The sequence below is a fragment of the Triplophysa dalaica genome, chromosome 19 (genome assembly GCF_015846415.1).
Source record: "Triplophysa dalaica isolate WHDGS20190420 chromosome 19, ASM1584641v1, whole genome shotgun sequence".
Classification (NCBI taxonomy): Eukaryota; Metazoa; Chordata; class Actinopteri; order Cypriniformes; family Nemacheilidae; genus Triplophysa; species Triplophysa dalaica.
Genome location: NC_079560.1, coordinates 15,718,469 through 15,975,069, shown reverse-complemented (window position 1 = coordinate 15,975,069; position 256,601 = coordinate 15,718,469). Strand labels below are relative to the sequence as shown.

At 38.7% G+C, this 256,601-nt stretch overlaps 20 protein-coding genes and 5 pseudogenes across 24 annotated transcripts; 13 read left to right on the top strand and 12 right to left on the bottom strand.

Moving 5' to 3' along the window:
* The first annotated feature begins 4,120 nt into the window (after positions 1-4,120).
* pou4f3 (POU class 4 homeobox 3) lies at positions 4,121-5,377 on the top strand. Its single transcript, XM_056731515.1, has 2 exons — positions 4,121-4,216; positions 4,484-5,377. The coding sequence occupies exons 1-2, from the start codon at positions 4,121-4,123 to the stop codon at positions 5,375-5,377; spliced, it is 990 nt and encodes a 329-aa protein (XP_056587493.1).
* A 15,756-nt stretch (positions 5,378-21,133) lies between these two features.
* Positions 21,134-22,997, bottom strand: LOC130408322 (zona pellucida sperm-binding protein 3-like). The gene is made up of 8 exons (XM_056731810.1): positions 22,422-22,997; positions 22,226-22,347; positions 22,036-22,139; positions 21,786-21,963; positions 21,605-21,722; positions 21,449-21,534; positions 21,284-21,372; positions 21,134-21,201 (listed from the first exon to the last, which is right to left on the bottom strand). Exons 1-8 carry the CDS (start codon positions 22,995-22,997, stop codon positions 21,134-21,136), a joined length of 1,341 nt encoding a protein of 446 aa, XP_056587788.1.
* A 1,750-nt stretch (positions 22,998-24,747) lies between these two features.
* Positions 24,748-26,518, top strand: LOC130408321 (zona pellucida sperm-binding protein 4-like). Its single transcript, XM_056731809.1, has 8 exons — positions 24,748-25,054; positions 25,122-25,309; positions 25,377-25,474; positions 25,549-25,706; positions 25,816-26,008; positions 26,080-26,227; positions 26,308-26,380; positions 26,448-26,518. The coding sequence occupies exons 1-8, from the start codon at positions 24,748-24,750 to the stop codon at positions 26,516-26,518; spliced, it is 1,236 nt and encodes a 411-aa protein (XP_056587787.1).
* A 7,607-nt stretch (positions 26,519-34,125) lies between these two features.
* On the bottom strand, positions 34,126-35,993 carry LOC130408320 (zona pellucida sperm-binding protein 3-like). The gene is made up of 8 exons (XM_056731808.1): positions 35,415-35,993; positions 35,219-35,340; positions 35,029-35,132; positions 34,778-34,955; positions 34,597-34,714; positions 34,441-34,526; positions 34,276-34,364; positions 34,126-34,193 (listed from the first exon to the last, which is right to left on the bottom strand). Exons 1-8 carry the CDS (start codon positions 35,991-35,993, stop codon positions 34,126-34,128), a joined length of 1,344 nt encoding a protein of 447 aa, XP_056587786.1.
* Positions 35,994-37,714: 1,721 nt separating this feature from the next.
* On the top strand, positions 37,715-39,485 carry LOC130408319 (zona pellucida sperm-binding protein 4-like). Its single transcript, XM_056731807.1, has 8 exons — positions 37,715-38,021; positions 38,089-38,276; positions 38,344-38,441; positions 38,516-38,673; positions 38,783-38,975; positions 39,047-39,194; positions 39,275-39,347; positions 39,415-39,485. The coding sequence occupies exons 1-8, from the start codon at positions 37,715-37,717 to the stop codon at positions 39,483-39,485; spliced, it is 1,236 nt and encodes a 411-aa protein (XP_056587785.1).
* A 7,656-nt stretch (positions 39,486-47,141) lies between these two features.
* Positions 47,142-49,024, bottom strand: LOC130408094 (zona pellucida sperm-binding protein 3-like). The gene is made up of 8 exons (XM_056731532.1): positions 48,446-49,024; positions 48,250-48,371; positions 48,060-48,163; positions 47,810-47,987; positions 47,629-47,746; positions 47,473-47,558; positions 47,308-47,396; positions 47,142-47,225 (listed from the first exon to the last, which is right to left on the bottom strand). Exons 1-8 carry the CDS (start codon positions 49,022-49,024, stop codon positions 47,158-47,160), a joined length of 1,344 nt encoding a protein of 447 aa, XP_056587510.1. The 3' UTR covers positions 47,142-47,157.
* Positions 49,025-50,743: 1,719 nt separating this feature from the next.
* LOC130408318 (zona pellucida sperm-binding protein 4-like) lies at positions 50,744-52,512 on the top strand. The gene is made up of 8 exons (XM_056731806.1): positions 50,744-51,050; positions 51,118-51,305; positions 51,373-51,470; positions 51,545-51,702; positions 51,812-52,004; positions 52,076-52,223; positions 52,304-52,376; positions 52,442-52,512. Exons 1-8 carry the CDS (start codon positions 50,744-50,746, stop codon positions 52,510-52,512), a joined length of 1,236 nt encoding a protein of 411 aa, XP_056587784.1.
* Positions 52,513-60,181: 7,669 nt separating this feature from the next.
* LOC130408313 (zona pellucida sperm-binding protein 3-like) lies at positions 60,182-62,045 on the bottom strand (annotated as a pseudogene).
* Positions 62,046-63,796: 1,751 nt separating this feature from the next.
* On the top strand, positions 63,797-65,567 carry LOC130408312 (zona pellucida sperm-binding protein 4-like). Its single transcript, XM_056731798.1, has 8 exons — positions 63,797-64,103; positions 64,171-64,358; positions 64,426-64,547; positions 64,598-64,755; positions 64,868-65,057; positions 65,129-65,276; positions 65,357-65,429; positions 65,497-65,567. Exons 1-8 carry the CDS (start codon positions 63,797-63,799, stop codon positions 65,565-65,567), a joined length of 1,257 nt encoding a protein of 418 aa, XP_056587776.1.
* An 8,974-nt stretch (positions 65,568-74,541) lies between these two features.
* On the bottom strand, positions 74,542-76,424 carry LOC130408022 (zona pellucida sperm-binding protein 3-like). Its single transcript, XM_056731415.1, has 8 exons — positions 75,846-76,424; positions 75,650-75,771; positions 75,460-75,563; positions 75,210-75,387; positions 75,029-75,146; positions 74,873-74,958; positions 74,708-74,796; positions 74,542-74,625 (listed from the first exon to the last, which is right to left on the bottom strand). The coding sequence occupies exons 1-8, from the start codon at positions 76,422-76,424 to the stop codon at positions 74,558-74,560; spliced, it is 1,344 nt and encodes a 447-aa protein (XP_056587393.1). The 3' UTR covers positions 74,542-74,557.
* Positions 76,425-95,026: 18,602 nt separating this feature from the next.
* Positions 95,027-96,890, bottom strand: LOC130408311 (zona pellucida sperm-binding protein 3-like). The gene is made up of 8 exons (XM_056731797.1): positions 96,315-96,890; positions 96,119-96,240; positions 95,929-96,032; positions 95,679-95,856; positions 95,498-95,615; positions 95,342-95,427; positions 95,177-95,265; positions 95,027-95,094 (listed from the first exon to the last, which is right to left on the bottom strand). The coding sequence occupies exons 1-8, from the start codon at positions 96,888-96,890 to the stop codon at positions 95,027-95,029; spliced, it is 1,341 nt and encodes a 446-aa protein (XP_056587775.1).
* A 1,751-nt stretch (positions 96,891-98,641) lies between these two features.
* LOC130408310 (zona pellucida sperm-binding protein 4-like) lies at positions 98,642-100,406 on the top strand (annotated as a pseudogene).
* Positions 100,407-108,059: 7,653 nt separating this feature from the next.
* Positions 108,060-109,939, bottom strand: LOC130408098 (zona pellucida sperm-binding protein 3-like). Its single transcript, XM_056731544.1, has 8 exons — positions 109,364-109,939; positions 109,168-109,289; positions 108,978-109,081; positions 108,728-108,905; positions 108,547-108,664; positions 108,391-108,476; positions 108,226-108,314; positions 108,060-108,143 (listed from the first exon to the last, which is right to left on the bottom strand). The coding sequence occupies exons 1-8, from the start codon at positions 109,937-109,939 to the stop codon at positions 108,076-108,078; spliced, it is 1,341 nt and encodes a 446-aa protein (XP_056587522.1). The 3' UTR covers positions 108,060-108,075.
* Positions 109,940-111,689: 1,750 nt separating this feature from the next.
* LOC130408309 (zona pellucida sperm-binding protein 4-like) lies at positions 111,690-113,460 on the top strand. Its single transcript, XM_056731796.1, has 8 exons — positions 111,690-111,996; positions 112,064-112,251; positions 112,319-112,416; positions 112,491-112,648; positions 112,758-112,950; positions 113,022-113,169; positions 113,250-113,322; positions 113,390-113,460. Exons 1-8 carry the CDS (start codon positions 111,690-111,692, stop codon positions 113,458-113,460), a joined length of 1,236 nt encoding a protein of 411 aa, XP_056587774.1.
* A 4,572-nt stretch (positions 113,461-118,032) lies between these two features.
* Positions 118,033-125,577, top strand: LOC130407448 (uncharacterized). 5 transcript variants are annotated; one of them, XR_008904627.1, is made up of 8 exons: positions 118,033-118,347; positions 119,404-119,434; positions 119,522-122,183; positions 122,266-122,604; positions 122,765-123,333; positions 123,456-123,611; positions 123,744-123,839; positions 124,732-125,577. XR_008904627.1 is itself a non-coding variant. In XM_056730290.1 (7 exons), the coding sequence occupies exons 4-7, from the start codon at positions 122,266-122,268 to the stop codon at positions 125,047-125,049; spliced, it is 1,638 nt and encodes a 545-aa protein (XP_056586268.1). In that variant the 5' UTR covers positions 118,040-118,347; positions 119,404-119,434; positions 119,522-122,183; the 3' UTR covers positions 125,050-125,577. The 5 variants fall into 5 exon arrangements, 2 of the variants coding, with proteins under 2 accessions (XP_056586268.1, XP_056586267.1); XR_008904625.1 differs by having other exon boundaries at positions 122,266-123,333; XM_056730290.1 differs by having other exon boundaries at positions 118,040-118,347; positions 122,266-123,333.
* Positions 125,578-130,361: 4,784 nt separating this feature from the next.
* Positions 130,362-132,244, bottom strand: LOC130408036 (zona pellucida sperm-binding protein 3-like). The gene is made up of 8 exons (XM_056731440.1): positions 131,666-132,244; positions 131,470-131,591; positions 131,280-131,383; positions 131,030-131,207; positions 130,849-130,966; positions 130,693-130,778; positions 130,528-130,616; positions 130,362-130,445 (listed from the first exon to the last, which is right to left on the bottom strand). The coding sequence occupies exons 1-8, from the start codon at positions 132,242-132,244 to the stop codon at positions 130,378-130,380; spliced, it is 1,344 nt and encodes a 447-aa protein (XP_056587418.1). The 3' UTR covers positions 130,362-130,377.
* A 1,721-nt stretch (positions 132,245-133,965) lies between these two features.
* Positions 133,966-135,732, top strand: LOC130408308 (zona pellucida sperm-binding protein 4-like). Its single transcript, XM_056731794.1, has 8 exons — positions 133,966-134,272; positions 134,340-134,527; positions 134,595-134,692; positions 134,767-134,924; positions 135,034-135,226; positions 135,296-135,443; positions 135,524-135,596; positions 135,662-135,732. The coding sequence occupies exons 1-8, from the start codon at positions 133,966-133,968 to the stop codon at positions 135,730-135,732; spliced, it is 1,236 nt and encodes a 411-aa protein (XP_056587772.1).
* A 7,943-nt stretch (positions 135,733-143,675) lies between these two features.
* LOC130408307 (zona pellucida sperm-binding protein 3-like) lies at positions 143,676-145,390 on the bottom strand (annotated as a pseudogene).
* A 1,905-nt stretch (positions 145,391-147,295) lies between these two features.
* LOC130408306 (zona pellucida sperm-binding protein 4-like) lies at positions 147,296-149,078 on the top strand. Its single transcript, XM_056731793.1, has 9 exons — positions 147,296-147,305; positions 147,420-147,614; positions 147,682-147,869; positions 147,937-148,034; positions 148,109-148,266; positions 148,376-148,568; positions 148,640-148,787; positions 148,868-148,940; positions 149,008-149,078. Exons 1-9 carry the CDS (start codon positions 147,296-147,298, stop codon positions 149,076-149,078), a joined length of 1,134 nt encoding a protein of 377 aa, XP_056587771.1.
* Positions 149,079-156,784: 7,706 nt separating this feature from the next.
* LOC130408064 (zona pellucida sperm-binding protein 3-like) lies at positions 156,785-158,653 on the bottom strand (annotated as a pseudogene).
* Positions 158,654-160,402: 1,749 nt separating this feature from the next.
* Positions 160,403-162,173, top strand: LOC130408304 (zona pellucida sperm-binding protein 4-like). The gene is made up of 8 exons (XM_056731792.1): positions 160,403-160,709; positions 160,777-160,964; positions 161,032-161,129; positions 161,204-161,361; positions 161,471-161,663; positions 161,735-161,882; positions 161,963-162,035; positions 162,103-162,173. The coding sequence occupies exons 1-8, from the start codon at positions 160,403-160,405 to the stop codon at positions 162,171-162,173; spliced, it is 1,236 nt and encodes a 411-aa protein (XP_056587770.1).
* Positions 162,174-167,935: 5,762 nt separating this feature from the next.
* LOC130408301 (zona pellucida sperm-binding protein 3-like) lies at positions 167,936-169,806 on the bottom strand (annotated as a pseudogene).
* A 1,752-nt stretch (positions 169,807-171,558) lies between these two features.
* Positions 171,559-173,329, top strand: LOC130408299 (zona pellucida sperm-binding protein 4-like). The gene is made up of 8 exons (XM_056731788.1): positions 171,559-171,865; positions 171,933-172,120; positions 172,188-172,285; positions 172,360-172,517; positions 172,627-172,819; positions 172,891-173,038; positions 173,119-173,191; positions 173,259-173,329. Exons 1-8 carry the CDS (start codon positions 171,559-171,561, stop codon positions 173,327-173,329), a joined length of 1,236 nt encoding a protein of 411 aa, XP_056587766.1.
* Positions 173,330-184,052: 10,723 nt separating this feature from the next.
* Positions 184,053-210,174, bottom strand: rad50 (RAD50 homolog, double strand break repair protein). The gene is made up of 26 exons (XM_056731624.1): positions 210,089-210,174; positions 209,697-209,850; positions 209,458-209,541; positions 206,987-207,138; positions 206,720-206,905; positions 206,364-206,568; positions 206,158-206,286; positions 205,519-205,684; positions 204,578-204,771; positions 204,054-204,260; positions 203,654-203,836; positions 201,255-201,412; positions 199,762-199,937; positions 198,834-199,071; positions 196,943-197,132; positions 193,953-194,079; positions 193,645-193,838; positions 193,437-193,547; positions 193,233-193,325; positions 193,033-193,146; positions 192,565-192,692; positions 192,123-192,347; positions 187,694-187,779; positions 186,328-186,470; positions 186,083-186,216; positions 184,053-184,431 (listed from the first exon to the last, which is right to left on the bottom strand). Exons 2-26 carry the CDS (start codon positions 209,823-209,825, stop codon positions 184,245-184,247), a joined length of 3,939 nt encoding a protein of 1,312 aa, XP_056587602.1. The 5' UTR covers positions 209,826-209,850; positions 210,089-210,174; the 3' UTR covers positions 184,053-184,244.
* Positions 210,175-232,529: 22,355 nt separating this feature from the next.
* On the top strand, positions 232,530-236,625 carry drd1b (dopamine receptor D1b). The gene has a single exon (XM_056732069.1). The coding sequence runs from the start codon at positions 232,530-232,532 to the stop codon at positions 233,865-233,867; it is 1,338 nt and encodes a 445-aa protein (XP_056588047.1). The 3' UTR covers positions 233,868-236,625.
* Positions 236,626-256,601: the final 19,976 nt, after the last annotated feature.

Here is a 256,601-nt window from a genome sequence, read left to right as displayed (position 1 = left end):
AGAACCATTTCTTTCTTACCTAAAGAACCTTTCAGTACAAGAATGCAAATTTTTGTTTTAAAAGAAATTCTTAATGGACTGATCTCACATCTGCACATCAGCAAAAATGTGCTTCAAAAGGTTCTTCAATGTCAAAAAAGAACCTCTTGGTTCCATAAAGAGCCTTTACTCTATGAAGAAACTTTCTGTTTCACAAAAGGCTCCCTTTGACGAAAAAAGGTTCTTCAGATTATAAAAAGTAAGAAAGAGATGGTTCTTAAAAAAACCTTTGATTGAATGGTTTTTGGTGTAACCAAAATGGTTCTTCTATGGCATCGCTGTGTAAGAGTGTAGGTGTGTATCCAGATTTTTGATATTCATTGACATTTATTTTTTTTGCTATTGCAAAATTGCTATTAAAATCATGAAATAAACTTGTTGTCTGTTGAAATCATTCAAGATTCATTATTCTGTATCTGCAACTGAGCAATTTTTGCAGCCCTTGAGAACAAAATCTAATTGGTTGAAAATGTTGTTAAAAATACAAGAAAACAAAAAACAGACGTTGAAAACATTTGGGAAACTTGTGGCAAGTCTTTTTCAATCCATGTGACATATCCCACCCTTCTAACCCAAACTTCCAACATGGTGTAAAACTTAATTTGGCTTCAGTGGCTTTGACATATTCAAATGCTTGTAAATAATGCACAGCCATCCTTTACTTTGGGAGGCCGAGTGAAAAACACTCAGAGTCTATTTGATTTAATGCAGGCAGTGTTGATTGCCCCATGGGAGGGCAAGTCAACCACCCGCTTCACTCTCTCTCTCTCTCTCTCTCTCTCTCTCTTTCTCTCTCTGTCTTAGAGCTCTTGGATGCAGAAATGGAAGGAGCATGCATGCCGACGACAACTGCAGGGTCTTTCCGCAGGACAGAGCGTTATTGCCTGCGGAAGAGCAGACTCCTGTCACATCTCGCCAAAACCAAATCAATAAAACATGCCGTGTGAAATCAGTGCCATGTTGTTGCCCTCTTATGACAAGCCGGCAAATACCATCCCCAGTTTTAAATAATGCATCTGTTTGCAGATGACAATGGAAGTTTTTGGGGATGATGTGAACAGAAGCACATGCATCAGAGCTGGTGGCTTGTGAAGTCACGGTGAGGTTGAACTTTCCAAGCATGCAATGTGAGACTTGATGTTACAGAAGCATCAATCAGGTGGTTTGGCTGTCAAGGGCCGGTGACGCATCACCATCATTTTCACGTCTCTAAGAATGTGTTTAGTTCGTCTGTAGCAGTTGATCAATAGTTTTGATTAAATGTAATAATTTAGAAGAGTACACTTGTTTCTACATTCGAAAAAAATGTTATTTGACATTTGTACACTGTATAAAGACTGTAATTTAACATGACGTTACTGTAATTCTTTTACAGATTTTTCACATGTTTTTGAAATATGACTTTATATTTTAATAACAGAAAAATGATTGCAAATTTCCTAGAAAACATGTTTTTACAGGATTTCTTTTTACAGTATATTTTTTAAATACGGTAAAACATCAAATAACGGTTAAAGCCTGAAAATTTACAAAAAAACAAGAAAAACATACTTTTACATGACTAAACAGTTTTTAGACTATTTTTCTGACACCTCAGCTGCCAATACATTACAGAATGATTACGAGATTTTTTATTAAAGAAACCTATAAGTGTGCTATTAGTATACTTTATTGTATTGTAATTAAATTAGAAAAAAGTATACTTTCAGTAAACCTTTTATGTAATTCACAAAAATATTATTTATGTACTTATAGTAGAAAAAAAAATGTAAACTAGTTGCGTACTCAAAATTTTGTACTGTTACACTTACAGTATTCTTAAAAATATACTCACAATTTTTTAACTTAAATAAATAATACATGTAAACACATTTTTTTCTTCATTTTATTATTTTATATTTTTAAATGGTTAAAAAAGTGAAATGCTGCTATTGAAAAGTTTGAATTCTTTGCCTTTCTGCTTTTTTCCTAAAAATTGTTGTTAGTGATACATCATATTATTGCTTAAAAGAAAGCTGAAAATTTTGTTTTATTTCTATTTTTCACAGCTCAACAAAAAAATATTTTTTAAGTGCTTGTATATGTCTTTAAATATACAAAGGTGTTTTCACAATCATGTTTTATCTTTGAAACAATTTTACAATGGTAACAGTTAGTTCCTAACAACTCAACATTGTACCCACAGAATGAAAATGTGTCCGTGTAAATCAAGATGAAGCGATGAGCTATGAATGGGGCATTTTTGGGTTATGCTTTTCAAACATTAATGAGCTGAAACTTTACCTTGAGAACGGATATGTAGAAGACATTATCATAAAAGCTATCATAAACAAGATAGGGAATATCATGACAGAGCTGGCTTGCCATGTCTGTTTATATATTTTGCCAAGAGTTATAAAGGCATGCGCTGTTAATCTGCGTAATGAATGAAAGAATGCCAGAGAGGTAATGGATGCCAGCCACATAGCAGATGAATAATTGAGCGTCTGGGGGAACAGGAGAGGTGGACGGGATCGGATGGTGCATCTGTGTCACAGCACTGCCTGGCTTCTCTTTCGGCAGTCACCGGCGCGGTCGCCACGTCAACCAGTCAGAGAGTGAGAACAGGTGTTTACTTCTACATCCATGCCATTCATCCATTAACCACTGTGGTCAGTTGGTGAAGTTTTTAATAGTTTCAGCATGAAATGAGAATTAAAAACGTGTTGACATTGTTTGTAAAATTCCTTGAGTGAAAATATCATGACAGTTAATAAAATCATACTCTCGACATACATATACAACATTGTGGCCAAATAGCAAACTTTGATCAACTGATGTCTTATCTGTTTATTTAAATATATTGTTAAAGATGAATTATAAATGTTATTTGTGTTGGACAGTTATACTTGGAGAATGAACAGAAGCTGAGCTTTAAGATGAATTTAAGGAGGCCTGGTCAAACATTTCCATATATTTCAGTTATAAAGTTTATAATGACAGCTGCAAATAGTGAAGTTTGCAAGTTTGTGTGCAAATTATTACTACATGCAGAGGATCAACAAATAACATATAGTGTAGTAAATGTTTGCTTTACTTCCTATAAGATTATTGGTTTTCTGTGCCCATTTTTGTGCCCACTTTTCCTGTGATACGCTGTTGTTCGCTTTTTTGCATATTTCTTTGGTGTAAACGGAAGTTTAGAATTTAAACATGGTTTGATCTATGGGAGCATTAATAGCACCTTTACATGTTATGCAATATTCCTTAATTGTCTTGCATTAATTCTTGTAAATCTGAATTCATGAAGTACAGATTCAGCCAAGGTAAAAGATAATGTCAACATTAGGAACACATATATAAAAGCATTACATAATGTTTAAGGAACACTTTGTTTATAATTAAATGACTACATCTAGACATTCTTTAAAAATATATATATATTGTATAATATAATTCTGGATACAGTTATATTAAGATAATAGTAATAACAACAACAATAATAATAAAGTATTTATAAGAAATTATTAGTGAATAAATTGCAAACTATAAATTAATCATGGTAACTTGTCTATAAACATAATTTTATATATCCCATGCCTAACTTCTTTCTTCAAAACAAATGCATAATTTATTTTTATTTAATAAATATGTTATTATGCTATTTCACATATTCTTTGAAATCAGGTTTTCGATTAGTTTATTTAAATACCTGCTTATGTGTCGCAAAATAAAGGTTCCCATGTTTATTAGGTATGGTTCCATAAAGAACTTTATGAAATATATATTTAAAAGAACTATAAGAAATGTATGAATATGAAATAAGGAAATATAAAAAGGTAAGAAAGAATTTTATCGTTCTTTTGAAAACCTAAAGTTGTTCTTCAAAGCGCATTAGAACACATTCACTTGTGGGCACATGTGCCCTTACTTACAAACTCTCATCTTGTAAATTGAAGACGGGAGGGTGGGTGTCTGTGCGGGTGGGGTGAGTTTACCAGAGGCCGCTGCCAATGGAAACGGCACACACGAGTAGCGTCGAGCCAGTGCACCGCGTCCGCCTCCATGTCAGGTCCACTCACCTGCCAGGTGCGCAACGAAGATGATGGCCATGAACGGCAAGCAGCACTTCACCATGCACCCCGCGCTGCACCCGAGCTCCGACAGCATGCGGCGCGTGTGCCTACCTGCCCCGCAGGTACGTTTTACGGTAAACCGCTCTTTCCAAAGACGCATTGTCTCCATTCTGTCACTTTTGAGTTGCTCCAACGTCCCTCCCTCCCCAACCCGACCTCTCCTCTCCTTTCCTCTACCACTATCTCTCTCACATGCCTATCCAAGCAAAGCTGCAGCTTTCATATTAATTTTTATGACATGTGCTTTGAGGTGGGTGCATGAGAATGTTCTTTAATCCGGAGTTGACACAATTCCCCACTGACTTTCATATGCGCGCTCTTGCCCACAGCTCCAGGGCAATATATTCAGCGGCTTTGATGAGAGTCTCCTGGCCCGCGCTGAAGCTTTGGCGGCGGCTGACATTGCCAAGAGTCACGCTTTCAAGACGGACGTCACCTACCATACCATGAGCAGCGTGCCTTGCACCTCCTCGTCGTCCACGGTGCCCATATCTCACCCATCAAACAACCTCCCCTCGCACCATCACCACCACCACCTGAGCCACCAGACCTTGGAAGGAGATCTACTAGACCACCTTTCTTCTAGTTTGTCGGTCAGCGGCATGGGCGCGCCGACGGATCCTTCGGTGATGACATCCCAAGCCCACCAGCACCACCTGCAAATGGGTCACCTGCACCAAGCCATGGCCATGGGCCACCCGCACACCCTCTCGGTGCACAACGGGATGGCGTGCATCAGCGACGTGGAGTCCGATCCCAGGGAGCTGGAGGCGTTCGCCGAGAGGTTCAAACAGCGGAGGATAAAGCTCGGGGTCACGCAGGCGGATGTGGGTTCTGCCCTCGCCAACCTCAAGATTCCGGGCGTCGGGTCGCTTAGCCAAAGCACCATCTGCAGGTTCGAGTCGCTAACCCTTTCCCACAACAACATGATAGCCCTCAAGCCCGTCCTCCAAGCCTGGCTGGAGGAGGCTGAAGCGGCTTACCGGGAGAAAAACGGCAAACCGGACCTTTTTAATGGCAACGAGAGGAAACGAAAGCGCACGTCGATCGCGGCTCCGGAGAAGCGATCGCTCGAGGCGTATTTCGCAATCCAGCCGCGACCGTCGTCCGAGAAAATCGCGGCTATTGCGGAGAAGTTGGATCTGAAGAAGAACGTGGTTCGGGTTTGGTTCTGCAACCAAAGGCAAAAACAGAAAAGGATGAAATATTCAGCGGTGCACTAGTGCTGATGTTGCGAATTAGACATTTTAGGAGCATCACATGCAGGGATTTAAATATCTTTAATCGTTGTAAGCCTATAAAGACTCATTTTCGTATATTGCCTTCACTTGGTGTAGCCTACAATTTTAAACATTGATATTGAACAATCTTTTGGCAAGACTTTATACAACACATTGTTCAAGTTACTAAGCAATACTATTTAACGCGTAGCACTTACCGTTTACTTATTTTAAGGGAATGACTGTGAGAACGCACTGTTACTGTTATTACTAAATTAATCATGGAAACTTAATATGTATAATATGGGCATCGTGATGTAAATTGTTCTCTATAATTTAAGTTAAAATGAATACGGGGAAGTCTGAATTATAAGCAATCGATTGCAATCCTTTTATTTTAAATAATTTTCTTTAAATATATTTTCAGGAGATTCATCGAAAGGCTACTATAACTTTGTTTCAGTATTATCACACGTGAAATTATATTTTGAAGTGTGTATGTGTGTTTTGTTATTTAAAGACGTATTTATTTGACTATTACAATTTACGCACAAGGTGTTGCTGGAGTATCACATGAAATATCATTGAAATGTGTTTGTAGTATTTGTTTGAATGTCTCGTGACTGCATATATGATGTACATCACATGTTCTCACAAACTGTCACGAAATATTTCGTGAATGATCGTCAGTAAGTCAAAGTGATGAAAATATGCAAAAACTGATGGTGTAATGAAGAATGCTGCTATTTGGTTTGCATAAATGTAGCCACTACAATCACTCTCACGTTTATTCTTCACATTACACTGTGTGACTTTGAATGTTATTTAATAAATTGTTGATTTTTGCAAAGCCTTTGTGAGTTTTTTATTATCAATATTAGTTTAAAGGTTTGGAAAACTGCAAACAATTCTATCTCACGTATAATTTACATTGACAACTCAATAAAGACATTTCAGTAAAAAGGATCAAATGCATGTTTTATTTAACAGTAACATAATAAAAAGTCCCAAATGGCTAGATAAGAAAGATTCTTTTTCTTACATAAATTATCTCCGACGCGTTAAAATCATTGTAATATCATAAATTGATGAGACCCTTGTTGTTTTATTAATAAGCTGGTTGAGCGTAATTGTAATTAAACATTCATGACTAAACATATAGACTACACACCATCACGAATATTTAGATAGAATTGGAAGATTGGACAATCCCGCCAACACAACAAACATCATATTATTTCCTCTTTTAATTCAGGTTTAAACAGACACCGCTTAATAATAAATGCCTTTGTGCAGAGGGATTTGAAATTATTAAGTAATGACGATGCAATATTAATTGTATATTGGTATAAAACAGGCAGAGAGCTGAGGGGAGAGATGCTAGTCTTAGAGGCTCAAGGGATGAAGAGACACTGTGCAGGTAAGATCATGATGATGATGATGCTCAGTCTGTTTTTATTTGTGTTGTCATTTTATCCTCGTGTTTGAAGAAGTAATCTTAAAGTTGGCAGGCTTTTGTATGTATTTCTTGTTGCTATTCATATACCTATTGTCATTAATATATATTTTTTGTTTTACCTTATACTTTTATATTACAGTTTAAATGAGAGACAAATAGATAAATATTACGAATTTAATTCTTTGAAGTGATTATAAAGATCTTAACAACTCTTTGTTGCTTTAGACTACATTTTAAAGTATTGTTTTTTATTAAAAGAAAATCTTTAAAGTAGTAGTTTTTTATCTTAAAAGGAAACATTTATTTTATTAAATCTAACTTCTTCTCATGTGCTATATGCGAGCTGACACATATTTTATTTAATTGTTTTCATTTTCTCTATTAGTACTAATGAATGTTTGTATAGCACGGGAAAATAAATGTCCACGTGAAATGCAAATAGTTATTTGACAAATTAAATTTCACATTTCAAACCTAATTTGAAGTAATAAAGCCTATATTCAAGATCTAAAAATGTTTGAGAAATCTCTATGTGTTTTGAAATAAACTTTTAAAATGTATAAAGTGCGCAATGGATGGACATGCTCACCGCGCTCCAGTTTCAGTGAGAACTAAATTGTAATATTTGTATAGGAGTCATCAAAGTAAACCAGGGGGTGAATTCACGTGATAGGACGCGCAACTTAAATAATTAATAGCAATTCAACTTTTTATATAATAATACTCAGACAATGGTGTAAACCAATCTAAGTTGAGCACAGACCAGGGGCATGTGGCCAATGCTGTGGACTGAATTATTGATAAACTATTGAAAGGTAGAGGCCTGACCAGTAAACCATGTGCCAAGGGACGTCCTATGGCATGTTGCAGGGCATTGTTCAAACACTTTACCTTTTGTCTGTTCAGTTATTTTCAGTTTATATTCATCAATCTTTATTTGTATCTTTTTTTTTCTACACGAGTTACTACTAATAGAATGCATAAAAACATTGATAATAAGATATTAATTCCACTAGGAAAAACAACCTGGGGTTTGGTGAAATATATAACATTAAATAAAGATGATAATGTGTAACTTGGATTCTAGAGACGGAGTGATGTGACAGTGGTAATCTTCATCAGAACTCTGTCTGTATTTAATAATGTAGCCTAACATTGTACAGTTTATGGAAACCTAAGGGGAATCTAGTTTAAAATACTGAATTTCTTTCACATCTTTAGACTTATTTTAGACAAAAATATGTCTACAATGAACCGATTTTATCAAAAGAGAAATCAGGAGATAAACTCTGAGACATAACATAGAAGAGCCTAGGTTCTTTTTTATTATATACAGTAGTCTTGAGTATTTGTAAAATGCGTGTCTGTGAAAGAGTGAAGAATGTTGTTTTATATTTCAAAGAAGATCTGACAGAATGAGGGTGGAAGACTGTCTTTAGGAGGATGTGGCGCGCCCCCGCTCCCTCTGCGGAACACGGGCTTGCTCTTGCGGGTCCGCGCATGAGAATGGCGCTTAATAATTCATAGAGCGCCAGCAGCAACACATGAGAATGCGGCCAATGAGGAGACAGACAGTGCGCCGGGTGCGCTTTATTAGTCTATTTCCATCATCATCACACGCCAAGACACCTTAGGCATTTGCCCGCAGTGTCTCAGAGAGATAACTCACAGGGTTATCCGAGGGGATTCGGTTGCCGGCCGAAACTTGAAGCCGTCCTTCAGAGGTGAAATTTGGGCGTGTCTCCACCCAACTCTATTGCGACGTGTTTGTAGCCTGTATGAATGTCTCTTTCCTACTTTCATAGGCTGTCTGAAGAGTTTGCACGTGATAAAATGAGCTGCGTAGACTCTCAACATTAGATATGCATTGTCTGAAAAGAAAATTCCGTGCTTGCGAAGTGAATTAAATGTTATTAGCGTTTTAGGTAAATTTATTGAGAGTTTAGGTTCTGCGCATTAATCTAAGATCTGATGTTCAACGATAGTCCCTCAACTCTAACGTTTTGTAAAACCGTTTAATACAGTGACAGCGTCTGCAAGTTGGCTTCGAATCTACGCCAAAAAATGGCAAAAAATATATATTTTAAATATTATTCTTATCTAATGGTTTCGATTACAAACACCAGTATGCACCATCTGTTTACCAATGAAAACATTGCAAGATTCCTTTAAGTAATGTGGGCTTTATTCGAAAATGATTTAATGATGTTTTATGGGTATATCTGCCAGATAATATTGAGAAACTTCTTTTAGTTTTGAGAAAATTAATACAAATCCCATTGCTGTAACTCATTGTTCATCCAAAACTATATTGGTAGATATGTGCTTTTAATTATTATAATGTATTAGTTGCAGTTTTGCTAAAGTCAAAGCAAATAACTTTTACAGCAAAGGTAAATACGTTCAGGTGTATTCAGCTTTCTTACATCAAGACACTGCTTAAAATATCCAACACATTAATTACATAAAGACAGAATAGAACAATTCAAATTGGATAAAAATAAAGTCACCCTTACATAAATAGAACTACACATGGATCAAAATAAATAAAATATACCCAAACAAAACAGATTAATTAAAGTAAATGAATAAATAAAGGCACAATTAAGCCATTTGAAACTAAACTTTGATTAAATAAAGAAATACATAAATATGTCAAATTTATATGAACATATTCACATAACTTCTCACTATCCCATTACATGAGTTATTGACAGTAGAACGTACTGGAAGACCAGAAAAGAGATAACAATAAATGAATAAATCAATAAAGGATGGAATCAATCAATCAAACGTTTTCAACTTCTTTCATGAATAACTCTACATGGGATTGTTGTTTCTGTTGTTTTCCAATGAGTTTCCAATACGAGTCTCTGCTCCGTTGGGTTTGTTCAGTATAACCGTCTCCTCTGCTGGAGATGATCACTGTTCTAATATAATAAATATCCAACCGATCCAACCTCCTCCATGGGTTACTTTCATTGGCTGTGGTAAAGCAGTATGTAGAAACATCTGGAGTATTTTTAACACCATCGATTGCTTTTTGAGCTGTCAAGGTGGAATGTGTTGATATAGCTGTTCCTTTCCATACTAAATTAAATTACTCTAAACAATATATATATATATTATAGGTGCAGTTTGTAAAACTCGCCGCTAGATGGCGCACTAACAAAACAACAACAATGCCGTAGCTTGATGACGCTGTGAAGGAGAGTGGAATGATTGGATCTGTTGTCTTCAACTCCACCGCTGACGGCCATCAATCACACGGGAACGAAAAGTCATGTTGGGAGATGAGGTAATGTTTTATTATTGTTGCGAGTAATTGTGGTCCACAAATAAGTGACAGCCCGAAACAAGTTAGTGGCATGTTCGACGCTACATTACTTCCACATTTGTCCAAGACACTGGCTGTGTCCGAAATAGCCCCTTATACCCTAATATAGTGCACTATTTGAGGGGACATTCATTTTGTGGTGTCCGAATTCATAGTGGACATTATTAAATGTACTCATTCAATCCCACAAGGCATCAAAATAACGAATGTACAACCGATGTACACTCGCGGCAAGCTGCTAGCTCTATCGCGATGCTCGCGCTGAGTGAATTCCCGCGTCTTTGCAGAAGATGGCGCCCGCAGCATTTCACGTGCACCGAGTGTCAGATTGATACTTTGACTATTTCTTGTTTTTGTCTGACTATAAAAAAGGTATGAATGTGTCTTGAGTAATTTGACACGAATACAGTGTTATAATCTTTGACTAACAATCAATGAATAACAGTCACCTTTCTGAAATATAAGTAATATAAAACTTCTGCAATTTATTGTGGAGGCCTCTCACAGCACCCTCAGCCCCTCCACTTTATAGAATAAATAAAGTACATTTTTCACTGTAAAAATGCAACAATTTTAACAAGTGAATGATGAAAAAGTTTAAATGTCTGTTTCAATTTAAAATTGTTTAAGGTACAATCTTATGGCTGCCGGGATTCATTTTTTTAGCTATTTTTGCAACAGTTTTTCAGTAACAGCCATCACTTTTCGAACTTCTGGATGAGATTTAATACTGTATTAAAAAAAGGATAAAAGCACCATCATAAATAAATGACTAAAAATCAGTCCAGAATGAGTTTATTCTCTTTATAGCCTACATTCAGAGAACAGACCAATAACTTAAGGTTTTGCTGCCTGTCTTGGCTGGTGGACAAGTGGGCTTAGCTAAATCTTATCATCAGTCAACAGTCCAGTAGCATTTTAACACAGAAACTGAATAATGTAGAAATGGTTCTTCACTGCACGAATTCAATAAACACACTGATTTAAAATAAACAAACAAAACTATTTTAGTCAAGAGCAGTTCATGATTTTGTATTTTGTTGCTTCATTTACATTGACGTCAGCACAGCAGCAGGTTTTTAGTCTATAGGGTAAAGATATTGTAAAGCAGCCGGTTGTTATCTAAGAGTGTGATCAGGACACAGATATAGTGATATAGATTTGACTGTTTACTTTCATTTAAAGCACAATGTACTGTTTTTATGTGTTTTTGACAATACCTTGTATTTCAAAGTATAAAAGACTTGCTTTTGTAGCCTGTGCTGTATGAGAACTGGCGTCTGTGCACACTGAGTGAGAAATCGATAGAAAGTTTAAATGGGCAAACGTCTGTGTAAGCCATCAGTATAGTCTTCATCTTGTCTGCTTATTCTGCTACTTAATGATTTCTTATATGCCCTATATATATATATATATATATATATATATGTTTATAAAGCTAGACTCACCTATGAAACTTCTGTTGTGTGCTGTACTCGTAGCATATTCATTGATTGATACATCTTGATATAATGTGGTTGCTCATTTTTAAACCTAAAATGGAAGAGTGACTTATAGATTGAAGTTAGTCACACAGATGACTGCAAGTAGAGTTGTCACGATACCACAAACATATCTTATGATAAAGATATAAACAAAAAGATACATTTTTACCACAAGTGGACTTGAAAAACAAAGAAAATTCTTCACACCAGCTGCACTTTTATTTCTACTTTCTTTTATTATTTTTGACACACATTTTGCATAATACATTTGCAAATATACATCATTTTATCTCCTTACTGTCATTTAAATTCTTAAGTTGTATTTGTGATTTTAAATTGTTGTTCAACTATTTTAAACTGTAAAACATTTTTAAAAGATGTTTTATGCACTATGTTTTGTATTTTTACTTTCTCAACCATTATTTTGTGAAGCACTTTGAATGGTCTTTGGGTATGAAATGTGCTAAATAAACTTGCCTTCATTTTACAATCTGTAACATCTATTACACTTTTATTATGGTTTATATCATATTTCATAACAATGTAATAGTCTTAATACATTAAAGGGGGGATCTTCCATGGCTAAAACGAACATTATTGTGTATATATGGAGTAATACAGTTTGTTTACGCGGTTTAAGGTTCAAAACACATTCGTTTTCACATACCATACATTACTTATGCTTCTCTGTGCCCCACCTTTCAGAAACACATTCATTTTTACAAAGCTCATTAATGTGAAAAGCAGGGTATTCTCTGATTGGCCAGCTACCCAGTGATTTGTGATTGGCCGAATACCTCAAACATGTGGCGGAAATGTAACGCCCCTAACCATATTCAGAACATCAGCTCCCAAAGCATATTGACAGGTGATCATGTCTTTGGTACCCTGTTATAGTTCAAGCCCGAATATGATCCAGAAAATGCAGATGACCAAGCTGATCAATCAACTTTGCTAGCGTTACTTCAGTAGAGCGTAACAGAACGGTAAGGTTTTATTTAAAAAAAACTATTATGGGTTAACAAATAGCCTTTGTGCACAACCAGGTGTTAATGTGCCTGCACACACTTGAATTTTGGAGTTGTACTATTTTGGAACAGTGTTGTAAATAAAACTAAACCATTGATTTCTTATTGTGCCCTCTTTTGGAAGACCCAACTAAGTAGTTTTTCGTTTGTAATGAAACAAGCAGTATCTCCACAACATTGTGGCGGCAACAACAACACTACATTGTGAATAGCTGGTCCTTCTTACTTTGCAACAATGAAGCACACACACACATTATTTAAGAATGGAAACTTATATTTAGAAAATTTTCTTTAGTAACATAATGTAATGTTACACAGAAACACAGAATTGATTATAGGATGATATACAAAAATAATGGATAAATCACAGATGAACAAAGCAAAGCTCATTTTGGTTGATATTGAATCCTTTTTTTGACACATTTTATGAGATTTTCTAGGAATTCGTACAGTAGTATTTCAACATCGTTTGCAAGTTCACAGGTTTTCTGTAAGAGAGCAACAAGAAAATATTGTTATTTTTATCTGATTAAAGAAAGGAGGGAAGTATGGACAGAAATGTTCATTCCAGGATTGAATTTACCTCATGCCTATTATTAAACGAGTTTAAGTTCCTTATTATCTTCTTGTCTATACGGAAAGGTTCAAACATGGGCCCAGATAGCCCAGAGACCTTATCTTTCAGTTCTTTTTCAGCCTGGCAGAAAAACTCATTCTGTAAAGATAATAAAATCAGAAGAGGAGGTTTAAATCATATTTTTATAACAGCTCTTGAGTATTGAGAGTAAACACACGGTCATACATTAAAGCAAGAGTCTCCTGCTACTAACTGAATTGTATTGTGTTTTCAGAATAAGGGCATTGAATGTATGTTGACCATTATCGCATATTAAATATGCAACAATGTTGTCTGCAAATATATTTTTTGTACATAAAACAATCATTTTGGTTTGTGCATTAAAATATTTTTGTTGGGTGGCAACACCATTTAACAACTTATACAAATGGCAGGTATCCATTGTGACAACTTGCTGCACAATTGTCACACAGTCAGTGTCTATACAATGCATTTTGTCTTGGGAACTAAACAATCTAACCTACCAAACATTCACTTATTTAATTCCTATTATTCAAAAGTATAACAACAAGCAGTGGTCTACATCCAAATGCTCACATTTAAATCAACTGATTATTTTCTGATCATATGCAAAACTCCAGGAGTAATGAAATCCTACAAACATTTGTCAAAGCAAATACATTTCATGTGTAGAATCTCACCGTGCAGCTCAGATGGTTCTTCACTTTCAGATCCCTGAGAAAAATGTTCTCCTATTAAAAACAAAAGTTAAAATTAATATCGGAAAAATGTCAAATCAGGTCCTGACAGTTGTTGTTATTATCATGTTGAAAAGTTCAATTTTACATTGGGGAGATCTTTTGTGCTGTCGTTCAAAGCATCAAAAAGACCCGTTAACAAAATCTTGTCAGTGTCGTCTGGGGGAGCAGCTGAGATGCACACAGCCGCGAATGCCAGCAGTATCATAGTCTTCATCATCATGATTGTCTGCGTCAACAGATTGACTGGATTTGACCTTTTCAAATGCCAAAAGTGAATAATAACACTTCTGATGTGTTCTGTGTATTTATCATCTGAAGAAGGGAGACCTGCCCATGAAACTTCCGTTGTGCGCTGCAAGCACTAATAACAGCTCAAACTCATTGGCTGATATAGTGCACTTGATATCCTGATAGATTGTAGCTGATAACTTGTGCAGATTTCGCTGAAGAGGGGAAAAAATATGATTTTGGTATCTGGTGGTGTGCAACCACAAGTGTTTGGTTGTGCAAACTCTTAATGATGAATACTGATAACGTTTGCTGCAAAAGTCTTTAAAACAGCAAAAGTTTTGTTTGCAAGAGTTGATAGAAATGTCTGATGACTAATAACAGAATAAAAGAACCTTTGAAGTCTATTTTTAAGATGTTGTCTACTTGAACCTTAAAAGCCCCGTTTTCAAAGCTTTGATTGTGTTGTTTGGGTGTTTAACAATTGATGTTCATGTTTCTAATATAAAAACACTTTATATTTCACATATTTCAAGTCTATCGTCCACCACTGTCTCTCTTCTCACAAAACAAACACAATTTCTTCCGTTTTTTTCAAAGTCCCGCCTTCCGAAACGCTCTGATTGGTAAAGCTGACCAGGTCTGTCTTGATTGGTTCCCCACTTAGATTGTGTTTGAACAAGTCCCACCCCTACCATATCAGCGAGCCTACACTTCTCAGTCTGTTGTGATTGGTCGGTGTCCCTCTCAGTGCACGTGAATTCATAAGCTTTGGCTTGTAAACAGTAGCAATGGCATCAACTTCACTTCATCAGTTAAAAACATGTGGATCCATCGAAGTGAAACGGAGTCCTGCTTGTGCATACGCAAACGTCAATCTTTGTTAGAGATCACTTTTTTTCTACAATGCGAGGGAAATGACACTGAAGCGAATGGCGTCAGACCAGTTACATTATCACTGATAACAGAAGCGTTTTTATATTGGACCCGTTTGGATAATAAAACAAACAGATTGACTAGGAGACTGCAAGCAGAACCTCAGAGGACGTTCCATAGAAGTGTTATAGACAGAGGTAAGCGCACACACACACAATATCAGTGTATTACACAGAACAGCTTTCACAGCCGATGTTAAAATCATGGAAGCTGTTATCTGAACGTTGGTTATCTTAGAATGTGTGTAGCTGAATTCTTATTACCAAAGGTATGAATGTGATAAAAGTGAAAGTAGTTTAGCGCGCAGCTCAGTCACATGTTTACAATCTCTGATAACCAATCACTACTCCAGCTGTTCTTCTCTGAGGAAGGCCTCGCCCATTTTTGGGCGTATTTCTGTGGGGGGGGTTATGAAAAGCACTTGGAATAGTGACATTATGTACCGGCAGGAAGTAGAGGACTGTAGTAAATTCCAGCCGTTCTCAGTAGTCCTTGAAAAGTGAATTCTGTTAAAGACAATATCTTGCTTGGCATTGAATTTTTGCTGGTATTATTTATGCTATAATAGCAATATTACACACTAACTAAAGTTTGAAAATGGGATCGCGGGGAATGGCCGGTTTAAGAGGCAGTTTACTGGAGAGGGATTAGCTTAATCCAGGACTAGGCCTAGGTTAAATAAGGATATTCAAATTGTTTTTAAAAACATATTTTACAAAAAACCTCACATTGTGCATTTTGAGACAAAACATTTGAAGTGATATATTTTAATACAGTATTTGTCAGTGGAGGTTGTTTTTAATCAAGCGAATTCAAACATTTAAATTAGTCGGAGACTAGGCCTAAACCCTGTCCGGGAAACTGCCCCAAAGTTTTAAAAACAACTTCAGAAACCAGTTTCAAAATAAGCCTTTTATTGTTCCGATAACCACAAAGATAGATGCATACGAAATTTACACTATGTTGCAGGCATGAATTTCATAGTAAGAACAATGCTTATAATAGATGACAGCATTCACACTGAGAGTGGGAGTCATGTGGTGTTGAATGTGGTGTTGAACAGCTCAATAGCTGAAATGAACAAATGACATATTTGGGAAGTATAAAATAACTTAAATAAATAATTGTATGTAATGCATAGAATTGAATGTAACATGCATTATTTTTTTGGGAGTAAAATGGTATTTAAGCTCTGGTGACTGGGATGGTTTTGGTAAACAAATCTGGCAACCTTGTAGTAGTATTCCAACAGACTATTTCACCTCTTGCAGTATTTCCAGCTATCACAACATTTAACAAGGCATACCAATATATTGCATGTAGAAATAAATGTTCACATCATAGCTTCCCTCGCAGTCTGGGAATCGGGCCTGTTTTACATTGTCAAAAATCACTAGCAATGCTTGCCTTTGATAAATGTCTTTAAATGATCAGCGTACCGGAATACCAACCTGCCAACAATGACAAAAATGATGCGTTAGATACAAGGGTTTAGAGTCCAATTGACTAGTTCTTGCTAGGTATCATTATGTTTCTCTCTTCATCAGTTTGCAACTCTCTGAGTCTTAAGATTACACACATGGCAGATGCATAAAACAGCAGGGAGGAGATAAAGTAATGATAGAATAAATTGACCAATGAGTTTAGCTGGGTTTCGATGTTCAGTAACTTTATCTGACAAAATTTTTGTATTTGTATACCAGCACAGTGGAAAATTACAACTTTACAACATTGTCTCGTGACATTATTGAAAATCCATTTATACAATACAAATACATCAACCAAATTAAGATTTATTATGTAACTAATAAACTAACTAACAAACAAAAACTTTGATCTATCAATTTGTACCCTGCTAACTTGCACGGTATTAAATAAGGAGAAAGTGTTCTCTCTTTCTCTCTTGCCATAATGTTAAGGTGGTGTTTACATTAGCTCATTGTTGTTTGAAAATGGCTTTATAAAATGAAACTGATCCTCGTTTATACTGCCGTATCCACATGTGTTTTAGAAAAAATCAGCGTTTACAGTACGCTACTGAAACGCATGTCACATGATCATTCAGACACGCTGGGCATGCGCAAACAAATGTACACAATGGTTAAGGACAGTTGGTTACTAGTCACCGACCGACCAGTTCCCTTACATGATGGCGAGGAAATGCAAGGACGTCTTCACATGAATAACATTAGATGTGGTAATGTTATTAGGCTTGTTTGATTTCATTCGATCGACGGACGACTAAGCAAAACTGTGTGAGCTTTTTAAAAGCATACGGCTCTCGATTCTCTCGTGTTGCTGTAATGTCACCGTGTCGATCCGTGAACAGCTTGAAGTTAAAGAAGCCAGTTTGTTGTTTACACGGTTCTTGCAAGGCTGGTCATTGTTGCCTTCATGTAACGTAATTGGATATGAATGGGGCTTAAAGAATCATGAAAGCAAACACAATGATATAAATGACACAATCAGTAAGCGAATGTGGGAATCCACGCTTGCATGGCTCTGTTTTCGTCCATTTACATAGAAACGCAACCACCGAGTTTTCAAACTAAAACGGGGTCTGTGGAACAAAAAAATGCTCCAAAGTCTTTGTAAATCAATTTAAAAACGAAATGAAATATAAAACAATTTTGTAATGTAAATCAAAAGGCCTCAGGACTTTTTTGCTCTTTGTCCCTAATGCATTTACTTAAAAAAACACATTTCATTCCCTGAAATTTTCATTGTTTTTTTGTTCCTTTATGTACAGTGTGAAGTATACAGGTGAAGTAACACAAAAGCAGTGCCACAGACTGATTGATTCCATGCCACGCCGGATTGCTGCAGTAATTCAGGCAAAAGGAGCAACCAATCTAAGTATTGAGTGCTGTACATGCTCATACTAAACATGTTCATACTTTTCAGTTGGCCAAGACTTCTAAAAATCCTTTCTTTGTATTGGTCTTAAGTAATATTCAAATTTTCTAAGATAGTGAATTTGGGGTTTTCATTAGTTGTCAGTTATAATCATCAAAATTAAAAGAAATAAATACGTGAAATATATCAGACTGTTTGGAATGAATGTAAACATTGAATGGAATTAGTGAAATAAATCAACTTTCTGATGATGTTCTAATTATATGACCAGCACCTGTTTACTATATACTGGGGTCTCAGACTGACTCAGGCGAGTGGCCATGGTTTCTGCACAGAACACAGACACGCCCCTTGTGTTTGAGAGCAGAGAACACAGCTCAATATTTTCAAGATTTTGAAACTTATTTCATTATGAACTTATTTTATTTACTTTTTCTAGGTTTTTATTCATATTTCGCGAAGTGGTTATTAACACATGTTTTTCTATGACGTGACAAACACACAACACATGTTTAATGTTGCTATACTTGCAGCAATTATTTATGTCCCTTCCAGGCAAAGATGAAATGAAAGGAAGGTCAGGTCACTCTCCAGCAAAGTCTCATGGTCAAATAAACGTCTGATAAGGTTTGGTGCATTCCCAAAACTGCATAGGGCCTAAACCGCCCTCTGATGGGTTTCTTGGAATTATGAAGAATGGAACATATCAACTCAGTCTCTGGTTGAGCTCAACTCTACATGTGCTTGAGAAACCAAACGTCATGATTTGCATGTGTTACAGCACATACTACACATACAAACAAACATCATATTCTTTGTGCTCTTATGAACCAGGAAATGCAAATATTTGGCTGCTTGAACTGTACAGTATCTTCACCAGACTTTCTTTAGAATGTTCCCTTCTCCAAACCTCTTTCTCTAGCGCCACCTAGAGGCAATTTTCCTTTAAAAATAACTATATACGATAATTGAAAATAAGAATTGCTGTTGGAAGGAGGAAGAGACCAAGACCATGACATACTGTATGCTTTGTAAACAATCAAAACATGTGAGAACTGTCTTAAGAAGTTTTTTCAAGAATAAATAATATTCCTAACTTTTTTTCAATTTAAATTTAAGAATTTAAAAAGGGCAGTTAAGCAGAACTGTCTTAAGAATGTTTTGTGAATCAGACCCTGGAGACTGCGGGGCATCAACATGTGCGTGAAACAAGAGAAACACTGACGGAGCATCTAATTTGCTTTCAGCTGGTTTTGAGCTATTCTGCCGTTTCTTGTGGTAAATATTAGTGTATTTTTGTTTCTACTGTATTCCATTTTTAAAGAGGAACTATTACAATGTTCTTACAGTGTAAATTGTTGCTGTGAATGTAAATTGTTGTGTGTGAATGTAAGCTGTCTGCCAAGTTGTAAATACGAAAGTGAACAAATTACAAAGTTATTATTTTGACTTTGAATGAGTCGTCTGTTGTTCTTATTTCAGTTCCGTGTCAGATTTGCGTCAATCTGTGTAATGCCCGCTTACATGCCATTTGCGACACTGCATGCAGTAGACCATTTGACCAATCAGATCAGAGTAGGCTGACAGAAAGGAGGGTATTAGACAGATGAATCGCCAATCAAATCAATTGAGAGTCAAAAAAGAAGTGAGGTAATAATAACTGGATATTATTAGACGTACGGATGGACGTAATCTTTTTGTTGCACACTACATAAACCAAAGTAGGACCTTAAAAATCACAAATTATTTACTCCAAAATACGAGACAAGTTGCGTCCTGTATCGATGCGATATGGGATGCATCATTTCTTCCAGCATGAATTCCAGCTGTAAATTTCATGTGTAGCAGCTCACTTGAAACGATTTGCAAGACTTCTGAGTGCCAGAAGAAAAATTCCACTTCTACTGTATTCTGAATATTTATGTATAACAGAAGTGAGTACACCCCTCACATTTATGAAAACATTTTATTATATCTTTTTGTGTGACAACACTGAAGAAATGACACTTTGCTACAATCTAAAGTAGTAAGTGTACAGCTTTTATAAGAGTGTAAAAAATCAACACTGCCATCTCGACTTGAGCAGTCATTTTCAAATATTTTTTATCATTCTGTTAAAAATAAATACCTTTACAATCTGATATGTGATAGGGGAAAAGTTAAACAAAAACCAGTCCGGAACCCACGACGACATGTTGGTAACATATCTTCATGGAACGCATCTTTACCGAAGATCCCAATGATTTTTGACAAAAGAAAAATTGTCACCTGCCATGTATTGTTGACAAATGCCACTATAGGACTGGTTTTGTAGTCCAGGGTCACCAAAATGTGTTGTGTAACAGTAACTGCCTGTTTTTACAAAAAAAAAATCAGTTGGCAGGTAGAGGGTCAAGTCACCGGACATTGGAATATGCGGCAAAAAGTTCTATCACTATCCCCTAAAGATATTTTCTGAATAAACACTCCAATACAGTTAAGGATTTAACGCGAAGGTTGTCAGTTGTGTTGCTTAAACGAAATTGATAAGCTTAAATCTAATAGCATGTGCATACTAAATCAAACATTGTGTAGAGGGGCAAGAATTAATGTTCATGCTTCAGCAATGTCACTCCAGAAAGACTGTAGCTTAATTAAAACACCACATGCCACATATGCATTGCAGTAACTGCTAGAGAAGCCATTTAATTAACATTGAGTTCTTTACAAGCTACATGAGTCTTTGCAGCGCCAAGCCTAAAACATCCTTGACCCTCAGAAAACACTTCAACCTAATCTAGAGAAGAATTTGCAGTTTGTGTGAAGTTCTAAATCGTTGTTCACCCATTTTACCTCAGGGTATAGGGATGTTATTTTTGGGAAGGTACAAGCTTTTTGTACCTACCATCCATTACCTAGCAAAAAAAATCAGTAAGAGTGCTGCAACAAGTACACGCTTTCCAAAGTAAAAGGGCTTTGAGTGACAAATTAGAACAATAAAATGGCAAACATCTAAATGAGATATGCAAGACTTCCTGAAGGACGACCACTTATAGACCATGTATAAATCACTTAAAAGGTTTATTCATCACATGTCCTCATGGCCATTTCAAATTAAAGTCGACCAAAGCCAAATTCCTTCACATTCAGGGGCCCAATAGATGCTTGCTCCCACCTTAGATCTATGGAGAACAGACAAGTAGTGAGAAACTTCCAAGACCATAATCAGAATCACTTTTAGTTAGTCCGTGTTTCAACACATACCTCCAAGAACCTGATCGCTTGCACTACTGCTGCTACAGGTAGAGTCACAGCAGCCACACACCTGATCAGATTCATCCACAGACACCCACCTGCCAAACAAAGACACATCCTCAATGATAAACGTCATCCTACAGACCCAGTGAAGGCCATTTGGGGGTAACATACCCATTAGAGGAGAACGAGCAAGCCTTGTGCTCAGAATTTGTTGGAGTGGCTACAGGAACCGCCTTCAAAATGCATGTGATGTAGACCTGCAAAGACAACAGGGTTTGGGTTTCCAAACAGTGCACTAGAATGTACTCAACTAAAGCAAATACATACCAGCCCACTGTTCGCTTGCTGAAACCGGAAAGCCTCCAGCTGAAATTGCAGCTTATCAATTTGAGTTCGAGGCAGGTAGCGAGAGTTCGAGCCGGTGAACTTTGCGTCAACCAGGCACCTGGTGAAGAATGAAGTTAAACACCATGGAATACTTCTAGGATAAGCTGGGTACATGCCTTACCCATTATTCTCAATGAAGGAGTATCTGGGAGCGGAGTTCACGTCAGGGGACATAGTGGCTACGCAACGGTCCACAAACACACGTAGAGGTACATGGTTGAACGTCTTCACAGAGGCCTCAATATTCACAATGTCACCGAGGAAATACTGGTTTGAGGGTCTCTCAAACTGCCACTCATCTTGTAAGGAAAAAAATTGATAAGGTCTACAAAATTGAGTTGAAACTACATTAAACCCTACATAATACATACCAGTCATAAGCTTGAGGGAGAAGACCAAACGCTCTTCTGCAACCTTAGTATCTGCATATGGTAACCACGTGGGCACCAGGACATTGCTGCTCACATTATGCATTCTGTAGATTATAGAAAAAGGTTGGTCACCGCAATATATTTTTACTACACGCATGAGAATAGAGCCACCTTGAACCCAGAACCGTACCTTGGATAGTGACACTCAATACTGACCACAGCACCACTACTCCGGACAATAGGAACACCATTTGAAAACTCTTGGGGAATATAGACCAGGGAGAATGTATAAACAAGCTCATCTTCGGTCACCTAAACAAACAAGAGTGTTACTAAAGAATTATTCAAAACTAAATCACTTTTGGGAAGAGGATCAGTCTTCTCACAGTTAACATGCTGCCACATCCATGCAGTTCTGATTCAAAGAGGAGCACTCGAGCATTATTGTCCTGCCCTGTTGGTCCACAGCCTCCCAGTGCAAAACCTGAAGCCATTAGTAGTTGTCCAGTCCCAAAGAAGTCCTCCATCACTTCCACATACACGGAATTCTCACCACACTGAGCCCCTACACTATTGGGAGACAAAGGGTTGCGCAGCTCAAAAGGAATCTCTGGCTGTACAGGTTCTTCGGGTAGGCTTGGAAAAGTCCACACCAGTTTTTCCATGGGACCCTGCAAAAGCTGTTTAGACTGAACACCAAGAGGATCTTGACCAGGCTTTCCACCAACAACACCAGGAGTCTGCATTGAAAACTGAGAAGGAAATCTCTGTGGCACAAGCATGGGGTTGTTGGTTTGAGGAGACTGAAGCATTCTGGTTTCACTCTGCTGAGGAACTTGCATTTGTGACCAAGGCCTAAATGTAGGGTTCTGTGTTTGAGCTGATCTTCCTCGCCATTGTGCATCCGACATGCCAAATGCAAACACCAGTACCAAACCAAATCCAGCTTGAAACAGCCCCATCATTGCTGTACTTGAGTTTCCATGAAGCATTCGAAGGCCAGCATAAACATTTATACATCTGGGAATCAGGCTCCACCCCTCTAATGATTGGCGTAATGCTATTCTAGACTTGTTCATTTACCTTTCCAGCTTGCAACAGGTGGATGTTGTTGGACAATTAGAACGCAGAAGGAAATTGGGACGTTAGTACTTTGTATTAAGCTTTTTTAAATGAGGCCTTGTCCACGCCTACACGGGTATACTGAATCCGAAAAGGCATCCTTGCTTACTATATAGTAGGCAAAAAGCAGTCGGCAAACGATTAGTATTTCGTATCGTCTGTATTCCCAAAACAGTATGCGAGAAATTCGCGTTTGGCTTACTGGTGACGCCCAGATTCCGATGAACTCAGCGACAGACACTTCTATATTAATATATCCCATGAGCCCACGGAACAGAATACCAGACAGGACCGCAAAACAGTCTCAGCCGACATTCATGTACAATTAAACATGTTGTTAATTATTGTAAAGCTAATGTAACATAACCATTGACCTTGATATGTTCTTAAATTGACCGTGTTTTATAATGTGCTTTGTTTTCAATTCAAAGCATTAATATTGAGCTTTCAGCAGTTAATTTACGTTCGTGTTCTATATGTATGTTTGCCATTAAAATATTATTGCTAAAATGTTTTTTTTTAACTGACAGATAAACAAAATTCATGATAATTATTCACAAGATCATTTTAATGAGGTGGTTTTAACGGACACGGGTTTGGCTCAATTCAACTTTCTTATCACCTTTCATAAACGAATAATTACAAAAAACAAATAAGCCCCAAACCAATCGATTACTAAAATTAAATTACTCATTTATCGAAACGAAAAATAAAGAGACATTTTTAAATGGTGCGGTTTTAGGGACAAGGGAAGAAAAAAAAGATGATGAGAAGGTGAAATGTAAAGCGTGGTCGAATAACATTTGGATAATGTTCATTTTGAAACATACTAGGCACAAAATAAAAACACCACGGAAGAGATTTCCTCAGGTTTTATTAATACGTCAATAGTAGGAATATTAGAGCAACGTATCTACGTGAGAGACATCAACCAATAGACAGAATACAGACAAAAGAATAATAAGCAATTTTCTGTTACAAAAACATTCCATTGGCATAATCATTCTTCAAAAACGTAATAATTGCTAACTTTTATACCTGCTACCGCCTGCTGCCTCTCCACCTTAAAGTTTTTGTGCCCCTTCAATTAACATTTCGACGTGAAATCATTTCGAATGCTACTATGGTTCCATGTTACATTTTCTTCGCAGTCTGTTTTAAGGAAGGCTTTCATTTGAATGTGTCCTTGTTTTGTTTCGAAGTATGGTCAATAAATAAAGGAATTAATCAAAATGACCCAATTTCCTCACGTTTGTCGCGCCCCACCTGTCATGTGTCTATTCACCACCAGTGGGGCCCTCCTCACCACTTTGAGAAACTTGAACTTTGTGAAAACTTAAAAGCAAACAAATGTTGAGAACTTTTCATTTCTGAAAGTACGCTTTATTTTCACTAGCTTGGTAGAGATTGGTCCAAACACGATCATATAAAATCTTGAGAGTGAACAGAATTTACCCTGTATGTAGCTTCCAGCAGGTCTGGAGAACAATCATTGTAAATTGATCAAGGGGGCGCTGCAAATTCTGACTGAGGGTTTAAAGAGTATATAAGACTGAACACAAGACTCTTAGAGTGTCTACTTGTGGCAAGATGGCGGGAAGTACAGGGATTGGTTGTCTTGTGGCTTTTTGCGCATGGTTTTGTGTGTTTGGTCATGCTGTGCCACAGTTCGGTAATATTCCCCAGGAGCCTCAATCTCCAGTCTTCCAGCAAACTGAACAACAGTTTTCTCTGAAGTTTCCACTTCAGAAGCCAGTGGTGCAGTCAGAACCTCTTGACAAGTGTGCTGTAGCTGATTATGAGCAGATCCAGTGTGGACAACCTGGTATCAGTGGTGCAGAGTGTGAAGCTATAAACTGCTGCTTTAATGGATTGCAGTGTTATTATGGAATGTCAGGTAGGGGTGTGAAACCAGTTTCTTTCCAAGCTGATTACCTGATAACTTCCTCTGTCTATCGTTACAGTGACTGTCCAGTGTATAAGAGATGGTCAGTTTGTGCTGGTGGTGGCTAGAGATGTTACTCTGCCTCGTCTGAGTCTGGACACGGTCCGTTTGCTGGGTGGAAGTGAAGCATCTTGTGGTCCTGTTGGTTCCACGCCTTCATTTGCCATATACCAGTTTCCAGTCACTGACTGTGGCACCAGCATGACTGTGAGTTTGCTTTCGATGATTTGGATGTCTGCAATAGATTTGATGTCAATCGTGTTTTTGCTTGCAGGAGGAAAATGGCTATGTGGTGTATGAGAACAGAATGACTTCATCCTATGAAGTGGGGATTGGACATCTTGGCTCCATCACAAGGGACAGTCAATTTGAGTAGGTCATCTGGGTTTTCTCTCAGTACTGTGAATTCTTGAACGTATGCAAGAAGCTCTTTGTTTGTTGTCTAGACTGCTCTTCCAGTGTAGATATTCTGCCACTGCTGTGGAAGCTCTGGCTGTTGAGGTCAACACTGTTCCACCACCTCCACCTGTATCTGCTCCTGGACCCCTCAGGGTTGAGCTTAGACTGGCAAATGGCCAATGTGTCACTAAAGGCTGTGCAGAAGGTAACGATGTGCTCGTCTTCAAAAAAATGCTTCTCACAAGAGGAGTGGTACATTTGTAGCACTGGTCTCAATCTCTAGCTGGGCAGTAACAATAAGCGTTCATTCTCAGGAGATGAGGCGTACACGTCCTACTACGGTGAGGATGAGTATCCAGTCACAAAGGTCCTGCGAGAGCCTGTGTATGTTGAGGTGCGCATTTTGGAGAGGACTGACCCAAATCTTGTCCTGATTTTGGGACACTGTTGGGCGACATCAGCTCCTAGTCCTCTCAGTCTACCCCAGTGGGATCTTCTAGTTGATGGGTGAGCAGGATCCCAAGCATTTGTCCAGATAGTGTGCTGTGAACGAGTCCTGACTGTCACTTCTGGTTTAGCTGTCCTTACCAGGATGACCGTTACCTGACGGCACTGGTTCCTGAAGTTGGTTCGTCTGGTCTCCAGTTCCCAACCCACTACAAGCGCTTTGTTGTGAAGATGTTCACGTTTGTCGATCCATCATCACTGGCCCCTCTGCAGGAGACTGTATGATTTCCTACAGCCTTTTTCGTATCCTCTAAATTTCCTCTTTATATTTGTTGCTAAAGCTGATCTTTGTTGGACAGATCTATATTCACTGTAGTACTGCGGTGTGCCACCCTGCTTCTGGTTCCTGTGAGCAGAGCTGTGCCAGGAAAAGTAGGTGTAACTTTGGTTTGTATACGATGTCAAAAGACATCAGTTTCACATGGCTTTTGTGTTGCAGGGAGAGCTGTTGCTGAAAATAGGAGTGAAGAAACCGTGGTTTCCAGTGGAGGTGTTTTCTTCACGATGTAAATTTCATTGCTGATTTTAATAAAGTTATTACACTACACCTGTTGTCAGCATTTGTTTGCACCGTGGCATTTTCAGGAGTTTTTTATCCCCGAGGACAATTGAAGTGTCTTGAGATAAAAAGAGCTGGTTTTAAAGGAAACGACAGCAGGTTAACCGTTCAGAGATGTGCTCTTAAACCGCTTGATATCTGATGATTTTTAGCTGTACAGACCAAAGATGTGGCGCAAAATTCATTAACTGTCTTGATTCCCTGTGACACAACTCTGATAATAAAAAAATGTTTGGCATTTGAAAGCTATCTTGGAACTGAAAATGAAGACTTGATAAGTGGAGTTTTTAGGGGAATTTCTAAACATGGAGTAATTGAAATTGTTCAATGCATTTTTGGAGCTGCGTTTGTTGGTAAACGTAGAGCCCAACATTAAGGTGAAGAAATAACCGTTTCATAACTTGGTCCCTTATTGGACAACTCTCCTGGAAGAGCATGCGACACGGCCACAGGAGGAGCATGCGCAGACATCACTTTCACTTGCAACAGGAGAGTGAGAGAGCATGCGTTCGCGAAATTCAGGTGTTTGTTCACTGCATTTTGGTGATGAATGTAATAAACTGTGGATATAACGCTAGATTTGGAGGAATTTTGAAACCGATATATGGACCCACCCCAGTGCTAAAAGAATCCGGACATGCCGATTGTGGAGAGTGAAACTGATGTATGTTTTGTTTACAATTGGAAGCGCATGTGCTTTGGTTCAGCCTACCCCTCTCTCTCGCACGCGCTCTATGTTTTCGGAACAATCTCAAAGCTCTATCTTTTATAAATGTGATCAAATTTAATACTCTTTGAAGATACGAAGTTTGCAATACTACTATATAGGTACTCAACATTAATATGAGATTGGCTGTTACGCCCGCTTTGGAGTCAAATTAAAAGTGGGTACTTTTATTCTTGAGTATATTTCTTTTAGAAATTCTGCACTTTTACTTCGTTAAACTGCGTGACGTTCCCTCGTTCCTTCATGCATTATAAAATGCGTTGTTTATTTCAAGGTTTTCGTTTCTTTTTCCGGGTAGTCCCGAGTGACTAATTCTTTTGAGTCGATTCTTTTGAAAGTGTTAATTGAACAATGGGCAAAACCGTTTGATCTGTTCAAGAATCAGTGATTTGTTCAGTTCGCAGCACGATCTGAATTATATGAAGCGGCGGATTACTCACTCCTCGTAGGGCGAATCTTAAAAAAACGTAGAACACAAAGACCGTTTGATGAAGTGTATATGAATCTATATCTATCCAATCAAAACTGCAAATGTGTCATATTTGTATCCCAAATAAATATTTACAAGTAAAAAATAAGAATAGACTATTGTATGGTACAAGGTATAAGCTATATACAGCAGAATGAAATATCATTTACAGAAAAAGTTGTATAAAAATAGATGGTGCACTGAAAAAAATGTTATGTTGACTTTACATCATTTTTTATGTCAAGGGGTTGCGCGAAATAGATTTATCTAAAACCCAGATATATTTTTTAAGTTGAGTGTACTTATATTTCATAAGTGGATTGTACTTATATTTTATAAATTGGTTTTACTTATCTCGTTCAGTAATTTCAGTTTAATTATATTCATAATTTCAGCTAAACTATTTTGAGTAGAATTTATTTGTTTTTTGTTCCGTACACTAAAAATTGTGCAACCATATCAATTTAATGGTTTAATTTTTACATACTTAAATCAAATTTAATCCAATGGTTTTTTTATCTCTTACTTTCATTGATATTCAGACACATAAATCAAACCCAATATTTTCAACTCCAACTTTATTTTTCTGATCTAAGAGATTTTTACTCTCCCTAACAAGAGTGGCTGTATACATATATGTATATACAGGAGAACTTTGGAGGAAAGCCTTTAACCACCCATTTTCAAGAGCACAACATATACAAATAACAAAATAGACTAGTACTATACAGAACAAAAAATACTATAGTACCAGAACCCTCCACAGCTGCAACAGCGAACAATGAGGACCTGATGCTGAAATCACAAAAAACTGCAAACAGATACATTCAAAAAATACTGTAATAGAGAAAACATCTTAATATAACTAATGTTAGTTGGTTTATAAATATGAAGACAGACTTACAGAATAAAATGAAATATGTGACTTAAATGTCCAGTGAAGCTTAAGCTCCTCTGAGAATGATAAAAATAGGTTAAAATGAAAACACATCTGTGTCGAACAATGAGAAGGCTGTAACATTACTACATGAAACTATAAAGTAATGTCATAATTCCATGTTTTCCACATGGTTCTCCATCGTTTGAACTTTGACGGGAGCTCTTTCAATGACGTCATCTCATTGTTTACTCTTCTTAGTCAATGCTTTAATGGTGCAGATGTCACCAACTGTTTATCTCAAAGCGCTAAACTTCTCATATATGGCGGTAGTGGATGGATAAGGTGGATAGATGCAGGATTGCGATTTTTATTTCAGGTGAATATTCCACAAAATCCAATGACAGCTTTAAATGGTCACACCAGTGGCTGTGTATTAAAGTCCACTACTCACTTTCTTTTCAGTTTGAAACATCTTCTAGGGCTGCATTTTACATCATACTAAATGTTTTCTATCGCCTTCCAAACCAGATTTAAAAACGCAGCTTAGTGGCGTTCAAAAGAGCCGCTGAAGAACTCCTACAGTCCAGCAATGATTTTGTTCTTTAGTCCACGGACTTTAGGGGAAAGCCTTTCTCCATCCATTTTCAACAGCACTTTTTGAATGAATTCATTGTAGTATTTCAGCTCTTTGGGGTAAGTCAGTACATAGATGACTCCCAGCATCATTGCACATGCTTGGGCTACAGATCCAATGTTGTCCAGAATGATTTCTCCTTCAACATAAATACCAATGTCACCATGTGCTCCAATTTCTCCACCCTCCTTGTTGATGACATATATGCCCATGGGGGATATCTGCAGGTCTCTCTGGATGTCATCTCCTTCAATGTCCTGTATATTTGTAGAATATAGGTGAAAAAAAAATAGGATTTAATGACCTGAAAATTCTAAATGTCTTTATATTTACAATATATAATTACACTGGTCAGTAAAACTTTTGAAAATATTTTTGTCAGTTAAATAAATGTTCAAGTGAATTAACAAATCACAGATTTTTGTTTTTATGGCATTGTGGAAAATAACAAAAATGGAGCAGAGACACAGAATTCAGAATAGATTTAGAGAAAGACTAACACAATGTTGGTTTTGTTTTTTTAATTGAACAATAAGAAAAATAATGAATAAAAGCCTGCCTTATCATTTCAAGAACCAAACTTTGGTTCAAAATGGTCTAAAATGTTTTTGCCAATTAATGAAAATCTCCAGACACAGACAAATGTACATCACCCTGTGACAACATCCATGTTGTTTTACTCTTCAGGATTTCATTTTCTCAACACAAAGTTTGTCCCGTAAGAGCTCGAGGAAGTGTCTAGGGAGAGGGAAGTCTGGGCATCCCTGCTTAGACTGCTGCCCCCGCGACCCAGCCCCGGATGAAGCGGAAGAGAATTGATGGATGGATGGATGGTAATCTCAATAAATGTATATTTGTTTTGCCTTGTGAAAAACCAACAAAAATAAATAAAAAGCATATCACTGAAAGTCTTATTTCAGTTCCGGGTCAGCGTGTCAGATTTGCGTTGTTCTGTGTAATGCCCGCTTACATGCCATTTCCGACACTGCACGCAGTAGACCATTTGACCAATCAGATCAGAGTAGGCTGACAGAAAGGAGGGTATTAGACAGATGAATCGCCAATCAAATCAATTGAGAGTCAGAAAAGAAGTGAGGTAATAATAACTGGATATTATTAGACGTACGGATGTACGTAATCTTGTTGTTGCACACTACATAAACCAAAGTAGGACCTTAAAAACAGCAAAATATTTACTCTAAAATACGAGACAAGTTGCGTCCTGTATTGGTGCGATATGGGATGCATCATTTCTTCCAGCATGAATCCCAGCTTTAAGTTTCATGTGTAGCAGCTCACTTGAAACGATTTGCAAGACTTCTCATTGCAAGACTTCTGAGTGCCAGAAGAAAAATTCCACTTCTACTGTATTCTGAAAATTTATAAAATCACAGAAGTGAGTACACCCCTCACATTTATGTAAACATTTTATTATATCTTTTTGTGTGACAACACTGAAGAAATGACACTTTGCTATAATCTAAAGTAGTAAGTGTACAGCTTTTATAGGAATGTAAAAAAATCAACACACAGCCATCTCGACTTGAGCAGTCATTTTCAAATATTTTTTATCATTCTGTTAAAAATAAATACCTTTACAATCTGATATGTGATAGAGGAAAAGTTCAACAAACAGCAGTCCTGAACCCACGACGAAATGTTGGTAACATGCTTTACGCTCCACGCCATTTGAACAGTCAATTTTCGTGTGCTTTTCTTACATTTTGTCTATTCCAATCTGATACTGATGGGCGGAGTTAGCATAAATAGCATCTGCTTACAAGGAGGGCTACTAGCACGGTGAATGGACACTCCATATTTTTTATTTCTTTCAATAATTGGTGGGGACAAAATTTACCACCCTTCCACCTGCAAAATACACCTATGCTCTTTACCCTCTGGGATTCTTCAATTAGGAGTCACGCCTTAAAACATGCATCTTATTTTTTTTCTGGACAATTGTAGTACAAATTTGTTCAATAACATTCTTTTTTGTTTCGCAAGAAACAGCTTTCCGCTGTAATGACGGTCAAAAGCTAAAATGCCCCAGAGAGCAGGTAGAAGAGAGCTAAGTTTGTAGGTGCATTTCTGGCCATTTTTTTATGTGACTTTGCTACATCCACTTACTCTAGGACATGAACATATCTTCATGGAACGCATCTTTACCGAAGATCCCAATGATTTTTGGCATAAAAGAAAAATTGTCACCTGCCATGTATTGTTGACTAATGCCACTATAGGACTGGTTTTGTAGTCCAGGGTCACCAACAGTGGCGGTTTTAGGCAAATTTTCACGACACGTGGGGGGCGGCACAAGCACTTGAAAAAGAAAAATAATCCGCGCCGCAAAGCAGGTTTCTATTATGTATAATATAACTGTCTGTGTGGGGAATTGGCAAATCGCCGCCCCTGCTTGCTGAGAAGCGCAGAAGCTGTGTGAAAACTGTAAAGGGGAGGGGCTGATCCCCTGATGGACAGTTCACCTCTCCCAAATGGAGCGGACAAGGAGGGGGGCCCATTTAGTGGGCTAAAATCAGTCACACCTTGACTTTCTTCTAAATAACGCACATTTCATTCATAATTTTAAAGCACAGGCCTATTTTTCCACGTTTTTTTTCTGCATTGTGTGTGAAATGGCTAATAAAAAAAGTTAATCCAAAACGATTATGTGGAGGTGAAGTGGTTTAGTCTTGATTGTCGAGTGCCAGATAAACATGAAAGCGATGGAGAGAAAAAGGTTTAAGCCGTCAGGTGCCCAATATAAGAAAAAATCAAAGTAGAAGCGGAGAAAGGAGCAAAAGATAAAGGTATGTAACTACGTTCTCTCTGTATGATTACGGTGACGTTATCCATCATCAATGAAGGGCTAATGTTAATGGGTGGTAACGTTAACTCTTACGTTTGTTAGCCTTCTTGCTATGATGCTTATACAACAATAATTCGGTCTTAACTCAACAAACACGAGATCTAATTTCACCATAAGATTGTGCTTTGCAACAAAACTGTTACAAGTAAAGTTATTATTTATTTCCATCATTGGGGTTAATGTTGGGCCCTGTAATTAGCCAACGAAATTAACATATGTCTGGATGTGTTCAAAGGCAAACATTTGCTATAACTCTGTTGCGTGACAAAGAATATAATTTTAGGCAGTAACCAAGGAGCTAATTGTTCCTCCCTTAGATTAGATTAATAAAGCGTCTAATGAGTCATGACAGACATTTGGCATGTAAGGGCATGTTTATTTAAATTTGCAATTCATAAGAGTTATACTGTAGCCTACTGTCTTTTGATGTCAATTTCAATTGCAAATTCATGGGCACTTCTAAAGTATTTTGGAGAATCCTCTGTCACTGGTCAGCCATCAAAAACCATCAGCCTCCTTGAATTTTATCACTTTTATGCATGATAAGGATCTATCAGAGATCTACCCCAACTTTTGGACTGCTCTCAGGATTACACTTACTCTGCCAGTCACTGTGGCTCAAGCAGAGAGGAGCTTTTCAAAAGTTGATCAAGTCATACCTGAGGTCAACCCTGTCTCAGGAACAGCTCACTGGCCTTCCTATCATCAGTATCAATAACTCAATAGGGGGCAGATTTCGTATGATGACATTATTGATGATTTTGCATTAAGGAAGGCCAGAAAGGTCAGGTTTTAGTTTGTGTTTTCTGTTCTTAGTGCAATAGTGTAATAATTAGATTTGCTTTTGTGTGATGAAGGATTTGTGCTATTTAGAATATTTTTTCTATATTTTATTTGTATATTATTCTTAATATTTTAATGTTGTTGTTCTCTGGTCGTGTTACATCATGATACATATGTACATCATGTACATATGTTGCAACATTTATGTACATAGAGTATATTTAAGTTCTGATAACTTATACTGATTTGTGCAGAATTGTGTTTTTAAAATGTTCTGTTGAAGGATTTGTGCAATTGAGAAATATAAGGTTCGTCTTACACTTATATAGTTATGGTAAAACATGGCTTTTTTTCTCTCGGATGGGTGGGAGTAGATGGGGGGGCACCCAGAGCGGATCTCGCCCGGGGAGTGATTCAATGTAGAACCGCCACTGGTCACCAAAATGTGTTGTGTAACAGTAACTGCCTGTTTTTACTAAAAATCAGTTGGCAGGTAGAGGTTCAAGTCACCGGACATTGGAATATGCGGCAAAAAGTTCTATCACTATCCCCTAAAGATATTCTCTGAATAAACAGTCCAATACAGTTAAGGGTTTAACGCGAAGGTTGTCAGTTGCGTTGCTAAAAGGAAATTGATAAGCCAAAATCTAATAGCATGTGCATACTAAATCAAACATTGTGTACAGGGGCAAGAATTAATGTTCATGCTTCAGCAATGTCACTCAAGAAAGACTGTAGCTTAATTAAAACACCACATGCCACATATGCATTGCAGTAACTGCTAGAGAAGCCATATCATTAACATGGAGTTCTTTAAAGCTACATGAGTCTTTGCAGCGCCAAGCCTAAAACATCCTTGACCCTCAGAAAACACTTCAACCTAATCTAGAGAAGAATTTTCAGTTTGTGTGAAGTTCTAAATCGTTGTTCACCCATTTTACCTCAGGGTATAGGGATGTTATTTTTGGGAAGGTACAAGCTTTTGTACCTACCATCCATTACCTAGCAAAAAATCAGTAAGAGTGCTGTAACAAGTACACGCTTTCCAAGGTAAAAGGGCTTTGAGTGACAAATTAGAACAATAAAATGGCAAACATCTAAATGAGATATGCAAGACTTCCTGAAGGACGACCACTTATAGACCATGTATAAATCACTTAAAAGGTTTATTCATCACATGTCCTCATGGCCATTTCAAATTAAAGTCGACCAAAGCCAAATTCCTTCACATTCAGGGGCCCAATAGATGCTTGCTCCCACCTTAGATCTATGGAGAACAGACAAGTAGTGAGAAACTTCCAAGACCATAATCAGAATCACTTTTAGTTAGTCCGTGTTTTAACACATACCTCCAAGAACCTGATCGCTTGCACTACTGCTGCTACAGGTAGAGTCACAGCAGCCACACACCTGATCAGATTCATCCACAGACACCCAGCTGCCAAACAAAGACACATCCTCAATGATAAACGTCATCCTACAGACCCAGTGAAGGCCATTTGGGGGCAACATACCCATTAGAGGAGAACGAGCAAGCCTTGTGCTCAGAATTTGTTGGAGTGGCTACAGGAACCGCCTTCAAAATGCATGTGATGTAGACCTGCAAAGACAACAGGGTTCGGGTTTCCAAACAGTGGACTAGAATGTACTCAACTAAAGCAAATACATACCAGCCCACTGTTCGCTTGCTGAAACCGGAAAGCCTCCAGCTGAAATTGCAGCGTATCAATTTGAGTTCGAGGCAGGTAGCGAGAGCTCGAGCCGGTGAACTTTGCGTCAACCAGGCACCTGGTGAAGAATGAAGTTAAACACCATGGAATACTTTTAGGATAAGCTGGGTACATGCCTTACCCATTATTCTCAATGAAGGAGTATCTGGGAGCGGAGTTCACGTCAGGGGACATAGTGGCTACGCAACGGTCCACAAACACACGTAGAGGTACATGGTTGAACGTCTTCACAGAGGCCTCAATATTCACAATGTCACCGAGGAAATACTGGTTTGAGGGTCTCTCAAACTGCCACTCATCTTGTAAGGAAAAAAAATTGATAAGGTCTACAAAATTGAGTTGAAACTACATTAAACCCTACATAATACATACCAGTCATAAGCTTGAGGGAGAAGACCAAACGCTCTTCTGCAACCTTAGTATCCGCATATGGTAACCACGTGGGCACCAGGACATTGCTGCTCACATTATGCATTCTGTAGATTATAGAAAAAGGTTGGTCACCGCAATATATTTTTACTACACGCATGAGAATAGAGCCACCTTGAACCCAGAACCGTACCTTGGATAGTGACACTCAATACTGACCACAGCACCACTACTCCGGACAATAGGAACACCATTTGAAAACTCTTGGGGAGTATAGACCAGGGAGAATGTATAAACAAGCTCATCTTCGGTCACCTAAACAAACAAGAGTGTTACTAAAGAATTATTCAAAACTAAATCACTTTTGGGAAGAGGATCAGTCTTCTCACAGTTAACATGCTGCCACATCCATGCAGTTCTGATTCAAAGAGGAGCACTCGAGCATTATTGTCCTGCCCTGTTGGTCCACAGCCTCCCAGTGCAAAACCTGAAGCCATTAGTAGTTGTCCAGTCCCAAAGAAGTCCTCCATCACTTCCACATACACGGAATTCTCACCACACTGCGCCCCTACACTATTGGGAGACAAAGGGTTCCGCAGCTCAAAAGGAATCTCTGGCTGTACAGGTTCTTCAGGTAGGCTTGGAAAAGTCCACGTCAGTTTTTCCATGGGACCCTGCAAAAGCTGTTTAGACTGAACACCAAGAGGATCTTGACCAGGCTTTCCACCAACAACACCAGGAGTCTGCATTGAAAACTGAGAAGGAAATCTCTGTGGCACAAGCATGGGGTTGTTGGTTTGAGGAGACGGAAGCATTCTGGTTTCACTCTGCTGAGGAACTTGCATTTGTGACCAAGGCCTAAATGTACTAGGGTTCTGTGTTTGAGCTGATCTTCCTCGCCATTGTGCATCCGACATGCCAAATGCAAGCACCAGTACCAAACCAAATGCGGCTTGAAACAGCCCCATCATTGCTGTACTTCAGTTTCCATGAAGCATTCGAAGGCCAGCATAAACATTTATAAGTCTGGAAATCAGGCTACACCCCTCTAATGATTGGCGTAATGCTATTCTAGACTTGTTCATTTACCTTTCCAACTTGCAACAGGTGGATGTTGTTGGACAATTAGAACGCAGATGGAAATTGGGACGTTAGTACTTTGTATTAAGCTTTTTTAAATGAGGCCTTGTCCACACCTACACGGGTATACTGAATCCGAAAAGGCATCCTTGCTTACTATATAGTAGGCAAAAAGCAGTCGGCAAGCGATTAGTACGTCGTATCGTCTGTTTTCCCAAAACAGTATGCGAGAAATTGCCGTTTGGCTTACTGGTGACGCCAAGATTCCGATGAACTCAGCGACAGACACTTCTATATTAATATATCCCATGAGCCCACGGAACAGAATACCAGACAGGACCGCAAAACAGTCTCAGCCGACATTCATGTACAAGTAAACATGTTGTTTATTATTGTAAAGCTAATGTAACATAAACATTGACCTTGATATGTTCTTAAATTGACCGAGTTTTATAATGTGCTTTGTTTTCAATTCAAAGCATTAATATTGAGCTTTCAGCAGTTCATTTACGTTCGATTTCTATATGTATATTTGCCATTCAAATATTATTGCTAAAATGTTCTTTTTTAACTCACAGATAAAAAAAATTCATGATAATGATTCACAAGATCATTTTAATGAGGCGGTTTTAACGGACACAGGTTTGGCTCAATTCAACTTTCTTATAACCTTTCATAAACGAATAATTACAAAAAACAAATAAGCCCCAAACCAATCGATTACTAAAATTAAATTACTCATTTATCCAAACGAAAAATAAAGAGACATTTTAAAATGGTGAGGTTTTAGGGACAAGGGAAGAAAAAAACAGATGAGGAGAAGGTGAAATGTAAATAACATTAATACAATAACTTGGTCGAATAACATTTGGATAATGTTCATTTTGAAACATACTAGGCACAAAACAAAAACACCACGGAAGAGATTTCCTCAGGTTTTATTAATACGTCAATAGTAGGAATATTAGAGCTACGTATCTACGTGAGAGACATCAACCAATAGACAGAATACAGACAAAAGAATAATAAGCAATTTTCTGTTACAAAAACATTCCATTGGCATACCGCCTACTGCCTCTCCACCTTAAAGTTTTTGTGCCCCTTCAATTAACATTTCGACGTGAAATCATTTTCGAATGCTACTATGGTTCCATGTTACATTTTCTTCGCAGTCTGTTTTAAGGAAGGCTTTCATTTGAATGTGTCCTTGTTTTGTTTCGAATGTAAGGTCAATGAATAAAGGAATTAATCAAAATGACCCAATTTCCTTCCGTTTGTCGCGCCCCACCTGTCATGTGTCTATTCACCACCAGTGGGGCCCTCCCCACCACTTTGAGAATCTTGAACTTGAAAACTTAAAAGCAAACAAATGTTGAGAACTTTTCATTTCTGAAAGTACGCTTTATTTTCACTAGCTTGGTAGAGATTGGTCAAAACACGATCATATAACATCTTGAGAGTGAAAAGAATTTACCCTGTATGTAGCTTCCAGCAGGTCTGGAGAACAATCATTGTAAATTGATAAAGGGGGCGCTGCAAATTCTGACCGAGGGTTTAAAGAGTATATAAGACTAAACACAGGATTCTTAGAGTGTCTACTTGTGGCAAGATGGCGGGAAGTACAGGGATTGGTTGTCTTGTGGCTTTTTGTGCATGGTTTTGTGCGTTTGGTCATGCCGTGCCACAGTTCGGTAATTTTCCCCAGGAGCCTCAATCTCCAGTCTTCCAGCAAACTGAACAGCAGTTTTCTCAGAAGTTTCCACTTCAGAAGCCAGTGGTGCAGTCAGAACCTCTTGACAAGTGTGCTGTAGCTGATTATGAGCAGATCCAGTGTGGACAACCTGGTATCAGTGGTGCAGAGTGTGAAGCTATAAACTGCTGCTTTAATGGATTGCAGTGTTATTATGGAATGTCAGGTAGGGGTGTGAAACCAGTTTCTTTCCAAGGTGATTACCTGATAACTTCCTCTGTCTCTCGTTACAGTGACTGTCCAGTGCATAAGAGATGGTCAGTTTGTGCTTGTGGTGGCTAGAGAGGTTACTCTGCCTCGTCTGAGTCTGGACACGGTCCGTTTGCTGGGTGGAAGTGAAGCATCTTGTGGTCCTGTTGGTTCCACGTCTTCATTTGCCATATACCAGTTTCCAGTCACTGACTGTGGCACCAGCATGACTGTGAGTTTGCTTTCGATGATTTGGATGTCTGGAATAGATTTGATGTCAATCGTGTTTTTGCTTGCAGGAGGAAAATGGCTATGTGGTGTATGAGAACAGAATGACTTCATCCTATGAAGTGGGGATTGGACCTCTTGGCTCCATCACAAGGGACAGTCAATTTGAGTAGGTCATCTGGGTTTTCTCTCAGTACTGTGAATTCTTGAACGTATGCTAGAAGCTCTTTGTTTGTTGTCTAGACTGCTCTTCCAGTGTAGATATTCTGCCACTGCTGTGGAAGCTCTGGTTGTTGATGTCAACACCGTTCCACCACCTCCACCTGTAGCTGCTCCTGGACCCCTCAGGGTTGAGCTTAGACTGGCAAATGGCCAATGTGTCACTAAAGGCTGTGCAGAAGGTAACGATGTGCTCTTCTTCAAAAAAATGCTTCTCACAAGAGGAGTGGTACATTTGTAGCACTGGTCTCAAACTCTAGCTGGGCAGTAACAAGAAGCGTTTATTCTCAGGAGATGAGGTGTACACGTCCTACTACGGTGAGGATGAGTATCCAGTCACAAAGGTCCTGCGAGAGCCTGTGTATGTTGAGGTGCGCATTTTGGAGAGGACTGACCCAAATCTTGTCCTGATGTTGGGACACTGTTGGGCGACATCAGCTCCTAGTCCTCTCAGTCTACCCCAGTGGGATCTTCTAGTTGATGGGTGAGTAGGATCCCAAGCATTTGTCGAGATAGTGTGCTGTGAACGAGTCCTGACTGTCACTTCTGGTTTAGCTGTCCTTACCAGGATGACCGTTACCTGACGGCACTGGTTCCTGAAATTGGTTCGTCTGGTCTCCAGTTCCCAACCCACTACAAGCGCTTTGTTGTGAAGATGTTCACGTTTGTCGATCCATCATCACTCGCCCCTCTGCAGGAGACTGTATGATTTCCTACAGCCTTTTTCGTATCCTCTAAATTGCCTCTTTATATTTGTTGCTAAAGCTGATCTTTGTTGGACAGATCTATATTCACTGTAGTACCGCGGTGTGCCACCCTGCTTCTGGTTCCTGTGAGCAGAGCTGTGCCAGGAAAAGTAGGTGTAACTTTGGTTTGTATACGATGTCAAAAGACATCAGTTTCATATGACTCTTGTGTTGCAGGGAGAGCTGTTGCTGAAAATAGGAGTGAAGAAACTGTGGTTTCCAGTGGAGGTGTTTTCTTCACGATGTAAATTTCATTGCTGATTTTAATAAAGTTATTACACTACATCTGTTCTCAGCATTTGTTTGCACGGTGGCATTTTTCAGGAGTTTTTTTTACCCACAATGACAATTGAAGTGTCTTGAGATAAAAAGAGCTGGTTTTAAAGGAAACGACAGAAGGTTAACTGTTCAGAGATGTGCTTTTAAACCGCTTGATATCTGATGATTTTTAGCTGTACAGACCAGAGATGCATTGTGGCGCAACACTCATTAACTGTCTTGATTCCCTGTGACACTTAAAACTCTGATAATAAAAAAAGGTTTGGCATTTGAAAGCTATCTTGGAACTGAAAATGAAGACTTGATAAGTGGAGCTTTTAGGGGAATTTCTAAACATGGAGTAATTGAAATTGTTCAATACATTTTTGGACCTGCGTTTGTTGGTAAACGTAGAGCCCAACATTACCGTGAAGAAATAACCGTTTCATAACTTGGTCCCTTATTGGACAACTCTCCTGGAAGAGCACGCGACACGGCCACAGGAGGATCATGCGCAGACATCACTTTCACTTGCAACAGGAGAGTGCGAGAGCATACGTTCGCGAAATTCAGGTGTTTGTTTGTTCACTGCATTTTGGTGATGAATGTAATATAAACTGTGGATATAACGCTAGATTTGGAGGAATTTTGAAACCGATATATGGACCCATCCCAGTGCTAAAAGAATCCGGACATGCCGATTGCGGAGAGTGAAACTGATGTATGTTTTGTTTACAATTGGAAGCGCATGTGCTTTGGTTCAGCCTACCCCTCTCTCTCGCACGCGCTCTGTTTTCGGAACAATCTCAAAGCTCTATCTTTTATAAATGTGATCAAATTGAATACTCTTTGAAGATACGAAGTATGCAATACTACTATATAGGTACTCAACATTAATATGAGATTGGCAGACCCTAACAGGAGTGTGTTAAGCCCGCTTTGGAGTCAAATTAAAAGTGGGTACTTTTACTCTTGAGTGTATTTCTTTTAGAAATTCTGCACTTTTACTTCGTTAAACTGCGTGACGTTCCCTCGTTCCTTCATGCATTATAAAATGCGTTGTTTTTTTCAAGGTTTTCGTTTCTTTTTCCGGGTAGTCCCGGGTGACTAACTCTTTTGAGTCGATTCTTTTGAAAGTGTTAATTGAACAATTGGCATAACCGTTTGATGGGTTCAAGAATCAGTGATTTGTTCAGTTCGCAGCACGATCTGAATTATATGAAGTGGCGGATTACTCACTCCTCGTAGGGCGAATCTTAAAAAAAGTAGAACACAAAGACCGTTTGATGAAGTGTATATGAATCTATATCTAAGTTGAGTGTTCTTATATTTTATAAGTTGATTGTACTCATATTTCATAAGTGGATTGTACTTATATTTTATAAATTGGTTTTACTTATCTCGTTCAGTAATTTCAGTTTAATTATAGTCATAATTTCAGCGAAACTATTTTGAGTAGAATTTATTTGTTTTTTGTTCCGTACACTCAAAATTGTGCAACCAGATCAGTCTGTTGTGATTGGTCGGTGTCCCTCTCAGTGCACGTGAATTCATAAGCTTTGGCTTGTAAACAGTAGCAATGTTATCAACTTCACTTCATCAGTTAAAAACATGTGGATCCATCGAAGTGAAACGGAGGTCTGCTTGTGCATACGCAAATGTCAATCTTTGTTAGAGATCACTTTTTTTTCTACAATGCGAGGGGCATGACACCGAAGCGAATGGCGTCAGACCAGTTACATTATCACTGATAACAGAAGCGTTTTTATATTGGACCCGAGTTGGATAATAAAACAAACAGATTGACTAGGAGACTGCAAGCAGAACCTCAGAGGACGTTTCATAGAAGTGTTATAGACAGAGGTAAGCGCACACACACACAATATCAGTGTATTACACAGAACAGCTTTCACAGCCGATGTTAAAATCATGGAAGATGTTATTTGAACGTTGGTTATCTTAGAATGTGTGTAGCTGAATTCTTATTACCAAAGGTATGAATGTGATAAAAGTGAAAGTAGTTTAGCGCGCAGCTCAGTCACATGTTTACAATCTCTGATAACCAATCACTACTCCAGCGGTTCTTCCTCTTCTCTGAGGAAGGCCTTGCCCATTTTTGGGCGTATTTCTGTGGGCGGGGGTTATGAAAAGCACTTGGAATAGTGACATTATGTACCGGCAGGAAGCAGAGGACTGTAGTAAATTCCAGCCGTTCTCAGTAGTCCTTGAAAAGTGAATTCTGTTAAAGACAATATCTTGCTTGGCATTGAACTTTTGCTGGTATTATTTATGCTATAATAGCAATATTACAGACTAACTAAAGTTTGAAAAATGGGATCGCGGGGAATGGCCGGTTTAAGAGGCAGTTTACTGGAGAGGGATTAGCTTAATCCAGGACTAGGCCTAGGTTAAATAAGGATATTCAAATTGTTTTTAAAAACATATTTTACAAAAAACCTTACATTGTGCATTTTGAGACAAAACATTTGAAGTGATATATTTTAATACAGTATTTGTCAGTGGAGGTTGTTTTTAATCAAGCGAATTCAAACATTTAAATTAGTCGGAGACTAGGCCTAAACCCTGTCCGGGAAACTGCCCCAAAGTTTTAAAAACAACTTCAGAAACCAGTTTCAAAATAAGCCTTTTATTGTTCCGATAACCACAAAGATAGATGCATACGAAATTTACACTATGTTGCAGGCATGAATTTCATAGTAAGAACAATGCTTATAATAGATGACAGCATTCACACTGAGAGTGGGAGTCATGTGGTGTTGAATGTGGTGTTGAACAGCTCAATAGCTGAAATGAACAAATGACATATTTGGGAAGTATAAAATAACTTAAATAAATAATTGTATGTAATGCATAGAATTGAATGTAACATGCATTATTTTTTTGGGAGTAAAATGGTATTTAAGCTGTGGTGACTGGGATGGTTTTGGTAAACAAATCTGGCAACCTTGTAGTAGTATTCCAACAGACTATTTCACCTCTTGCAGTATTTCCAGCTATCACAACATTTAACAAGGCATACCAATATATTGCATGTAGAAATAAATGTTCACATCATAGCTTCCCTCGCAGTCTGGGAATCGGGCCTGTTTTACATTGTCAAAAATCACTAGCAATGCTTGCCTTTGATAAATGTCTTTAAATGATCAGTGTACCGGAATACCAACCTGCCAACAATGACAAAAATGATGCGTTAGATACAAGGGTTTAGAGTCCAATTGACTAGTTCTTGCTAGGTATCATTATATTTCTCTCTTCATCAGTTTGCAACTCTCTGAGTTTTAAGATTACCCACATGGCAGATGCAAAAAACAGCAGGGAGGAGATAAAGTAATGATAGAATAAATTGACCAATCAGTTTAGCTGGGTTTCGATGTTCAGTAACTTTATCTGACAAAATTTTTGTATTTGTATACCAGCACAGTGGAAAATTACAACTTTACAACATTGTCTCGTGACATTATTGAAAATCCATTTTTACAATACAAATACATCAACCAAATTAAGATTTATTATGTAACTAATAAACTAACTAACAAACAAAAACTTTGATCTATCAATTTGTACCCTGCTAACTTGCACGGTATTAAATAAGGAGAAAGTGTTCTCTCTTTCTTTCTTGCCATAATGTTAAGGTGGTGTTTACATTAGCTCATTGTTGTTTGAAAATGGCTTTATAAAATGAAACTGATCCTCGCTTATACTGCCGTATCCACATGTGTTTTAGAAAAAATCAGCGTTTACAGTACGCTACTGAAAACGCATGTCACATGATCATTCAGACACGCTGGGCATGCGCAAACAAATGTACACAATGGTTGAGGACAGTTGGTTACTAGTCACCGACCGACCAGTTCCTTTACATGATGGCTTGGAAATGAAAGGAAGTCTTCACATGAATAACATTAGATGTGGTAATGTTATTAGGCTTGTTTGATTTCAATCCGACGCCACGTTGACCGATCGACAGACGACTTCGCAAAACTGTGTGAGCTTTTTAAAAGCATACGGCTCTCGATTCTCTCGTGTTGCTGTAATGTCACCGTGTCGATCCGTGAACAGCTTGAAGTTAAAGAAGCCTGTTTGTTGTTTACACGGTTCTTGCAAGGCTGGTCATTGTTGCCTTCATGTAACGTAATTGGATATGAATGGGGCTTAAAGAATCAGGAAAGCAAACACAATGATATAAATGACACAATCAGTAAGCGAATGTGGGCATCCACGCTTGCATGGCTCTGTTTTCGTCCATTTACATAGAAACGCAACGCCCGAGTTTTCAAACTAAAACGGGGTCTGTGGAACAAAAAAATGCTCCAAAGTCTTTGTAAATCAATTTAAAAACGAAATGAAATATAAAACAATTTTGTAATGTAAATCAAAAGGCCTCAGGACTTTTTTGCTCTTTGTCCCTAATGCATTTACTTAAAAAAACACATTTCATTCCCTGAAATTTTCATTGTTTTTTTGTTCCTTTATGTACAGTGTGAAGTATACAGGTGCAGTAACACAAAAGCAGTGCCACAGACTGATTGATTCCATGCCACGCCGGATTGCTGCAGTAATTCAGGCAAAAGGAGCAACCAATCTAAGTATTGAGTGCTGTACATGCTCATACTAAACATGTTCATACTTTTCAGTTGGCCAAGACTTCTAAAAATCCTTTCTTTTCATTAGTTGTCAGTTATAATCATCAAAATTAAAAGAAATAAATACGTGAAATATATCAGACTGTTTGGAATGAATGTAAACATTGAATGGAATTAGTGAAATAAATCAACTTTCTGATGATGTTCTAATTATATGACCAGCACCTGTTTACTATATACTGGGGTCTCAGACTGACTCAGGCGAGTGGCCATGGTTTCTGCACAGAACACAGACACGCCCCTTGTGTTTGAGAGCAGAGAACACAGCTCAATATTTTCAAGATTTTGAAACTTATTTCATTATGAACTTATTTTATTTACTTTTTCTAGGTTTTTATTCATATTTCGCGAAGTGGTTATTAACACATGTTTTTCTATGACGTGACAAACACACAACACATGTTTAATGTTGCTATACTTGCAGCAATTATTTATGTCCCTTCCAGGCAAAGATGAAATGAAAGGAAGGTCAGGTCACTCTCCAGCAAAGTCTCATGGTCAAATAAACGTCTGATAAGGTTTGGTGCATTCCCAAAACTGCATAGGGCCTAAACCGCCCTCTGATGGGTTTCTTGGAATTATGAAGAATGGAACATATCAACTCAGTCTCTGGTTGAGCTCAACTCTACATGTGCTTGAGACACCAAACGTCATGATTTGCATGTGTTACAGCACATACTACACATACAAACAAACATCATATTCTTTGTGCTCTTATGAACCAGGAAATGCAAATATTTGGTTGCTTGAACTGTACAGTATCTTCACCAGACTTTCTTTAGAATGTTCCCTTCTCCAAACCTCTTTCTCTAGCGCCACCTAGAGGCAATTTTCCTTTAAAAATAACTATATACGATAATTGAAAATAAGAATTGCTGTTGGAAGGAGGAAGAGACCAAGACCATGACATACTGTATGCTTTGTAAACAATCAAAACATGTGAGAACTGTCTTAAGAAGTTTTTTCAAGAATAAATAATATTCCTAACTTTTTTTCAATTTAAATTTAAGAATTTAAAAAGGGCAGTTAAGCAGAACTGTCTTAAGAATGTTTTGTGAATCAGACCCTGGAGACTGCGGGGCATCAACATGTGCGTGAAACAAGAGAAACACTGACGGAGCATCTAATTTGCTTTCAGCTGGTTTTGAGCTATTCTGCCGTTTCTTGTGGTAAATATTAGTGTATTTTTGTTTCTACTGTATTCCATTTTTAAAGAGGAACTATTACAATGTTCTTACAGTGTAAATTGTTGCTGTGAATGTAAATTGTTGTGTGTGAATGTAAGCTGTCTGCCAAGTTGTAAATACGAAAGTGAACAAATTACAAAGTTATTATTTTGACTTTGAATGAGTCGTCTGTTGTTCTTATTTCAGTTCCGTGTCAGATTTGCGTCAATCTGTGTAATGCCCGCTTACATGCCATTTGCGACACTGCACGCAGTAGACCATTTGACCAATCAGATCAGAGTAGGCTGACAGAAAGGAGGGTATTAGACAGATGAATCGCCAATCAAATCAATTGAGAGTCAAAAAAGAAGTGAGGTAATAATAACTGGATATTATTAGACGTACGGATGGACGTAATCTTGTTGTTGCACACTACATAAACCAAAGTAGGACCTTAAAAATCACAAATTATTTACTCCAAAATACGAGACAAGTTGCGTCCTGTATCGATGCGATATGGGATGCATCATTTCTTCCAGCATGAATTCCAGCTGTAAATTTCATGTGTAGCAGCTCACTTGAAACGATTTGCAAGACTTCTCATTGCAAGACTTCTGAGTGCCAGAAGAAAAATTCCACTTCTACTGTATACTGAAAATGTATAAAATCACAGAAGTGAGTACACCCCTCACATTTATGTAAACATTTTATTATATCTTTTTGTGTGACAACACTGAAGAAATGACACTTTGCTACAATCTAAAGTAGTAAGTGTACAGCTTTTATAAGAGTGTAAAAAATCAACACTGCCATCTCGACTTGAGCAGTCATTTTCAAATATTTTTTATCATTCTGTTAAAAATAAATACCTTTACAATCTGATATGTGATAGGGGAAAAGTTAAACAAAAACCAGTCCGGAACCCACGACGACATGTTGGTAACATATCTTCATGGAACGCATCTTTACCGAAGATCCCAATGATTTTTGACATAAAAGAAAAATTGTCACCTGCCATGTATTGTTCACTAATGCCACTATAGGACTGGTTTTGTAGTCCAGGGTCACCAAAATGTGTTGTGTAACAGTAACTGCCTGTTTTTACAAAAAAAAAAATCAGTTGGCAGGTAGAGGTTCAAGTCACCGGACATTGGAATATGCGGCAAAAAGTTCTATCACTATCCCCTAAAGATATTCTCTGAATAAACACTCCAATACAGTTAAGGATTTAACGAAGGTTGTCAGTTGTGTTGCTTAAACGAAATTGATAAGCTTAAATCTAATAGCATGTGCATACTAAATCAAACATTATGTAGAGGGGCAAGAATTAATGTTCATGCTTCAGCAATGTCACTCCAGAAAGACTGTAGCTTAATTAAAACACCACATGCCACATATGCATTGCAGTAACTGCTAGAGAAGCCATTTAATTAACATGGAGTTCTTTACAAGCTACATGAGTCTTTGCAGCGCCAAGCCTAAAACATCCTTGACCCTCAGAAAACACTTCAACCTAATCTAGAGAAGAATTTGCAGTTTGTGTGAACTTCTAAATCGTTGTTCACCCATTTTACCTCAGGGTATAGGGATGTTATTTTTTGGAAGGTACAAGCTTTTGTACCTACCATCAATTACCTAGCAAAAAATCAGTAAGAGTGCTGTAACAAGTACACGCTTTCCAAGGTAAAAGGGCTTTGAGTGACAAATTAGAACAATAAAATGGCAAACATCTAAATGAGATATGCAAGACTTCCTGAAGGACGACCACTTATAGACCATGTATAAATCACTTAAAAGGTTTATTCATCACATGTCCTCATGGCCATTTCAAATTAAAGTCGACCAAAGCCAAATTCCTTCACATTCAGGGGCCCAATAGATGCTTGCTCCCACCTTAGATCTATGGAGAACAGACAAGTAGTGAGAAACTTCCAAGACCATAATCAGAATCACTTTTAGTTAGTGCGTGTTTCAACACATACCTCCAAGAACCTGATCGCTTGCACTACTGCTGCTACAGGTAGAGTCACAGCAGCCACACACCTGATCAGATTCATCCACAGACACCCAGCTGCCAAACAAAGACACATCCTCAATGATAAACGTCATCCTACAGACCCAGTGAAGGCCATTTGGGGGCAACATACCCATTAGAGGAGAACGAGCAAGCCTTGTGCTCAGAATTTGTTGGAGTGGCTACAGGAACCGCCTTCAAAATGCATGTGATGTAGACCTGCAAAGACAACAGGGTTCGGGTTTCCAAACAGTGCACTAGAATGTACTCAACGAAAGCAAATACATACCAGCCCACTGTTCGCTTGCTGAAACCGGAAAGCCTCCAGCTGAAATTGCAGCTTATCAATTTGAGTTCGAGGCAGGTAGCGAGAGCTCGAGCCGGTGAACTTTGCGTCAACCAGGCACCTGGTGAAGAATGAAGTTAAACACCATGGAATACTTCTAGGATAAGCTGGGTACATGCCTTACCCATTATTCTCAATGAAGGAGTATCTGGGAGCGGAGTTCACGTCAGGGGACATAGTGGCTACGCAACGGTCCACAAACACACGTAGAGGTACATGGTTGAACGTCTTCACAGAGGCCTCAATATTCACAATGTCACCGAGGAAATACTGGTTTGAGGGTCTCTCAAACTGCCACTCATCTTGTAAGGAAAAAAATTTATAAGGTCTACAAAATTGAGTTGAAACTACATTAAACCCTACATAATACATACCAGTCATAAGCTTGAGGGAGAAGACCAAACGCTCTTCTGCAACCTTAGTATCCGCATATGGTAACCACGTGGGCACCAGGACATTGCTGCTCACATTATGCATTCTGTAGATTATAGAAAAAGGTTGGTCACCGCAATATATTTTTACTACACGCATGAGAATAGAGCCACCTTGAACCCAGAACCGTACCTTGGATAGTGACACTCAATACTGACCACAGCACCACTACTCCGGACAATAGGAACACCATTTGAAAACTCTTGGAGAGTATAGACCAGGGAGAATGTATAAACAAGCTTATCTTCGGTCACCTAAACAAACAAGAGTGTTACTAAAGAATTATTCAAAACTAAATCACTTTTGGGAAGAGGATCAGTCTTCTCACAGTTAACATGCTGCCACATCCATGCAGTTCTGATTCAAAGAGGAGCACTCGAGCATTATTGTCCTGCCGTGTTGGTCCACAGCCTCCCAGTGCAAAACCTGAAGCCATTAGTAGTTGTCCAGTCCCAAAGAAGTCCTCCATCACTTCCACATACACGGAATTCTCACCACACTGAGCCCCTACACTATTGGGAGACAAAGGGTTCCGCAGCTCAAAAGGAATCTCTGGCTGTACAGGTTCTTCAGGTAGGCTTGGAAAAGTCCACGTCAGTTTTTCCATGGGACCCTGCAAAAGCTGTTTAGACTGAACACCAAGAGGATCTTGACCAGGCTTTCCACCAACAACACCAGGAGTCTGCATTGAAAACTGAGAAGGAAATCTCTGTGGCACAAGCATGGGGTTGTTGGTTTGAGGAGACTGAAGCATTCTGGTTTCACTCTGCTGAGGAACTTGCATTTGTGACCAAGGCCTAAATGTACTAGGGTTCTGTGTTTGAGCTGATCTTCCTCGCCATTGTGCATCCGACATGCCAAATGCAAGCACCAGTACCAAACCAAATCCAGCTTGAAACAGCCCCATCATTGCTGTACTTGAGTTTCCATGAAGCATTCGAAGGCCAGCATAAACATTTATACATCTGGGAATCAGGCTCCACCCCTCTAATGATTGGCGTAATGCTATTCTAGACTTGTTCATTTACCTTTCCAGCTTGCAACAGGTGGATGTTGTTGGACAATTAGAACGCAGATGGAAATTGGGACGTTAGTACTTTGTATTAAGCTTTTTTAAATGAGGCCTTGTCCACACCTACACGGGTATACTGAATCCGAAAAGGCATCCTTGCTTACTATATAGTAGGCAAAAAGCAGTCGGCAAACGATTAGTATTTCGTATCGTCTGTATTCCCAAAACAGTATGCGAGAAATTCGCGTTTGGCTTACTGGTGACGCCCAGGTTCCGATGAACTCAGCGACCGACACTTCTATATTAATATATCCCATGAGCCCACGGAACAGAATACCAGACAGGACCGCAAAACAGTCTCAGCCGACATTCATGTACAATTAAACATGTTGTTAATTATTGTAAAGCTAATGTAACATAACCATTGACCTTGATATGTTCTTAAATTGACCGTGTTTTATAATGTGCTTTGTTTTCAATTCAAAGCATTAATATTGAGCTTTCAGCAGTTCATTTACGTTCGTGTTCTATATGTATGTTTGCCATTAAAATATTATTGCTAAAATGTTTTTTTTAACTCACAGATAAACAAGATACATGATAATTATTCACAAGATCATTTTAATCAGGTGGTGTTAACGGACACAGGTTTGGCTCAATTCAACTTTCTTATCACCTTTCATAAACGAATAATTTCAAAAAAAAAATAAGCCCCAAACCAATCGATTACTAAAATTAAATTACTCATTTTTCCAAACGAAAAATAAAGAGGCATTTTAAAATGGTGCGGTTTTAGGGACAAGGGAAGAAAAAAAAAAGATGAGGAGAAGGTGAAATGTAAAGCGTGGTCGAATAACATTTGGATAATGTTCATTTTGAAACATACTAGGCACAAAATAAAAACACCACGGAAGAGATTTCCTCAGGTTTTATAAGTACGTCAATAGTAGGAATATTAGAGCAACGTATCTACGTGAGAGACATCAACCAATAGACAGAATACAGACAAAAGAATAATAAGCAATTTTCTGTTCCAAAAAAACATTCCATTGGCATAATCATTCTTCAAAAACGTAATCATTGCTAACTTTTATACCTGCTACCGCCTACTGCCTCTCCACCTTAACGTTTTTGTGCCCCTTCTACTATGGTTCCATGTTACATTTTCTTCGCAGTCTGTTTTAAGGAAGGCTTTCATTTGAATGTGTCCTTGTTTTGTTTCGAATGTATGGTCAATGAATAAAGGAATTAATCAAAATGACCCAATTTCCTCCCGTTTGTCGCGCCCCACCTGTCATGTGTCTATTCACCACCAGTGGGGCCCTCCCCGCACTTTGAGAAACTTGAACTTTGTGAAAACTTAAAAACAAACAAATGTTGAGAACTTTTCATTTCTGAAAGTACGCTTTAATTTCACTAGCTTGGTAGAGATTGGTCAAAACACGATCATATAAAATCTTGAGAGTGAACAGAATTTACCCTGTATGTAGCTTCCAGCAGGTCTGGAGAACAATCATTGTAAATTGATCAAGGGGGCGCTGCAAATTCTGACTGAGGGTTTAAAGAGTATATAAGACTAAACACAGGACTCTTAGAGTGTCTACTTGTGGCAAGATGGCGGGAAGTACAGGGATTGGTTGTCTTGTGGCTTTTTGCGCATGGTTTTGTGCGTTTGGTCATGCCGTGCCACAGTTCGGTAATTTTCCCCAGGAGCCTCAATCTCAAGTCTTCCAGCAAACTGAACAGCAGTTTTCTCAGAAGTTTCCACTTCAGAAGCCAGTGGTGCAGTCAGAACCTCTTGACAAGTGTGCTGTAGCTGATTATGAGCAGATCCAGTGTGGACAACCTGGTATTAGTGGTGCAGAGTGTGAAGCTATAAACTGCTGCTTTAATGGATTGCAGTGTTATTATGGAATGTCAGGTAGGGGTGTGAAACCAGTTTCTTTCCAAGCTGATTACCTGATAACTTCCTCTGTCTCTCGTTACAGTGACTGTCCAGTGTATAAGAGATGGTCAGTTTGTGCTGGTGGTGGCTAGAGATGTTACTCTGCCTCGTCTGAGTCTGGACACGGTCCGTTTGCTGGGTGGAAGTGAAGCATCTTGTGGTCCTGTTGGTTCCACGCCTTCATTTGCCATATACCAGTTTCCAGTCACTGACTGTGGCACCAGCATGACTGTGAGTTTGCTGTCGATGATTTGGATGTCTGGAATAGATTTGATGTCAATCGTGTTTTTGCTTGCAGGAGGAAAATGGCTATGTGGTGTATGAGAACAGAATGACTTCATCCTATGAAGTGGGGATTGGACCTCTTGGCTCCATCACAAGGGACAGTCAATTTGAGTAGGTCATCTGGGTTTCCTCTCAGTACTGTGAATTCTTGAACGTATGCAAGAAGCTCTTTGTTTGTGGTCTAGACTGCTCTTCCAGTGTAGATATTCTGCCACTGCTGTGGAAGCTCTGGTTGTTGATGTCAACACCGTTCCACCACCTCCACCTGTAGCTGCTCCTGGACCCCTCAGGGTTGAGCTTAGACTGGCAAATGGCCAATGTGTCATTAAAGGCTGTGCAGAAGGTAACGATGTGCTCGTCTTCAAAAAAATGCTTCTCACAAGAGGAGTGGTACATTTGTAGCACTGGTCTCAAACTCTAGCTGGGCAGTAACAATAAGCGTTCATTCTCAGGAGATGAGGCGTACACGTCCTACTACGGTGAGGATGAGTATCCAGTCAGAAAGGTCCTGCGAGAGCCTGTGTATGTTGAGGTGCGCATTTTGGAGAGGACTGACCCAAATCTTGTCCTGATGTTGGGACACTGTTGGGCGACATCACTTCCTAGTCCTCTCAGTCTACCCCAGTGGGATCTTCTAGTTGATGGGTGAGTAGGATCCCAAGCATTTGTCCAGATAGTGTGCTGTGAACGAGTCCTGACTGTCACTTCTGGTTTAGCTGTCCTTACCAGGATGACCGTTACCTGACGGCACTGGTTCCTGAAGTTGGTTCGTCTGGTCTCCAGTTCCCAACCCACTACAAGCGCTTTGTTGTGAAGATGTTCACGTTTGTCGATCCATCATCACTGGCCCCTATGCAGGAGACTGTATGATTTCCTACAGCCTTTTTCGTATCCTCTAAATTGCCTCTTTATATTTGTTGCTAAAGCTGATCTTTGTTGGACAGATCTATATTCACTGTAGTACCGCGGTGTGCCACCCTGCTTCTGGTTCCTGTGAGCAGAGCTGTGCCAGGAAAAGTAGGTGTAACTTTGGTTTGTATACGATGTCAAAAGACATCAGTTTCATATGACTCTTGTTGCAGGGAGAGCTGTTGCTGAAAATAGGAGTGAAGAAACTGTGGTTTCCAGTGGAGGTGTTTTCTTCACGATGTAAATTTCATTGCTGATTTTAATAAAGTTATTACACTACATCTGTTCTCAGCATTTGTTTGCACGGTGGCATTTTCAGGAGTTTTTTTACCCACAATGACAATTGAAGTGTCTTGAGAGAAAAAGAGCTGGTTTTAAAGGAAACGACAGAAGGTTAACCGTTCAGAGATGTGCTTTTAAACTGCTTGATATCTGATGATTTTTAGCTGTACAGACCAGAGATGCATTGTGGCGCAACACTCATTAACTGTCTTGATTCCCTGTGACACTTAACTCTGATAATAAAAAAAAGTTTGGCATTTGAAAGCTATCTTGGAACTGAAAATGAAGACTTGATAAGTGGAGTTTTTAGGGGAATTTCTAAACATGGAGTAATTGAAATTGTTCAATGCATTTTTGGAGCTGCGTTTGTTGGTAAACGTAGAGCCCAACATTAAGGTGAAGAAATAACCGTTTCATAACTTGGTCCCTTATTGGACAACTCTCCTGGAAGAGCATGTGACACGGCCACAGGAGGATCATGCGCAGACATCACTTTCACTTGCAACAGGAGAGTGCGAGAGCATACGTTCGCGAAATTCAGGTGTTTGTTTGTTCACTGCATTTTGGTGATGAATGTAATATAAACTGTGGATATAACGCTAGATTTGGAGGAATTTTGAAACCGATATATGGACCCATCCCAGTGCTAAAAGAATCCGGACATGCCGATTGCGGAGAGTGAAACTGATGTATGTTTTGTTTACAATTGGAAGCGCATGTGCTTTGGTTCAGCCTACCCCTCTCTCTCGCACGCGCTCTGTTTTCGGAACAATCTCAAAGCTCTATCTTTTATAAATGTGATCAAATTTAATACTCTTTGAAGATACGAAGTATGCAATACTACTATATAGGTACTCAACATTAATATGAGATTGGCAGACCCCAACAGGAGTGTGTTAAGCCCGCTTTGGAGTCAAATTAAAAGTGGGTACTTTTACTCTTGAGTGTATTTCTTTTAGAAATTCTGCACTTTTACTTCGTTAAACTGTGAACGTTCCCTCGTTCCTTCATGCATTATAAAATGCGTTGTTTTTTTCAAGGTTTTCGTTTCTTTTTCCGGGTAGTCCCGAGTGACTAACTCTTTTGAGTCGATTCTTTTGAAAGTGTTAATTGAACAATTGGCATAACCGTTTGATGGGTTCAAGAATCAGTGATTTGTTCAGTTCGCAGCACGATCTGAATTATATGAAGTGGCGGATTACTCACTCCTCGTAGGGCGAATCTTAAAAAAAGTAGAACACAAAGACCGTTTGATGAAGTGTATATGAATCTATATCTAAGTTGAGTGTTCTTATATTTTATAAGTTGATTGTACTCATATTTCATAAGTGGATTGTACTTATATTTTATAAATTGGTTTTACTTATCTCGTTCAGTAATTTCAGTTTAATTATAGTCATAATTTCAGCGAAACTATTTTGAGTAGAATTTATTTGTTTTTTGTTCCGTACACTCAAAATTGTGCAACCACATCAGTCTGTTGTGATTGGTCGGTGTCCCTCTCAGTGCACGTGAATTCATAAGCTTTGGCTTGTAAACAGTAGCAATGGTATCAACTTCACTTCATCAGTTAAAAACATGTGGATCCATCGAAGTGAAACGGAGGTCTGCTTGTGCATACGCAAATGTCAATCTTTGTTAGAGATCACTTTTTTTCTACAATGCGAGGGAAATGACACCGAAGCGAATGGCGTCAGACCAGTTACATTATCACTGATAACAGAAGCGTTTTTATATTGGACCCGAGTTGGATAATAAAACAAACAGATTGACTAGGAGACTGCAAGCAGAACCTCAGAGGACGTTTCATAGAAGTGTTATAGACAGAGGTAAGCGCACACACACACAATATCAGTGTATTACACAGAACAGCTTTCACAGCCGATGTTAAAATCATGGAAGATGTTATTTGAACGTTGGTTACCTTAGAATGTGTGTAGCTGAATTCTTATTACCAAAGGTATGAATGTGATAAAAGTGAAAGTAGTTTAGCGCGCAGCTCAGTCACATGTTTACAATCTCTGATAACCAATCACTACTCCAGCGGTTCTTCCTCTTCTCTGAGGAAGGCCTTGCCCATTTTTGGGCGTATTTCTGTGGGCGGGGGTTATGAAAAGCACTTGGAATAGTGACATTATGTACCGGCAGGAAGCAGAGGACTGTAGTAAATTCCAGCCGTTCTCAGTAGTCCTTGAAAAGTGAATTCTGTTAAAGACAATATCTTGCTTGGCATTGAACTTTTGCTGGTATTATTTATGCTATAATAGCAATATTACACACTAACTAAAGTTTGAAAAATGGGATCGCGGGGAATGGCCGGTTTAAGAGGCAGTTTACTGGAGAGGGATTAGCTTAATCCAGGACTAGGCCTAGGTTAAATAAGGATATTCAAATTGTTTTTAAAAACATATTTTACAAAAAACCTTACATTGTGCATTTTGAGACAAAACATTTGAAGTGATATATTTTAATACAGTATTTGTCAGTGGAGGTTGTTTTTAATCAAGCGAATTCAAACATTTAAATTAGTCGGAGACTAGGCCTAAACCCTGTCCGGGAAACTGCCCCAAAGTTTTAAAAACAACTTCAGAAACCAGTTTCAAAATAAGCCTTTTATTGTTCCGATAACCACAAAGATAGATGCATACGAAATTTACACTATGTTGCAGGCATGAATTTCATAGTAAGAACAATGCTTATAATAGATGACAGCATTCACACTGAGAGTGGGAGTCATGTGGTGTTGAATGTGGTGTTGAACAGCTCAATAGCTGAAATGAACAAATTACATATTTGGGAAGTATAAAATAACTTAAATAAATAATTGTATGTAATGCATAGAATTGAATGTAACATGCATTATTTTTTTGGGAGTAAAATGGTATTTAAGCTGTGGTGACTGGGATGGTTTTGGTAAACAAATCTGGCAACCTTGTAGTAGTATTCCAACAGACTATTTCACCTCTTGCAGTATTTCCAGCTATCACAACATTTAACAAGGCATACCAATATATTGCATGTAGAAATAAATGTTCACATCATAGCTTCCCTCGCAGTCTGGGAATCGGGCCTGTTTTACATTGTCAAAAATCACTAGCAATGCTTGCCTTTGATAAATGTCTTTAAATGATCAGCGTACCGGAATACCAACCTGCCAACAATGACAAAAATGATGCGTTAGATACAAGGGTTTAGAGTCCAATTGACTAGTTCTTGCTAGGTATCATTATATTTCTCTCTTCTTCAGTTTGCAACTCTCTGAGTTTTAAGATTACCCACATGGCAGATGCAAAAAACAGCAGGGAGGAGATAAAGTAATGATAGAATAAATTGACCAATGAGTTTAGCTGGGTTTCGATGTTCAGTAACTTTATCTGACAAAATTTTTGTATTTGTATACCAGCACAGTGGAAAATTACAACTTTACAACATTGTCTCGTGACATTATTGAAAATCCATTTTTACAATACAAATACATCAACCAAATTAAGATTTATTATGTAACTAATAAACTAACTAACAAACAAAAACTTTGATCTATCAATTTGTACCCTGCTAACTTGCACGGTATTAAATAAGGAGAAAGTGTTCTCTCTTTCTTTCTTGCCATAATGTTAAGGTAGTGTTTACATTAGCTCATTGTTGTTTGAAAATGGCTTTATAAAATGAAACTGATCCTCGCTTATACTGCCGTATCCACATGTGTTTTAGAAAAAATCAGCGTTTACAGTACGCTACTGAAAACGCATGTCACATGATCATTCAGACACGCTGGGCATGCGCAAACAAATGTACACAATGGTTGAGGACAGTTGGTTACTAGTCACCGACCGACCAGTTCCTTTACATGATGGCTTGGAAATGAAAGGAAGTCTTCACATGAATAACATTAGATGTGGTAATGTTATTAGGCTTGTTTGATTTCAATCCGACGCCACGTTGACCGATCGACAGACGACTTCGCAAAACTGTGTGAGCTTTTTAAAAGCATACGGCTCTCGATTCTCTCGTGTTGCTGTAATGTCACCGTGTCGATCCGTGAACAGCTTGAAGTTAAAAAAGCCTGTTTGTTGTTTACACGGTTCTTGCAAGGCTGGTCATTGTTGCCTTCATGTAACGTAATTGGATATGAATGGGGCTTAAAGAATCAGGAAAGCAAACACAATGATATAAATGACACAATCAGTAAGCGAATGTGGGCATCCACGCTTGCATGGCTCTGTTTTCGTCCATTTACATAGAAACGCAACGCCCGTGTTTTCAAACTAAAACGGGGTCTGTGGAACAAAAAAATGCTCCAAAGTCTTTGTAAATCAATTTAAAAACGAAATGAAATATAAAACAATTTTGTAATGTAAATCAAAAGGCCTCAGGACTTTTTTGCTCTTTGTCCCTAATGCATTTACTTAAAAAAACACATTTCATTCCCTGAAATTTTCATTGTTTTTTTGTTCCTTTATGTACAGTGTGAAGTATACAGGTGCAGTAACACAAAAGCAGTGCCACAGACTGATTGATTCCATGCCACGCCGGATTGCTGCAGTAATTCAGGCAAAAGGAGCAACCAATCTAAGTATTGAGTGCTGTACATGCTCATACTAAACATGTTCATACTTTTCAGTTGGCCAAGACTTCTAAAAATCCTTTCTTTTCATTAGTTGTCAGTTATAATCATCAAAATTAAAAGAAATAAATAAGTGAAATATATCAGACTGTTTGGAATGAATGTAAACATTGAATGGAATTAGTGAAATAAATCAACTTTCTGATGATGTTCTAATTATATGACCAGCACCTGTTTACTATATACTGGGGTCTCAGACTGACTCAGGCGAGTGGCCATGGTTTCTGCACAGAACACAGACACGCCCCTTGTGTTTGAGAGCAGAGAACACAGCTCAATATTTTCAAGATTTTGAAACTTATTTCATTATGAACTTATTTTATTTACTTTTTCTAGGTTTTTATTCATATTTCGCGAAGTGGTTATTAACACATGTTTTTCTATGACGTGACAAACACACAACACATGTTTAATGTTGCTATACTTGCAGCAATTATTTATGTCCCTTCCAGGCAAAGATGCAATGAAAGGAAGGTCAGGTCACTCTCCAGCAAAGTCTCATGGTCAAATAAACGTCTGATAAGGTTTGGTGCATTCCCAAAACTGCATAGGGCCTAAACCGCCCTCTGATGGGTTTCTTGGAATTATGAAGAATGGAACATATCAACTCAGTCTCTGGTTGAGCTCAACTCTACATGTGCTTGAGACACCAAACGTCATGATTTACATGTGTTACAGCACATACTACACATACAAACAAACATCATAGACTTTGTGCTCTTATGAACCAGGAAATGCAAATATTTGGCTGCTTGAACTGTACAGTATCTTCACCAGACTTTCTTTAGAATGTTCCCTTCTCCAAACCTCTTTCTCTAGCGCCACCTAGAGGCAATTTTCCTTTAAAAATAACTATATACGATAATTGAAAATAAGAATTGCTGTTGGAAGGAGGAAGAGACCAAGACCATGACATACTGTATGCTTTGTAAACAATCAAAACATGTGAGAACTGTCTTAAGAAGTTTTTTCAAGAATAAATAATATTCCTAACTTTTTTTCAATTTAAATTTAAGAATTTAAAAAGGGCAGTTAAGCAGAACTGTCTTAAGAATGTTTTGTGAATCAGACCCTGGAGACTGCGGGGCATCAACATGTGCGTGAAACAAGAGAAACACTGACGGAGCATCTAATTTGCTTTCAGCTGGTTTTGAGCTATTCTGCCGTTTCTTGTGGTAAATATTAGTGTATTTTTGTTTCTACTGTATTCCATTTTTAAAGAGGAACTATTACAATGTTCTTACAGTGTAAATTGTTGCTGTGAATGTAAATTGTTGTGTGTGAATGTAAGCTGTCTGCCAAGTTGTAAATACGAAAGTGAACAAATTACAAAGTTATTATTTTGACTTTGAATGAGTCGTCTGTTGTTCTTATTTCAGTTCCGTGTCAGATTTGCGTCAATCTGTGTAATGCCCGCTTACATGCCATTTGCGACACTGCACGCAGTAGACCATTTGACCAATCAGATCAGAGTAGGCTGACAGAAAGGAGGGTATTAGACAGATGAATCGCCAATCAAATCAATTGAGAGTCAAAAAAGAAGTGAGGTAATAATAACTGGATATTATTAGACGTACGGATGGACGTAATCTTGTTGTTGCACACTACATAAACCAAAGTAGGACCTTAAAAATCACAAATTATTTACTCCAAAATACGAGACAAGTTGCGTCCTGTATCGATGCGATATGGGATGCATCATTTCTTCCAGCATGAATTCCAGCTGTAAATTTCATGTGTAGCAGCTCACTTGAAACGATTTGCAAGACTTCTCATTGCAAGACTTCTGAGTGCCAGAAGAAAAATTCCACTTCTACTGTATTCTGAAAATGTATAAAATCACAGAAGTGAGTACACCCCTCACATTTATGTAAACATTTTATTATATCTTTTTGTGTGACAACACTGAAGAAATGACACTTTGCTACAATCTAAAGTAGTAAGTGTACAGCTTTTATAAGAGTGTAAAAAATCAACACTGCCATCTCGACTTGAGCAGTCATTTTCAAATATTTTTTATCATTCTGTTAAAAATAAATACCTTTACAATCTGATATGTGATAGGGGAAAAGTTAAACAAAAACCAGTCCGGAACCCACGACGACATGTTGGTAACATATCTTCATGGAACGCATCTTTACCGAAGATCCCAATGATTTTTGACAAAAGAAAAATTGTCACCTGCCATGTATTGTTGACTAATGCCACTATAGGACTGGTTTTGTAGTCCAGGGTCACCAAAATGTGTTGTGTAACAGTAACTGCCTGTTTTTACAAAAAAAAAATCAGTTGGCAGGTAGAGGTTCAAGTCACCGGACATTGGAATATGCGGCAAAAAGTTCTATCACTATCCCCTAAAGATATTCTCTGAATAAACACTCCAATACAGTTAAGGATTTAACGCGAAGGTTGTCAGTTGTGTTGCTTAAACGAAATTGATAAGCTTAAATCTAATAGCATGTGCATACTAAATCAAACATTGTGTAGAGGGGCAAGAATTAATGTTCATGCTTCAGCAATGTCACTCCAGAAAGACTGTAGCTTAATTAAAACACCACATGCCACATATGCATTGCAGTAACTGCTAGAGAAGCCATTTAATTAACATGGAGTTCTTTACAAGCTACATGAGTCTTTGCAGCGCCAAGCCTAAAACATCCTTGACCCTCAGAAAACACTTCAACCTAATCTAGAGAAGAATTTGCAGTTTGTGTGAAGTTCTAAATCGTTGTTCACCCATTTTACCTCAGGGTATAGGGATGTTATTTTTGGGAAGGTACAAGCTTTTTGTACCTACCATCCATTACCTAGCAAAAAAAAATCAGTAAGAGTGCTGCAACAAGTACACGCTTTCCAAAGTAAAAGGGCTTTGAGTGACAAATTAGAACAATAAAATGGCAAACATCTAAATGAGATATGCAAGACTTCCTGAAGGACGACCACTTATAGACCATGTATAAATCACTTAAAAGGTTTATTCATCACATGTCCTCATGGCCATTTCAAATTAAAGTCGACCAAAGCCAAATTCCTTCACATTCAGGGGCCCAATAGATGCTTGCTCCCACCTTAGATCTATGGAGAACAGACAAGTAGTGAGAAACTTCCAAGACCATAATCAGAATCACTTTTAGTTAGTCCGTGTTTCAACACATACCTCCAAGAACCTGATCGCTTGCACTACTGCTGCTACAGGTAGAGTCACAGCAGCCACACACCTGATCAGATTCATCCACAGACACCCACCTGCCAAACAAAGACACATCCTCAATGATAAACGTCATCCTACAGACCCAGTGAAGGCCATTTGGGGGTAACATACCCATTAGAGGAGAACGAGCAAGCCTTGTGCTCAGAATTTGTTGGAGTGGCTACAGGAACCGCCTTCAAAATGCATGTGATGTAGACCTGCAAAGACAACAGGGTTTGGGTTTCCAAACAGTGCACTAGAATGTACTCAACTAAAGCAAATACGTACCAGCCCACTGTTCGCTTGCTGAAACCGGAAAGCCTCCAGCTGAAATTGCAGCTTATCAATTTGAGTTCGAGGCAGGTAGCGAGAGTTCGAGCCGGTGAACTTTGCGTCAACCAGGCACCTGGTGAAGAATGAAGTTAAACACCATGGAATACTTCTAGGATAAGCTGGGTACATGCCTTACCCATTATTCTCAATGAAGGAGTATCTGGGAGCGGAGTTCACGTCAGGGGACATAGTGGCTACGCAACGGTCCACAAACACACGTAGAGGTACATGGTTGAACGTCTTCACAGAGGCCTCAATATTCACAATGTCACCGAGGAAATACTGGTTTGAGGGTCTCTCAAACTGCCACTCATCTTGTAAGGAAAAAAATTGATAAGGTCTACAAAATTGAGTTGAAACTACATTAAACCCTACATAATACATACCAGTCATAAGCTTGAGGGAGAAGACCAAACGCTCTTCTGCAACCTTAGTATCTGCATATGGTAACCACGTGGGCACCAGGACATTGCTGCTCACATTATGCATTCTGTAGATTATAGAAAAAGGTTGGTCACCGCAATATATTTTTACTACACGCATGAGAATAGAGCCACCTTGAACCCAGAACCGTACCTTGGATAGTGACACTCAATACTGACCACAGCACCACTACTCCGGACAATAGGAACACCATTTGAAAACTCTTGGGGAATATAGACCAGGGAGAATGTATAAACAAGCTCATCTTCGGTCACCTAAACAAACAAGAGTGTTACTAAAGAATTATTCAAAACTAAATCACTTTTGGGAAGAGGATCAGTCTTCTCACAGTTAACATGCTGCCACATCCATGCAGTTCTGATTCAAAGAGGAGCACTCAAGCATTATTATCCTGCCCTGTTGGTCCACAGCCTCCCAGTGCAAAACCTGAAGCCATTAGTAGTTGTCCAGTCCCAAAGAAGTCCTCCATCACTTCCACATACACGGAATTCTCACCACACTGAGCCCCTACACTATTGGGAGACAAAGGGTTGCGCAGCTCAAAAGGAATCTCTGGCTGTACAGGTTCTTCGGGTAGGCTTGGAAAAGTCCACACCAGTTTTTCCATGGGACCCTGCAAAAGCTGTTTAGACTGAACACCAAGAGGATCTTGACCAGGCTTTCCACCAACAACACCAGGAGTCTGCATTGAAAACTGAGAAGGAAATCTCTGTGGCACAAGCATGGGGTTGTTGGTTTGAGGAGACTGAAGCATTCTGGTTTCACTCTGCTGAGGAACTTGCATTTGTGACCAAGGCCTAAATGTAGGGTTCTGTGTTTGAGCTGATCTTCCTCGCCATTGTGCATCCGACATGCCAAATGCAAACACCAGTACCAAACCAAATCCAGCTTGAAACAGCCCCATCATTGCTGTACTTGAGTTTCCATGAAGCATTCGAAGGCCAGCATAAACATTTATACATCTGGGAATCAGGCTCCACCCCTCTAATGATTGGCGTAATGCTATTCTAGACTTGTTCATTTACCTTTCCAGCTTGCAACAGGTGGATGTTGTTGGACAATTAGAACGCAGAAGGAAATTGGGACGTTAGTACTTTGTATTAAGCTTTTTTAAATGAGGCCTTGTCCACGCCTACACGGGTATACTGAATCCGAAAAGGCATCCTTGCTTACTATATAGTAGGCAAAAAGCAGTCGGCAAACGATTAGTATTTCGTATCGTCTGTATTCCCAAAACAGTATGCGAGAAATTCGCGTTTGGCTTACTGGTGACGCCCAGATTCCGATGAACTCAGCGACAGACACTTCTATATTAATATATCCCATGAGCCCACGGAACAGAATACCAGACAGGACCGCAAAACAGTCTCAGCCGACATTCATGTACAATTAAACATGTTGTTAATTATTGTAAAGCTAATGTAACATAACCATTGACCTTGATATGTTCTTAAATTGACCGTGTTTTATAATGTGCTTTGTTTTCAATTCAAAGCATTAATATTGAGCTTTCAGCAGTTAATTTACGTTCGTGTTCTATATGTATGTTTGCCATTAAAATATTATTGCTAAAATGTTTTTTTTAACTCACAGATAAACAAGATACATGATAATTATTCACAAGATCATTTTAATCAGGTGGTGTTAACGGACACAGGTTTGACTCAATTCAACTTTCTTATCACCTTTCATAAACGAATAATTACAAAAAACAAATAAGCCCCAAACCAATCGATTACTAAAATTAAATTACTCATTTATCCAAACGAAAAATAAAGAGACATTTTAAAATGGTGCGGTTTTAGGGACAAGGGAAGAAAAAAAAAGATGAGGAGAAGGTGAAATGTAAAGCGTGGTCGAATAACATTTGGATAATGTTCATTTTGAAACATACTAGGCACAAAATAAAAACACCACGGAAGAGATTTCCTCAGGTTTTATAAATACGTCAATAGTAGGAATATTAGAGCAACGTATCTACGTGAGAGACATCAACCGATAGACAGAATACAGACAAAAGAATAATAAGCAATTTTCTGTTACAAAAACATTCCATTGGCATAATCATTCTTCAAAAACGTAATAATTGCTAACTTTTATACCTGCTACCGCCTACTGCCTCTCCACCTTAAAGTTTTTGTGCCCCTTCAATTAACATTTCGACGTGAAATCATTTTCGAATGCTACTATGGTTCCATGTTACATTTTCTTCGCAGTCTGTTTTAAGGAAGGCTTTCATTTGAATGTGTCCTTGTTTTGTTTCGAATGTATGGTCAATAAATAAAGGAATTAATCAAAATGACCCAATTTCCTCCCGTTTGTTCCGTCCCACCTGTCATGTGTCTATTCACCACCAGTGGGGCCCTCCCCGCACTTTGAGAAACTTGAACTTTGTGAAAACTTAAAAGCAAACAAATGTTGAGAACTTTTCATTTCTGAAAGTACGCTTTATTTTCACTAGCTTGGTAGAGATTGGTCCAAACACGATCATATAAAATCTTGAGAGTGAACAGAATTTACCCTGTATGTAGCTTCCAGCAGGTCTGGAGAACAATCATTGTAAATTGATCAAGGGGGCGCTGCAAATTCTGACTGAGGGTTTAAAGAGTATATAAGACTAAACACAGGACTCTTAGAGTGTCTACTTGTGGCAAGATGGCGGGAAGTACAGGGATTGGTTGTCTTGTGGCTTTTTGCGCATGGTTTTGTGCGTTTGGTCATGCCGTGCCACAGTTCGGTAATTTTCCCCAGGAGCCTCAATCTCCAGTCTTCCAGCAAACTGAACAACAGTTTTCTCAGAAGTTTCCACTTCAGAAGCCAGTGGTGCAGTCAGAACCTCTTGACAAGTGTGCTGTAGCTGATTATGAGCAGATCCAGTGTGGACAACCTGGTATTAGTGGTGCAGAGTGTGAAGCTATAAACTGCTGCTTTAATGGATTGCAGTGTTATTATGGAATGTCAGGTAGGGGTGTGAAACCAGTTTCTTTCCAAGCTGATTACCTGATAACTTCCTCTGTCTCTCGTTACAGTGACTGTCCATTGTATAAGAGATGGTCAGTTTGTGCTGGTGGTGGCTAGAGATGTTACTCTGCCTCGTCTGAGTCTGGACACGGTCCGTTTGCTGGGTGGAAGTGAAGCATCTTGTGGTCCTGTTGGTTCCACGCCTTCATTTGCCATATACCAGTTTCCAGTCACTGACTGTGGCACCAGCATGACGGTGAGTTTGCTGTCGACGATTTGGATGTCTGGAATAGATTTGATGTCAATCGTGTTTTTGCTTTCAGGAGGAAAATGGCTATGTGGTGTATGAGAACAGAATGACTTCATCCTATGAAGTGGGGATTGGACCTCTTGGCTCCATCACAAGGGACAGTCAATTTGAGGAGGTCATCTGGGTTTTCTCTCAGTACTGTGAATTCTTGAACGTATGCTAGAAGCTCTTTGTTTGTTGTCTAGACTGCTCTTCCAGTGTAGATATTCTGCCACTGCTGTGGAAGCTCTGGTTGTTGATGTCAACACCGTTCCACCACCTCCACCTGTAGCTGCTCCTGGACCCCTCAGGGTTGAGCTTAGACTGGCAAATGGCCAATGTGTCACTAAAGGCTGTGCAGAAGGTAACGATGTGCTAGTCTTCAAAAAAATGCTTCTCACAAGAGGAGTGGTACATTTGTAGCACTGGTCTCAAACTCTAGCTGGGCAGTAACAAGAAGCGTTTATTCTCAGGAGATGAGGTGTACACGTCCTACTACGGTGAGGATGAGTATCCAGTCACAAAGGTCCTGCGAGAGCCTGTGTATGTTGAGGTGCGCATTTTGGAGAGGACTGACCCAAATCTTGTCCTGATGTTGGGACACTGTTGGGCGACATCAGCTCCTAGTCCTCTCAGTCTACCCCAGTGGGATCTTCTAGTTGATGGGTGAGTAGGATCCCAATAATTTGTCCAGATAGTGTGCTGTGAACGAGTCCTGACTGTGACTTCTGGTTTAGCTGTCCTTACCAGGATGTCCGTTACCTGACGGCACTGGTTCCTGAAGTTGGTTCGTCTGGTCTCCAGTTCCCAACCCACTACAAGCGCTTTGTTGTGAAGATGTTCACGTTTGTCGATCCATCATCACTGGCCCCTTTGCAGGAGACTGTATGATTTCCTACAGCCTTTTTCGTATCCTCTAAATTGCCTCTTTATATTTGTTGCTAAAGCTGATCTTTGTTGGACAGATCTATATTCACTGTAGTACTGCGGTGTGCCACCCTGCTTCTGGTTCCTGTGAGCAGAGCTGTGCCAGGAAAAGTAGGTGTAACTTTGGTTTGTATACGATGTCAAAAGACATCAGTTTCACATGGCTCTTGTGTTGCAGGGAGAGCTGTTGCTGAAAATAGGAGTGAAGAAACTGTGGTTTCCAGTGGAGGTGTTTTCTTCACGATGTAAATTTCATTGCTGATTTTAATAAAGTTATTACACTACACCTGTTGTCAGCATTTGTTTGCACCGTGGCATTTTCAGGAGTTTTTTATCCCCGAGGACAATTGAAGTGTCTTGAGATAAAAAGAGCTGGTTTTAAAGGAAACGACAGAAGGTTAACCGTTCAGAGATGTGCTCTTAAACCGCTTGATATCTGATGATTTTTAGCTGTACAGACCAAAGATGTGGCGCAAAATTCATTAACTGTCTTGATTCCCTGTGACACTGTAAAATCTAATTAGTTAACCTTACTTAAAAAAAGCATGCAAACCGATTGCCTTGAAAAAACTAAGTAAAGTGAAATGGTAATTTTTGAGTTCAACTAACTTACAATTTTTACTTCAGATGTACTTTTGACCTAGTGTGGACTACTCAGAATTAACTATTATTACCAACTTAAGAATTTCCGTTGGATTTACTTTGTTTAAGTTGAGCAAACTCAAGGTGAAATTTCCGACAACTTGGATTTTTTCAGTTGCATTTACTTTTACCACAGTCCGATTTACTTAATAAAACCATGCAAACCGATTGCCTTAAAATAATCAAGTAACTGTTAATTCAGTTACTTGAGTGATTCCAACATCCATTATGAATCGAACATTCAAATAATCACATGTATAATTACACATAAATTAGTGACAAGGGTTAAAATTCAATTTTAAACATTTTTATTTTGTAAAACATTGACAGACAAATTGTTTGCCGTTTAATGTAAATGGAAGTATAACTACAATAATCAGCCCTGACCTTCAATTGTACAGCTGTTGTTAAATAAACATAATACTTCCTGAACAATAACACACAACGACCAGACTTGCTGATCGATAAAACACTATGATCAGACTTGCTGACCAAACAACTAACATGTTGACAATTGCATGAAAGTTTAAATATGAAAGAGCAGATAACTCTGGCACACTTGTAAATAAACTGGCAGCAGACGGCCAACAATTCACCACTTTTATAATGATCAGCTTGTTGATTTTAAAGGATAGTTCACCCAAAATTGAAATTCTGTCCATTTACTTACCCCAAAGTTGTTCCAAATTTGTATAAATAACTTTGTTCTGTTGCACATGAAGAAAGATATTTGGAAGAATGTTGGCTATTTTCAGTTCTAGTATATCATTCACTTCGAATTTTAGTATTTTTTCTGGTAGTGAATTATGTGCCAGAACTGAAAATAGCCAACATTCTTCCAAATATCTTCCTATGTTTTCATCAGAACAAAGTAAAATAAGCAGGATTTTAACAACTTGAGGATTGTTAATAAAAAAGAATAAATCTTTATTTTGGGTGAACTATCCTTTTAAATGAACCAAAAACAAATGAATCCACTGCCATAAACAGGTAAGAACTTATGCCATACATTCTCACTCTTACACATACTTTTTTTACATCCAACTCAACAAGAGATTTCTAAGAGATTGCAGTTTTGGTGGCAGTTTGTTATGTCCCAAGCCAAGCATGACTCTTTGAATACAATTGAAAGTGTTCTTCATGGTATTTGGATAATCCAAATTTAAGGCATATGACAGCCCAAACAAAACGCACATTGCTTGAGGTAGGTTTGGAAGACAGTCCATTACAATACTTCCCTCAACAATGATGGCAGTAGACATCGGCTCAAGGCAGAGAAGATTTGGAGAAAGAGGTAGGTCATCAACGACAGTCAGCAACCCAACAGATACCATTTCACATCAACATCCGATGCCTGCATAAAACATTAAAACAATATTACATAAAGGAAATGCTGATAAGCATGATCAACTAAAAATATTATGACCCCATGAACTAAGAAGTTGACAACAAACTGCTATTTGGACTACCAACGTGGAGCTAACGTGATTTATGGGGAAATAATTGATGCAGAGAGATGTTGAATGTAATTTGTTAGCAAATTCTCTTACAACTCCAAATTCTTAGTTCTTTAATATATATCATTAAGAAAACTTACTAGGCAACTGTTGTAGAAGTTACTGGGATCATCACCTAGCAGAACAGGTAAGCCTCTCAGCACAAGGGTACGCCTTGCTGTCACATCTGGTTTCTAGAAGCAAAAAATGAACAGTACAAGTCAATATTACACAGTCAAAAAGAGACTAACTGAGGAAGTGATGTAATGCTGCTGTTTGTGTGAACATCATCAAAAAGATATTTAAAGATTGTAAGAAAGGGTAAGTCTCTCTAGTAAATGCAGAAAAGTGCATAAGTGTGACCACTGTAAAAAGATTTCTCTTCTCCTGAGTAAAACTGCTAAAATAACCTCACCTCCAGTGTACTTAAGATTGTGTCAATACAGCAGCAGTGAGGGGCTCTCTGGCAGGTGCCACAAGACTCCTAAAAAAAGACAAATAATACTTTAGTAAAAAGTTACTTCCTATAGTATTGTAGCAAATATATTACTGACACTTGCATGCTTTACTTATTTTACAATAAAACACTTACACTTACTTTTATATATGCATATGCTACAAATATATACATTGACCTAAAGCAAAAATGTGTAATCAAGTAAAGACTATATGACGATGACAATGAAATCGCATATTTCAAGTATCTTGGCGGGATATTAAAGGATTTGTTGATACATATACCAATTAATAAACGAACATATAACCCATTATTTGATAAAAAATACCAACGTGTGTGTCAAAGTTTTTAGGGTCCGTAAAAACGTAAAAGTACGTTACCTTTGGATAAATCGTTTCCGTTTTAAAAAGGACAACAAATATACCAATAATATTTTTAACATATTTCACTGTAATCATGAGCATAAATAACAAAAATGTAGTAACGTTCATGTTGTTAATGATCGACATGCAACCAAAAAAATGCATTTTCAGTCTCAGCACGTGGTGAAACAGAAAATGAGTACATAATTTCACATTTTAAAAATTACAAAACCTTTTAGTCAACAATGTAATGGACAAATATGGATCCCAGAACATGTTTAGACTTGTTTAGAACAAGTCTAGTCAGTAAGTCAGTCACATTTATCTAAAATTAAAATACTAGTTCACATACATTTCACAGACATTTCAAAAATATACCACGGACAATTATAACTTGATTGACAACTTACCTTTTTTTCCTTCTGAAATAATTAAACGGTCTCACGTCGTCCTCAGCTTCTGCAAATCATTAGCACATGCACCGCCTAAGTTCCCAGATGTATTCACTGCGCATGCTCCATTCTCGGTTGGCGCTTGATTTTCTTCTAATTTCTGCTCACAGACAATTTCTGCTCTTCACTGCCTCTCGCTGGTGTAGAAAAGTAATTGCTTCGCTCGGCCGTACTTGCTTTATTTAAGTAACATATACTTAAGGGGACAAGTAAGGTGTTATATTTCCCCTGCAAGTACTCGTAACTTGATAAAAACTAGTAAAATGTATACTTTTTGACAACTGAGTTAAGTTAACAAATCATTTGTGAGTAAGGGCAACAATTAGATTTTACAGTGTAACTCTGATAATAAAAAAATGTTTGGCATTTGAAAGCTATCTTGGAACTGAAAATGAAGACTTGATAAGTGGAGTTTTTAGGGGAATTTCTAAACATGGAGTAATTGAAATTGTTCAATGCATTTTTGGAGCTGCGTTTGTTGGTAAACGTAGAGCCCAACATTAAGGTGAAGAAATAACCGTTTCATAACTTGGTCCCTTATTGGATAACTCTCCTGGAAGAGCATGCGACACGGCCACAGGAGGATCATGCGCAGACATCACTTTCACTTGCAACAGGAGAGTGCGAGAGCATGCGTTCGCGAAATTCAGGTGTTTGTTCACTGCATTTTGGTGATGAATGTAATAAACTGTGGATATAACGCTAGATTTGGAGGAATTTTGAAACCGATATATGGACTCATCCCAGTGCTAAAAGAATCCGGACATGCCGATTGTGGAGAGTGAAACTGATGTATGTTTTGTTTACAATTGGAAGCGCATGTGCTTTAGTTCAGCCTACCCCTCTCTCTCGCACGCGCTCTATGTTTTCGGAACAATCTCAAAGCTCTATCTTTTATAAATGTGATCAAATTTAATACTCTTTGAAGATACGAAGTATGCAATACTACTATATAGGTACTCAACATTAATATGAGATTGGCTGTTACGCCCGCTTTGGAGTCAAATTAAAAGTGGGTACTTTTATTCTTGAGTATATTTCTTTTAGAAATTCTGCACTTTTACTTCGTTAAACTGCGTGACGTTCCCTCGTTCCTTCATGCTTTATAAAATGCGTTGTTTATTTCAAGGTTTTCGTTTCTTTTTCCGGGTAGTCCCGAGTGACTAATTCTTTTGAGTCGATTCTTTTGAAAGTGTTAATTGAACAATGGGCAAAACCGTTTGATGGGTTCAAGAATCAGTGATTTGTTCAGTTCGCAGCACGATCTGAATTATATGAAGCGGCGGATTACTCACTCCTCGTAGGGCGAATCTTAAAAAAACGTAGAACACAAAGACCGTTTGATGAAGTGTATATGAATCTATATCTATCCAATCAAAACTGCAAATGTGTCATATTTGTATCCCAAATAAATATTTACAAGTAAAAAATAAGAATAGACTATTGTATGGTACAAGGTATAAGCTATATACAGCAGAATGAAATATCATTTGCAGAAAAAGTTGTATAAAAATAGATGGTGCACTGAAAAAAATGTTATGTTGACTTTACATCATTTTTTATGTCAAGGGGTTGCGCGAAATAGATTTATCTAAAACCCAGATATATTTTTTAAGTTGAGTGTACTTATATTTCATAAGTGGATTGTACTTATATTTTATAAATTGGTTTTACTTATCTCGTTCAGTAATTTCAGTTTAATTATATTCATAATTTCAGCTAAACTATTTTGAGTAGAATTTATTTGTTTTTTGTTCCGTACACTAAAAATTGTGCAACCATATCAATTTAATGGTTTAATTTTTACATACTTAAATCAAATTTAATCCAATGGTTTTTTTATCTCTTACTTTCATTGATATTCAGACACATAAATCAAACCCAATATTTTCAACTCCAACTTTATTTTTCTGATCTAAGAGATTTTTACTCTCCCTAACAAGAGTGGCTGTATACATATATGTATATACAGGAGAACTTTGGAGGAAAGCCTTTAACCACCCATTTTCAAGAGCACAACATATACAAATAACAAAATAGACTAGTACTATACAGAACAAAAAATACTATAGTACCAGAACCCTCCACAGCTGCAACAGCGAACAATGAGGACCTGATGCTGAAATCACAAAAAACTGCAAACAGATACATTCAAAAAATACTGTAATAGAGAAAACATCTTAATATAACTAATGTTAGTTGGTTTATAAATTTGAAGACAGACTTACAGAATAAAATGAAATATGTGACTTAAATGTCCAGTGAAGCTTAAGCTCCTCTGAGAATGATAAAAATAGGTGAAAATGAAAACACATCTGTGTCGAACAATGAGAAGGCTGTAACATTACTACATGAAACTATAAAGAAATGTCATAATTCCATGTTTTCCACATGGTTCTCCATCGTTTGAACTTTGACGGGAGCTCTTTCAATGACGTCATCTCATTGTTTACTCTTCTTAGTCAATGCTTTAATGGTGCAGATGTCACCAACTGTTTATCTCAAAGCGCTAAACTTCTCATATATGGCGGTAGTGGATGGATAAGGTGGATAGATGCAGGATTGCGATTTTTATTTCAGGTGAATATTCCACAAAATCCAATGACAGCTTTAAATGGTCACACCAGTGGCTGTGTATTAAAGTCCACTACTCACTTTCTTTTCAGTTTGAAACATCTTCTAGGGCTGCATTTTACATCATACTAAATGTTTTTTATCGCCTTCCAAACCAGATTTAAAAACGCAGCTTAGTGGCGTTCAAAGAGCCGCTGAAGAAATCCTACAGTCCAGCAATGATTTTGTTCTTTAGTCCACGGACTTTAGGGGTAAGCCTTTCTCCATCCATTTTCAACAGCACTTTTTGAATGAATTCATTGTAGTATTTCAGCTCTTTGGGGTAAGTCAGTACATAGATGACTCCCAGCATCATTGCACATGCTTGGGCTACAGATCCAATGTTGTCCAGAATGATTTCTCCTTCAACATAAATACCAATGTCACCATGTGCTCCAATTTCTCCACCCTCCTTGTTGATGACATATATGCCCATGGTGGATATCTGCAGGTCTCTCTGGATGTCATCTCCTTCAATGTCCTGTATATTTGTAAAATATAGGTTAAAAAAAAATAGGATTTAATGACCTGAAAATTCTAAATGTCTTTATATTTAAAATATATAATTACACTGGTCAGTAAAACTTTTGAAAATATTTTTGTCAGTTAAATAAATGTTCAAGTGAATTAACAAATCACAGATTTTTGTTTTTATGGCATTGTGGAAAATAACAAAAATGGAGCAGAGACACGGAATTCAGAATAGATTTAGAGAAAGACTAACACAATGTTGGTTTTGTTTTTTTAATTGAACATTAAGAAAAATAATGAATAAAAACCTGCCTTATCATTTCAAGAACCAAACTTTGGTTCAAAATGGTTTAAAATGTTTTAGCCAATTAATGAAAATCTCCAAACACAGACAAATGTACATCACCCTGTGACAAAATCCATGTTGTTTTACTCTTCAGGATTTCATTTTCTCAACACAAAGTTTGTCCCGTAAGAGCTTGAGGAAGTGTCTAGGGAGAGGGAAGTCTGGGCATCCCTGCTTAGACTGCTGCCCCCGCGACCCAGCCCCGGATGAAGCGGAAGAGAATTGATGGATGGATGGATGGTAATCTCAATAAATGTATATTTGTTTTGCCTTGTGAAAAACCAACAAAAATAAGTAAAAAGCATATCACTGAAAGTCTTTTTTCAGTTCCGGGTCAGCGTGTCAGATTTGCGTTGTTCTGTGTAATGCCCGCTTACATGCCATTTCCGACACTGCACGCAGTAGACCATTTGACCAATCAGATCAGAGTAGGCTGACAGAAAGGAGGGTATTAGACAGATGAATCGCCAATCAAATCAATTGAGAGTCAGAAAAGAAGTGAGGTAATAATAACTGGATATTATTAGACGTACGGATGTACGTAATCTTGTTGTTGCACACTACATAAACCAAAGTAGGACCTTAAAAACCAAAAAATATTGGTGCGATATGGGATGCATAATTTCTTCCAGCATGAATCCCAGCTTTAAGTTTCATGTGTAGCAGCTCACTTGAAACGATTTGCAAGACTTCTCATTGCAAGAGTTCTGAGTGCCAGAAGAAAAATTCCACTTCTACTGTATTCTGAAAATTTATAAAATCACAGGAGTGAGTACACCCCTCACATTTATGTAAACATTTTATTATATCTTTTTGTGTGACAACACTGAAGAAATGACACTTTGCTATAATCTAAAGTAGTAAGTGTACAGCTTTTATAGGAATGTAAAAAAATCAACACACAGCCATCTCGACTTGAGCAGCCATTTTCAAATATTTTTTATCATTCTGTTAAAAATAAATACCTTTACAATCTGATATGTGATAGAGGAAAAGTTCAACAAACAGCAGTCCTGAACCCACGACGAAATGTTGGTAACATGCTTTACGCTCCACCCCATTTGAACAGTCAATATTCGTGTGCTTTTCTTACATTTTGTCTATTCCAATCTGATACTGATGGGCGGAGTTAGCAGAAATAGCATCTGCTTACAAGGAGGGCTACTAGCACGGTGAATGGACACTCCATATTTTTTATTTCTTTCAATAATTGGTGGGGACAAAATTTACCACCCTTCCACCTGCAAAATACACCTATGCTCTTTACCCTCTGGGATTCTTCAATTAGGAGTCACGCCTTAAAACATGCATCTTATTTTTTTTCTGGACAATTGTAGTACAAATTTGTTCAATAACATTTTCTTTTTTGTTTCGCAAGAAACAGCTTTCCGCTGTAATGACGGTCAAAAGCTAAAATTCCCCAGAGAGCAGGTAGTAGAGAGCGAAGTTTGTAGGTGCATTTCTGGCCATTTTTTTATGTGACTTTGCTACATCCACTTACTCTAGGACATGAACATATCTTCATGGAACGCATCTTTACCAAAGATCCCAATGATTTTTGGCATAAAAGAAAAATTGTCACCTGCCATGTATTGTTGACTAATGCCACTATAGGACTGGTTTTGTAGTCCAGGGTCACCAAAATGTGTTGTGTAACAGTAACTGCCTGTTTTTACTAAAAACCAGTTGGCAGGTAGAGGTTCAAGTCACCGGACATTGGAATATGCGGCAAAAAGTTCTATCACTATCCCCTAAAGATATTCTCTGAATAAACAGTCCAATACAGTTAAGGGTTTAACGCGAAGGTTGTCAGTTGCGTTGCTAAAAGGAAATTGATAAGCCAAAATCTAATAGCATGTGCATACTAAATCAAACATTGTGTACAGGGGCAAGAATTAATGTTCATGCTTCAGCAATGTCACTCAAGAAAGACTGTAGCTTAATTAAAACACCACATGCCACATATGCATTGCAGTAACTGCTAGAGAAGCCATATCATTAACATGGAGTTCTTTACAAGCTACATGAGTCTTTGCAGCGCCAAGCCTAAAACATCCTTGACCCTCAGAAAACACTTCAACCTAATCTAGAGAAGAATTTGCAGTTTGTGTGAAGTTCTAAATCGTTGTTCACCCATTTTACCTCAGGGTATAGGGATGTTATTTTTGGGAAGGTACAAGCTTTTGTACCTACCATCCATTACCTAGCAAAAAATCAGTAAGAGTGCTGTAACAAGTACACGCTTTCCAAGGTAAAAGGGCTTTGAGTGACAAATTAGAACAATAAAATGGCAAACATCTAAATGAGATATGGAAGACTTCCTGAAGGACGACCACTTATAGACCATGTATAAATCACTTAAAAGGTTTATTCATCACATGTCCTCATGGCCATTTCAAATTAAAGTCGACCAAAGCCAAATTCCTTCACATTCAGGGGCCCAATAGATGCTTGCTCCCACCTTAGATCTATGGAGAACAGACAAGTAGTGAGAAACTTCCAAGACCATAATCAGAATCACTTTTAGTTAGTCCGTGTTTCAACACATACCTCCAAGAACCTGATCGCTTGCACTACTGCTGCTACAGGTAGAGTCACAGCAGCCACACACCTGATCAGATTCATCCACAGACACCCAGCTGCCAAACAAAGACACATCCTCAATGATAAACGTCATCCTACAGACCCAGTGAAGGCCATTTGGGGGCAACATACCCATTAGAGGAGAACGAGCAAGCCTTGTGCTCAGAATTTGTTGGAGTGGATACAGGAACCGCCTTCAAAATGCATGTGATGTAGACCTGCAAAGACAACAGGGTTCGGGTTTCCAAACAGTGCACTAGAATGTACTCAACTAAAGCAAATACATACCAGCCCACTGTTCGCTTGCTGAAACCGGAAAGCCTCCAGCTGAAATTGCAGCTTATCAATTTGAGTTCGAGGCAGGTAGCGAGAGCTCGAGCCGGTGAACTTTGCGTCAACCAGGCACCTGGTGAAGAATGAAGTTAAACACCATGGAATACTTCTAGGATAAGCTGGGTACATGCCTTACCCATTATTCTCAATGAAGGAGTATCTGGGAGCGGAGTTCACGTCAGGGGACATAGTGGCTACGCAACGGTCCACAAACACACGTAGAGGTACATGGTTGAACGTCTTCACAGAGGCCTCAATATTCACAATGTCACCGAGGAAATACTGGTTTGAGGGTCTCTCAAACTGCCACTCATCTTGTAAGGAAAAAAATTGATAAGGTCTACAAAATTGAGTTGAAACTACATTAAACCCTACATAATACATACCAGTCATAAGCTTGAGGGAGAAGACCAAACGCTCTTCTGCAACCTTAGTATCCGCATATGGTAACCACGTGGGCACCAGGACATTGCTGCTCACATTATGCATTCTGTAGATTATAGAAAAAGGTTGGTCACCGCAATATATTTTTACTACACGCATGAGAATAGAGCCACCTTGAACCCAGAACCGTACCTTGGATAGTGACACTCAATACTGACCACAGCACCACTACTCCGGACAATAGGAACACCATTTGAAAACTCTTGGGGAGTATAGACCAGGGAGAATGTATAAACAAGCTCATCTTCGGTCACCTAAACAAACAAGAGTGTTACTAAAGAATTATTCAAAACTAAATCACTTTTGGGAAGAGGATCAGTCTTCTCACAGTTAACATGCTGCCACATCCATGCAGTTCTGATTCAAAGAGGAGCACTCGAGCATTATTGTCCTGCCCTGTTGGTCCACAGCCTCCCAGTGCAAAACCTGAAGCCATTAGTAGTTGTCCAGTCCCAAAGAAGTCCTCCATCACTTCCACATACACGGAATTCTCACCACACTGAGCCCCTACACTATTGGGAGACAAAGGGTTCCGCAGCTCAAAAGGAATCTCTGGCTGTACAGGTTCTTCAGGTAGGCTTGGAAAAGTCCACGTCAGTTTTTCCATGGGACCCTGCAAAAGCTGTTTAGACTGAACACCAAGAGGATCTTGACCAGGCTTTCCACCAACAACACCAGGAGTCTGCATTGAAAACTGAGAAGGAAATCTCTGTGGCACAAGCATGGGGTTGTTGGTTTGAGGAGACTGAAGCATTCTGGTTTCACTCTGCTGAGGAACTTGCATTTGTGACCAAGGCCTAAATGTACTAGGGTTCTGTGTTTGAGCTGATCTTCCTCGCCATTGTGCATCCGACTTGCCAAATGCAAGCACCAGTACCAAACCAAATCCAGCTTGAAACAGCCCCATCATTGCTGTACTTCAGTTTCCATGAAGCATTCGAAGGCCAGCATAAACATTTATAAGTCTGGAAATCAAGCTACACCCCTCTAATGATTGGCGTAATGCTATTCTAGACTTGTTCATTTACCTTTCCAGCTTGCAACAGGTGGATGTTGTTGGACAATTAGAACGCAGATGGAAATTGGGACGTTAGTACTTTGTATTAAGCTTTTTTAAATGAGGCCTTTTCCACACCTACACGGGTATACTGAATCCGAAAAGGCATACTTGCTTACTATATAGTAGGCAAAAAGCAGTCGGCAAACGATTAGTACGTCGTATCGTCTGTTTTCCCAAAACAGTATGCGAGAAATTGCCGTTTGGCTTACTGGTGACGCCAAGATTCCGATGAACTCAGCGACAGACACTTCTATATTAATATATCCCATGAGCCCACGGAACAGAATACCAGACAGGACCGCAAAACAGTCTCAGCCGACATTCATGTACAAGTAAACATGTTGTTTATTATTGTAAAGCTAATGTAACATAAACATTGACCTTGATATGTTCTTAAATTGACCGAGTTTTATAATGTGCTTTGTTTTCAATTCAAAGCATTAATATTGAGCTTTCAGCAGTTCATTTACGTTCGATTTCTATATGTATATTTGCCATTCAAATATTATTGCTAAAATGTTCTTTTTTAACTCACAGATAAACAAAATTCATGATAATTATTCACAAGATCATTTTAATGAGGCGGTTTTAACGGACACAGGTTTGGCTCAATTCAACTTTCTTATAACCTTTCATAAACGAATAATTACAAAAAACAAATAAGCCCCAAACCAATCGATTACTAAAATTAAATTACTCATTTATCCAAACGAAAAATAAGAGACATTTTAAAATGGTGAGGTTTTAGGGACAAGGGAAGAAAAAAACAGATGAGGAGAAGGTGAAATGTAAATAACATTAATACAATAACTTGGTCGAATAACATTTGGATAATGTTCATTTTGAAACATACTAGGCACAAAACAAAAACACCACGGAAGAGATTTCCTCAGGTTTTATTAATACGTCAATAGTAGGAATATTAGAGCAACGTATCTACGTGAGAGACATCAACCAATAGACAGAATACAGACAAAAGAATAATAAGCAATTTTCTGTTACAAAAACATTCCATTGGCATACCGCCTACTGCCTCTCCACCTTAAAGTTTTTGTGCCCCTTCAATTAACATTTCGACGTGAATCATTTTCGAATGCTACTATGGTTCCATGTTACATTTTCTTCGCAGTCTGTTTTAAGGAAGGCTTTCATTTGAATGTGTCCTTGTTTTGTTTCGAATGTATGGTCAATGAATAAAGGAATTAATCAAAATGACCCAATTTCCTTCCGTTTGTCGCGCCCCACCTGTCATGTGTCTATTCACCACCAGTGGGGCCCTCCCCACCACTTTGAGAATCTTGAACTTGAAAACTTAAAAGCAAACAAATGTTGAGAACTTTTCATTTCTGAAAGTACGCTTTATTTTCACTAGCTTGGTAGAGATTGGTCAAAACACGATCATATAACATCTTGAGAGTGAAAAGAATTTACCCTGTATGTAGCTTCCAGCAGGTCTGGAGAACAATCATTGTAAATTGATCAAGGGGCGCTGCAAATTCTGACCGAGGGTTTAAAGAGTATATAAGACTAAACACAGGATTCTTAGAGTGTCTACTTGTGGCAAGATGGCGGGAAGTACAGGGATTGGTTGTCTTGTGGCTTTTTGTGCATGGTTTTGTGCGTTTGGTCATGCCGTGCCACAGTTCGGTAATTTTCCCCAGGAGCCTCAATCTCCAGTCTTCCAGCAAACTGAACAGCAGTTTTCTCAGAAGTTTCCACTTCAGAAGCCAGTGGTGCAGTCAGAACCTCTTGACAAGTGTGCTGTAGCTGATTATGAGCAGATCCAGTGTGGACAACCTGGTATAAGTGGTGCAGAGTGTGAAGCTATAAACTGCTGCTTTAATGGATTGCAGTGTTATTATGGAATGTCAGGTAGGGGTGTGAAACCAGTTTCTTTCCAAGCTGATTACCTGATAACTTCCTCTGTCTCTCGTTACAGTGACTGTCCAGTGCATAAGAGATGGTCAGTTTGTGCTTGTGGTGGCTAGAGATGTTACTCTGCCTCGTCTGAGTCTGGACACGGTCCGTTTGCTGGGTGGAAGTGAAGCATCTTGTGGTCCTGTTGGTTCCACGCCTTCATTTGCCATATACCAGTTTCCAGTCACTGACTGTGGCACCAGCATGACTGTGAGTTTGCTGTCGATGATTTGGATGTCTGGAATAGATTGATGTCAATCGTGTTTTTGCTTGCAGGAGGAAAATGGCTATGTGGTGTATGAGAACAGAATGACTTCATCCTATGAAGTGGGGATTGGACCTCTTGGCTCCATCACAAGGGACAGTCAATTTGAGTAGGTCATCTGGGTTTCCTCTCAGTACTGTGAATTCTTGACCGTATGAAAGAAGCTCTTTGTTTGTTGTCTAGACTGCTCTTCCAGTGTAGATATTCTGCCACTGCTGTGGAAGCTCTGGTTGTTGATGTCAACACCGTTCCACCACCTCCACCTGTAGCTGCTCCTGGACCCCTCAGGGTTGAGCTCAGACTGGCAAATGGCCAATGTGTCACTAAAGGCTGTGCAGAAGGTAACGATGTGCTCGTCTTCAAAAAAATGCAAAAAAAAAAGGCGTACACGTCCTACTACGGTGAGGATGAGTATCCAGTCACAAAGGTCCTGCGAGAGCCTGTGTATGTTGAGGTGCGCATTTTGGAGAGGACTGACCCAAATCTTGTCCTGATGTTGGGCGACATCAGCTCCTAGTCCTCTCAGTCTACCCCAGTGGGATCTTCTAGTTGATGGGTGAGTAGGATCCCAAGCATTTGTCCAGATAGTGTGCTGTGAACGAGTCCTGACTGTCACTTCTGGTTTAGCTGTCCTTACCAGGATGACCGTTACCTGACGGCACTGGTTCCTGAAGTTGGTTCGTCTGGTCTCCAGTTCCCAACCCACTACAAGCGCTTTGTTGTGAAGATGTTCACGTTTGTCGATCCATCATCACTGGCCCCTCTGCAGGAGACTGTATGATTTCCTACAGCCTTTTTCGTATCCTCTAAATTGCCTCTTTATATTTGTTGCTAAAGCTGATCTTTGTTGGACAGATCTATATTCACTGTAGTACCGCGGTGTGCCACCCTGCTTCTGGTTCCTGTGAGCAGAGCTGTGCCAGGAAAAGTAGGTGTAACTTTGGTTTGTATACGATGTCAAAAGACATCAGTTTCATATGACTCTTGTGTTGCAGGGAGAGCTGTTGCTGAAAATAGGAGTGAAGAAACTGTGGTTTCCAGTGGAGGTGTTTTCTTCACGATGTAAATTTCATTGCTGATTTTAATAAAGTTATTACACTACATCTGTTCTCAGCATTTGTTTGCACGGTGGCATTTTCAGGAGTTTTTTTACCCCCAATGACAATTGAAGTGTCTTGAGATAAAAAGAGCTGGTTTTAAAGGAAACGAGAGAAGGTTAAATGTACAGAGATGTGCTCTTAAACCGCTTGATATCTGATGATTTTTAGCTGTACAGACCAGACATGCATTGTGGCGCAACATTCATTAACTGTCTTGATTCCCTGTGACACTTAAAACTCTGATAATAAAAAAAAAGTTTGGCATTTGAAAGCTATCTTGGAACTGAAAATGAAGACTTGATAAGTGGAGTTTTTAGGGGAATTTCTAAACATGGAGTAATTGAAATTGTTCAATACATTTTTGGACCTGAGTTTGTTGGTAAATGTAGAGCCCAACATTAAGGTGAAGAAATAACCGTTTCATAACTTCGTCCTTTTTGGACAACTCTCCTGGAAGAGCACGCGACACGGCCACAGGAGGAGCATGCTCAAACATCAAGGTTTTTTCGTTTCTTTTCTAAAAAGTAGAACACAAAGACCGTTTGATGAGTGTATATGAATCTATATCTATCCAATCAAAACTGCAAATGTGTCATATTTGTAACCCAAATAAATATGTACAAGTAAAAAATAATAGACTATTGTATGGTACAAGGTATAAGCTATATACAGCAGAATGACATATCATTTACAGAAAAAGTTGTATAACAATAGATGGTGCACTGAAAAAAATGTTATGTTGACTTTACATCATTTTTTATGTCAAGGGGTTGCGCGAAATAAATGTATCTAAAACCCAGATATATTTTTTAAGTTGAGTGTACTTATATTTTATAAGTTGATTGTACTCATATTTCATAAGTGGATTGTACTTATATTTTATAAATTGGTTTTACTTATCTCGTTCAGTAATTTCAGTTTAATTATATTCATAATTTCAGCGAAACTATTTTGAGTAGAATTTATTTGTTTTTTGTTCCGTACACTCAAAATTGTGCAACCAGATCAGTCTGTTGTGATTGGTCGGTGTCCCTCTCAGTGCACGTGAATTCATAAGCTTTGGCTTGTAAACAGTAGCAATGGCATCAACTTCACTTCATCAGTTACAAACATGTGCATCCATCGAAGTGAAACGGAGGTCTGCTTGTGCATACGCAAACGTCAATCTTTGTTAGAGATCACTTTTTTTCTACAATGCGAGGGAAATGACACCGAAGCGAATGGCGTCAGACCAGTTACATTATCACTGATAACAGAAGCGTTTTTATATTGGACCCGAGTTGGATAATAAAACAACAAAAAATTGACTAGGAGACTGCAAGCAGAACCTCAGAGGACGTTTCATAGAAGTGTTATAGACAGAGGTAAGCGCACACACACACAATATCAGTGTATTACACAGAAGAGCTTTCACAGCCGATGTTAAAATCATGGAAGCTGTTATCTGAACGTTGGTTATCTTAGAATGTGTGTAGCTGAATTCTTATTACCAGCTGTATGAATGTGATAAAAGTGAAAGTAGTTTAGCGCGCAGCTCAGTCACATGTTTACAATCTCTGATAACCAATCACTACTCCAGCGGTTCTTCCTCTTCTCTGATGAAGGCCTTGCCCATTTTTGGGCGTATTTCTGTGGGGGGGGTTATGAAAAGCACTTGGAATAGTGACATTATGTACCGGCAGGAAGCAGAGGACTGTAGTAAATTCCAGTTGTTCTCAGTAGTCCTTGAAAAGTGAATTCTGTTAAAGACAATATCTTGCTTGGCATTGAACTTTTGCTGGTATTATTTATGCTATAATAGCAATATTACACGCTAACTAAAGTTTGAAAAATGGGATCGCGGGGAATGGCCGGTTTAAGAGGCAGTTTACTGGAGAGGGATTAGCTTAATCCAGGACTAGGCCTAGGTTAAATAAGGATATTCAAATTGTTTTTAAAAACATATTTTACAAAAAAAACTTACATTGTGCATTTTGAGACAAAACATTTGAAGTGATATATTTTAATACAGTATTTGTCAGTGGAGGTTGTTTTTAATCAAGCGAACTCCAACATTTAAATTAGTCGGAGACTAGGCCTAAACCCTGTCCGGGAAACTGCCCCAAAGTTTTAAAAACAACTTCAGAAACCAGTTTCAAAATAAGCCTTTTATTGTTCCGATAACCACAAAGATAGATGCATACGAAATTTACACTATGTTGCATGCATGAATTTCATAGTAAGAACAATGCTTATAATAGATGACAGCATTCACACTGAGAGTGGGAGTCATGTGGTGTTGAATGTGGTGTTAAACAGCTCAATAGCTGAAATGAACAAATGACATATTCGGGAAGTATAAAATAACTTAAATAAATAATTGTATGTAATGCATAGAATTGAATGTAACATGCATTATTTTTTTGGGAGTAAAATGGTATTTAAGCTGTGGTGACTGGGATGGTTTTGGTAAACAAATCTGGTAACCTTGTAGTAGTATTCCAACAGACTATTTCACCTCTTGCAGTATATCCAGCTATCACAACATTTAACAAGGCATACCAATATATTGCATGTAGAAATAAATGTTCACATCATAGCTTCCCACGCAGTCTGGGAATCGGGCCTGTTTTACATTGTCAAAAATCACTAGCAATGCTTGCCTTTGATAAATGTCTTTAAATGATCAGCGTACCGGAATACCAACCTGCCAACAATGACAAAAATGATGCGTTAGATACAAGGGTTTAGAGTCCAATTGACTAGTTCTTGCTAGGTATCATTATGTTTCTCTCTTCATCAGTTTGCAACTCTCTGAGTCTTAAGATTACCCACATGGCAGATGCATAAAACAGCAGGGAGGAGATAAAGTAATGATAGAATAAATTGACCAATGAGTTTAGCTGGGTTGCGATGTTCAGTAACTTTATCTGACAAAATTTTTGTATTTGTATACCAGCACAGTGGAAAATTACAACTTTACAACATTGTCTCGTGACATTTTGAAAATCCATTTTTACAATACAAATACATCAACCAAATTAAGATTTATTATGTAACTAATAAACTAACTCACAAACAAAAACTTTGATCTATCAATTTGTAACCGGCTAACTAGCACGGTATTAAATAAGGAGAAAGTGTTCTCTCTTTCTCTCTTGCCATAATGTTAAGGTGGTATTTACATTAGCTCATTGTTGTTCGAAAATGGCTTTATAAAATGAAACTGATCCTCGTTTATACTGCCGTATCCACATGTGTTTTAGAAAAAATCAGCGTTTACAGTACGCTACTGAAAACGCATGTCACATGATCATTCAGACACGCTGGGCATGCGCAAACAAATGTACACAATGGTTAAGGACAGTTGGTTACTAGTCACCGACCGACCAGTTCCCTTACACGATGGCGAGGAAATGCAAGGACGTCTTCACATGAATAACATTAGATGTGGTAATGTTATTAGGCTTGTTTGATTTCATTCGATCGACGGACGACTTCGCAAAACTGTGTGAGCTTTTTAAAAGCATACGGCTCTCGATTCTCTCGTGTTGCTGTAATGTCACCGTGTCGATCCGTGAACAGCTTGAAGTTAAAGAAGCCTGTTTGTTGTTTACACGGTTCTTGCAAGGCTGGTCATTGTTGCCTTCATGTAACGTAATTGGATATGAATGGGGCTTAAAGAATCAGGAAAGCAAACACAATGATATAAATGACACAATCAGTAAGCGAATGTGGGAATCCACGCTTGCATGGCTCTGTTTTCGTCCATTTACATAGAAACGCAACCACCGAGTTTTCAAACTAAAATGGGGTCTCTGCAACATAAAAAATGCTCCAAAGTCTTTGTAAATCAATTTAAAAACGAAATGAAATATAAAACAATTTTGTAATGTAAATCAAAAGGCCTCAGGACTTTTTTGCTCTTTGTCCCTGAAAGAATGTAAACTTCTTATGTCCCTTGTCTAACAATATTCTACGGTTGAAGAGTCTAGTCGACTGAACACACATAGTTTCTGGATCCAGGTGACAAAGTTTGACACAGACACAAGTGCTTGTTCAATCAGAGTCCAATGTTTATTGTTTTAGGACTAATACTTATAATTTTCTCTTAGGAGGCGTCATATAAAACCACCTAAACAGTGGAAAATCACCAGACTTTCTGTTTAGTCTTTCCTCCTGAACAATCAGATATGATTACATATTCATTATTACAATAACAGAACAATCGTCCATAGGCATCATTAGGAACCTTGATATGGAGAACAACAGATACTTATATCAACATAAGACAGCATGACATGATAGAACTTTCAACGAGGTTAAACAACAAGAATGAAAGGCACATCTTATATGAATAGAAGCTAATATTAATAGGAATGAATACATATGATACATAAACTTTGTATTAAACACAGATGCAATATTTGTAGAGGACAGGACGAAATCCAGATTCTCACAATGGCCACTTTCAGACCAACAGTCTTACAAGCAGTCCTGTGTCCCTTTAAAGAACAAATATATATAGAGTAGTACAAAAGGTTAATCAAAAGGTTAATACAAAATCTTTAATAAAAGGATAGTTGCATTTGCGTATTTTTATGTGGTTTTCTGGTTTGCAAGCTGCTCTTTGAGGTAAAAGATCAATCGGACTGATTTGTAATAAAAACATAACAACACCAATCACCCTCAATAAAAACGAAAACATAAACATAATTATATCTACTCTTCATCATCTACCGTGCCAATCTCAATTACCGAATCGTCAAGCCCATTATCTCCTTCCATTACATTGTCACGTCCATCAACATTTCTTGGTTCTTCTATCACCGGTATTGGTTCTGGTTCTAACTCCTGTGTTTGAACACAATCATTATCATCCTCGTCCGTATCGCTGTTATGATCAAATATGGATCCCCAAGTTTGATTCTGATCTTTCGGACGATAACCTTTAGATGTGCGTCTAACCAGCATAGCCTGGTTGACGTCAGTCGTTCTTTTTGCTAACATCATTCGATCGGTTCCTTTGGTTGTAAAGGAAGTAACAGATCTTTTAACACATCCCACCACACACTGCAACATGCATGGCAAAAATAATAACAAGGCTAAGATGGTCATCACAACTGGAATTACTGTACCGGTTATCCAGTATCCCCATCCCCCGGATATTCTGTCCAACCATTGAAACCATGTTGCATCTACCGGTGTGGGTTCACGAACTGATTCTCTCATGTGCTTCACAACGTCGGTTATATTGTCTGCATAATCTGGAATTGAAAAACAACAAGATACTCCTAGCATTTTGCACACTCCTCCTTTCTCTGCTGTTAATATATCCAAAGCAAGTCTATGTTGCACGACGGCAACTCTCATTTTCTTTAATTCGTTAGAGATTAAGTTTAAAGCTTGTGCTGTGTCATTTTCCAAAGAAAGAACTTGCCATGCCAGACCATTAATTTTATTCAGAGCAACAGTAGTACCGGTTCCTGTAAACAAACCTGCTAGGGACCATCCCACGTTCTCCCAAGGAGTAGTCCATGGATCACTAGTCTTATGGCCTGCATAATAATTTGGCAGTTTTACTTCCCTTTTATGTCTATTCAAAGATGTGGCCAGATTTGTCTTTTCCATTATGCTAGTTCCTGTGGACAAAATAGCAGCATAACAACAACCTTTCCATTCCCCTGCATCTAAATGGTAATATGCAGTTTCACCACAAACCCACACCATTCCTGGTGAACTGTCTAAGTGTGAAAATGGACATTCAAATCCCTCAGTAGTTTTATTGAGATATTGTATGGTGCAATTATGATGTCCGTTATTTGATTGAGACAAAGTAATTTCATTTCTACAATCGGACATTCCTACTATATGTCTGCCTGATTTGGAACACACACATAATTCTGCGGGACGAGCATTTACATAAAAGGCAGGACCTTGAAAAGGTTCTCCTGTATACGAACAGTTATAGTCTCGCATTACGGATGTTGGTGGTCTTCCTTCTCGAATATTCAGAGTCATTTGTACAATTAAACACATTTGTTTTGGCATATTGCAATCACCCTTATCATTTACTAGCATGTCTGCTGTAAGCTCCTGCGTTCTCCACATTGAGTGGAGCTGTATACATACCCATCATTAGGATAATTTCAATGATTCAATTTGGCCCTCAATGCACCTCAGGGGAAGCTACGGAGTCAGCACTGTTGGCTCAATGGCCCTCCTATCTTCTTGCTTTGGGTGGCCCCTACCTCACAAAAGGTAGTTCTGTCCTCAGCTTAGTCAGTGCTTTCTCTACCCTGAGATGTATTAAGGTGAATCCCCTGTTGAGATTCTATGTTAAATTGGAGCTTGCCTGCTCTCCTGAAGAACACAGATTCAGTCTGGAAGCGTGTATCCACTGTGGCTGGTAGTCCGTCAGAACTCCTGTCCGTGTTACGGCAATCACAGTTGCTGGTCCGTGGTACTTTGGTTCTCCAACCTTTGTTGGCTTCAGATTCCTCACAAAGACCTTTTGTCCTGGAACAAAGTTATGAGTAGGCTGCTCTGAGGGAAGAGCAAGGCACAAAGAAACATCAGCACATATAGAATTTAACTTTTCGACTAGGGAAGTCACATAGTCCTCCTGGATCACCTTCAGATCACCTAAAGAAGAAATACCAGACCGGCCTTTGACCCACGGGGTCGGGAAAGGTCTACCCATTAGTATTTAGAACGGTTACAATTTTGTCGTGGAAGATGGGGTCATTCTTATTTCTGCCAAGACTGCGGGCAATAAATCAAGCCACTTTCTTCCTGTATCGAGTACAGCTTTTGTTAGTCGTGTTTTCAGTGTTCGATTACATCTCTCCACGACTGCTGCACTTTGCGGATGATATGGAATATTAAAATGGCAATCAATAGACAATGTTTTTGCTAAGAGCTGTGTTACCTTTGACGTGAAACTTGTCCCGTTATCCGATTCCAATCTGGCCGGTACGCCCCACCTTGGCACAATCTCCTTCGTTAAGATTTTTACCACTGTTTTAGCATCTTCCTTTGCGCATGGAAATGCTTCAGGCCACTTTGAGAATCGATCCACAATTACCAAAGATATTTTAAGTTACCTATTGGCGGCATGTGAGTAAAATCAATTTGTAAATGTTGAAAAGGAGCTTCCGGATGTGTCAATGCATCGTGCTTAGCTGATTTGTGCGGATTTACCTGAGCACATGTTAAGCATGCATCCAAAACAAGCTTTGCTGTTCTATGAACATCGGCTATACAGTACAATTGATTAATTGCTTGAACTACTTTTGCACAACTGGTGTGAGATAACCCATGGTAATGTCTAATTAGGATGATTAACCCTAATTTCGGTAGTGCTATTCTACCCTGTCCATCTCTTATAATCCCTTCCTTATCAGGAGTGCAAACATTTTTTCTCCAATGCTCTAAGTCTCCCTGTGTTGTTTGACTTTGCAGGAATTTGATATCAATGTCAGATACATTCGTTATGTGCACCGTCATTGCTACCTTTGATTCATTTTTTGGATGAAATGGTGATTTAATCTGAGCTTGGGCTGCTGCCTTTGCGGCTTCATCAGCCCTTCTGTTGCCTATAGTCTGTTCATCCTCCCCTGAAGCGTGACCCTTGACCTTTACTATGGCCACTTCGAGCGGAAGCTGAACTGCTTCAGTCAACTGTCCTATCAGATTTGCATGTGCTATTGGCTTTCCATCAGCAGTTTTAAAACTTCTCGCTTCCCACATTCTGGCATAATGGTGAAGAACACTCCAAGCATACCGAGAATCGGTGTGAATTGTTACTCTCTTTCCTGTCATCAGCTCACAGGCCCGTATTAATGCTATCAACTCTGCAGCTTGAGCCGAATTGTAATCTAGAGCAAAAGCTTCTTTTACCTCTCCTGTCTCGGAAACCACAGCATAGCCACAGAGGTAGACACCGTCAGATGGCTTTGAACAAGACCCATCAACATAAATGTGTTCTCCCCCCCTCTAGGGGCGTGTCCAACAGATCGAACCTAGAAGAGTAAGAGGTGGTCAGTTCAAAGATGCAATCATGTTCAACATTAAAATCTGCCATGTCTACCATACCCAAAATACCCAGCAAAGCAGGATTAACGTTTGCTGTTGTTTGAATGCTAAGATTTTTTGTTGCCAGCAGAGTAGCCTCGTAACCTGAGCGTCGTTGCGCTGTCATGTGTTGTGTTTGCATGTTGTGTAAAATTACACCTACCTGATGGGATGCATATAGTATTAAAGGGTGTGACAGCACAGTTTTCTCAGCCATCTGTACAATCAGAGCACATGCCGCTACAGCACGAAGACATGCTGGCATACCTGTGACTATGTTATCTAACTTTTTAGACAGATATGCAACTGGCCTATATGTTGAGCCATGAAGTTGCAATAAGACCCCTAAGGCGGCACCCGCTGTCTCCCTCACATGCAAGTGAAAAGGCTTGGTGTAGTCCGGCAGGCCCAATACTGGTGCCGTCGTGATGGCTGCTTTCAAAGCATTGAAATGTTCATCAGCTTCCGCAGTCCACTCCAATGATGTGTTTGGCGGAGCTTTGTGATCTATCAGACCCCTCAGGTGCCTATCGTGAATCGCACAGTCAGGTATCCACTGTCTACAATAGTTAATTAGTCCCAGAAAGCTTTGTAGCTCCTTTATTGTTCGTGGGGACTTAACCTTTCTGATCAGCTGGACCCTATCTGTAGATATTGCTCTGAGACCCTGCATCAACACATGTCCCAGATAGGTTACCTTGGATTGAACCCATTGCAGTTTCTCTTTCGAGGCTTTAAAACCTGTTTCGGCAAGTACATTGCAAACAATTATAGATGCTTTTTCACAGTCCTCCTCCGTCTCCCCCGACACGAGTATGTCATCTGCAAACTGAAGCACACACACTGTTGAAGGCAAATCAGTCATTTTGGCCAAAGTTCTTTGCACTGCTGCAGAAAAGACAGCGGGTGAGTCTACATAGCCCTGAGCAAGGCGTTTCCATGAATATTGCTGCCCCTTAAATGTAAATGCTAACAAAGGCTGAGTATCTGGGTGTACAGGCACAGAGAAAAAGGCTGCACACAAATCAATTACTGTAAAATACTTGTGCGAATGTGGCACTGAATTCATAACAGTCAAAACATCAGGCACAATTGGTGCGAGTGATATAATTAACTGATTAACTGCCCTTAAATCTTGAGTTAATCTCCAAGTTTTCCCATCCGCTTTCAAAACAGGATTAATTGGTGTGTTATATGGTGAGTGTGTTTGTTCGAGGACACCCTGCTTGACAAAGTTTTCAATCACATGTTGAATGCCTTGTTCCTTATCTTTAGACAAAGGGTATTGTTTAATGTAGACAGGTTTGTTTGTTTTAAGTTTAGCCCGATGAGGACCCATGTCAATGAAACCAGTTTCATCCCTGAACTGAGACCATAACAAAGGGTTAATCATGGTGTCCGCCCCTATAGATATGCTGCTACCGGAGGGAGTTACCCTTGAGCCGCTTATCAGTCCACTCGTAAGCAGAGGATCGACGGATGCCTGTAAACTAGACAGAAAGGAAAAACAACCTTGTTATCAGTAAACTTAATGTCCATGCCTAATTTATGCATCATATCACGACCTAAAAGATTTAGTGGAGCACCTGTAATAATTGTGAATTTGTGGAAAAATGGTTTAAGACCATTGGCCTCCACATTACTCGAAAATGTTAGGGTTATCTCACATAAATTAGAACCGACATCTCTCTGTGAGTATCCCTATGCTTGATTTGAATGCCACTCAGTAGGATATGAAGCACCCGTGTTCTCATGTCTGCTCTGTGGTGTGTGTGTGCGAAACTTGTGCAACTCTCTGCACTCTCGTTTGTAATCGCCCCTCCTTCGCAATGAAAGCAAATGACCTCAGACTTCTTCCTTTGGCTAGGGTTTACAGCTGTTAGTTCAATGTTACTTTTTCCTAGATAGCCTGTAAACATGGCATTCTCTAAAGTCATATCATGCAAGTTATTCTGATCAATTGCGCTTGTTTATGATTCATGTTATTTAACAGAGTATTGACAAATAGAGGCTTTATATCATTATTCATAGGCAATTTAGAATCTTCAACCCATGCTTTCTTAAAAAGTACAAAAAATTGAGCAGCTGAGTCTCTTGCTGCCTGTTTCAAAAGATAAGACCTGTTGACTCTCTAAAAATTTATTAAGAAACACTCTTATCTGTCTAAAAAAATATTTCAACATCTGTAAAAGTTTCCCAAACAACGCATGTGGGTTTGCCCCCGTATCGCTGTTTGTGATTTTATAATTTTCAATTGATATTGTGGGGAGGGCAAACTTTTCTCAACGGTCTATCATTTAGCGTGTTTCCAGCTCTTACCCAAACCATTGAATTTTGAGGGTTTGTAGTTACATTAGGTTTATCTCTATTGGTTTTATCGACAGTGATGGTGCAGAGGGAGAAGTCTGTGTTTGGCAAGAGGCAGTTTTGATTTGCATACACAACAATTTCATGTCTTTCCATACTGCATAAGCTTTAAACATGTATTGATAATCCCATATTGGGTCTCATGCCCTTTGCCAATAACATACACTCATCAGAAAAGGACCCTTCCCTCGGATAGGGAATATAACATTTTCGGTTTTATTCCCTCCAACCATCCTGCTAGATTGCTAACATACTGGATCTGTATAAAATCCCTGATTATTTCTGTACATACAGGCGACTGGCGTTTCACCCGGCAGTGGCCTCGAAACAGAATTTTCCATCTTACACTTTCAAACCCGGCGGTGATAAAACAGTACAGTACAGACAAAACAAAGAAAAACTCTCGTGTTCAATCGACCAACAGTTTCAACAGTGCTGCATGTATTATATTGTGTTCAGAGGGGGATATTATATTCACCGTCCTTTTCTGACACCAATATTTCAATACATGCAGTAACAGTGATATCAATAATATTTTCAATTTTAACTGTAAGAATGTTATCTTTTAGAATAACCATTAAACAGATTTTTTTTTTTTTTTTTTTTTGTGAGTAACAAAGCCTTTACCTCAAAGCTAACACTTCGATCCCAAATTACAGTGTGATCAAGACTGCATTAACCATTCATATTCGTGCGTTAATAATTATTTTATTAATTACTGTTGCCAGCCTCGCTGTCACAACAATGGGAAGTCGAATCCCACTAACATGAATTGAAACCTATTCATATTCGTTAATAATTATTTTACTAATTACTGTTGCCAGCCTCAGTGTTACAACAATGGGAGAATCAACTCCCACTAACATGAATTTAAACACACAAGAATCCTACAGGGTAAGCGTTAGATTTCTTTAAGTCATAAAAACTGTATAGAAAAACACTTACCCCTTTTAATGTAGGTCTGTGTCCGATCGTCAGTGTGCCAGAGGTATTTTGTTCTCTTTCGTTCAATGAGAGAAGAGTCTCCCCTCAGACGAGCCCCCAACTGAAAGAATGTAAACTTCTTATGTCCCCTTGTCTAACAATATTCTACGGTTGAAGAGTCTAGTCGACTGAACACACAGAGTTTCTGGATCCAGGAGACAAAGTTTGACACAGACACAAGTGCTTGTTCAATCAGAGTCCAATGTTTATTGTTTTAGGACTAATACTTATAATTTTCTCTTAGGAGGCGTCATATAAAACCACCTAAACAGTGGAAAATCACCAGACTTTCTGTTTAGTCTTTCCTCCTGAACAATCAGATATGATTACATATTCATTATTACAATAACAGAACAATCGTCCATAGGCATCATTAGGAACCTTGATATGGAGAACAACAGATACTTATATCAACATAAGACAGCATGACATGATAGAACTTTCAACGAGGTTAAACAACAAGAATGAAAGGCACATCTTATATGAATAGAAGCTAATATTAATAGGAATGAATACATATGATACATGAACTTTGTATTAAACACAGATGCAATATTTGTAGAGGACAGGACGAAATCCAGATTCTCACAGTCCCTAATGCATTTACTTAAAAAAACACATTTCATTCCCTGAAATTTTCATTGTTTTTTTGTTCCTTTATGTACAGTGTGAAGTATACAGGTGAAGTAACACAAAAGCAGTGCCACAGACTGATTGATTCCATGCCACGCCGGATTGCTGCAGTAATTCAGGCAAAAGGAGCAACCAATCTAAGTATTGAGTGCTGTACATGCTCATACTAAACATGTTCATACTTTATAGTTGGCCAAGACTTCTAAAAATCCTTTCTTTGTATTGGTCTTAAGTAATATTCAAATTTTCTAAGATAGTGAATTCGGGGTTTTCATTAGTTGTCAGTTATAATCATCAGAATTAAAAGAAATAAATACGTGAAATATATCAGACTGTTTGGAATGAATGTAAACATTGAATGGAATTAGTGAAATAAATCAACTTTCTGATGATGTTCTAATTATATGACCAGCACCTGTTTACTATATACTGGGGTCTCAGACTGACTCAGGCGAGTGGCCATGGTTTCTGCACAGAACACAGACACGCCCCTTGTGTTTGAGAGCAGAGAACACAGCTCAATATTTTCAAGATTTTGAAACTTATTTCATTATGAACTTATTTTATTTACTTTTTCTAGGTTTTTATTCATATTTCGCGAAGTGGTTATTAACACATGTTTTTCTATGACGTGACAAACACACAACACATGTTTAATGTTGCTATACTTGTAGCAATTATTTATGTCCCTTCCAGGCAAAGATGAAATGAAAGGAAGGTCAGGTCACTCTCCAGCAAAGTCTCATGGTCAAATAAACGTCTGATAAGATTTGGTGCTTTCCCAAAACTGCATAGGGCCTAAACCGCCCTCTGATGGGTTTCTTGGAATTATGAAGAATGGAACATATCAACTCAGTCTCTGGTTGAGCTCAACTCTACATGTGCTTGAGACACCAAACGTCATGATTTACATGTGTTACAGCACATACTACACATACAAACAAACATCATAGACTTTGTGCTCTTATGAACCAGGAAATGCAAATATTTGGCTCCTTGAACTGTACAGTATCTTCACCAGACTTTCTTTAGAATGTTCCCTTCTCCAAACCTCTTTCTCTAGCGCCACCTAGAGGCAATTTTCCTTTAAAAATAACTATATACGATAATTGAAAATAAGAATTGCTGTTGGAAGGAGGAAGAGACCAAGACCATGACATACTGTATGCTTTGTAAACAATCAAAACATGTGAGAACTGTCTTAAGAAGTTTTTTCAAGAATAAATAATATTCCTAACTTTTTTTCAATTTAAATTTAAGAATTTAAAAAGGGCAGTTAAGCAGAATTGTCTTAAGAATGTTTTGTGAATCAGACCCTGGAGACTGCGGGGCATCAACATGTGCGTGAAACAAGAGAAACACTGACGGAGCATCTAATTTGCTTTCAGCTGGTTTTGAGCTATTCTGCCGTTTCTTGTGGTAAATATTAGTGTATTTTTGTTTCTACTGTATTCCATTTTTAAAGAGGATACAATGTTCTTACAGTGTAAATTGTTGCTGTGAATGTAAATTGTTGTGTGTGAATGTAAGCTGTCTGCAAAGTTGTAAATACGAAAGTGAACAAATTACAAAGTTATTATTTTGACTTTGAATGAGTCGTCTGTTGTTCTTATTTCAGTTCCGTGTCAGATTTGCGTCAATCTGTGTAATGCCCGCTTACATGCCATTTGCGACACTGCACGCAGTAGACCATTTGACCAATCAGATCAGAGTAGGCTGACAGAAAGGAGGGTATTAGACAGATGAATCGCCAATCAAATCAATTGAGAGTCAAAAAAGAAGTGAGGTAATAATAACTGGATATTATTAGACGTACGGATGTACGTAATCTTGTTGTTGCACACTACATAAACCAAAGTAGGACCTTAAAAATCACAAATTATTTACTCTAAAATACGAGACAAGTTGCATCCTGTATCGATGCGATATGGGATGCATCATTTCTTCCAGCATGAATTCCAGCTGTAAATTTCTTGTGTAGCAGCTCACTTGAAACGATTTGCAAGACTTCTCATTGCAAGACTTCTGAGTGCCAGAAGAAAAATTCCACTTCTACTGTATTCTGAAAATGTATAAAATCACAGAAGTGAGTACACCCCTCACATTTATGTAAACATTTTATATCTTTTTGTGTGACACTGAAGAAATGACACTTTGCTACAATCTAAAGTAGTAAGTGTACAGCTTTTATAAGAGTGTAAAAAAATCAACACTGCCATCTCGACTTGAGCAGTCATTTTCAAATATTTTTTATCATTCTGTTAAAAATAAATACCTTTACAATCTGATATGTGATTTTGTTGATGTGATGTGTATTGTTGACTAATGCCACTATAGGACTGGTTTTGTAGTCCAGGGTCACCAAAATGTGTTGTGTAACAGTAACTGCCTGTTTTTACAAAAAAAAATCAGTTGGCAGGTAGAGGTTCAAGTCACCGGACATTGGAATATGCGGCAAAAAGTTCCATCACTATCCCCTAAAGATATTCTCTGAATAAACACTCCAATACAGTTAAGGATTTAACGCGAAGGTTGTCAGTTGTGTTGCTTAAACGAAATTGATAAGCCTAAATCTAATAGCATGTGCATACTAAATCAAACATTGTGTAGAGGGGCAAGAATTAATGTTCATGCTTCAGCAATGTCACGCCAGAAAGACTGTAGCTTAATTAAAACACCACATGCCACATGTGCATTGCAGTAACTGCTAGAGAAGCCATATCATTAACATGGAGTTCTTTACAAGCTACATGAGTCTTTGCAGCGCCAAGCCTAAAACATCCTTGACCCTCAGAAAACACTTCAACCTAATCTAGAGAAGAATTTGCAGTTTGTGTGAAGTTCTAAATCGTTGTTCACCCATTTTACCTCAGGGTATAGGGATGTTATTTTTGGGAAGGTACAAGCTTTTTGTACCTACCATCCATTACCTAGCAAAAAAATCAGTAAGAGTGCTGCAACAAGTACACGCTTTCCAAAGTAAAAGGGCTTTGAGTGACAAATTAGAACAATAAAATTGCAAACATCTAAATGAGATATGCAAGACTTCCTGAAGGACGACCACTTATAGACCATGTATAAATCACTTAAAAGGTTTATTCATCACATGTCCTCATGGCCATTTCAAATTAAAGTCGACCAAAGCCAAATTCCTTCACATTCAGGGGCCCAATAGATGCTTGCTCCCACCTTAGATCTATGGAGAACAGACAAGTAGTGAGAAACTTCCAAGACCATAATCAGAATCACTTTTAGTTAGTCCGTGTTTCAACACATACCTCCAAGAACCTGATCGCTTGCACTACTGCTGCTACAGGTAGAGTCACAGCAGCCACACACCTGATCAGATTCATCCACAGACACCCACCTGCCAAACAAAGACACATCCTCAATGATAAACGTCATCCTACAGACCCAGTGAAGGCCATTTGGGAGTAACATACCCATTAGAGGAGAACGAGCAAGCCTTGTGCTCAGAATTTGTTGGAGTGGCTACAGGAACCGCCTTCAAAATGCATGTGATGTAGACCTGCAAAGACAACAGGGTTTGGGTTTCCAAACAGTGCACTAGAATGTACTCAACTAAAGCAAATACATACCAGCCCACTGTTCGCTTGCTGAAACCGGAAAGCCTCCAGCTGAAATTGCAGCTTATCAATTTGAGTTCGAGGCAGGTAGTGAGAGTTCGAGCCGGTGAACTTTGCGTCAACCAGGCACCTGGTGAAGAATGAAGTTAAACACCATGGAATACTTCTAGGATAAGCTGGGTACATGCCTTACCCATTATTCTCAATGAAGGAGTATCTGGGAGCGGAGTTCACGTCAGGGGACATAGTGGCTACGCAACGGTCCACAAACACACGTAGAGGTACATGGTTGAACGTCTTCACAGAGGCCTCAATATTCACAATGTCACCGAGGAAATACTGGTTTGAGGGTCTCTCAAACTGCCACTCATCTTGTAAGGAAAAAAATTGATAAGGTCTACAAAATTGAGTTGAAACTACATTAAACCCTACATAATACATACCAGTCATAAGCTTGAGGGAGAAGACCAAACGCTCTTCTGCAACCTTAGTATCTGCATATGGTAACCACCTGGGCACCAGGACATTGCTGCTCACATTATGCATTCTGTAGATTATAGAAAAAGGTTGGTCACCGCAATATATTTTTACTACACGCATGAGAATAGAGCCACCTTGAACCCAGAACCGTACCTTGGATAGTGACACTCAATACTGACCACAGCACCACTACTCCGGACAATAGGAACACCATTTGAAAACTCTTGGGGAGTATAGACCAGGGAGAATGTATAAACAAGCTCATCTTCGGTCACCTAAACAAACAAGAGTGTTACTAAAGAATTATTAAAAACTAAATCACTTTTGGGAAGAGGATCAGTCTTCTCACAGTTAACATGCTGCCACATCCATGCAGTTCTGATTCAAAGAGGAGCACTCGAGCATTATTATCCTGCCGTGTTGGTCCACAGCCTCCCAGTGCAAAACCTGAAGCCATTAGTAGTTGTCCAGTCCCAAAGAAGTCCTCCATCACTTCCACATACACGGAATTCTCACCACACTGAGCCCCTACACTATTGGGAGACAAAGGGTTGCGCAGCTCAAAAGGAATCTCTGGCTGTACAGGTTCTTCGGGTAGGCTTGGAAAAGTCCACACCAGTTTTTCCATGGGACCCTGCAAAAGCTGTTTAGACTGAACACCAAGAGGATCTTGACCAGGCTTTCCACCAACAACACCAGGAGTCTGCATTGAAAACTCTGAAGGAAATCTCTGTGGCACAAGCATGGGGTTGTTGGTTTGAGGAGACTGAAGCATTCTGGTTTCACTCTGCTGAGGAACTTGCATTTGTGACCAAGGCCTAAATGTAGGGTTCTGTGTTTGAGCTGATCTTCCTCGCCATTGTGCATCCGACATGCCAAATGCAAACACCAGTACCAAACCAAATCCAGCTTGAAACAGCCCCATCATTGCTGTACTTGAGTTTCCATGAAGCATTCGAAGGCCAGCATAAACATTTATACATCTGGGAATCAGGCTCCACCCCTCTAATGATTGGCGTAATGCTATTCTAGACTTGTTCATTTACCTTTCCAGCTTGCAACAGGTGGATGTTGTTGGACAATTAGAACGCAGAAGGAAATTGGGACGTTAGTACTTTGTATTAAGCTTTTTTAAATGAGGCCTTGTCCACGCCTACACGGGTATACTGAATCCGAAAAGGCATCCTTGCTTACTATATAGTAGGCAAAAAGCAGTCGGCAAACGATTAGTATTTCGTATCGTCTGTATTCCCAAAACAGTATGCGAGAAATTCGCGTTTGGCTTACTGGTGACGCCCAGATTCCGATGAACTCAGCGACAGACACTTCTATATTAATATATCCCATGAGCCCACGGAACAGAATACCAGACAGGACCGCAAAACAGTCTCAGCCGACATTCATGTACAATTAAACATGTTGTTAATTATTGTAAAGCTAATGTAACATAACCATTGACCTTGATATGTTCTTAAATTGACCGTGTTTTATAATGTGCTTTGTTTTCAATTCAAAGCATTAATATTGAGCTTTCAGCAGTTAATTTACGTTCGTGTTCTATATGTATATTTGCCATTAAAATATTATTGCTAAAATGTTTTTTTTAACTCACAGATAAACAAGATACATGATAATTATTCACAAGATCATTTTAATCAGGTGGTGTTAACGGACACAGGTTTGGCTCAATTCAACTTTCTTATCACCTTTCATAAACGAATAATTACAAAAAACAAATAAGCCCCAAACCAATCGATTACTAAAATTAAATTACTCATTTATCCAAACGAAAAATAAAGAGACTTTTTAAAATGGTGCGGTTTTAGGGACAAGGGGAGAAAAAAAAAGATGAGGAGAAGGTGAAATGTAAAGCGTGGTCGAATAACATTTGGATAATGTTCATTTTGAAACATACTAGGCACAAAATAAAAACACCACGGAAGAGATTTCCTCAGGTTTTATAAATACGTCAATAGTAGGAATATTAGAGCAACGTATCTACGTGAGAGACATCAACCGATAGACAGAATACAGACAAAAGAATAATAAGCAATTTTCTGTTACAAAAACATTCCATTGGCATAATCATTCTTCAAAAACGTAATAATTGCTAACTTTTATACCTGCTACCGCCTACTGCCTCTCCACCTTAAAGTTTTTGTGCCCCTTCAATTAACATTTCGACGTGAAATCATTTTCGAATGCTACTATGGTTCCATGTTACATTTTCTTCGCAGTCTGTTTTAAGGAAGGCTTTCATTCGAATGTGTCCTTGTTTTGTTTCGAATGTATGGTCAATGAATAAAGGAATTAATCAAAATGACCCAATTTCCTCCCGTTTGTCGCGCCCCACCTGTCATGTGTCTATTCACCACCAGTGGGGCCCTCCCCGCACTTTGAGAAACTTGAACTTTGTGAAAACTTAAAAACAAACAAATGTTGAGAACTTTTCATTTCTGAAAGTACGCTTTAATTTCACTAGCTTGGTAGAGATTGGTCCAAACACGATCATATAAAATCTTGAGAGTGAACAGAATTTACCCTGTATGTAGCTTCCAGCAGGTCTGGAGAACAATCATTGTAAATTGATCAAGGGGGCGCTGCAAATTCTGACTGAGGGTTTAAAGAGTATATAAGACTAAACACAGGACTCTTAGAGTGTCTACTTGTGGCAAGATGGCGGGAAGTACAGGGATTGGTTGTCTTGTGGCTTTTTGCGCATGGTTTTGTGCGTTTGGTCATGCCGTGCCACAGTTCGGTAATTTTCCCCAGGAGCCTCAATCTCAAGTCTTCCAGCAAACTGAACAACAGTTTTCGCAAAAGTTTCCACTTCAGAAGCCAGTGGTGCAGTCAGAACCTCTTGACAAGTGTGCTGTAGCTGATTATGAGCAGATCCAGTGTGGACAACCTGGTATTAGTGGTGCAGAGTGTGAAGCTATAAACTGCTGCTTTAATGGATTGCAGTGTTATTATGGAATGTCAGGTAGGGGTGTGAAACCAGTTTCTTTCCAAGCTGATTACCTGATAACTTCCTCTGTCTCTCGTTACAGTGACTGTCCAGTGTATAAGAGATGGTCAGTTTGTGCTGGTGGTGGCTAGAGATGTTACTCTGCCTCGTCTGAGTCTGGACACGGTCCGTTTGCTGGGTGGAAGTGAAGCATCTTGTGGTCCTGTTGGTTCCACGCCTTCATTTGCCATATACCAGTTTCCAGTCACTGACTGTGGCACCAGCATGACTGTGAGTTTGCTGGTGACGATTTGGATGTCTGGAATAGATTTGATGTCAATCGTGTTTTTGCTTGCAGGAGGAAAATGGCTATGTGGTGTATGAGAACAGAATGACTTCATCCTATGAAGTGGGGATTGGACCTCTTGGCTCCATCACAAGGGACAGTCAATTTGAGTAGGTCATCTGGGTTTCCTCTCAGTACTGTGAATTCTTGAACGTATGCAAGAAGCTCTTTGTTTGTGGTCTAGACTGCTCTTCCAGTGTAGATATTCTGCCACTGCTGTGGAAGCTCTGGTTGTTGATGTCAACACCGTTCCACCACCTCCACCTGTAGCTGCTCCTGGACCCCTCAGGGTTGAGCTTAGACTGGCAAATGGCCAATGTGTCACTAAAGGCTGTGCAGAAGGTAACGATGTGCTCGTCTTCAAAAAAATGCTTCTCACAAGAGGAGTGGTACATTTGTAGCACTGGTCTCAAACTCTAGCTGGGCAGTAACAATAAGCGTTCATTCTCAGGAGATGAGGCGTACACGTCCTACTACGGTGAGGATGAGTATCCAGTCAGAAAGGTCCTGCGAGAGCCTGTGTATGTTGAGGTGCGCATTTGAGAGGACTGACCCAAATCTTGTCCTGATGTTGGGACACTGTTGGGCGACATCAGCTCCTAGTCCTCTCAGTCTACCCCAGTGGGATCTTCTAGTTGATGGATGAGTAGGATCCCAAGCATTTGTCCAGATAGTGTGCTGTGAACGAGTCCTGACTGTCACTTCTGGTTTAGCTGTCCTTACCAGGATGACCGTTACCTGACGGCACTGGTTCCTGAAGTTGGTTCGTCTGGTCTCCAGTTCCCAACCCACTACAAGCGCTTTGTTGTGAAGATGTTCACGTTTGTCGATCCATCATCACTGGCCCCTATGCAGGAGACTGTATGATTTCCTACAGCCTTTTTCGTATCCTCTAAATTGCCTCTTTATATTTGTTGCTAAAGCTGATCTTTGTTGGACAGATCTATATTCACTGTAGTACCGCGGTGTGCCACCCTGCTTCTGGTTCCTGTGAGCAGAGCTGTGCCAGGAAAAGTAGGTGTAACTTTGGTTTGTATACGATGTCAAGACATCAGTTTCATATGACTCTTGTTGCAGGGAGAGCTGTTGCTGAAAATAGGAGTGAAGAAACCGTGGTTTCCAGTGGAGGTGTTTTCTTCACGATGTAAATTTCATTGCTGATTTTAATAAAGTTATTACACTGCATCTGTTCTCAGCATTTGTTTGCACGGTGGCATTTTCAGGAGTTTTTTTACCCACAATGACAATTGATGTGTCTTGAGATAAAAAGAGCTGGTTTTAAAGGAAACGACAGAAGGTTAACCGTTCAGAGATGTGCTTTTAAACCGCTTGATATCTGATGATTTTTAGCTGTACAGACCAGAGATGCATTGTGGCGCAACACTCATTAACTGTCTTGATTCCCTGTGACACTTAACTCTGATAATAAAAAAAAAGTTTGGCATTTGAAAGCTATCTTGGAACTGAAAATGAAGACTTGATAAGTGGAGTTTTTAGGGGAATTTCTAAACATGGAGTAATTGAAATTGTTCAATGCATTTTTGGAGCTGCGTTTGTTGGTAAACGTAGAGCCCAACATTAAGGTGAAGAAATAACCGTTTCATAACTTGGTCCCTTATTGGACAACTCTCCTGGAAGAGCACGCGACACGGCCACAGGAGGATCATGCGCAGACATCACTTTCACTTGCAACAGGAGAGTGCGAGAGCATGCGTTCGCGAAATTCAGGTGTTTGTTTGTTCACTGCATTTTGGTGATGAATGTAATATAAACTGTGGATATAACGCTAGATTTGGAGGAATTTTGAAACCGATATATGGACCCATCCCAGTGCTAAAAGAATCCGGACATGCCGATTGTGGAGAGTGAAACTGATGTATGTTTTGTTTACAATTGGAAGCGCATGTGCTTTGGTTCAGCCTACCCCTCCCTCTCGCACGCGCTCTATGTTTTCGGAACAATCTCAAAGCTCTATCTTTTATAAATGTGATCAAATTTAATACTCTTTGAAGATACGAAGTATGCAATACTACTATATAGGTACTCAACATTAATATGAGATTGGCAGACCCCAACAGGAGTGTGTTAAGCCCGCTTTGGAGTCAAATTAAAAGTGGGTACTTTTACTCTTGAGTATATTTCTTTTAGAAATTCTGCACTTTTACTTCGTTAAACTGCGTGACGTTCCCTCGTTCCTTCATGCATTATAAAATGCGTTGTTTTTTTCAAGGTTTTCGTTTCTTTTTCCGGGTAGTCCCGGGTGACTAACTCTTTTGAGTCGATTCTTTTGAAAGTGTTAATTGAACAATTGGCAAAACCGTTTGATGGGTTCAAGAATCAGTGATTTGTTCAGTTCGCAGCACGATCTGAATTATATGAAGTGGCGGATTACTCACTCCTCGTAGGGCGAATCTTAAAAAAAGTAGAACACAAAGACCGTTTGATGAAGTGTATATGAATCTATATCTAAGTTGAGTGTACTTATATTTTATAAGTTGATTGTACTCATATTTCATAAGTGGATTGTACTTATATTTTTTAAATTGGTTTTACTTATCTCGTTCAGTAATTTCAGTTTAATTATAGTCATAATTTCAGCGAAACTATTTTGAGTAGAATTTATTTGTTTTTTGTTCCGTACACTCAAAATTGTGCAACCAGATCAGTCTGTTGTGATTGGTCGGTGTCCCTCTCAGTGCACGTGAATTCATAAGCTTTGGCTTGTAAACAGTAGCAATGGTATCAACTTCACTTCATCAGTTAAAAACATGTGGATCCATCGAAGTGAAACGGAGGTCTGCTTGTGCATACGCAAACGTCAATCTTTGTTAGAGATCACTTTTTTTTCTACAATGCGAGGGAAATGACACCGAAGCGAATGGCGTCAGACCAGTTACATTATCACTGATAACAGAAGCGTTTTTATATTGGACCCGAGTTGGATAATAAAACAAACAGATTGACTAGGAGACTGCAAGCAGAACCTCAGAGGACGTTTCATAGAAGTGTTATAGACAGAGGTAAGCGCACACACACACAATATCAGTGTATTACACAGAACAGCTTTCACAGCCGATGTTAAAATCATGGAAGATGTTATTTGAACGTTGGTTACCTTAGAATGTGTGTAGCTGAATTCTTATTACCAAAGGTATGAATGTGATAAAAGTGAAAGTAGTTTAGCGCGCAGCTCAGTCACATGTTTACAATCTCTGATAACCAATCACTACTCCAGCGGTTCTTCCTCTTCTCTGAGGAAGGCCTTGCCCATTTTTGGGCGTATTTCTGTGGGCGGGGGTTATGAAAAGCACTTGGAATAGTGACATTATGTACCGGCAGGAAGCAGAGGACTGTAGTAAATTCCAGCCGTTCTCAGTAGTCCTTGAAAAGTGAATTCTGTTAAAGACAATATCTTGCTTGGCATTGAACTTTTGCTGGTATTATTTATGCTATAATAGCAATATTACACGCTAACTAAAGTTTGAAAAATGGGATCGCGGGGAATGGCCGGTTTAAGAGGCAGTTTACTGGAGAGGGATTAGCTTAATCCAGGACTAGGCCTAGGTTAAATAAGGATATTCAAATTGTTTTTAAAAACATATTTTACAAAAAACCTTACATTGTGCATTTTGAGACAAAACATTTGAAGTGATATATTTTAATACAGTATTTGTCAGTGGAGGTTGTTTTTAATCAAGCGAATTCAAACATTTAAATTAGTCGGAGACTAGGCCTAAACCCTGTCCGGGAAACTGCCCCAAAGTTTTAAAAACAACTTCAGAAACCAGTTTCAAAATATGCCTTTTATTGTTCCGATAACCACAAAGATAGATGCATACGAAATTTACACTATGTTGCAGGCATGAATTTCATAGTAAGAACAATGCTTATAATAGATGACAGCATTCACACTGAGAGTGGGAGTCATGTGGTGTTGAATGTGGTGTTGAACAGCTCAATAGCTGAAATGAACAAATGACATATTTGGGAAGTATAAAATAACTTAAATAAATAATTGTATGTAATGCATAGAATTGAATGAAACATGCATTATTTTTTTGGGAGTAAAATGGTATTTAAGCTGTGGTGACTGGGATGGTTTTGGTAAACAAATCTGGCAACCTTGTAGTAGTATTCCAACAGACTATTTCACCTCTTGCAGTATTTCCAGCTATCACAACATTTAACAAGGCATACCAATATATTGCATGTAGAAATAAATGTTCACATCATAGCTTCCCTCGCAGTCTGGGAATCGGGCCTGTTTTACATTGTCAAAAATCACTAGCAATGCTTGCCTTTGATAAATGTCTTTAAATGATCAGCGTACCGGAATACCAACCTGCCAACAATGACAAAAATGATGCGTTAGATACAAGGGTTTAGAGTCCAATTGTCTAGTTCTTGCTAGGTATCATTATATTTCTCTCTTCATCAGTTTGCAACTCTCTGAGTCTTAAGATTACCCACATGGCAGATGCAAAAAACAGCAGGGAGGAGATAAAGTAATGATAGAATAAATTGACCAATGAGTTTAGCTGGGTTTCGATGTTCAGTAACTTTATCTGACAAAATTTTTGTATTTGTATACCAGCACAGTGGAAAATTACAACTTTACAACATTGTCTCGTGACATTATTGAAAATCCATTTTTACAATACAAATACATCAACCAAATTAAGATTTATTATGTAACTAATAAACTAACTAACAAACAAAAACTTTGATCTATCAATTTGTACCCTGCTAACTTGCACGGTATTAAATAAGGAGAAAGTGTTCTCTCTTTCTTTCTTGCCATAATGTTAAGGTGGTGTTTACATTAGCTCATTGTTGTTTGAAAATGGCTTTATAAAATGAAACTGATCCTCGTTTATACTGCCGTATCCACATGTGTTTTAGAAAAAATCAGCGTTTACAGTACGCTACTGAAAACGCATGTCACATGATCATTCAGACACGCTGGGCAGGCGCAAACAAATGTACACAATGGTTGAGGACAGTTGGTTACTAGTCACCGACCGACCAGTTCCTTTACATGATGGCTTGGAAATGAAAGGAAGTCTTCACATGAATAACATTAGATGTGGTAATGTTATTAGGCTTGTTTGATTTCAATCCGACGCCACGTTGACCGATCGACAGACGACTTCGCAAAACTGTGTGAGCTTTTTAAAAGCATACGGCTCTCGATTCTCTCGTGTTGCTGTAATGTCACCGTGTCGATCCGTGAACAGCTTGAAGTTAAAGAAGCCTGTTTGTTGTTTACACGGTTCTTGCAAGGCTGGTCATTGTTGCCTTCATGTAACGTAATTGGATATGAATGGGGCTTAAAGAATCAGGAAAGCAAACACAATGATATAAATGACACAATCAGTAAGCGAATGTGGGCATCCACGCTTGCATGGCTCTGTTTTCGTCCATTTACATAGAAACGCAACCACCGAGTTTTCAAACTAAAACGGGGTCTGTGGAACAAAAAAAATGCTCCAAAGTCTTTGTAAATCAATTTAAAAACGAAATTAAATATAAAACAATTTTGTAATGTAAATCAAAAGGCCTCAGGACTTTTTTGCTCTTTGTCCCTAAGGCATTTACTTAAAAAAACACATTTCATTCCCTGAAATTTTCATTGTTTTTTTGTTCCTTTATGTACAGTGTGAAGTATACATGTGCAGTAACACAAAAGCAGTGCCACAGACTGATTGATTCCATGCCACGCCGGATTGCTGCAGTAATTCAGGCAAAAGGAGCAACCAATCTAAGTATTGAGTGCTGTACATGCTCATACTAAACATGTTCATACTTTTCAGTTGGCCAAGACTTCTAAAAATCCATTCTTTTCATTAGTTGTCAGTTATAATCATCAAAATTAAAAGAAATAAATACGTGAAATATATCAGACTGTTTGGAATGAATGTAAACATTGAATGGAATTAGTGAAATAAATCAACTTTCTGATGATGTTCTAATTATATGACCAGCACCTGTTTACTATATACTGGGGTCTCAGACTGACTCAGGCGAGTGGCCATGGTTTCTGCACAGAACACAGACACGCCCCTTGTGTTTGAGAGCAGAGAACACAGCTCAATATTTTCAAGATTTTGAAACTTATTTCATTATGAACTTATTTTATTTACTTTTTCTAGGTTTTTATTCATATTTCGCGAAGTGGTTATTAACACATGTTTTTCTATGACGTGACAAACACACAACACATGTTTAATGTTGCTATACTTGTAGCAATTATTTATGTCCCTTCCAGGCAAAGATGAAATGAAAGGAAGGTCAGGTCACTCTCCAGCAAAGTCTCATGGTCAAATAAACGTCTGATAAGGTTTGGTGCATTCCCAAAACTGCATAGGGCCTAAACCGCCCTCTGATGGGTTTCTTGGAATTATGAAGAATGGAACATATCAACTCAGTCTCTGGTTGAGCTCAACTCTACATGTGCTTGAGACACCAAACGTCATGATTTGCATGTGTTACAGCACATACTACACATACAAACAAACATCATATTCTTTGTGCTCTTATGAACCAGGAAATGCAAATATTTGGCTGCTTGAACTGTACAGTATCTTAACCAGACTTTCTTTAGAATGCTCCCTTCTCCAAACCTCTTTCTCTAGCGCCACCTAGAGGCAATTTTCCTTTAAAAATAACTATATACGATAATTGAAAATAAGAATTGCTGTTGGAAGGAGGAAGAGACCAAGACCATGACATACTGTATGCTTTGTAAACAATCAAAACATGTGAGAACTGTCTTAAGAAGTTTTTTCAAGAATAAATAATATTCCTAACTTTTTTTCAATTTAAATTTAAGAATTTAAAAAGGGCAGTTAAGCAGAACTGTCTTAAGAATGTTTTGTGAATCAGACCCTAGAGACTGCGGGGCATCAACATGTGCGTGAAACAAGAGAAACACTGACGGAGCATCTAATTTGCTTTCAGCTGGTTTTGAGCTATTCTGCCGTTTCTTGTGGTAAATATTAGTGTATTTTTGTTTCTACTGTATTCCATTTTTAAAGAGGATACAATGTTCTTACAGTGTAAATTGTTGCTGTGAATGTAAATTGTTGTGTGTGAATGTAAGCTGTCTGCCAAGTTGTAAATACGAAAGTGAACAAATTACAAAGTTATTATTTTGACTTTGAATGAGTCGTCTGTTGTTCTTATTTCAGTTCCGTGTCAGATTTGCGTCAATCTGTGTAATGCCCGCTTACATGCCATTTGCGACACTGCACGCAGTAGACCATTTGACCAATCAGATCAGAGTAGGCTGACAGAAAGGAGGGTATTAGACAGATGAATCGCCAATCAAATCAATTGAGAGTCAAAAAAGAAGTGAGGTAATAATAACTGGATATTATTAGACGTACGGATGTACGTAATCTTGTTGTTGCACACTACATAAACCAAAGTAGGACCTTAAAAATCACAAATTATTTACTCTAAAATACGAGACAAGTTGCGTCCTGTATCGATGCGATATGGGATGCATCATTTCTTCCAGCATGAATTCCAGCTGTAAATTTCATGTGTAGCAGCTCACTTGAAACGATTTGCAAGACTTCTCATTGCAAGACTTCTGAGTGCCAGAAGAAAAATTCCACTTCTACTGTATTCTGAAAATGTATAAAATCACAGAAGTGAGTACACCCCTCACATTTATGTAAACATTTTATTATATCTTTTTGTGTGACAACACTGAAGAAATGACACTTTGCTACAATCTAAAGTAGTAAGTGTACAGCTTTTATAAGAGTGTAAAAAATCAACACTGCCATCTCGACTTGAGCAGTCATTTTCAAATATTTTTTATCATTCTGTTAAAAATAAATACCTTTACAATCTGATATGTGATAGGGGAAAAGTTAAACAAAAACCAGTCCGGAACCCACGACGACATGTTGGTAACATATCTTCATGGAACGCATCTTTACCGAAGATCCCAATGATTTTTGACAAAAGAAAAATTGTCACCTGCCATGTATTGTTGACTAATGCCACTATAGGACTGGTTTTGTAGTCCAGGGTCACCAAAATGTGTTGTGTAACAGTAACTGCCTGTTTTTACAAAAAAAAATCAGTTGGCAGGTAGAGGTTCAAGTCACCGGACATTGGAATATGCGGCAAAAAGTTCTATCACTATCCCCTAAAGATATTCTCTGAATAAACACTCCAATACAGTTAAGGATTTAACGCGAAGGTTGTCAGTTGTGTTGCTTAAACGAAATTGATAAGCTTAAATCTAATAGCATGTGCATACTAAATCAAACATTGTGTAGAGGGGCAAGAATTAATGTTCATGCTTCAGCAATGTCACTCCAGAAAGACTGTAGCTTAATTAAAACACCACATGCCACATATGCATTGCAGTAACTGCTAGAGAAGCCATTTAATTAACATGGAGTTCTTTACAAGCTACATGAGTCTTTGCAGCGCCAAGCCTAAAACATCCTTGACCCTCAGAAAATACTTCAACCTAATCTAGAGAAGAATTTGCAGTTTGTGTGAAGTTCTAAATCGTTGTTCACCCATTTTACCTCAGGGTATAGGGATGTTATTTTTGGGAAGGTACAAGCTTTTTGTACCTACCATCCATTACCTAGCAAAAAAAAATCAGTAAGAGTGCTGCAACAAGTACACGCTTTCCAAAGTAAAAGGGCTTTGAGTGACAAATTAGAACAATAAAATGGCAAACATCTAAATGAGATATGCAAGACTTCCTGAAGGACGACCACTTATAGACCATGTATAAATCACTTAAAAGGTTTATTCATCACATGTCCTCATGTCCATTTCAAATTAAAGTCGACCAAAGCCAAATTCCTTCACATTCAGGGGCCCAATAGATGCTTGCTCCCACCTTAGATCTATGGAGAACAGACAAGTAGTGAGAAACTTCCAAGACCATAATCAGAATCACTTTTAGTTAGTCCGTGTTTCAACACATACCTCCAAGAACCTGATCGCTTGCACTACTGCTGCTACAGGTAGAGTCACAGCAGCCACACACCTGATCAGATTCATCCACAGACACCCACCTGCCAAACAAAGACACATCCTCAATGATAAACGTCATCCTACAGACCCAGTGAAGGCCATTTGGGGGTAACATACCCATTAGAGGAGAACGAGCAAGCCTTGTGCTCAGAATTTGTTGGAGTGGCTACAGGAACCGCCTTCAAAATGCATGTGATGTAGACCTGCAAAGACAACAGGGTTTGGGTTTCCAAACAGTGCACTAGAATGTACTCAACTAAAGCAAATACATACCAGCCCACTGTTCGCTTGCTGAAACCGGAAAGCCTCCAGCTGAAATTGCAGCTTATCAATTTGAGTTCGAGGCAGGTAGCGAGAGTTCGAGCCGGTGAACTTTGCGTCAACCAGGCACCTGGTGAAGAATGAAGTTAAACACCATGGAATACTTCTAGGATAAGCTGGGTACATGCCTTACCCATTATTCTCAATGAAGGAGTATCTGGGAGCGGAGTTCACGTCAGGGGACATAGTGGCTACGCAACGGTCCACAAACACACGTAGAGGTACATGGTTGAACGTTTTCACAGAGGCCTCAATATTCACAATGTCACCGAGGAAATACTGGTTTGAGGGACTCTCAAACTGCCACTCATCTTGTAAGGAAAAAAATTGATAAGGTCTACAAAATTGAGTTGAAACTATATTAAACCCTACATAATACATACCAGTCATAAGCTTGAGGGAGAAGACCAAACGCTCTTCTGCAACCTTAGTATCTGCATATGGTAACCACGTGGGCACCAGGACATTGCTGCTCACATTATGCATTCTGTAGATTATAGAAAAAGGTTGGTCACCGCAATATATTTTTACTACACGCATGAGAATAGAGCCACCTTGAACCCAGAAACGTACCTTGGATAGTGACACTCAATACTGACCACAGCACCACTACTCCGGACAATAGGAACACCATTTGAAAACTCTTGGGGAATATAGACCAGGGAGAATGTATAAACAAGCTCATCTTCGGTCACCTAAACAAACAAGAGTGTTACTAAAGAATTATTCAAAACTAAATCACTTTTGGGAAGAGGATCAGTCTTCTCACAGTTAACATGCTGCCACATCCATGCAGTTCTGATTCAAAGAGGAGCACTCGAGCATTATTATCCTGCCCTGTTGGTCCACAGCCTCCCAGTGCAAAACCTGAAGCCATTAGTAGTTGTCCAGTCCCAAAGAAGTCCTCCATCACTTCCACATACACGGAGTTCTCACCACACTGAGCCCCTACACTATTGGGAGACAAAGGGTTGCGCAGCTCAAAAGGAATCTCTGGCTGTACAGGTTCTTCGGGTAGGCTTGGAAAAGTCCACATCAGTTTTTCCATGGGACCCTGCAAAAGCTGTTTAGACTGAACACCAAGAGGATCTTGACCAGGCTTTCCACCAACAACACCAGGAGTCTGCATTGAAAACTGAGAAGGAAATCTCTGTGGCACAAGCATGGGGTTGTTGGTTTGAGGAGACTGAAGCATTCTGGTTTCACTCTGCTGAGGAACTTGCATTTGTGACCAAGGCCTAAATGTAGGGTTCTGTGTTTGAGCTGATCTTCCTCGCCATTGTGCATCCGACATGCCAAATGCAAACACCAGTACCAAACCAAATCCAGCTTGAAACAGCCCCATCATTGCTGTACTTGAGATTCCATGAAGCATTTGAAGGCCAGCATAAACATTTATACATCTGGGAATCAGGCTCCACCCCTCTAATGATTGGCGTAATGCTATTCTAGACTTGTTCATTTACCTTTCCAGCTTGCAACAGGTGGATGTTGTTGGACAATTAGAACGCAGAAGGAAATTGGGACGTTAGTACTTTGTATTAAGCTTTTTTAAATGAGGCCTTGTCCACGCCTACACGGGTATACTGAATCCGAAAAGGCATCCTTGCTTACTATATAGTAGGCAAAAAGCAGTCGGCAAACGATTAGTATTTCGTATCGTCTGTATTCCCAAAACAGTATGCGAGAAATTCGCGTTTGGCTTACTGGTGACGCCCAGATTCCGATGAACTCAGCGACAGACACTTCTATATTAATATATCCCATGAGCCCACGGAACAGAAAACCAGACAGGACCGCAAAACAGTCTCAGCCGACATTCATGTACAATTAAACATGTTGTTAATTATTGTAAAGCTAATGTAACATAACCATTGACCTTGATATGTTCTTAAATTGACCGTGTTTTATAATGTGCTTTGTTTTCAATTCAAAGCATTAATATTGAGCTTTCAGCAGTTAATTTACGTTCGTGTTCTATATGTATATTTGCCATTAAAATATTATTGCTAAAATGTTTTTTTTAACTCACAGATAAACAAGATACATGATAATTATTGACAAGATCATTTTAATCAGGTGGTGTTAACGGACACAGGTTTGGCTCAATTAAACTTTCTTATCACCTTTCATAAACGAATAATTACAAAAAACAAATAAGCCCCAAACCAATCGATTACTAAAATTAAATTACTCATTTATCCAAACGAAAAATAAAGAGACATTTTAAAATGGTGCGGTTTTAGGGACAAGGGAAGAAAAAAAAAGATGAGGAGAAGGTGAAATGTAAAGCGTGGTCGAATAACATTTGGATAATGTTCATTTTGAAACATACTAGGCACAAAATAAAAACACCACGGAAGAGATTTCCTCAGGTTTTATAAATACGTCAATAGTAGGAATATTAGAGCAACGTATCTACGTGAGAGACATCAACCGATAGACAGAATACAGACAAAAGAATAATAAGCAATTTTCTGTTACAAAAACATTCCATTGGCATAATCATTCTTCAAAAACGTAATAATTGCTAACTTTTATACCTGCTACCGCCTACTGCCTCTCCACCTTAAGGTTTTTGTGCCCCTTCAATTAACATTTCGACGTGAAATCATTTTCGAATGCTACTATGGTTCCATGTTACATTTTCTTCGCAGTCTGTTTTAAGGAAGGCTTTCATTTGAATGTGTCCTTGTTTTGTTTCGAATGTATGGTCAATGAATAAAGGAATTAATCAAAATGACCCAATTTCCTCCCGTTTGTTGCGTCCCACCTGTCATGTGTCTATTCACCACCAGTGGGGCCCTCCCCGCACTTTGAGAAACTTGAACTTTGTGAAAACTTAAAAGCAAACAAATGTTGAGAACTTTTCATTTCTGAAAGTACGCTTTATTTTCACTAGCTTGGTAGAGATTGGTCCAAACACGATCATATAAAATCTTGAGAGTGAACAGATTTACCCTGTATGTAGCTTCCAGCAGGTCTGGAGAACAATCATTGTAAATTGATCAAGGGGGCGCTGCAAATTCTGACTGAGGGTTTAAAGAGTATATAAGACTAAACACAGGACTCTTAGAGTGTCTACTTGTGGCAAGATGGCGGGAAGTACAGGGATTGGTTGTCTTGTGGCTTTTTGCGCATGGTTTTGTGCGTTTGGTCATGCCGTGCCACAGTTCGGTAATTTTCCCCAGGAGCCTCAATCTCCAGTCTTCCAGCAAACTGAACAACAGTTTTCTCAGAAGTTTCCACTTCAGAAGCCAGTGGTGCAGTCAGAACCTCTTGACAAGTGTGCTGTAGCTGATTATGAGCAGATCCAGTGTGGACAACCTGGTATTAGTGGTGCAGAGTGTGAAGCTATAAACTGCTGCTTTAATGGATTGCAGTGTTATTATGGAATGTCAGGTAGGGGTGTGAAACCAGTTTCTTTCCAAGCTGATTACCTGATAACTTCCTCTGTCTCTCGTTACAGTGACTGTCCAGTGTATAAGAGATGGTCAGTTTGTGCTGGTGGTGGCTAGAGATGTTACTCTGCCTCGTCTGAGTCTGGACACGGTCCGTTTGCTGGGTGGAAGTGAAGCATCTTGTGGTCCTGTTGGTTCCACGCCTTCATTTGCCATATACCAGTTTCCAGTCACTGACTGTGGCACCAGCATGACGGTGAGTTTGCTGTCGACGATTTGGATGTCTGGAATAGATTTGATGTCAATCGTGTTTTTGCTTTCAGGAGGAAAATGGCTATGTGGTGTATGAGAACAGAATGACTTCATCCTATGAAGTGGGGATTGGACCTCTTGGCTCCATCACAAGGGACAGTCAATTTGAGTAGGTCATCTGGGTTTTCTCTCAGTACTGTGAATTCTTGAACGTATGCTAGAAGCTCTTTGTTTGTTGTCTAGACTGCTCTTCCAGTGTAGATATTCTGCCACTGCTGTGGAAGCTCTGGTTGTTGATGTCAACACCGTTCCACCACCTCCACCTGTAGCTGCTCCTGGACCCCTCAGGGTTGAGCTTAGACTGGCAAATGGCCAATGTGTCACTAAAGGCTGTGCAGAAGGTAACGATGTGCTCGTCTTCAAAAAAATGCTTCTCACAAGAGGAGTGGTACATTTGTAGCACTGGTCTCAAACTCTAGCTGGGCAGTAACAATAAGCGTTTATTCTCAGGAGATGAGGCGTACACGTCCTACTACGGTGAGGATGAGTATCCAGTCACAAAGGTCCTGCGAGAGCCTGTGTATGTTGAGGTGCGCATTTTGGAGAGGACTGACCCAAATCTTGTCCTGATGTTGGGACACTGTTGGGCGACATCAGCTCCTAGTCCTCTCAGTCTACCCCAGTGGGATCTTCTAGTTGATGGGTGAGTAGGATCCCAATAATTTGTCCAGATAGTGTGCTGTGAACGAGTCCTGACTGTGACTTCTGGTTTAGCTGTCCTTACCAGGATGACCGTTACCTGACGGCACTGGTTCCTGAAGTTGGTTCGTCTGGTCTCCAGTTCCCAACCCACTACAAGCGCTTTGTTGTGAAGATGTTCACGTTTGTCGATCCATCATCACTGGCCCCTTTGCAGGAGACTGTATGATTTCCTACAGCCTTTTTCGTATCCTCTAAATTGCCTCTTTATATTTGTTGCTAAAGCTGATCTTTGTTGCACAGATCTATATTCACTGTAGTACTGCGGTGTGCCACCCTGCTTCTGGTTCCTGTGAGCAGAGCTGTGCCAGGAAAAGTAGGTGTAACTTTGGTTTGTATACGATGTCAAAAGACATCAGTTTCACATGGCTCTTGTGTTGCAGGGAGAGCTGTTGCTGAAAATAGGAGTGAAGAAACCGTGGTTTCCAGTGGAGGGGTTTTCTTCACGATGTAAATTTCATTGCTGATTTTAATAAAGTTATTACACTACACCTGTTGTCAGCATTTGTTTGCACCGTGGCATTTTCAGGAGTTTTTTATCCCTGAGGACAATTGAAGTGTCTTGAGATAAAAAGAGCTGGTTTTAAAGGAAACGACAGAAGGTTAACCGTTCAGAGATGTGCTCTTAAACCGCTTGATATCTGATGATTTTTAGCTGTACAGACCAAAGATGTGGCGCAAAATTCATTAACTGTCTTGATTCCCTGTGACACTGTAAAATCTAATTAGTTAACCTTACTTAAAAAAAGCATGCAAACCGATTGCCTTGAAAAAACTAAGTAAAGTGAAATGGTAATTTTTGAGTTCAACTAACTTACAATTTTTACTTCAGATGTACTTTTGACCTAGTGTGGACTACTCAGAATTAACTATTATTACCAACTTAAGAATTTCCGTTGGATTTACTTTGTTTAAGTTGAGCAAACTCAAGGTGAAATTTCCGACAACTTGGATTTTTTCAGTTGCATTTACTTTTACCACAGTCCGATTTACTTAATAAAACCATGCAAACCGATTGCCTTAAAATAATCAAGTAACTGTTAATTCAGTTACTTGAGTGATTCCAACATCCATTATGAATCGAACATTCAAATAATCACATGTATAATTACACATAAATTAGTGACAAGGGTTAAAATTCAATTTTAAACATTTTTATTTTGTAAAACATTGACAGACAAATTGTTTGCCGTTTAATGTAAATGGAAGTATAACTACAATAATCAGCCCTGACCTTCAATTGTACAGCTGTTGTTAAATAAACATAATACTTCCTGAACAATAACACACAACGACCAGACTTGCTGATCGATAAAACACTATGATCAGACTTGCTGACCAAACAACTAACATGTTGACAATTGCATGAAAGTTTAAATATGAAAGAGCAGATAACTCTGGCACACTTGTAAATAAACTGGCAGCAGACGGCCAACAATTCACCACTTTTATAATGATCAGCTTGTTGATTTTAAAGGATAGTTCACCCAAAATTGAAATTCTGTCCATTTACTTACCCCAAAGTTGTTCCAAATTTGTATAAATAACTTTGTTCTGTTGCACATGAAGAAAGATATTTGGAAGAATGTTGGCTATTTTCAGTTCTAGTATATCATTCACTTCGAATTTTAGTATTTTTTCTGGTAGTGAATTATGTGCCAGAACTGAAAATAGCCAACATTCTTCCAAATATCTTCCTATGTTTTCATCAGAACAAAGTAAAATAAGCAGGATTTTAACAACTTGAGGATTGTTAATAAAAAAGAATAAATCTTTATTTTGGGTGAACTATCCTTTTAAATGAACCAAAAACAAATGAATCCACTGCCATAAACAGGTAAGAACTTATGCCATACATTCTCACTCTTACACATACTTTTTTTACATCCAACTCAACAAGAGATTTCTAAGAGATTGCAGTTTTGGTGGCAGTTTGTTATGTCCCAAGCCAAGCATGACTCTTTGAATACAATTGAAAGTGTTCTTCATGGTATTTGGATAATCCAAATTTAAGGCATATGACAGCCCAAACAAAACGCACATTGCTTGAGGTAGGTTTGGAAGACAGTCCATTACAATACTTCCCTCAACAATGATGGCAGTAGACATCGGCTCAAGGCAGAGAAGATTTGGAGAAAGAGGTAGGTCATCAACGACAGTCAGCAACCCAACAGATACCATTTCACATCAACATCCGATGCCTGCATAAAACATTAAAACAATATTACATAAAGGAAATGCTGATAAGCACGATCAACTAAAAATATTATGACCCATGAACTAAGAAGTTGACAACAAACTGCTATTTGGACTACCAACGTGGAGCTAACGTGATTTATGGGGAAATAATTGATGCAGAGAGATGTTGAATGTAATTTGTTAGCAAATTCTCTTACAACTCCAAATTCTTAGTTCTTTAATATATATCATTAAGAAAACTTACTAGGCAACTGTTGTAGAAGTTACTGGGATCATCACCTAGCAGAACAGGTAAGCCTCTCAGCACAAGGGTACGCCTTGCTGTCACATCTGGTTTCTAGAAGCAAAAAATGAACAGTACAAGTCAATATTACACAGTCAAAAAGACACTAACTGAGGAAGTGATGTAATGCTGCTGTTTGTGTGAACATCATCAAAAAAATATTTAAAGATTGTAAGAAAGGGTAAGTCTCTCTAGTAAATGCAAAAAAGTGCATAAGTGTGACCACTGTAAAAAGATTTCTCTTCTCCTGAGTAAAACTGCTAAAATAACCTCACCTCCAGTGTACTTAAGATTGTGTCAATACAGCAGCAGTGAGGGGCTCTCTGGCAGGTGCCACAAGACTCCTAAAAAAAGACAAATAATACTTTAGTAAAAAGTTACTTCCTATAGTATTGTAGCAAATATATTACTGACACTTGCATGCTTTACTTATTTTACAATAAAACACTTACACTTACTTTTATATATGCATATGCTACAAATATATACATTGACCTAAAGCAAAAATGTGTAATCAAGTAAAGACTATATGACGATGACAATGAAATCGCATATTTCAAGTATCTTGGCGGGATATTAAAGGATTTGTTGATACATATACCAATTAATAAACGAACATATAACCCATTATTTGATAAAAAATACCAACGTGTGTGTCAAAGTTTTTAGGGTCCGTAAAAAACGTAAAAGTACGTTACCTTTGGATAAATCGTTTCCGTTTTAAAAAGGACAACAAATATACCAATAATATTTTTAACATATTTCACTGTAATCATGAGCATAAATAACAAAAATGTAGTAACGTTCATGTTGTTAATGATCGACATGCAACCAAAAAAATGCATTTTCAGTCTCAGCACGTGGTGAAACAGAAAATGAGTACATAATTTCACATTTTAAAAATTACAAAACCTTTTAGTCAACAATGTAATGGACAAATATGGATCCCAGAACATGTTTAGACTTGTTTAGAACAAGTCTAGTCAGTAAGTCAGTCACATTTATCTAAAATTAAAATACTAGTTCACATACATTTCACAGACATTTCAAAAATATACCACGGACAATTATAACTTGATTGACAACTTACCTTTTTTTCCTTCTGAAATAATTAAACGGTCTCACGTCGTCCTCAGCTTCTGCAAATCATTAGCACATGCACCGCCTAAGTTCCCAGATGTATTCACTGCGCATGCTCCATTCTCGGTTGGCGCTTGATTTTCTTCTAATTTCTGCTCACAGACAATTTCTGCTCTTCACTGCCTCTCGCTGGTGTAGAAAAGTAATTGCTTCGCTCGGCCGTACTTGCTTTATTTAAGTAACATATACTTAAGGGGACAAGTAAGGTGTTATATTTCCCCTGCAAGTACTCGTAACTTGATAAAAACTAGTAAAATGTATACTTTTTGACAACTGAGTTAAGTTAACAAATCATTTGTGAGTAAGGGCAACAATTAGATTTTACAGTGTAACTCTGATAATAAAAAAATGTTTGGCATTTGAAAGCTATCTTGGAACTGAAAATGAAGACTTGATAAGTGGAGTTTTTAGGGGAATTTCTAAACATGGAGTAATTGAAATTGTTCAATGCATTTTTGGAGCTGCGTTTGTTGGTAAACGTAGAGCCCAACATTAAGGTGAAGAAATAACCGTTTCATAACTTGGTCCCTTATTGGATAACTCTCCTGGAAGAGCATGCGACACGGCCACAGGAGGATCATGCGCAGACATCACTTTCACTTGCAACAGGAGAGTGCGAGAGCATGCGTTCGCGAAATTCAGGTGTTTGTTCACTGCATTTTGGTGATGAATGTAATAAACTGTGGATATAACGCTAGATTTGGAGGAATTTTGAAACCGATATATGGACTCATCCCAGTGCTAAAAGAATCCGGACATGCCGATTGTGGAGAGTGAAACTGATGTATGTTTTGTTTACAATTGGAAGCGCATGTGCTTTAGTTCAGCCTACCCCTCTCTCTCGCACGCGCTCTATGTTTTCGGAACAATCTCAAAGCTCTATCTTTTATAAATGTGATCAAATTTAATACTCTTTGAAGATACGAAGTATGCAATACTACTATATAGGTACTCAACATTAATATGAGATTGGCTGTTACGCCCGCTTTGGAGTCAAATTAAAAGTGGGTACTTTTATTCTTGAGTATATTTCTTTTAGAAATTCTGCACTTTTACTTCGTTAAACTGCGTGACGTTCCCTCGTTCCTTCATGCTTTATAAAATGCGTTGTTTATTTCAAGGTTTTCGTTTCTTTTTCCGGGTAGTCCCGAGTGACTAATTCTTTTGAGTCGATTCTTTTGAAAGTGTTAATTGAACAATGGGCAAAACCGTTTGATGGGTTCAAGAATCAGTGATTTGTTCAGTTCGCAGCACGATCTGAATTATATGAAGCGGCGGATTACTCACTCCTCGTAGGGCGAATCTTAAAAAAACGTAGAACACAAAGACCGTTTGATGAAGTGTATATGAATCTACACTGTAAAAAGTGATTTTTTGATCTTGTAAATAATGGAAACATTATTCAAGTATGTTTTACACACGAATACTATTTTGTCTTTTTACTTGAAAATGGCATGTTTAATTCAGAACATTACTTGCAGTTTCTTTGTCATTTATTGTTCCAAAATACATATGTAAATTTAAATTAAATCTCCTAAGTAATATTTACTTAGTGTTCGCCATCTAATCAAATCACACCAAAAAATTAACAACTCAAGTAAAATTTACTCAATACAGTAATATAATTGATGCGCATGAGTCTTTGCCTCAGAGTCAGAACTGGCGCGCACAGAGGAAAGGAATCGAGACTTCACGACGGATAAAGTGAATTTTACCACGGTAAGTTATTAATATGGTCATTAAATAATTGAGCTATGTTTGCAGAAAAGTGTAGAGTTATTAAGCTATCTGCAGTCCCAGTCGTTTGTGCCTAAGTTACCTTTTCTTTTTTATCGAGTTACGGATGCTAGCAATGTTCATGCTAACAATGTTAACAGATTTTTGGATAACGTTAAAACATAATCTTAGTTTTGTTTTGTTAAACACATGAATAACAGAGTTAAATCATTAATAAATGAAGCCATTAATTTAGTTGACAGACTTGCACCACCATCCGTTATTCGCAAATGGCATCTCTGTGGAAAACAATTGTCTTAACTTTTCAATAACGTTAATCTTGTCAGACGATTATTGTAAAAATGAGTTTTAACATCCGTGCAAACTTTGCTCGAGGCTTTGCCGTTGTGTTCGAGCATTCTGTCCCAGAAAAGTTCGAGCTGCCGAAATGTAATAATCACCCTGTTTTTCGCGTATTAATCACACAGGATTAATGTTAGTTTTTAAAATGCACGTGTAGGCCTACAAGGCAAATAGTACCTTGAACGTTAATTTTATTCATGTTGTTTACCTATACTATCGATTATGATAGCTATACATAGAAATCGATAAGGTACTGCACTTTTGCAATTACACAAGTCTAAATGCTTAGACTTGTGTAATTGCAAAAGTAAATCTTAATTTCTTAACAATCAACCTTATTTAAGTTAAAGCCTGTATTTTTCATGATGTCCTTTTACTGACTAACATCCACTTTACAGGTGGTTGATATCTACAAGCAGTTGGAGATTCTAATTTGTTTCCATGTTTTCCATGTTACTCTTGAGTAAAAAAAGTTAGTGTAGTTTAAAAAATTATGATAAATGATTCAAAATACATGCCATGAATGAGACCGGCAAATTATTATTTTTTATTTACATGACTGCATAACCACAGTCAATGAATTATAAAGGTAAATTGTAAGTTGTAAGCGTACTTCATATCAGTAAGATCAGTACATTTATTTAAAATTGTTAAAAAATGTATTCTGACATGAACATTTCTTACATTCTTTTACAGATATTCCATTCCTTATTCAAGCTAATGCAAGGTAAGTTGGCAATACTTTATAACAGCACACTTCACAGATAGATAGCAATAAGTATGCATTCACATGTACATCATTTGTTTACTGTAGGTGCCAGACCATGAGGTGGTTATGTAAAAAATGCAGCTTTCAGTCAAACCGAAGACTACAGCTATTAAAACACTTAAGGCTCAAACATGGAAATGCAGGCCGTCAATCATCAATACCATGTCTTTATGCTGATTGTCCTTGTTCATTTAAAACATTTAATGCCCTTCAGATACACTTATCCCGAAACCACACAGAATCAGACAAACCAAGTGAGGTGCTGTCATTTAGTTGTCTAATATGCAGTTCAATTCCATTCTCTTCGGAGAAGCAATATTTTGAGCACCTTAGAAGCCATATGAGGAGGTACGAGGTAGTGACATGTGTGTTCAAAAACTGCAGCTTCAGTACAAACATTTATTCAACCTTTGCGACTCATAAACACAGGAAACACAATACATCCTCCATTGAAGATTTTAAAACTGAAGTCTTGAAAAAATACCCAAACACTGCTGCTTTTCAAAATGATCTAGAGGTGTCTGATGATGACACAGAACTTGATGAAACTTTGGTTGATGCAGAAGAGAACTTGCCCGAAGTTGTAAAAACGAAGTTTGGACAACTTCTTCTAAAGTTGCAAAGTAATTTCAATGTGTCAGGCAAGTGTATTGATCATATTGTAGATGACCTTCAGTTCCTCTCTTCCTCTGCATCTGCTCCAGTTTTGAAAGATGTTGTTGAGTCCACTTTGAAGAAACATAACTGTGAAGTACATTCAGCGGTTATCTCAGATTTGGTGAAAAATCTTTGTGAATCACACCCTTTAAGTTCAGCTTTAGGGAAAGATGGGCCTTTTTCAACATCATTTAAGAGGTCACAATTCATGAAAGCACATTTTTCAGTCATTGAACCAGTAGAATACATACTACACAATAAAGACAACAGAACATTTCAGTATGTTCCAATACTGCAGTCGTTATTGCAAATCTTGAAGAATGTAGAGGAAAAAGACTTTTTCACTCAAAGAAAATCTGGATGTGCATCACAATACCAGTCCTTCCAAGATGGATCTCACTTCTGTAAAAACGATTTTTTTGCTGGAGATGAGAACAGATTAAGTCTTATTCTGTATATCGATGACTTTGAAGTGTGCAACCCTTTGGGAACTTCCCGCAAGATCCACAAAGTCACGGCCGTCTATTGGGTGTTAGGAAACTTTCCAGCATATGCACGATCAACATTAGCTTCTATTTATTTAGCTATTCTGTGCAAAGCAGATGACACAAAGCGATTTGGATTTCAGAAAGTTTTAGAGCCACTCCTGACAGATCTTCAAAGCTTGGAAAAAGATGGTGTTTTTATTCCAAGTTTAGGAAAAATCATGAAAGGCACTGTGGTGAGCGTGGTGGCTGATAATTTGGGGGCCCATTCTTTGGGAGGATTCGTTGAAAACTTCACAGGATCTAATGTCTGCAGATTTTGTCTCGGAGAAAGGTCCCAGTTTCAGACCACAGAAGTAAGATCTGGACTTTTTCAGAGGAGAGATAAAGAGCAGCACAGTCTGCATGTTGAGACGATTTTGTCAAGTCCTATTTCCACTCCTTGCTATGGTGTGAAAAAACAGTGTGCACTGTCTGAAAAACTTCGACATTTTCATGTAACATCTGGTTACCCACCAGATGTGTTACATGACCTTCTTGAAGGTGTCGTTCCATTGGAACTGGCGTTGTCATTTCAAGCCTTCATCAAGAAGAAATATTTTTCTCTTGTGGAGCTCAATACTTGCATTCAACAGTTCCCTTATAAGTGGAGTGACCAAACAAATCGTCCACATTTGATTCCTGCTCATTTTGCTACCAAAAGATCTGTAGGAGGCAATGCACATGAAAACTGGTGTCTGTTGCGTCTGTTGCCTCTCATAATAGGTTTGAAAGTACCTGAGGATGATGAAATATGGCAGATGTTAATGACCTTAAAAGACATCGTGGAACTTGCAGTGGCCCCAGTTCATACTGAGCAGAGCATCTGCTACCTTGGCACTTTAATATCTGAGCACCGAAACAGATTTCTGCAAGTTTTTCCTCAAGAAAGGCTCCTCCCCAAACACCACTTTCTCGAGCACTACCCTGAGCTTATTCAGGAATTTGGTCCTTTGGTAGCCCTTTGGACCATGCGATTTGAAGCTAAACATGGCTTTTTCAAAAAAATTGTCAGACAAACAGGCTGTTTCAGGAACATACTGCTGTCCCTTGCGAAAAAACACCAGCTCATGATTGCATTGCATCTCCATGATTCAAATGTGACAAAGTCATCACTTTCAGTCACAACAACTTCACAAGTCTCTGTGGATGTGCTAAAGGATGGCATAAAAGATTTGGTGCAACACAGGTATCCACATGTCACAGTGGTGCATGTTGCAAATAATGTGCACTTCTCAGGCACCAACTACAAACCGGGGATGTTGCTATGTTATGGTTTCACTGCAGACTTGCCAGACTTTTCTGAGGTGCTACAGATTATCTTGGTTTGTAACAAACTGGCCTTTGTTGTCAGACTACTAAGCACATGGTATAATGAGCACTTTAGGAGCTATGAGTTGGAACACACAATCAACATTCAGATACTGGAGCAAAACGAAATGGTTGACTACTATCCTCTGGCTGCATACACTGTTGCAGGAAGACGACTGACTACCTTAAAGCACTACATTTCCCCTTCTGTTTAGGTGCATGTTTATCAAAGTTAATATTGTAGTGAATTCATATTGTAATGAATTGTGTTAATTAATTTTTTTGTATCTGTTGCAGATGTGCACCCCAGCAAAGCTGCGATTAGTTTTTGGAGAGAATGATGTTCGCAAATTGGTTCTGCCCTCAGGCATCCCCAGCACTCTCCAGGACCTTAAAAGGATAATACAAGAAACATTCAATATTCCAGAATGCTATAGTTTGATGTACGAAGACATGGAATTTGGGGGCCAGTTTTTCAATTTGGACTCAGTAGATGATGTGCAGGATAAATGTACTCTGAAAGTAGTACAAACTGAACCCGTCACCCTAAATCTAGTTGTTATGAATAGATCAACTCTACCAACAGAGTCCGATGCCAGATCCTGCAGTTCTCAGGACACTGTTGTGCTGACTCCTGTAAGTGACACTTACCTTTCTTCTGACTCCAAATCCACCGGCTCTCAGGACACTGTTCTTCTATTGTCCACTGAGACTCACGCATCATGCCGTTCTCAAGGATGGCCAACAAAGTTTATAGTACCTACTTTCTCCTTTGATACTGAGCTCTTGCTTTCAGATGGAAACAAAGCCTACCAAAAGGACGGCACTCTCTTGAACAATCATAGAGTGACAAGTAGTGTCCTTGAGACACTAGCAGAGACAATATTTCAATACACTGCATATCCGACGGGTGTCCAAATTATGAATGTAGTGGAGATGTTGATTGAGAAGTATCCATGCCTCAAAGAGCCAGGGTCCTATAATGCACAATATGGATGGCAACAAAGGATAAAATATAAAATGGGAAATTATCGAGCCAAATTAAGAGGTAGCCAGCTTTCCTGCCCAGAGCTTGAGGTGAACCAAAAAAGGAAGACAATTGAAAACCCCACTCCAAAAGGCCTCAAAAGACCTAGGAAGGCTGAAGTAAATTACTTGCCACCATTTCCATTTGGGGAAACAGGAGAAAGTTTAGAGAAGGAGAGACTAGATCTCCTTAATGAAATTAGGAAAAAAAACAACAAAAACATAATTGGTGAGAAAATGGAGAAGACTTTCTCCTATCGAAGAACAGAAGTAGTTAAGAACTGCCCTGCTGTTAAAGATTTCATGGAGAGATGGCCAGCCCTTTTCTGTGAATCTGAGGTAAACTTTAGTTATGTTCTTTGTTGGCCTAATATGCAGTGATTTCAAATGCAATAAAAAATTGTTACCAGTGCACTCAACTCATCACTTGATTGTGTTACATTTTATTTTCTTTGTCTTAGATCAAAAATGAATTCAGAAGAATCACCACAATTTCCTTGGAGCGTACATTCTTGGAAAAGCTGGACTTCTATACTCCAAAACTCCTGGCTTTGTTTGAGATGAAGGGTGGGGTTGCTGGCATAAGAATTAGACATTTGCTGGATTCACTCAGCCAGGTAAAATGTAAAAAAAATACAATTGTGAATTACTCATGTGATGATATGCTGCTTCCTGACTCTGTAAATTTGTTGTTATATGTCGATGTATACACATTTAATGTTCACTGCATTTACTTCTGTTTTTAACAGGAAGAAGATAGGCTTGAAGATAGGCGAGACGTTGTGATTCGCTGCCTCCTGTCTTTCCTGGGAGAATCAGCTGAGGAGCTCATTGAAGACCACCAGGTAGTACAGTTCAATTCAATTAAAATTTATTTGTATAGTGCTTTTTACAGTGTACAATGTTTCAAGGCAGCTTTACAAAAAAAAACAATGGTGAATGATCAATAAATTGAAACAAATCAAAGAAAATGCAATAATCAATTAATAGTCTAGTGCTGCCTGGCGAAATCATTGCACAAGTCTTGGGTCATCTAACGTCTTACTGGGAGGCAGGGTCCCGACATGGATATACAATAATTAGTTACATCGAGCCACAAACTTGAACACAGTGATATGAACTGTGACTTGTTCAGTTTAAAAATATATATTTTTATTTATTTATTTTCTCTGTTGCATTCAGTGCTTTCTTCCAAAAATAACGGACCATATGAGATTCCAAGTCACAGTTCACTTAGTTCATATCACTGTGTTCAAGTTCGTGGCTCGACTTGTCGAGACTGTTTTTCAATATAGTTGCTGTCTGTATACGCGTAATGTACTGTCTTTATAAAGTATCTTCTTATTAAACTGTTTGTACACTTGAAAAGTTCTCAATGCTTTGGTTTGCATGTAAGGACCCTCATTATGCTACCATGGTAGTGTGAGGCTATTTTGAGCCTTGTTAGTGGTATTACACTAGCGATTTACTTTATCTTACTCTCTGCCCCATATTCTAGCGTTATAAGCTAATCTGTTTTTAGAGATATAACTCTTTACATTCGACTATCATGAAAACGCATCCCAGAGAACGATCTACTAGGTAAGCATGTGTTAATTACCCCTAGGTTCATTTTTCACCGGAGTTGTCCTTTAAGAGTGGACAGTTTGTCTCAGAACAGGAACCCATTGAGGAAAATTGAAAAATTGATAATGTACAGTATTTTAACCACTTTGCACTGATTTGTGTATTTCACAGGATATCAGCAGGGAGATGATTAAGGATACCTTCTCCAGTCATGTCATGAAAATCATCGTACTAAGCAGATCTGTAGAAGAGGAAGATGCCAGTATGTCTGATGTCATCATTGTCATCGAGGGGACTGAGGTGCTGCTGGGATGTAAAAATCTCGCAAATGCATGTCTTTCACTCATGGGCTGCATTTACTCCCTAAACTTAAGCTATCCCCCAAAGCTGAGAAACACCTTCGAAGTGTTTCAGAAAATCTTTCTGGGACTAGATGCGTTAAAATTTTCGCCAAAGGTTAACTCTTTGCACAGAAAGATTCTAATGTAATCTGCTAGTTGGGCACTACTTGCACTTATTGTACTGTTTTATTTTATTTATTTTTTTGCAAGAAAGGTTGTTCAGAAAACAACTTCAACTACAGTACTAGTTAATATAACAATTCTTATGCATTTTAAGTAATGCTATTCTGCTGAGACCATCGATGCAGAGTTTTATTATTATTTTATTTTATGTTTTTGTTCCCTTAGGTTTAATCTTAGTGAAATTAAAGTTAGCTAATGAAAGGCAGCTACTATTTGACATTATTTGCACTTTTACACTTTTGTATTTGATATCTGCAACTGAGGTTTTTGTAAAATGTTTATGTTTTATGTTTATAGAAAGGTTTTATATGTTTAAATGTTTATACATTTTAATGCACTGTGTGGTTGTTCTAACAATGTTTACTGGAGTAAAATGCACTATAGTGCACCATTTACAAGACCCATCAAACTGATGGAGTTTTACTCTTTGTTTTATTTCATATTCCCATCTGTAAGGAATATCATAGAAATAAACGTATTCAAGTAAAATGTATGTCAGTGTTATTTTATTGAACACCATTTAAATACATAAACAACATCAAGTAATTTTAAATTAATATTTAAAGTAAAGATTACTAGGATTATTGTGTAAAAAAACATTTATTAGCATTACTTGAGTAAAATATATAAACAAACAGTCTATACAATTTACTGGGAAATTCCAAGTAAAATTTTACTTGAGATTTTCTAATTAAAGCTACAGTTCCTTGTCTTTCGTTTTTACTTGGGAATTCTATTGAAATTACTCACATTTTCTAAGTGAAAAAACTTTCCTAACTTTTTTTAAGTAAATCCTACTCCAAATTTTTTTCAGTGTATATCTATCCAATCAAAACTGCAAATGTGTCATATTTGTATCCCAAATAAATATTTACAAGTAAAAAATAAGAATAGACTATTGTATGGTACAAGGTATAAGCTATATACAGCAGAATGAAATATCATTTGCAGAAAAAGTTGTATAAAAATAGATGGTGCACTGAAAAAAATGTTATGTTGACTTTACATCATTTTTTATGTCAAGGGGTTGCGCGAAATAGATTTATCTAAAACCCAGATATATTTTTTAAGTTGAGTGTACTTATATTTCATAAGTGGATTGTACTTATATTTTATAAATTGGTTTTACTTATCTCGTTCAGTAATTTCAGTTTAATTATATTCATAATTTCAGCTAAACTATTTTGAGTAGAATTTATTTGTTTTTTGTTCCGTACACTAAAAATTGTGCAACCATATCAATTTAATGGTTTAATTTTTACATACTTAAATCAAATTTAATCCAATGGTTTTTTTATCTCTTACTTTCATTGATATTCAGACACATAAATCAAACCCAATATTTTCAACTCCAACTTTATTTTTCTGATCTAAGAGATTTTTACTCTCCCTAACAAGAGTGGCTGAATACATATATGTATATACAGGAGAACTTTGGAGGAAAGCCTTTAACCACCCATTTTCAAGAGCACAACATATACAAATAACAAAATAGACTAGTACTATACAGAACAAAAAATACTATAGTACCAGAACCCTCCACAGCTGCAACAGCGAACAATGAGGACCTGATGCTGAAATCACAAAAAACTGCAAACAGATACATTCAAAAAATACTGTAATAGAGAAAACATCTTAATATAACTAATGTTAGTTGGTTTATAAATTTGAAGACAGACTTACAGAATAAAATGAAATATGTGACTTAAATGTCCAGTGAAGCTTAAGCTCCTCTGAGAATGATAAAAATAGGTGAAAATGAAAACACATCTGTGTCGAACAATGAGAAGGCTGTAACATTACTACATGAAACTATAAAGTAATGTCATAATTCCATGTTTTCCACATGGTTCTCCATCGTTTGAACTTTGACGGGAGCTCTTTCAATGACGTCATCTCATTGTTTACTCTTCTTAGTCAATGCTTTAATGGTGCAGATGTCACCAACTGTTTATCTCAAAGCGCTAAACTTCTCATATATGGCGGTAGTGGATGGATAAGGTGGATAGATGCAGGATTGCGATTTTTATTTCAGGTGAATATTCCACAAAATCCAATGACAGCTTTAAATGGTCACACCAGTGGCTGTGTATTAAAGTCCACTACTCACTTTCTTTTCAGTTTGAAACATCTTCTAGGGCTGCATTTTACATCATACTAAATGTTTTCTATCGCCTTCCAAACCAGATTTAAAAACGCAGCTTAGTGGCGTTCAAAGTAGACCGCTGAAGAAATCCTACAGTCCAGCAATGATTTTGTTCTTTAGTCCACGGACTTTAGGGGTAAGCCTTTCTCCATCCATTTTCAACAGCACTTTTTGAATGAATTCATTGTAGTATTTCAGCTCTTTGGGGTAAGTCAGTACATAGATGACTCCCAGCATCATTGCACATGCTTGGGCTACAGATCCAATGTTGTCCAGAATGATTTCTCCTTCAACATAAATACCAATGTCACCATGTGCTCCAATTTCTCCACCCTCCTTGTTGATGACATATATGCCCATGGTGGATATCTGCAGGTCTCTCTGGATGTCATCTCCTTCAATGTCCTGTATATTTGTAAAATATAGGTGAAAAAAAAATAGGATTTAATGACCTGAAAATTCTAAATGTCTTTATATTTAAAATATATAATTACACTGGTCAGTAAAACTTTTGAAAATATTTTTGTCAGTTAAATAAATGTTCAAGTGAATTAACAAATCACAGATTTTTGTTTTTATGGCATTGTGGAAAATAACAAAAATGGAGCAGAGACACAGAATTCAGAATAGATTTAGAGAAAGACAAACACAATGTTGGTTTTGTTTTTTTAATTGAACATTAAGAAAAATAATGAATAAAAGCCTGCCTTATCATTTCAAGAACCAAACTTTGGTTCAAAATGGTTTAAAATGTTTTAGCCAATTAATGAAAATCTCCTAACACAGACAAATGTACATCACCCTGTGACAACATCCATGTTGTTTTACTCTTCAGGATTTCATTTTCTCAACACAAAGTTTGTCCCGTAAGAGCTTGAGGAAGTGTCTAGGGAGAGGGAAGTCTGGGCATCCCTGCTTAGACTGCTGCCCCCGCGACCCAGCCCCGGATGAAGCGGAAGAGAATTGATGGATGGATGGATGGTAATCTCAATAAATGTATATTTGTTTTGCCTTGTGAAAAACCAACAAAAATAAATAAAAAGCATATCACTGAAAGTCTTATTTCAGTTCCGGGTTAGCGTGTCAGATTTGCGTTGTTCTGTGTAATGCCCGCTTACATGCCATTTCCGACACTGCACGCAGTAGACCATTAGACCAATCAGATCAGAGTAGGCTGACAGAAAGGAGGGTATTAGACAGATGAATCGCCAATCAAATCAATTGAGAGTCAGAAAAGAAGTGAGGTAATAATAACTGGATATTATTAGACGTACGGATGTACGTAATCTTGTTGTTGCACACTACATAAACCAAAGTAGGACCTTAAAAACCACAAAATATTGGTGCGATATGGGATGCATAATTTCTTCCAGCATGAATCCCAGCTTTAAGTTTCATGTGTAGCAGCTCACTTGAAACGATTTGCAAGACTTCTCATTGCAAGAGTTCTGAGTGCCAGAAGAAAAATTCCACTTCTACTGTATTCTGAAAATTTATAAAATCACAGGAGTGAGTACACCCCTCACATTTATGTAAACATTTTATTATATCTTTTTGTGTGACAACACTGAAGAAATGACACTTTGCTATAATCTAAAGTAGTAAGTGTACAGCTTTTATAGGAATGTAAAAAAATCAACACACAGCCATCTCGACTTGAGCAGCCATTTTCAAATATTTTTTATCATTCTGTTAAAAATAAATACCTTTACAATCTGATATGTGATAGAGGAAAAGTTCAACAAACAGCAGTCCTGAACCCACGACGAAATGTTGGTAACATGCTTTACGCTCCACCCCATTTGAACAGTCAATATTCGTGTGCTTTTCTTACATTTTGTCTATTCCAATCTGATACTGATGGGCGGAGTTAGCATAAATAGCATCTGCTTACAAGGAGGGCTACTAGCACGGTGAATGGACACTCCATATCTTTTTTTTTTCTTTCAATAATTGGTGGGGACAAAATTTACCACCCTTCCACCTGCAAAATACACCTATGCTCTTTACCCTCTGGGATTCTTCAATTAGGAGTCACGCCTTAAAACATGCATCTTATTTTTTTTCTGGACAATTGTAGTACAAATTTGTTCAATAACATTTTCTTTTTTGTTTCGCAAGAAACAGCTTTCCGCTGTAATGACGGTCAAAAGCTAAAATTCCCCAGAGAGCAGGTAGCAGAGAGCGAAGTTTGTAGGTGCATTTCTGGCCATTTTTTTATGTGACTTTGCTACATCCACTTACTCTAGGACATGAACATATCTTCATGGAACGCATCTTTACCAAAGATCCCAATGATTTTTGGCATAAAAGAAAAATTGTCACCTGCCATGTAACAATACGTGACTAATGCCACTATAGGACTGGTTTTGTAGTCCAGGGTCACCAAAATGTGTTGTGTAACAGTAACTGCCTGTTTTTACTAAAAATCAGTTGGCAGGTAGAGGTTCAAGTCACCGGACATTGGAATATGCGGCAAAAAGTTCTATCACTATCCCCTAAAGATATTCTCTGAATAAACAGTCCAATACAGTTAAGGGTTTAACGCGAAGGTTGTCAGTTGCGTTGCTAAAAGGAAATTGATAAGCCAAAATCTAATAGCATGTGCATACTAAAGCAAACATTGTGTACAGGGGCAAGAATTAATGTTCATGCTTCAGCAATGTCACTCAAGAAAGACTGTAGCTTAATTAAAACACCACATGCCACATATGCATTGCAGTAACTGCTAGAGAAGCCATATCATTAACATGGAGTTCTTTACAAGCTACATGAGTCTTTGCAGCGCCAAGCCTAAAACATCCTTGACCCTCAGAAAACACTTCAACCTAATCTAGAGAAGAATTTTCAGTTTGTGTGAAGTTCTAAATCGTTGTTCACCCATTTTACCTCAGGGTATAGGGATGTTATTTTTGGGAAGGTACAAGCTTTTGTACCTACCATCCATTACCTAGCAAAAAATCAGTAAGAGTGCTGTAACAAGTACACGCTTTCCAAGGTAAAAGGGCTTTGAGTGACAAATTAGAACAATAAAATGGCAAACATCTAAATGAGATATGCAAGACTTCCTGAAGGACGACCACTTATAGACCATGTATAAATCACTTAAAAGGTTTATTCATCACATGTCCTCATGGCCATTTCAAATTAAAGTCGACCAAAGCCAAATTCCTTCACATTCAGGGGCCCAATAGATGCTTGCTCCCACCTTAGATCTATGGAGAACAGACAAGTAGTGAGAAACTTCCAAGACCATAATCAGAATCACTTTTAGTTAGTCCGTGTTTCAACACATACCTCCAAGAACCTGATCGCTTGCACTACTGCTGCTACAGGTAGAGTCACAGCAGCCACACACCTGATCAGATTCATCCACAGACACCCAGCTGCCAAACAAAGACACATCCTCAATGATAAACGTCATCCTACAGACCCAGTGAAGGCCATTTGGGGGCAACATACCCATTAGAGGAGAACGAGCAAGCCTTGTGCTCAGAATTTGTTGGAGTGGCTACAGGAACCGCCTTCAAAATGCATGTGATGTAGACCTGCAAAGACAACAGGGTTCGGGTTTCCAAACAGTGCACTAGAATGTACTCAACTAAAGCAAATACATACCAGCCCACTGTTCGCTTGCTGAAACCGGAAAGCCTCCAGCTGAAATTGCAGCTTATCAATTTGAGTTCGAGGCAGGTAGCGAGAGCTCGAGCCGGTGAACTTTGCGTCAACCAGGCACCTGGTGAAGAATGAAGTTAAACACCATGGAATACTTCTAGGATAAGCTGGGTACATGCCTTACCCATTATTCTCAATGAAGGAGTATCTGGGAGCGGAGTTCACGTCAGGGGACATTGTGGCTACGCAACGGTCCACAAACACACGTAGAGGTACATGGTTGAACGGCTTCACAGAGGCCTCAATATTCACAATGTCACCGAGGAAATACTGGTTTGAGGGTCTCTCAAACTGCCACTCATCTTGTAAGGAAAAAAATTGATAAGGTCTACAAAATTGAGTTGAAACTACATTAAACCCTACATAATACATACCAGTCATAAGCTTGAGGGAGAAGACCAAACGCTCTTCTGCAACCTTAGTATCCGCATATGGTAACCACGTGGGCACCAGGACATTGCTGCTCACATTATGCATTCTGTAGATTATAGAAAAAGGTTGGTCACCGCAATATATTTTTACTACACGCATGAGAATAGAGCCACCTTGAACCCAGAACCGTACCTTGGATAGTGACACTCAATACTGACCACAGCACCACTACTCCGGACAATAGGAACACCATTTGAAAACTCTTGGGGAGTATAGACAAGGGAGAATGTATAAACAAGCTCATCTTCGGTCACCTAAACAAACAAGAGTGTTACTAAAGAATTATTCAAAACTAAATCACTTTTGGGAAGAGGATCAGTCTTCTCACAGTTAACATGCTGCCACATCCATGCAGTTCTGATTCAAAGAGGAGCACTCTAGCATTATTGTCCTGCCCTGTTGGTCCACAGCCTCCCAGTGCAAAACCTGAAGCCATTAGTAGTTGTCCAGTCCCAAAGAAGTCCTCCATCACTTCCACATACACGGAATTCTCACCACACTGAGCCCCTACACTATTGGGAGACAAAGGGTTCCGCAGCTCAAAAGGAATCTCTGGCTGTACAGGTTCTTCAGGTAGGCTTGGAAAAGTCCACGTCAGTTTTTCCATGGGACCCTGCAAAAGCTGTTTAGACTGAACACCAAGAGGATCTTGACCAGGCTTTCCACCAACAACACCAGGAGTCTGCATTGAAAACTGAGAAGGAAATCTCTGTGGCACAAGCATGGGGTTGTTGGTTTGAGGAGACTGAAGCATTCTGGTTTCACTCTGCTGAGGAACTTGCATTTGTGACCAAGGCCTAAATGTACTAGGGTTCTGTGTTTGAGCTGATCTTCCTCGCCATTGTGCATCCGACATGCCAAATGCAAGCACCAGTACCAAACCAAATCCAGCTTGAAACAGCCCCATCATTGCTGTACTTCAGTTTCCATGAAGCATTCGAAGGCCAGCATAAACATTTATAAGTCTGGAAATCAGGCTACACCCCTCTAATGATTGGCGTAATGCTATTCTAGACTTGTTCATTTACCTTTCCAGCTTGCAACAGGTGGATGTTGTTGGACAATTAGAACGCAGATGGAAATTGGGACGTTAGTACTTTGTATTAAGCTTTTTTAAATGAGGCCTTGTCCACACCTACACGGGTATACTGAATCCGAAAAGGCATACTTGCTTACTATATAGTAGGCAAAAAGCAGTCGGCAAACGATTAGTACGTCGTATCGTCTGTTTTCCCAAAACAGTATGCGAGAAATTGCCGTTTGGCTTACTGGTGACGCCAAGATTCCGATGAACTCAGCGACAGACACTTCTATATTAATATATCCCATGAGCCCACGGAACAGAATACCAGACAGGACCGCAAAACAGTCTCAGCCGACATTCATGTACAAGTAAACATGTTGTTTATTATTGTAAAGCTAATGTAACATAAACATTGACCTTGATATGTTCTTAAATTGACCGTGTTTTATAATGTGCTTTGTTTTCAATTCAAAGCATTAATATTGAGCTTTCAGCATTTCATTTACGTTCGATTTCTATATGTATATTTGCCATTAAAATATTATTGCTAAAATGTTCTTTTTTAACTCACAGATAAACAAAATTCATGATAATTATTCACAAGATCATTTTAATGAGGCGGTTTTAACGGACACAGGTTTGGCTCAATTCAACTTTCTTATAACCTTTCATAAACGAATAATTACAAAAAACAAATAAGCCCCAAACCAATCGATTACTAAAATTAAATTACTCATTTATCCAAACGAAAAATAAAGAGACATTTTAAAATGGTGAGGTTTTAGGGACAAGGGAAGAAAAAAACAGATGAGGAGAAGGTGAAATGTAAATAACATTAATACAATAACTTGGTCGAATAACATTTGGATAATGTTCATTTTGAAACATACTATGCACAAAACAAAAACACCACGGAAGAGATTTCCTCAGGTTTTATTAATACGTCAATAGTAGGAATATTAGAGCAACGTATCTACGTGAGAGACATCAACCAATAGACAGAATACAGACAAAAGAATAATAAGCAATTTTCTGTTACAAAAACATTCCATTGGCATACCGCCTACTGCCTCTTCACCTTAAAGTTTTTGTGCCCCTTCAATTAACATTTCGACGTGAAATCATTTTCGAATGCTACTATGGTTCCATGTTACATTTTCTTCGCAGTCTGTTTTAAGGAAGGCTTTCATTTGAATGTGTCCTTGTTTTGTTTCGAATGTATGGTCAATGAATAAAGGAATTAATCAAAATGACCCAATTTCCTTCCGTTTGTCGCGCCCCACCTGTCATGTGTCTATTCACCACCAGTGGGGCCCTCCCCACCACTTTGAGAATCTTGAACTTGAAAACTTAAAAGCAAACAAATGTTGAGAACTTTTCATTTCTGAAAGTACGCTTTATTTTCACTAGCTTGGTAGAGATTGGTCAAAACACGATCATATAACATCTTGAGATTGAAAAGAATTTACCCTGTATGTAGCTTCCAGCAGGTCTGGAGAACAATCATTGTAAATTGATCAAGGGGGCGCTGCAAATTCTGACCGAGGGTTTAAAGAGTATATAAGACTAAACACAGGATTCTTAGAGTGTCTACTTGTGGCAAGATGGCGGGAAGTACAGGGATTGGTTGTCTTGTGGCTTTTTGTGCATGGTTTTGTGCGTTTGGTCATGCCGTGCCACAGTTCGGTAATTTTCCCCAGGAGCCTCAATCTCCAGTCTTCCAGCAAACTGAACAGCAGTTTTCTCAGAAGTTTCCACTTCAGAAGCCAGTGGTGCAGTCAGAACCTCTTGACAAGTGTGCTGTAGCTGATTATGAGCAGATCCAGTGTGGACAACCTGCTATCAGTGGTGCAGAGTGTGAAGCTATAAACTGCTGCTTTAATGGATTGCAGTGTTATTATGGAATGTCAGGTAGGGGTGTGAAACCAGTTTCTTTCCAAGGTGATTACCTAATAACTTCCTCTGTCTCTCGTTACAGTGACTGTCCAGTGCATAAGAGATGGTCAGTTTGTGCTTGTGGTGGCTAGAGATGTTACTCTGCCTCGTCTGAGTCTGGACACGGTCCGTTTGCTGGGTGGAAGTGAAGCATCTTGTGGTCCTGTTGGTTCCACGCCTTCATTTGCCATATACCAGTTTCCAGTCACTGACTGTGGCACCAGCATGACTGTGAGTTTGCTGTCGATGATTTGGATGTCTGGAATAGATTTGATGTCAATCGTGTTTTTGCTTGCAGGAGGAAAATGGCTATGTGGTGTATGAGAACAGAATGACTTCATCCTATGAAGTGGGGATTGGACCTCTTGGCTCCATCACAAGGGACAGTCAATTTGAGTAGGTCATCTGGGTTTCCTCTCAGTACTGTGAATTCTTGACCGTATGAAAGAAGCTCTTTGTTTGTTGTCTAGACTGCTCTTCCAGTGTAGATATTCTGCCACTGCTGTGGAAGCTCTGGTTGTTGATGTCAACACCGTTCCACCACCTCCACCTGTAGCTGCTCCTGGACCCCTCAGGGTTGAGCTTAGACTGGCAAATGGCCAATGTGTCACTAAAGGCTGTGCAGAAGGTAACGATGTGCTCGTCTTCAAAAAAATGCTTCTCACAAGAGGAGTGGTACATTTGTAGCACTGGTCTCAAACTCTAGCTGGGCAGTAACAATAAGCGTTTATTCTCAGGAGATGAGGCGTACACGTCCTACTACGGTGAGGATGAGTATCCAGTCACAAAGGTCCTGCGAGAGCCTGTGTATGTTGAGGTGCGCATTTTGGAGAGGACTGACCCAAATCTTGTCCTGATGTTGGGACACTGTTGGGCGACATCAGCTCCTAGTCCTCTCAGTCTACCCCAGTGGGATCTTCTAGTTGATGGGTGAGTAGGATCCCAAGCATTTGTCGAGAGTGTGCTGTGAACGAGTCCTGACTGTCACTTCTGGTTTAGCTGTCCTTACCAGGATGACCGTTACCTGACGGCACTGGTTCCTGAAATTGGTTTGTCTGGTCTCCAGTTCCCAACCCACTACAAGCGCTTTGTTGTGAAGATGTTCACGTTTGTCGATCCATCATCACTCGCCCCTCTGCAGGAGACTGTATGATTTCCTACAGCCTTTTTCGTATCCTCTAAATTGCCTCTTTATATTTGTTGCTAAAGCTGATCTTTGTTGGACAGATCTATATTCACTGTAGTACCGCGGTGTGCCACCCTGCTTCTGGTTCCTGTGAGCAGAGCTGTGCCAGGAAAAGTAGGTGTAACTTTGGTTTGTATACGATGTCAAAAGACATCAGTTTCATATGACTCTTGTTGCAGGGAGAGCTGTTGCTGAAAATAGGAGTGAAGAAACTGTGGTTTCCAGTGGAGGTGTTTTCTTCACGATGTAAATTTCATTGCTGATTTTAATAAAGTTATTACACTACATCTGTTCTCAGCATTTGTTTGCACGGTGGCATTTTCAGGAGTTTTTTTACCCACAATGACAATTGAAGTGTCTTGAGATAAAAAGAGCTGGTTTTAAAGGAAACGACAGAAGGTTAACTGTTCAGAGATGTGCTTTTAAACCGCTTGATATCTGATGATTTTTTGCTGTACAGACCAGAGATGCATTGTGGCGCAACACTCATTAACTGTCTTGATTCCCTGTGACACTTAAAACTCTGATAATAAAAAAAGGTTTGGCATTTGAAAGCTATCTTGGAACTGAAAATGAAGACTTGATAAGTGGAGCTTTTAGGGGAATTTCTAAACATGGAGTAATTGAAATTGTTCAATACATTTTTTCGACCTGCGTTTGTTGGTAAACGTAGAGCCCAACATTACGGTGAAGAAATAACCGTTTCATAACTTGGTCCCTTATTGGACAACTCTCCTGGAAGAGCATGCGACACGGCCACAGGAGGATCATGCGCAGACATCACTTTCACTTGCAACAGGAGAGTGAGAGAGCATGCGTTCGCGAAATTCAGGTGTTTGTTTGTTCACGGCATTTTGGTGATGAATGTAATATAAACTGTGGATATAACGCTAGATTTGGAGGAATTTTGAAACCGATATATGGACTCATCCCAGTGCTAAAAGAATCCGGACATGCCGATTGTGGAGAGTGAAACTGATGTATGTTTTGTTTACAATTGGAAGCGCATGTGCTTTGGTTCAGCCTACCCCTCTCTCTCGCACGCGCTCTGTTTTCGGAACAATCTCAAAGCTCTATCTTTTATTAATGTGATCAAATTTAATACTCTTTGAAGATACGAAGTATGCAATACTACTATATAAGTACTCAAGATTAATATGAGATTGGCAGACACCCCGTGTGTTACGCCCGCTTTGGAGTCAAATTAAAAGTGGGTACTTTTATTCTTGAGTATATTTCTTTTAGAAATTCTGCACTTTTACTTCGTTAAACTGCGTGACGTTCCCTCGTTCCTTCATGCATTATAAAATGCGTTGTTTATTTCAAGGTTTTCGTTTCTTTTTCCGGGTAGTCCCGAGTGACTAATTCTTTTGAGTCGATTCTTTTGAAAGTGTTAATTGAACAATGGGCAAAACCGTTTGATGGGTTCAAGAATCAGTGATTTGTTCAGTTCGCAGCACGATCTGAATTATATGAAGCGGCGGATTACTCACTCCTCGTAGGGCGAATCTTAAAAAAAGTAGAACACAAAGACCGTTTGATGAAGTGTATATGAATCTATATCTATCCAATCAAAACTGCAAATGTGTCATATTTGTAACCCAAATAAATATGTACAATTAAAAAATAAGAATAGACTATTGTATGGTACAAGGTATAAGCTATATACAGCAGAATGACATATCATTTACAGAAAAAGTTGTATAAAAATAGATGGTGCACTGAAAAATTTTTTATGTTGACTTTACATCATTTTTTATGTCAAGGGGTTGCACAAAATAAATTTATCTAAAACCCAGATATATTTTTTAAGTTGACTGTACTTATATTTTATAAGTTGATTGTACTCATATTTCATAAGTGGATTGTACTTATATTTTATAAATTGGTTTTACTTATCTCGTTCAGTAATTTCAGTTTAATTATAGTCATAATTTCAGCGAAACTATTTTGAGTAGAATTTATTTGTTTTTTGTTCCGTACACTCAAAATTGTGCAACCAGATCAGTCTGTTGTGATTGGTCGGTGTCCCTCTCAGTGCACGTGAATTCATAAGCTTTGGCTTGTAAACAGTAGCAATGGCATCAACTTCACTTCATCAGTTAAAAACATGTGGATCCATCGAAGTGAAACGGAGGTCTGCTTGTGCATACGCAAACGTCAATCTTTGTTAGAGATCACTTTTTTTTTCTACAATGCGAGGGAAATTACACCGAAGTGAATGGCGTCAGACCAGTTACATTATCACTGATAACAGAAGCGTTTTTATATTGGACCCGAGTTGGATAATAAAACAAACAGATTGACTAGGAGACTGCAAGCAGAACCTCAGAGGACGTTTCATAGAAGTGTTATAGACAGAGGTAAGCGCACACACACACAATATCAGTGTATTACACAGAACAGCTTTCACAGCCGATGTTAAAATCATGGAAGCTGTTATTTGAAAGTTGGTTATCTTAGAATGTGTATAGCTGAATTCTTATTACCAAAGGTATGAATGTGATAAAAGTGAAAGTAGTTTAGCGCGCAGCTCAGTCACATGTTTACAATCTCTGATAACCAATCACTACTCCAGCGGTTCTTCCTCTTCTCTGAGGAAGGCCTTGCCCATTTTTGGGCGTATTTCTGTGGGCGGGGGTTATGAAAAGCACTTGGAATAGTGACATTATGTACCGGCAGGAAGCAGAGGACTGTAGTAAATTCCAGCCGTTCTCAGTAGTCCTTGAAAAGTGAATTCTATTAAAGACAATATCTTGCTTGGCATTGAACTTTTGCTGGTATTATTTATGCTATAATAGCAATATTACACACTAACTAAAGTTTGAAAAATGGGTTAGCGGGGAATGGCCGGTTTAAGAGGCAGTTTACTGGAGAGGGATTAGCTTAATCCAGGACTAGGCCTAGGTTAAATAAGGATATTCAAATTGTTTTTAAAAACATATTTTACAAAAAAACCTTACATTGTGCATTTTGAGACAAAACATTTGAAGTGATATATTTTAATACAGTATTTGTCAGTGGAGGTTGTTTTTAATCAAGCGAATTCAAACATTTAAATTAGTCGGAGACTAGGCCTAAACCCTGTCCGGGAAACTGCCCCAAAGTTTTAAAAACAACTTCAGAAACCAGTTTCAAAATAAGCCTTTTATTGTTCCGATAACCACAAAGATAGATGCATACGAAATGTACACTATGTTGCAGGCATGAATTTCATAGTAAGAACAATGCTTATAATAGATGACAGCATTCACACTGAGAGTGGGAGTCATGTGGTGTTGAATGTGGTGTTGAACAGCTCAATAGCTGAAATGAACAAATGACATATTCGGGAAGTATAAAATAACTTAAATAAATAATTGTATGTAATGCATAGAATTGAATGTAACATGCATTATTTTTTTGGGAGTAAAATGGTATTTAAGCTGTGGTGACTGGGCTGGTTTTGGTAAACAAATCTGGCAACCTTGTAGTAGTATTCCAACAGACTATTTCACCTCTTGCAGTATTTCCAGCTATCACAACATTTAACAAGGCATACCAATATATTGCATGTAGAAATAAATGTTCACATCATAGCTTCCCTCGCAGTCTGGGAATCGGGCCTGTTTTACATTGTCAAAAATCACTAGCAATGCTTGCCTTTGATAAATGTCTTTAAATGATCAGCGTACCGGAATACCAACCTGCCAACAATGACAAAAATGATGCGTTAGATACAAGGGTTTAGAGTCCAATTGACTAGTTCTTGCTAGGTATCATTATGTTTCTCTCTTCATCAGTTTGCAACTCTCTGAGTCTTAAGATTACACACATGGCAGATGCATAAAACAGCAGGGAGGAGATAAAGTAATGATAGAATAAATTGACCAATGAGTTTAGCTGGGTTTCGATGTTCAGTAACTTTATCTGACAAAATTTTTGTATTTGTATACCAGCACAGTGGAAAATTACAACTTTACAACATTGTCTCGTGACATTATTGAAAATCCATTTTTACAATACAAATACATCAACCAAATTAAGATTTATTATGTAACTAATAAACTAACTAACAAACAAAAACTTTGATCTATCAATTTGTACCCTGCTAACTTGCACGGTATTAAATAAGGAGAAAGTGTTCTCTCTTTCTCTCTTGCCATAATGTTAAGGTGGTATTTACATTAGCTCATTGTTGTTTGAAAATGGCTTTATAAAATGAAACTGATCCTCGTTTATACTGCCGTATCCACATGTGTTTTAGAAAAAATCAGCGTTTACAGTACGCTACTGAAAACGCATGTCACATGATCATTCAGACACGCTGGGCAGGCGCAAACAAATGTACACAATGGTTGAGGACAGTTGGTTACTAGTCACCGACCGACCAGTTCCTTTACATGATGGCTTGGAAATGAAAGGAAGTCTTCACATGAATAACATTAGATGTGGTAATGTTATTAGGCTTGTTTGATTTCAATCCGACGCCACGTTGACCGATCGACAGACGACTTCGCAAAACTGTGTGAGCTTTTTAAAAGCATACGGCTCTCGATTCTCTCGTGTTGCTGTAATGTCACCGTGTCGATCCGTGAACAGCTTGAAGTTAAAGAAGCCTGTTTGTTGTTTACACGGTTCTTGCAAGGCTGGTCATTGTTGCCTTCATGTAACGTAATTGGATATGAATGGGGCTTAAAGAATCAGGAAAGCAAACACAATGATATAAATGACACAATCAGTAAGCGAATGTGGGCATCCACGCTTGCATGGCTCTGTTTTCGTCCATTTACATAGAAACGCAACCACCGAGTTTTCAAACTAAAACGGGGTCTGTGGAACAAAAAAAATGCTCCAAAGTCTTTGTAAATCAATTTAAAAACGAAATGAAATATAAAACAATTTTGTAATGTAAATCAAAAGGCCTCAGGACTTTTTTGCTCTTTGTCCCTAATGCATTTACTTAAAAAAACACATTTCATTCCCTGAAATTTTCATTGTTTTTTTGTTCCTTTATGTACAGTGTGAAGTATACAGGTGAAGTAACACAAAAGCAGTGCCACAGACTGATTGATTCCATGCCACGCCGGATTGCTGCAGTAATTCAGGCAAAAGGAGCAACCAATCTAAGTATTGAGTGCTGTACATGCTCATACTAAACATGTTCATACTTTTCAGTTGGCCAAGACTTCTAAAAATCCTTTCTTTGTATTGTTCTTAAGTAATATTCAAATTTTCTAAGATAGTGAATTCGGGGTTTTCATTAGTTGTCAGTTATAATCATCAAAATTAAAAGAAATAAATACGTGAAATATATCAGACTGTTTGGAATGAATGTAAACATTGAATGGAATTAGTGAAATAAATCAACTTTCTGATGATGTTCTAATTATATGACCAGCACCTGTTTACTATATACTGGGGTCTCAGACTGACTCAGGCGAGTGGCCATGGTTTCTGCACAGAACACAGACACGCCCCTTGTGTTTGAGAGCAGAGAACACAGCTCAATATTTTCAAGATTTTGAAACTTATTTTATTATGAACTTATTTTATTTACTTTTTCTAGGTTTTTATTCATATTTCGCGAAGTGGTTATTAACACATGTTTTTCTATGACGTGACAAACACACAACACATGTTTAATGTTGCTATACCTGTAGCAATTATTTATGTCCCTTCCAGGCAAAGATGAAATGAAAGGAAGGTCAGGTCACTCTCCAGCAAAGTCTCATGATCAAATAAACGTCTGATAAGATTTGGTGCTTTCCCAAAACTGCATAGGGCCTAAACCGCCCTCTGATGGGTTTCTTGGAATTATGAAGAATGGAACATATCAACTCAGTCTCTCCTTGAGCTCAACTCTACATGTGCTTGAGACACCAAACGTCATGTTTTACATGTGTTACAGCACATACTACACATACAAACAAACATCATAGACTTTGTGCTCTTATGAACCAGGAAATTCAAATATTTGGCTCCTTGAACTGTACAGTATCTTCACCAGACTTTCTTTAGAATGTTCCCCTCTCCAAACCTCTTTCTCTAGCGCCACCTAGAGGCAATTTTCCTTTAAAAATAACTATATACGATAATTGAAAATAAGAATTGCTGTTGGAAGGAGGAAGAGACCAAGACCATGACATACTGTATGCTTTGTAAACAATCAAAACATGTGAGAACTGTCTTAAGAAGTTTTTTCAAGAATAAATAATATTCCTAACTTTTTTTCAATTTAAATTTAAGAATTTAAAAAGGGCAGTTAAGCAGAATTGTCTTAAGAATGTTTTGTGAATCAGACCCTGGAGACTGCGGGGCATCAACATGTGCGTGAAACAAGAGAAACACTGACGGAGCATCTAATTTGCTTTCAGCTAGTTTTGAGCTATTCTGCCGTTTCTTGTGGTAAATATTAGTGTATTTTTGTTTCTACTGTATTCCATTTTTAAAGAGGATACAATGTTCTTACAGTGTAAATTGTTGCTGTGAATGTAAATTGTTGTGTGTGAATGTAAGCTGTCTGCCAAGTTGTAAATACGAAAGTGAACAAATTACAAAGTTATTATTTTGACTTTGAATGAGTCGTCTGTTGTTCTTATTTCAGTTCCGTGTCAGATTTGCGTCAATCTGTGTAATGCCCGCTTACATGCCATTTGCGACACTGCACGCAGTAGACCATTTGACCAATCAGATCAGAGTAGGCTGACAGAAAGGAGGGTATTAGACAGATGAATCGCCAATCAAATCAATTGAGAGTCAAAAAAGAAGTGAGGTAATAATAACTGGATATTATTAGACGTACGGATGTACGTAATCTTGTTGTTGCACACTACATAAACCAAAGTAGGACCTTAAAAATCACAAATTATTTACTCTAAAATACGAGACAAGTTGCGTCCTGTATCGATGCGATATGGGATGCATCATTTCTTCCAGCATGAATTCCAGCTGTAAATTTCAAGTGTAGCAGCTCACTTGAAACGATTTGCAAGACTTCTGAGTGCCAGAAGAAAAATTCCACTTCTACTGTATACTGAAAATGTATAAAATCACAGAAGTGAGTAAACCCCTCACATTTATGTAAACATTTTATTATATCTTTTTGTGTGACAACACTGAAGAAATGACACTTTGCTACAATCTAAAGTAGTAAGTGTACAGCTTTTATAAGAGTGTAAAAAATCAACACACAGCCATCTCGACTTGAGCAGTCATTTTCAAATATTTTTTATCATTGTTAAAAATAAATACCTTTACAATCTGATATGTGATAGGGGAAAAGTTCAACAAAAACCCAGTCCGGAACCCACGACGACATGTTGGTAACACATCTTCATGGAACGCATCTTTACCGAAGATCCCAATGATTTTTGACAAAAGAAATTGTCACCTGCCATGTATTGTTGACTAATGCCACTATAGGACTGGTTTTGTAGTCCAGGGTCACCAAAATGTGTTGTGTAACAGTAACTGCCTGTTTTTACAAAAAAAAATCAGTTGGCAGGTAGAGTTTCAAGTCACCGGACATTGGAATATGCGACAAAAAGTTCCATCACTATCCCCTAAAGATATTCTCTGAATAAACAGTCCAATACAGTTAAGGGTTTAACGCGAAGGTTGTCAGTTGTGTTGCTTAAACGAAATTGTTAAGCCAAAATCTAATAGCATGTGCATACTAAATCAAACATTGTGTACAGGGGCAAGAATTAATGTTCATGCTTCAGCAATGTCACTCAAGAAAGACTGTAGCTTAATTAAAACACCACATGCCACATATGCATTGCAGTAACTGCTAGAGAAGCCATGTCACGAACATGGAGTTCTTTACAAGCTACATGAGTCTTTGCAGCGCCAAGCCTAAAACATCCTTGACCCTCAGAAAACACTTCAACCTAATCTAGAGAAGAATTTGCAGTTTGTGTGAAGTTCTAAATCGTTGTTCACCCATTTTACCTCAGGGTATAGGGATGTTATTTTTGGGAAGGTACAAGCTTTTGTACCTACCATCCATTACCTAGCAAAAAATCAGTAAGAGTGCTGTAACAAGTACACGCTTTTCAAGGTAAAAGGGCTTTGAGTGACAAATTTGAACAATAAAATGGCAAACATCTAAATGAGATATGCAAGACTTCCTGAAGGACGACCACTTATAGACCATGTATAAATCACTTAAAAGGTTTATTCATCACATGTCCTCATGGCCATTTCAAATTAAAGTCGACCAAAGGCAAATTCCTTCACATTCAGGGGCCCAATAGATGCTTGCTCCCACCTTAGATCTATGGAGAACAGACAAGTAGTGAGAAACTTCCAAGACCATAATCAGAATCACTTTTAGTTAGTGCGTGTTTCAACACATACCTCCAAGAACCTGATCGCTTGCACTACTGCTGCTACAGGTAGAGTCACAGCAGCCACACACCTGATCAGATTCATCCACAGACACCCAGCTGCCAAACAAAGACACATCCTCAATGATAAACGTCATCCTACAGACCCAGTGAAGGCCTTTTGGGGGCAACATACCCATTAGAGGAGAACGAGCAAGCCTTGTGCTCAGAATTTGTTGGAGTGGCTACAGGAACCGCCTTCAAAATGCATGTGATGTAGACCTGCAAAGACAACAGGGTTCAGGTTTCCAAACAGTGCACTAGAATGTACTCAACTAAAGCAAATACATACCAGCCCACTGTTCGCTTGCTGAAACCGGAAAGCCTCCAGCTGAAATTGCAGCTTATCAATTTGAGTTCGAGGCAGGTAGCGAGAGCTCGAGCCGGTGAACTTTGCGTCAACCAGGCACCTGGTGAAGAATGAAGTTAAACACCATGGAATACTTCTAGGATAAGCTGGGTACATGCCTTACCCATTATTCTCAATGAAGGAGTATCTGGGAGCGGAGTTCACGTCAGGGGACATAGTGGCTACGCAACGGTCCACAAACACAAGTAGAGGTACATGGTTGAACGTCTTCACAGAGGCCTCAATATTCACAATGTCACCGAGGAAATACTGGTTTGAGGGTCTCAAACTGCCACTCATCTTGTAGGGAAAAAAATTGATAAGGTCTACAAAATTGAGTTGAAACTACATTAAACCCTACATAATACATACATACCAGTCATAAGCTTGAGGGAGAAGACCAAACGCTCTTCTGCAACCTTAGTATCTGCATATGGTAACCACATGGGCACCAGGACATTGCTGCTCACATTATGCATTCTGTAGATTATAGAAAAAGGTTGGTCACCGCAATATAATTTTACTACACGCATGAGAATAGAGCCACCTTGAACCCAGAACCGTACCTTGGATAGTGACACTCAATACTGACCACAGCACCACTACTCCGGACAATAGGAACACCATTTGAAAACTCTTGGGGAGTATAGACCAGGGAGAATGTATAAACAAGCTCATCTTCGGTCACCTAAAAAAACAAGAGTGTTACTAAAGAATTATTCAAAACTAAATCACTTTTGGGAAGAGGATCAGTCTTCTCACAGTTAACATGCTGCCACATCCATGCAGTTCTGATTCAAAGAGGAGCACTCGAGCATTATTGTCCTGCCCTGTTGGTCCACAGCCTCCCAGTGCAAAACCTGAAGCCATTAGTAGTTGTCCAGTCCCAAAGAAGTCCTCCATCACTTCCACATACACGGAATTCTCACCACACTGAGCCCCTACACTATTGGGAGACAAAGGGTTCCGCAGCTCAAAAGGAATCTCTGGCTGTACAGGTTCTTCGGGTAGGCTTGGAGAAGACACATCAGTTTTTCCATGGGACCCTGCAAAAGCTGTTTAGACTGAACACCAAGAGGATCTTGACCAGGCTTTCCACCAACAACACCAGGAGTCTGCATTGAAAACTGAGAAGGAAATCTATGTGGCACAAGCATGGGGTTGTTGGTTTGAGGAGACTGAAGCATTCTGGTTTCACTCTGCTGAGGAACTTGCATTTGTGACCAAGGCCTAAATGTACTAGGGTTCTGTGTTTGAGCTGATCTTCCTCGCCATTGTGCATCCGACATGCCAAATGCAAACACCAGTACCAAACCAAATCCAGCTTGAAACAGCCCCATCATTGCTGTACTTGAGTTTCCATGAAGCATTGGAAGGCCAGCATAAACATTTATACATTTGGGAATCAGGCTACACCCCTCTAATGATTGGCGTAATGCTATTCTAGACTTGTTCATTTACCTTTCCAGCTTGCAACAGGTGGATGTTGTTGGACAATTAGAACGCAGATGGAAATTGGGACGTTAGTACTTTGTATTAAGCTTTTGTAAATGAGGCCTTGTCCACACCTACACGGGTATTCTGAATCCGAAAAGGCATCCTTGCTTATTATATAGTAGGCAAAAAGCAGTCGACAAACGATTAGTATGTCGTATCGTCTGTATTCCCAAAACAGTATGCGAGAAATTGCCGTTTGGCTTACTGGTGACGCCCAGATTCCGATGAACTCAGCGACAGACACTTCTATATTAATATATCCCATGAGCCCACGGAACAGAATACCAGACAGGACCGCAAAACAGTCTCAGCCGACATTCATGTACAATTAAACATGTTGTTAATTATTGTAAAGCTAATGTAACATAACCATTGACCTTGATATGTTCTTAAATTGACCGTGTTTTATATTGTGCTTTGTTTTCAATTCAAAGCATTAAAATTGAGCTTTCAGCAGTTAATTTACGTTCGTGTTCTATATGTATATTTGCCATTAAAATATTATTGCTAAAATGTTTTTTTTTAACTCACAGATAAACAAGATACATGATAATTATTCACAAGATCATTTTAATGAGGTGGTGTTAACGGACACAGGTTTGCCTCAATTCAACTTTCTTATCACCTTTCATAAACGAATAATTACAAAAAACAAATAAGCCCCAAACCAATCGATTACTAAAATTAAATTACTCATTTATCCAAACGAAAAATAAAGAGACATTTTAAAATGGTGCGGTTTTAGGGACAAGGGAAGAAAAAAAAAGATGAGGAGAAGGTGAAATGTAAAGCGTGGTCGAATAACATTTGGATAATGTTCATTTTGAAACATACTAGGCACAAAATAAAAACACCACGGAAGAGATTTCCTCAGGTTTTATAAGTACGTCAATAGTAGAAATATTAGAGCAACGTATCTACGTGAGAGACATCAACCGATAGACAGAATACAGACAAAAGAATAATAAGCAATTTTCTGTTACAAAAACATTCCATTGGCATAATCATTCTTCAAAAACGTAATAATTGCTAACTTTTATACCTGCTACCGCCTACTGCCTCTCCACCTTAAAGTTTTTGTGCCCCTTCAATTAACATTTCGACGTGAAATCATTTTCGAATGCTACTATGGTTCCATGTTACATTTTCTTCGCAGTCTGTTTTAAGGAAGGCTTTCATTTGAATGTGTCCTTGTTTTGTTTCAAATGTATGGTCAATGAATAAAGGAATTAATCAAAATGACCCAATTTCCTTCCGTTTGTTGCGTCCCACCTGTCATGTGTCTATTCACCACCAGTGGGGCCCTCCCCGCACTTTGAGAAACTTGTACTTTGTGAAAACTTAAAAGCAAACAAATGTTGAGAACTTTTCATTTCTGAAAGTACGCTTTATTTTCACTAGCTTGGTAGAGATTGGTCCAAACACGATCATATAAAATCTTGAGAGTGAACAGAATTTTCCCTGTATGTAGCTTCCAGCAGGTCTGGAGAACAATCATTGTAAATTGATCAAGGGGGCGCTGCAAATTCTGACTGAGGGTTTAAAGAGTATATAAGACTAAACACAGGACTCTTAGAGTGTCTACTCGTGGCAAGATGGTGGGAAGTACAGGGATTGGTTGTCTTGTGGCTTTTTGTGCATGGTTTTGTGCATGATTTTGTGCGTTTGGTCATGCCGTGCCACAGTTCGGTAATTTTCCCCAGGAGCCTCAATCTCCAGTCTTCCAGCAAACTGAACAACAGTTTTCTCAGAAGTTTCCACTTCAGAAGCCAGTGGTGCAGTCAGAACCTCTTGGCAAGTGTGCTGTAGCTGATTATGAGCAGATCCAGTGTGGACAACCTGGTATTAGTGGTGCAGAGTGTGAAGCTATAAACTGCTGCTTTAATGGATTGCAGTGTTATTATGGAATGTCAGGTAGGGGTGTGAAACCAGTTTCTTTCCAAGCTGATTACCTGATAACTTCCTCTGTCTCTCGTTACAGTGACTGTCCAGTGTATAAGAGATGGTCAGTTTGTGCTGGTGGTGGCTAGAGATGTTACTCTGCCTCGTCTGAGTCTGGACACGGTCCGTTTGCTGGGTGGAAGTGAAGCATCTTGTGGTCCTGTTGGTTCCACGCCTTCATTTGCCATATACCAGTTTCCAGTCACTGACTGTGGCACCAGCATGACGGTGAGTTTGCTGTCGACGATTTGGATGTCTGGAATAGATTTGATGTCAATCGTGTTTTTGCTTTCAGGAGGAAAATGGCTATGTGGTGTATGAGAACAGAATGACTTCATCCTATGAAGTGGGGATTGGACCTCTTGGCTCCATCACAAGGGACAGTCAATTTGAGTAGGTCATCTGGGTTTTCTCTCAGTACTGTGAATTCTTGAACGTATGCAAGAAGCTCTTTGTTTGTTGTCTAGACTGCTCTTCCAGTGTAGATATTCTGCCACTGCTGTGGAAGCTCTGGTTGTTGATGTCAACACCGTTCCACCACCTCCACCTGTAGCTGCTCCTGGACCCCTCAGGGTTGAGCTTAGACTGGCAAATGGCCAATGTGTCACTAAAGGCTGTGCAGAAGGTAACGATGTGCTCGTCTTCAAAAAAATGCTTCTCACAAGAGGAGTGGTACATTTGTAGCACTGGTCTCAAACTCTAGCTGGGCAGTAACAATAAGCGTTTATTCTCAGGAGATGAGGCGTACACGTCCTACTACGGTGAGGATGAGTATCCAGTCACAAAGGTCCTGCGAGAGCCTGTGTATGTTGAGGTGCGCATTTTGGAGAGGACTGACCCAAATCTTGTCCTGATGTTGGGACACTGTTGGGCGACATCAGCTCCTAGTCCTCTCAGTCTACCCCAGTGGGATCTTCTAGTTGATGGGTGAGTAGGATCCCAAGAATTTGTCCAGATAGTGTGCTGTGAACGAGTCCTGACTGTGACTTCTGGTTTAGCTGTCCTTACCAGGATGACCGTTACCTGACGGCACTGGTTCCTGAAGTTGGTTCGTCTGGTCTCCAGTTCCCAACCCACTACAAGCGCTTTGTTGTGAAGATGTTCACGTTTGTCGATCCATCATCACTGGCCCCTTTGCAGGAGACTGTATGATTTCCTACAGCCTTTTTCGTATCCTCTAAATTGCCTCTTTATATTTGTTGGTAAAGCTGATCTTTGTTGGACAGATCTATATTCACTGTAGTACTGCGGTGTGCCACCCTGCTTCTGGTTCCTGTGAGCAGAGCTGTGCCAGGAAAAGTAGGTGTAACTTTGGTTTGTATACGATGTCAAAAGACATCAGTTTCACATGGCTCTTGTGTTGCAGGGAGAGCTGTTGCTGAAAATAGGAGTGAAGAAACCGTGGTTTCCAGTGGAGGTGTTTTCTTCACGATGTAAATTTCATTGCTGATTTTAATAAAGTTATTACACTACACCTGTTGTCAGCATTTGTTTGCACCGTGGCATTTTCAGGAGTTTTTTTATCCCCGAGGACAATTGAAGTGTCTTGAGATAAAAAGAGCTGGTTTTAAAGGAAACGACAGAAGGTTAACCGTTCAGAGATGTGCTCTTAAACCGCTTGATATCTGATGATTTTTAGCTGTACAGACCAAAGATGTGGCGCAAAATTCATTAACTGTCTTGATTCCCTGTGACACTTAAAACTCTGATAATAAAAAAAGGTTTGGCATTTGAAAGCTATCTTGGAACTGAAAATGAAGACTTGATAAGTGGAGCTTTTAGGGGAATTTCTAAACATGGAGTAATTGAAATTGTTCAATGCATTTTTGGAGCTGCGTTTGTTGGTAAACGTAGAGCCCAACATTAAGGTGAAGAAATAACCGTTTCATAACTTGGTCCCTTATTGGACAACTCTCCTGGAAGAGCATGCGACACGGCCACAGGAGGAGCATGCGCAGACATCACTTTCACTTGCAACAGGAGAGTGAGAGAGCATGCGTTCGCGAAATTCAGGTGTTTGTTCACTGCATTTTGGTGATGAATGTAATAAACTGTGGATATAACGCTAGATTTGGAGGAATTTTGAAACCGATATATGGACCCATCCCAGTGCTAAAAGAATCCGGACATGCCGATTGCGGAGAGTGAAACTGATGTATGTTTTGTTTACAATTGGAAGCGCATGTGCTTTGGTTCAGCCTACCCCTCTCTCTCGCACGCGCTCTGTTTTCGGAACAATCTCAAAGCTCTATCTTTTATAAATGTGATCAAATTGAATACTCTTTGAAGATACGAAGTATGCAATACTACTATATAGGTACTCAACATTAATATGAGATTGGCAGACCCTAACAGGAGTGTGTTAAGCCCGCTTTGGAGTCAAATTAAAAGTGGGTACTTTTACTCTTGAGTGTATTTCTTTTAGAAATTCTGCACTTTTACTTCGTTAAACTGCGTGACGTTCCCTCGTTCCTTCATGCATTATAAAATGCGTTGTTTTTTTCAAGGTTTTCGTTTCTTTTTCCGGGTAGTCCCGGGTGACTAACTCTTTTGAGTCGATTCTTTTGAAAGTGTTAATTGAACAATTGGCAAAACCGTTTGATGGGTTCAAGAATCAGTGATTTGTTCAGTTCGCAGCACGATCTGAATTATATGAAGTGGCGGATTACTCACTCCTCGTAGGGCGAATCTTAAAAAAAGTAGAACACAAAGACCGTTTGATGAAGTGTATATGAATCTATATCTAAGTTGAGTGTACTTATATTTTATAAGTTGATTGTACTCATATTTCATAAGTGGATTGTACTTATATTTTATAAATTGGTTTTACTTATCTCGTTCAGTAATTTCAGTTTAATTATAGTCATAATTTCAGCGAAACTATTTTGAGTAGAATTTATTTGTTTTTTGTTCCGTACACTCAAAATTGTGCAACCACATCAGTCTGTTGTGATTGGTCGGTGTCCCTCTCAGTGCACGTGAATTCATAAGCTTTGGCTTGTAAACAGTAGCAATGGCATCAACTTCACTTCATCAGTTAAAAACATGTGGATCCATCGAAGTGAAACGGAGGTCTGCTTGTGCATACGCAAACGTCAATCTTTGTTAGAGATCACTTTTTTTTCTACAATGCGAGGGAAATGACACCGAAGCGAATGGCGTCAGACCAGTTACATTATCACTGATAACAGAAGCGTTTTTATATTGGACCCGAGTTGGATAATAAAACAAACAGATTGACTAGGAGACTGCAAGCAGAACCTCAGAGGACGTTTCATAGAAGTGTTATAGACAGAGGTAAGCGCACACACACACAATATCAGTGTATTACACAGAACAGCTTTCACAGCCGATGTTAAAATCATGGAAGATGTTATTTGAACGTTGGTTATCTTAGAATGTGTGTAGCTGAATTCTTATTACCAAAGGTATGAATGTGATAAAAGTGAAAGTAGTTTAGCGCGCAGCTCAGTCACATGTTTACAATCTCTGATAACCAATCACTACTCCAGCGGTTCTTCCTCTTCTCTGAGGAAGGCCTTGCCCCTTTTTGGGCGTATTTCTGTGGGCGGGGGTTATGAAAAGCACTTGGAATAGTGACATTATGTACCGGCAGGAAGCAGAGGACTGTAGTAAATTCCAGCCGTTCTCAGTAGTCCTTGAAAAGTGAATTCTGTTAAAGACAATATCTTGCTTGGCATTGAACTTTTGCTGCTATTATTTATGCTATAATAGCAATATTACACACTAACTAAAGTTTGAAAAATGGGATCGCGGGGAATGGCCGGTTTAAGAGGCAGTTTACTGGAGAGGGATTAGCTTAATCCAGGACTAGGCCTAGGTTAAATAAGGATATTCAAATTGTTTTTAAAAACATATTTTACAAAAAAACCTTACATTGTGCATTTTGAGACAAAACATTTGAAGTGATATATTTTAATACAGTATTTGTCAGTGGAGGTTGTTTTTAATCAAGCGAATTCAAACATTTAAATTAGTCGGAGACTAGGCCTAAACCCTGTCCGGGAAACTGCCCCAAAGTTTTAAAAACAACTTCAGAAACCAGTTTCAAAATAAGCCTTTTATTGTTCCGATAACCACAAAGATAGATGCATACGAAATGTACACTATGTTGCAGGCATGAATTTCATAGTAAGAACAATGCTTATAATAGATGACAGCATTCACACTGAGAGTGGGAGTCATGTGGTGTTGAATGTGGTGTTGAACAGCTCAATAGCTGAAATGAACAAATGACATATTCGGGAAGTATAAAATAACTTAAATAAATAATTGTATGTAATGCATAGAATTGAATGTAACATGCATTATTTTTTTGGGAGTAAAATGGTATTTAAGCTGTGGTGACTGGGCTGGTTTTGGTAAACAAATCTGGCAACCTTGTAGTAGTATTCCAACAGACTATTTCACCTCTTGCAGTATTTCCAGCTATCACAACATTTAACAAGGCATACCAATATATTGCATGTAGAAATAAATGTTCACATCATAGCTTCCCTCGCAGTCTGGGAATCGGGCCTGTTTTACATTGTCAAAAATCACTAGCAATGCTTGCCTTTGATAAATGTCTTTAAATGATCAGCGTACCGGAATACCAACCTGCCAACAATGACAAAAATGATGCGTTAGATACAAGGGTTTAGAGTCCAATTGACTAGTTCTTGCTAGGTATCATTATGTTTCTCTCTTCATCAGTTTGCAACTCTCTGAGTCTTAAGATTACACACATGGCAGATGCATAAAACAGCAGGGAGGAGATAAAGTAATGATAGAATAAATTGACCAATGAGTTTAGCTGGGTTTCGATGTTCAGTAACTTTATCTGACAAAATTTTTGTATTTGTATACCAGCACAGTGGAAAATTACAACTTTACAACATTGTCTCGTGACATTATTGAAAATCCATTTTTACAATACAAATACATCAACCAAATTAAGATTTATTATGTAACTAATAAACTAACTAACAAACAAAAACTTTGATCTATCAATTTGTACCCTGCTAACTTGCACGGTATTAAATAAGGAGAAAGTGTTCTCTCTTTCTCTCTTGCCATAATGTTAAGGTGGTATTTACATTAGCTCATTGTTGTTTGAAAATGGCTTTATAAAATGAAACTGATCCTCGTTTATACTGCCGTATCCACATGTGTTTTAGAAAAAATCAGCGTTTACAGTACGCTACTGAAAACGCATGTCACATGATCATTCAGACACGCTGGGCAGGCGCAAACAAATGTACACAATGGTTGAGGACAGTTGGTTACTAGTCACCGACCGACCAGTTCCTTTACATGATGGCTTGGAAATGAAAGGAAGTCTTCACATGAATAACATTAGATGTGGTAATGTTATTAGGCTTGTTTGATTTCAATCCGACGCCACGTTGACCGATCGACAGACGACTTCGCAAAACTGTGTGAGCTTTTTAAAAGCATACGGCTCTCGATTCTCTCGTGTTGCTGTAATGTCACCGTGTCGATCCGTGAACAGCTTGAAGTTAAAGAAGCCTGTTTGTTGTTTACACGGTTCTTGCAAGGCTGGTCATTGTTGCCTTCATGTAACGTAATTGGATATGAATGGGGCTTAAAGAATCAGGAAAGCAAACACAATGATATAAATGACACAATCAGTAAGCGAATGTGGGCATCCACGCTTGCATGGCTCTGTTTTCGTCCATTTACATAGAAACGCAACCACCGAGTTTTCAAACTAAAACGGGGTCTGTGGAACAAAAAAAATGCTCCAAAGTCTTTGTAAATCAATTTAAAAACGAAATTAAATATAAAACAATTTTGTAATGTAAATCAAAAGGCCTTAGGACTTTTTTGCTCTTTGTCCCTAATGCATTTACTTAAAAAAACACATTTCATTCCCTGAAATTTTCATTGTTTTTTTGTTCCTTTATGTACAGTGTGAAGTATACAGGTGAAGTAACACAAAAGCAGTGCCACAGACTGATTGATTCCATGCCACGCCGGATTGCTGCAGTAATTCAGGCAAAAGGAGCAACCAATCTAAGTATTGAGTGCTGTACATGCTCATACTAAACATGTTCATACTTTTCAGTTGGCCAAGACTTCTAAAAATCCTTTCTTTGTATTGTTCTTAAGTAATATTCAAATTTTCTAAGATAGTGAATTTGGGGTTTTCATTAGTTGTCAGTTATAACCATCAAAATTAAAAGAAATAAATACGTGAAATATATCAGACTGTTTGGAATGAATGTAAACATTATAAAAGTTTCACTTTTTGAATGGAATTAGTGAAATAAATCAACTTTCTGATGATGTTCTAATTATATGACCAGCACCTGTTTACTATATACTGGGGTCTCAGACTGACTCAGGCGAGTGGCCATGGTTTCTGCACAGAACACAGACACGCCCCTTGTGTTTGAGAGCAGAGAACACAGCTCAATATTTTCAAGATTTTGAAACTTATTTTATTATGAACTTATTTTATTTACTTTTTCTAGGTTTTTATTCATATTTCGCGAAGTGGTTATTAACACATGTTTTTCTATGACGTGACAAACACACAACACATGTTTAATGTTGCTATACCTGTAGCAATTATTTATGTCCCTTCCAGGCAAAGATGAAATGAAAGGAAGGTCAGGTCACTCTCCAGCAAAGTCTCATGATCAAATAAACGTCTGATAAGGTTTGGTGCTTTCCCAAAACTGCATAGGGCCTAAACCGCCCTCTGATGGGTTTCTTGGAATTATGAAGAATGGAACATATCAACTCAGTCTCTGCTTGAGCTCAACTCTACATGTGCTTGAGACACCAAACGTCATGATTTGCATGTGTTACAGCACATACTACACATACAAACAAACATCATAGACTTTGTGCTCTTATGAACCAGGAAATGCAAATATTTGGCTCCTTGAACTGTACAGTATCTTCACCAGACTTTCTTTAGAATGTTCCCTTCTCCAAACCTCTTTCTCTAGCGCCACCTAGAGGCAATTTTCCTTTAAAAATAACTATATACGATAATTGAAAATAAGAATTGCTGTTGGAAGGAGGAAGAGACCAAGACCATGACATACTGTATGCTTTGTAAACAATCAAAACATGTGAGAACTGTCTTAAGAAGTTTTTTCAAGAATAAATAATATTCCTAACTTTTTTTCAATTTAAATTTAAGAATTTAAAAAGGGCAGTTAAGCAGAATTGTCTTAAGAATGTTTTGTGAATCAGACCCTGGAGACTGCGGGGCATCAACATGTGTGTGAAACAAGAGAAACACTGACGGAGCATCTAATTTGCTTTCAGCTAGTTTTGAGCTATTCTGCCGTTTCTTGTGGTAAATATTAGTGTATTTTTGTTTCTACTGTATTCCATTTTTAAAGAGGATACAATGTTCTTACAGTGTAAATTGTTGCTGTGAATGTAAATTGTTGTGTGTGAATGTAAGCTGTCTGCCAAGTTGTAAATACGAAAGTGAACAAATTACAAAGTTATTATTTTGACTTTGAATGAGTCGTCTGTTGTTCTTATTTCAGTTCCGTGTCAGATTTGCGTCAATCTGTGTAATGCCCGCTTACATGCCATTTGCGACACTGCACGCAGTAGACCATTTGACCAATCAGATCAGAGTAGGCTGACAGAAAGGAGGGTATTAGACAGATGAATCGCCAATCAAATCAATTGAGAGTCAGAAAAGAAGTGAGGTAATAATAACTGGATATTATTAGACGTACGGATGTACGTAATCTTGTTGTTGCACACTACATAAACCAAAGTAGGACCTTAAAAATCACAAATTATTTACTCTAAAATACGAGACAAGTTGCGTCCTGTATCGATGCGATATGGGATGCATCATTTCTTCCAGCATGAATTCCAGCTGTAAATTTCAAGTGTAGCAGCTCACTTGAAACGATTTGCAAGACTTCTGAGTGCCAGAAGAAAAATTCCACTTCTACTGTATACTGAAAATGTATAAAATCACAGAAGTGAGTAAACCCCTCACATTTATGTAAACATTTTATTATATCTTTTTGTGTGACAACACTGAAGAAATGACACTTTGCTACAATCTAAAGTAGTAAGTGTACAGCTTTTATAAGAGTGTAAAAAATCAACACACAGCCATCTCGACTTGAGCAGTCATTTTCAAAAAAAATTTTCATTGTTAAAAATAAATACCTTTACAATCTGATATGTGATAGGGGAAAAGTTCAACAAAAACCAGTCCAGAACCCACGACGACATGTTGGTAACACATCTTCATGGAACGCATCTTTACCGAAGTTCCCAATGATTTTTGACAAAAGAAATTGTCACCTGCCATGTATTGTTGACTAATGCCACTATAGGACTGGTTTTGTAGTCCAGGGTCACCAAAATGTGTTGTGTAACAGTAACTGCCTGTTTTTACAAAAAAAAAAAATCAGTTGGCAGGTAGAGTTTCAAGTCACCGGACATTGGAATATGCGGCAAAAAGTTCCATCACTATCCCCTAAAGATATTCTCTGAATAAACAGTCCAATACAGTTAAGGGTTTAACGCGAAGGTTGTCAGTTGTGTTGCAACGAAATTGATAAGCCAAAATCTAATAGCATGTGCATACTAAATCAAACATTGTGTACAGGGGCAAGAATTAATGTTCATGCTTCAGCAATGTCACTCAAGAAAGACTGTAGCTTAATTAAAACACCACATGCCACATATGCATTGCAGTAACTGCTAGAGAAGCCATGTCACTAACATGGAGTTCTTTACAAGCTACATGAGTCTTTGCAGCGCCAAGCCTAAAACATCCTTGACCCTCAGAAAACACTTCAACCTAATCTAGAGAAGAATTTGCAGTTTGTGTGAAGTTCTAAATCGTTGTTCACCCATTTTACCTCAGGGTATAGGGATGTTATTTTTGGGAAGGTACAAGCTTTTGTACCTACCATCCATTACCTAGCAAAAAATCAGTAAGAGTGCTGTAACAAGTACACGCTTTCCAAGGTAAAAGGGCTTTGAGTGACAAATTAGAACAATAAAATGGCAAACATCTAAATGAGATATGCAAGACTTCCTGAAGGACGACCACTTATAGACCATGTATAAATCACTTAAAAGGTTTATTCATCACATGTCCTCATGGCCATTTCAAATTAAAGTCGACCAAAGGCAAATTCCTTCACATTCAGGGGCCCAATAGATGCTTGCTCCCACCTTAGATCTATGGAGAACAGACAAGTAGTGAGAAACTTCCAAGACCATAATCAGAATCACTTTTAGTTAGTCCGTGTTTCAACACATACCTCCAAGAACCTGATCGCTTGCACTACTGCTGCTACAGGTAGAGTCACAGCAGCCACACACCTGATCAGATTCATCCACAGACACCCAGCTGCCAAACAAAGACACATCCTCAATGATAAACGTCATCCTACAGACCCAGTGAAGGCCTTTTGGGGGCAACATACCCATTAGAGGAGAACGAGCAAGCCTTGTGCTCAGAATTTGTTGGAGTGGCTACAGGAACCGCCTTCAAAATGCATGTGATGTAGACCTGCAAAGACAACAGGGTTCAGGTTTCCAAACAGTGCACTAGAATGTACTCAACTAAAGCAAATGCATACCAGCCCACTGTTCGCTTGCTGAAACCGGAAAGCCTCCAGCTGAAATTGCAGCTTATCAATTTGAGTTCGAGGCAGGTAGCGAGAGCTCGAGCCGGTGAACTTTGCGTCAACCAGGCACCTGGTGAAGAATGAAGTTAAACACCATGGAATACTTCTAGGATAAGCTGGGTACATGCCTTACCCATTATTCTCAATGAAGGAGTATCTGGGAGCGGAGTTCACGTCAGGGGACATAGTGGCTACGCAACGGTCCACAAACACACGTAGAGGTACATGGTTGAACGTCTTCACAGAGGCCTCAATATTCACAATGTCACAGAGGAAATACTGGTTTGAGGGTCTCAAACTGCCACTCATCTTGTAGGGAAAAAAATTGATAAGGTCTACAAAATTGAGTTGAAACTACATTAAACCCTACATAATACATACATACCAGTCATAAGCTTGAGGGAGAAGACCAAACGCTCTTCTGCAACCTTAGTATCTGCATATGGTAACCACATGGGCACCAGGACATTGCTGCTCACATTATGCATTCTGTAGATTATAGAAAAAGGTTGGTCACCGCAATATAATTTTACTACACGCATGAGAATAGAGCCACCTTGAACCCAGAACCGTACCTTGGATAGTGACACTCAATACTGACCACAGCACCACTACTCCGGACAATAGGAACACCATTTGAAAACTCTTGGGGAGTATAGACCAGGGAGAATGTATAAACAAGCTCATCTTCGGTCACCTAAACAAACAAGAGTGTTACTAAAGAATTATTCAAAACTAAATCACTTTTGGGAAGAGGATCAGTCTTCTCACAGTTAACATGCTGCCACATCCATGCAGTTCTGATTCAAAGAGGAGCACTCGAGCATCATTGTCCTGCCCTGTTGGTCCACAGCCTCCCAGTGGAAAACCTGAAGCCATTAGTAGTTGTCCAGTCCCAAAGAAGTCCTCCATCACTTCCACATACACGGAATTCTCACCACACTGAGCCCCTACACTATTGGGAGACAAAGGGTTCCGCAGCTCAAAAGGAATCTCTGGCTGTACAGGTTCTTCGGGTAGGCTTGGAGAAGTCCACATCAGTTTTTCCATGGGACCCTGCAAAAGCTGTTTAGACTGAACACCAAGAGGATCTTGTCCAGGCTTTCCACCAACAACACCAGGAGTCTGCATTGAAAACTGAGAAGGAAATCTCTGTGGCACAAGCATGGGGTTGTTGGTTTGAGGAGACTGAAGCATTCTGGTTTCACTCTGCTGAGGAACTTGCATTTGTGACCAAGGCCTAAATGTACTAGGGTTCTGTGTTTGAGCTGATCTTCCTCGCCATTGTGCATCCGACATGCCAAATGCAAACACCAGTACCAAACCAAATCCAGCTTGAAACAGCCCCATCATTGCTGTACTTGAGTTTCCATGAAGCATTGGAAGGCCAGCATAAACATTTATACATTTGGGAATCAGGCTACACCCCTCTAATGATTGGCGTAATGCTATTCTAGACTTGTTCATTTACCTTTCCAGCTTGCAACAGGTGGATGTTGTTGGACAATTAGAACGCAGATGGAAATTGGGACGTTAGTACTTTGTATCAAGCTTTTTTAAATGAGGCCTTGTCCACACCTACACGGGTATACTGAATCCGAAAAGGCATACTTGCTCACTATATAGTAGGCAAAAAGCAGTCGACAAACGATTAGTATGTCGTATCGTCTGTATTCCCAAAACAGTATGCGAGAAATTGCCGTTTGGCTTACTGGTGACGCCCAGATTCCGATGAACTCAGCGACAGACACTTCTATATTAATATATCCCATGAGCCCACGGAACAGAATACCAGACAGGACCGCAAAACAGTCTCAGCCGACATTCATGTACAATTAAACATGTTGTTAATTATTGTAAAGCTAATGTAACATAACCATTGACCTTGATATGTTCTTAAATTGACCGTGTTTTATATTGTGCTTTGTTTTCAATTCAAAGCATTAATATTGAGCTTTCAGCAGTTAATTTACGTTCGTGTTCTATATGTATATTTGCCATTAAAATATTATTGCTAAAATGTTTTTTTTTAACTCACAGATAAACAAGATACATGATAATTATTCACAAGATCATTTTAATCAGGTGGTATTAACGGACACAGGTTTGGCTCAATTCAACTTTCTTATCACCTTTCATAAACGAATAATTACAAAAAACAAATAAGCCCCAAACCAATCGATTACTAAAATGAAATTACTCATTTATCCAAACGAAAAATAGAGACATTTTAAAATGGTGCGGTTTTAGGGACAAGGGAAGAAAAAAAAGATGAGGAGAAGGTGAAATGTAAAGCGTGGTCGAATAACATTTGGATAATGTTCATTTTGAAACATACTAGGCACAAAATAAAAACACCACGGAAGAGATTTCCTCAGGTTTTATAAATACGTCAATAGTAGGAATATTAGAGCAACGTATCTACGTGAGAGACATCAACCAATAGACAGAATACAGACAAAAGAATAATAAGCAATTTTCTGTTACAAAAACATTCCATCGGCATAATCATTCTTCAAAAACGTAATCATTGCTAACTTTTATACCTGCTACCGCCTACTGCCTCTCCACCTTAAAGTTTTTGTGCCCCTTCAATTAACATTTCGACGTGAAATCATTTTCGAATGCTACTATGGTTCCATGTTACATTATCTTCGCAGTCTGTTTTAAGGAAGGCTTTCATTTGAATGTGTCCTTGTTTTGTTTCGAATGTATGGTCTATGAATAAAGGAATTAATCAAAATGACCCAATTTCCTCCCGTTTGTTGCGTCCCACCTGTCATGTGTCTATTCACCACCAGTGGGGCCCTCCCCGCACTTTGAGAAACTTGAACTTTGTGAAAACTTAAAAGCAAACAAATGTTGAGAACTTTTCATTTCTGAAAGTACGCTTTATTTTCACTAGCTTGGTAGAGATTGGTCCAAACACGATCATATAAAATCTTGAGAGTGAACAGAATTTACCCTGTATGTAGCTTCCAGAAGGTCTGGAGAACAATCATTGTAAATTGATCAAGGGGGCGCTGCAAATTCTGACTGAGGGTTTAAAGAGTATATAAGACTAAACACAGGACTCTTAGAGTGTCTACTCGTGGCAAGATGGTGGGAAGTACAGGGATTGGTTGTCTTGTGGCTTTTTGTGCATGGTTTTGTGCGTTTGGTCATGCCGTGCCACAGTTCGGTAATTTTCCCCAGGAGCCTCAATCTCCAGTCTTCCAGGAAACTGAACAACAGTTTTCTCAGAAGTTTCCACTTCAGAAGCCAGTCGTGCAGTCAGAACCTCTTGACAAGTGTGCTGTAGCTGATTATGAGCAGATCCAGTGTGGACAACCTGGTATTAGTGGTGCAGAGTGTGAAGCTATAAACTGCTGCTTTAATGGATTGCAGTGTTATTATGGAATGTCAGGTAGGGGTGTGAAACCAGTTTCTTTCCAAGCTGATTACCTGATAACTTCCTCTGTCTCTTGTTACAGTGACTGTCCAGTGTATAAGAGATGGTCAGTTTGTGCTGGTGGTGGCTAGAGATGTTACTCTGCCTCGTCTGAGTCTGGACACGGTCCGTTTGCTGGGTGGAAGTGAAGCATCTTGTGGTCCTGTTGGTTCCACGCCTTCATTTGCCATATACCAGTTTCCAGTCACTGACTGTGGCACCAGCATGACGGTGAGTATGCTGTCGACGATTTGGATGTCTGGAATAGATTTGATGTCAATCGTGTTTTTGCTTGCAGGAGGAAAATGGCTATGTGGTGTATGAGAACAGAATGACTTCATCCTATGAAGTGGGGATTGGACCTCTTGGCTCCATCACAAGGGACAGTCAATTTGAGTAGGTCATCTGGGTTTTCTCTCAGTACTGTGAATTCTTGAACGTATGCAAGAAGCTCTTTGTTTGTTGTCTAGACTGCTCTTCCAGTGTAGATATTCTGCCACTGCTGTGGAAGCTCTGGTTGTTGATGTCAACACCGTTCCACCACCTCCACCTGTAGCTGCTCCTGGACCCCTCAGGGTTGAGCTTAGACTGGCAAATGGCCAATGTGTCACTAAAGGCTGTGCAGAAGGTAACGATGTGCTCGTCTTCAAAAAAATGCTTCTCACAATAGGAGTGGTACATTTGTAGCACTGGTCTCAAACTCTAGCTGGGCAGTAACAATAAGCGTTTATTCTCAGGAGATGAGGCGTACACGTCCTACTACGGTGAGGATGAGTATCCAGTCACAAAGGTCCTGCGAGAGCCTGTGTATGTTGAGGTGCGCATTTTGGAGAGGACTGACCCAAATCTTGTCCTGATGTTGGGACACTGTTGGGCGACATCAGCTCCTAGTCCTCTCAGTCTACCCCAGTGGGATCTTCTAGTTGATGGGTTAGTAGGATCCCAAGAATTTGTCCAGATAGTGTGCTGTGAACGAGTCCTGACTGTGACTTCTGGTTTAGCTGTCCTTACCAGGATGACCGTTACCTGACGGCACTGGTTCCTGAAGTTGGTTCGTCTGGTCTCCAGTTCCCAACCCACTACAAGCGCTTTGTTGTGAAGATGTTCACGTTTGTCGATCCATCATCACTGGCCCCTTTGCAGGAGACTGTATGATTTCCTACAGCCTTTTTCGTATCCTCTAAATTGCCTCTTTATATTTGTTGCTAAAGCTGATCTTTGTTGGACAGATCTATATTCACTGTAGTACTGTGGTGTGCCACCCTGCTTCTGGTTCCTGTGAGCAGAGCTGTGCCAGGAAAAGTAGGTGTAACTTTGGTTTGTATACGATGTCAAAAGACATCAGTTTCACATGGCTCTTGTGTTGCAGGGAGAGCTGTTGCTGAAAATAGGAGTGAAGAAACCGTGGTTTCCAGTGGAGGTGTTTTCTTCACGATGTAAATTTCATTGCTGATTTTAATAAAGTTATTACACTACACCTGTTGTCAGCATTTGTTTGCACCGTGGCATTTTCAGGAGTTTTTTATCCCCGAGGACAATTGAAGTGTCTTGAGATAAAAAGAGCTGGTTTTAAAGGAAACAACAGAAGGTTAACCGTTCAGAGATGTGCTCTTAAACCGCTTGATATCTGATGATTTTTAGCTGTACAGACCAAAGATGCATTGTGGCGCAAAATTCATTAACTGTCTTGATTCCCTGTGACACTTAAAACTCTAATAAAAAAGGTTTGGCATTTGAAAGCTATCTTGGAACTGAAAATGAAGACTTGATAAGTGGAGTTTTTAGGGGAATTTCTAAACATGGAGTAATTGAAATTGTTCAATGCATTTTTGGAGCTGCGTTTGTTGGTAAACGTAGAGCCCAACATTAAGGTGAAGAAATAACCGTTTCATAACTTGGTCCCTTATTGGACAACTCTCCTGGAAGAGCATGCGACACGGCCACAGGAGGAGCATGCGCAGACATCACTTTCACTTGCAACAGGAGAGTGAGAGAGCATGCGTTTGCGAAATTCAGGTGTTTGTTCACTGCATTTTGGTGATGAATGTAATAAACTGTGGATATAACGCTAGATTTGGAGGAATTTTGAAACCGATATATGGACCCATCCCAGTGCTAAAAGACATGCCGATTGTGGAGAGTGAAACTGATGTATGTTTTGTTTACAATTGGAAGCGCATGTGCTTTGGTTCAGCCTACCCCTCTCTCTCGCACGTGCTCTGTTTTCGGAACAATCTCAAAGCTCTATCTTTTATAAATGTGATCAAATTTAATACTCTTTGAAGATACGAAGTATGCAATACTACTATATAGGTACTCAACATTAATATGAGATTGGCTGTTACGCCCGCTTTGGAGTCTTTGGTACTTTTACTCTTGAGTATATTTCTTTTAGAAATTCTGCACTTTTACTTCGTTAAACTGCGTGACGTTCCCTCGTTCCTTCATGCATTATAAAATGCGTTGTTTATTTCAAGGTTTTCGTTTCTTTTTCCGGGTAGTCCCGAGTGACTAATTCTTTTGAGTCGATTCTTTTGAAAGTGTTAATTGAACAATGGGCAAAACCGTTTGATGGGTTCAAGAATCAGTGATTTGTTCAGTTCGCAGCACGATCTGAATTATATGAAGCGGCGGATTACTCACTCCTCGTAGGGCGAATCTTAAAAAAAAACTTAGAACACAAAGACCGTTTGATGAAGTGTATATGAATCTATATCTATCCAATCAAAACTGCAAATGTGTCATATTTGTATCCCAAATAAATATTTACAAGTAAAAAATAAGAATAGACTATTGTATGGTACAAGGTATAAGCTATATACAGCAGAATGAAATATCATTTACAGAAAAAGTTGTATAAAAATAGATGGTGCACTGAAAAAAATGTTATGTTGACTTTACATCATTTTTTATGTCAAGGGGTTGCGCGAAATAGATTTATCTAAAACCCAGATATATTTTTTAAGTTGAGTGTACTTATATTTCATAAGTGGATTGTACTTATATTTTATAAATTGGTTTTACTTATCTCGTTCAGTAATTTCAGTTTAATTATATTCATAATTTCAGCTAAACTATTTTGAGTAGAATTTATTTGTTTTTTGTTCCGTACACTAAAAATTGTGCAACCAGATCAATTTGATGGTTTAATTTCTACATACTTTAATCAAATTTAATCCAATGGTTTTTTTATCTCTTACTTTCATTGATATTCAGACACATAAATCAAACCCAATATTTTCAACTCCAACTTTATTTTTCTGATCTAAGAGATTTTTACTCTCCCTAACAAGAGTGGCTGAATACATATATGTATATACAGGAGAACTTTGGAGGAAAGCCTTTAACCACCCATTTTCAAGAGCACAACATATACAAATAACAAAATAGACTAGTACTATACAGAACAAAAAATACTATAGTACCAGAACCCTCCACAGCTGCAACAGCGAACAATGAGGACCTGATGCTGAAATCACAAAAAACTGCAAACAGATACATTCAAAAAATACTGTAATAGAGAAAACATCTTAATATAACTAATGTTAGTTGGTTTATAAATATGAAGACAGACTTACAGAATAAAATGAAATATGTGACTTAAATGTCCAGTGAAGCTTAAGCTCCTCTGAGAATGATAAAAATAGGTGAAAATGAAAACACATCTGTGTCGAACAATGAGAAGGCTGTAACATTACTACATGAAACTATAAAGAAATGTCATAATTCCATGTTTTCCACATGGTTCTCCATCGTTTGAACTTTGACGGGAGCTCTTTCAATGACGTCATCTCATTGTTTACTCTTCTTAGTCAATGCTTTAATGGTGCAGATGTCACCAACTGTTTATCTCAAAGCGCTAAACTTCTCATATATGGCGGTAGTGGATGGATAAGGTGGATAGATGCAGGATTGCGATTTTTATTTAAGGTGAATATTCCACAAAATCCAATGACAGCTTTAAATGGTCACACCAGTGGCTGTGTATTAAAGTCCACTACTCACTTTCTTTTCAGTTTGAAACATCTTCTAGGGCTGCATTTTACATCATACTAAATGTTTTCTATCGCCTTCCAAACCAGATTTAAAAACGCAGCTTAGTGGCGTTCAAAAGAGCCGCTGAAGAAATCCTACAGTCCAGCAATGATTTTGTTCTTTAGTCCACGGACTTTAGGGGAAAGCCTTTCTCCATCCATTTTCAACAGCACTTTTTGAATGAATTCATTGTAGTATTTCAGCTCTTTGGGGTAAGTCAGTACATAGATGACTCCCAGCATCATTGCACATGCTTGGGCTACAGATCCAATGTTGTCCAGCATGATTTCTCCTTCAACATAAATACCAATGTCACCATGTGCTCCAATTTCTCCACCCTCCTTGTTGATGACATATATGCCCATGGTGGATATCTGCAGGTCTCTCTGGATGTCATCTCCTTCAATGTCCTGTATATTTGTAAAATATAGGTGAAAAAAAAATAGGATTTAATGACCTGAAAATTCTAAATGTCTTTATATTTACAATATATAATTACACTGGTCAGTAAAAGTTTTGAAAATATTTTTGTTAGTTAAATAAATGTTCAAGTGAATTAACAAATCACAGATTTTTGTTTTTATGGCATTGTGGAAAATAACAAAAATGGAGCAGAGACACAGAATTCAGAATAGATTTAGAGAAAGACTAACACAATGTTGGTTTTGTTTTTTTAATTGAACATTAAGAAAAATAATGAATAAAAGCCTGCCTTATCATTTCAAGAACCAAACTTTGGTTCAAAATGGTTTAAAATGTTTTAGCCAATTAATGAAAATCTCCAAACACAGACAAATGTACATCACCCTGTGACAACATCCATGTTGTTTTACTCTTCAGGATTTCATTTTCTCAACACAAAGTTTGTCCCGTAAGAGCTCGAGGAAGTGTCTAGGGAGAGGGAAGTCTGGGCATCCCTGCTTAGACTGCTGCCCCCGCGACCCAGCCCCGGATGAAGCGGAAGAGAATTGATGGATGGATGGATGGTAATCTCAATAAATGTATATTTGTTTTGCCTTGTGAAAAACCAACAAAAATAAATAAAAAGCATATCACTGAAAGGCTTATTTCAGTTCCGGGTCAGCGTGTCAGATTTGCGTTGTTCTGTGTAATGCCCGCTTACATGCCATTTCCGACACTGCACGCAGTAGACCATTTGACCAATCAGATCAGAGTAGGCTGACAGAAAGGAGGGTATTAGACAGATGAATCGCCAATCAAATCAATTGAGAGTCAAAAAAGAAGTGAGGTAATAATAACTGGATATTATTAGACGTACGGATGTACGTAATCTTGTTGTTGCACACTACATAAACCAAAGTAGGACCTTAAAAACCACAAAATATTTACTCTAAAATACGAGACAAGTTGCGTCCTGTATTGGTGCGATATGGGATGCATCATTTCTTCCAGCATGAATCCCAGCTTTAAGTTTCATGTGTAGCAGCTCACTTGAAACGATTTGCAAGACTTCTCATTGCAAGACTTCTGAGTGCCAGAAGAAAAATTCCACTTCTACTGTATTCTGAAAATTTATAAAATCACAGAAGTGAGTACACCCCTCACATTTATGTAAACATTTTATTATATCTTTTTGTGTGACAACACTGAAGAAATGACACTTTGCTATAATCTAAAGTAGTAAGTGTACAGCTTTTATAGGAATGTAAAAAACTCAACACACAGCCATCTCGACTTGAGCAGCCATTTTCAAATATTTTTTATCATTCTGTTAAAAATAAATACCTTTACAATCTGATATGTGATAGAGGAAAAGTTCAACAAACAGCAGTCCTGAACCCACGACGAAATGTTGGTAACATGCTTTACGCTCCACGCCATTTGAACAGTCAATATTCGTGTGCTTTTCTTACATTTTGGCTATTCCAATCTGATACTGATGGGCGGAGTTAGCATAAATAGCATCTGCTTACAAGGAGGGCTACTAGCACGGTGAATGGACACTCCATATTTTTTATTTCTTTCAATAATTGGTGGGGACAAAATTTACCACCCTTCCACCTGCAAAATACACCTATGCTCTTTACCCTCTGGGATTCTTCAATTAGGAGTCACGCCTTAAAACATGCATCTTATTTTTTTTCTGGACAATTGTAGTACAAATTTGTTCAATAACATTTTCTTTTTTGTTTCGCAAGAAACAGCTTTCCGCTGTAATGACGGTCAAAAGCTAAAATTCCCCAGAGAGCAGGTAGCAGAGAGCGAAGTTTGTAGGTGCATTTCTGGCCATTTTTTTATGTGACTTTGCTACATCCACTTACTCTAGGACATGAACATATCTTCATGGAACGCATCTTTACCAAAGATCCCAATGATTTTTGGCATAAAAGAAAAATTGTCACCTGCCATGTATTGTTGACTACTGCCACTATAGGACTGGTTTTGTAGTCCAGGGTCACCAAAATGTGTTGTGTAACAGTAACTGCCTGTTTTTACTAAAAATCAGTTGGCAGGTAGAGGTTCAAGTCACCGGACATTGGAATATGCGGCAAAAAGTTCTATCACTATCCCCTAAAGATATTCTCTGAATAAACAGTCCAATACAGTTAAGGGTTTAACGCGAAGGTTGTCAGTTGCGTTGCTAAAACAAAATTGATAAGCCAAAATCTAATAGCATGTGCATACTAAATCAAACATTGTGTACAGGGGCAAGAATTAATGTTCATGCTTCAGCAATGTCACTCAAGAAAGACTGTAGCTTAATTAACACCACATGCCACATATGCATTGCAGTAACTGCTAGAGAAGCCATGTCATTAACATGGAGTTCTTTACAAGCTACATGAGTCTTTGCAGCGCCAAGCCTAAAACATCCTTGACCCTCAGAAAACACTTCAACCTAATCTAGAGAAGAATTTGCAGTTTGTGTGAAGTTCTAAATCGTTGTTCACCCATTTTACCTCAGGGTATAGGGATGTTATTTTTGGGAAGGTACAAGCTTTTGTACCTACCATCCATTACCTAGCAAAAAATCAGTAAGAGTGCTGTAACAAGTACACGCTTTTCAAGGTAAAAGGGCTTTGAGTGACAAATTGGAACAATAAAATGGCAAACATCTAAATGAGATATGCAAGACGACCACTTATAGACCATGTATAAATCACTTAAAAGGTTTATTCATCACATGGTCTCAAGGCCATTTCAAATTAAAGTCGACCAAGGCCAAATTCCTTCACATTCAGGGGCCCAACAGATGCTTGCTCCCACCTTAGATCTATAGAGAACAGACAAGTAGTGAGAAACTTCCAAGACCATAATCAGAATCACTTTTAGTTAGTCCGTGTTTTAACACATACCTCCAAGAACCTGATCGCTTGAACTACTGCTGCTACAGGTAGAGTCACAGCAGCCACACACCTGATCAGATTCATCCACAGACACCCACCTGCCAAACAAAGACACATCCTCAATGATAAACGTCAGCCTACGGACCCAGTGAAGGCCATTTGGGGGCAACATACCCATTAGAGGAGAATGAGCAAGCCTTGTGCTCAGAATTTGTTGGAGTGGCTACAGGAACCGCTTTCAAAATGCATGTGATGTAGACCTGCAAAGACAACAGGGTTTGGGTTTCCAAACAGTGCACTAGAATGTACTCAACTAAAGCAAATACATACCAGCCCACTGTTCGCTTGCTGAAACCGGAAAGCCTCCAGCTGAAATTGCAGCTTATCAATTTGAGTTCGAGGCAGGTAGCGAGAGCTCGAGCCGGTGAACTTCGCATCAACCAGGCACCGGGTGAAGAATGAACGGTTAAACAACATGGAATACTTCTAGGATAGGCTGGGTAAATGCCTTACCCATTATTCTCAATGAAGGAGTATCTGGGAGCGGAGTTCACGTCAGGGGACATAGTGGCTATGCAACAGTCCACAAAAACACGTAGAGGTACATGGTTGAACGTCTTCACAGAGGCCTCAATATTCACAATGTCACCGAGGAAATACTGGTTTGAGGGTCTCTCAAACTGCCACTCATCTTGTAAGGAAAAAAATTGATAAGGTCTACAAAGTTGAGTTGAAACTACATTAAACCCTACATAATACATACCAGTCATAAGCGAGAGAGAACACCAAACGCTCTTCTGCAACCTTAGTATCTGCATATGGTAACCACGTGGGCACCAGGACATTGCTGCTCACATTATGCATTCTGTAAATTATAGAAAAAGGTTGGTCACCGCAATATATTTTTACTACACGCATGAGAATAGAGCCACCTTGAACCCAGAACCATACCTTGGATAGTGACACTCAATACTGACCACAGCACCACTACTCCGGACAATAGGAACACCATTTGAAAACTCTTGGGGAGTATAGACCAGGGAGAAGATATAAACAAGCTCATCTTCGGTCACCTAACGAAACAAGAATGTTACTAAAGAATTATTCAAAACTAAATCAATCACTTTTGGGAAGAGGATCAGTCTTCTCACAGTTAACATGCTGCCACATCCATGCAGTTCTGATTCAAAGAGGAGCACTTTAGCATTATTGTCCTGCCCTGTTGGTCCACAGCCTCCCAGTGCAAAACCTGAAGCCATTAGTAGTTGTCCAGTCCCAAAGAAGTCTTCCATCACTTCCACATACAAGGAATTCTCACCACACTGAGCCCCTACACTATTGGGAGACAAAGGGTTCCGCAGCTCAAAAGAAATCTCTGGCTGTACAGGTTCTTCGGGTAGGGTTGGAAAAGTCCACATCAGTTTTTCCATGGGACCCTGCAAAAGCTGTTTAGACTGAACACCAAGAGGATCTTGACCAGGCTTTCCACCAACAACACCAGGAGTCTGCATTGAAAACTGAGAAGGAAATCTCTGTGGCACAAGCATGGGGTTGTTGGTTTGAGGAGACTGAAGCATTCTGGTTTCACTCTGCTGAGGAACTTGCATTTGTGACCAAGGCCTAAATGTACTAGGGTTCTGTGTTTGAGCTGATCTTCCTCGCCATTGTGCATCCGACATGCCAAATGCAAACACCAGTAACAAACCAAATCCAGCTTGAAACAGCCCCATCATTGCTGTACTTGAGTTTCCATGAAGCATTCGAAGGCCAGCATTAACATTTATACATCTGGGAATCAGGCTCCACCCCTCTAATGATTGGCGTAATGCTATTCCAGACTTGTTCATTTACCTTTCCAGCTTGCAACAGGTGGATGTTGTTGGACAATTAGAACGCAGATGGAAATTGGGACGTTAGTACTTTGTATTAAGCTTTTTTAAATGAGGCCTTGTCCACGCCTACACGGGTATACTGATTCCGAAAAGGCATCCTTGCTTACTATGTAGTAGGCAAAAAGAAGTCGACTAACGATTAGTATTTCGTATCGTCTGTATTCCCAAAACAGTATGCGAGAAATTCGCGTTTGGCTTACTGGTGACGCCCAGATTCCGATGAACTCAGCGACAGACACTTCTATATTAATATATCCCATGAGCCCACGGAACAGAATACCAGACAGGACCGCAAAACAGTCTCAGCCGACATTCATGTACAATTAAACATGTTGTTTATTATTGTAAAGCTAATGTAACATAACCATTGACCTTGATATGTTCTTAAATTGACCGTGTTTTATAATGTGCTTTGTTTTCAATTCAAAGCATTAATATTGAGCTTTCAGCAGTTAATTTACGTTCGTGTTCTATATGTATATTTGCCATTAAAATATTATTGCTAAAATGTTTTTTTTTAACTGACAGATAAACAAGATACATGATAATTATTCACAAGATCATTTTAATGAGGTGGTTTTAACGGACACAGGTTTGGCTCAATTCAACTTTCTTATCACCTTTCATAAACGAATAATTACAAAAAACAAATAAGCCCCAAACCAATCGATTACTAAAATTAAATTACTCATTTATCCAAACGAAAAATAAAGAGACATTTTAAAATGGTGCGGTTTTAGGGACAAGGGAAGAAAAAAAAAGATGAGGAGAAGGTGAAATGTAAAGCGTGGTCGAATAACATTTGGATAATGTTCATTTTGAAACATACTAGGCACAAAATAAAAACACCACGGAAGAGATTTCCTCAGGTTTTATAAGTACGTCAATAGTAGGAATATTAGAGCAACGTATCTACGTGAGAGACATCAACCAATAGACAGAATACAGACAAAAGAATAATAAGCAATTTTCTGTTACAAAAACATTCCATTGGCATATTTATTCTTCAAAAACTTAATAATTGCTAACTTTTATACCTGCTACCGCCTACTGCCTCTCCACCTTAAAGTTTTTGTGCCCCTTCAATTAACATTTCGACGTGAAATCATTTTCGAATGCTACTATGGTTCCATGTTACATTATCTTCGCAGTCTGTTTTAAGGAAGGCTTTCATTTGAATGTGTCCTTGTTTTGTTTCGAATGTATGGTCAATGAATAAAGGAATTAATCAAAATGACCCAATTTCCTCTCATTTGTTGAGTCCCACCTGTCATGTGTCTATTCACCACCAGTGGGGCCCTCCCCACACTTTGAGAAACTTGAACTTTGTGAAAACTTAAAAGCAAACAAATGTTGAGAACTTTTCATTTCTGAAAGTACGCTTTATTTTCACTAGCTTGGTAGAGATTGGTCAAAACACGACCATATAAAATCTTGAGAGTGAACAGAATTTACCCTGTATGTAGCTTCCAGCAGGTCTGGAGAACAATCATTGTAAATTGATCAAGGGGGCGCTGCAAATTCTGACTGAGGGTTTAAAGAGTATATAAGACTAAACACAGGACTCTTAGAGTGTCTACTCGTGGCAAGATGGTGGGAAGTACAGGGATTGGTTGTCTTGTGGCTTTTTGCGCATGGTTTTGTGCGTTTGGTCATGCCGTGCCACAATTCGGTAATTTTCCCCAGGAGCATCAATCTCCAGTCTTCCAGCAAACTGAACAACAGTTTTCTCAGAAGTTTCCACTTCAGAAGCCAGTTGTGCAGTCAGAACCCCTTGACAAGTGTGCTGTAGCTGATTATGAGCAGATCCAGTGTGGACAACCTGGTATTAGTGGTGCAGAGTGTGAAGCTATAAACTGCTGCTTTAATGGATTGCAGTGTTATTATGGAATGTCAGGTAGGGGTGTGAAACCAGTTTCTTTCCAAGCTGATTACCTGATAACTTCCTCTGTCTCTCGTTACAGTGACTGTCCAGTGTATAAGAGATGGTCAGTTTGTGCTGGTGGTGGCTAGAGATGTTACTCTGCCTCGTCTGAGTCTGGACACGGTCCGTTTGCTGGGTGGAAGTGAAGCATCTTGTGGTCCTGTTGGTTCCACGCCTTCATTTGCCATATACCAGTTTCCAGTCACTGACTGTGGCACCAGCATGACGGTGAGTTTGCTGTCGATGATTTGGATGTCTGGAATAGATTTGATGTCAATCGTGTTTTTGCTTGCAGGAGGAAAATGGCTATGTGGTGTATGAGAACAGAATGACTTCATCCTATGAAGTGGGGATTGGACCTCTTGGCTCCATCACAAGGGACAGTCAATTTGAGTAGGTCATCTGGGTTTTCTCTCAGTACTGTGAATTCTTGAACGTATGCAAGAAGCTCTTTGTTTGTTGTCTAGACTGCTCTTCCAGTGTAGATATTCTGCCACTGCTGTGGAAGCTCTGGTTGTTGATGTCAACACCGTTCCACCACCTCCACCTGTAGCTGCTCCTGGACCCCTCAGGGTTGAGCTTAGACTGGCAAATGGCCAATGTGTCACTAAAGGCTGTGCAGAAGGTAACGATGTGCTCGTCTTCAAAAAAATGCTTCTCACAAGAGGAGTGGTACATTTGTAGCACTGGTCTCAAACTCTAGCTGGGCAGTAACAATAAGCGTTTATTCTCAGGAGATGAGGCGTACACGTCCTACTACGGTGAGGATGAGTATCCAGTCACAAAGGTCCTGCGAGAGCCTGTGTATGTTGAGGTAGGCATTTTGGAGAGGACTGACCCAAATCTTGTCCTGATGTTGGGACACTGTTGGGCGACATCAGCTCCTAGTCCTCTCAGTCTACCCCAGTGGGATCTTCTAGTTGATGGGTGAGTAGGATCCCAAGAATTTGTCCAGATAGTGTGCTGTGAACGAGTCCTGACTGTGACTTCTGGTGTAGCTGTCCTTACCAGGATGACCGTTACCTGACGGCACTGGTTCCTGAAGTTGGTTCGTCTGGTCTCCAGTTCCCAACCCACTACAAGCGCTTTGTTGTGAAGATGTTCACGTTTGTCGATCCATCATCACTGGCCCCTCTGCAGGAGACTGTATGATTTCCTACAGCCTTTTTCGTTATCTCTAAATTGCCTCTTTATATTTGTTGCTAAAGCTGATCTTTGTTGGACAGATCTATATTCACTGTAGTACTGCGGTGTGCCACCCTGCTTCTGGTTCCTGTGAGCAGAGCTGTGCCAGGAAAAGTAGGTGTAACTTTAGTTTGTATACAATGTCAAAAGACATCAGTTTCACATGGCTCTTGTGTTGCAGGGAGAGCTGTTGCTGAAAATAGGAGTGAAGAAACCGTGGTTTCCAGTGGAGGTGTTTTCTTCACGATGTAAATTTCATTGCTGATTTTAATAAAGTTATTACACTACACCTGTTGTCAGCATTTGTTTGCACCGTGGCATTTTCAGGAGTTTTTTATCCCCGAGGACAATTGAAGTGTCTTGAGATAAAAAGAGCTGGTTTTAAAGGAAACGACAGAAGGTTAACCGTTCAGAGATGTGCTCTTAAACCGCTTGATATCTGATGATTTTTAGCTGTACAGACCAAAGATGCATTGTGGCGCAAAATTCATCAACTGTCTTGATTCCCTGTGACACTTAAAACTCTGATAATAAAAAAAAGTTTGGCATTTGAAAGCTATCTTGGAACTGAAAATGAAGACTTGATAAGTGGAGTTTTTAGGGGAATTTCTAAACATGGAGTAATTGAAATTGTTCAATGCATTTTTGGAGCGGCGTTTGTTGGTAAACGTAGAGCCCAACATTAAGGTGAAGAAATAACCGTTTCATAACTTGGTCCCTTATTGGACAACTCTCCTGGAAGAGCATGCGACACGGCCACAGGAGGAGCATGCGCAGACATCACTTTCACTTGCAACAGGAGAGTGAGAGAGCATGCGTTCGCGAAATTCAGGTGTTTGTTTGTTCACTGCATTTTGGTGATGAATGTAATAAACTGTGGATATAACGCTAGATTTGGAGGAATTTTGAAACCGATATATGGACCCATCCCAGTGCTAAAAGAATCCGGACATGCCGATTGTGGAGAGTGAAACTGATGTATGTTTTGTTTACAATTGGAAGCGCATGTGCTTTGGTTCAGCCTACCCCTCTCTCTCGCACGCGCTCTGTTTTCGGAACAATCTCAAAGCTCTATCTTTTATAAATGTGATCAAATTTAATACTCTTTGAAGATACGAAGTATGCAATACTACTATATAGGTACTCAAGATTAATATGAGATTGGCTGTTACGCCCGCTTTGGAGTCAAATTAAAAGTGGGTACTTTTATTCTTGAGTATATTTCTTTTAGAAATTCTGCACTTTTACTTCGTTAAACTGCGTGACGTTCCCTCGTTCCTTCATGCATTATAAAATGCGTTGTTTATTTCAAGGTTTTCGTTTCTTTTTCCGGGTAGTCCCGAGTGACTAATTCTTTTGAGTCGATTCTTTTGAAAGTGTTAATTGAACAATGGGCAAAACCGTTTGATGGGTTCAAGAATCAGTGATTTGTTCAGTTCGCAGCACGATCTGAATTATATGAAGCGGCGGATTACTCACTCCTCGTAGGGCGAATCTTAAAAAAACGTAGAACACAAAGACCGTTTGATGAAGTGTATATGAATCTATATCTATCCAATCAAAACTGCAAATGTGTCATATTGTTTGCCAACAATGATAAATTAGATTAGATTAGATTAGATTCAACTTTATTGTCATTACACATATACAAGTACAGTGTAACGAAATGTAGTTTAGGTCTAACCAGAAGTGCAATTAGCAAGTGCAGGATATACAGTGAGTGTGAATAAATACAGAATACAATATTAGGAAAATACTATACAATGGCCATGTACTATGAAAATGTGACAGTCGGTATGTACTATGAACAATATAGACAGAAGGCTATATACTGTGAACATTAATGTGCAGGTGGTTATGAACAGATAACAATATAGACTATACAATAGTGCAAGTGACTTGAGTGTGCATTAGTTACAGACATTAGCTATTAAAGTTACAGTGCAGTAGATGAGTTGGTGCGGTTATTAAAGGTACAGTGCAGTACATGAGTTATTGAAGTTATAAATGCTCGCCATATGCGCACACCCGCAGACACAGCAACATGCGCGCGACCTGTTTGACACAGAGACATGGAGAAGGGTCTGGCTGCAGCCTATCAACTCGCACTCTCAGACTAACTAATGTTAACAAATAAAAAATCTATGTATATATTGGTCTCATCGTTTTCTTCTTGCAGATGACCATTCAATACTACCACTTTCTAAAAAAACCTGGTGCCTCAGTGCACAATCATGTTGCACATTGTAAATCTGTAGTTTATGCCCTTCCCTGAAACCAACCACACTGAGGAAAATAAAGCTACACTGGGAAGGCCATTTAAAAAATGATGTTGTTTCCAAAATAAATATGTACAAGTAAAAAGTAAGAATAGACTATTGTATGGTACAAGGTATAAGCTATATACAGCAGAATGAAATATCATTTACAGAAAAAGTTGTATAAAAATAGATGGTGTATTATCTGGAGGATATAATTAATATTGCACTTAATTATTATTGCACAGAGTTATTAAATTGCACGGTGGGTAAAAAACATTTAACTGTTCAAGAGGTAGATGGCCTGAGGGAAGACGCTGTTTTAATTCTGGTTGTTTTGGTGTACAACGTCTACCAGACTCCAGCATTGTGAAGAGATGGCATCTGTTTCATCTGTTGAAAGGATGGCTTGGATGTGTGAGGTCCAGCGTGAATTTCTGAGCCATTTTCCTCACTCTGGATATATACACGATAGACTTTGCCGTTATATTATAATATACGATTTATTTTAAATATAATATATATCAATTTACTAGTCATACTTTATTTAAATGTTAAAATAAAATAATACAAAGATATAATCCTTGTTGGAGTTCTGATAAATTCTCCGGTTTATTTGTGTCGATTTGCATGTGACGTCACAGTTAGGTTTCGATTGCAAGTTACGTCACAGGAAGCTCAGATGTCTGAGAGTGCAAGTGCAATTCTGCAGCCAGATGCTATTGGAGACATGGGCTTGCAGAAATATACATTTGAAGAACAGAAGGAACTTGTTGATGGGTGAGTGGTTCAATGTTTACTGTATGTTTTCGAGTAAGAGCTTTTCACAACACACATGTGTGACACAACACAAGAAAACATGAGTTTGCTCTAAAATCAGTTTTTTATTTCATATAAGTGAGGACTGCAGTTGTTCTAGATCAGTGGTTCTCAACCTTTTATGGGCCAGCGCCCCCTATCCAGTTGCCAGGTCCCTAACCGTCCCACCCCATAAAAATAATGGTCTTAATGTTTTCATCAATAAAAAACATTATTTGTTTTTGAAATATAATTTAAAACACGTGTCACTGAATTTGGATAATCTGTAATCTCAATAAATGTATATTTGTTTTGCCTCATGAAATACCAATAAAAATAAATACAATCATTACAAATGTAGTGGAGTACATATAATTCAAAATGTAGTCAAATAGAGAGTTCAAGTTGGTGATATCTTTAATACTCAGTACAACTACAAAGAGGCCAAAAAAATACTCAAGTACATTAACTAATAACATTTACTCCAATACTTTACACTACTGCTGACAGTGGACGCCCCTAGCATTTTAGAGCAGAGAACACTGCACATTTCTTTCAAGATTTTGATAACTTATTTTATTTACTTAAGCTGTTTTTATTCATTAAGTGGTTAATAATTAGACATTTTTGGTCACACTTCAGTATATGGGGCAATCCTTGCTGTTAACAAACCCTTAACTATGACTTTTCCCCCAATTATCTCTTAATTAGTTGCTTATTAATATTTAGTATGGTAGTTAGTTATTAGTTTTAGGTATTGGGTAGGATAAGGGATGTAGAGTAGCCTAGTGTCATGCTGAATATGTGTTTTGTAAGTACTAATAAAAAGCCAATATGCCAATAATAGGCATGCTAATAACAACTAGTTAATAGGGAGAATTGCCTCCTTTTTATTCATATTTGGCTGAGTGGTTATTAACACATTTTTTCTATGGCGTGACAAACACACAACACATGTTTAATGTTGCTATACTTGTAGCAAATATTTATGTCCCTTACAGGCAAAGATGAAATGAAAAGGAAGGTCAGGTCACTCTCCAGGAAAGTCTCATGGTCAAATAAACGTCTGATAAGGTTTGGTGCATTCCCAAAACTGGATAGGGCCTAAACCGCCCTCTGATGGGTTTCTTGGAATTATGAAGAATGGAACATATCAACTCAGTCTCTGCTTGAGCTCAACTTTACATGTGCTTCAGATACCATCTTTCTTTATCAGACTTTCTTCTGCATGTTCTCCTCTCCAATCCTCTTTCTCTTGCGCCACCTAGAGGGCATTGCCTAGAGTTGCTTTTGGAAGGAGGAAAAGACCAAGACCATGAAGAGGTGAACTGCATGACATACTATATGCTATGTAAATCAATCTTGAGAAAACATGTGAGAACTGTCCTAAGAAGTTTTTTCAAGAATAAATAATATTCCTAACTTTTTTTTCAATTTAAATTTAAGAATTTAAAAAGGGCAGTTAAGCAGAATTGTCTTAAGAATGTTTTGTGAATCAGACCCTGGAGACTGCGGGGCATCAACATGTGCCTGAAGCAAGAGAAACACTGACAGAGCATCTTATTTGCTTTCAGCTGGTTTTGAGCTATTCTGCCGTTTCTTGTGGTAAATATTAGTGTTTTTGGTTTCTACTGTATTCCATTTTTAAAGAGGAACTATTACAATGTTCTTACAGTGTAAATTGTTGCTGTGAATGTAAATTGTTGTGTGTGAATGTAAGCTGTCTGCCAAGTTGTAAATACGAAAGTGAACAAATAACAAAGTTATTGTCTTGACTCTGAATCACACGAATGAGTCGTCCGTCTTTTTTATTACAGGTTCCGGGTCAGCGTGTCAGATTTGTGTCAATCTGTGTAATGCCCACCTACATGCCGTTTGCCACACTGCACGCAGTAGACCATCTGACCAATCAGATCAGAGTAGGCTGACAGAAAGGAGGGTATTAGACAGATGAATCGCGAACGAACCATTTGAGAGTCAGTCAAGAAGTGAGGTAATAATAACTGGATATTATTAGATGTACGGATGTACGTAAACTTGTTGTTGGACACTCCATAAACCAAAACAGGACCTTAAAAATCACGAAATATTTACTCTAAAATACGGGACAAGTTGCGTACATCGAACGTCCTGTATCAATGCGATATTTACATTTACATTTAGTCATTTGGCAGACGATTTTATCCAAAGCGACTTACAGTGCACTTATAGGGACAATCCCCCTGGAGCAACATGGAGTAAAGTGTCTTGCTTAAGGACACACTGGTGGTGGCTGCTGGGATCGAACGAGCAACCTTTGATTTACCAGTCAGTGGTTTAACCCACTAGACCACCATCTCCTATATATATATATATCTTCACCATCTCCTATAGATATGGGATGCATCATTTCTTCCAGCATGAATCCCAGCTTTAAGTTTCATGTGTAGCAGCTCACTTGAAACCATTTGCAAGACTTCTCATTGCAAGACTTCTGAGTGCCAGAAGAAAAATTCCACTTCTACTGTATTCTGAATATTTATATATCACAGTAGTGAGTACACCCCTCACATTTATGTAAACATTTTATATCTTTTTGTGTGACAACACTGAGGAAATGAAACCTTGCTACATTGTAAAGTAGTAAGTGTACAGCTTTTATAACAGTGTAAATTTGCTTTCCCCTCAAAATAACTCAACACACAGCCATCGATGTCTACACCGCTGGCAACAAAAGTGAGTACACTCCTAAGTGAAAATGTCCAAATTAGGCCCAAAGTGTCAATATCTTGTGTGCCCAGAGCTTCTTTAGCAAGCCATTGGTCATCTTGGAATTGTGTTGGGGATGTTATCATATCGGAATTCTGCCCTGCTGCCCAGTCTCTGAAGGGAGGGGATCATGCTCTACTTCAGTATGTCAAAGTACATCTTGGCATTCATGGTTCACTCAATGAACTGTAGCTCCCAGTGCCGGCAGCACCCATGCAGCCCCAGACCATGACACTCCCACCCCCATTCTTGACTGTAGGCAAGACGCACTTGTATTTGTACTCCTCACCTGGTTGCTGCCACACACACTTGACACCATCTGAAGCCCTGAACCAAATAAGTTTATCTTGGTATTATCATACCACAGGGCATGGTTCCAGTAATCAATGTCCTTAGTCTGCTTGTCTTCAGCAAACTGTTTGCAGGCTTTCTTTTGCATCATCTTTAGAAGAGTCTTCCTTCTGGGACGACAGCCAATTTGATGCCGTGTGCGGAGTATGGTCAACCTCTGGATCAATGCTGGCAGCACTCATACGTCTATTTTCCAAAGACAGCCTCTGGATATGATGCTGAGAAGGTACACTCAACTTCTTTGGTCAACCATGGCGAGGCCAGCTCCGAGTGGAACCTTTCCTGTTAATCCACTGTATGGTCTCGGCCACCGTGCTGCAGCTCAGTTTCAGGGTCTTGGCAATCTTTCTAGGCCATCTTTATGAAGAGCAATCTTTTTTTTTCAGATCCTCTGAGAGTTCTTTGCCATGAGGTGCCATGTTGAACTTCCAGCGTATGAGAGAGTGAGAGCGATAATACCAAATTTAACACACCTGATCCCCATTCACACATGAGACCTTGTAACAGTAACGAATCACGTGACACCGGGGAGGGAAAATGGCTAATTGGGCCAAATTTGGAAATTTCACGTAGGTGTGTATTCACTTTTGTTGCCAGAGGTTTAGACAGTAATGGCTCTGTGTTGAGTTATTTTGAAGGGACAGCAAATCTACACTGTTATTCAAGCTGTACACTCACTAATTTACATTGTAGCAAAGTGTCAATTCTTCAGTGTTGTCACATGAAAAGATATAATAAAATATTTACAAAAATGTGAGGGGTGTTCTCACTTCTGCGAGATAATATGTATATGTATAAGCCTACTGTCAAGACTTGCTATAATACATACTGTACACTGTGCACTGTAAACACTATAATTGCTCATTGCAACTCAATGGTTGATACGGTGCACTCAGTGAGTGAATATCTTGATAGAATGTGGTTGATGTGTACTGATAACTGTTGCTAGAAATGTTATCAAACAATTATTACTCTAAAATGCAAGAGTGCCTGCAGCTGTATTGATAGACTGAAGTTAGTCAAACTTATGACTGCATTTAATGTCTGATGATGCCAGTATGAAAGAACTTTGAAATCTAATCTTGTATTATATCCATTGATTATAAAACTAAATGTATCAATTTTGGAAGATATAGTCTGTGGAGGTCAAGCTTCAAAAGACCAAAATGCACCCAGCTCACATACAGTTGAAAGAAAAAGTATGTGAACCCTTTGGGCTTACTTGGATTTCTTCATAAATTGGTCATAAAATGTGTTCTGATCTTCATCTTAGTCACAACAATAGAGAAACACAGTCTGCTTAAACTAATACCGCACAAACATTATACGTTTTCATGTTTTTATTGAACACAACATGTAAACATTCATAGTGCAGGGTGGAAAAAGTATGTAAAACCCTAGGCTAATGACTTCTCCAAGAACTAATTGGAGCCAGTTGTCAGCCAACCTGGGGTCCAATCAATGTGATGAGATTGGATGTGTTGATTAAATCTGGCCTGTCCAATAAAAAACACACACCAGTTTGGAGTTTGCTGTTCTGAAGAAGCGTTGTCTGATGTGAACAATGCCTAGCACAAAAGAGCTCTCAGAAGACCCACGATCAAGAATTGTTGACTTACATACAGCTGGAAAGGGCTACAAAAGTATATCTAAAAGCCTTGATGTCCATGTGTCCACGGTAAGACAGATTGTCTACAAATGGAGAAAGTTCAGCACTGTTGCTACACTCCCTAGGCGTGGTCGTCCTGTAAAGATGACTGCAAGAGCACAGCGCAGAATGCTCAATGAGGTGAAGAAGAATCCTAGAGTGTCAGTTAAACACTTACAGAAATCTCTGGCACATGCTAACATTTTTGTTGACAAATCTACAATAAGGAAAACATTAAACAAGAATGGACTTCATGGGAGGACACCACGGAGGAAGCCACTGCTGTCCAAAAAAAACATTGCAGCACGTTTGAAGTTTGCAAAAGAGCACCTGGATGTTCCACAGCACTACTGGCAAAACATTCTGTGGACAGATGAAACCAAAATTGAGTTGTTTGGAAAGAACACACAACGCTATGTGTGGAGAACAAAAGGCACAGCACACCAACATCAAAACCTCATCCCAACTGTGAAATATGGTGGAGGGGGCATCATGGTTTGGGGCTGCTTTGCTGCCTCAGGCCCTGGACGGATTACTGTCATCGATCGAAAAATGAATTCCAAAGTTTATCAAGACATTTTGCAGGAAAACTTAAGACCATCTGTCCGCCAACTAAAGCTTAACAGAGGATGGACGATGCAACAGGACAACGACCCAAAGCATAGAAGTAAATCAACAACAGAATGGCTTCAACAGAAGAAAATACGCCTTCTGGAGTGGCCCAGTCAGAGTCCTGACCTCAACCCGATTGAGATGCTGTGGCATGACCTCAAGAGAGCGATTCACACCAGACATCCCAAGAATATTGCTGAACTGAAACACTTTTGTAAAGAGGAATGGTCCAAAATTTCTCCTGACCGTTGTGCAGGTCTGATCTGCAACTATAAGAAACTTTTGGTTGAGGTTATTGCTGCCAAAGGAGGGTCAACCAGTTATTAAACCCAAAGGTTCACATACTTTTTCCACCCTGCACTATGAATGTTTACATGTTGTGTTCAATAAAAACGTATAATGTTTGTGCGGTATTAGTTTAAGCAGACTGTGTTTCTGCCCAAAGCCCAAAGGGTTCACATACTTTTAATTTCAACTGTACAACAAAGAAAAAACTTAATCTACACACTTGATGAACTACACCGCAAGCATTAGTGGCTATTAAATAGTTTTAATGCAAGTGAAACAAAGTCAGTAATGGAATTATGAAACAAACAGCATTTAAGGATGGAACATATTTTTCTGCACATTTCCTTTATGTAATGCTACTCAGAAACAGTCAATACAACCAAATATATATATTTTTTTGATAAAGACAAAATATAAATATCCTTCATAAATTAAAACTGGTTCAGAAACTAACATAGGTCAGCTCATTTTTTATTTCTGATTTTCATCTGGAGACATTTTTTCAGATCCTTCAGGAATTCACACAGTCGGATCTCGTTATTATTGTCAGCAAGTGGACAGGTTTCCTGAAAGACAGTGACATGACATAATTTTTTTTTATCTGACAGAGTTATGGACATACATGTTTATTTTAGGGTTAAACTTACGTTATGATGGCGCCTATTGTATACGTCTAAATTCCTTAATAGCTCCTTGTCTGTACGGAAAGGTTCAAACTTGGGTCCAGAGCGCCCAGAAACCAATTTCAGTTCTGTCAAAGCCTGACAGAAAAATTCATTCTGTAAAGATAATAAAACCAGAAGACCAGGATTAAATCATTTTTATAACACACCGTGTTACATGCAAGAGTCACATGCAAACACAGACTTGAACTGAAATGAAATTATAAATGGATTTGTGCATCGCAATAATTTTACATTTGAAGTTAGGAAACATAATTTCAAACAGCTATAACATGGTAGTGACAACATGTCTCATAATGGTCACAAACTGTCACAATGCATTTTATCTCAAAGAAATAGCAATAGTAAAAATGACGTTACAGCCAAGAGTTTATACAGAAAGCAGGGCACAAAATAATAATAATGTCTAAATTCGAAAGCCTATATTAAGATCGACTGATTATTTTCACATAATATGCAAAACTCCACACTGGGTAAAGGTATTTAAAAGGGTCTTCGAAGTGCTGCCATAGAAGAACCATTTTTGGTAACACCAAGAACCATCTCTTTATTCCTCTTTATAATCTGAATTCAGATGTTAAAGGTTCTTCATGGAACCAAAAAGTTCTTCTATTGCATCGAAGAACCTTTTCAAGCAGGAGTAATGCCATACAGTAAAAATAAAGCAATTACAATTGAAGTACTATGAAATAGAGAATAAGTTGTATATGTAGCAACTCACCGTGCAGGCAACATGGCCTTTCACTTTCAGATCATGCAGAAAGATCTATAAAAAAAGGATTATTGTAAGAGATGTCTAAACAGGTCCAGAAAATGACTGCAGTTATCATGTCGAAGTTCAATCTTACCTCTGGTAGATGGTGTTTCATGGTGTCATTCAACGCATCAAAAATACTCATCAACAAATGTCTGTCATTGACTTCTGTAGGAGCTGCAGAGACGCACACAGCCGCAATGACCAGCAGCATCATAGTCTTCATCATCATGTTTGTCAGCTTCAACAGATTGTCAGGACCTCCTCAGGATGTTCAGTTTCGAATGCCAGTAACCAATGACTCCACTTCTGTTGTATTCGTTGCATATATATACTCTAAAAAAGTCTCACCTATGAAACTTCCGTTGTGCATTGTAAGCACTAACAGTTGCTCGATGCAAACTCATTGGTTGTAGGGACTCTTTGAAGGATATCTTGATTGAGATGTGGTTGATAACTCTCGGGTCTCGTATGTCATATTGTCCTGATTTCGACGAAGAGCGGAATAAAGAGATAACTTTGTAATGATTTTGAATAGCTGAGCTGAGTTTTGTCCGTGTTCAGTTGTGCAAACAAGTTTCATTATTGCTAACTCCTAATGATGAATGCTGATATCTTTTGCTGCAAAACGTTATCAGACATTTTGGGTATTTTTGAATCTTAAATGCAAATGTCTACTGATGATTGATGCCAGAAGTTTAAGTCTATCTTTAAGATGTTGAAAGAGCAAGTTTAGAAACGGATTATATATTATGGGCAAAACCACAAAGAGCAATTATACATATATAACAGATCATGAATAAAGGCCACCAATATTTATCAAGATAAGACCATGTTTCAGAAAAGCGTTTTTTATTCGCCATTTCAGGTGTACAAACTATACAACAAGAATGCAAACATTAGCTAACACTAGTCGATCTGTATGCTGCACGCTCCTCAATATTGCCGAAGCTTTGTGCATGAAAAACTGTCCAAAACATTGGCATGCCCATGTCAGCCAAAGATGTCTTCTGCATGAAATGAGGTTTCACCGCAGGTATGAGTTAAGAGTGGTGATGCTACATTTTGTAATCTCCGAGCACTGATCCTGGTTCTTCTTGATCCTGTAGAAATACTCCACATAGTTGGATCGTCCCATGAGCTCCACAAAGTCTTCATCATGAGTGATAACCAGCAGCTGGAAGTTACGCTGGCGAGATCGGCTCTTGATGATCCTATAAAAATCCAGATTTTTTAAAAACAATGAGTTCAGCTTGGTCTGTGGATGTTGTATAACATGTTCAAAGAAAACCATAAACGATGTTTAGAAAGGCCTTAATTAGGATTTTTTTAAATTAGGATGTTAACATGTGCATCAAACACCCCTAGATTTCTTGATTAAATAAATAAACACATTATTAGACTATGTGTGAATGCTCATTCACAATGAAGAAAATCCACAGCCGTGAATAAGCATTTTAGAAAGACATCATACAAAACAGAAACTGCTGATAAAAAATAAATGACTCAATAAATGAATGATTAAATTAAAGGTAAAGTTCACCCAAAAATGCCACCATTTATTCACACTCAAGCTGTTTCATACCTGTATCAATTTCTTTGTTCTGATGAACACAATGAAAGATGTTAGCAACTGACATTTCTGTGACATCACTGACTAGCATAGTAGGGAAAATGACGAAATGTTTCATTTTTTTGTTTTGTTGAAGAATTGTTTTATTTTGAAGAATTTAGGAAAATTTAGGAAAGAAAACAGTTCAAGGGAACCTTTGATTTTTTTTTCCTACTGTGGTAGTCAATGATGCCCCAGAAATCTCAGATTAGAAAGAGTCCCTGTCAGTGAAAACCAAGCTCAAGTCATTTTTGTTTGTGATTTAGAGCGGCTTACACAAGACCGTTTTCAACTAATAACTGAAAACTTTTTATGCGCTTTGGCTGTTCCTTTCCACGAAAATGGTGTTTTGGGGTCACAAAGTGCAAATTTTGAAAATGACGGCATTATCGTTTCTGTCTAAACTCTTAAGACGGCATTATGCATGCTTATTATGCGTTCAGTCTTTAGGCATGCGCGGGTATTCCCCAAACAATAATGGCGGCATCCATGCGGCATGTTTGTGCCATGTGACATACTTATTATCATTTTTAGCAAAAAGGAAATTGCGGCGCTACAAAAAGCGGAGACATTGTATTTTATATGCACACTAATATAAACACACATACCACCAACAAAGTGAATTAAAAGTGCTTTTAGATTAAACCAGTGTATGTGCGCAAGCACGTCAGGTTCTTTATAGCGCAACAGCGCCATCAACTGGCCTGGAATGCATATATTTTATTTGTTTTCCAGATAAATGTATACTTGAAACTTTTCAAAAACGTAAAGTAAAAAACGTTTATATCGTGTAAACGCACTCATAAGCCCATTGGACATAGAATCCGAAAACTTAATCAGAAATTTCCACACGTTAAAAAATAAATACAACCTCACGTTGTGTCAACCACATTTACTGCCACAGATATTTTCGTCCGTCATAAAAAAATTCGGACTGGGTTCGATTTTCTGCGTTTATCGCATCTGTAGTAAGGATTTTGAGGTGTGTTTTCACAATTCAGATGGAGCGTACCAACGAGCACCAAAAATGAAGAAGAATAAAATGTAGTTACAATAAAACCATTAATTTCAATTTTCTGAATAAAAAGCTGAGCACAATATCTGAAATTCTATCATATAAATATTTATAGCAATAAACAGAATACATCTAATTTTGTCATTTTTATGCCTACGAAGTTGCTGACCTCATTATTAGATTTAGAACCTTCACCTGGATGCCATAGACAAGCTCACAAATAAACTCCATAACTTACTCCACAAGGGCGTGTGCCAAAGACTCAATATTCTCTCTGTCTAAATTGGTGGTGGGCTCATCCAGTGCCAGAATCCCACAGTTCAGACAGAACGTCTCAGCCAAAGCCAGTCGAATTATGAGGGACGCAAGAACCTAAAGACAAACATACACTAAATAGATCTTTACACATCTATTATACTGTAACTACTGTATGTATGTGGAATAAAACAAAAACAAAGAAAGATTATGCATTCTGATGCGGACCTTTTGTCCAGCACTGCAGCGTCCTCGCATGTCCAAAGCTGCGTCTCCTTTCACCATGACCACTCTATAATTATACGTCCGTCTTTTGACGCCAGCAGATGCGTTCTCATCCACATCAGAGCGGATTTCCACATACTCTATGTCTGAGGAACAACATCAGCAGCACAGTAAGAGCTCCATTCATGTATCAGAACTATCAAGCATTTACACATTATCATGTCATATGAGAATAAAGCAATAACAACAAATACAATATACAGTGCCCTCCACTATTATTGGTACCCTTGGAAAATATGAGCAAAGAAAGCTGTAAAAATAAATCTGCATTGTCTGATCTTTTATTAAACATGATTTATTAAAATTATACATTTCATTCAAGTAAAACAATTTGAAGTGAGGGGAATATCACATTATGAAAAAATGTTGGTCACAATTATTGGCACCCTTAGAAATTCATGAGTAAAATATCTCCCAAGTATATTCTAATTTTCTTAGCACACCAATGTGCACACCCAACCCCCCCTAATCATTTATCACAATGGATAAAACCAAAGAATATAGTTCTGAGGTGCAATATAGTTCTGTTGAGCTACACAAAATAAAAAATGTCTTTAAGGAAATAATTGAAACATTAAACAACATAAAATAATCTAATTTCCAACATCAGGGCAATGATGAAGACATTTTAATGGTCTGGAGATGTTGAAATTAAGCTTGAAACAGGATGTGTGTCTATATTGACTCAATGCACAGCGAGGAGAAGAATTTGAGTGGACAAAGACAATTTCAGAAACAAGTAGAATTTTGGGGTCAGACAGCATTTAATAAAATAAGGAAAACTGCACCTCCATCACCACAAGCGGTTTGCTGTTCAAGAAACAAATATTCTGCTCTTATGCAAAAATAAACTGCACCATATTAAACTGCCAAATTAGATTTTCAACCAGGACTGGGGTCTATGGCCATATGGAATGAAAAATAGTTTTCTTGGCGGTAACACAAGATAAGTTTGGTGCAATATACTTGCAAACCTCGTCAGACATAAAAGAAAAGAATCCCAAAGTGTTTTTCATGGGGATGGAGGTTACAGAACGTTTCGAATACAAGGGTGCGAATAATTGCGACCAGGGTGTATAAGAGATTTGTTTCCCCCTAATGTGATATTCCCCCCACAAATTGTTTCACTTTAATGAAATGTTGGAATTTTGAAGATTTTTTAAATAAAAGATTAAAAAGAAGAAACAATGCAGATTGATTTTTACAGCCTTCTTTGCTCATATTTACCAAGGGTGCCATTAATAGTGGAGTACACTGTATGTGCAGACAATTCTTTTTTTATGAGACTTTATGAGTTTCATGAGTTCACCTTGTCCTCTGTATGTGCTCCTCCACAAATCTCTGATGATTTTATTAATCTCCTCCATCTTCATGCTGTGAAACCTCATGATTGTTCTGTAATATAAAAGTATCATATAAATAGAATACATAAAGACTTTTCATAATTGACTCATTGTCATGTCATTGTAAATCTAAACAGTAATCGAATGTAACCCTGCCTGAGAAAACACAGCCAAAGGTTTTTTTGCCATTTATTCTTTTCTAACATAAAATCATCTTATAGAGAATATTCTGATATCTGATATCGTTAACACTGACTGAGAAATGCTATTTCAATAATTAAATCACAGTTAAATGAAATCAAAGTTTGATGCTTTATATCTAAATTATATGAAAAAAGCCTGGACTTTTGGCCCGGAAAGAACCAACAACCAAACTAAATTGACTTCCATTGTATGGACACAAAATCACTGCGACGTTTCTCAAAATATCTTCTTTTGTGTTCCACAGAAGGAAAAAGAAATACTAATTGAATAAAATGTTTTTTATTTTAAATTAAATGTTATTGTAAAGTGTGAAAATACTAAATGAATGAAACAAATGTTTTTATTTCTCTGTGTATTTTTTATGAAGTTTATCGTTTTTTTGCAGAGCAGTTGCTTTATTTTCACCATGACCATGACTAACTGTTTTTTCCCTTTTTATTAGAAATGATATTAGCATCTAAGCATGGTGAGCCCTATCAGATGACCACACATCCTCCTGTCTGTGCATACAACAGTGATGGTATCATGGTGAGAAGAATCACTCTGCTCTGATGGGTGACACGTTCATATTTCATTAACTGATAACTACAGTACTTTCCCAGTTTGCGTATGATGACAGACTGTATAAGAAACAAACTGATAATCAGACCCGTAAGTGATGCGAGCGCAATTAAAATATTATTATCCCTTGGAATGTATGAAATTTGATAATGTGATGATAATATTAGCCTGATATTCAATCATGATGATCTACGAAAGGGATTCCTTCAAGGGATAGTTCCCATTGACCTGCATTGGTTTTGTGTTCATACAACAGAAGTCGTTTGGTTACCAACATTCATATTTCATACACTCAAGCGATTAAGACTAACAATTGAAGAATCATCAAGGTTTGAAAGTCTACATAATTTCTCTTCACTGCAGATGTGCGCAGTCATGACGGCAGACACCCACAGGCCTGCTGATGTCAGTTCTGTGAAGGCAAAGCGTGATACTGATCTACACAAACCATCATGACCCGGGACTTCCTCTGCGTATCCCTTACAGTAACTAGGCAACATCAATTTAGCTGCCGGCATTATTTATAATGCTGACTGCATTGTTTGATATTGATTAGATATTAATGTGATCTCTGTATGTGCAGAATAGAGAGCAATGCAAATAAGGAGCGTTGACCAAAGCTTGAATGAAGGAAATGCACCGCATTTTGCTGTGATTATGACGTGTTCTACATTTACATTTAGCAGACGCTTTTATCCAAAGCGACTTACAGATGAGGGAAACATTGGAAGCAAATGGAACAACTTAAGGACAATTAAAAGGATAAGAGCAATAAAAGAAAACTGGTCTCATGTAGACTACAACAGTATACATACAGTCAGGTCCATAAATATTGGGACATCGACACAATTCTAACATTTTTGGCTCTATACACCACCACAAAGGATTTTAAATGAAACGAACAATATGTGCTTTAACTGCAGACTGGCAGCTTTAATTTGAGGGTATTTAAAATGTTTTTGCTATCTCTCTGATGGGTTTGTTTTGCTTCTTCAGCCGAATGATGGCTTGCTTCACTGATAGTGACAGCTCTTTGGATCTCATCTTGACAGTTGACAGCAACAGATTCCAAATGCAAATAGCACACTTGAAATGAACTCTATATTTTTTTCTACAGGTCTGAGTGTTGTGAGACTGGCTTACACCATTTCCTGATCCCAATGCTGATCATTGTTTTGATAAAATTTTAATTTTCAACAGCAGCCGTTAAGTTAAGAAACACTTTAATACGGCAAGCAAGTGCAATTTATTAAGTAACGAGCCAAGTTAAAACTTCTGTCATCATTTACTCGCCCTCGTGTTGTTCCAAATCTTGTTCAACAAACGTCTTTGTTCTGATGAACACTGAGAAAGATATTTGGAAGAATGCTTGTAACCAAACAGTTCTGAGCCACCATTGACTCCCATAGTAGGAAAAAAAACCAATGGTGGTCAATAGTGCCCCAGAACTGTTCCTTTCCTACATTCTTCTAAATATCTTCTTTTGTGTTCAACAGAACAAAGAACTTCATACAGATTTGGAACAATTTAAGGGTGAGTAAATAAGGACAGTCTTTTTTAACAAACCTCTAAATACTCACCTGAGGCCATAGATCAAATGCCACATTAAGCACAATGGGACTCCTTTATCAATCTAACGTTGAAATGAGGGCAGATCCGAGCGCAGAATCGTCTTACGCCAGGGTTAACGTGTGATTCATCAAACATGCTGGATTGTACCTTGATAAAAGCGGCGGCTAAAATTGGTCATAATTTACATATCACGCCCCTAAAATTAGGGTGTAGACGCCTCGCCTCTAGATTTTGCGACATGGAGAACCATAATCCGGTCAAAAGAGGAACTTTTCCGATTTTGAAATTAAAGTTTAACTTTCAAAGGAAGTAAAAAAAAACTGTTTGGAAAGAGATCGCTATTGTCAACAGCGTTGGTGTAGTGAACCGAACTCCGAATTTTATTTATTATTAGTGTTTCACTATTATTTTTACGCCGAAAGTATAGTTGTTGCTTTGATTTACTTTGGTTGTATTATGCATTTAAATTTAAACAAAATTAATCTGACTTTAGTCTTGAAAAACTTTGTTTTAGTTACATTAATGTATTAACATAAAAACAAATGTAGATATAAATAACTGATCATGTTTACAGTGCAAATATAGAATAATGTTTATATGTAAATGCTTTTGTACAGTTTTCATTTAGGTGCAGAAAAAATATTCTGTGGTGGAGGAAACAGATGCATGTTTCTAAAGTGGATAAAGGTTTAAAATCTAATGCTGCAAATCTTGCATTTCAGGCTGCTTTCAGTTTTATGTTTGCTTCATTTCTTTTTTCTCTTTCAGATCTGTCAGAGGCAGGACCAGCCAGCTGTCTTCATCCCCCACATCCGGCCTGGAACCTGCCACACAAAGCCAGGCAACCTCGAGCTGTGACCCAGTGCGAATCTTCCACCCCATCAAACATTGCAGATCAAACAAATAAAAAACCATCAAAGCATGCATGCTTTGTGTTTTCATTTAAATGCAGATTTTTCAAACAAAGAAGCTATCATGTTGAAAAAAGGTAAACTTACCCATTGCTTGTTATTGATTAGTGTAGGTTTTTAAATATTTTACTTTCAATTGGGTTAAATGATGTTAGAAGTAGCCTTAAAGCTCTTTACACCAAAGCACCCGCTAACCTTGCAACTTAAAACAATTAAATGATCATATAATAAGGCTGGAATGGAAAATACTTTATTAATGTAATGAAAATAAGAAATCGCTTAGCAATCTATTTTTATATTTGTTATACTTTTTTTGTCATGATTCCTTATCAGTTATCAAAAGGGTAAAGCATACACAGACCTTCGCCCTATCTAAAAACCTGCGTACACGAGCTGAGACCCGTCGTGAGATTTTATCTTACCAACCGCTCACATCCATTTAGATAAGTGCCAGGTTTTGCGTGGAAACGACCGTACCCCCAGTTTTCACGTTTAAAAAATGAGGCCCAATGGGATGCACCGATCCGTTACTCTGGATCAGGTTCAATTCTGACCTTTTACCTTTGGATGTTACTCACAGGCTTCAACAAGGACTACAGCAACTGTCATGAAACCACCGTAAATGTCATGCACAATATTCAAGGTCTACTTTTAAGAGTAACTTTCCCCGACACATACATTTTAACAATACATACATCTATATTTTTGGTGAATATCCTGATTTAAATTCATATCTATAACACACAGCATCTGGTTATTGTTTAAGTGTGTTTTCGATTTCGGAGTCCCTATGATGTCAAGAGGGTCTCACGCTCTGCCCATACTGACTCAGCTGCTCCTATTGCGTTTGATGGCCGAGTTAGATTTCCTTGAGTCAAAGGATCTTAGTTGCTTCTGACGGTGTTCTGAACCACATCAAAAGCAAACCCACACACTCTGACACACACACACACACAGACACACACATAAAAGTTTACGGCTGAAAACCCCCCAATGTAATACTTTCCTGTAGCTCGGTGGTTAGAGCATGGCACAAGGTTATGGGTTCAATCCCAGGGATTGCGTAAACTTGGATACAAATGTATCGTGTAATACAATGCGAGTTGCTTCGGATAAATGCGTCTGGCAAATGCATAAATGTACTTACTGGTCTAGGGCTTTGTAGTAAATATCCAGGTCCTTATTGGCCAGCTCTGTCGTTCTCATCTCTATCATTTTGTCTCTGTAGATATCCTCGGCTCGGCAGTATTGGTTCTCGTTGAGCTCCTTGCGGAAACGCAGGATCTCGTCCTCGTAGCCCTTCTGTCGACCGAGAGCCACGCTGCGGTTCTTTTTCAGTTCCTCTAACTTTCGGTCCACTTCTCGACGCTCGCTGCCAGCAGAACATAAACTATTATGTCACCTCTCATGTTTTTTTATTGATCTATGTATACAAGCTGTCATAATAAGGTAAACATAATAGCTGAAGGTAACGGTGACCTATCAGCATGCTGTGCAAATAAAATCTTCTGAACTTCAGAAGCTGTGTGAGGTTCATCTATCTAGGACTGGTAGATTTACTCTATATGCCAGCGGATGTGATCTCGTACTTGCGCAGTTGCAGGACCTGCATGTTGCCCATCTCCTTGAGCAAAACGTCACGTTTCCTGGACACCTCCTTCAGCTCTTCCACCCGTTTCCGTAAGGTCAGGTTATCCTGGAGCCAGCGCTCCTGAACCTGTAAAAAAAAACTACAATTGTGTTTCCACAAATACAAGACAAAAACAGATCAAAACTATTTCCAATACACAAATCAGGACACATATATGCCGTTAAATGAGGTTAAATGAACTGCAGTACTTACTGTACTTAAAAAGAAAAATTACAATTCGCAAACTTCTTTTAACTGATCCCTGAACTAAAAATCACAACCTGGACGGTCTCTTTAAAAGTTAAATAAGGGTTATGATGGATTTTACTTCGGTATGCGGTTTGAAATCAACAGGAAAAAAGAGCAGGGCGACTATACGCCATAAGAACATCAATTCAGAAGACGAGAAAGCTTTGGAAATGGGCACCTTCTGAGTGTCAATGTCTTGGCGAAAGTTGCCCATGTCTTTATTAATCTTCTCTCGTTGTTTCTCCGCCGCATGCAGCTGTTTGTCCACCTCTTGTAGCTCGGTTTCTTTTTCCTGAATAAGAAACAGAAGAAAAAGTTAAACTTATGTCAAATCAAAAATGTCATACAGAAAAATGGAAAAGGAAACGATCATACTACCTCTTTATAGCTGTCTTTGCCCTCTTCGATGTACCTTGTGATCTCTCTTTCGATTAGAGTCAGGTTTTTTACTTTCTCCTTAATCGCGTTTATCTAAAAGGAAGTGTACATCATCCTTCATCTCTAATAAAAAATAAACATGCCTTCCATGCCAATACTAAGCGTAACGTTTGAGTCATGAATATGAGGACGTGTATGTAGCACCTTCTCCTGGCCTTCCTCTTGTCTGTGCCTCCTCCGTTCAGCGAGGTCCTGTTTGTCCTGCTGGAGTTTCTCCAGAGAAGCAGCTAGAGGAGACAACTGATCCTTCGCCTCCTGATAAACACACGAACCGTTATGACAATCGATATGAACTGTTGACTTGTAAGAGATCGATCATTCAGACGGTAAACAAGTAAACAAGTCTCCCCACCCGGATGTCTCGATGGAGCGTCTGGATCTCGGTGGTGAACTCCACGCACTGCTCTTCCAGCTGCTGACGTTTCTGCATGTCGCTGGAGATCTGAAGCTTCTCTCCGCGGATCTCGTTGACTCTGCTCTTCAAGACCTGGATCTGCTCCTGCTGGTCCTGGATCAGTTTCCTCTTAAGCTCGATCTTACTGCAGGCTGAACATTAGGAACATAACAGAATATGGCCCCTCAGTTTTCTTCATCTGTAGTATGTACTTGCAGTAATAAGCAACGTATTTGACTACAGCAGTGATCCGCTGCTAAACGTACTTGTGTCCAGGCGGTGTTGGGTCTCTTGTTTCTCCTGGCTGACCTGCTGCATGTTGCGACTGAGGTCAACTCCCTGCAGTCTGGCCGCATGCTGGGCGATCTTCCTCTCCACGTCCTTCAGGTCATGCTGAAACGAGCAAAACCCAGAGATATTTAAGTTTGTTTATTGTAGTTCTATTAACATTGTGATTAAAACACAACTATTGACGAATCAGAATCAAGGAACTGAACTAATCACTTTATCTCAGCTTTCATTTTAGTTCTGTTTCTATTTATTTACAGTGACTGTGATATTACTTCAGGTTATCGCTAAAGCAACATTTCTAATGTTCATCTAGTTTTATGATTAGGACTATGCTTTTCTACATTTCAATATACAGATATGTTTTATTAGGTTTTGTTAAAGGTGGGGTGACACAGTGTTTCATGCATTCTGACTTCTTTACAATGTTAAACATGCTGGCTTCTCATGCTTGACACGGTCAACTTGTGAAAAAACGAGCTGGACGTATGAGGTAGTATTTCTGTGCTGGATACTTCCCCAGCATTCGTATAGGTTTCAGAAAGTTTTTTTCGAACTTGAAAATCTGTTTCATAACAACTTTGCTTAGTCGCGTATTTGAAAATTCACCCAGAAAAGCACGCCCACGTGTCAACCCGCGAGAGCCAGAAGAAAGAGCAGACCCACACATCAACCAGCTGGAGCAATAGAGAGAGAGCACTGAGTTCGGGAAGTTCAGCTGTGTTTGTTGGGTCACTGCATTTCGGTGCGAAATGATATATAAACTAGAGCACGACCAATATATTTTTTGGGGGGCCGATATTGCAGAGTAAATAGGCAGATATTCTTGGTGAGTATAATATATAGTATATATAGTCCCATTTGTATTAGCCTGACTCAGACATTTAAAATATTGAAGATCAGTAAGTAATAAGCAAATTTACAAATAAAAAAAAATCTGTGTTCCAGGTGGTTCATAGTAATGGGTCGAGAAATTAAAAATGTAAAATAACACTTACTTGTTTAAATAAAAATTGAGTTTATTGTATAAATTAAGATTAAATCTTACTAAAGAAATAATTTAATCAGTGAGGAGCAGTGGGTGTTTTTTGTCTTTGTCCTTTGTTTGTATATTATGCTGCTGGCCCTTTAAGAGATGTATGGATCCAAAATACTGTAATACATGCATTTTATTTGCACACTGTTTAAGTTCACTTAAGATACAATTGATTACTTTTACAAGGACACTTGCTATATAGGCATTTTGGGCATAATCTTGTGTGGATATGTCTGTTTAAGAGTATGAAGTCAAGAAACAGAACTCTTTACAGTCCATTAGAACCGAATCGAGATCTCTTTCGTGTCTTCTTAAAAATGTTTAAATGGCCAGGCTTACCCCAGGCCATCTGGCAGTCTGTTACATAAACACATTTTATTTTGCAATATTCACGTAAATGTGGTGATCTAACACTTATAATGATGTGACAAAGCTATGTAAGGGAGGCAGGGTATTTAACAATTGAACAATAAACCATATTTTCTAAAATGAGTCTGACAAATATAACAATTCCGTGAAATTCTGCATTATACAGATAATTTATTTTCTATGACTGGATTCTGCAATACCGTCCGTGCTTTTTGCATCGCGGAGAATCATAGGGTCATACTAATGTAGCAAACGAGTATGATAAACTCAATGTGAGATTGAAAACGCCAGTGGACATAACGTTCCACATTGAGTCACCGCTTGACTGTCTGAACGAGAGAGCTTACTGAAGTGAAAGGTTTGGCTTGTGTTACGTGACCTTGGTCGCCAGTAGCAAACGATGGACGTGTTCTGCTGGATGAACCAAATAAATAAACCATTTACAGAATTTAGAATTTTATCTGTGTTCTGTAAACAAAATGTCATATCGGCATCAAATCGGCAGCATATATGCCAATGCCGATATTTCTGTGACATTGTTTCTGTGAAATGCTGGATTTGCAGATCGATTGACTGATAGATGGAGCGGTTCCAGCGCTAAAAGATGCTGGGCATGAACTGCACACTGTAAGTCAAACTGAGTCATATGTCTGTGTTTTGTTGGCAATGGATGCGCACATGCTTTAGTCTGGCGTACAGGGTGTCTTCTGTTTTTCGGAAATAATCGTACAGATGAATCTGTCATTCATAAATGTGATCAAACTAAAGACTCTTTGAAGATACAAAGTATGCAATACTAATCTATAGTAGTGTTGTCACGATACTGAATTTCTAACTTAGATTCAATACCTAAAAAAATAACAATATTCTATATGATTTTCGATATCACATGGAAAAAGTGCCATAACAAAAAGGCCCCCAAATTTTTACTTTTATTTAAAGTTAAATTGAACAAGACTAGACAATGGGGTATATTTTTACATTACCTACTAATTGTTCATCTAATCTAATAGATTTACTTTTCAAAATCAAAGTTGTCTTTGTCAGTATAAATGGACCAGAGCTTACATAAATAGTTGAGAGATGAATAAAGAGATTAAAGATTTTAATAAATACTTGAACAAATGTACCGATCATTCATTGCTCATTAATGTAAATAGCCTACAAAAGAAAACACATGCCATTTATGACAGATAAAGACAACTGTGTTTTATCCTTCTCTTCTCTTCTTCACTTTTATTCGATCTTGCAAGGTGTGATGCTGCACAACTCAAATCTTAAATTATTTTCTGACCAGCCAATGGAAATCGTGTATGTGGGATCACAAAGCCTAGCAAGGCATCACTGTTTCTGCATGATGTTTTGGAATGGTAAGAGTTAGTTTTTTTTTATATTCAAGTGTGGGATGCACTTAAGATTGTATAGTCAGCTGTACAGTGTAATCTTGTCTCAATATGACAATAGAATGAACTTGCTTCATCAAAATGAAAGTGTATCAATTCATTATGCTTTATATGTCATGTTTCACTGATTGACTCTGTTTGACTGTGTGTTAGGAATGACCTGGTAGCGATCCATGAGCGAGATGTCTTGCAGACAGGCTTTGGCTGTGTCTTCCTCAGACGTGAGTGTTGACAGCAGTGTCTCCAGCTCCTCAATGTCTCCTTTCAGCCTCTCGATGTCGCGATTCGAACTCTGGAGTTTATTCCTGAGCTCGGGCAGCTCTTTCTCCTGAAGCTCCATGATAGACTGTCTGTAAGTACACAACATATAGACAGAGATTGAACTTCAGGACTGATGGAGTGATGATAAATAGACACGTGAATCAATGTGTAATTTTGACTGACATACACATGCCAATTGCACAAATGTAGATAAAGTCATTTTAGTGGAGTAAGCGGGGCGAGACCGTGGTTCGAGACCGGTGAGTAATTGTAAAAGAGTGCCAGTTGTGCGCGCACCGGTCTCGAATCACGTAGGAGATCAGGAACATATAAGAGAACGAGCGACCGGACCGTCGAAAAGAGAGAGGACCGGGCCTGAACATGTTTGTATTTGTATTTATGTTTTGTTCGCCGGCAGTCGGCCGTGAGGGGCCGCCGGCTTTTATTACTTTATTAAATGTTTAAATGTTTGCCGGTTCACGTCTCCTTCCTTCCCTACTTTGAATCTCTCTACAGTCATCATTTGGTGTCTTTAGAATTAATGCTATGTCATGCATTCTGACGTAGTATTCTTGATAATAATTCTGGATCCCGATTTCGTCAAAGGGATCCTCTACCTTTAATTTGGCAATTCTCCTGGAAAAGCACAGCAAGGTGAGAGAAACAGCCTGCCCACGAGCCAACCAATGAGCGAGACCCACTAACCATCAATATTTTCTGTACTGGTCCATGATGGGCTGCGCTGCAGCTTTTTGCTCTGCGACAGTGAAGTTTAGGCGGGGTTTTTCCTGCATTGAGAAATTGGGGCGGGCGCATCCGTGCAAATGTCGGGTGTCTTCACAAGAAATGCTGCGTGCATTTAACAGACTGTCACTGTTTCGATAGCACACTAAGGCGCTAAAAAGAGTTGTAGAAGAAGAGCAAGCTGTGTTTCACGGCTGTTTGTTTTGCATCAAAGTACATTTAATTTCTTAAATTAACATGACGTACATCATTGTAATGTCTTTAGCTGTGCAGGTGGATTGTTGAATCAGTGTATACTGTACACAGTGAGTTGAACGCACATTGCGTTCAGAACGACTCGGACACAAATTACTCATTTGAACCGATTAATTATCACTATTGAGCCTTTCAGTCACAAGCGAATATAAGAGATAATTGAATCGTTTAAAGATAGAGAATGCAAGATGTGAATGAGCTTTGATCAATAATTAATTAATTCAGTTGGCTATTGCGGGCTGAAAAGTTAGTTGAAAATAATAAAAAGCATTATTTGATTACAAAAAACATTTCTGTTTGGTTGAATAAATGTAATGTTTTATATAACTGAATAATTGTCTTTTTCATCTTATTATATTAGACATTTTAACGTGTAGGCCTTCATGTGTGTAAAAGATCAGGAAAGCACCACCTCCACAGGCATGAACTGTACGCGGTAAGTCAAACTAAGTCATACGTCTGTGTTTTGTTGGCAATTGGCGTGTACGTGCATAATGTACAAAACACGAAGGGATTAATGTGATGATGTGTTCCTTGTTCTTGCTGTAGTTCCATCCCGCTCTCCCCTCTAGTCCCACCTCTAGCAGCTCTTGTTTTTCCAGGAATAATCGTACAGCTGTATCTTTTGTAAACGTGATCAAACTAAATACTCTTCAAAGATACGACATATGCAATACTACTCTATAGGTACTCAAGATTAATATGAGATTGGCAGAAACTGCTTGTGATAAGTGATCTTTAAGAACAATTATGTCTGAATGATTTCAACATTTGTGGCGACAGTCTCTTGCCTGATTGGCTTTAGTGCCATCATTTCATCCCGTCTGTGCTCTTTCCTCTTCAGGTCCTGTTCTGTGTTCTTCAGCTTGTCTGGGACAAGCCGCAGTTTGGACTGCATGTCGTTGACGACGTCCTGGTGCTCGGCCTCTGATGGGAAGACGCGCTGACACACGGGACAGCACGGTTCGCCCTCCTCCGTCAGCTGACTGATGAACTGACTGTACACAGCTGTGGCGCCCGCCAGCATGGCTGTGAAGGATAAAAGCAAGACAAAGAATAATTAAACTTAAACTAGGTTTTAACTCATTGTGATTATCTTGTTTCATTATTATTATCCATTGATTTATTCATTTATTTAGTTCGTTTATTTATACTGTTGCTAGCATGTATTAAATTTCTTTTGAATGACATACTTTGTGTTATTTTTCTCTACGACCATCTACTCATTCCATTTCAGCCAAAATACTGACTCATTTTAGAAGTTAGTTTACAAGGACCCGTCAGGGTCATGTTGTTATCATTCTGGAAAATAATCAAAAGGTTTTTTCAGTCATGATGACGTCAATATGCAGGCCTGGACCGGATGACTGCGTTGCGTGGATTTTCCATAAAACCGACAACTCATTGGTAACATCAACTTACCAAAAGCAACCTCTGCTTGCTATGTTTATCACATGACTAGCTTGCATCTCATTTGTGTATGGAAAACAATTTATATCAGGCACTTATATTTAATGCAGTCTTGATATTGAATTTCATGTTGTTACAAGTACAATCATTACATAGCTGACATACTAACGTCTACATCTATTCATTAGATTTACAATACCCACCCCAACACAAAAACATCCTGGTGAGTAACAAACATTTGTGTAAATTTTAAGTGGGTCAAGTCAACCCACGGCTTGACCTCTATATGACTGTCTATGAGTGCAGTACCTCTCTGTTTGGAGCATTTCTCGAGATCATCCTGCAGTCTGCCGAGGTCTGACTCAAAGTCTTGACTTCCACACACATTAAACAGCCTCTCCTCATAGCTGCTCAGCTGTTCTTCCTTACGCTTGATCTCTGCCGTGTAATGACTCCTCTTCTGTTCTCCAGACGCCAGTTCTTTGCTACGGACCAGATGTTACAGGAGCTTTAGCTCATCAAGCAACACCATGGATTTAAAACATTCTTATGATGATGGATGGTCTCTTAATAACACCAAAAGACATTCTAATATTAGGATGCACAAAGAGGATTTTGTTTTGGCCAATACTGATTTTAACAAGCAACTATGGTCCGATTCCGATATTGGTCAATTGCATAATACTTTACAATACTAGCTTGTTTTGTTCTGCATTTCTCCATTTACCATTTTAAGAGAAGCAGAATTTAAGATAAAAATACAATAAGGCAACATGACAATCTTCAAAGGTGTTTTTTTCTATCCAATATTTCTTTTAATACCAAAAAATGAATCATATTTGACTTAACATCAAACATTTCTTTAATAAACTGAAATAAAAGTCTGTGCTGTTGCTATTTAATTACTTTGCTCAGAGAAAAATGTTGGATTTTTCAGACATGGAATTCATTGCCTCCATGCAGCTATTTAATAAACCATCATTATCTCTCTTTTTCATGCTATTGCCAATATGCCGACGGTGTTCAATTTATCAAATATCGGACGACTATCATCGTTGGCCGATACATCTGTGCATCCCTATCTAATATGATACATACAATTTAAGATATGTAGTATAATTGCCTTAATTAAGCAAGAAATGACTGGCTATACTATTAAAATAGCCTCACAGATCTATGAGATTCAGATCTTAAAGTTATAGTTCACCCCCCAAAAAAATCCTGTCATCGTTTATTCACCCTCCCTCTAATCATTTTAAACCTTTCTGACTTATTTTTCTTCTGCAGAGCGCAAAAGAAAATATTTTGAAGAATGTGTTAACCGGCCCCCATTCACTTGCATTGGATTTGGATCAGTACAATATGAGTGAATGGGAGCCAGTTCTGTTCGGTTACAAACTTTCTTCAAATTATCTTCTTTTGTGTTGTGCAGAGGAAAGAAACTCATTCAGGTTTGAAATGACAAGATGGTGAATAAATTATGACAGAATTTCATTTTTTGGGAGCACTATCACTTGAACATAAACTGTTTTTATATTTATATAAGTCAATTCTTGAATTCCTTATTATTAAGCCTGATTTGAAACTCTTTGTATATCTCAAGACGACAGTATTCCAGTATGTGGGAGGTTGTACCATGATGTTTAAACAATGTTTCCTGTTATCAGGGTCTAGTACAGTATGTTTGCATGTCAGTCATCATGTAAACTCCTCGTCTTCTATAGGAAATGTATAATATAATATAGGAAACATCAAAATTCATGTTAAATACGCTCTTATAAACAATAAAGTGTGGCACTCACTTTAGTTTGCTGAGCCGATCTCTAGTAGTGTTAATCTCTCTGGATTTCGTGTGGATCCAGTCTTCCAGCTGTCTCTTGTTTGGAAAGTGTCCTAACAGAGACACTAGATCTTCATTGTGTCTTGACTTGATCTTCCTCACTTGCTCTTCTTTATCCATCTACAATCCAACATAAAGAGTTTCTAGTATGCTCAACACTGTTATAGTGTGCCTGTGTTACTTGCACTGCATTGCGCCATACAGCACCTGATTGTACTGCATATTTACAATGTACATAGGGTGCTAATGCATGGAATGTTGAAGAAGACTATTACACAAAATGATTACAATTCAAGAAATTGTCATTCCAAATTTGAAATGCAATTTCCATGGAAATGGAACATCATCAGCTGGCCTTTACAATAAATATCAATAACACTTGACAACGTTGACATTGCCCACATTCCCCCAAGTACTAAAAGCAACGTTTTTGTCAAAATGCATTCCTAATTGAAAGAGTGAAATTGATCACATCAAATATATTTTGTAGTGTCACTGTACTACAGAGTGAAGTGTTAATATATTGTCAGGTATCTCCGGATATCATACAGTATTGAAGGAAACATTGCATTAAAGTCATTTTTTTGTTTGTGTTTGTTTGTTAAGTGCTATAATCGGGTCCCCGGTGCATCTTGCAACCCAGAAAACGTGAAAAACAAGATCCCAGTAAATTTGTTTTGGTAAGCCTTTCTCTGCGAGCAGGTTGGCTAGCAATTTCGCCAAGCAAATACCAAGAAATGGGTTGCAGCATTTTGTCTTTCGACTACACTTGCAAAATCCGGGAATGGGACGGAGCTCGAATAGCTTCAGCGTCAGCGACTTTTTATAGCACAAAACCGCTGTCAATCAACAGGGAAATGCTCTGTGACGCTACGGGAATGTTTGAGAAGGAAATCAAGTCAGCCGACCTGCTATATGTAGCTGATTCTGAACGAACTCGTCTTCGTGATGAACGCATTTTTAGTCAATAAAATGTTAACACAATAATACATATTTGACCAATATTTTTTGGTAAAGCTGAGCTTCCCTTGCAGTCTTAAAGAAATCCCCACTAATGTGCATGAACCGTATATACAGGAGGATAACGTTACCTCATGATAGTGAAGGGAGCTGTCAGTCACGTGCTACATAGAACATTCAAACCCAGTGTTAGACTAACTCTATATTTATGTAATTTGATGGAGTTTAGCTGTATGTATGATAATACATTATGTGCGTTAATATGTTCAGCTGCGGCAAGCTGTTTGTTTTGCTTATGTCAGGGGCGAACACTGCAGGTTAGTTTCGTTTTAAACGTCTCTAATCATTCGTCCTAAATCTGAAAAATCTGTCACACCATACTAGTTATGCTCTCACGTTGTGGGTGTAACGTTATAACTTGTCAACGACATGCGCTAAAATCCAAGTAATTCCAGGGAGATCTGCAGGTTCCACTCAGAACAGGCCTTGCTACGGTCGACCAAAGAAGTTGAGTGCACCTGCTCAGCATCATATCCATAGGCTGTCTTTGGGAAATAGACGTATGAGTGCTGCCAGCATTGATCTAGAGGTTGAAGGGGTGGGGCGTCAGACCATACACCGCACACTGCATCAAATTGGCTGTCGTCCCAGGAGAAAGACTCTTCTAAAGATAATGCAAACAGTTTGCTGAAGACAAGAAGACTAAGGACATTGATTACTGGAACCATGCCCTGTGGTATATTGAGACCAAGATAAACTTATTTGGTTCAGAGCTTCAGATGGTGTCAAGCGTGTGTGGCGGCAACCAGTGAGGAGTACAAATACAAGTGTGTCTTGCCTACAGTCAAGGGGGTGGGAGTGTCATGGTCTGGGGCTGCATGGGTGCTGCCGGCACTGGGAGCTACAGTTCATTGAGTGAACCATGAATGCCAACATGTACTGTGACATACTGAAGTAGAGCATGATCCCCTCCCTTCAGAGACTGGGCAGCAGGGCAGTATTCCGATATGATAAAATCCCCAACACACCTCCAAGATGACCACTGCCTTGCTACAACATACAACATATTGACACTTAGGGCCCAATTTGGACTTTTTCTATTTGGGGTGTACTCACTTTTGTTGCCAGCAATTTAGACAGTATTGGCTGTGTGTTGAGTTATTTTGAGGGACAGCAAATTTACACTGTTAGACAAGCTGTAAACTCCCTACTTTACATTGTAGAAAAGTGTCATTTTTTCAATGTTGTCAGATGAAAAGATAATAAAATATTTACATTAAATTGAGGGGTGTGCTCACTTCTGTGCTCAGATACTGTACTGATACTGAGCTTATAGTCGATCTCAGTTTCTGATGCGAATCCTGGATGCTTTTTGTCAGAGTCCCGGGTTCATAATCTCACCTTATCCTTCTTCAACATGTCCATCTGTGTACGAGCTGTGGTGTGCGTGTTGAGCGCTTCCATCTCCTGATCCAGTTTGCGCTGGGCCTGATCCAGTTCAGTTTTCTCCCTTTGTAGTTCAATCACTTCAGCCTTCAGACTGTCCACTGTATACGCCTGCATGGCGTTATCAAGCTCACGCTCCTGTGAAAACACACAACAGTGTATATTGCCGTACAATCTATTTTACGTTTCTGTGCATTTTGCATCGACAGGTTGGCTGAGACTGAGCCTCACAATTTAATATAGTGGTTCAAATGTGTGTCTACTGTTATTTCAGTTATAAATCAATACATTTTTTGTTAAAACAACTGTTCTGTGGACTTTATAGACACAACAATAATACGTAAAGAGGACTGACCGCTTTCTGAAGCTCAGTTTCCAGCTCCTGCAGTCTGCTAGATGAGCCCTCCAGTCTCTGCAGATCAGACTTGATGTTCTTCAGTTCCTGCTGTTTCTTGGCCTGCATGTCTCTCTTCAGCTCAACAGTTCTCTCCAGGCCTGTCTTCTTATCACGAATATCATCTATGTTTCGCTGCTTCTGTGCCTCCTTCTCTTGCATATCACGCTGATTTATTCAGTGAACACACATAGGACAAACCTTAATAGGAATTGTAACATCTCATAGTCGTTTGTGACATTTAGTCTAAGAACAACTGGTGAATAACTAGTTCAAAGCCCTATTTCTATCTTCACCTATTCTTAGTTTTGACCAAAACATACTCCTAGGTGGTGGTACATTGAATCTTTCTCAAAATGGGATAATATCATTTTGAAATTAACTGTAACAGTGAATACATGTACATTTTAAGTCCTAAATGTTGCCAAAGTCACTGTTACATAATCAGGGAGATCTGAACAGTGTCATAAAGATGAAGTATCTACCAAGCTTTGGTTGAGAGCTTCTGTGTCCTGATCCAGTCTTTCTTTGACCTGTGTGTTGAAGCTCTGGAGCTGTCCTTCTCTAAGAGGGGTCCGATCATAGCCCTCCAGCTCCAGGAAAGATGCCAAATTCTTCACCTGGCTGTCCCTCTTTTTTATGTTATTTGTGTGCCTTTCTGCCTCCAATTTTAGGCGACCTTTAAAAAAGTTGCAAAAATAAACCTATCATTTTTACTGAGCAAAAAAATTATAATAATTGTGACCCTGGATCACAAAACCAGTCTTAAGTAGCACGGGAACATTTTTAGAAAAGACAAAAATACATTGTATGGGTAAAATTATCTATTTTTCATTTATGCCAAAAATCATTAGGATATTAAGTAAAGATCGCTCTCCATGAAGATATTTCGTAAATTTCCTACTTTAAATATATAAAAACTTTATTTTTGTGAGTGTTTGGCCTGCTACAGTGCCCCTGATTAACAACTTCAAAGGCAATTTTCTCAATATTTAGTTTTTTTTGCACTCTCAGATTCATGAGTTTTAAAACGGTTGTATCTCAGCCAGATATTGTATTCATATTCAAACAACTCATATATAAATAGAAATCGTATTTATTCAGCAAACAGATTATGTAAAAATCTCAATAAAAAAAATACCCATAAGACTGGTTTTGTTGTCCAGGGTCACAATTAAGTAAACCGCATGTAACTTATTAAATCTTTCATGAATAATATCATTTTTTTGTGTGAATCTAGCACATAAAAAGACACTGCAAACTAAAACCACTGCAACAAAAACAAAACAAAGAAACAAAAATGATAAAGACATATAATATTAATTGACAATTCACTATAGAAATGTGTCTGCAACGAACTTCCTGTTTGAGGCTATATATAGCATGTTTATGAATGATAACTGGACAACATGAGAATTTTGACTACCTTGCTCAACAAGGAGGTCGGATTTGATGCGGTTCATTCTTTGACACTCTCGTCCAGCTCGCTCTAGCTCACGCTGGCACTCCACTAGCTTCCGCTCCTTCTCCTTCACAGTACGCTGATGGTTCTGATACATTTCCTGAAGTTGCTCATCAGAACCTTGAAACACCTGAAACAAGACACAATGTGGTGTGGTGCAAGGCTCTGTCTTAGGCCCCTATGTTGTTTTCCTTGTATGTGCTCTATTTACTGCACCCTCAATTACTGTAGATGCTGACAATAATAACATAAATATTTTCTCACTATAGACCAACACCAATGCAAAACATTTTACAGATGTCTAGTGGAATACAAAGTTAATTAAACAAGTTTTAATGGTGACGTGAAGCAAAAGTCTTGATTGACCTTTGATTCAAAAGGTACATGCCCTTTACTTTCAAACACAATCCATCTCCCTGTTTAAAAAAAATCCCAGAACATGTCATTGGTTATAAAACAACATAAAGCATCCCTTGCTGAACATCCTGTATATGCTTTTAGTGCAAAACAGCTCCCAGCTTAGATGATCATTATCTGGTCCTGCTGACTAATAACTGACAAAGTTAAACTCTTGATATGATCTGAACCGTTTTTTTAGATTACCTGCTCCATCTTTTCCTCTAGTTCACGGTTATCATCTTCCATCTGTTTCTTCCTGCTGTCAAGAGCTTTGATGTCATTGTCCAACTTCATCACTTTGTTGAGGCTGTCATCTATGTCATTAAGTCGATTCTGAAAATATACAGTATGAAACAAATTATTAATCAATGTCAGAACCACAACATTCAGAATTGTCTTTGTATTCTCACCTCCAGCGGGTCAATCTGACTTTCAATGCGCTGGACAGTCTCTTTGGAGGAAGCCAGCTGACCCTCTTTAGTGGACAGCAGCTCTCTGATCTCCTGAGCCTTATCTTTGTTCTGTTTGAGATATTTGAGTTCCAGCTGACAGGATTTAACTGTGGTTGCCTGTTTCAACCTCAGCTGCCGCAGGGTCTCTAATACTTTGATGTACCTTCAAGCCAATGGATGTGGTTATAGGTAGCTGACACATAAAATGTCCAAGTATCAAATTTACATTCAAGGTAATAAAAAGGCAAACTTTAAATTAATGTTCTGTAACTAGTCACTGTAACTTAAGTTTTTAAACCTCTTGCCCAGAATACCTCGTGGCTGAGAAGATCTCATCAAACTTCTGCTTGAGGGCTTTGCCTTCACTCAAAGGCCAGTTGGACTCCTCTTGGTGACAGAAGATGACGTGGTTGAGAACGGCTTTAGAGACGCCCAGCGCTGAAATCATCTCGCGGTCTATTTCAGCACATTTAGAGCTCAGACTTACTTTCTCCCCGTGCCTGACATCAACAGATCAAGTTAGATCAACATATTAAGTGTACATTAATGCTACTGTATATTTCTGTTAGTTGTAGACCTACTTGATTCTGGTAATGACACCCTCAAGAGTTTTGAACTCAGTTTTCTTGCCCTTCTGTGTACTTTGCATGGATCTCTGGACAGCTATGGCATCACCATTTACATCTCGAAACTGGAGTCTGATTTGCGCTCGCACGTCCGTCTCATGGGCATCCTAAAACACACCAACAATTCAATGGATGAATCTGAGGGATAAATGGGTTATGGCTTTAATGCTTTGTCACTCACAGCTCTACATCTTGTATTATTCAAATTACCTTTTATTTGCCCAAGGCTAATTATTTCATAAGGAGAGATGTCAGTGCCAAAGGGAATCAGATATACAGTTAGGGATGCACCGATCCGATACTCTGGATCGGAATTGGGGCCGATCCGGGTCTTTTTTGCTGGATCGGGTATCGGACTGACGGGTTCTCTTCTGTCCGATCCGTTGCGATACCCGTGGATGTTACTCTAAAGCTTCATAAAGGACTAACTATCAGGAAATTACCATAAACGTTGTCATGCACTGTTTTCGATGTCATGTATTTCGATAGCTTTATGCGAGGAATAAACCAATATAGCATAATTAAAAAACTCTGACCTCCGCTGGTGCGGTCATCTGTCAATCTCAATCCAGCATGCGCGTGTCCGGGAACAGTCAGGACGTTACTCGTTCCAAAGTTTTCAATATACTTCATAATCACTAGATAATAGACTTTGGTTTTGTTTAAAATGCATTTTGCCGGAGACTGTACTCTCTGAGTGTAACGTTATTAGATTCAAGCACTGGAAGCGGTCTATGTTATGCGTCATTCATACATAACTTTTAACTTTAGGATGGATTCAATGTTCTATGATTTAAAGACATAACATATCTCTTCTCTTTGTGTTATAACTGTTTTGAACTTGGGAAGCAAAGATCCCCGCGACAACAGGATCATCTCAATCCGGGATGCGCGTGAGTGAAGCGGGTGCATTAAGCGCATCATTCTGCGTTCAATGCGCATGACTTTAAATAACGTAGAAGCGAATGTATTAAGCGCATCATTTTGTGTCCAGGATGTGCATGAGCGAGTTTGGAGAATTTTATACTGTGATAGTTTTGTGTAATAAACAGAGATTTATTTGTTAAACATTTTGTAAGTATCTGTGCTTTATGAGACCACATTTTTGTTTTGTATATATTTTTAAGTTTAATACAGCACTTAATTACATTTAAAAAAAATCATACTTTTAAGTAAAAATACTTAAGTAAAGGAAAATGGTAGATTTTAATTGACTCATGGATATAAAGTAAAAAAACAAACATTTATTTATGGACTGTAGTGGAATAAGTATGATGTGCTTCATACTGTGGGAAAGCATTTTTTGTCCAAAGTACTCTGATAAAGTACAGATATATTAAAATGTACTTGAAAGTAAACATGCTTAACTATCCACCTCTGGGAATAAAAGTTAAAATATGCAAGTCTACTTTGATCATGAAAAACAGTGCTAGTATCGGATCAGAATCGGAATCGGCCGATATGCAGAATTCAGATATCGAAATCGGATCGGAAAGGAAAAAGTAGTATCGGTGCATCCCTATATACAGTATCTCATAGAAGTGAGTACACCGCTCACATTTCTGTAAATAAATATTTTATTATATCTTTTCATGTAACAACACTGCAGAAATGACACTTTGAAGCTGAGGATAATGGTGTAACTAAATGAGTATTTGTTGGGCATCCTCAAACGGAAGGTGGATGAGAGCAAGATCTCTAACATCCACCAGATCTGTCTGTCATCATGGAGGAGTGGAAGAGGATACCAGTAGCAACATGTGAAGCACTGGTGAGCTCCATGCCCAAGAGGGTTAAGGCAGTGCTGGAAAATAATGGTGGCCACACAAAATATTGACACTTTGGGCTCAATTTGGACATTTTCACTTAGGGGTTTACTCACTTTTCTTGCCAGGGGTTAAGACATTTATGGCTGTGTGTTGAGTTGTTTTAAGTGGACAGCAAATGTACACTGTTATACAAGCTATACTCGCTGCTTTAAATTGTGGCAAAGTGTCATTTCTTCAGTGTTGTCACAGGAAAAGATATAATAAAATGCTTACTAAAATGTGAGGGGTGTACTCACTTCTGTGAGATTCTGTTAGTGCTTACATAAAGGTTGGATACCCACATATTGGAATTGTTTCTTTAAATCTGCATTTGGCCGACACCAGATGTGACAAAATTGGATCTGGTGCAGCAATCAGATTTTTCAGATTTTTTTGTGGCAGTGTAACTCAGGACATTGACACACTATATAAAACATAAACTGCATGGACAACATGAATTGGACATGAATTGCAAAACTTGAATGCAACCCTTTCATGACACATTTCATGTAATACATCATATGATATGCAACAACTTGCTAAATAATACTGCTTTCCTGCAGGCCTAGAAAATATCTAATATAAATAAATGATACATCATATTTAGAAAAGTCGTACTTTGGGATCATGGACAAAAGTGTTTCCTTTGCTTCCTGGGGGAAAGTCTCCTGAAGTGATGTACTTGAGACACTCGATGATGGTCTGTAAAAACAACAGAAGGTTTTTGAAGAGCTTAAAATAAACGTTTTAATGGTTTGCTGGACAGAACATTAATACTACATGCTTGTTGTGATGACTTCTAGAAGATATGTATTAGTTATTATTAGCACTGTGTGGAGTGATTATATATTACAAACCGTCTTTCCAGCTCCATTAGGTCCCACCAGGACTGTCAGAGGACTGAAGAATGATATCACTTGTTTGTCTTTATCTTCCACTCCAAAACTCCTCACACCAAGAATACTCATCTTTTCTATCTTTGACATTTTGGACCAGTGCTTTGACTTGTGACTTTAAGAAATGACATAAAAACATATGAATACAGCGCATAGTAGTGTGATCATTTTAAACACACTGACATTATGTTCTCTAAGACAGAAAGTGTACCGTACGTTAGGTCAAAGGCTAACAAGATTATGGTTTCTGTTTCTTATCAGAAGACAACCAACGATTATGCCTTAATTTGATTTGGCCAGCATCAGCAGAGCAGTTTCCTGACACAAATATAAAGTAGCTGAAATAAACTCACATAGGCTAAACAGTGCAGTAATGTCCGTGAGGAAAAATCTATGTAAGTTTGTTTTGACTGCCCGTGCACTCGTGTTTGTTTCCCGCGTCTGCGCAGTGACGACGGACTTCCGTATTCACGAAAGCGTAGCTAGCGACTACATGTCCCGCAATGCACTTCGATACCAGAGAAAGTAGACAAAAATGAAATTTATATTAACCTCATAATTGCCAGTGTGGTTATTATGGAGTTTGTGATAGCATATTTTTAATTTAAATGGCAAAACTAAACTAGTACAATTTTATGTATTTATTTGCGCTAGTTCCGCAATGGGTCTGAAATATCCGGTCGTCCCCTAGCGTCAAAGCAGTACACCTTGCAGTAATAAAGGTATTATTTTTTAAAACATTAAGTAGAACATGTGCTTGGTTATCAATATCAGTTGTTATTTTTTGGGAATTTTTATGCTTTGCTCTCATTTAACGGAATAAAATGTATTGTATGTCGCAAATAATATATTTACAAAAATACTTCCGGGTCCTCGACCCTCGGTCACATAGAAATAGAAACTAGATGCCTCTGTTTCTGTTGGGCCGCGGGTCGTCCGCCATATTGGAACAGCGTTAGCTGTTAACACTCAAGAACAAGCTGACTGTGTGTATGATTATGATTTTTTATTTTTTTGCGTAAACTTAAACATTATATCTGAATTGAAATCCCCGTGGTTTTCACAGCCATGGCTGCACGCGCAGTGTCTGGCCATTCTAGCAAACACTGACGTCAGTGGACCGTTCCAAGATGGTGGACACGTCAACGTCGCGGAAGTGCTTAAATCCGGCATCTAGTTATTTATGGCTACCTCGGTCACTACAGTTGCCAAATCCACAGTTGCGCTCGAGGCGTTAATGAACCTGTGCAGTTCTCTCGTGGCTCATGAGTTTACATGTTCAGCATCTCACGAGAGCTGCAAATAGATGCACCCGCCGTATCATGACTAACTCGACCCCTTGACCTTACGTTACAGGCTTTTGCAAGTCAATGCTGCGATCTTGCCAGTGTTGGTCTGTGAGATATCAAATATATTCACTCATATGCAGTTTTAAGAGCTCAGGGTGGAAGAAAGCTGATAAATATTCACCCACGATCGCTTATACCTGCACGACTTTCCATCATGGTGTTTCTAGTCTGTAAGTACATAAATCACATTTCAAGCACTTTCTATAGAGGGATAATAATTTAAAACCACACAATTCTGTAAATGCAAAAAACTATAAGAAAAAATGCGAACATTTATTATACGTGTTTGCTTATTATTTGACCAGCCTACTAGTTGTCCATTTAGTTTCGTTGTTGGATCAAGTCTGTCCACTAAGTGGCGCTTTTCTGCAGAGTCTGCCAATAAAATCTAAACAAGTAACTAGTTGGGCTCTACAATATGTGAACAAATAATAAAGTTAAAAATCATGATGTACTTGTAAACAAAGACAATGCTATCGTTGTCCATTAAGACCTTCTCCATTTTTTGTTTGTTTTACATGAATCCTGCAATTTATTTGAATGTAAGATAAAATGTTTAAGCCATACAAAGCTGTTTTGTTTTTCTGCTTAGCATTGCAGCACACAGTTAGAGGGGATGACACCATACAGGAGGCACTTTATCACCTCAGAGACCTCACAGGTTACAGCCATGTCCTCACATTTGTAAGTTACATGTTTTCTGCATTATACATACTGCTGCATTTTATTATGATCTTATTTTAGAAAAGCCTCACCAAGCCTCAATTTTTAATCTAGTCTTAGATCAGTGTCAAAATGTTGCGGTAACAGGCGTTTTATGTCTCATTTATAGGACCTGAACGTGATATACATACCGAATAGTCGTATTCAAAGCAAAGAGGTGAGTTTTGAGTTTGGGGTGGATTGATGTGTTTAAGATGCCACGTTTGTAAATAGCACCTTTTTGCTTTCAGATGTGCCGATGTAAAGAGTTCATTGCTCAGGAGCTTTTGAGGACACTACTTTCAGTAGAAACCACAGATCAAGATGCTGCATCTGCTCTTAGACTTCTGCAACACAACATCAGATTTCTACTTCAGTATTCGGTGAGCAGATTGTCTCGTGGATCATATTAATTAGGATATAGGTTTGATTTCCAGGGAACACATTTTTTTAAATTGGGGAAATCTGCATCTGCATCTGCTAAATGCATCAATGTAAATGATGAAAATTTGGCCCAGTGACTTAATGATATCTGTTAATGATATCTGTGACATGTGGTAATTTCTCTTTCCCTTGTGTTATTTTGCAAGCTCGGAGACCAGTGTCTCCAAGACGAAGTCATGGTGCCCATGAAAAATATGAGCATTGATCGACAGTTGATGTTCATTCGTCTGTGTATCACATTTTTTCAGAACTGGATGTACAAATGCATAAGCAGCAGTGACTTTTGATTCATTATTTATATTTCATTCAATATATAACTATATCATCGTTATTACCAAAATATGGATCTCATTTTTCATTTTCTTTCCCATTTTGCCTGATGCTCAATTTCAATTCTCTTTCAGCTGTCACAGTAGATACAGAACATTGTACCGGTAGTTGCTTTACAGACATTCACTGTGTGTCCTGTGTTGAAATTCAATGTCTATACTTGATTGCAACCATTTACGCCACAGTGTAAACTGCTGATTTCATTTTCCTCATTATGCTGAAATAAACAATGAAGAATTCTCATTTCTTATTTTGTGGTGTGCTACTTCAATGCTTCATTTACTCAGCCTCATGTCATTTCAACCCTGTATGACTTTCTTTCTTCTACAGAACACAAGAGAAGATATTTTGAAGAATGCCAGTAACCAAACAACCTTGGCCTCTATTGACTTCCATTGTATGAACACAAAACCACAGAGACATTTCTCAAAATATCTTCTTTTGTAATTCACATATACAGGTTTTAAATGACATAATGGTGAGCAAATGATGACAGATTTTTTATTTATTTTGGCTGCTATATTATTTTACCTTGTAATAAATTTAACAGTAGAGGGCAGTGTCTTCTTAAATGTTTGGCTTGCGTTGCATTATAAAAGAATTCTGAATAAATTGAGATTCAAGTAATTTGCAAGATGAAAGCTTAAATGTACATTTCTGTTCGCTGTGTGTGTTTTAAATGAGCTCTGGATGTTGTTTAATATTTCGCATGAATTGGTTTTAAGAATTACCCACAGCCTGGCACTTTCATCCTTGTTAAACGTTTCTTGAATTTTGAAAAATGGAAACAGAAACCTCCAATTTTTATACTTGCATTTCTATTACATTTAGTATATTGCCTTAAAATATATAATTGCATTACATTCAGTAATCACCGATATTTTTGGTCTGTGTTGGTAAGTTGATAATAATTAAAAACAGAAGACACTGCTATACATTGTACAGATAGTTTAAGTTTATAGTATGCTGCAATGCATAAAACACTGACTGTAAGAAACCTGCAACCTGCATACAAAAGTTCCCTTTCAAGTTATTTTGAGGTGGATTGAGAAGCAGATCCGGTGCTTGTGTTATGGTTTTCTAGCAGACGCTACACGCCGAGAAGGGTGGCAGCTCACTAGAGGTGCTTTAACAAGCCTCAGCTGAGACAGCTGCTTTCCTGCCCTCACTGCGGGTTTGGAGGCATTATACTGTATATTCTGGTCACAACTCTGATTTAAGAACTCACATTTCATGATTTTTTGGATATAGGGTCATTTCTTTACCACAACCTTCTATTTAATCTCAGTCAGTGCTATGGCCCACAGTGTTGTATCGTGTTTGGTTTATGTGCTTGTGTGGGTGGTCATTTTTTCTGTGCCATTCAATGGTCCCATTATTCCATAATCCATGTAAGAAATGTTGAAAAGGCTATCAAAAATAATACATTGGGATATTCAATGATATTGAAATTCCTCTCTCTTAAAATGCTGGGTTTCAAGCTGTTGTTGGGTAAAATGCAGACAAACCCAAAGTGTTAAAATGAACGTGCTGGGTTGATTTAATCCACGGTTCTGTCAAAAGTGGACATTTTTGGTTTATTTATATCCAACGCTTGTGTTTGTCCATATTTTAACCAACAATGGGTAAAAATGATGCAAATTATATTTAATTTATTCAATTTAAAGATGTGTTCTGTACAGATGAACCTTCTAGGCAGTATGCGATCTGCACACTGTGCATGCAATAAACCACGTGCTGCTTGTTTTATTCTGAACACACCCTTGGTTTTGGATAAGGCAAAATATTATGTTCATGTTTCACTCCAATGGCTTAAGCGTTTTGCATGAGGTGTTACATACTAGGGATCAAAGGCTTTATCATTCCACACTTCAAAACTCCAGCGGGTAGAGGAGGAGGCGGCAGTGACCCGGGTGACACTTCCTATGTTTTAAAAACACCAGAGCTTTAAAGTTGATACTTTTTAACCTTCTTGAATCTGCAGATGCCTTTTTTGTTTATGGTACATGAAAGAGAGAACTCCATGATACTTTATATATGCTATTTAAAGCATTTGGAAGACATTATGTAAGCTTATGCTTGTAATTGGCATAACTCCTTCATTTGCTTCCTGAAACTCATCTTATTCATTGACAGCCTTTAAAAATGATGTGTTTCAACTAAATACATCCGGCTATTGCTACATGCTGTTTATCTCTAAATACTTTAAATACTGTATAGTGAGAGGTTTGGGACCGTGCATGTTTTTGTTCTCCGATCAGCTTTGTTATGGCTTGATTTGGTTTGTGGCTCAAGCGTGATTAGTCACATGACATTCATAGCTCAAGTGGTTGAACGGATTCATCTCAAAAATGTCAAAGGTTTCTAACCAACATGAGAGCTTTAATCAAAGGCTATACTGTAGATAACAAAACTGTGCTGTTGTATTTCTGTGAAGATGGGCTCTCTAGGGGGTCTATCATGCACTTGGTGCAATGCCGCGCCAGGTGCAACACAAGTCCTTTTTGCTAGTTTCAGCTCAACACGGTTTTCAATTTCACCTCTTGCGCCACGTTGTTTAAATTATAAATGCATTTGCGCATTTGTTCACACATGGACTTGCTGGTCTGAAAACGAGGTGTGTTCAGGCACATTGTTGGCGCGTTGCTATTTTAATGCAACTGAAATAGACTGCGCCATTGACTGACTGAAACCTGGTCTAAGGTCACTTGCGCAATATTTTTTTGTTATTAAGGGGCGGTTTCCCGGAAAGGTCTTAAAATGTTAGAGGTGTCTTAATTGAAAAAAAACTTGCACTGACATATCTGTATATCAATGTGATTGTTTTGCCTCAAAATGCTCACCAGTTGTGTTTTTTGGTAAAGTATGTTTTTAAAAATGACATAAATATAATAAGTCCTGTTTTAAGATAATTGCTGTCTGGGAAACTGCCCCAAAGAGGGCATAAGTAATGTGCGCCTATATGGGGATGCACAGCGCACAAATGTTCTGCTTATTACACACAGAGGAACATGCAGCAGAACACTAATATGCTAATTAAAAAAATGAATGGATTACAATGTAAAAGATAATTATTGTGTACATGAACATACAAAATCTGGGTTGTGCTGTAGATGGTCTATGCCTGTGCACTTTAACCTCTCGCACGAGCAGATTAATTTCTCTCTGGAGAAATGTCCAATATTTGCTCTTGCAAATTTCAATGTGTAAAGAAGTGAATCCGCAATGGCGCGAGAGCAACTGGCTCTTAAAGAGACTCTGATTGGTTTACATTTACATTACATTTAGTCATTTAGAAGACGCTTTTATCTTAAGCGATTTACAGAGAGTTCAGGGAGCAATAATGCGATATGTTTTGCAGGAGCAATAATACAATAGCTGCTGATACCAAGTTACTAGTTTCAACAAAAGACAGAACAAAACCTGTTGAGAGAGAAAGAGGTTTTGTTTGACACGTATTCACAGAAGAGATGGGTTTTAAGTGGTTTTTTGAATGTTTTGAGAGATGTGGTTGACCGGACTGAGTTAGGAAGAATATTCCACCAGGACGGAGTTGTGAAGGAGAATGTGTTTGCCCAAAACACACCCATTCAGAGAACAGTAACAAACCTTTTAGACCATGCGACCAACTAAGAAAGGTGGATTTGGACATGCCCTGAGTGTAGTTGCGAATTGTGCTTTATGCAGAGTTCCGATATCCCGATTTTCGAAGTAGTTGCTTCACTTTTCTTTTCACACTGCATAACTATCTGGGGTCGCACAGGAGATTACACACTGCATGACTTTACAATAGGTCAGAATCGCCGACAACTGTCTGGTCCGCAAACCAAGCCATGCTTGCTGATATTGTGGTCTCCTCCCCGATTCTCATTTTGCCTTGTATCTTGCCTTCTCATTGGCTGTAGGTCATCGCCGATGTATCTTTCAGTCAGAACTCATTTCAGACTGCAGGATTTTGAGTTGCCGACAGGTGCAAATGTCACGGCAAATATCTCAGGGGCATCTGTGACGTGTCACCCACTCTCTCAGATCACGTCTTTGATAATTCGCAATGCGTGATTGTCACTCGCGTGAATTAGCATCGGATTCCCTCCTATTTTCGGAAATTCGGCTGTGATTCGGGTCTAAAATCATGCAGTGAGAACTCGGCGTTACACCATGACTGTTAAAATAGGGCCCTTGGTGTTTGAGTCAGATCCGTGGGTGTGGCTTGTTGATTTCGACTAAATCCTTGGTGTTTTGAATCTTACGAATCCCTAACCAAACCTTGCCCTAACCATTTAAACTACCTATGCTCCTTGACCTTGCCAAAAAACACGGCCGCGTGATAACATCAGATTTAAGCATCAAGGACTTAGTGACTGCCGTGAAATTGGGAAAGTAATAATTATAATAATATATTTAAATAGCATGATGTTATATTCTTATATGGAGCTCAAAATGATGCAGTTCTACAATGCACATGCGTAATTTTACAAATACATGTGTAAATGTGATGTGGTGTGACAACAAAATTGTAAAAAAAAAAAACAATGACGAAAAATATACCATATGCTATTTCATATTATAGGTTAAATATTAATAATATGACATCATATATTATTGACAGTCGTTTTGCTACATCACACCTAATTCACGGCCCACATACATTAATCGTTAAAGTGATCCAAATTACTCCATGGGGATATTATATGTGTTCTTAAATTTTATGTTGGGTTTGTAAAAAAAACAATTATTTTGAACTTTGGACTGAAAATAAACAAATCCTAACTTTGTTTTTGACACGCTGCCATATTGCAATTTAGCTTTCTGATCTGTTCGATTTCCTTTCCTCACAAACATTTCCTCTCACAATCATATCCTTTCACTTCAGAAGATATTTATTAACCAACTGGAGTCATTTGGATCATTTTAATGATGGATAACCAGTGAACGGTCATACAATATTTAAGTAGATTAGACTTGTACATCTAAAATACAGTGAATTAAACTTTTCCTCAAAAGAACTGCAGCTAGCAAGGTGAAGCCATCCTTTGTTATCAGATTGATCTATTTGTTTGACTGAACGAATGCCTACAGCTAGAGAGACTGCAAAAACCCTCACAGGATGAATTGTGCTCTAAAGAGTGGATGGTGAAAGTAAAGATGCCAGAGTTATACAAGCTATATGACCCCATGTATTATGCACACTCTACTCTTGACATCCAGCCGAATGCTCTTTGCTGTCACATGACTCTGCCTATTTTTAACCATGTTTTAATGCATACAGACCATACAGCTCCCAGTTCAACCTCTACTGTATGTCACAAACAGTGCAACTGTTTATAAATAGAAGAATGTTTAAAAGAATAACCTGTGATGCATTTGTTAAAAGGATGTGAGCTGATTAAGTTTTCATTAGGCATATTCTTGCCACTTTGTTTCCCATTGCCTTCTTAAAGTCCAAATTTTACAACTTTCCAAGAAAAAAGTTGCAATTATCCTTTGAAAATGCTCTGTGAAGCGTGATATTAGATGTGTCATGCTCCATTTTTGAACAAGATTAATTCGGCTGGGAGCAATAATATTTGGAAAAATCAATATAAATCCAAGTTTTCAAAATAAAATATGCCTAAAAATAGCTCATCGTTGGTCAATTGACCAATTGTTAAAAGTCTGAGCTGCTGAAAATGGGACTGGGTAAATATCAGTCAAAACATCAAAGTTGAACCGTTTGATGAAACGCACCAGGGTCACTCGCTCTAAAACAGCCTTAAGCAAAACATGAATCTGGTTGCTGTTTGAAATGCAGGTCCTTTCCTCTTTCCAATTTAGCAAACATGGAATCGGTAGAGAGGAGTTTGATTAATTTGCTTTCCCCACCCGTGCACCTATAGCTTGCTAATGGAACCGTCATCGTTCCTTTGCTATTCTTATGACATTTAATACGCGGAAAAGTATCCGCCTTTGAACACAACTTCTTATTGCGGGTTGCTGGAGAACTTGCATTGCTTGTAATTACTACTGACAACTTCATAGGAGTGTGTAGTATCGTCAGACAGCGGTTTAATTGCACCATAGAGGTCATAATGGACTCTAGTTATTACCGTCCGGAGGACAAATTAAATGAACTTAGTGTCATTGGGGACAACCATTAATAAAGAAATGCTCTGAGTCCTCATGGCTCCAGGTGTGATTAGAAAAAGAGGAGTGGACGAGACGGAGAAAGCCATTTAAAGTTATTCTTCAATGCAAATACCATATCTAATCTTCTTCTGTAAGATCGTGCTCATATGTTCAGTCATTTGTGCAGCGTGCACATTTGTTAGCCTCAATAATGGAAAGGAATATGAATGTGACCTCAAGTCATTTCATTTTAACAAACCTAACACAATAAAGGAACGTAAAGGATAATATAGTACATTAGTAAATAAAATGGAACTGGTGGTTGGTTGACAATGCAAGACTCACTTCTTTTTTACCTATTTAATGGGATAGTTCACCCAAAAATGAAGATGATGTCATCATTTATTTATCGTCATGTTGTTTGAAGCCTGTATATGACTCTTCAGTGGAACACAACAGAAGATATTTTGAGAAATATCTTGGTGGCTTTGTGTCAATACAATGGAAGTCAATATAGTGTTGTTTGGTTCACTCAAAAAATTAACTGTCGCTGTTGTTAGATTTAAACCCATCATTGTTCAAAGTACATAAAGAATGCAAGTTACTGCATTAACGTAAGTTTTATACTAAAAATCTAGTACTGTCAGCTTTACTTAATGGGTGTTTGACTAGTCAACTCAACATTGTTAAGTAAACCACAAAACCCTAAAATATTTGACCCATCGTTGAGCTTACTTAATATAAACAAGTTCATTCAACACGACTGGTTGAGGGGGATTTTCAGACTGCATTTAGGCCGCACATTTAGAAATTTAGTGTTATTTTAAGTGTTTTTCTGTAAAGATAAAGACTTGTTGGTGCTTAATGTTCATTTATCTTTGAGCTTTAAAAGAGTGTATTTTTTATTTTTCGGGTTACCGTTGTTTATAAGTGCGGTTCATTTGCTTCTGCTGTTAGAGGTTTAAGCGCCCATGATGTCTATTGGATCATTCAATGAGCTTTACCTGTGCTAATGCCAGTACTGAGATGACTCTCATCTGAAGAGTTTAATTAACTTAAAATTATTGGCACAATCTGAATGGTTTGAATTTACTCAACATTTTTTGTTAACTTTACTTAAATGTCTCAATTATTAGTGGTAGAAACTACTCAAGATATTTGCGTGGAACCACTTGACACTACTTTTTTATGGAAATCTAACAAATCCTTTTTTTAAGTGTTAACATTCTTCAAAATAACTTATTTTGTGTTCTGCAGAAGAAAGAAAGCCATACAGGTTTGGAATGACATAAGGGGGTGTAAATGATGAAAGTATTTTCATTTTTGGTGTAAAGCCCCCCCCCCCAAAAAAAAACACTATTTGAGGTTTCATTCATTACAAGACGAGTCACGTTAGGTTATCCATCCATCCATTTTCTACCGCTTATCCGAACTACCTCGGGTCACGGGGAGCCTGTGCCTATCTCAGGAGTCATCGGGCATCGAGGCAGGATACGTTAGGTTATGTCAATCTTAAATTTTTAGAATATACATCATTGCACAATAACAATTAAAACGTAAAATGAAGAAACATCAATTGCCAGGTGTTTATACTGAATAACCCGTTTTTATTTAAAAGACACGCGCTGCTGCTAAATTAGCTAATTTAAGTTTCATTTTCCGACAGCAAAGGGAGACTGAGCATAGAATGACTTTCTGTGACTTCATTCAGTGTGTGTGAATGGAAAAAGGTAATCACATACACCTGTCTGATCCATTTACCGCTGTATGTGAAACCTTAAGCTGACAGGATGCAGACAATTCCTGGCACCATGCTCTTGAAATCCATCCAGGATCGAAATGATGTCGAAAATATAATCAAGAGAAGTGCTTAACAAGACCTTCTCAAGGTTAAAAAGAGCATCGCTTGCCAGGCTTTAAGGTGAAGCTGAATGGCTCTCTTGAGGGAACCTATCAGTTTTTAAATACGCTTTCTAGTGTGCATTTTAGTTTATATATGACATCTTGACTTAAGAGTCTTTTTTTAAAGAACAAAGGGACAAACAGAATTACTTTTTTATTTTAGCATGTATGAATGGACACACATCAGTCTATTTCTGTATGTGTTAACCTGAACAGACAGTGTTAAATCACTGGTGAGACAAAAATGTACTTCCAAGATCCTTAGGACCAATATAATTGAAAGATTTTAACATTTCATATAGATTTTGTGTCATGTCCCCTTCTAAAAAAACGTGTTTATCTATTCCAGTAATTCAAGTACAATAACATATTAAAGTATTTTCTTTCCATTTTTGTTAAAACATTTTTGGAAGTGTTTTTTTCTGTTCTGAAATGACTGTAGGTCTGTATACAAGTTCAATTCAATTCAAGTTTATTTATATAGCGCTTTTCACAATGTGCATTGTTCCAAAGCAGCTTTACAGGAGCTGACAGGAAAAACAGAAAAGGTAAAACACAGCACAGTGCACAGTGCATCGCACAAGTCATTGATGGGTTTGGGTGCTGAGTGTTGGACTGATTGTGTTCAGCTGGGATTTTTGCAGACGCTAGACGTTAGTCTTCACTATAGAAGAATAAATCATTTATTTTCTTTTAATCTTGTTTGTGCACAAGGACATGTTGGAATAGAAAAGGGTCCTGCCCAAACCGTTGATATAAAACCAACAGCACAGTTCCCTAGATTATTATTATATGCTGAAGCATTAAGATTTATTATCAAACCTACTGTATAAGGGGTGTCCCACTACTCCTTTCCAAATGATGAAAAGTTTTCTCCATACTGTGTTAGTTTTGTTTTCTGAAATTGAATTGTGCAGACATGATAGTTTGTCTTATTACAACACTAAAAATAGGAATAAAAAATGTTTTGAAGTATGCGTTGGACTAAATAATTATACTTCAAGCAGCTCATATGAATAATAAGCATCCAAGGGTGACACCTAAAGAAAATGGCTGTTAAAATGCCAGGAGAATATTTCTACAACATCTAGGCAAAGGGTGACTATAGTTTCAAAGGGTTTACTCAATAATTATTTTTCAATATGCACAACAAATAATTTAGTAGGTCTAAATATGCAACCCTTTACTTTTTTGCATATTTACACTCTTTACAAGGGACACTTTACAATACGGTGAGGTTTGTTTAACAATATATGAGTTGAGATAACAATAAATGAAAAAAATGATACATTTAATACATTTATGAACATTTGAATGCTTAATCTTTCATTAAGGGTTAAACATGTTGTAAGAGCAAAAAGGCAGTTGAGGCAGTGCAATAAAAATATATTATTTCATATTACTGAATTCTCAAAATGGCATATTTTTACTCACTTAACACTAAGCTAACTAAGTGTGTTAAATGTGTGCACTTTAAAAAATAGTTGTTTCAAGTAAAAAAAGTTACCTGGTTGTCTTAAATTTGAGTTAATTCAACTTAAAAATACTAGTCAACTCAATGAGTTTCGTCAACTCAACAAGAAATTAATTGAAATAACTAATATTTTAAATCAATTAAAAATTTTAAGGCGATAATTTTTAAGTTGAAATTACAAAAAACAACAAATAATTTAAAAGTGCGCTTACACATCTAAAATAGAGAAGTCTTTTGTTGAAGACCACAAGATTGAACATGTTGAGATCATGATGGCAGAACTTGTCGTATTATGTGCACCAAATAGCTTTATGTAAACAATATAATATTTTCACACATTTCATAACTTTATATGCTGTAAATATTATGGTTGGTGTAATATCAAATATACAAGATCTTGGATGTCTTGGACACTCGGGTGAAGAGAGGGGCGGAGCTGTCAACCGATCACCACCTGGTGGTGAGTTGGATCCGATGGCGGGGGAGGAAGCTGGACAGACTCGGCAGACCCAAACGTACTGTGAGGGTCTGTTGGGAACGTTTGGCCGAATCGCCTGTCAGAGAGATCTTCAACTTCCACCTCCGGCAGAGCTTCGACCAGATCCCGAGGGAGTCTGGAGATATTGAGTCCGAGTGGACCATGTTCTCCACCTCCATTGTCAACGCAGCCACTCGGAGCTGTGGCCGTAAGGTCTCCGGTGCCTGTCGAGGCGGCAATCCCCGAACCCGGTGGTGGACACCGGAAGTAAGGGATGCCGTCAAGCTGAAGAAGGAGTCCTATCGGGCCTGGCTGGCTTGTGGGACTCCCGAGGCAGCTGACAGGTACCGACAGGCCAAGCGGACTGCAGCCCGGATGGTTGGGGAGGCAAAAACTCGGGCCTGGGAGGAGTTCGGCGAGGCCATGGAGAAGGACTATCGGTCGGCCTCGAAGAGATTCTGGCAAACCGTCCGACGCCTCAGGAGGGGGAAGCAATGCCCCACCAACGCTGTTTACAGTGGAGGGGGGCAGCTGTTGACCTCGACCGGGGATATCATCGGGCGGTGGAAGGAATACTTCGAGGATCTCCTCAATCCCGCCGTCACGTCTTCCATTGAGGAAGCAGAAGCCGAGGGCTCAGAGGCGGACTCGCCCATCACCCGGGATGAAGTCACCGAGGTAGTCAAGAAACTCCTCGGTGGCAGGGCACCGGGGGTGGATGAGATCCGTCCTGAGTACCTCAAGTCTCTGGATGTTGTGGGGCTGTCTTGGCTGACACGCCTCTGCAGCATCGCGTGGCGGTCGGGGACAGTGCCCTTGGACTGGCAGACCGGGGTGGTGGTCCCCCTTTTTAAGAAGGGGGACCGGAGGGTGTGCTCCAATTACCGGGGGATCACACTTCTCAGCCTCCCCGGGAAAGTCTATGCCAGGGTACTGGAGAGGAGAATCCGGCCGATAGTAGAACCTCGGATTCAGGAGGAACAGTGTGGTTTCCGTCCCGGTCGTGGAACACTGGACCAGCTCTATACCCTCTTCAGGGTGCTGGAGGGTTCATGGGAGTTTGCCCAACCAATCCACATGTGTTTTGTGGATTTGGAGAAGGCATTCGACTGTGTCCCTCGCAGCATCTTGTGGAGGGTGCTCCGGGAGTATGGGATTCGGGACCCTTTGCTAAGGGCCATCCGGTCCCTGTACGACCGGAGCAGGAGCTTGGTTCGCATTGCCGGCAGTAAGTCAGACTTGTTTCCGGTGCATGTTGGACTCCGGCAGGGCTGCCCTTTGTCGCCGGTTCTGTTCATAATTTTTATGGACAGAATTTCTAGGCGCAGCCAGGGGCCGGAGGGCGTCGGGTTTGGTGACCACACGATTGCATCTCTGCTCTTTGCGGATGATGTCATCGTGCTGGCCCCATCAGACCAGGACCTTCAGCATGCACTGGGACGGTTTGCAGCCGAGTGTGAAGCGGCTGGGATGAGAATCAGCACCTCCAAATCTGAGGCCATGGTTCTCAGCCGGAAAAGGGTGGCTTGCTCACTTCAGGTAGGTGGAGAGTTCCTGCCTCAAGTGGAGGAGTTCAAGTATCTGGGGGTCTTGTTCACGAGTGAGGGAAGGATGGAGCGGGAGATTGACAGACGGATCGGTGCAGCTTCTGCAGTAATGCAGTCGCTGTACCGGTCTGTCGTGGTGAAGAAGGAGCTGAGCCGCAAAGCGAAGCTCTCGATTTACCGGTCAATCTACGTTCCTACTCTCACCTATGGTCATGAGCTGTGGGAAAGGACAAGATCCCGGATACAGGCGGCCGAAATGAGCTTTCTCCGCAGGGTGGCCGGGCGATCCCTTAGAGATAGGGTGAGAAGCTCGGTCACTCGGGAGGAGCTCAGAGTTGATCCGCTGCTCCTCCACATCGAGAGGGGCCAGCTGAGGTGGCTCGGGCATCTTTTCCGGATGCCCCCTGGACGCCTTCCCGGTAAGGTGTTCCGGGCATGTCCCACCGGGAGAAGACCCCGGGGAAGACCTAGGACACACTGGAGGGACTATGTCTCCCGGCTGGCCTGGGAACGCCTCGGTGTCCCCCCGGAAGAGCTGGAGGAAGTGGCTAGGGAGAGGGAAGTCTGGGCATCCCTGCTTAGACTGCTGCCCCCGCGACCCGGCCCCGGATAAGCGGTAGAAAATGGATGGATGGATGGATGGACAAGATCTTCATTGTTAAACAGAATATAGAATCTTGGTTTCACCTAGGTCCGGCTCTGGTCATGGGTGGGTCTTTTCCTGCTATGGTAGTCAATGGGGAGCAAGATCTAATTGGTTATAAGCATTCTTTCAAATATCTTTATCTGTGTTCATCTGAAAAAAGACATTTAAGGCGACTAAATGATGACAGAATTTTAATTTCTGGATGAACTGTCCCTTAAAATCCTGCATGTATTGCCATAATATATAGCAATATTTGTTGATTTCCAACAAAGCAAACCTCAAAAGTGACTGTCAACAGTGATAATAAACTCAGATAAAATAATCTGCGTCATTTCATGAAGAAGATTTTTTACTTTTTCTAATTCATGTGCAAACATTAGTTTTGTGTGGTTGAAAACTAAAATATGAACTTATTTTTGTGCGATGTTTCCGTTTTGAAAATGCAGATCATCTTTTCTGTTTTTTACTCCAGTTCGTTTTCTTATTTCTTGTATACGGTTAATTTTATATAAGATTTGGGAGAAATGTTTTCAGAACTTCACAGAAATAAACAAAAACGATAATTTTACCAAAACACATTCTTATCAGAAAAAATGAAAATACTTTTGAAATGGTCTCTTAATTTTTTTGGGGGCTATCTGCTAGCCCATCCTTCTGCACCTGGCAGGAACGGCCCTGGTACCAACTAACCCCATCTAAAGAACAGTGTATTGCAAGCATTTTTGTTGATTAAAAGTAAGTTGAAAATACCTGAAAATTGATGGGTAATGTCAAAACCATCAGAAGAATGTCTAAGGAAGAAATAAAGTGCATTCTCAAGGTCAAAGAAATTGTCTGTTAGCTGGCACTGAAGGGAGAATGAATTGCTCCCTCCAGGGAATCTATCCTCTTTAAAACGGCACTCTCAAGAGAATTATTACTGCACAAGAAAACTGCATCAGGTGCTTTCCTATTTCCTTGCCTTTTTTATTTTAGGCCTCACGTGATCCATAGAAAAAATCGGAAGCCCATTGTGTACCTCCCACATACACTCAGTGCTCTGTAATCTTTACCGTTACCGTACATAGCATAACTATTAACAGGCATAAGTGATTTTAATGATCCTTTCATCAAAGGAAAGATGCCTGTCGCCTGGCCAATAAAACACAGCAGTTCTCTATAGAGGAATAATCATTTGACGTTGAATCTCGTCTAATACCCGCCGGAGACCCAGAGTCAGATCCGTGTCGAGATGTCAAAGAGGATTTGTGCTGCTTGATGTTCCAAATCATAAGCTTGACATTGCTGTTAGCGGTGGGTGGCAACATGAAAATAGCGTCTTTGTATCTTAGAAATCCCCTGGAAGCCATCTTGGAGGAGATCTTGATGAGAGGAAACATCTGGGTGACACATATTAACCCGAATGAATGAGATCTTGTCTCCTGATGGCAACTGAAAGTTTCATTAAAGAAGTTGAATGATTAGCAATCCCCCAGACGAGAGAGGCTTAAGTCTTTTGACTATGTCAGCGGCACGACAGATGTAATACTAATAAAATAAAGAGGTTGAAATGAAGTGGTACAAAACTGTTTCCCAGCTTGCCAATTACTCCTCTTAAACTTTAATGAGAGCAATTGACTGTGAACCTGCAGGTGTTCACGTCAAAAGATCTCAAGAAATCTGAATTTATCTTCAATATATACAGATCAATATAGACCTAAATACATTAGCCACAAGTGTATAGTATTTGAATGCTTTTGCAGGATTTCAAAACTACTGTGACTACTGTATTTGGCACGTGCATGTTTTCGACTCGCTGCCATGTTTAATGCTCAGATCTGTTTGTCTACAATTCAGTTGTACTAATCAAGCTCGAAATATTCATAACACTCAAAATGTATCGTTTTGCTTCAAAACACATTTGGGCAATTCCGGTGTAATGCATGTGTCATTTTCAGTCAAAATTGGATGAAGTTGGATGAAGACACAACGTGACGTAACCGAGACGTTCCCCTTCAGTCTCTCGAAGTTGCGTTGAGAGACAGACTGTGGACCAATCTCTACACGCCACTGCGCTGAGCCTTATCACGACCTCAAGCTGAGCAGCACTGACTAGCTTGGCGAGTCACAAGTTAGCGGTACAGCGAGACGTAATCTTCAACTGGACATACTGAGAAGCCTGTATTGACAGTCATCATGGACAGAGGTTTTCGCTTTCGAAGTGAGGCGCCGTCCGGAGCTTTAGCACTGGGGAAAACACTGCTCTCCTCTTGGAGAGTTTGTTACGGAGGCCACATCCTGCCATATGGGAGGTACATGTGGAGACTCTAGTTCCATACCAAGATAAGAGGAGCTCTCCGCTGGGAAGAGCTTGCTCTTTTCCCAGTAGACCCGTAGTCCCAAACGGTCTTGGTGCTGGAGCACAAAGTCCCTTTGCGTACACAACACACTCGCGAGTGTGCCAAGACAAGCCAGTCGTCGAAATAGTTGACAATACGCACGACTTGCTCCCTAAGGGGAGCTAAGGCGGCCTCGATGAGTTTTGTAAAAATCCGTGTAGACAGGGATCAGAACGAAGGGCAGGACCTTGTACTGATACGCTCTTCCATCAAACACGAACTGTAGGAACAGTCAGTGTTGAGGGAGGATAGAGACGTGAAGGTACCCGTCCTTCAGAACGATTACAACTAATTAATCCTAAAATGAAGCGCAGCCCACCGCCTTTCTTGGGCACTATGAATTACGGGCTGTACAGCCCGGAAGACATCTCGGTTACAAGGACGGGTTCGATCGCTCCTTTCGCCAGTAGGGCGGCAACCTCCTCCCGAACTACGGGGGCGTTCTCTCCTCGCACCAAGGTGTAGAGAATGCCCCGAAACTTGGGCGGACGCTTGGCGAACAGGATCGCATAACCGAGACGGATCGTTCTCTCTAGCCAGCGTGACGGGCTGGTGCACTCTAGCCAAGCACCCAAGAACCGTGACAGTGGAACCAGAGGGACGATCTCCTTCACCGTGCTCCGGGGGTTGGATTGGTGGCTTACAGGGCGGTCAACTCACACAGGGCGGCACATCTGCGCTAGGTTGAGCCACATATGCCACTCTTGGGCCACCATATGGACACCATACTGTATATAAAAAAAAAATTTGAAGAATGAGTGAGTGTTGTTGTAAGAAACCATGCTGTTGTGAGAAATTTTCAAGGCAATTCCAGTGATATTTGTGGCCATGTGCTGACCATCAATCAAATATCAACCATATTAAATTAAAAGTTGTTTTTTCAGTCAATGTTGATGTTTTAAAAATGCATTACAACAAATGAACTATTATTAAAAATGTAAATGTCAGATTTTAGATGATTAATGTACGATAGAGCCCCTTCATGGACCCCAAGGCGTTTTTATAAGTATTGGAGACAGGCTGTGCACTTTCAAACTTTGCTGTAACTTCGCAGCAGGTTTGTCATTAACTTACTGTAGATAATTTACAAATTAGTTTTAAGCATAACCTCACCTAGTTTTATATATTTTTCTTTTATAAACCAAGACTAAATATGTCAGGTCACTTTTCTTGTTATGTAAATGTATCGCAATTTAAAAAGTTTGAAATATTTTTACTAGAAAACACAACAAAATTGCTTAGGAAGAATGTCATGTTTTTGCATTTTTGACTTTTCATTCTCATTTTGAATCTCAAAAGTCAAATTATTTGAATTTTGATTAAAGTATTGAAAACAGTCCTAATAGGAAAGTAGTATTAAGTAGTAATTCAAGTTACTGGCAAACCTGCTTCATAACTAAGTTTAACAGTGTGGATATAATAAAGTAAACCCTGTCAGTCTTTGTTTGGGCTTTACACTGTCATGATGCGCACAGTCTACACATCTCTGCCAGTGGGAAGATTGCCCATCAAAAATTATAGCACCTCAGATATACTTGAGAAATCGACTGAACGCATCAAAAGCTCTGTGATCATCCGTCCTCTCCCCGGACCTCTTTGTTAGCTGGAGGAACAGTGGAGTGTGGAGAGATCAAGCAAAAAAAGTCTGATCTTTCCCCCAAACAAAATAGAATCAGTTGAACTTCATATGATTACATCAGCTTATATTGGGTTTAACAGCAGCAGGTATAATTTTTAGATGTTCTGGCTTCACGATAAAGTCAAGGTTTGTATGCTCTCTTCACCGGGCCAAAGTTAATCATGCAAACTTTTGTATTTAGAAGGTAAGGGTCTACTAATTTGTGCTGTAGCCTTAAACTCTTATTGGATTGCCAATGGCTTTTCCAACAAAGGCTAAATGAGCCTAAAATTCTTCTAACTGAAAGCCTTTCTCCTGTAAAGCTGCTTTGGAACAATGCACATTGTGAAAAGCGCTTTATAAATAAAATTTAATTGAATAGAAAACCTATCAAATCTTCCACTTGAAGCTTAACCCTCATATACTCAAAGTCGGACAAGCCCAATGAGAAGTTTTGTGCTAAGCCATAGGATTTGCGATATTAACCCGGCGAGCCATTTACGGGCGCTGTCCAAGGTACTGCAATTTACCTAATGTTCTTGCTGGATGAGACTTTCCATAATGCAATTGTGTAAACTCGTTGCCCTGATTCAATTAAGTAAGCTTAACTAAACTGTATTAAAAATATGTTTAACTTACTAAAATTAGTAAAATATTTCTTACTTTTCTGACTCAAATTTACTTAAATGAATTAAGTTGAAGTGACAAAATTTTGCCCGTAATTTTATGTTAACTAAACTAAATTCTTTCAGTTTCTTTAATTTACATATTTCTTAGTCTTGTAATGTATAAATCAAACGTATGCCACCCAAAAAGAGCACGAAAATACTTATCTTATAACTGCCATTAGCACAGTTACAGGCACTGGTGACATTACACATGTTACAGGTTACAAGTAACCTCTCAGAGTCTACGCACATGCACCACTCTTCTAGTCAAAGGTTACCACAAAACTGTAAATATGTCAAACTGTTCTAAATATCCAAGATAAGTGAACATTAAACACTAGCGAGTCTTTGACGTTACTAAATATTCTTATTCTTTCAAATGTACTCTCCTAATGCAATCAGATGCAAAGCATGCCTTGAATTGGAAAGCCATCTCAACCGATTGTATTGAATTAACATGTTCAGATGTTAAAAGTTATATACGGAACCTAAAGGCAATGGTTCTATGGTTCAAAATGGTTCTATGGCATCGAATAAACTTTTGAAGCACCTTTTATCAAGAATGTACCCTTGCTTATGCATAGCATTATACAGCAGATATGTGATATTATAGACCATTCATTTCATTTGTGCTTTCCACATTGGCAATATGCCCAGGCATTACATTTCGATGTCCCGTTTAAGCACCATCATCATTGTTGTCAGGACTCTTAAGCAAGCATTTGCATATTTGACTATTGCACAGCAGTTATTTGTAGTCAAATGGCCACTGCAACGCAGGACAGCTCTATAGGTCAGGAAGTTGCCTACATTACAGGCCACAGTAAATATGGGTGTGCAAGCACTCTGAATATTTTATTTTCTTGTTTGAATTACTCGCACATGCCAAATTTGCACTCTTGACATCAGAGAGAACTTTTTTTTGCTGCAACATTAACATATCCTGAGTTTATAAAGCAGAACTGTTCTCATTTGCATTAATAAAATACAATACATTAATAACTTGGATGCAAGTACAGGTGTACCTTGTCAGCAGGTAGTTGGGTTGTCATGTATAAGCAGTGATGCTTGAATATGTTAAACATTTAAATTTACATTTACGCATTTGGCCGACGCTTTTCTCCAAAGCAACTTACATTGTATTGCACTTTACATTTGTTTCTAACTATCTGCAATCCCCTGGGATCGAACCCATGAGCTTAGCATTGCTAGTGCCATGCTCTTACCACTGAGCCAGATGTTTAGCAATAATGAAAAAATATACAAAGTTTCATAGAACCACAGTATTCCAAGTACTTGCACACATACTAATAATACATTGTATAATTAATTTACTGTAAACAGTAGCTCAAAATAATGTTTTTATCACAATCACAGCTTTTATATTAATAACTGTTTAGAAGAGCCTCAAACCAAGCAATTCAATGTAAATAAGACCATTAAACGTCAAACTCAAATAAAATGTCACATGAATATGGTAATCCCCCACCGTGATGTCAGGCAACCAGACAACTATATGCTGTATATTTAGATTAATACTAGACATGACACTAATTCATTTTGTAATAATCTGATCCAGCAGATGGCCACATTGAGTCACATCCCATGCAAAAACCCGCATCTAACCGCAGCTTATCTAAAAACAAGCCGCTTTGCTCTTTAAGGTTATTTCATCAGGATTAAATTACATAGCTTGCAAAGAGCCCTGATACATTGGTGTCCCACTATGTTCATCTATCAAATCAATAAAATAATTAACACAGGTTATGTGCGTATTTATTTTATGCCTTGATGTCTTTATTTCTACTCGAATTGCTTTACAAACGACCCCCTCATTCACTGTATTAAACGTTCTTCAGACGTGTCAGAGCTGCTCTGAAGGAGTCAATAAAAGACCGAAAGCCAAGTGTTCTTCAATTGTTCTTCGAGAGAAACTTAAGAAAACTATTGCGCCGAGAAACACAAACATACTGGAGACCTGATGATGCCTAAGTATCTACAGAGATGTACGCACACTGGCAACGCAACATAAATGCTATACTGACATCCAGTGATACTTTTAATTATAAATGTTGTGTTTAACTTTTATTTTTTAATGTATACGTTGCAAAGTTGACATTTTCGGGGGGATATGCACGCTCCATTGCCATTTGCGATGCACTTGTGATGCTGCGCGCGACAGGACGAGTGAGTGTGAGCTGCAATTCCACATGATGCGCGCGGGACAACGACAGCATTTCCTTCCAGCACCCATTGAGACGGGTCAAAATCACTCATAAAACAAGGACGGACAAAGAAAGGAAATATGTTTTATCTTCGTGCACAGGATCGATCGGGGACAAATCGGACGTCTGCAACGTGGGAAGTGCGCATTGACCGTTAAGAACAGTGCATCTGCAGCTTTTAAGTAGAATGGAGTTGCACTAAACACAGTTGAGTTCTGGATGTATATTGATGTAAGAACGCATCAGAGAGAAGTATGGAAGACTTTGTATGTTGGCAGTTAAGTGAACCTTTGCCAAAGTGCGTGATGACAGAAAGAAAATCTTTTTCTAATGTCTCTCGTGAAATGCGCATCTCTTGTTGGTCCTCAAGCGCATTTTCTCCTGTTGTGGAGCGCGGTGTGAACTGGAAACGGACGCGTATCTGCTGTCATTAACGAGGACAAATCAGACGGACGTGGCGGAAATCCGATCGATAGACTGTGCCGAGAAGCTCATATATAAGGCTAATAATGATCGTGCCTGCCTATGTTTGCTTAACCTGTTTGGGAGAGTGTGCTGTGGCACTGTGAATAAACTGCTGACGAGGTACTGAATGAAACACTCTTCATCACACACTAATGTGTTCTTAAACAAAATTAAGACTAAATTTGGATCTTGATTTCTTTTTCTTCATTTTCCAACAACCATGCTCATTGAGAAAGTGTGCTGGGGTTTACGGAACGCTTTTTTGGCTCCTCAAGAGATTTTAGTGTTGAAATTATGATATATATTTTAAAAGATGACTTCTACAGTCAGCAGAGCGATGGACGGTCGACATCAACCAGTTGCTCGACTGCACGCAGCTGCTTAGTTCCCAGTGTGAGCGCTCTCAGTTTGGACACGATTTGGAATTATGGGGTGACTGCTCATTCCAGTCAGTGAAAAAGCAATGGATGTGAACTACTCCACAGTTCTGGACAGCAGTGTATCGCAGCGTGATTCGTCCAAGCGAGTTTTGACCGGTTGTTTCCTCTCGTTGCTCATCCTTACCACCCTGCTGGGCAACACGCTGGTATGCGCAGCAGTCACAAAATTTCGCCACCTCCGCTCCAAAGTCACCAACTTTTTTGTTATATCGCTGGCTATCTCAGACCTGCTGGTGGCCATTTTGGTGATGCCATGGAAAGCGGCGACCGAGATAGTTGGCTACTGGCCGTTCGGCGCCTTCTGCAACATCTGGGTGGCCTTTGACATCATGTGTTCCACCGCCTCCATCTTGAACCTCTGCGTCATCAGCGTGGACCGCTACTGGGCCATCTCTAGCCCGTTCCGCTACGAGCGCAAAATGACACCAAGGGTGGCGTTCATCATGATTAGCTTGGCGTGGACGCTGTCCATTCTTATCTCCTTCATTCCCGTGCAGCTAAACTGGCACAAAGCACAGGCGACCAGCTACACGGAGCTGAACGGAACCTTCGGTGAGCTTCCCCCGGACAACTGCGACTCCAGCCTTAATCGGACGTACGCCATTTCTTCTTCGCTCATCAGTTTTTACATCCCCGTGGCCATTATGTTGGTCACATACACCCGAATCTACCGCATCGCCCAGAAGCAGATACGCCGGATCTCCGCCCTGGAGCGGGCGGCGGAGAGTGCCAAGAACCGCCACAGCAGCATGGGAAACAACGCAAGTATGGAGTCTGAAAGTTCCTTTAAGATGTCCTTCAAGCGTGAAACCAAAGTTCTCAAAACCCTGTCGGTCATCATGGGGGTGTTTGTGTGCTGCTGGTTGCCCTTCTTTATATTGAACTGCATGGTTCCATTCTGCAACCCCAACGAGAGCGGAGACTTTCCGTGCATCAGTTCCACCACCTTCGACGTCTTCGTCTGGTTCGGTTGGGCCAACTCCTCGCTCAACCCTATCATCTATGCCTTCAACGCTGACTTCCGAAAAGCGTTTTCCATCCTGCTGGGCTGCCACAGACTCTGCCCTGGGAGTAACGCTATAGAGATTGTGAGTATTAACAACAATGGGGCGTCTCAGTCTGCTTCTCACTATCAGCCTAAGAGCCACATCCCTAAAGAGAGCAGCAACAGCAACTTTGTCATCCCACATAGTATAATTTGCCAGGAAGAGGAGACCCAAAAAAGAGAAGATGACTCTGGGATAAAGACCTTTGAGAAACTGTCTCCATCCCTGTCGGCCAACATGGATAGCGACGCTGATGTTTCCCTGGAAAAGATCAACCCCATAACCCAAAACGGGCAGCACAAATCCGTGCCATGATGAGTATGTCTGGTAACACATAACAGCTGCAAAGAATTGCTTGGTGTTTGTGTCCCAAAAAACAGCTTCACAGAGAACCTTAAAAACATTTTTTGGACTAACTAAATGAAACTTGTGGAAAACAAAAGAATGTTCCAATTGAAGGCACTTTATGCTGGATAACTATCTGCAAAATTTTGGCAGCGTTCATTATTGACGTTAACAGGTCAGTCGTCACAAGACATGAACAGAAAGTAATGTGAACAAACCATGTGAGTTTATGTATACATGTTATGCATTTAAATCTGTATACATGTACACGACTCTCCGGTGAAGCTGTTAATACAAATAGAGTTAGTAGTTCAATAGTAAATATCTTGTAGTTGAGCGCTTACAGCTCACGAATAGAGGTATTTGGTTGCCTCTACTGTCGACAATACAATGTACATAGTATTGTTTATATTTTTCACCGTTTATCAGAGTTGGCTAAGTCAACAGCTCCTTACGCTGCTAGTTGTGATCATTGTATTCAAGCAAACAGATATACGTGCAAACCACCCCATAATGTGACAAAGAGCCTGTTTCAGTCTTCTATGTGCTTTGGTGTGATGTTGCAGAAACAGGAATGGCTGTTCCGCCCTGTGATTTATCAGCTGGAGAAGTGGCCATGATATTTGGATGTACTTTTTCACATTTTTTGTGTCAGAAACCGCTTCCATCCCCAACCCTCTCCCTTGTCACCGTGCAAGACAGCACAGGGTTAGATATAATCCCAGCGGTAATCTTCTCGGTCATTACCGACACTTCTATTGTCATTACTTTCCCATCTCAAGCGCTTCGAAGTGTAAAAGGAGCCGTGCGTAAGAGGCCTGTCAATGTATTAGCATCCATCACATGGTTTAGTTTAACTGTAGGCTTTCGTCTTTGAAAGATGCCTGATGTGGATTAGTAGCTATTTCAGCCTCTCATTAATTCCATCCGCTACAAATGTACAAAAGTTGTTCCGGGCACCATGATTGCCTTTAAAAAAGAAAAAAAAGAAAGAAGCAGACGTCTTATTCTCGCCAACTCTATGTGAATGAACTGTGATCTTGAACAGCGTGAATTAGCATTAGTGTATAACATAAAAAATGTTGTTATTGTATCTTATGCAACGCATCGGCCCAACCACCCAGGAAGCAATCAACATATTGTGACCATTCTGAAAACAGTCAACACCGTAGGACGCCCTCCGTATTACTTCCAAGCTTCAAAGCATATCTAGTGTGAAAACAAGTGCAGAGTTCCGTATCTGAGCTGTTATGCCAGCTGTCGGATGGGAGATTAGGAACATATGTTGCATCCTTAGATACATTGACTCTTAGTATGCATTGAAACAATTGAACCAATTTATCTCAGCTGTTTTTTCGTCCAAGCAAATTCTGTGATGTACGCACCGCCGTCCTACTTTTAATAATTTGTTGAGCTGTTTTGTAAGGTTATGCAACTGCCCTTGATCTAAGTTAATTCCAGGGCCAGCGCTTCCCACGAACATCAGGATTTGACACACATGGGCTTGTTCTCAGAGTGCATTTTAAAAGAAATCGCAAGCGAATTGCAAACCAACATGATTACTGTAAATCTATGACGATAGTTTTCCACTTTTGCGGCTGATGTCGGAAATCAAATAGGCACACGCTGATACTTATAAGTGATGCCAAAACGCAGAAGTGTCCCCGATTAGCAATCTTCTCCAGCTCTCTTTCCTGCCCTCTCCAAACGCTTTGTTCACTGAAATCTCAACAGAATGAACTTTGACTGTTCAATCTATACAAATTGAGGTTTTAAACCTAAACGAGACAGATAAATAGAAACTTAAATAAACATACTTTTCTAAAATTGGTCATTTATCCGCTCCAGGGATTTTTCCAAGAGTCAATGTTTATTCTATCTGCTTGCCAACAACCCCCTCTTCACAATGCTGCTATGGAAATATTTAGCTTCAGAACGTTTGGTAATTTTGGCTTTTGAAACGACAGATAATCTATTCCCTCCAATGGAGCCATTAGCATTAAAAACGTGCCACCGTGACCTTCGGAAAACTCCCGGGTGTTTTTTTTTTCTTGAACAACATATGCTAAGGTATTCCCAGTAACACTCGGCGAACCTCGTGTTGTCCTTTAATTAGATGCGAATAAAAAAGCACGGAGCCAAGTTCTCATTTTCTTTCTTACCAAAGATTGCAGGTCTTTTGAATTAGCAGGTGTTGTTTTATACGGTTACGGACCAGAAACCAGTGATTTCAGCTAGGTTGTTGTCAGTTCCTTGATGAAAATGACAACCGGTCTCAATTGCAACTGCGTACAGTTCTGTGCGGGGAGTAGATTTTCTTTTTCTATGTCTTGCTTGACGGTGCCAGTACAAGGCCCTTCATCAGCTACGTTGGACCACAATTTTTTAGGGGTTGTTTTGCACTCTGTCGTCAGATACTCGACCAAGAAGCGCATTGTAACATAAACAGGAGAAAACATAAGCTGTGTTGTAAGATGTTATAATAAAGATGTGAACACAAGTGCTTTATATCTTGAAGTCCTTAATGTGAGTAGAGAATACAAATGTATGTGTTGTTCTCATGTGGGTTTGTCATGCAGTATAGGCGCCGTACTTTTACCGTACAGTTATCGTAATTTTTCCCTGTAAAACATGTTCCTGCATTAATAAACTTAAGTTGGTCCTGGAATTATATTTTTGTCATACAAACATAACCAGAACGCCAGATCTGCTTGACAGGGATGTTGTTCCTGCGCCAATATGAACGTTGATACAGTAACAAAACCTACTTGGCAATATTACGGTCACTGTACGGTTTCATATGTGTGCTTCAAGTTTTACCCAACAAATTTATTACAGTAACTAGTTTACAGTTTGTATAAAATGGTCCCTTTCTATTTGCTAAATAAACATGTATGTTGTTTTTATAATCCTGTTGTTTCTCTTGTTTTAACCATGAGAATCTGTTATGATGTAGTTCACTGCCAATTCTTTATTTAAAGGTCAGCTCTTTGCAGTAAATCAATAGTTATTGATCACCTCATCAATCGCTGTTTTTTTTCCAGCCAAAAGTGTTGTCCTCAAACGGGTGGTTTGCATAACATTTTGTTTAGAGAGGGAAAATTCTGCTCCTTTGATTGATTACACTTTTTCAACCTTTGTTGTCATTTTTGGCTCCAGGGCTGCCGAGATGAGAGGTGATGTGATATGTCACAGGGTCCCTGGAGTAATCTGAAGTAAAGTGTTTTACCTAAAGCCAAAACAGGAATGGTCAGTTACGAGATTAGGATATTCGTATCAGCAGCTCTCACTCACCCGCACTGACCTACCTGGATATTAACCAATTTTTTATCTTCACTGAGTTTGCTTCAGAGAGTTTGTAGATTTTCTGCTGATGTAAAATATAAATAGTAAATGCATAATAAATAGTTGGTTATTCATAGTAAAGCTCCAAAACGGTGTTTATGAACAGAAGCTTTTATTACTTTTGCTCTATATGCAGAATATTCTGAAGTTTTCAAAATGCTTTGTGTGAAGGATAAACCTTTAATCATGTTTTATACTTCTCTGGGCTCGACAGCCACCAGTTCCCACCAACCAAAGTTTTTTCGTGTGGAAAATGAGTTTTGCACTTCATTGTTTTTTTACATGCAAAAATATGGATTATTATTGAGATAATCCCTTCAATCCCTTGTTGAATTGTGATAGGAATATACAACTTCTAACAAATGCTCTACCACACTTAATTCAATTATTTGAATTGAATTATATTGTTTACTATTGTTTAATTGTTGCCTTTGTTTAATTAGTGAGTCTTTTGTTCAATGTCCTGTTGTGTTAGTGAAGCTTGGGTCATGTGTCACCATCAGGTCACACCTGTCTATTGTGTTTTATGTTTTTTATGTGAAGTCATGTATACTGTAGTAGTTTGTCAAAGTAATTTGTAATGAAAAGCTTTCCCCGGGGTTGCTGGGATTCAGTGATACCCACACTGTAAAAAAATCAATTAAAAACTTAAGTTAAAAAACTTTGTTCAATTTTTAATTTTTAAGATAAATCAAATTAGCATCATCCTTTCAGAGCAATGTTTGAATTATAACTTCAACTCAATATACAAATAGTTTACTTATAGTACACTGCATATTGAGCTAACTTATTTAAACAGTTTTGTCAAGATTGCTATATTTAGCTATCTATTTTTTTATTTCCCTGTATTAAAAATAATTCGAAAAATCATACTTTATAACCTTATGTAACATATGGCAGGCAAGGCAGTGGATCAACATGCAGTAAAGATTTATTTAGACTAAACAAAAATGAAACAAGTTCATCCAAAATATGTGACCAGGAACAAGGGGCAACATGCAACAACGACTGACAACAAATAACTGAAACACAAGGGTTTAAATACACTGGGAAAGCGAGATAACAAGAAACACATGGGGCAACGATTAACACAGAACCAATGAATAAAATTACTACAAGACTAAACAGGAAACAGGAAAGCAAACAACCAAAACTACACACTAAAAGTCCAAAAGGGGGAACACTGAACTGAATCGGAGCCCCCACCGCTTAAGAGCGGCTTCCAGATGCTCACAAAAGTCCAGGACGGTGGTAAAGTGGAGGGGGAACAGGGGTAGAGATGGAGGGCCAGGCCAGTGATGGGGAACAGGACCTGGGCTGTGGAGCACAGGCGTTCCTGGGCTGTGGTGCAGAGGTGGACCTGGGTCGAGGTGCAGAGGCGGCTCATGCAGCCAGGGAGGCTGGGCTAGAGGTCCAGTGGTTTCCATCTTCGAAGAGACAGGGAACTTATGACACTCAGAGCCGGAAATAGGGCAAATGGTTAGAGAGTTGGACTCGTGACCAGAAGAAGCCCAAAGATGCAGCCACAACAGAAGGGGCGGACTCCAGTGACAGGACCTCAGGAACGGACACCTCCGGGACTGACAGCCTTGGGACCACTGGACTTGGGACCACCGGGCATGGCGGCCATGATGGCTGGATTCTCTGGGTTGGCAGCTGTCATGCGAACGGGCTCTTGATTGGCAGCCGTCTTGCGTGCGGCTCTGGACTGGCAGCCATCGGCCATCTTTCAAGCGGTCTTTGGACTGGCGGACATCTTGCGAGCGGGCTCTGGACTGGCGGACATCTTTCAGCGGTTTCTGGGCTGGCAGACATCTTGTGAACAGGCTCTGGTGAAGGGGCCAACAGAGCAAAGTCAAAAATTTGAGCCAGGCCCTCGAGGACCCTAACGGGAGATTCGATATTTGTAACAGTATTTGATAACACAGTCCGGATATTTGGGAAAATAAGCAATGTGAAAGAAAGTCTGTACCTCAAGGGAGTTTTTACCTTGGCTGAGACGGGCAAAACAGACCGCTAAAAAATCTATTTGTGGTCAGTCGTTCTGTAACATGTGGGAGGCGAGGGAGTGGATCAACGATTAATGCAAAACCAATGATTAAAATTGCTACGAGACTATACAGGAAAGCAAACAACAAAAAATACAAATTCAAAGTCCAAAAGACAGGGGAACATAGACTGAATCGTGACACCTACACTCTAAAATGTTTTGCAGCAGGTTGTCAGTAGCTTACTCTAGATTTATTTTGCAATTTTGTTTTAAACATGAAATTACCCAGTTCTTTTCTTACATAAAACAAGACTAAATATCATAGGTTACTTTTCTTGTTATGTAAATGTATTGTAATTTAAGGGGTCACATGACAAGGCTAAAAGGAATATTATCGTTTGTTTTAGATGTAATGTAATGTGTATACATGATTTAAGGTTCAAAAACGCTGTATTTTCCGCATATCATGCATGTTTGTATCTCCTCTTTACCCCGCCTCTCTGAAATGTGCAGATTTTTTCCAAAGCTCATTGCTCTGAAAAGCGAGGTGTGCTATGATTGGCCAGATAACCAGTGCGTGGTGATTGGTCCAATACTGCATGCGTTTGATGGAAATGTAAATTTTTCCCACCATATGATCCCTTTATGAAGTTTTAACAAGAGAAAAATGCTTAGGACGAATGTAATTTTTGCCGTGTTGCTGTGCTAATGCCAGTAATGAGACCAGTCTTTTCTTGCGCATTTTGAATCTCAAAAGACAAAGTGTTTTAATTTTGATTAAGGTAAAGTTGAACTCAAATTGAAAACAGTATTCATAGGAAAGTAGTATTAATCAAATCTACAGTGAGTTACTGGCAAACCTGATGCAAAACCACAGCAAAGTTTTACAGTGAAGTGTATACCCTTGGAGAGTTTTATTCGCTGTAAAACATTTGCAGGATTTGTTGTTATGAGGAAATGGTTATTTCAAAACTTCTGACAATTACAAACTTTATTTTAGTTATAAACTCATAACATTACAACAGAAGTAACCAAAAGTGGATTATTGCTCCTTTATGACATATTGCGTATTGCTCCCTGAACTCTCTTTATGTCGCTGTGGATAAAAGCGTCAGCTAAATGACTAAATTTAAATGTAAAGTAAACAACAAATACTTTAAATGGGCAAACAAAATGAATGAATGTAAGAATGAATGAATGTAAGAATGAATGAATTTATCTAAAATATATAAAGTATTTCAAGCATCAAATACAAAAACACTATTCATTCATTATACTTTGATCTCACAGAAAAAAATGCTGCTCACAAACATTTTCTTTTGTTTTCATTACTATGATGTCACAGTTTAGTTATTCATTTACAGTAACACTAATTTAAATGCATAACACCTCTAGTAACAAATTTAGTCTTAATTCTAATAGCTATGGGTTGATAAGGAATTCGAATACTAGACGAACTAAGAAAAAAGAAACAACGTGTTTCAAACTATGAACAAATCTTTCATTAAACTGTATTTTTTTACACAAAAATGCAGTTTTACAGACAAGGCTTAAAATAAAATTAAGAGCTGTCTTAACTGAAAATACATTTCCCTGACGATGGACACAAGTGTTATTTTTATCTAAGCCGTTTCAATAAAAGCAACTTAAATATCCCAATTTAACTAAGGCATAGTCCTGGCTTTAGTTAAGCCTTGCCTGTGAATCCAGGCCATTGTTTTCTTCAACCAATTGTTTTGAAACAGCACATTTCTCACAACACAGTCAAGGACAGCCCACCTTTAGAGCTTTAGTTGGTTCAGCTTCTTTAACAAACCACAAGGTATCATTGGCTGATGGCCTTTCAGGTGTAAAATAAGCGTACCATGAATAGTCAAATGCATTGCTTTTCATCTGTGCACACACAGTATTGGTATAAGAATGTGGTGAGTTAAAAATAGCCTGGGGCCCAGTACACACACCTGAGGGCCCTCATCCGTAAATATCTGACCTGGTCTTTTTTCTAAGTGAACACAGCACACAGACCCATCAGACTAGAGTTCAAAAGGTCCTGGTTTGGAAAAACACATAGTCAAGGTTAATGACAGGCCTCGGGCGATGCTCATTGTGGTGGAAAAGGGACATCTATGAGCTGTTGTAATGTTCTTATGTAACTGGCACTCAGGCCCCAATTTTGCTGAAGGCAACATTGAAACCCGCTTGTGAGTGTTGACTAAAAATATCACATTCTCAAAGTCACCACATCCACTCTACTTCCATCGGTAGGCAGACGCTTTCTTAAAATCCAGGTTGTTCAGGGGTGTCCAGGGGTGTGTAATAACAAGATTTAGTTTTCCAGTACCCATCTGACAGCTGTAGGAAATTCCTATCATTTCCAATATTAGTCAGGAATGCATGCAAACGCAAAAAAAAACTCCGCTGCCAGTTCAGAAACGGCTTTGCCCTTGCTAAGAGGCACTGAGATGTGACAGCGTGATGTGACTATGACTGAGCTTTGCTATAAACACACGTGCATGTCTCCTCTATGAATAAAACACTTTTCTCGCTGCATCTAGCGTTTGCATCAGAGACAGTAGGTAAACAAAGCTCCGTGTTCAGTGGAACACAGTGCATTATAGTGCTAGTCTCCGGCTGATGAAATATTAATGGAGCAATTTGAAGCAGACTCAAATATTCATTTGTTTACATTTTTTCAAGACTTCCTGGTTTTTTCAGCTAAGATGCTGTGACTGTACACTGTTGCCACAGTGCTGTGGGTGCTTTGAAATCAAAATAGTCCAATAGCTTTCGGTAAAGCTTAGTGTACGGCACTGGCAGTTGTGTGTTAACAGCACATTGGAGAGCTGGATTGATTGTTAGTGTGCTGTCTGAGTGTGGTCAGTCAGATACATTGGTGTGGTCACAGCACAAAGAGAGAGAGCAAACATCAACAGCACACTAGATACATTTCAATCGCCCCACAAAGTGGAATTTGCACACGATGTGGTCATTCTACGGCAGATTTTATAAAGTTGAGTGTATCTGCCTAATCTAATGGACTTCAGCGATATATCGTTTTAGAGCAAGTGTGGAGGGAAATTTGAAAGCAATTGAATGCAGTGATAAGGAATTGAGACAAATTCACCTTAGGAGAGTACTGCTTAGTGGTCAAGCCCATCTGATATGGCGTTTTGACCATCCACTTTAGACATTTCTCTTACTAATACTGTAACTTTATAACTACATGTCAACTCACTCGCATTACAGTATAAGTAGACTTATAGGTTAAGGTCGGGGTAGGTATATGATAATAATGAGAGAATAAATTGACACGTATTTGCAAAGTTAATTCGTTGAACGACTTTGGAGGACCATCAAAATGAAGCCTTAGGAGATATTTCTACTAAAGTCTACTAACATCTAATTGGTATTTGACAAGAAGTTACTTAATTTGCAGAATGTCATAAGATACATAACATTCAGGATTCATTCTAAATGGATTTATAAGAAGAAGAAAAAAATGAAGGTCAGAGGTCACAAAATGTATTTATTTTTGTGGTGGAGTGTTTAGATGATAGATTCAATGTTAGCAGATTATAACATATTCATTGGCTGTTAAAGTTAAGAAAAACATAACGCTTCATGATGTGAGGTCTTTATACACCTCTGAAGACAAAGTTGTGTATATTTTATTGCATTTCTGTCAATAGATCCTGCCAAAAATTACACACTTTTGCTCATGGAAATAGATGAAAAATTCCACCCTCAGGTCTTCTTGATAATTTGGTCCCTAAAATTGTCTCATTTTACATTTTTGCCCATTTTATTAGTGAACATAGACCCATCCTTCTATGATTATCTGCTTTAAGCAAAAATGTTCTTAACTTTTGGTAACATTCACAAAACCATTGCTTCCATCACATCCAAGCATTTTCTGATCCAACATGAACTCTTTTATGTATGCGTCAAATGCTGCACAATTTGATTTTTCATGCTTGTGGTGCAATTGGTATGAGATGGGTTTTGTGTCAAGGTTTAAATAGGGTTTAATAAACTCAATAACCCTTTTAACAAACAATACGCCTGTCTGTAAGATGTCTGCAAAAGATCAATTTAAACAACATCAACTGTTGTTTAAAAGCATCTGATAAACATCTTAGAAAGACAGTTTTACACACATTCTAAATCATAAACATTTTGTTTCTATGTGACATCTGACTGGAGAAGTCTCAGAGACAAATTGCTGATCAACGAAATATTATAGATGTAAACAAACATCAAATGCTATCAGGTCTAATAACAGATGCGCTCATTGACTTAATCTCCGCATTTCCTTGCATTCATAAAGTTGTCTTTCTCATTCAGGCTCTCTTTTTTCACATTGGCATCGTTGATCTTCAGAGCTTTTTACCCAGCATGCTCCTCTTGAGCCTTGTTTTGTGCTAACTTGGGAGCAGCACTTAAAGCACACAAGCTAAGAATAAAACACTGATGCGTTTCCCCCAGCTTACTCTTGTAACGTTTAAATGGGTGTAGCTGCTCCGCAGGGAGACTCTTCCATGGCTTCTTAAATCTTCTCACGCACAATAATCCTGTCCTGAGCCCCAACCAACACAACCAACCGTCCCAAAAAGAGTCAGGAATACTCTGTTTGACGACTTCCTAGAACCTAAAAACTGGTTCAAACGCACAGTAGTTTGGTAGTGACTTCAAAGTTGAAAACAAACCTCAAGGGCAATTGAAGGACAGTGTGATGACACTGAATCTTGATATGAAGAACATTTTTTACTTCAGACGTCCTTTTGTCTATTTGTGCTTGTCATTCGGTGGCTTTGTAAGATGTGAATATCGCCTCCTTCCCGGGGATGAATGATATCGCTGGTACCTTATGAATATTAATGAGATTAACTTGATGAGACACAATGTGCTGTGCGGTGCACACTGCACCGATCATAACACATCTCTGAATGACACGGTCACAGATGTATACTAGTTGGACTTCTGCCTAAGGAACTTCGGGACATAAAAGACACAAGATCACAGATGGTTAGGTCAAGATGTTACCCGAGTCTACTTGTTCTAGAGTCGAAAAACATCATTTTTTTATTAATATATTATCTTGGTAATGACCCAGCATGTTTGGAAATGACATTGTACTCCTAAAATAACAGAAAGATAATAATGAAAAATGATGCTTTTTCTTTTAGCATGCCATTTTGTGGAAAAGGTGAAGTTTTAAATAGCTTCACCAACAACAGTTGATACAATTATTATATTGTTTATTATATTGTATACAATGAAATGACTTTTTTTAATGAAATTAATAATGAAGGTCCGTCATCTTAGACAATACTCAGATTTATTTGCATTTTGCTTTACGTTTGTATTCACATGTTTGTATTTGTGCACATAAATACACGGCCCGTCCAAAAGAATAAAACACACTATAATATTTCATGGACCGCCTTTGGCTTAGATTACTGCACGCATTCGCCGTGGCATCGTTTTAATAAGCTTCTGCAATGTCACAACATTTATTCCCGTCCAGATGTGCATACATTTTTCGCTATGATTTTGTTTTGATGATGGGAGAGTTGGACTGTTGCGCAAAGTCTTCTCCAGCACATACCAAAGATTCTCAATGGGGTTATGGTCTGGACTCTGTGGTGGCCAATCCATGTGTGATAATGATGTCTCATGCTCCCTGAACCACTTTTTCAAAATTGGAGCCCGATGAATCCTGGCATTGTGATCTTGGAATATGCCCGTGCCATCAGGGAAGAAAAAACCCATTGATGGAATAACCTGGTCATTCAATAAATTTAGGTAGTCAGCCGACTTCATTCTTTGGACACATAATGTTGCTGAACCTAGGCCTCCAATCCAATGGGAGGCTCTTTCCTATTTGCTTACTTAAATATAGGTGGTGACTTTTTTGGAGACGGGCAGTGTATCATGTAACCTAATTAGTATAATAATATTGAATTTATCATTTCTTAATCACTCACATTCGAATTGTCTTAGTTAAAATGCAAGATTGCTCACGTTTTTACAGCTTTTTTTCACTTTCTTTCTTAAAGATGTATAACACATGCAGGTTCTGAAAAATCTCATATTAATCTTTATTTGTATATTAACATTATTTTTCCATTTCTTTCACCTTGCTGTTGGCGTGCTTTTCTTGGCCAATAAAAAGAATAGCATGTTACCCAATCTTTAAAGAAATTCTTCCAAAAATTGTAATTCTTACATCATTTAAACTTAAATGGTTTCTATATTTAAACCATTGCGTTTTATTCAAGTTGTGTCATTGTGGACAGAGATGAAAACACACCCTTTGTAATGTGTTGCAATGTCGCATCTCTGGTTGACACGGTGCGACAATTACGAATGACTTTACACCCGCTTGTCAGCAGTATTTTTCCATATATGTGAATTCAGTTAACATACAAAAGCTGCAAAAATTTGATTAATTCAGATAGTAACTTGGTAAGATTAGTTTACAATATATTTAAAACCATTGTGAAATAATATTCATTAAAATCTCACCGTCAATGCAGACAGAAGAATGTCTGTATGGGTCACCCAGGCAGGAAACTGAGAGACGTGCTGGAGATCCTTGATCTGTTTCAACCTCGTGATACTTGCAGTAAAAACTTGTTGTTTCAAGAAGCATTTTTTAGTTAAAACAACAATTGTGCTTGATTATTCAACTTTAGCCCTTGTTGAGAAAAAAAAATAAACTTACATTTTCTTGTTGTCTCAACAGTTTATAAAATAATTGTTGTCTACAAATAAAAATTTGTTGAAACAACTAAAACTACAATTCAAGAATGATGAGAGAATATCATTTCAAACCTGTATGACTTTTTTTCATCTACAGAACACAAAAGAAGATATTTAGAAGAATGTTAGTAACTGAACATCGATGATACGCATTTACTTTTATGGAATGGACAAAAAAACAATTGAAGTCAATTGGCGCCGCCGATCTTTCAACCATCATTCATTAAAATATCTTCTTTTGTTTTTTTACAGAAATGACAAGAGAATGAGTAAATAATGACAGAATTTTCATTTTGGGGTGAACTATTCCTTTAAGGACTTCATATTTTGCACTGATAGTTTCCTTAGAAATGTCTAGACAAGACTGGTTCTGTGAGCAGCTTTTCAAAAGAAAATCCTCTTCAGGACTAATAAATAACAAGTGCATTTTCAAGGCATCTTATATCCTTTAAGTGTGTGAGAGAAATCCTGTGTGTGTGCGAGAGAAATGAAGAACTCTTTCACAGCTGAAATGTACCACTGCAGTACCATCAGTATTCTCCCCCTTATGGCTATTTCTTAATGCTCCCACAATAGCATAATGAACATTGAACAATAAAATCCTGCAATTGGGTTTGAATGAATGCAAACTAGCTGTAGCAGAGGGCAGCTTAATCTTAACAATGAGTCATCATCCTGCAGGTGATCATACATATTCTCTCTCTCAAATTTAATATGCTACACAATTGCCGTACAGCAAGGAGAGCTAATGATGATACACTGCAAATGACTCGCTTCTTGATCATTGTTATTCCAATGAATTGTACATCACCAATAATAATGTGTTTACTGCTTCATAACCCTGTTACTCACCTTCATGTTATTCCAAACACGTATAGCGTTATTGAAAAGACGTTCCCTCGGGTCCATTTATAATACTGGTCAAGCTTTACTGCACCAACAACATTTACATTCTCTCTGACCCTAAGATTTAAACAGGTTTTGAGCTATTGCACTTTTAAAGAGGTTATAAATTGCCTTATAATTATTTTAATGTGTTCTTTGGCAGCTTGATTTCAATAAATTCCTGTTTGTGGATTTCTAAGGTAATAACCTTGCAATATCGTTTCATAGTGCAATAAAATCAAATTAGAATTTAGAAATAATATAGTAATAGTATATACTGTAGAAATACTATTTTAAGTATAGTCCTCCTGGTATGTATCAGGAAAATTTGATTCATTGCTTCATGAGTCTGTTTAAAATGTTTTTAAATTTGCCGTCTTTGGCCACCGATCACAGTGCATTGTTTTGATCATTATTAAAATTAAAGTCAATTTTGCAAGATGTAAACAACAGTGGCCCAGAAGCACTTCCTGTTTCAGTTTTTTTTATATATAAATAAATCTAAACATGTTTGTTTAACATTTCGACTTAGTTCTCAATGTACTGTTGTGTTTTTTTTTTAAGTTTGTGTATATTGTTAAAGAACTAAAAGAGGAAGTGTCTCTGGACCTCTGTTGTTTGTGTCTTGCAAATTTGTGTATATGTGCTTCCATAAGGATGTGGATGCTTTGTTTCAAAGTTTTTTGGATCCCATTTTGACTTGTAGATTAAACCTTTTTGTTTTCTAAAAAAAGCCCCCAAAAACATACAGAATGTAAAAAAAAACCCATCACATAATGTACAGTAAATTATAATGCAACAAGAATATCTAAATACTTAAATTTCAACAAAAGTGTCAGATAGAATCTTATAATACCAAGTTGACAATATTTCCGCCAGCTCTTTTTGTACACAACATCACATAAAAAACGTATAAAACAAGGTTATACTAAATAAAATTAGATTTTCAAGTCGGATTAACATAACCTTTGACTTGAAAAGGCAATTGGATTTAACTTTTAAATGAGAAAATGATGTCAGCTTTTGATTATTAAGTTTATAAGTTGAATGCTCACTCAATTCATGTTTCTACAGCCCATTTTACAATTTTTCATTGATGCAAAGGAGTTTTATAGGTGACCCATAATAGATCAATGAGACATTTCTTTATATAAGTGAATATATAAGATAAAAAATAATGAAAAACAGAAACATTACAAAATACATGGTATTATAAACAATACAATCTACATAAGTAATTGCGATGAAATCTGTGATCGGATCTAAAGGTTGAGACCAATAAGAATGTGGTGATGAGAGATTCAATTCCTTATAAGAGATTTGGACACTTCTGCTGCTATCTCTTCACACATGGGAACGTCTGCTTACCTGCTGAAGCCGATAGTGAGCAACGAATGTCGATTCAATAACATCACTACAGTGGCGAGTACTACTGCCCGCTAACCCAAAACACACGAATCAATCTTATCACTGTCCCTTTAATTCACTTTTAAAGAAGAGAACACAAAGGCACTAGAGAATGAACGCGATGAGTCAACAGTATTGTAATTTTGTTGGTATTGTTGGCATAAGGTCAATGTCGGCCTCTGTGACTTTGGCCTTTCTAATTGAAAGTGTTACAGCGGAGGTGCTGGCATGACTGAATTATAATGAGGTGAAACTAGACTGCGATGCTTTTGGAGATCCAGAGGGGAAACCCTCGAGGGCGACCTCGCTGCGGTGTGATACACAATCCTGCTCAGAGACACTGCATCACCAAGAGCGTGATACAGAACACACATGCACACACAAACACTGTGTGGTGCTTAAAAGAAGACCAGTTTTGACCTGTGTTTATCTTCACTTACAAGTCTGAGGAGAAAGTCGGAGTCTTGGTTCGTTTCCAGGGTTTTCTTCTCATCTGTTTAACATCCCAGGGAGTTTTCTTCCGACTGCTTTGTTTTGGTTTCTGTTGGGTTTGCGAGCTCTATTTTTCGAAAGCTGCATTGGAACAATATGCATTCTGAAGTGTATTAATTGGATTGAATTCCCTTCATTGTTTTTAGCAAATAACTTACAAAAAACTGTACGCATGCCTCAAACAAGAGAAAGAAATTGTTTGTCTAGAGGCCATAAAAATACAATGAATGTCAAACAAAATGCAACAAAATGTTGTGAAATAGTGAAGCTGTTCATGACTGACAGAAATGGCCAAACATGACCATTGCTGGACATCATTTCAAAAACTCACTGATGCATTTTGATTAAATAACATAAAATAATAAACTTCTGGTCAACTTGGTGTTTCATTGAGATTAGAAAGCAGAAAATCTCTCTGAACTTCAAACTGCTTTGAAGAATATCTGCCATATTACTTTTAGTGGAGAAAGAGCTGTCAATTATGTGTCCATACACTTTGAGGGTTATCACACAGTGGACTCAATGTTCCGGTCATTCATCTTTCAGATAGGGTCTCTTTAACTGTCCCGTCCCGTCAGGCTGTCACAGTCATCATAAGCGACTCATTGTCTTTTCAAGTGTTAACACACTGTTGCATGCAAATTAGACTTTATGATGTTTTAAATTCCTCACATTTTATCAAAGTTTGTTTTTTCATTTTGCTTTTGAGAAACAGAGAACCAAGAGACTATTTCAGTGGTTTAGTCATTTTCAATGGTTTAGGTATTTAAAAAACAATTTGTTGCCAGATGGAGATCATTAACTAAATGTGCTATATTATTGAGAGTTGTTTAAACAAATAAAAGAAAAAAGATTGCTTTGTCTGTTAGGGTTATCTTTATAAGATATGGGGTGGGCAGATAATTCCAGTCAAGAGACAAATTTAATGCTTAAGTTGTTGTTCGTAAAATATGGATTTTCAAGTACAGTAAACAATTTTAGACATAAGTGAGCACATTAGTAACTTCTGCATTATTTAGTTTAAACACAGAAATTAAATTTCATGTGAATCAATAATACACTGAACCGAACAGCTTCCCAGCTTGCACATCTTATAACTGTTGTCCTTTGGGGACATATCACCATATATAGGGAACTGTAGCTAAAGAAAAGATCATGTATCTTTAGAGTTTTCCAATTTTCTCATCTCACCCTGAGCTGACCATTGTAGCAAAAGTTAATTTCGGACCCAGCGCATTATAGCACAGTGCACTGTACAGATGTGCCCTTGAACACAGCATTTAACACAATTCTGTTCCAAAGGGACTGTCCTTGGCAAATAGTGACCTGTTAATTGCTCTGGTTAAGAAGTTTTAAATAAAACAGTAGAATAGCCCATTAAAAATGATTAGTCTTCTCACATTTGTAATTATAGACTGTATTCTAGCCATATGAAAATGGCATGTTTTACATCTACACCTGCACAAATACTCAGAACTTTAACTAATTGTATGAATGTACAGAGTTACAAAGCACTGAACGTCTTAGCGCCAAATCTGTCTGTGAATAATAAAACAAGACATTTTCCAGGAAAACACCCAAAAGTAAAGGGCATTATAGTAAATTATATTATAACTGTTATAGCCGCATTCAACCACAGAGACGATGCCAGCGTCCGAAATCACCGACTTCCATATGCTTCCGCCGAGGTTTGTGAGTGTGCATCGGATGGACTCTTCTCTGTCCCATGATGCCATGGGAGGTGAAATTTCAACGGTCAAATTTCAAAAGCAGGTCAAATAAAAATATTGGAAAACTGTCAGTTTTCAAATAAAATATAAAAGAATAACTTTTGACTAAATTATGTTTTTATCAACGCCAATGTATAGGTTGTTGTTAATACGATCAAAGAGCTTACGGGTCACATGACAATAAAACATGGAGGATGCAGTATGTCCTAAATGTATTCATACCACTCCCACTCATGTAGAACGTAATGTTTTAACGGTCGATAGGTAGGTATTTATTCAGGATTTCTGATGCAGCAACTGTCTAAAAAAACATTGCTCCTAACACTTTTTAAGTTATAGAGAAAAGAGGAACATAAAAACATGATCACAAAAACGTGAATTTTGCATATGAACTCCTAACTTTTCAATAAAAACATGACTTTAGAAGAGCTATAGAGTTCTGCAGATGAGAACGGATCAGAGCTCTGACCTCTGTTAAATGAGGCACAATAGATGGCATCACTCGGAAGAAAAGTGTGGGCTAGCCAATGACCAGAGACCTGGAACTTTGACCCAGTTACAGAAAGACATTTTATTGCCAAAATGTGAAGTAATCAGTGTGGTGCAAATCGAACACTGGTGACACCTCAGTGCACCTGGGGCACATTTCAATAAGGGAGGTTCAACCAACCAAGTAAAAATGTGAACTCTGAGTTGACTTACACCGAGATGTTAAGCTTTGAATTTTTAGTTTTATAACAGCTGATTTGAGTTAGTTCTATCAACTCTGGGTAGGATTATCTCGAGTCAAGCGCTTGCACCGAAACTATGACAAGCCATGATCAATGGAGCTCCGATATTATGATTCACCATGGCAACAGCACCAATAAAAGCAACATGCCGACAGAAAGCGCTAGAGAGCGAGGGACACGTCTGCTCTGCATGCAGTGGATTTACTAATGTGCTGAAAAGTTTAACTAATAAATACTGTAGATAAATGTTACAATAAACAAACATATTCATCAGTAAATAAATGAATGAAACAACAGAAATCAAAAAGAAACAATAAAAACAAGTCTAATGTTCTCACTCCCTATCAGTGCTCTAGTGATGAGTGTGAGACATCGTGGTGTATAAGACCCTTGTTAGGGTGTCAGACTGATCACCGAGTCGAACCCTGCTCGGAGCAGGTTTAGGTAGGAATGGCTGCTCGTCTAAATAAATTGTTTATTATATTTATTGCTTGATTTCTGCATTTATGTCTGCATTTATGTCTTGCACTTTATTTATACACTTTATTAAGTCATTTCTCATCCTCCATAGAAAACTACCACTTGTGAGAAAATGTAAGGGAAAGATTCTGCTTTGATGTAAGACCCGGCCGAGATGGCTGATGTCATTGATGTAAGGATGGATGACGTGTTTTTATTTATCTAATTCACTGTAAAGAAAAATGCACATGCACAGGGAAATGACAAAATTCCACTCGGGTCCTAAATTGCTCCTGAAATCAATATACTTCCCTCTTAATACGCACATTGTGTACATTTGCTGCTGTGTAGTCATATTTAAATGATGTGTCATTCGTTGTATTATGGTGTAACACTTGTACAGAAATATTTACTGTGTAAATATGTGCAAGAAATGTTTACTGTAAAGTTTTGTAATTCTATGTTACTTTTAAATTGTCATACTGCCATGTTGGTCTGAACTTCACCCTAGTTTTTCACATATTGTTGCACTTGTGTATATAGTTGAGTGAAAATAATGGGATTTGATTTGACGTATAGGATCCTCTTTAAAAGCACATATGACATTTTTGTCACGGCATATGGATAAAAATGTGTGCCATGAATGACTGTATTTAATAAATGAATGAGGCACACCACTTGTGCTTTAAAAGGGGGAGGGAATCGAACCAAACTCTGGGTTTACCAAAGTAACCCTGCTCCTGACCAGATTAGGCTCACAGAGTAAGTTACTACGGCTACTGATTCTGAGTATAAATTACCTTTCTTTAAGAAATGGGCTTCAGTTACACCGCTTTCTCGGGTTTGATGTACCTCACATTCTGAAACGGAAAACCCAGATTTTTCCTCATTTCAGGGTAAACCTCCTTTCTGAAATGGGTTACTGTACCTGAAAGATTTTATATTTTTACGAAACAATCTCAAACTCAATTATTAAAAAATGGCTTAAGAATGTTGAATGTGCTTCTGTACAAATACTCAGTCAAAGTCCAGATATCTATTTAAAGTCCCAGTGAAATAAAAAATTGACAATGCTCATTTTTTTTCAGGAAATATTTCAGCGTTTATTGTAAATAGTTTACCAATGTGGGTCATTGTCTTTTTAAAATGTGTGTTCCCTCATAATCCTCATAATGCACTTACTTCCTGTAATGACTAACCATCTTAAATAATGCATGTTAGATGGCTTGTGCGGAGCATCTGTTAACTCCTCCCCTTCAGTCAGTCTGCTGCCAGTTCCATTTCAAAATGCGACGGCTGTTTTTATACATCAAATTGCAGAAAAAAATGACGGCCACGCCCACTTTTTTCCTCATTCGAAATTCCATTTCACAAAATATGGAAGTGTTAACGATCACAATTTTGGGTTCACGGGACTTTAATCTGAATTTTTGATTTCCAGCAAATAAATCAATCCTTTTAAACAAATTTTTTTGGAGATGCAAAATGTCATCATTTTGTTTAATTTTATAACCCATTAGCGTCAAAATGAGCCGATAAGGTAAGTAAACAAGCTTAATTTTCTCCAAAAAGGAACTCTTAATATAATTATTATTATACTTTTTTTGCTGTTAAGGCATTATGTGCATGTGTGTTACCTAAGCTGTGGGTCAACAAACCCATAAAAATAACAGTTATCGCATTATATTACAGCATTGGCTTGCTTATGTCTGCCCAATTACTTTTAATAGCCCAGCTAACATTTCAGTGATTTGATTACACGAGACATACACAGATTAAGTCGATAACACATGCTGTGTCTATGTAGGAGACTGTTACCAGATACGATGTGGGATGTTCTCAATCGCAAGTACTTACACCGATACAAGAGATTCCTAATGGATATTTAGCACAAGCAATGTTTTCCAAGCAGGGCAGCTCTTAAGGGTTTAAGAGTTACCACATCACTCTTGTTGCATTCAGTCAGGCTAAGTGTCCACACGAGACTCGTTTTATTTAAGCTTTTCTTAGAGTACTTGCCAAAAGAAGGTTCGGCGCTCCTGTGGGATACGACTGACAGCTTATGAGGCAGTTTTCAAAGTATGTGATATTAGAACTGCTGTGTTGGTGGCTACGTGTATGTTTACAGCATTTGTCGTAAAAAATCTAACATAACCAGCATGAGTGAAGCAGTTTACTTATTAATGTCCCTCTTACTTAATGTTCACTTTATTATTGTGTATATCTACATTAATTCGATGGCAACTAAACTTTTTCAAAAATGTAATATATTTCATCACTCTACTTAGAAGCTTCAGCTGTCATGAGTTCTCGCATGAGTTGCGAAACGTCTGAGTTGATGAGCGCTGAAAGTTTTAGCTGGAATTTTCCAGCACGCTTAATGACCAGAAATCCTCTCAGATATATTGCTTTTCCTCCATCTCTCCACATGAAGGATCCAGAAGATTAATTATTTAATTATTTATAGAATAAACAGCATGAAAATGCCACACTATGCGGGAAAGTAGTTCGTTTCCATTCAATGACAATTCATAGTAACCGTGTCTGGCCGACTTAAAAAGCGTCACATGATGCATCAGTTTGAACATCATCAAATGTCATTAATTATCTCTTAGTTCAGCCAGCTCAACATTTGATTTGTTAGACAAAAAAGGTCAATATCGCATTCAACAGCTGACTTCAAAAGACTTTAAATGTGTTGCATCCCAATTTGCCCAATTGTAGTCTTGCATAGACGTATAGTCGATTGAAATACATTTTCATTGTAACCAAATCCACTGTTAGAACACACACATCTGAAAGACATTTATCTGATGTTGGTTCATCTGTAATACGTCTCTGAGACGTCTGCTGTCAGATGTCGTCTACAAGATGTAAGTTTTTTTTTATTTAGAATGTGTGTAAAACTGCCCTTTCTTGGATGTTTATCAGATGTTTTACACAGCAGATGTTTTCCAGACCTCAAGATCTTAAGCAGACATCTTATAGACATACCTTTACTATCTGGATACAGCTTCTTCGATCACAACGCTTTGTGTTATTCCCAGGTGACCGTTAAAGAACGCGACAGGCACTTCTCCAGAAAGTGCTGTCGAGTTTAACCAATAAGAAGACGACTTTGAATCTGCTGAAGTGTTTCCTGTTAAGTGTGCGAAACACACAGACCGCTGGCTGAATGTCTGAGGCTGATCCTAGCCCACTTGTGTCCAAGTAGTACTATGTGTTATGGGAAAGTATGTACATTTGATTTTATTTACACTTATACAATATTGTGCAAAAACTGGGACACATTTACTCATTTTGGGAAATGTACATTTTTGAGGTAAAATCACACTGAAAAAAGTACTACTGGACAACTACAAATCCCAGGTTAAAGCCCTTTGTATCGAGAAAATCTACCCAACATTCCCAGCAAATTACCCTCAACCCAACCTGATACTTGGTGTTTTTGAAGGCAATATCCACACGTACATGTTAGATGTTCTTTATATAGCGACTTCCAATTATATAATATTGTGTTGCTGATATTGTATCTGTTGTGAGCGATTGTCTGTTACACAGACACAAATCCATTGGCCTTTGTATGTACTCCATGTGAATCATTCTTGTCTCTATTTACATTCCTGTTTAAGTGGTTTGATTTATGTCTTCAGCATCTGGTTCACGGTTATTATAATGGCCTACTTTTTCCCAAACCTCAGTGTTTGTCTAAAAGCTCAGCACAAAACTTTTCCACCACCGCTGAACATATTCCCGATCTGAATAAAGCATTTCACTGGAGACTCATTTGCCTCTGCGACTCAAAACTTGGAAATTGATTCTGATGCAGTTCACTGCCTCTGCACGGCAAGGTGAGATCCCAGTAAATTACATTTTAAACCTGTTTATCCCCACTGAGCTCTTTGATGAATTCGTATAATTCACAGTCGCCGGGTGTCATTTATTACTCAAATCTTCACATTAGCGTTTGAGCAAAACATATTGGGTGAAGTGAGATGTATAAATCATTAATTAAGTGTAAATCTGGAAGTTAGCAAAAAGATCAGAAGCTATTTAAACTTAATATATGATCTACAATTATGCATTTGGCAGACGCTTTTATTCAAAGGAACTTACATTGCATTATACTATACATCTGTTTAATAATGTGCAATCCCTTGGATCGATAACCATGACCTTGGCGTAAATGCCATGCTCTAACCACTGAGCTGCAGGAAAGCGTTCTTTCTTAAACACCATCCAATCACTACATGCAATTTTGTTCACCAAGAAATCAATATTATTACTGTTTACGCACAGGGTGAAAGGTTCTGAGGAATAAGTCTTAAACTTTAGCATACATTTAGCATCCGGCAAACATAACGAAGGACAAATTACAGAGTTACAAAAAAAACGAACACCCTGAATACCCTATATAGACTCCAACAAGAATATTCAAGCAACTACTTGACATTTGCTGACCCTCCACTGACCCTCGTAGAAGGATGAAGTGCACCATTATGAATGTAACCAATTCATTAATATGTGACGCCAATGGCGTCCCCCTAAATGGGTCATGGGCCACAGCTCCAAAATTCACTTTAAAGGCACTTTTTTAATTGCAAAGAGCTCGCTCAACCCCCATAAGTCACATTAATGAGAAGTATTACCATAATGAGAAAAGGGAAAGTTGGGACAGAATGGAAGTAGAAAATTGTGAAATGCAATATGCATCTGTTGGTAAACAAGCCCAAAGTTAACTCTGGCAATAACACAGGTGCAGCTGCACCAACTGTTTGGCTGCTTCCCATTGTGTACTGTTGCGGTGAACATTTTGTTTTAAAAAAAAGGACATGATTCTTGTAAATTAATAAATTGTGTATGATCAATATGTACGTGCATTTGATCTTTGTGTTTAATG

Excerpts from the sequence above, each read along its gene's own strand:
- pou4f3 (XM_056731515.1), top strand. The coding sequence starts at position 4,121 with ATGATGGCCATGAACGGCAAGCAGCACTTCACCATGCACCCCGCGCTG. Across the intron at positions 4,217-4,483 it reads TGTGCCTACCTGCCCCGCAG|CTCCAGGGCAATATATTCAG; the intron begins GTACGTTTTACG and ends TCTTGCCCACAG.
- LOC130408322 (XM_056731810.1), bottom strand. The coding sequence starts at position 22,997 with ATGGGGCTGTTTCAAGCTGGATTTGGTTTGGTACTGGTGTTTGCATTT. Across the intron at positions 22,348-22,421 it reads GATGTGGCAGCATGTTAACT|GTGACCGAAGATGAGCTTGT; the intron begins GTGAGAAGACTG and ends TTGTTTGTTTAG. Across the intron at positions 21,723-21,785 it reads TCCTTCATTGAGAATAATGG|GTGCCTGGTTGACGCAAAGT; the intron begins GTAAGGCATGTA and ends ATTCTTCACCAG.
- LOC130408321 (XM_056731809.1), top strand. The coding sequence starts at position 24,748 with ATGGCGGGAAGTACAGGGATTGGTTGTCTTGTGGCTTTTTGCGCATGG. Across the intron at positions 25,055-25,121 it reads GTGTTATTATGGAATGTCAG|TGACTGTCCAGTGTATAAGA; the intron begins GTAGGGGTGTGA and ends CTATCGTTACAG. Across the intron at positions 26,228-26,307 it reads TGGCCCCTCTGCAGGAGACT|ATCTATATTCACTGTAGTAC; the intron begins GTATGATTTCCT and ends TTTGTTGGACAG.
- LOC130408320 (XM_056731808.1), bottom strand. The coding sequence starts at position 35,993 with ATGGGGCTGTTTCAAGCCGCATTTGGTTTGGTACTGGTGCTTGCATTT. Across the intron at positions 35,133-35,218 it reads ATTGAGTGTCACTATCCAAG|AATGCATAATGTGAGCAGCA; the intron begins GTACGGTTCTGG and ends TATAATCTACAG. Across the intron at positions 34,715-34,777 it reads TCCTTCATTGAGAATAATGG|GTGCCTGGTTGACGCAAAGT; the intron begins GTAAGGCATGTA and ends ATTCTTCACCAG.
- LOC130408319 (XM_056731807.1), top strand. The coding sequence starts at position 37,715 with ATGGCGGGAAGTACAGGGATTGGTTGTCTTGTGGCTTTTTGTGCATGG. Across the intron at positions 38,277-38,343 it reads ACTGTGGCACCAGCATGACT|GAGGAAAATGGCTATGTGGT; the intron begins GTGAGTTTGCTT and ends TTTTGCTTGCAG. Across the intron at positions 38,442-38,515 it reads ACAAGGGACAGTCAATTTGA|ACTGCTCTTCCAGTGTAGAT; the intron begins GTAGGTCATCTG and ends TTTGTTGTCTAG.
- LOC130408094 (XM_056731532.1), bottom strand. The coding sequence starts at position 49,024 with ATGGGGCTGTTTCAAGCTGGATTTGGTTTGGTACTGGTGCTTGCATTT. Across the intron at positions 48,164-48,249 it reads ATTGAGTGTCACTATCCAAG|AATGCATAATGTGAGCAGCA; the intron begins GTACGGTTCTGG and ends TATAATCTACAG. Across the intron at positions 47,559-47,628 it reads AGCAAGCGAACAGTGGGCTG|GTCTACATCACATGCATTTT; the intron begins GTATGTATTTGC and ends TTGTCTTTGCAG.
- LOC130408318 (XM_056731806.1), top strand. The coding sequence starts at position 50,744 with ATGGCGGGAAGTACAGGGATTGGTTGTCTTGTGGCTTTTTGCGCATGG. Across the intron at positions 51,471-51,544 it reads ACAAGGGACAGTCAATTTGA|ACTGCTCTTCCAGTGTAGAT; the intron begins GTAGGTCATCTG and ends TTTGTGGTCTAG. Across the intron at positions 52,005-52,075 it reads TGGGATCTTCTAGTTGATGG|CTGTCCTTACCAGGATGACC; the intron begins GTGAGTAGGATC and ends CTTCTGGTTTAG.
- LOC130408312 (XM_056731798.1), top strand. The coding sequence starts at position 63,797 with ATGGCGGGAAGTACAGGGATTGGTTGTCTTGTGGCTTTTTGCGCATGG. Across the intron at positions 64,756-64,867 it reads CACTAAAGGCTGTGCAGAAG|ATGAGGTGTACACGTCCTAC; the intron begins GTAACGATGTGC and ends TATTCTCAGGAG. Across the intron at positions 65,058-65,128 it reads TGGGATCTTCTAGTTGATGG|CTGTCCTTACCAGGATGTCC; the intron begins GTGAGTAGGATC and ends CTTCTGGTTTAG.
- LOC130408022 (XM_056731415.1), bottom strand. The coding sequence starts at position 76,424 with ATGGGGCTGTTTCAAGCTGGATTTGGTTTGGTACTGGTGCTTGCATTT. Across the intron at positions 75,564-75,649 it reads ATTGAGTGTCACTATCCAAG|AATGCATAATGTGAGCAGCA; the intron begins GTACGGTTCTGG and ends TATAATCTACAG. Across the intron at positions 75,147-75,209 it reads TCCTTCATTGAGAATAATGG|GTGCCTGGTTGACGCAAAGT; the intron begins GTAAGGCATGTA and ends ATTCTTCACCAG.
- LOC130408311 (XM_056731797.1), bottom strand. The coding sequence starts at position 96,890 with ATGGGGCTGTTTCAAGCTGGATTTGGTTTGGTACTGGTGTTTGCATTT. Across the intron at positions 96,033-96,118 it reads ATTGAGTGTCACTATCCAAG|AATGCATAATGTGAGCAGCA; the intron begins GTACGGTTCTGG and ends TATAATCTACAG. Across the intron at positions 95,857-95,928 it reads CTCCCTCAAGCTTATGACTG|ATGAGTGGCAGTTTGAGAGA; the intron begins GTATGTATTATG and ends TTTCCTTACAAG.
- LOC130408098 (XM_056731544.1), bottom strand. The coding sequence starts at position 109,939 with ATGGGGCTGTTTCAAGCTGGATTTGGTTTGGTACTGGTGTTTGCATTT. Across the intron at positions 109,082-109,167 it reads ATTGAGTGTCACTATCCAAG|AATGCATAATGTGAGCAGCA; the intron begins GTACGTTTCTGG and ends TATAATCTACAG. Across the intron at positions 108,477-108,546 it reads AGCAAGCGAACAGTGGGCTG|GTCTACATCACATGCATTTT; the intron begins GTATGTATTTGC and ends TTGTCTTTGCAG.
- LOC130408309 (XM_056731796.1), top strand. The coding sequence starts at position 111,690 with ATGGCGGGAAGTACAGGGATTGGTTGTCTTGTGGCTTTTTGCGCATGG. Across the intron at positions 113,170-113,249 it reads TGGCCCCTTTGCAGGAGACT|ATCTATATTCACTGTAGTAC; the intron begins GTATGATTTCCT and ends TTTGTTGCACAG. Across the intron at positions 113,323-113,389 it reads GCAGAGCTGTGCCAGGAAAA|GGAGAGCTGTTGCTGAAAAT; the intron begins GTAGGTGTAACT and ends CTTGTGTTGCAG.
- LOC130407448 (XM_056730289.1), top strand. The coding sequence starts at position 122,266 with ATGTGCACCCCAGCAAAGCTGCGATTAGTTTTTGGAGAGAATGATGTT. Across the intron at positions 123,334-123,455 it reads CCCTTTTCTGTGAATCTGAG|ATCAAAAATGAATTCAGAAG; the intron begins GTAAACTTTAGT and ends TCTTTGTCTTAG. Across the intron at positions 123,840-124,731 it reads AGCTCATTGAAGACCACCAG|GATATCAGCAGGGAGATGAT; the intron begins GTAGTACAGTTC and ends TGTATTTCACAG.
- LOC130408036 (XM_056731440.1), bottom strand. The coding sequence starts at position 132,244 with ATGGGGCTGTTTCAAGCTGGATTTGGTTTGGTACTGGTGCTTGCATTT. Across the intron at positions 131,384-131,469 it reads ATTGAGTGTCACTATCCAAG|AATGCATAATGTGAGCAGCA; the intron begins GTACGGTTCTGG and ends TATAATCTACAG. Across the intron at positions 130,617-130,692 it reads TGCTCGTTCTCCTCTAATGG|CTGGGTGTCTGTGGATGAAT; the intron begins GTATGTTGCCCC and ends TTTGTTTGGCAG.
- LOC130408308 (XM_056731794.1), top strand. The coding sequence starts at position 133,966 with ATGGCGGGAAGTACAGGGATTGGTTGTCTTGTGGCTTTTTGTGCATGG. Across the intron at positions 134,925-135,033 it reads CACTAAAGGCTGTGCAGAAG|GAGATGAGGCGTACACGTCC; the intron begins GTAACGATGTGC and ends GTTTATTCTCAG. Across the intron at positions 135,227-135,295 it reads TGGGATCTTCTAGTTGATGG|CTGTCCTTACCAGGATGACC; the intron begins GTGAGTAGGATC and ends CTTCTGGTTTAG.
- LOC130408306 (XM_056731793.1), top strand. Across the intron at positions 148,267-148,375 it reads CACTAAAGGCTGTGCAGAAG|GAGATGAGGCGTACACGTCC; the intron begins GTAACGATGTGC and ends GTTTATTCTCAG. Across the intron at positions 148,569-148,639 it reads TGGGATCTTCTAGTTGATGG|CTGTCCTTACCAGGATGACC; the intron begins GTGAGTAGGATC and ends CTTCTGGTTTAG.
- LOC130408304 (XM_056731792.1), top strand. The coding sequence starts at position 160,403 with ATGGTGGGAAGTACAGGGATTGGTTGTCTTGTGGCTTTTTGTGCATGG. Across the intron at positions 160,710-160,776 it reads GTGTTATTATGGAATGTCAG|TGACTGTCCAGTGTATAAGA; the intron begins GTAGGGGTGTGA and ends CTCTTGTTACAG. Across the intron at positions 161,883-161,962 it reads TGGCCCCTTTGCAGGAGACT|ATCTATATTCACTGTAGTAC; the intron begins GTATGATTTCCT and ends TTTGTTGGACAG.
- LOC130408299 (XM_056731788.1), top strand. The coding sequence starts at position 171,559 with ATGGTGGGAAGTACAGGGATTGGTTGTCTTGTGGCTTTTTGCGCATGG. Across the intron at positions 172,121-172,187 it reads ACTGTGGCACCAGCATGACG|GAGGAAAATGGCTATGTGGT; the intron begins GTGAGTTTGCTG and ends TTTTGCTTGCAG. Across the intron at positions 172,820-172,890 it reads TGGGATCTTCTAGTTGATGG|CTGTCCTTACCAGGATGACC; the intron begins GTGAGTAGGATC and ends CTTCTGGTGTAG.
- rad50 (XM_056731624.1), bottom strand. The coding sequence starts at position 209,825 with ATGTCAAAGATAGAAAAGATGAGTATTCTTGGTGTGAGGAGTTTTGGA. Across the intron at positions 207,139-209,457 it reads CTTTTGTCCATGATCCCAAA|GATGCCCATGAGACGGACGT; the intron begins GTACGACTTTTC and ends GGTGTGTTTTAG. Across the intron at positions 187,780-192,122 it reads TACTACAAAGCCCTAGACCA|AACAATCATGAGGTTTCACA; the intron begins GTAAGTACATTT and ends TTTATATTACAG.
- drd1b (XM_056732069.1), top strand. The coding sequence starts at position 232,530 with ATGGATGTGAACTACTCCACAGTTCTGGACAGCAGTGTATCGCAGCGT.